This window comes from Prionailurus bengalensis, chromosome A1 (assembly GCF_016509475.1).
Source record: "Prionailurus bengalensis isolate Pbe53 chromosome A1, Fcat_Pben_1.1_paternal_pri, whole genome shotgun sequence".
Lineage (NCBI taxonomy): Eukaryota > Metazoa > Chordata > Mammalia > Carnivora > Felidae > Prionailurus > Prionailurus bengalensis.
Window position 1 is genome coordinate 24,898,404 of NC_057343.1, and position 279,236 is coordinate 25,177,639.

Below are 279,236 nucleotides of genomic sequence, written 5' to 3' on the forward strand. Positions count from 1 at the left end.
GACCGAGAGGCTACAGATAGGAATGGTTCCTTTTCGTACAAGGCTGAGTTGATAGCTCACCTGACAAAGCCCGACCAGGCACAAGGAAGGAAAACTCAGCCTCTTGGGGAAGAGAAGGCTAACGGAGTCTACCAGGCTAGTCGTGATAATTTTTCTAAATTTCAAGGTTACTTTTTAAATAGTCAATCCAAATATGGCATCAGAAGTTAAAATCATACCAGAGGATTTACAGTGGAGAGGGGCCCAACTTCCCACCTCTGGGTCTAGAGGTGTGTGCCCGGAAGCCAGCTCCCATCACCTCACTGGAGCCAATTTTGGGAGCCTGTTAAATCATTGTTCGAAAATGGCCGTGATGGAAGTGTTTACGCCACATATGTGATCCAACTCTACAAATGGGGCTCTTTGTCTTATCCCCAGAGGGCTGGTTTATCAACTCACCACACCCCCCGCCTGCCCCGTCCCCCGGTTCCGCTCCTGGTCAGCAGCCACGGTTACTAATTCCTTTTGTATCCTTCTAGAAATATTCTATACACATAACGCACACGCACACGCACACACACCCCTTTTTTATTACAAATATTAGCATACCATACCCATAATTCTGCATCTCACTTTTTTTTACTTAACACCGTGTCTTGGAGATTGTTCCATATTGGTATGCATAGACCTGCCTCCATCCTTTCGTTAGGGTACCGTCTTTTATTATCTAGATATCCCAAACTGCACTTAACCAATGGCTTATAAATATTTAGGCTGTTTGATTGTTTGCCTCAGTGGCAAGTAAGGCCACAGTGGATAATAATATGTCTCCTTCCTGTGCACAGAATGTTCATTCTAATTTGACCGGAATTTATCAAGTTCCATCTCGATCAAAGGTATTAATGTCGGATAGTAAAGCATAGGTCCTCTTTTAAGTTCCTTCAAATCATCTGACAAAATGGATCCTTAAGCTGATCCCAACTTCTCCATTTTATACCTAAAGGAGCATGTTGACTTGAGAGCACGCGTCTCTTGATCTCAGCGTCGTGAGTTCGAGCCCCACACTAGGCATGGAGCCTACGTAAAAAAAAAAAACAAAAAAACAAGCATACCGATCCAACAAGGAGATAATGTGCGTACACGTGCACACACAAAATGTAATAAAAGGCATAATGTGAGAAACCCTATAACAAATTTGTAAATAAGGTATGGGAGCTCAGGGGAAAATTAATTCTGATTGAAGGTTGCCAAAACTGGGAGAAGAGGTGTCCTCCAATGAATGGGAAGGCAAGAACCATGCTTTATACATGTCAAAATTCCCTGCAGAACCAAGCATTTTTCCAGACTTTTAGTAAGAGCTCAGTAGCGCTCTCAAAATTGATTCATATTAAACATAAGTGTTTCCTGACCATGAGAGATGCCAAACAGAGAAGGTCACTGGGGGGAAAATGATAAAGCCGACATGCATACTCAGGTTTCAGAATGGAAGGTGTTCCTGTGTGTGTGGAAATTATGAGAGGCTGCCTGATGCAATGTGATGGACTAGATGTACTTTTAAAGTCTCACCCGGAGTGATTTTATCCACCTACACACACGCACACAGTCTAGTCTGTTCCCGGAAGCACAGCTGCGGTCTTGATTGTAAAAGCTGCATAGGTTCAGCCCGCCGTAGACCAGCCCATCTCGGACTGATGCTTCCCGCACAAGACACATTTCCGTGTGCTCCCAGCATCCCTGGATGGCTCCCGTTCCAACCTGCTGCCCAAGTTAGTGCACCTGTTGTCAACACAGCGGTTGCTGAGATGTAATGGACTTTTGTTCTCCGTCTACCCAGTGTACCGATACACGTGGATTAAATGCTGGCAGGACTCTTGGTGAACTTGACCAGACGTCACTGCCAGCCTCATGATCCAGACACCAGAGGTGATGCTCATGGCAAGTTAGCGTTGACTGATCTTCTTGTGAAATCTAGTTCCTTTGATAGTTTCCTAATAAAATTCCAGTAATCAAGGCAGCTGCCCAAGACAACGCTTTACTCAGGGTCCTGTCTCGCCATTTCTGAAAGATTTACCAAATGAGTCTGTGCAGGAGTGACCAAAAAAAAAAAAGTCAGAAAAGAAAATTGTGTAAATGTTTTCTCAGGTCCAAAGTCTACGTATATTTAATAATCCATCTGTGTCAGTCCCCACTATTTCACCATTAACAATTCAGGGGCAGGGGCGCCTGCGTGGCTCAGTGGGTTAGGCGTCTGACTTCAGCTCGGCCCATGATCTCGCAGTTTGTGAGCCCCGTGTCGGGCTCTGTGCTGACAGCTCGGAGCCTACAGCCTGCTTCGGATTCTGTGTCTCCCCCTCTCTCTACCCCTCACCTGCTCACACTCTGTCTCTCAAAAATAAATAATAAAAAAAAATTCAGGGGCAGGTCAACAAAATGGCAGTAAGTTTTGTTATCTAGCATGTCAAAATTGGGGATTTCCATTTTATTGGGGGGGATTTCCATTTAAATGGGTATTTTGGTTAATAGAGAGCTATCATGTATCATTTTTGGAATAGAAAATTTTAAAGGATTAGAATGCATGCAAATAATTATAAAGCTATGTGTAATGTAGCATTAAAGTTGATAATTCAGTAGGCTTCTCTGGACTTGGCTATCCCAAGGTCCCAATGATGAGTCCTAAATATTCAAACTTTCTTGCCCGAAGGGTAGTACACAGGCCAAAGGCACCGGAAGCTGGTTAGAAATGTACAATCTCAGCCCTTGCCATAGACCTATTAAATCAGAATTTGCACTTAAATAAGATTCCCAGTTAATTCACGTGCACATTGAAGTTTGAGAAACACTGTCCTAAAAGAATAGAAGCTTTCTTGAAAGGTCTACAGTTGATAGGTAGTTAATTTAATCTGCTTTCAATTAAATTGTTCTTTCCCAATTACAGTAGACTTGAGAGATTAAAACAACTTTCCACTCACATTTTCCCATCATCAATAAATTTTCAAGGTAGCTAGAGTGGTTTTGCCTTTTAGTTGGATGCATCCCCCACCACCCAGCCTTGCCCTTTGCTGTTCCTCTCTCCATTGACCCCCGCTTCCCTGTGGCACCCATTCCCAGGCACAGGCCCAAGCTTTATCTCCTGGTCCTCCCGGATACCTTTAATGTGTCTCTTGGCCTGGTCTTCTCTCACTGAACGCCTTGGGCCGCCATTTAAATACATCCAACCCGGCACCATAACACTGGTCTTCCCTTCTGTTTCTTCCCCACCTACATCAAGCCTCCTGGATTTTCTCTCATGGTCTCTGGAGCAATCTCTCTATGATTTCCAGTGACGGCAAATAATGTAGTAAACCAAACTGTCCCAAGGACAGGGATCATGGCCCTCCAGAGCCTACTCTTTTCTCCCTCAAAACATGAACGTTGAAATGACTTTCTGGGGGATATAGTTTCATCAGTGTTATCTTTGCCAATTTTCTTTCTTTTTTTTTAATATTTATTTTTTGTAGGGGAGAATGCAAGCAGGGGTTGGGGCGGGGGGGATGATGGAGACAGAAGATCTGAAGCAGGCTTTGTACTGACAGGCTGACATCAGCAAAATGGGGCTCGAACTCATGAACTGCAAGATCATAACCTGAGCTGAAGTTGGACACTCAACATACTGAGCCACCCAGTTGCCCCTCTTTAGAAATTTTCTAATGGCAAAGAGAGAGAGGCAAGTACCTTCCAAGCGAGCAACTACAATGTGCAAAGGTCCAGTGGTTGTCTTTGAGGAACTGAAAGAAAGACTAGTATGGCTGGTGGGGAGTGAGACCCACCATACCACGAGAAGTAAATGGTCTAGTGAAAGGGTTAGTAGGGGTCCTCAGACATTGGGGCACTTAAGAATCCCCTGGGGAGCTTGCTAAAATACAAATTTCCCAGAACTCACAAGATTCAATGCCTATAGAGGTGATAAGTCCAGGAGCCTGCATTTTCCACAAATACCTAGGAGAGTCCGTAACTCACAGAGCACACTTGGAGAAGCTCTGTTCCAGAACAGCTGTTCTCAACCCTAACTGCACATTGAAATTATCTTGGGGGTTTTAACAAAATGCTGATGCCCTATACCCCTTCCTCCAAGATTCTGATGTAACTGATCCGATGGGGCAGCCTGGGCAGGCAAATATTTAAAAGATCCCCAAATGACTCCATATAGAGTCAAGTTTCAGAACTACAGATCTATAGCTTGGTGTACCCTTCAAAGGCAGGACTGGGGGAAGCATGTTAGAAAGTGGGGAGACCATGGGGCGCCCGGGTGGCTCAGTCGGTTGAGCGTCCGACTTCGGCTCAGGTCACGATCTCGCGGTCTGTGAGTTTGAGCCCCGCGTCGGGCTCTGGGCTGATGGCTCAGAGCCTGGAGCCTGCTTCCGATTCTGTGTCTCCCTCTCTCTCTGCCCCTCCCCCGTTCATGCTGTCTCTCTCTGTCTCAAAAATAAATAAATGTTAAAAAAAAAAATTAAAAAAAAAAAAAAAGAAAGTGGGGAGACCAATACAAGGGATGATGATTTAGAAAGGGGGAAAGAGAGGGTGGAAATTTCCCAAGACAAACCTTGCTTTGTTCACAATTTAGCCAACAAGCATTTGCCTGTCTGGGTGCCATGTAAGCTTCTTGGTGGCACAGGTCTCAGGCTCTTGCTGGCCAAAGCAAGGATATCAGAACCCGGAAGAGAGTTCCCTGCCTTCATGCCTCAAATCCTCCTCTTCAGTGGTTTCGGAGATGGCATTATCCTTTCTCCCCTCTTGAAACACAAGGGCCCGCATACACCAAACCTTTGTGCAAATTATAAAACTGCTTCACCCTTCGTGAATAAACATGAGAGAGAACGTATGGAAGGGAAAAACATTTATCAACTAAGTGTCTTCAAAACCTCCCAAGATTATGCAGCTCTAATGGCTGAATGGTTTTGAAAGGAAACCTTGAGCTGCACCTGAACTCATAATAAAAATAATAAATTAATTGACTCTCTTAGTGCTTACCTAACAATAAGCCTGAGCTCTGTACCCAGGTGAGACCAGCCAAGATCTCAGTGGCACCTTGCCCTTATCCTCAGGCTGCTCCAACCGAGAGAAAGGCAAAGCAGACCAGTCCTCACAGGGGCAATTACCTTCTTACACAGTCTTAATAAAAACTGAGGGCTAGGGCTCTTGAAAAAGAACTTGCCATATTATTATTGCCAGCTGATCTTCCAAACTGGCTGGAGAACAAATGTAGAAATTAGCTGAGTCCCAGGGGACATGCTCAATCAGCTAGGTCTCCCAGAACTAGATTCTCTTCCCGGGAGGTGACTCATCACCTCGCTCTGGGAGCATCAGAGGAAGAGGACGAGTTGTAGCAAGGTCACAATGAGCCGGAAAAGGCTCCAGGCATAGAACGTGTTGGCCCCTGCCAATGCCCTTGCTGGTTTATGTTTTTTATATAAATGGGACATTTCGAGCACTTGTTTCTGCCAGTTATTTTCAAATGTTATCCTACTCTACACAGCTTTCCAAGGCTCCCCAAATGACATTTCAGATGTGAAGGAATGAGATTTATGTAAGGAAGTTATAAGAATCACCCTGGCTTAGAAGCCCCATGCCCCCAGTAGCCAACCTTTTGTAATCACTTCACAGGCACAGATTCCTGGGTCCCTGTAGAGACATGCCCAGTTACAAAAGTCACGACCTTCAGAGAAGCTTAAGGCTATGATGTCCCAATCGGCTCATTTATGGCATTTCCTAGTCCAGAAACAACTTACCCAGCAGCGGTTATTTCTATCATAAATAATATTGCCTAAAACTTAGGCTCTTTACCTTTATCAAGTTCTCAGGGGAACAGAGTGAGAAAGATAAGTGAAAGTCAAATTTTCATGCAAAAACATTCATTCCCCACTGGATCACAGACTATATATTCTCTGTATCTCTTTTTTGTTTATTTAAATTATCACAGAAAAATGGTAGTATGCTAAAATCTTCCCTATGTTGTTATGTATTTATGCTTGAATTTCTGTCACATTTTGCTTTATGTTTTCATGGCGTTTTTTCAATTCATAAAGTTTAATGATTCTTGTATATTAATTATATCTGTTATCGATCCCAATTGATCTTTGTCCAGTTTAATGCTTTTGCATTGATTGAGCTTACTTTGTCTGATTTCAACACTACCACCTTTAAAAAATTAATAGACTATTTTCTAGAGCAGTTCTAGGTTTACAGAAAAGTCGATCAGAAAACACAGAGTTCCCACATACCTCTCCCTCACCACACACTTTCCCTTGTTATTTACAACTTATATTAGTGTGGTACAATTTGCTACAATTGATGAATCAGCATCAATACATTATTATTAACTAAATTCCATAGACTACATTATGGTTCACTCTTTGGTACATTCTATGGATTTTAACAAATATATGATGACATGTGTCCATCAATATTTCTACTACACGACAGTTTCACTGATCTAAAAACCCTCTGTGTTCCCCCATTGCATCCTCTTTCCCTCCCCTCCGCCCAGTGCAACCACTGATCTTACTGCCTCCAGTTTTGCCTTTTCCAGAATGTCATATAAGTGGAATCCTACAGGAGGCAGCCTTTTCGGATTGGTTTCTTTTGCTAGCAACGTGCTTTTAAGTTTCCTCCATGTATTTCTATGGTGTGATAGCTCATTACTTTTGACTGCTCCGCGGTAGTTTTTGTTTCTGTTTTATTGACGTCTCTTTCTACATACCTATTTTTAGACTTTATAGATTGTTCTACTTTAGGTGTAAACATTCTAAAAAAAAGTAGCAGAGCGATTACCTGCGATTACCTCCCAGAGGCAAGAGATCTGGGAGCCCTCTCCTATGTAGCTGACCGCTGAGGGCAGAGCAGGAGAACTGAGAGCAAATCGTGAGGCAGTCAGACCCTGCTAAAGACGATTTGCTCCTGTTCTTAAGTAATTTGAGACTCTGGTAAATAAAATGTCATGAAAATAACAGCAAAGCCCAAACCCAGCTCAGCTGTAGCCGAGATTAACTCAATCCCTCACACTAGTGGCCTGAAGAGGAAGATATATGACTATTCAGGACGTAAGCACTATTTACGTTAGTCTATTCTATCCTTTTATACATAATATCTGACAGTCAATAAAAAATCATAAGCACGTGAAAAAAAAAACAAGAACATGTGACCTAACTTTAAGAGATGAAATTTTTAGGAGCACCTGGGTGGCTCCATTGGTCAAGCACCTGACTCTTGATTTCAGCTCAGGTCATGATCTCATGGTTGTGAGATTGAGCCCCACAGGGGGCACCATGCTGGGCATGAAGCATGCTTAAAATTCTCATTCTCTCTCTCTCTCTCTCTCTCTCTCTCCTTATGCCCCTCCCCTGCTCTCTCTCTCTCTTTCTCATAAATAAATAAATAAATAGCATTAAAAAAAATCACTGCAAAACTTAATGGTATAGGTTCACACTTCCACAGTCAATTGACTTTTTGCAAAAATATTGACAAAGTGATTCCACAGGGAAAAGAAAGTTTTTAGTCGATGGTGTTAGAAGGACGGGGTGTCTAGAAGGCTAAACAACCTCACACTCTGCCTCATACCACACACAAAAGTTAATTCGAGATGGATCATAAGCCTAAAATAAAGGCCCAAACTATAAAGCTTCAAGCACAGTTCCATGACCTTGAACTCATCAAAACCTTCTTAAACAAGACACAGAACATACCAATAACCAAAGAAAAATTGATAACTTGGACTCACCAAAATTAACAATGTCTGTTCTTCAAAAGGCACCAATAAAAAGTGGGTGAGCCACCAAGTGACAAAAAATATTCACAAAACATATATCTAGACAAAGGAGCTAGATTCAGGGTATATAAAGAACTCCTATAAGGCACGACAGAAAGAGAAAAATTGAATTTTCCAAAATGGTCAAAAAATTCTAACAAGAGTCTTCTTGGGGAAGATATATTCATAACACTTCTACGTGACAAAGGACTGATGTCCAGAATATAAGTAACTCCTACAAATCAGAAGTAACACGAACAGTATGATTAAAAATCAGGCAAATGGGGTGCTTGGGTGGCTCAGTCGGTTAAGCATTTGACTCTTGGTTTCAGCTCAGGTCGTGATCTCATGGCTTTGTGGGTTTGAGCCCTGCATCGGGCTCTGTGTTCCCAGTGCCAGTGCTGCTTGGGGCTCTCTCTCTCTCTCTCTCCCTCTCTCTCTTTCTGCCCCTCTCCCACTGGTGCTATCTCTGTCTCTCTAAAAATTAATAAACTAAAAAAAATCAGGCAAAAGATCTGAACACACACACACACACAGCCAAAATTCTTAACATCATCAGTCATTATGAAATGTAAATTAACATCACAATTACTTAGCACCACACTTTCACTAGAATGGCTGAAATAAAAAAACACTGCATCAGGTAACAACAAGGATATGGCTCAACTAGAGGCTCAACTAATAGGGTGTCCGTGGGAGCGTCAAATGGTGCAATCACCTTGGAAAAAGGCACAACAGTTGCTTATAACACGAAGTATCCCTATTACCTAGCAATTCAACTTCTAGATATTTACCCAAGAGAAATGAAAACACTTATCCACCAAAAAAGCCTTGCACAAGTATATTCAGAGTAGTTCTGCTCATAATAGCCCCAAACTGAAAACATCCCGGATGTCTATTGACAGGAGAATGGGTAAACACTGTTATATTGCTCAACAATGAAAAGGAATAAATTGCTGACACACGCAGCAATGCGAAAGAACAAAAGGAACCTGACACAAAAGAGTACAGGCTACAAGCCATAGCCTGAAAGTCTGTGTCCTTCTCATCCCTCACACGTATATTGAAACCTAGTCTCCAATACGATGGTATTTACGTGGAGCCTTGGGGAGATGATTAGATCATAATGGTGGGTCCCTTATGAATGGGATCACTGCACTTATAAAAGAGATCCCAGAGGGCTCTATCATTTCGTTTTCATTTTCTTCACACCATGTGAGGAGACAGCCAGAAGGCAGCCATCTATGAACCAAGAGCTGGGTTCTCACCGGCACCGACTCTTTGCCCTGGTCTTGGACTTCCCGCTTTCCAGAACTGTAAGAAATACAAGAGTTTGTTGTTTAAGCCATTCAGTCTATGGTATTTTTGCTACAACACCCTGAACCGGCTAGGACAGTATATGATTCCATGAAGTTCTAAAACAAGCAAAATTAACCTCTGGTGATAAAATCAGAAGAGAGGCTGCTAGAGTAGAGGGGAAACTGGGACAAATATCAAAGAACTTCTGGAATGATGGAAATGTTCTATACCTTGATAGGGGTGTGGGTTACTCAAGCGTATGTATTTTTCAAGACTAATCTAACCATACACTTAAGATCTGTGTATTTCAATGTATGTACTTCAATTAAAAATTTTTTTTAACATTTATTCATTTTTGAGAGACAGAGCATGAGTGAGGGAGGGGCAGAGAGAGAGGGAGACGCAGAATCCAAAGCAGGCTCCAGGCTCTGAGCTATCAGCACGGAGCCCGACCTGGGGCTCAAACTCACAAACCACAAGGTCATGACCTGAGGTGAAGTCAGACACTTAACCAACTGAGCCACCCAGGCACCCCTGTGTACTTCAGTTTTAAAAAGATAGTGCCCACTGCTGCCTAGGACTGGTTCATAAGTATCTGCTGGTCTATAAGAGACAGAGGAGTAACTAAGCCAGTAACTAAGTTAAGTCATGCTGACTGATGACTGGATCTTTGAAAGCCATGATACTATCATGGTGTAGAAACGCCAAGAACCAGTTTAAAATAAGTATTCTTGGGGCGCCTGGGTGGCTCAGTCGGTTGGGCGTCTGACTTCAGCTCGGGTCATGACCTCACAGTTCATGAGTTCGAGCCCTGCATCAGGCTCTGTGCTGACAGCTCAGAGCCTGGAGCCTGCTTCAGATTCTGTGTCTCCCTCTCTCTGCCCCTTCCCCGCTCACACTCTCTCTCAAAAATAAATAAACATTAAAAAAAATTTTTTTAATAAGTATTCTAGGGGCATCTGGGTGGCTCAGTCGGTTAAGTGTCTGACTTCGGCTCACGTCATGATCTCACGGTTCATGAGTTCGAGCCCTGCCTCGGGCTCTGTGCTGAAAGTCAGAGCCTGGAGCCTGTTTCAGATTCTGTATCTCCCTCTCTCTACAATTGCTGAAGAAACAATAAAATGGTTTTCCCAAATTGAAGAAATGTCTAAATTACATTCCAGGTTCCAAGCTAAATAATAAAAAATAAATTCACACCTAGACAGCAGTAATGGATCTGAAAAGTATAAAAGATAAAGCGAATCCATACTTCCTTAAAAGCCATTGAGTGGAGAGAACAGATGATCTACAGAGGAACAAGACCTGACGGTAGATTCCTACCGTGCAACAGTAGATGCCAAAAGACGATGGAAGAGCTGTCGCTCTAGAACATTGCATTCAGTTCAACTAGTCCTTGAAGGGGAGGGTAGAATGAAGTTCTTGTCAGACATACAAAGTGTAACAGACTCTACGACCAATAGATCTTCACTAAAGCAACTTTTGAAAGATTGCTTCGGCGCGAAGAAACGTAAACCTGGAAAGGAGACATCGGATACAAATAAATAGGGACTACAGAAACTGGAAAACTTTGTCAGTAAATTCTTTTTTTCAGTAAATTTTAACCACTGACTGTTACTTTAAAGTTACTTTTTGTGTTTAAAACAAAAACAAAGTCAAAGTCCTTGGGTTAGTTTTTCCTCTCTCCCTTTCAAGTGCAGTTATGTTACTCATCAAAAACATAATTCAGTTTGGGGCTCCTGGGGGGCTCAGTTGGTGGAGCATCTGACTTAGGCCGTCGGGCTGTCTGCTGTCAGCACAGATCCTGCTTCCGATCTTCTGTCTGCCTCTCTCTCTGCCCCTCCCCATGCGCTTTCTCTCTCTCTCTCTGTCTCTCTCTCTCTCTCTCTCTCTCTTTCTCAAAACAAATACATTTTTTTTTTCAACGTTTATTTATTTTTGGGACAGAGAGAGACAGAGCATGAATGGGGGAGGGGCAGAGAGAGAGGGAGACACAGAATCGGAAACAGGCTCCAGGCTCTGAGCCATCAGCCCAGAGCCCGACGCGGGGCTCGAACTCACGGACCGCGAGATCGTGACCTGGCTGAAGTCGGACACTCAACCAACTGCGCCACCTAGGCGCCCCCAAATACATTTTTTAAAATGTCTTTCAAAAACATAATTCAGTTCATGTGTTTTTGCTTGTAGTCACTTTATTTGCTTGTTTGTTTCGAGTAAGTGAAAAATTAACATGGTCCTAAAAATTCTGTAGTGTTTTTGAATTCTGAACTATTCAAAAACGTTTACTCCAAGAAGTGTTCTTTCTCCCATCTCTTCTTCCCCGTTCTTACTTTCATCTTTTCCATTCAGTTTTCTACCCACCTGCTGTAGGTAACTATAACCTAGTGGATTTCTGGTCTATTCTACCTGTGTGTCTTTCTCTAAAATGATCAGATACACTTGCGTGTTCTTTGTTTTTTTTTTCTTCTTTCTTACACAAAAGGCAGTTTCAGTGGAGATCACTTTTAATCCATTAAATAAGTTTTAATAGCTTTGACTCTCAGAGAGAGACGTGTGAAATCTTCATCCTTTCCTTCTCAGAAGTCTACTGTTGGAATGTTGTTTTATTTTGCAAATTTGCCTGCCCTGACCTCAAGAAATGCATAGACCAGTGGGAATTTAGAGAGAATACCTAGGCTTCGTCCACTTACAGAGGTAAGATGTGGCCTTAAACCAGACAAAATGTTCTAAGATACTATCTTCAGAATGACATGTGATAGCTTCAATTTAGATAATGGCTCTTCTGGTGGCCTTTCCTAAATAAATATGAATTCAAAGCAACCTGATTTTTCTTTATGGCTCAGAGAACTCTCTGGGACATAATATTCCTATTCTCTTACAGGTGGGCCCATCGCTTCATATGAACAAGGAAACATCTCTTTAAATGGAGATCCTGTAATCCTCCATACAAGTTCTCCTTCTCAACCTTTGTAAGAGTCACAAATTTCAGAAACTCACCTTCTACGTCTTCATCTAAGTCGAAAATGTTGCAAAGATAGAGACAAGGGAAGATCTCTTTAGTACTCCACTGGAGACCTCCCTCAGCACGGGTTATGAGCCATTAGTCAAGACTCCAGGGTTATGGCTCTTCAACGAACCAGACACGTTTCTGCAACATTCCTACACTGTTTCTCCTGGCCTCATCGTCCCTGAGGAGTTAAATATTTTCTATTTGGTCGAACTCTCATCATACTTTATTTTTTGAGGGCGGAAATAGAGGCTAAGTCAATTGATTGCAGGAATGAGAGGGACCGTGGCATTATATTTTAACCAGTGTGTAAAGAAGGCTCTTATGTAACCAGGCATCGGGGCCCATTTCTCCAGAGAATTTTGTTGTTCAGCAAATCGCTGCTGGGATGAAGCTTTATAGCTTTGGAGTCCTTGTAGCCATCTTCCTCTCGCGTGAGCTGTATGTCTTCGCTTTTCAGAGGTAACCCAATAGAATCGTCGATGGTGGGGGGCCATTTTCCTCACTTGTTTGCCCCACGTGGATTCCAGTCCGTGCACTAACCTGGGGCACAAAATGTTAAAGGCTTGAAGGTCAGCTCTTTCAGAAACTTTCCGTGTTGCCCGACAAATAGTACCTTTCAGTGGAATAAGGATCTCACTAGATCCAGGGTCTTGTTTTCGTTTCTGGCTCTAGTTTCATTACTGAGAGAATGCTGGATGATATGTACAGTCAGTGGCTAGGGAGATCAAAGAAACAGAAGCTTTTTATAAAAATGATTATTTACACTCTAACACATCACATGATTTACATTTTTTTTGGTCTCCACGTCCAAAATATATGAACCGGATAATTTGCATTAACTGGGAATAAAACAACTATGGGTAGCTATGAATACTTTCCTCTTGTACGTGGAACATAGGAAGGAGAAGGTAAAATGTATGAAATATGAGGTTTGGGTTGAGCAAGGGTATTTACATAGGATAGGAAAGGAAGAGTCGTTGTGTTATAAAGAACACATATAGAGGCATATCTAATTCTTATGTTGCTTACGAGCGTGATTCCCTAGAGATTTTCTTCTAAAACCAGTTAGCAGAACACAAATGAACCAGCACATAGAATATGACGTATAATGAATAGTTCCAAGTCATGTGTAAGATTGTAATGTATTAACTAGTGAATTCATAAGTTTTAAAAATTGATCCTGTTTCCTTTGGGATTACCTTATTGTTTCCCCCTCGTTTGGCTTCTATGACTCTTTGCTTCTCTAATTATCTCTGAGACAAATGCCTCTCCCCACTGAGTGAATGGTAAAGAGAGAAAGGACATACTAGGGACAGGGAAAAGCGTACCAAAAAAACTTTTCTAGGTCAGAAAGAGCCGCTGGACAGCATTTAAGAAAACAGAGCTTGAGAGCCTGACGCTGTGTTTGTACATCATCACCGATCTAACTGTTCTTGGTTGACTCTTTTTTGTTCAATATGATTATCAAGTGTCATGCAACAAATTCCATCACCGAATAACGATTGTCATTGAATTGACATGGGAGTCAAATTGCTACAATAATTGGTGACTCATACCTCTATGTGTTATCAGTGAATCAGATGAGTATAATTTCTAAAATCCTTGCCAGATCTAACATCCCGTAACTTGATGGTTGGTTTTAATTAAAGGTAAGCAAGAAGGAAGGAGGAAAACTGATATCGGCATGTCCAGCTGGGTACTGTAGACATTGGCAGTGTCATCTACAGAGAGGAGAAAGGGAGGGGACACACGGTTTTTGGCACCTGTGTTGCCCCATGCGCTGGGCTCGGCGACTTGGAAATGTCATCGCCTACACCCTAGGAGTCGTTGTGATGCCATCTTAAAGAGAAGGAAACTGAGCCCTAGAAAGGGTAAATCAAACAGGAAGCGAAGAGTTTGGATTCAAAGCCACGTTCCCCTCATTCCAACTCGTTTCACTGCGTAGTACCGCCTCGAAAAAGTCTAGAAATTAGGAAGAGAGCTAATTTGATGGAGGTCAGACTTAGTCATAGTGAGTTCGCAGAGAGAAGACAGGTGGTCCGGAGGGCAGCCTGGGAGAGATGCGGGCTGGAAGTCCGGTATCACGGTCCTCACCTGCGGTGGGTGAGGGGTGATGCCGGGCCAGCCCCTCGCCAGCATCCTCGGGTGGGGGGGGGGGGTTGCTGGCTGCCGTGGAGCTTGGTGAGCTCACCTGCCTGCCACCATCTGGGTCACACCGTGAACTGAATTCCTAGATAAGACAATCATTGACGAGACACTCCAAAAGCTTTCCCGTGTCACTTCAAAATGGCGAAAGCATATAACAGTTTAGTGGAACTAAATATTACGCAAATAAAATAAATTATATATAAATTTATATATATATAAATATATATATTTATGGCCTATTAAATTATATACGGCCTAAATTTTATATATATATATATATATATATATATATATATATATATTTACGGCCTATTATCGAAGCTAAAAGGGAAATCTAATTTCATTCAGGGTGAGAGACTTTGATGAATTATCTCTGGGGGTGAGAATACAACCCCTTCTAAAAAGAGCTAACAGCCTGGCTTTTCCCAAGAGCTGTTCTTTGTTACCGTTTTCTTGTTGGGATCATTTTCCTAATAACGCTTTGTGTTCGGGCAACCTCTTAGTGGCTGGTTTGGAGGTGCATTTTGATACGTCTCATCAGTGAAACGCCCCCGGAAAGAGAACAAAAAAACTTTTAAAGGCATAAATGCCATATGCCAGAGAGAAAGGCAGGCGGGCAAACAAACAAAAACCAAAACAGGTCTCCGTAGTCAGTTGCTATTAAAGGCCAAACACCGGAAAGGGCAAAAATGAAATACTAGCAAGAACCTTCTAAACAGAGACATTAATTGTGTCGTGCTCTGATTACCTAAGTGCAGCCTGTCAGCGGAGGCTATTTATTTGAAACAGACAAGTGGGGAAAGTACAAAGAGAAGAAAAAAAAAAAGAATGGGAGAGTGGAGGATGGTTGAGGAGAGAGGGCTTCTGAATTATTAATAGACCAGAGGACTTGTTCCTTCTGTCGACTTCATACACTATCTGCCGCCTGGAGACCAGTTTATTCTCTTTCCCTTGGTTCCCCCTGATATATTATTTTCATCTGAAGGAGCAGGGCACCATTGGCCTTAAAAAGCTGTAGTGCATAAAACAAAATTGTAGCCTTGAGCTATGTTCCATTGTTCAGAGGCGTCTCCCCAGCTTTTCAAATTCAAACATAATCTTTCAGAACTAGGGCAAATGTGAACCTTCTCCTTGTAAACCATAGCAGGGGACAGAGCTTGATGAAAATAATCATATTCTTAGAGGGGAAGCAACAGAGGAAATGCTGTCTAGTATTAATCTGGAGATAGCCCCGGAGCTGCCACTTACAAGTTACGCAGCCTTGGACGATTTACTTGTCCTCTTTGAGCACTGGTTTATTTCTTTGCGTAAAACGACCTGTTATTTCACTGTGCTCACACTTTTGATTCTATATTTAATGCAAGACTGTTTTTTTTTTTTTTAATTTTCAAACAGCTGTTAGTTAAATCCTGTAACTGTATCACTTCACAGATGCAATCAAAACATGTCTTTATGTTTTCGTGTCCCTTTGCCCCATTACATTCCATGTGACGGAATGATCTTTCTCTGCCCCTGCAGGGAAAGTGTGCAAATTCTGACTTTTTAGTCCGCTCTCAAGTAACTGATAATTTTGGGGTCGTGTTAACGCACAGACAATCTCGATTTAGAGACTAGAATATTGGGTCCCCTCAAGATATTATGCAAATGTCAGTCTTTAAAGGAGAACAACCCTTCATCCCTCTCCATAGATACACCTGACCCTTTTTCTCATTAGTCCTTTTCTTGGGCTTTAACTTCTTCGGAATGTTTAAGATTCCTTTGCTGAGGAATTTTCCAGACCAGGGGTAGATGCATCTCTTGCGACTCCATGTTTCACCCCTAGGAATCTTGCATTCACTCCCAGATTCTTGCCCTGTGGGCGACACTATCAGTCAACATCTGAGTTCTAACTAAGCACCATGAGGGGTTTCTTCGTTTGGCTTTGATTACTCTCCAGCCAACTAGAGACCAGGTCCATGCAGGTTTAGCTTCCTTGGAAGCAAGCCAGGCACCAGCCCTTGCGTCTCTAAACTCGAGGGAACATGTTCAGACTGTGCCATTACCCCTCGGCAGACCTCCCTCTCAGGTGGAAATGAAGTAAGTAACGCCCCCAAACTTCATGCCCTTTGGGAGAAGGGGCACTGACCGAACTGCGACAATTTGCTCCAAAGAAATATTTGCACCACTCTCCTCCCTTTCTCCGCTCAGACCACTTTTCATAGCCTCTTTCTGATGAAGTAAGGGGGCACAGAGTCAGGAAGCTGACTTTCAGGAACTGTGTAAGTTCTCCATTAGGTGACCTGACAGGACCCTCGTCCCATTCCCTGATTCCATGGTGCTGGCACGTTAGCCAAACAGATGGAGACAGAAGAGTGTAGCTCATCACAGCTGGTGAGCTTGGACACGTTGGACACTTGGACACATTAATACATTTTATGGTGTGTTCTTACTGTCATAATGTTAGCCCTCCCCTTTTCCCAATTTATGCTTCTGTATTTTCTCAAGTTTTTTTCTCCTTAAGACAGAAACTCATTGGGATAACACACGTTTTTACCTTTACCTTTTCTTTTTCTTTCTCTTTCTGTTGACTCACTTGGGTCAACTACATTAGAAAAATGCCCTCATCTTCTAGTCAACACAACACTTCCCTTTCATGGATTTGGAATTCGGCCTGTTTGAATAATGGAGAGGTCATCGCTTTGTAAGGCATCCCATCCCATTGTTAGCGTCACTCGTCAGGAAGTTCGTTATAATGAATTATAATTCTAATAATAAGGATTTACTTATATGACTCCCCGCTTTTTTTTTTGTACCTCACATCAAAAGGGGGCTTGGAGGTTTTTACTCTTTGGTTTCAATTCCCCAAATGGGGCCCAACCACCTTGTAAATAAGGGCCACAATCCTGACCCCAGGTTTTAAGACCCTTGATTCAGGTCAGGTCCCATCCTGTGCATTTAACTCGTTTCACTTCCCGGTGCATTCCAACATAAGCCCCATATTCCTGCCCACCCGGATCACTTGTCATTCCTTGAGCTCTGATTTTGCCTTTCCACTTACGCATCAACACTTATACCATTTCATGTCCGATCCATTTGCCAAACTTCCACCTGTCTCGGTCATCTGGCCTCACTTCCCTTTCTTTGCCAGATCCTGCCCACCTCAGAAGTCCAACTCAGAGTGCCTCCCCTCTCTGACAACCTCAGCCCCAAATAACTTTTGACTTTGCATTCTTGTAACAGAGAATACAATCTCAGAGAGCACTGACATGGTTTATCCCACACATTAGATGTTTGTGTCTGTTGTGGAATAGTTTCCCCAGGAAGCAGGCTCTGAGGTGGAGATTTTGCATGTAGGAAGTTTACTGGAAAGTGATCTCGGGACCAACATTTGTGCAGGAATGAAGGAAAGAGAACTGGGCAGAGAAGGGATTGGCTATACCTGGTCTTGAGACAATAAGCAATACTCACCATTTTCGTTTTCTACAATCCATTCTGTTTTCCCCTCAGCAGCACCTACCATGGTCTAGGCAACCCACCTGGTGAAATGACCCAGACCTTTGACCTTCAAAGGTCTCAGCCTCCCATCACCATGCCCTCTTGAGCCGTGGCTGTTGGCCTCGCCCATATACATCAAAATTGTACAAGGGAGTATTATAGAATGCCTAAGCTTATCAAGAATACCGAATGTATTCTTCCCTGCCAGCTCAATTGTGTGCATGCACCCCTCAATATCCTCCTGATGATCAAAGTCACTTATACCTTCCAGAATAACTCTTCTCCTTCCTGACGATCTTTGGGGACAAGGAGACTGCAATAACTGTCTGTTTAACAAGACTCTTGCCAAGACTCTTGCCATGAAGAAGCTTTTCTTCCCTGGGAACCAGAACTTTTAAATTTACAGAGCCATATTTATAGATTTCAAGTACAAATTCCCCAAATTCACCTGGAATGATGGAAAAGGAAGCTACTTCAATCTGGTTCCTGGAACCATGTATCCTAGCTTGTGGGGACACCACACCATATAACGATTATTGATTTAAAATATATATTGCAGGGGCGCCTGGGTGGCTCAGTCGGTTAAGCGGCCGACTTCGGCTCAGGTCATGATCTCGCGGTCCGTGAGTTCGAGCCCCGCGTCGGGCTCTGTGCTGACAGCTCAGAGCCTGGAGCCTGTTTCCACTTCTGTGTCTCCCTCTCTCTGACCCTCCCCCGTTCATGCTCTGTCTCTCTCTCTGTCTCAAAAAATAAATAAAAACATTAATATATATATATATATATATATTGCATCCTAAGAGGATGTTGCCTCTTTCCAAGCTAGCACCTCAGCTAATCCATTCTAATGGCTGTATGAGGCTGGCAGCTTCTGAGTGGTGTGGTAGGTGATATGCCCAGTGGATCCCACAGTAATGTGCCCATTCTGCACATCCCTTGTTGTAAAGTGGATCTCCTAATTGGTTACAGTATTAGGTGAGATCCAGTATCGATCAAACACTATGTAAGTCCTTGTATGGTAACATTAGCTGTGGCCCTGCAGGTAGAAGAGGCAAATCAAGACCCAGAGCAGAAGGGGAGCAAAGTAGGCAATTTCTCACCAAGCGGTTGCTTGGTCTCTTCAAGGTATAGTGCTGATTAAAGGGCTTGATTTTGGCTTCTGTTGCTGGCAAGTTGGACATTTGGCAACAAGAGTTGCCCTATCAATCTTGGTGAGTAAGAACCCATCCCGCGGGGCCACGCATAGCTTCACCTTTGCCATCATGGCTATTCTGTTCAAGGGCCCTTTGTGCCAGCACTGGGATGACTGTTGACAGAGGCCGACTGACACCAACTGCCCACTTATTTTGTTTACATAGTTATTGAGTGCCTATTGTTTTGTGGGTGCTCCATGTTAGGTGATACAAAGTGCTACAAAGATTGTACTTTCTCCCCACTTCCATAGTCCTCCACGAAGCAGATGCCAAGGTGGGATGAGACATGCAAGAGATGTATTGAGAAAAGAGAGGAAAAAAGCGAGAAGGGGATAAGAAGAGGTTCTAGGGAGAGATGTGAGACTGCAGTGCAGGTTTGCAGTGGAGGAGAAAGAGGAGGAAGCAAAGTGGAACACAGAAGGTCTTAGCTCATAGTGCACTTCTAAGAAATGTTTTGCAAAGTTGATAAGACAGTTCTTGAGCTCACGTCACCCATCAGAAGAGCCCCTCATCTTTCAGCAGTGAGCCTGCCTTAGTATCCCCGCCATGCTCACTTATTAGCTGGACACAGCCAGTGAAAACTGTGGCCTTAGCACTAACATGAGGACAGATCCAGCACAGCAGCTGGGGCCTTCCATCAATTACACATATTACAGCTGGTGATCCTAGAGGTGTTCTCAGGGCCACTCCACTCCTCCATTAGCTGGTCATAAGGGACCTCCACATGTGGCAGATGTCAGTATGAGCTGAGAGAGAGGTCCTGGTGTAACAGTAGGGGATGCCACAGGGGTCTGGGCCACCTGCTCAGGCACCTCATTTGTGTCCCCGAACCCTACTCGCGCCCGATCCCGGATGTTCCGCTTCTGTCTCAGGATGGTTTGCTGGTCGGCCCACCCAACCTCACGACGTGACAACTGTATTAGTTTCCTATTGCTACTGTAACAAATGAGGACAGGGGAGGGTCGTAAAACAACACAAATTTATTTTCTTAGCTTTCTGTAGTTTAGAAATTAAAAATGGGTCTCCCCGGCCTGAAATCAAGGTGTCAGCCACCACTGTGTTCTTCTCTAAAGGCTCCGAGGGGAAAATCTGCTTCTTTGCTTTTTCCAGTTCCTAGAGGACACCCTCATTCCTTGGCTTGCGGCCCCTGCTTTTATCTTCAAAGGCAGCAGACGCAGGTTGAGTCCTTTTTGCATTGAATTACCCTGATCTCTTCTCAGGCCAAGTCTCCCTCTGCCTCGCTCTCTGTCTCCCCTCTCCACTTTTGAGGATCTTTGCAAAAGCACTGGGTTTACCCGGATAATCTAACACGATCGCCTTGTCTCAAAATATCGAACTACATTTGCAAAGTCGCTTTCACCATGTAAGGCTCACAGGTTCTAGGGACTAGGACATGGACATTTTAGGGGGGCCATCATTCCGCCTGCCAGAGTGCATATGACAGGACACGGGTCATGATGGGTGAGACTGACTCCATGACCACGAGCTACCCAGGGTCGGGCATCCCTTTCTACCAGGGCATGTCAGGAACTGGTTTTTTTCAAAGGTGTATAATTCTCCTTGGCAGATGTCATGGCCTTGCTGTAGGTATCTATGCTGTGACCCTCCTGTTGGGACATGCCAAAACCTCTAAATGGCATCTTTTCCCACCGCAGAGGCCTCTAATCCTTTATAGTCGGAGAGGCCATATGGCCCAAGTGTCAGGACTTCTTATGCCACAGCCTGAAACTTTCTTCTCTGGGCCTCTCAGTCACAAAGACGATATTCTTTCCTGTCACCCAAGAAATGGGTGGAAACAGTATTTCCAGGTGAGGTAGATCCAGAACCCGAGACCTCCCAGGAATCGTGCTCCTTTCCTTATCAGGAGAAGTATAATAAGATGGGCGCTTCCTTTGGGAGGGAATTTCCCAGGCTATCCCAGATCACGAGACCTTTAAAATTTCCCTAGTATGACTCAGAGTTACCCGAGTACATTTGCCATAAGTTCCTTTGGGAAGGGACAGAGGAAGTCACGATCATATACCCTTTCTATGCCATTGCAGGGTCTTTCCTTGTGGGGACCTGGCTCCCCACTTCAGGCAGGAGATTCCGGGTCTAAGAACTGGCCTGCATCCTGGAAACCGGGCGATGGGTTGTGACTCTTGATTGGGAGAGCTGCCCTTAGCTCCTCTCATATTCATCCTTGATTATTTTGATTGTAAAGGTTGGGCAATACTTTTGCTGGCCGGTATTTATCTTGCTTCTGGGAACTCTGTGTTCTCTTAACTAACCCCGTAGATTTCCGCGGGTCATGCCCTTCTGGCTGCCACGCTGACCTTGCTGTTCATTAAAATAATTGGGCCCAGCTAGTCAAGGGTGGTGAAACACTGCCACCTGGCTTCTATTGTGTACCTCTTTCAACACCCCCATTGTTATTCTGCAATGTCATCCCTTACCGTCAGCTCTCAGGCTCTACTCCCACCTAATACCCTCTTTTTTTTTAATTTTTTTAAATGTTTATTTATTTGTTTTATTTTATCTTATTTTTTGATGTTATTTATTTTTGAAGGAGAGAGAGAGACAGAGTGGGGGGGGGGGGGCAGAGAGAGAGGGAGACACAAGATCCTAAGCAGGCTCCAGGCTCTGAGCTGTCAGCAGCCCAGAGCACCCCCCCACACCGGACAACACGGGGCTCGAACCCGTAAACCCCGAGATCATGACCCGAGCCAAAGTCGGAGGCTTAACCGGCTGAGCCAGCCAGGCGCCCCCATTTATTTATTTTTGAGAGACAGAGAGGCAGAGCGCAAGTGGGGGAGGGCAGACAGAGAGAGAGACACAGAATCTGAAGCAGGCTCCAGGCTCCGAGCTGTCAGCACAGAGCCAGATGCGGGGCTTGAACCTATGAGGCATGAGAGCATGACCTGAGCCAAAGTTGGGCACTTAACTGACTGAGCCACCCAGGTGCCCCTTCTCATACCCTCTTAACTAGTAGCTAGGGTTAAGTCATGAAATAATCCGGCTGTGGAAGTGCCGAGTATATTAAGAAAGGAAAGGGACTATATCCCTAGAGAGGTACACTTGCCCATGACACAGCATTTGACATTTTAGCTAGATCCTTGGAAGGTGGTGCTAATTGCTGTTAGGATGGTTCTTGGAAGCTTGGAGAAAAGAGTGGCCTGCATTTGGTGAACTAGAAATGTCAGAGCTATTATGGCAGATGGTGAAAGAAAAGATTAAAAAAAAATTCCCCAAACAGGACGTGCCGGGTTAGAAAACCCACCACACTCCCCTGATGGGCTCAGAGCACCTTGGAAAACAATAAGGAATGTGCTAGCAAAAGGGTGGCTTTTTCACAGTCAGAGTAGCTTTTTATAAATAAGAGTTCTTTTTTGGTGAATAAATAATCCGGAAAGGCATAAAATTGGGGGGAAAAACACCGAGATATCATCCCCTTTAGAAAACATCATTAACATTTTAGTGATCATTCTTTCACGCATTTCTTTGTATATTTATATACACCCCGTGACCACAGAGACCTTTATTTTTTGAGAGAGAGAGAGTCCACAAGTGAGGGAGAGGGACAGGTGCAGAAAGAGAGAGAATCTCAAGCAGGCGCCATGGTCAACGTGGAGCCCAACAGGGGGCTCGGGCTCAATCCCATGACCCTGGGATCATGACCTGAGCCAAAGTCAAGAGTGGGACGCTCAACTGACTGAGCCCCCAAGGCACCCCTCTTTTAAAAAGCAATCTTATTTCCTCTCCCCACTTCCCTCACCTACCCAATCCTTCGAATGCCATTCCACACCACCCAAATCAATGTTAACTCTGTGCTGTTTCTTCGTTCATCAGTTTTCTCCTGCTTTTGACACAGGTAATTTTCCTTTTTCTAATTTATTTATTTTTCACAAAAATGCGATAATATTGTATACACTTCCCTACATCTTGCTTCTCTCCCTTAGTGCATCATGTAAATCCCCCTCAGGTAAATCTAACTCCTTCTTTATAATGGTTATAGAACATTCTAGAATGTACCGACACCACCAGCGTTCAACAGTTCTGTTACTGACAAGTATTCGTGGGGTTTCTGGTTATTGTTACTATGAATGGTCCTGCAGTATCTGCCCTTGAACATATTTCCTTAAGCGCTGGTTGAATAATTTAATGCTAAAACCTTACCAGAGATTGACACAAAATTTCCTAGTCTGTTTTTTTTCTGTGAGCCAGTCTTCCCTTCTTCTGAAAATCAAATCTCCATAGGCTTATTTCCAGGATTTAAAATCTTTCAATCAGGCTTTCTAAAATAAAACCATCTTCCACTCTATCAAAATTATTCTCATAAGTCACAAGTCAAGTGATGTCTTTTCCTAATTCTTAATTGCCTACAACATAAAGACCGATTTCTCAGCATGCATTCAAAATTTTCTCTAGAGAAGGACTGAAATAAGTTTTCAAACTCATTTCTATTTAGCTACTCTCCTATCTTACACTCGGCAACAATGAACAACTTGCTATTTCCCCAACAGTGCCCTTTTGTCTCCTGCCACAGGGCCTTTACACACTCTAAGTTACCCAATCATCACCTCCATGAAGCCTTTGCTAATAATGACAAGCAGAAGTTGTCATAACCTCTTTTGTATTTCCAGAGCTCTTGTTACATGTTTTTTTTTTAATTTTATAGAATAGTACCAAGTTATTTCTCAAACTTTGTACCAATTTATATTTTCACCAGCAGTGGAAATGATTTCCTAAAGCCCTTCCTCCTTGCTAACACTGGATGCTGTCTGACTTTTTAATTTTTCCAGTTGAGTGGTTGTGAAATGGAATCCCCTTACAACTTTAATTTTTAATTTTCTGACTCACTCATAAAGTACAGTATTTCCATTCAATTATTTTTTCGTGACAAGTGGGTCCTATAATTCCTTTCTGTAGTCTAGATACGAATCCTTTATCAGTTACACATATTGAAAATATCTTGTTTGTTTATCTTTTTTCTCTTTGTGATGTCTTTTTTTATCCATCATTTCCTTCTAGGTTTGGGCTGTATTGTGTGGTAAGAGCTCTTGCCCAATTTCTATGAAATTAAAATGTATCTAGCCCCAAGAAGTAGCAATTCCACTTGTAGACAAATTCCAGCCCAATATATTCTTCAGCACAGATGATAACCTTGAACATACAATGTTGAGGGAAAAAAAATAAGATACAGAAGGACACGTACAGTATACCAATTTTATAGAGTTACATCAAGCAAACCTAAGGATGTCTTAAGAATCTACACATTCAATGGGGTGCCTGGGTGGCTCAGTCGATTAAGCCGCCGACTTTGGCTCAGGTCACGATCTCACGGTCCGTGAGTTCGAGCCCCGCGTCGGGCTCTGGGCTGATGGCTCGGAACCTGGAGCCTGTTTCCGATTCTATGTCTCCCCCTCTCTCTGACCCTCCCCTGTTCATGCTCTGTCTCTCTCTGTCTCAAAAATAAATAAACATTAAAAAAAATTAAAAAAAAAAAAGGATCTACACATTCAAGAATCCATCATGTGTTTAAGAATCCGTAGTACAGAGAAAAAGTAAGGGAATGAGCAAAGTGAAAATTTAGGGTAGTGGGTACCTTTTGGGATGTGATAAGGAGGCAGAGTGGGGAGGAACCCACAAGGAGCTTCAAGGACACCAATAACATTGGATTTCTTAAATGGCGTAATGGGTTCCCAGGCATTCATTTTATTATGTAATAAGCTAGTGTTAGCATTAATATTCCCTTATGCATCAAATATTTAATTTTTATTTATTTTTATTTTTATTTTTTTTTAAACATTTATTTATTTTTGGGACAGAGAGAGACAGCGCATGAACGGGGGAGGGGCAGAGAGAGAGGGAGACAGAATCGGAAACAGGCTCCAGGCTCCGAGCCATCAGCCCAGAGCCTGAGGCGGGGCTCGAACTCCCGGACCGCGAGATCGTGACCTGGCTGAAGTCGGACGCTTAACCGACTGCGCCACCCAGGCGCCCCTCAAATATTTAATTTTTAAAACTATAACTCATGCACGCACACAAACACACACACACACACACACACACACACACACAGAAGAAAGAAGTCCGTACTCTGCAGAATGACTCCCATTCAAGAGAACTATTGATTTGGCAGTCGATTTGGAGCAGAAAGAATGAGAAAGTGTATGTTCTCTTTTTAACCCTTAGCCTGTAGCAAGAGCCTCTTTTCTTTTACTACTTAAAGTTTTTGTTTTTCCTTTTTACAATTACCTAGAGGATTATGTAAAAATAAACCTCATTTAAATTTTTTTATTTAACCTCAAAATTCTGTGTTATTCTTTCCCAGTGGCCAGGTTTTATCAGCTTTTCCTAGAACCTCCAGGCAAGTTCAGATTGTGCAGAATCTTACTACAACATATGAGGTAATTTTTCCCTCATTTATCTTTATGTTTGAGCCTTGAATAACACGGGTTTGAACTGCGTGGATCCGCTTACACACAGATATGTGAGAAAGAAAAGTATAGTACTGTAAATGTATTTTTCTTATGATTTTCTTAATAACATTTGATTTTTCCTAGCTTACTTTATTATAAAAATACAGTATATTCAGGTGCCTGGGTGGCTCAATCAGTTAAGTGTCAGACTCTTTTTTTTTTTTTAATTTTTTTTTTCAACGTTTATTTATTTTTGGGACAGAGAGAGACAGAGCACGAAAGGGGGAAGGGCAGAGAGAGAGGGAGACACAGAATCGGAAACAGGCTCCAGGCTCTGAGCCATCAGCCCAGAGCCCGACGCGGGGCTCGAACTCACGGACCGCAAGATCGTGACCTGGCTGAAGTCGGATGCTTAACCAACTGTGCCACCCAGGCGCCCCTAAGTGTCAGACTCTTGATTTCAGTTCAGGTCATGATCTCACGGTTTGGTTTGTGAGATCAAGCCCCCACGTTGGGCTCTACACTGATAGCACAGAGCCTGCTTGGGATTCTCTCTCTCTCTCTCTCTCTCTGTCTCTCTGCCCCTCTCCTGCTTGCACTTTCTCGCGCTCTCGAAATAAATCATAATCCATTGTTATTAAATAATTTATTATTTAATAAAAATCTCTCAAATTTAAATTAAAATACTGTGTATAATATGTACAACATATAAAATATGTGTTCATCAACTGTTTATGTTATCAGTAAGCCTCCACTTAACCATGGGCTATTAGTTAAATTTTGGGGAGCTCAAAGTTATACGCAGATTTTCAACTGCACAGGAGTCAGCACCCCTAACCCCACATTCTTCAAGGATCAACTGTATATTGGCTTCATGGTGTCTAAATTTTGTGTGCCATGTTCTCTCATATGTTGTCTGACTTACATATAGCTGACATAAACCCCTCTTCTTATAGCCTTCTTCCCCTCCCCATAATCACATGATTTTGCCGGTGCTAAAATCAAAACATTCTTCATTTGTGCTACTGGCTTTCCAGCCAATTTCATCATAGTAGCACTTTGGGAGTGAAAGTTAGTACTTACAAAGATGTTATGATGACAGAAGTCCAATAGAACTTTGCTTACAAAATAATGGTTCTTAAAAAGGAGTAGGCAGCAATACTACAGGGGAGCGTTTGTTAAAATCTTCATGCTTGGGACCCATCTGCCCAGAATGCCTAAGGTGTAGAAAGCTGACAAGAGTTACAAGATGTCATGGTAGAAAATTGATGGCCCCCTGCTTGTCAGTGAAGGTTCTCCTGAAGCAGACATCAAAACCAGATTGAAGATGCCAGCTATGTGTACTAAGAGGAATGCTTGGGAAGGACGAAGAGGAGAAAGTCAGAGATGGCAGGGGGCACTTTCAGACCAGACACAGCTCTGACACTTTTGCAGACACGGACACTTTGTAGATTCCGGGGCAGTTCCAATGAAGGTCTGGCTAGACCAGTGGTCAGTCCTGAAGCCAAAGCCACCGGGCTTTGGAAACCCATATCTCGCAAGAAGGGTCCTGCAAGAATATGCCCTCAGTGCCTGGTCCGTGGCTGGCTGCAGCCCCGGAGCAGCATGGCATCAGGCTCGGGTGGATCAAGAGGGGCAGTGGCTGGGAAGGCTTTTCAACTATGCTCCTCTCAACAGAAGCACCGAGTGGTGCGTTTTCATGGCCATCACACCATGGACAGAGGACATACCTCTGGAGGAAGCGTTAGACATTTAGAATCTTAGTTCTTAATCTGCCACTTCCTACGTGTATGATTTTAGACACGCTGGCTGTGGGCCTTAATTTCTTCATTATTGCCACAATGGAAGTAGTAACCCCTGCCTCGCCTACATCAAAGCATAATTATAATGGTCAAAGGAAATGGGTGTGAAAATGCTTGAAAAAAGTGCAGTAAAGTAGAAAAAAAAAATCAGTACTATTAAAAGTCATTGCCCAAAGCCCATAATTAGATTAAAGAAAAGGAGTATCAACATGATAACAATATCAAGGACATGGAATTTTTATTAAAGAAGATCAACAGTAAATTAACTTTCTTTCTAGACAGAATTTCATTTCTCCTTTAAACATCTGACATACACATCCAGCTTTAGAGTTGGGTCATAAATATATTCATTGTCTCATTCATTCTTGTCTAACCAAATATTTATTGAGTGCCTTGTATGTTCCGAGGCCTCTCTACTGGGGTCACAGAAAAGAATAAGACAAGCTCCCTGCAAAATAAATGTTTACACTGCCACGTGTGTGAATGGGGACCAGCGGCTAGGAAATGTCTGTTTCACTTCTATCGATACACGGTTTATGGCTTTAGCTATAGATGAGAAGGATGCAAACAACTGTTTTTGTTTTTATCAATTCTTCCCCTTGAAAAATGCAGATTGTTCTCTGGCAGCCGGTAACAGCTGAATTTATTGAGAAGAAGAAAGAAGTCCACTTTTTTGTGAATGCCTCTGATGTAAGCAACGTGAAAGCGAATTTACATGACAACGCGATTCTGTTCAGGTAGGCATCGTTCAGTATTTCTTGAGCAGCCATTAGACGCACCTAAGAGGCACTGTATTAGCAGCCAGTATATTTGCTTTCTGGAAAAAATAAATACTTACACTGAACACGACAACACGGAAATCTCTGAAGTGGACCGGTGATGAAGTTTAAGTGGCCAGCTCTGCGACCTTGGACAAGTGGCTTCACCTCTCACAACCTGGGTCTCTTGCCTGAAAATGATTCAGACTCAGTGATCTGGGGATCTCCTATAGTTCCCCCTTATTCCTTCCTTTTTTCAGTTCCTCTGCTCTGTGCCTAGACCTGGGGAGCAAAACTGTCATTCACTGTAGCAGGTTTTGTGGTATCTCTTGAAAAAGCAGCTGCTGAAGGGGATTCTGCTTCCTTCCTTGCTTTGCAAGGTCAGTGAACATTCCTGAACATCTGGGCCAAACTAAACGTTGTATCAGAGGCAATTTCTGTCCAGACGCCACACCCCCTTCCTCTCGGATGCTCCTGTTCAATGTCTCTATACTATGTCCGCTGTTTAAGAGCCAGGATTCCACCTGTGACGCTAGCATTCCTGCATTCCTGGAGGCCAAGCTCTCTCCCGCTTATCAATAGGCAGCCTTTGGATAAGACACTACGATGATTATTAGTAATATGTTATAGGTGTTTACCGCCTTCCTGGAACTGTGCTGAGCCCTTCTCCACATTGCTTCATTTAATTCTTATTTACCTCTGTAAGATAGATACTATCCTCATTAGGCAGATATGAAAAAACTGTTTCATACTCACAAAGGAATTTCTCAAGATCATAACACATAGAACATAGCAGGGCAAAGAGTTGAAGTCAGACTTCTCTGATGTCAAAGCCTTGGCTTTTATCCGCTGACCCCTCCAAAAAAAGGAATAACATTAAAATGATAGCTAACTTTCAAACTGTTCATCCCAGGTGACGCAACAGCTTAATTCACTTAAAATGTTTGCCTAGTTAACAGTGTGGCAATTCTCAAGAGAATTAAACAAGCTGCCTTTCTGGTACCTTCTCTTTCCCTGTGCTTCTGTTTCTCTAGAGATTTGATCATCTTTGGCTATGCAGAACATCTGGTGTAGGTCAATGGCTGTCACGATGAAAAACAAAAAGAAAAGGCTTTCTGCTTCTCCTTGGTCCTCAACTGACAACAGAATAATACAATGTTAGTCTGGATTTAAGAAAGTTGTCCATTAACCTTAAAGACACTGATGAATCACAGTCAAGGAATGTTGGTAATGGTGAGGAAAGGGTGAGTTTGGGGGGGCCTTCAAAACACATCACACAGGAGCCACTTTCTCTCAGCTCTCATGTGGGTTCCACCAAGAAGGTCTGTGAATTTCAGCCTGCTACCGGGTGAGGGGTTATTGTTTGCACCTTGATGAAGTTTACCTCGTTAAATTTCTCAGTGATTTTTTTTTCCCCATGCTCACCTGTTGCTGTACCCGCAGTGGGCCTTGGGAGAATCAGAGTCCTGGTTGGAAATCAGCTGTCCCTCTGTTTCGTCCCCCAGCATCCTGGTGGAAGAAGTGGCAGATCTTATTCAACAGCAGACTGCCAATGACACGGTCAGCCCCCGGACCTCTTCCTCGTACTACGAACAGTATCACTCGCTGAATGAAGTAAGCCATTACGTTGCTCTCCAAAATCACTATTTTAATTTAATTAGCATGGCCATTTCAACCATGGGATATTATTAAAAAACAGAATTAGTGGGGCGCCTGGGTGGCGCAGTCGGTTAAGCGTCCAACTTCAGCCAGGTCACGATCTCGCGGTCCGTGAGTTCGAGCCCCGCGTCGGGCTCTGGGCTGATGGCTCGGAGCCTGGAGCCTGTTTCCGATGCTGTGTCTCCCTCTCTCTCTGCCCCTCCCCCGTTCGTGCTCTGTTTCTCTCTGTTCCAAAAATAAGTAAAAAACGTTGAAAAAAAATTAATAAAAAAAAAACAGAATTAGTGGAAGAGAGTAAAAAAAAAAATTATGACTAGGTTGATTATACGGTGGTAACCTAGCCTCTTGTGGATATCTTCCCTGGGGAGGTTGCATTCTATTAGGACCCTGCCTGTAAGCAGGCTGTTTGTCCAGAGTTGAGAGTGTCTCTCAGTAACACTACACGTTAAGGAACAAAAGGAAATAAAAATAGGGCCTTTTTATTGACACTGCCCCAAAGAAATTAACAGTCTAATTAATCATGTGTCTTTGGACTATTACCCTGATCGTATTCTTACTGAATAATTGCTACATTTTCTCTCACTGAATTAGAGGAATTTACTCACTTATACTTAGTACATGGTAAATACGTGCGTTTTATTCCCCTTAGGAGGAATCTATTTAAATGAATAACATTACTGATAATACCACTTGTATGTTTTTTAACGTTTATTTATTTTTGGGACAGAGAGAGACAGAGCACGAACGGGGGAGGGGCAGAGAGAGAGGGAGACACAGAATCGGAAACAGGCTCCAGGCTCCGAGCCATCAGCCCAGAGCCTGACACGGGGCTCGAACTCACGGACTGCGAGATCGTGACCTGGTTGAAGTCAGACGCTTAACCCACTGCGCCACCCAGGCGCCCCAAGGTGGAACACCCATATTGTTAATTGAAAGGGTAAACTCCTTAGAGGACTTTCTTTTTTATATAGTATGCTCCAAGTAATAAAAATCCCTTGATACCTTTTATTCCTTCATCGGAGTATGCTGCTGTATTGCCTAATGTTAAGTATTTTTATCATCTTTGGCTAGGTGCCCAGAAACTGTTAAGGACCATATCCATGTTTTTAAGACATCTAAGACTTAAGAAATACGAATCAATTTGCTATTTAATCTTCAAAAGCATCTGTTCCTTTCCAGTTAGTTAAACCGGAACTCGGTTGGCTTCTAGAATCCATGTGCCTGGCCGATTGATGGGGATCTTAAAATTGCATCCCCTCCTTTGTCTCTCCTCCCTTGTCTCTATTCCCCTGAGACGTCTCCCCTCCAGTGTCCCCAATCTGATGCCAGAGATTGAGACGCTCGGTGGGTGTGATTTGCAAAATCACTGCTGTGTTGAATTCGATGGGAAGAGGGGAACGCCTGAAAAAAAGTACTTTTAAATATTTTAAAAATATTTTTTCATGATTTTGTTCAAAAAGGTGACTTTTTCTTACCATGTCTCCAGGAGAGAGTAGGAAGGACATGGGGCAGGGGTGGGGGGGAAGGATATGACTATTAGTTTGCCATAACAAAGTGCCCCAGACTGGGTAACTTGGACCACAGAAATGTATTCTCTCCCAGTTCTGGGGGCTGGAAGTGCACCATCAAGGTGACAGCAGGGGTGGTTTCTCCTGAGGTGTCTCTCCTTGACTTATAGACGGTTGCCTTCACAGTGTGTCCTCACATGCCCTTCTCTCTGTGTGCACATCCCTGGTTTCCCTCCGTATGTTTATGTCCTGATCTCCACTTCTTATGAGGACACCAGGCAGGGTGGGTGAGGGCCGACACCAGCAGCTTCATTTTAACTTAATTACCTCTTTAACGGCCCTATCTCCAAATGTAGTCACGTTCTAAGGCGCTGGGGGTTACGGTTTCAGTGTATGAATTCGGAGGAGAACACAATTCAGTTCATAACAGCGACAATCCAGGAAACATTGCAGACCTCTCCTCCCCCCCCCCCCAATCCTTAGGGTTCATAGGATCCATGGCCATCTGGCCCTCAGTAAATTCCACCAAGTCCTTCCTTCGCCCTCGCCCTCGGCATTGATCTCTCCTTCAGCCCTCACCGCGAGGTCACCTGGTGGACAGGAGAGTTCTTTTGTCATTGATTCCCACTGGGATCCACTGTAGGGAGAAAAACAAAGGGCCGAAAAATGCTTCTTCTCTCTCTCTTTTTTTTTAATGTTTATTTTTCAGAGAGAGAGAGAGAGAGAGAGCAACAGAGGGGCACAGAGAGAGGGAGACAGAGAATCCAAAGCAGGCTCCAGGCTCTGAACTGTCAGCACAGAGCCCGATGCAGGGCTCGAACCCATGAACCTGCGAGATCATGACCCGATCCGAAGTCAGACGCTTAACCGACTGAGCCACCCAGGTGCCCCGGCCAAAAAATAACTTCTTAAGACAAATGGCAAAAGAAGAGAGTTATTCAAAGGGTGTTACCTTCACTAGCTCAGATTAGATTGTGAGATGAACAGTTTTCTGTAAAGCTGCCTTCACACAACACAGCCTCCCTGGTTGGAGGAAATGTACCGAACCATTAATATTGAAACACAAAATAGTTTCATGTAGTAGTTGCCTCAGATGCACTCATGCCTTAGAAGAGTAGCATGGTACACAGAGGCCCAGCGAGGAAATCTCTGATGGTTAGATGCCCAACACTGCAGGCATGGACAGCATTGGTATTTGGTGACAGGTGGGCCTTCGGAGAGCATCTTAATCCCCAGTACAGGACAACCACTTACCCTAGTTATGCTACTTTGAGAGGATCCACGGTGCTCCAGGTCCCATCAACTTGAAATTACCTCTAGATAAGGTCCCAGAAATAAGCCAAGGGTTGGTCACTCCCATTGCAGAAGGTATACAAATACAAGTATGGCCCCTGAGAAGTTGGTCTGCAAACATGACCGAGTTCCATCATTCAAACCCTGATTTGAAGTAGACACTAGCCTCAAGTCAGGTCCGGGAGTTTTTGTCTCTTCCTTCCACTGTAATCTGGACAGAATCACAACCACCACTAGACTTGCAGCCAGGAGAAAGGTCCTGAATCAAACGAGAGAATATTTTTCCTGCAGATTGTCCTCACCCCTGCCTCCTATCATTTTATACATCTTGTTGCGAGTGCACAGATCTCTAGTGGGGAACAACGGTGATTTATCCTGTACAAAGACAGTGCCCAGGGCCTCTTTAGGTTACTCTTCTTAGGGGCGCCTGGGTGGCTCATTCGGTTAGGTGTCTGACTTTGGCTCAGGTCATGATCTCACGGTTTGTGAGTTCAAGCCCCGTGTCAGGCTCTGTACTGACAACTCAGCCTGGAGCCTTGTTCAGTTTCTCTGTCTCTCTCTCTCTCTCTCTCTCTCTCTCTCTCTCTCTCACTCTCTCAAAAATAAATAAAAAGTAAAAAAAAATAATAATAAAAATGAATATTAAAAAAATAAGAAAAAGGTTCTATATAAATGGGAACTCATGAATGAATGGGAAAGAAGATTTCACACGTGGAGGCAGGGATTCAATGTAATGAGCCTTTAAAAATAACTTTCAGGAGATAGACTTTAAAGATTAACTTTTTCAGGGCGCCTGGGTGGCTCAGTTGGTTAAGTGTCTGACTTCAGCTCAGGTCATAATCTCATAGTTCGTGAGTTCCAGCCCCGAATCACATCATGTGCTGACAGCTCAGAGCCTGTAGCCTGTTTCAGATTCTGTGTCTCCCTCTCTCTGCCCCTCCCCCACTCACCCTCTGTCTCTGTCTCTGTCTCTGTCTCTCTCTCAAAAATAAATAAATATTAAAAAAAAAATTTTAAGATTAACTTTTCCTACTTTGTGCTAAGTTTTTCAGTCCTTTTCTACTCTTTCTCTAACCCTTGATATCTTTCGAAACTTTAATTTTATCTATTTTCCGAAACAGCAGAAGAAACACCCTGCCCCAACTGTTTTTGTTCTGTATTCTTTCCTTATGCAAAGATTTTAAAGGGATCGCCTTGCCTTGATGAAATTGTCTCCTTCCTTGGGCCAGGAAAATGTTTTGCACTTGTTCTGCGACTGACTGCTGGTTTCTGCTTTGATAGATCTATTCTTGGATTGAAGTTATAACTGAAAACTATCCTGATATGGTTGAAAAAATCCACATTGGATCCTCATACGAGAAGTACCCACTTTATGTTTTAAAGGTATGCTGTGGGGGCAGTCACTGATCTATCCACTTTGGAGAATGTGTTACTTCTCCAATGGTGCTTGTTATAACTTGCATACTTTTCTTTGAGCTGTGGAAATATTTGTATTATGGGCCTTCCTCGGTTTTAATATCCAGCTATTTGGGGATTAGTTATTACCCTTACATTTTCTCCTTTACTAATGCAGGATGGATGGGAGAGTGAAAAGCCTATTTTCAGAATCCACTCTCTCTGTTTATGTGACATAGATAAGCCATTTATTTTTTTCTCCTTTTTTTAAATGTAATTTATTATCAAGTTAGCGAGCGTGCAGTGTATACAGTGTGCTCTTGGCTTCGGGAGTAGATTCCTGTGATTCATCGCTTACATACAATACCCAGTGCTCATCCCAACGAGTGCCCTCCTCGGTGCCCATCACCCATCTTCCCTGCCCTTCTGGCCCCCACCCCTTCCTGAGCTTCAGTGGCTACCTTCATAAAATAAGGGAGTCGTCTGGATTATTTTTCTCAAGTGTGTTATTTACTTACCACCACTACCACCAGCACCTCTGACTGCCTTACTTAGGAGGAAACAAATACAGAGGAATCTGTTGTTAGACAAACATTGACCCGGATGTAGTTTTTGGAACCAAAGAAACAGCTTAACAACCACACCAAGGGAAGGATAGGAACCAGGGCTATGTCGGGGGCCTGGGCAGTAGGACTAATGTGATAACTTCTGCTCCAATCGCTGTCCATTTGGTTATTTATTTTTAGTTGAATAAATTGGTCTTAGTAAAGGTCAGCGACTATGGCCACAGAAAGAATTTTTGGGAGCCATGAAATCATACTAATTCCTGCCTGTTAATTTCTAATTCTGCATTTCTTTTTTTGGTTGTTTGTTTTAGCTGTTCCCCCTAACCCTTCCTCAAAAAATAATTAAAAAGAAGGTCTAGACAAAAAAATTAAGCATTAGGAAATTACATTGGATTTAATAACATTTAATTTACATAGAGTTTCCCACCATTACCTACCTAATTGTGATAAGTGAGCGTCTTTGTCATCTCAAGTTAAGATTTTGAGTTGGGGTTTCTGGGTTTTCATCTGTTTTGGCAAGTACCTACAGTAGAGACTCAAGGCAGACATATGAAATGTTGGGTCCTCCTGGCAGCTGAGTTGGTCGATCCGATTGGATCCATGTAATTGTGGTATACACACCCATGACATTTGCTTTCAGACATGTTGTGTGTACTCTTTAGGACTTGTGTTTCTGGGTCCTAGATTTAGATGTTGGAAGACAATGCTTCCCACATGCCTCAGTCCCAGTCTTACTTGACCAAGGGTGTGCACACGCTGGAAGTCTTTGGGGTTCCTTCATCTTTCCAGCATCGGGCCTGGTACCAAGAGAGTTTGCTTGGCACAGTTAGAGAGTTGAGTCAGGCAACTAGTCCAGACAACCCAAGGTTTTCCTTTAAATTGAGTACGTTAAATTTGCTAGAAAGTTCTCTTTGTACTATTTCTCTCTTTGCGGTCAATGCCGTTGGACTTTCTCCCTTGCTTTCTTACTGGATTATCACTAGCTCCAGGTTAGTTAAGAACAAAGCCTCTTTGAGGGCTATAGATGGCAATAAAATTTTTTTTTAATTTTTTTAATGTTTATTGATTTTTGACAGAGAGACAGCAAGCCAGTGGGGAAGGGACAGAGAGATAGGGAGACACAGAATCCAAAGCAGGCTCCAGGCTCTGAGCTGTCAGCACAGAGCCCTATGCGGTGCTCGAACCCATGAACCATGAGATCACGACCTGAGCTGAAGTTCGATGCTTAACTCACTGAGCCACCCAGACCCCCCTGGCAATAAAAATTTAACTCTCTCCTTTTCTTGTTTTGAAATTTCAACTCCGCATATTTGCTTCATCTTAATGACACTCTTCTCCCTTCCATACCCTAAAATTGCATGGGGACTAATTTTTAAAAGCAAATGAACCGTGATTCATTTTGTTTGGAGCTGTTTTTGAGAATACTTCTGAAGACACCAAAGTCTATCACTGAGGGCAAATTGGGAGTTCTGATTCCAGAATTGGCAGCTTGCACTAGGTCCCTACACCATGAATCACAGCAAGGTCTCTGTCCCTCGACCTGGTGGTAATAATTTTGTGTGAACTTAGATGTATGCTTCTTTTTGTGTGAAATAGGGGAATAGTCTATATGTAAAAAGTATACACCCTGGGGAAAGTGGTCAGGGAGTCCAAGTTTGTCTTTGGCATCACTGGCTTCCCTTTATCTTTAAAAAAGAACTTTTTTAACATGTATTTACTTTTGAGAGACAGAGAGAGACATAGCATGAGTGGGGGAGGGGCAGAGAGAGGGGGAGACGCAGAATCGGAATCCGAAGCAGGCTCCAGGCTCTGAGCTGTCTTCACAGAGACCAATTGCGGGGCGCAAACTCATGAACCGTGAGATCATGACCTCAGCTGAAGTCAAAGTCAGAGGCTTAACTGACTGAGCCACCCAGGTACCCCATCACTGGCTTCCCTTTCCCCATCTTTCTTTGTACTAGTCTCCCACAGAAAGCTGCCCACCTTGTACACACCCCTTTACCCCACGGAAGTGTCAAGGTACAGCCTGAAATACTAGTGTTCTGGTCTTTATTTCTACCCTTCTGCCTTCCACCCTTTCTACCCTGTGGCATGACAAGTAATCGTGGAGGAACAAAGAGGACTTGAAATCAGAAGTCCTGACTGAAAGCCTCAGTCCTGCCTCTCACCAGCTACGTGACCTTAACTAGTATCTTTTAGTCACACCAGCTTTTAATGTCCCTTGAAAATCCTCAAAGGGATGCAGAGAACAATGTGTGTTTCATAGGTTTGTTGAAAGAATTAAACGCGAGCACTACATAGATGGAAGTTATTTTCCTGAAGTTTCTTGTTATTGTTGTTGGTTTCCCTCGGGCAGGTTTCTAGAAAAGAACAAAGAGCCAAAAATGCCATATGGATCGACTGTGGAATCCATGCCAGAGAATGGATCGCTCCTGCTTTCTGCTTGTGGTTCATAGGCTATGTAAGTATTCACATTCTCTTACACTAGGGTTTCTCGATTCGTGGCCCAAGACGACCTGTGTCAGAATCCGCTGGGCTGTTTATGAAATGCATTTTCCCAGGTCACATCCTAGAATTCTTGCCTTCAACTCTCTGGTGGTGAGGTTTGGTAATCTACAAATTCCACAAGCTACCCAGGTGACCTTTGTGCATATTTTTAAGTTTGGGAACTGTAACTTCAAGCATTTAAATCACCCTAAAGATTGTCTACCTTTTTCTTCCTGTATTTCTGGCTAGGGCTAAACACTGGAAAATAATTAAGAAATATTTTGCAATCGTAGTATGTTTACTAAGTAGAAGAAAGAACTAAAGCAATTACCTAAATTGAGTCCCAATTAATTTCTTACTCTTCTGATTTAAATAATCCAGACATCTTTGCCGTATTCTGCCCTTGGAAATTGAACATGAAGTACAACATTACAGAGCAGATCCTATTTTCTCGTATGTTATAATGGGAGATTTTGTCCCTGAAGGAGGCCTTGGCAGCAAAAAAATCCATATATAAGGCAAAGAGTATGGCATAAAACCAAAAATTATAATGGCTATAAAGCTGTATAATAAATGAATACAGCAAAAATTATGCTTCAGCTCCCATAAAATGGGCATAAATGTTCTCTAGATTGATTTATACAAAGAGCTGTTACCACTGGAAAACTAACCTAAAATATGTGTCCTTCTGCTAATGGTGATTGTCTCTGTATTCACAGGGATACAGCCACACATAATAGATTTGTTTAAAAAAAATCAAAAGATAGTCACTTCCATTGATCTGTCTTAACCCATGACGTACATCAAAAGTGAAAATATTTCTGCCTCCACTGGGTCTTGTCAGATACAACACCTCTACCTCTCTTCCTTTGCCTCACCATCTGCTCTTACCCTCTGATGGGAGCTGCAGCCTCCCTGAGCCTTCTGGAAAGTTCCCAGCCACCACTGGTACCGCCCTGACCAAAGGAAGATAGTTCTCAATGGACTAGGTCGTTAACACAGCTCAGTCATTTAGTGATCCTTCCTCAACTTGGGTGGTTTATTCCTTTTAGGTAATGAATGAAGCAGCAGTTAGTGGAGGAAGAAACGTGCAAAGCAGGCAGGAAAGCACCCTTCTTTCCCTTCCATCACTGAACCTGGAAAGGACCAGAAAGAAAGGCTAATTCATATTGGTGAAGTTGTCCCTACTTGTCATCCCTCCCCGATTGACATCTCTTGTCTCCTATTACACATGCTCTCCTCCACCCACCCCCAATTGCTGAATCTTTGTAAGATTAAAGTATTTATTCTGCAAATATTTATAAACTGCCTATGAGGTTCCAGACTCTGGAGATACCATGGGAAATAAGATACGGCTCCAAAACCTTACAGTCAAGTTTTTTGTCCCGACAAACATGAGGCTGATTTTTGTAGCCCAAGGCAACACAGTTCAATAAACTCTTGTTAATGGACATTTAAGAAGCTGCATCCTTGCCTGGCTAAAACTAATCTAGATCATCTGCCCTTCATAATGATTCGAACAACTGTAGAAGGAAAAATGAAATCCTTAGCTTTCAGATTTTTGTGGGGGCAGATTTCATACTTAAAAAGTAAAGAACTCGGGGCGCCTGGGTGGCGCAGTCGGTTAAGCGTCCGACTTCAGCCAGGTCGCGGTCTCGCGGTCCGTGAGTTCGAGCCCCGCGTCGGGCTCTGGGCTGATGGCTCAGAGCCTGGAGTCTGCTTCGGATTCTGTGTCTCCCTCTCTCTCTGCCCCTCCCCCGTTCATGCTCTGTCTCTCTCTGTCCCAAAAATAAATAAAAACGTTAAAAAAAAAAATTAAAAAAAAAAAAAGTAAAGAACTCAAAGACAAAGGGAAGTCTTAGCTTTTAAGTCTCTATAAAGAAAACCTACACCGTTCCTGCGTTTCTCCTTTCTTCTCGTACGACTACCACACGCACAACACTTCTGACCCCAGATGCATGGGGACTTTCTCCATCCCAAGCAATCCTGTGACACCAGCTGGGTGTCCGACAATGTAACTCACTTCTGACACTGTCTGCCTGGAGACCGAGTCAGATCCCACAGGGCAAGGGCTCAGCCACGCCCTCCCCTCCCTCCCCCGTCACCCTTCAGATGCCAATTGAAACTCCAGGCTGTTATCCGCGCTTCTGACTGATCAGCTCTAAGTCAAAGGTCCCCACCACCTCCTCCTTGGGTTTGCTTCATTTGGCTAGAGTAGCTGAGGGAACTCAGAGGAACAGGTTACTTCTTGTTTGCCAGTGTATCATAAAAGGATGTCATAAAAGATACGGATGAACACCTAGGTAGAAGAGATGCATAGGATAAGGTCTGTGGGAAGGGGCATGGAGCTTCCCGGCCCTCTCCAGATGAACCCCTCTCCTAGCACTTTCCACGTGTTCACCAGCCCCGAAGCTCCCGGGACCCCTTATCTTTGGGGTTTTTATAGAGGCTTCACCTTGTAGGCATGAGAGATCATTAACTCAATTTCTAATCCCACTCCCCTTCCTGGAGGATATGGTTGGGGCTGGAACCTCCAAGTTCCTAATCCTGGCTTGGTCTTTCTGTTGATGAGGCTCCTTGCCGGGAGCCCTCCAAGAATCACCTCGTGAGAACAAAAGACGCTGCTATCACCCAGGAAATTTCAAGGGATTTCAGAGCTCTGTGTCAGGAACTGAGGTCAAGGACCAAATACTAGAACAAAAGATGCCTTCATTGCTCTTATCATTCAGGGCATTACAAGGTCTGTGCCAGGAACCAGAGTGGGTGTGGGGCAGAGACCAGTACACAAACACACACACACACACACACACACACACACACACACACACACACACACACACATATATATATATATATAGTACTCTCTTACTCTTTAACTCAGTGTGGTGCAGTCTCAGCTTAGGAGAAACCCATTACTCTACACTTTGGGGAGCCTGAGGCCAGTCATTTCTTTCTGTGCCTCTCATTCATCCTCTAGAGACCAATTTTAGATCCCTTCCACTTCTGCAAAGGCAGGGCCAAGGCTAGCTTGGGCATGACAAGCACCGGCCTGGCCCATCATAGGAGCCCAAGGAACACGTATGGGGCATCGCGCCTTGCTTAGCATTTTGTCTGCCAGCTGGCTTTTCTCAGTGCTAGCCTCCCTGTGAACCTCTGCCCAGGAGAATGCTCACGTAGCTGCACACAAAGTGGGCACCCTGCAACCTTATGGCCTCCGCAGATTTCCTTCTGCTGCCCCTTACCTTAGCTGACACGTGACTTGGGAAGGGCACTGCTGCATAGAAGCTGCATCAAGGAGACAGCCTGCTCTTTCTTTCGTATCTCCACGTGCCAAGGGACCAGAGGAGTGGATCGACATTCTCCTGTCCTGCTACAGGTGTCCCCTGCTTTCCTAAAGTTCGCATGATGCCATTCACTTTTACGAAAGACCTGCGTTAGGACGGTGATGGCTTTTTTCGTAAAAGCAAAACCTCTCCTTCTTGCAGTCAGCGAAAACAGGTGCCGATGTAAAAGTGTTGGGAAAGTAGGGGATACTCTTTACTTTATCCCATTGTGGCTTCTGGAAAGATTTCAGAGTCGCCCTCTGCTTTCCGACAGCGGGGAAATCATCTGCAGTTACTGCCTTTTCCCCCAAATTCGCGATCTGATCTGATTGAACCACTCTTGAGTTTTCTTTTTACTGTCCTCTGATGGCCTCCAGATAACTCCCTGGAACCTGGCTCGCGATTCTTTATTCCTCTCCAATTCTTGCTGTCGTTCTGAGTGAATTTAAAGTCCATGTGCGAGATCTAGCTAGGGAATAATCTCGGAAACTTGAACTCGACATCACTAAACCTAATCTCAACTCTGTTTCAGTAAACTTCTCCCATGGCTTTCCTCGGATCTCAAAACTAATTCTCTCCCTGACCTTTAGATCCAAAATATGGCTGAGGACAGTGGCCAGGAAGGATAGGAGGAGCCACTTAACAATCTGACTTCTTTTTTTTTTTAATTTTTTTTTTCAATGTTTTTTATTTATTTTCGGGACAGAGAGAGACAGAGCATGAACGGGGGAGGGGCAGAGAGAGAGGGAGACACAGAATCTGAAACAGGCTCCAGGCTCTGAACCATCAGCCCAGAGCCCGACGCGGGGCTCGAACTCACGGACTGCGAGATCGTGATCTGGCTGAAATCGGACGCCTAACCGACTGCGCCACCCAGGCGCCCCAACAATCTGACTTCTTAATTTCCAATCCTTCTGTTTCTGTCATTCCTCGCACCTGCTCACCACCCATTCACCCGTATCCTGAATGTCTTGTCCCCTCAGTCTGCTCTTCAGGAATTCTAACACCAAACACCTGAAAAATTAACTCTCCTTCTTCTGAGCCACCTTGTACATCCTGAAATTATTATCGTACTTACAGCATTGAATTCTTGCTGTTTCCTTTCCAACCTAACAGTTTTATCAGCTTGTTAAGGACAAAGATAATCTGTAAAGTCAGTGTTTGTTGTTGTTACAGTATAACTCATTATCTTGTTTGGTCCACAGGATCAGCACTCAACATCTCTTGTAACATTTCAAATTTAAATTGATGCTTCAGCTTTAGGCTGAAATACAGCTCTCGGGTTCAGAGAGTACCTACCATTGTGCTAAATACTTTGTTGCCATTGCAGAAAAACTGGGACTTAAGCTCTTTGCTGTATTTCTACTGGTAGCAGGAGTAACAGTTTATTTTTAAATCTTCCGTTCATAGGGGCTCCCGGTGGCTCAGTCGGTCAAGTGTCCAACTCTTGATTTCCACTTGGGTTGTGATCCCAGGGTCATGGGAATGAGACCCACATCAGGCTCCATTGTTGAGCGTGCAGCCTGCTTGGGATTCTCTCTCTCTCCCTCTGCCCCTCTCCCCCCGCTCTTGCTCTCTCTCTCTCAAATAAAAAAAAAATTAAGAAAATCTTCCATTCATAGTATCTTATATGCCTTTTTGGACTAATTTATTCTGTCAAGTGGCTATTGGTGAATTTTTTGGCAGGTGTTGTTGTTGTTGGGGACCATAATAAGGACAAAGCTTTGGTGTGCCCCAGGAAAAGAGAAGTGAGTAATTATCTGCCAGAGGTCAAGCTAATAGGAATCAGTCAGGCCTTTATTTCCCACCCCTAATCTCTCATTCTTGTGCTGTCCCCTGGTACCCTCTTTCTTCTTGTCTTGTTTTTACACTAGGACAGCGAGTTCAACTCTGTTACTTGTCTTGTTGGTAAATCATTCCTTTGACAAATATTTATTTGTTGTCTTTTGTGTGTGTTTTGTCTTCAGCCACCTACCTCATTAAGAGTGATTCATTCGCTAGATACAAAACCATGACTGTACATATCTTTATAAAATACCATGAAAACTCACTGGAGAGCCCCAGGATACACAAATCACAAATTGATAATAAATTATTAGATTAATAAATATGTTACACTTGGTTGAAGTGTTATTTTAAAATACCATGTCTTTAAACACAGTTGATCTGTTAAGTCATGTTACAGGGCTTATAGAAATCTAGAGGTTAAATTACTTCAATGACATGATTATATGCCTAGATTGTATGCTTTTGACATATAAATAACTGGGTAGATGTCAAATCTGAAAATATCTTAATGAGTATAACATCATTTACAAGGTTAAGTGAGACTATTTCTTAGATTTCTCTGTATCTATGGAACTCTGCCCTTAATTCACACAACGCCTAGAAAAGAACACAGGTTTGCCCAATACCAGGTACAACCCAGTCTCACCCTTTAGCCAATCGGGAAAATATCCAAAGTCCTGAGGGTGCTCTAACCTTACCTAGCCGATCCATTCAGGTCACCCTCCCGTTAGGGTTCACTTCTCCTTTTATGGGTAGGCATTGAGAAGTCCCCTTAATGCCCAGTTTCCCTCCATCTTTCCCTTTTCTACACCTCTCCCCCGAGGTCCTGGTGTCGTCCTGTTGCTACTCTTCAGATCACCAATTCCCATTTTATTCTGCACCCTCATCTTCTTGAAATGCACCCAAGCAAGCCTACCTCTAGTCCAGATGGCGCCTTTGTGAAAGGTCAAAAAAGGCATCCTTTGCTGGAACGAGTAGCTATCCACACGCAAAAGAATGAACTTGGACCCCTACCTCATACCAAGTGCAAATATTCACTCAAAGTGGGTCAGAGACCTAAATTTAAAAGGCGAAATTACAAAATTCTTAGAAGAAAACATAGAAGTAGTCAATCTTTGTGCCTTTAGGCGATTGTTCATTAGATATGACGCCAAAAGCATAAACAACAAAGGACAAAAGAGAGAAACAGGGCTGTAGCAAAATCAAAAATCTTTGTGCTTTTCAAAGAACGTCATCAAGAAAGTGAAAAGACAACCCATATAACTGAGGCGAATTTTTGCAAATCACATATATGATAAGGGACTTGGATCCAAAATATATAAAGAATGTTTACAAATAAACAATAAAATGACATATAGTCCAATTTAAAATTGGGCAAAATATCTGAAAAGATAACTCGCCATGTACAAATGGCCAGTAAGCATATGAGAAGGTATTCAACATCATCAGTCATTAGAGAAATGCAAATTACAACCACAAGGACGTATCACTTCCGACCCACCAGGATGGCTAAAGGTCAAAAAGGATAATCACAAGTGTTGGTAAGGCTGTGGAAAAATTAGAACCCTCATTCATTGCTGTTGGGATCGTAAAACAGTGCAGCCACTGTTTTACAGTTTGGCAGTTCCTTGAAAGGTTAGGCATTGAATTAGCATGTGACCTAGCAATTCCACTAGTAGGAACACACCCAAGAGAAGCAGACACATTTGTTTACAGATGTTCATGCATCCTTATTCATAATAGTCAAAAAGTGTGCCCATCGACCTCTGAGTAGATAAAATAATGTGGAATATCCTTATAACGGAACATCATTCAGCAGTGAAGAGGAATGAAATACTGACTCATGCTACAAAATGGACAAATCTTGCAAGCATTATGCTAAGTGACAGAAGCCAGACACAAAGGCCATGCATTCGATGATTCCATTTATATGAAATACCTAGAATGGGTAAATCCACGGAGATAGGAAGTTGATTAGTGATCGTCAAAGGGGGAGTATTAGGTTCTGACAGATGATCCATATTAGCTCTGGAGCTTTTTGTCCAATAAGCAGGACTCCAAACAGAATGGGTAAGTGAGGGTTTGAATGCGTGTTTCATAGATTTGTTGAAAGAATTAAAATGAACATTTTGACTCCCCACGTTATAAGGACAAAGTAGAAACTATGTAGTCATATCTGGGCGTAAGACAAAGTTAGTTTAAACTCTGATTGATATATGGATTATTGAAAAAGGAATGGAATTACATCTAAGTTAGAATTCTTTTTGTTTCTTGAAGAAGAAAATTTTAGAAAATATACGGTGCTATTTTCTGCCTCCAATAAATAAGAGGACCATTTGTCCCCTATCCAAGGCATTCGCCACCATTGGGCAATCTAGTGCCCTGAGTTCAGACTTGTCAAGGAATTAATATTCTTCCTGAAACTTAAAGATGCAAATCCAAACATACGAAATGATGTTTTAAAAAATATATAATGCATAAAGGAAACAGACTAAGTTTAGAAGGACTTAAGAGAGATATTATTAAACATGCTTGATTTAATTTGTAGGTAACTCAATTCTATGGGAAAGAAACCCTATACACCAGTCTTCTGACACAAATGGATTTCTATGTGATGCCGGTAGTTAATGTGGATGGTTATGACTTCACATGGAAAAAGGTAGGTAAAGGCAAAGAAAACAAAACACGCCCTAGTTGGGGATAAAGGATGCACCGATCGAATTATTCATAGAATCCTGGATCTTGGCACAATGGTTTTATTTAAGATATAAATATCTTTAAATTCTTATTATGGACAACTTCAAACATATGAGTGGGAATAATTGTATAGTAAGTTCCTCTGTACCTACCACACAACTTCGTCAATAATCAGCTCATGGCCAATATTTTCTTGTCTATATCCCCAACCCAATTCTACCTTATTCATATTATTTTGAAACAAATCTCAGATACCATATCATTTCAGCAAAAATATTTCAGGATGCATCTCTAAAATAGGTCTTAAAACAAGCACAGTACAATTGTACCTAAAAATTAACAATACTGAATATCAGAAAATGTCCAATCAAATTTAAATTTGCAATTGTTGGGGCGCCTGGGTGGCGCAGTCGGTTAAGCGTCCGACTTCAGCCAGGTCACGATCTCGCGGTCCGTGAGTTCGAGCCCCGCGTCGGGCTCTGGGCTGATGGCTCGGAGCCTGGAGCCTGCTTCTGATTCTGTGTCTCCCTCTCTCTCTGCCCCTCCCCCGTTCATGCTCTGTCTCTCTCTGTCCCCAAAATAAATAAACGTTGAAAAAAAAATTAAATTTGCAATTGTTTCATAACTTTTTTAGAAAAATTTTCTTTGATTCAGGATCCAGTTAAGGCCAATATATTGTGATTGGTTTAGGTATATTTTAATTCTATTTTAATCCATAGATTCTCCCTCCATCTCTCTCTCTCTCTCTCTCTCTCTCTCTCAAATTTTTCTTTGCAATTTATTCATTGAAGACAAGGTTTCACATTGTCTGGATTTGCTAATTGCATGGTCATGTTGCAATTTAACACTCCTCTGTCCTCTGCATTTTCTAACATTTGAAATTTGGATAGTAGGGGATAAACCAGATTCAGATTTGACTTTTTTGGCAGGACTGTTTCATAGTGATTCTGTGTTCTGCATAATGTCGGTTGTATCTCCTTTTGTGACATTAGCTACAACAATGCATAACGCCTAGATCCATCCATTCTTACTGGGAATCATTTGAATAGCATTTTGATTCGTAAAATCATAAATTGCAAGATTGAGAGAAGCATTTTAACTGCACTTACATTCTGACAGAATCACATTCTAACTGATCCGTGAATTTAAACCTTAGGACCCTTTAATTCAATCATGAACATCTAATATGCGTGAGTTTCTTAGTCAATCTCATCTATACTGGAAACCATTATCAATGGTATTTCTAGCCCATCAACATCATGATTCAGGAAAATTACTCAAGCAATGGAAGTTCAGTCCTTTCTAATTTAATGAGGAGCACATCAAAGCATATTTGAGCATATATAAGCTCAGAAAAGCCTCCTGAGCCGCACATGTAAACACTAAGGGGAATGAGAATAATCAGAGTGATTGGAAACATACAGGGTTGGACAAAAATTGTTTCGTGGAAGAGGAAGAGGTAATTTTTGCCGAAGAAATGGCTGGAAATGGTGAAGGAGATTGATTGCAAAAGTTATCGCAAGTGAAAGGAACACTGAATAAAAGCTTGTAGGGAGGACTGGGCAAATCCTGAGCTAAGTAAATGAGAAATCCCTAGAACAGTACCTAACAAATTTGTGTCCAATAAACGATCACAGTCATAGATTGATGTTATGATAGACTTGTTCCTTTACTTGAATCACAGTAGAATTAGGCCATCCTTAGCTATTCCTACCCTCCCACTGTCTTTGTGTCTTAAAACTGTCAGTTAGTCCCTGCAGTGTGAGAACCTAATTTCTCCAGGGTAATTCTTGCTACTAAACCGTAAGCCCCCCGCTGGAAGCAGACCGGGAAACTGGGCAGAGGGTTAATGGCAGCGGGGTAAATTTGCCACATCATCTCAACTAGTCTGTGCAACTGTGTACATGATCAAATTTCTCAGTTTGTCCCCAAGAACCCAATGGGGCAATTCGCTTTGTGTTCACACACCAGGATCGAATCAGTACAATCAAAGGAACCATCGGGCTAGAAGTGTCTTCACATCTCCACCTCCTGACACTTTTAAATAGAGAGTTTAATTCAATCTAAAGAGAGCATTGAGGGGTGCCTGGGTAGCTCAGTCAGTTGGGCATCCTACTCTTGATGTGGGCTCAGGTCATGATCTTACGGTTTGTGCGATTGAGCCCCACATCGGGCTCCTCACTGACAGTGCAGAGCCTGCTTGGGATTCTCTGTCTCCCTCTCTCTCTGCCCCTGCTCTCTCTCTCTCTCTCTCTCTCTCTCACACACACACACACACACACACACACACACACACACACACAGAGTCTCTCTCTCAACATAAATAAACTTTATTTTAAAAAGAAATATAAATATAAAAATTAAGTATAAATATGAAAAAAATAGAGCATTGAGACTCATGAGTCATCATTTCATTCTCATTGAAACACAAAGTTATTTTCCTTTTCTCAGAAGAAATTAAAATGGAAGCAAACAAGATTTAAAGAGAACCAATAACCAGCCTTGCAAAGCCAAATGAAATTTCTGTTGGTATGGGTCAAAACTGATTAAATATCCCCATTTCATCTGGTTCACACTGAAATAGCTTTGAGAGAACATGGTGGAGACCTGGATAGAGAGAGGTGTGTGCGAAAGGAACGCTGTGAAGACAGTGGCAGAGCAGAGTGATGGGTTTGCAGGACAGACACACAACTCTGGTCACTTAGGCTTTAGAAGTTGTGTCTTTGCTTGAACTGCAAACCTGGCCATCCTGGTTATCAGTATTTTGTTTGTTTAGAATCGAATGTGGAGAAAGAACCGGTCTTTTCATGAAAATAATCGTTGCATCGGAACAGACCTGAACAGGAACTTTGCTTCCAAACACTGGTGTGGTAGGTCGTTTGCTTTATTTCTAGCAATGTTCATTCATTTGAAAGGGGACATTCACAGAGAAAGGCCTATTAATTCAGAGTAATTACAGGGGAGGCCTATCTAAATCAGGAAATAATTCAAATAGGCTTTTTAGTTAAGTGCAGTGCTGTAAATATGCACAATTCACCTTAACGCCTCCGCCCTTCCATTTCGTCTTTAAATTTTTCAACGTTTATTTATTTTTGGGACAGAGAGAGACAGAGCATGAACGGGGGAGGGGCAGAGAGAGAGGGAGACACAGAATCGGAAACAGGCTCCAGGCTCCGAGCCATCAGCCCAGAGCCTGACGCGGGCTCGAACTGACGGACCGCGAGATCGTGACCTGGCTGAAGTCGGACGCTTAACCGACTGCGCCACCCAGGCGCCCCCCATTTCGTCTTTAAAAAAAGGAATTTGGTGGGCATCTGGGTAGGTCAGTCGGTTGACTTTGGCCCAGGTCATGATCTCATGGTTCATTGGGCTCTGTGGTGACAGCTCAGAGCCTGGAGCCTGCTTCAGATTCTGTGTCTCCCTTTCTCTGTCCCTCCCCCACTTGTGCTCACTCACTCTCACTCTCGCTCTCTCCCCAAAATAAAAAAAAATAATAAACATTAAAAGAAAAAGGAACTTAGGCCAGTTCCTTAAGGTCCCTTTTAGCTTCAAAATGCTAATATTCTACTTTTCTAGAATAATAATGAAGCGACTGTTAAAAATCCTACTTTAAAGAAAAAATAACATTCATCATTAGAGTATCAAAGACCAGGGTAGGGTGAGTAGCTCTCCATTTTAATTGCACAGGAAAGGGCTTACTTCCACAGCATTGAAAAACATTTTCTTTTGTTTTCACTATTTAATATTTTTATGAGTACCATGAACTTATGTCTGGCATAGCGAGAGCCTATCATTTATTGATTTGAATGAGTCAAAGTACTCAGTGGATATTGATTTAGGCATTCAGGAACATTATCTGGGGGCACCTCGGTGGCTCAGTCAGTTCAGCATCTGACTCTTGATTTCTGCTCAGGTCATGATCCCAAGGGTGTGGGATAGAGCCCTGTGTCAGACGTGGAGCCTGCTTGGGACTGTCTCTGTCTCTCTCTCCCCCACCCCACCTCTCTCCCCTGCTCCCGTTCAATCTCTGTCTTTCTCTCAAAAAAAAACCACAAAAAAAACCAAAAAACAAAACAAAACAAAACAAGACAAAACAGAACATTGTCTGTTCTCAGGGAGGTAGGTGTTGGTTCACACCCCCATTGTATTTCATAGTTACTACATTTAAGAAACAACTACAGGGGCGCCTGGGTGGCTCAGTCGGTTAAGTTCTGACTTCGGCTCAGGTCACGATCTCGCAGTCAGTGAGTTAGAGCCCCACGTCCGGCTCTGGGCTGATGGCTCAGAGCCTGGAGCCTGCTTCCAATTCTGTGTCTCCCTCTCTCTCTGCCCCTCCCCCGTTCATGCTGTCTCTCTCTGTCTCAAAAATAAATAAACGTTGAAAAAAAAATTTTTTTAAAAAGAAACAGCTACAGAACTAAACCTGATGATAACCTTGAGTCTAATCACCCCTTTGCCCTACACAGTGCTGTGTATGTGATTGTACATATTTCTTTTCAAAACAGAAGAGAGAATGTGTGATTTTGGACGTTTCATCATTCTCTCAGAGTGCATGTGAAAACCTCACCGCAGAGTACCCCCCTTATTTCCGTATTTCCTTCCTTCCCTAGGCTAGAGACTCAGTGAGGGAAGGGACCACCCAGTGCAGTGCCTGACACATGCGGGAGTCGCAGAAATTAATTAAATGAATATAGGAATGACTTAGTTGTTGTAAGAGAGTCACAGATGTAGTAAGCAAGCAGAGGAAGGAACAGTTAATCTCCCCTCAGACTCACTCCTTTTGTGATTAAGGGAACCACTCAGTGGTTTCTCTGTGAGAGCCGTTCTTAAGATTGTCCCATAAAAGTACCCACTGGGGCCCAAAGACTCTGCCACAGCAGTGATAATTGGGCAGGGGGTCAGAGAAGCAGCAGCGAATACACAATAGATCTGAATAGAGCTGTTAGTTACTAAGTGCAGCGCCGTTTACATATGTCTCCCCCTAGGTTTCATTATCTGTGTATCCTGGATGGAGAATCCCAGACTCAGGAGGTTGAATCCCTTGCTCAAGATCACAGACCTAGGAAGTGACAGACCTGGGTTATGAAGCCAGGCTGACTCATTCCAAAGTTATCACGATTCTTCTGTGTCTGAGAATCACTCTTCTGTTATAGGTTGCCTTCTGGAACTTCTTCTTTTATCTGGAAGTTCTTTTGGTGCTCTGTTTCACTTAATATTTTTTTATGGCGAAGCCATAAAAAATTTGAATAGCCAAGACGTCAAATATATTGTTACTGCCATCAAGAAGTACCGGAGGCCGCTCTGAGGCGTGGCACTTTATTATTACCCATCACAAGAGTTAGAAACAGAAACAGCAAGCAAATAAAAGCAAAAAAAAAAAGAGTCCAATGAGGCACTCAAACTCACGAACCCGGAGATCATGACCTGAGCCAAAGTCGGAAGCTTAACCAACTGAGCCACCCAGGTGGCCCCCACCACCCCAGTGTCTCTTTAGTAGTATGTAAGCAAGCCAGTGAGAAAGAACTAAATCTTCTCTCTTCCTTGTCCCTGCAACTAGAACACGCCTTTATGATACTTTTTTTTTTAAGAATCTCAAAGAGCACCTTACTCTTTAATGAGAAATGACATACCAAGCCTGTTTATTTGTTTCATGTTCACTTCCCCCTTCCTCTATATTAAAATTGTGTGTGTGTGTGTGTGTGTGTGTGTGTGTGTGTGTGTGTGTATGTGTTGGAGGTGGGAATGGAGGTGAGTTGTCTTAGACCGATCAGGCTGCCGCTAACAAAATACCGCAGGCTGATGGCTCCAACAAGAAAAGTTTATTTCTTGCAGATCTGAAGGCTGGAAGTCCAAGATCAAGGTGTCAGCAGGGTGGGTTTGCCCTGAGGTCTCTCTCCTTGGCTTGCAGATGGCCACCTTCTCACTGTGTCCTCACTTGACATTTTCTCTTTGTGCACATCTCTGGTGTCTCTCTCTTTCCTTAAAAGGACACCAGCCACATTAGATCAGGGCCCCACTTTCATGACTTCCTTCAACTTTAATTACCTTCTTAAAGGGCCTCTTTCCAAACATAGTACATTGTGGGTTAGGGCTTGCATATGTGAATTTTGGGGAGACAGAATTCAGTCCATAACAGGTAGCATTTTGTGAGGACCTCTGGTCTCAAACTTCCTAAGATAGATCCCCTCATTTTCTAAGATGTTAAGTTAAACTGCAACGTTTTGGTAGCTATTGTACAGTGGAAAATCCTTTCTTTCTTTCCCATGGGACTGGAGTGTTTTTTTAATCGCTTTTATGGCGCTAAAATACATACAACATGAAATTTGTCATTTTAACCATTCAGCACATTGAAGCATTAAGTATATATATCCAGTCCGTGAAACCATCACCAGTATCCATTTCCAAAAGTTTTCTTCAGCCCAAACAGAAGCTCTGTGACCATTCAGCAATGTCTTCTTGTTTCCTACTCACTGCAGTCCCTGTAATGTCTGCTCTACTCTCTCTTCTACGAACTTTCCTGTACTAGATACTTTTTATTCCGGGGTTCATAGATGAGATAATACTTAAGCTCGAAGGCATCTGGGAGACCAAGCGCTACAGATGAAGCACCTTCAGCTGAGCCAGATGCAATAGCTTGCCCAGATCGACATGTCTGTTTAGGAGCAAAGCAGTCCCGGACTCCAGGGTCCTGACTCCCCATGAATCTTTCTACCGAAGTACTTGAAACCTCTAGAATGACAGTCACAGAATGAGAGTCTGAGGCTGCTCTGTCCACTGCAGTAGTCACTAGCCGCATGTGGCCCCTGAACACTTGAAATGTGGCTTGTCTGAATTGAGATGGGCGGTGAGTATAAAATACACACCAGATTTCAAAGACTTGGTGTGAAAAAAGGAGCCTAAAGTATGCCGTGAACAATTTTTGTATTGACTGTGTTTGAAAGGATTGTACTTGGTACCTATTGGGTGAAATCAGTTGTATTATTAAAATAGGTTGTTGCTTTTGAAATACACAGTTACTTGAAAACCTAAATACGTAACTTGCCGTATGTTTCTACGGAACGGCTCTGGTCTGAGGATTCATGTTAGGGGACCACCTGTTCCTTCGTCTCTTTGATGTCCCCCTACTCCTAACGTAGAATCTCTACTCTCTAAAACTATATATCAGGGGGAAAAGGGCAGGAGTAATCAAAGGATATAAAACTATCAGAATGGTTGGTCTGATCACATTATTGGTTAAAAATACAAATGGGGGAACCTGGGTGGCTCGGTCGGTTGAGTGTCTGACTCTTGATTTCAGCTCAGGTCATGATCCCAGGGTTGTGGGACTGACTCCTGTATTGGACTCCATGCTGAGAGTGGAGACTGCTTAGAGTTCTCTCTCTCTCTCTCTCTCTCTCTCTCTCTCTCTCTCTTTCTCTCTCTCTCTCTCAAAAAACAAAAAACAACAAAAAAAACCCCACTAATACAAATGAAATACTTGGAAAGGTCTTGGATGTTTAGCACATATTTTCTTGTGCCGAAAAGAATGTTTCACAAACATTAAGGTTGTCTCTGTTGCAAATAAAAGGCAGAAATCAGAGCAAACTTGAGGCAGGCAGGACCTGTAAGGATAATGGAGTAGACCATGGAACCCCAGGACAAGGGCAACGAGCTTCAGAAACAGCTTGGAACTGGGCCTGAGGGACTGCAGTGAGCTCTGTGGGTCCTTTCTCTCTCCATTCATCCCTGCAAAGCACAGTGGGTTTTTGTTTTACTCTAATCCACATGAGGATGATGGTGATGATGGTGACCACGACGACAACGCGAGACAAAGACCATGAGGAGGAAAAGCAATGATTACTGAATCGTAGTATTTACAAGGCACCATGCAAAGCACCTCATATACGTTGTACTGAATCCTCGTGAAATCCACGTTAAATGTATAACTTTTCCATTTAGCAGATAGGAAAATCAAGGTTTAGGCAGGTTTAAAACATTTCACCGAAGGCCATATAGCTATTAAATGGCAACACCAAGCTTAGGATCAAGAGGCTGGGTGATTAACAATATGCCACTTAGCCTCTTATCGTAAAAGGTCCTTTCTGCCAAGAATGTTCACTTTGCATCTCCTGAAACAGCAGTATTTCATTCATAGGGTTGCCAAGAGGAGTGAATGAGATACTGTGTGTAAATCTTAGAGTTTCAGGTCGGCTGGTGTTTTCTTTGTTCTAGAGTGCAGCTGGACTGACGCTAGGATCTTCCTCTCGATACCAAGTTATCAGCAGAGGGATTCAGAGTGACAGAACACAAGTTAGGGACCTAGTTCAAGATTAGTCAACTGTTTCCAGGCGGGAATAATGTTTGGGGTCAGAGGTGGCTCCCTGAGGCTCCACCCCTGTGAATTAAAGAAGAAAGGTGAAGGGGTAGGAGGCAGGCTACCATCCAAAGTGATGTATACTATAATTTCTCAAAAGGATGAATAAACATTACTCCGGCCCCGAACATTCCATCTTCTTTTATTTGCCAAACCTCCTTAGCAAGTAGTATGGAAGGCAGACTTGTATAGTCTGAGTTCCCAAATGAGACTCCTTTTATGGACCACATTGATTAGCAATTTTTAAACTACAAATATCAGAAAAACCAAGCTCACACTGGATTAAAGAAAATGGGGTTTCTTTATCTCACAGAACCACAAGTTTGGAGGCAGGGCTGACATCTCTGAGATGTCCTTAGCCACTTTCACAAAGGGTGCAAGATGGCTGTCCCCAGGCAGCGATTGTTGGGGTGTTTGCTCTGAGGGCATAGAAACATCTGCTTCAATAGAAACACAAATATGGGGGTGCCTGGGTGGTGCAGTCGGTTAAGCGTCCGACTTCAGCCAGGTCACGATCTCGCGGTCCGTGAGTTCGAGCCCCGCGTCGGGCTCTGGGCTGACGGCTCAGAGCCTGGAGCCTGTTTCCGATTCTGTGTCTCCCTCTCTCTCTGCCCCTCCCCCGTTCATGCTCTGTCTCTCTCTGTCCCAAAAATAAATAAACGTTGAAAAAAAAATTAATTAGAAACACAAATATGTTCTTTACAGAGCTCTGTCTAATCCATTTCTCTAAAAGTTTTACACCATGGATATTAGGAGGATGCATTGTCAGGGAAATCACAAATTACAATGGCGTTTGCTAATCCCACTCTATCCATTTCACTTCAGAGGAAGGTGCATCAAGTTTCTCTTGCTCGGAAACCTACTGTGGCCCTTACCCTGAGTCAGAGCCAGAAGTGAAGGCAATGGCCAATTTCTTGAGAAAAAACATCAACCACATTAAGGCTTACATCAGTATGCATTCATACTCCCAGAAGATAGTGTTTCCATATTCCTATAATAGAAGCAAAACCAAAGACCACGAGGAGCTGGTAAGTGCTACTCAATTATCTTTTTTTTTCATTGGCATTTCAGAAATAAAATAATACCAAGTTCAAGAATCAAAAACTGTGGGAAAAATTTTCTCCTCTGGAGGACAGATGGAGAGATGCTTTTTGTTTTGATCTCGTTCTGCTGAGAGTCACCCTGGGTCAGGGTTCACTGAGGGAATATAAAGAATGGGTCCTATTCTGTGGACAAGAACTTCAGTCCAGCAAATGGGTATCTAAGAAAATAACTGACATACTGCTTGAAGGTCAGGGGGAACCATTCCCCGTGGAACTGATCTACATATAAAGCCCTAACAGCAAGGACGAGAGTCTCTGGAATTGTGGGTCTGCTTTGTGGTACCTCGCTTTCAACAACAGATAGATCAAGTCCTGGTACGACACTCATTAATTTGATATCAACGTTGGGAATTGTGTGCACACTGCCCTCTCTAACCCCCAGGGGTTTGGTCCTAGTAAAAGCACCTCCAATTTCAACACTGAAGCGAGAACCCCCCCCACACACCTTTTTTTGGAATGTAGTGAATGATACAGAAGTTCAAAGAAGACTCATTTTGTCTGCTAACCCCTCACTCCTTTTTGGTCCCAGATGTCCTATGTTTGGGTTGATGGCAAAGAATGCAAGGGCTCTTGATGGATTGTAGCTGGGATTGGCCGAATTCTCACCGCAGATGCCTTCCAGGCAATGGAAGGGTTATGGCAACAGTCTGATTCTTGCCCAAGTTCTGATCTTTATGTCGTGTTCTGTTTCTTACTCATATTATTCCGGTCCTCTTTCCTCTTGCTCTTTTTATGTTTTTAAATTTGTATGTTTTTGTTATTGAAGTATAGTTGACATACAATGTTATATTAGTTTCAGTTGTACAACATAGTAATTCCATAGTTCTATGCATTATGCTCACTGCAATAAGTGTAGCTACCATTTGTCACTCTATAACATTATTACAATATTATTGACTATATTCCCTATGCAGTATTTTTTAACCCATGACTTATTTATTTTATAACTGGAAGTTTGTACCTGTTAATTTCCTTCACCTATTTCATCCATCCTCCCAACCCCCTCCCCTCTGGCAACCACCAGTTTCTTCTCTGTATTTATGACTCTGTTTCCATATTTTTGTTTGTTCATTTGCTTTGTTTGTTAGATTTCCCATGTAAGTAAAATCATATGGTATTTGTCTTTCTCTAACTTATTTCACTCAGCATAATTCCCTCTAGATCCATTCATGTTGTTGAAAATGGCAAGATCTCATTCCATTTTATAGCTGGGTAATATTTCATTGCACACACACACACACACACACACACATCTTTATGCATTCATCTATCAACGGATACTTAGGTTACTTCCATAACTTGGCCATTGTAAATAATGCTGCAATAAACATAGGATCATGTATCTTTTCAAGCAAGTGTTTTCATTTTCTTTGGGTAAATACCCAGTAGTAGAATTACTGTATCATATGATATTTCTATTTTTAATTTTTGAGGAACCTCCATATTGTTTTCCACAGTGCTCACCCCGATTTACATTCCTATCAAACAGTGCGCGAGAATTCCTTTTGTCCACCTCCATGCCAACACTTGTTATTTCTTGTATTTTTTATAATAGCCATTCTGACAGGTGTAAGGTGATATTTCATGGTAGTTTTGATTTGCATTTCCCTGATATATGGTGATGTTGAGCATCTTTTCATGTATCTGTTCACCATTTGTATGCCTTCTTTGGAAAAATATCCATTTAGGTTCTCTGCCTATTATTTAATTAGATTATTTGTGGGGTGTTTTTTTTGTTTTTTGTTTTTGGGGTTTTTGTTTGTTTATTTGGTTGGTTTTGGTGTTGGTTTTATGTCCTGGTTCTCTTACAAGAATAAACTATAGCCACATTAAGGGCTAGCAGTGGCTGATGACAAATATAATGTTATTTGCACTTCCTGAAAATAGCTCATTTAGAACATAAATGTGGTTGATGCTTGCAATTCTTTCTTCTTCTCAAAGGAAAACTTTTAAGGAAAGCTCCTTTATTGGTGTCATCCTTGAAGAAACGAAAGGATATTTATCATGATTTGGAAATAGAACTAGTCTGATTTTCCCTTATTTTTGGATTACTGTTGTCACACATATTTTGTTGAGTTATTTGGTGTAAATTATTGTGTTTGGCGGACACTGATGAAAGAAGCATTCGGTAGGACCCTGCCCTTTAAGAGAACATGATATGGTTAGGGAGCTCAGCCATGAGCAAATGTTACAAGTAGCTATATTCGAGGTGCAGTGACTACTGAATAAATTGGCCCAGATGGTTGATCCTCAGTTCTGACGGGGCTAGCATGGGGGTAGCCTCGTTAACTGATTCAGAAGGAAATGCTAGATACGCTTGGGGATAAAGTCCCTGTCCCTGAGGAATTTCTCATCTCTTAAAGGGCGACATACTATCAAGAAAACATAATAATAAAGGGCGATTGCCATCGAAGAACAGATACACTTTCAGCCAGAAATGGAAAGACAGGAATTCTATAGGCAGACCGGGAAGGGAGGACATTCAAAGCGGAGGCGATGCGTACCCGCAGAAAGTGTGTTCAGGGGACCCTGTGGGTGTGAAAGTAGAGACTGACGTCATCAGAAAGTAGATGTGGTCCGCTTGTTGGCATGTCAGAATAAATTTGTGTTCTGTTCTGTAGACAGTGGAGGTCCATTACAATTTTTTTGAACAAAGGAGGGGTACAACATAATATGCGCTGATACTCCTCTGGGTTATTCAAGAGAGTGACAGCAGATGCTAGCCTGAACTTCGCAAAAGGTCTGGATAAGCTAGAAACAAATGTAGTGGAACAACAGACTTATTAGCCTGCTCCACACTGGGCACATGATCCTTTTTATGTGATGAGTCTTTAGTAGTTATTAGGCATTTTACCCAAGAAGAGAATGGAGTTTGCGAGAAGGAAACGAAGTAAGCATTAGGTATTGTAGTATTTACACAGGTTGCATTTAAAGTTTGGTGATGATTTTGTGTAGGAATAGGGTAACCCCAGGCGGTTTGCCTCTGGAATACAGTTATATCTCATTGTATATAAGAAATGAACTCCTAAAAAATGTATGTGAGAACTATTTTTTCTTCAAGTTAAATCAAATTTTCAATGTACTGGAAGAGTCTATGTTTTTTTTTTTTAATTTTTTTTTTCAACGTTTATTTATTTTTGGGACAGAGAGAGACAGAGCATGAACGGGGGAGGGGCAGAGAGAGAGGGAGACACAGAATCGGAAACAGGCTCCAGGCTCCGAGCCATCAGCCCAGAGCCCGACGAGGGGCTCGAACTCCCAGACCGCGAGATCGTGACCTGGCTGAAGTCTGACGCTTAACCGACTGCACCACCCAGGCGCCCCTATGATGATTTTTTAAAAGAAACTTCTACTTGTCCTGCTCCAAAGCTGCGCATTAACTGAAATTTCATATTCTATTGATTTCAGTCTCTCGTGGCCAGTGAAGCAGTCCGTGCTATAGAGAATACTAATAGAAATACCAGATATACACATGGCAGTGGTTCAGAAAGTTTATGTAAGTATTTCTTCTTAACATCTTGGAGAACTGTGAGCTACTAAAGAAATCCGTGTGTTTGGTTTTTCTGTGTGGATTTAATTTTTCTAAATGGAATCTTTAAACCAGGTCACACGTAAAATAGTTGGATTATGACAATTAGAAATGGAAGCATAATAGCTATGACAGCACTGAGCAAGGCTATCTTAATAAATGAATACACTGAAGACAAAATGGTATTTAAGAAATCGTGTTCATTGCTACAGAGTAGAGATTATAGAATTGTCATCATAGTAGTTGACTGAAGGAGGAAAGGTCATAAAGGGTTAAAAGAATGTGTAAGATGCCAATGGCCACCGTGTAAGGTTGCACAGGTTGAACACTATACAAATCTGAGGAACACTCTTTATATTAGATGCTTGCTAGTGACAGGCGGTGCTCACTAGAGTACATTATAGTTAAATGTCTTTTGATTGTATCACACTGATGATAGCTCATATACGGCAAACTCTTAAGAAATATCTTAAAATTTAATTTCTGCTGGCAGATATTTATTGGGGGACTCCTTTTTACCCACATTGGGAAGACAGATAATGATTTTTATCTTTTGAAACTGGAGGGGGAGATGGAGAAAGAGGAAGAGAAAATAAGCATGTCACCAGGTGTCCACAAACTGCGACCCACGGTCAAATTCAGCTTACTGCTTGTGAGGCACAGGCCTGTGAGATAAGAACAGTTTTTCCATTTTTTTAAATGGTTGAGGGAAAAAAACACAAAATAGCGAGATTTTGTGACATGTTAAAATTATATGAAATTCAGATTTCAGTATCCAAAAATAAAGTTAAAAAAATTTTTTTTGCACTTATTTATTTTTGAGAGGCAGAGAGAGACAGAGTGAGTGGGGGAGAGGCAGAGAGAGAATGAGACAGAATCCAAAGCAGGCTCCAGGCTCTGAGCTGTCAACACAGAGCTTGACGCGGGGCTCGAACCCACAAACTGTGAGATCACGACCTGAGCTGAAGTCGCACGCTTAACCGACTGAGCCACCCAGGCACTCCCCAAAAATAAAGTTTTATCTGAACACAGACACACGCATTTATTTATGTATTGTCTATGATAGCTTTCATGACAGTAGTATCGAATAGTTTTATGACATAATTTGTGGCCCACAAACCCTAAAGCATTTACTATTCGGTCCTTTACAGGTTAAGTTTGCCAATCTCTGATGTAAACAACTAAATAGTAAAATAGAGTATAACCCCATCGATATGTGAAGAATATAAAATAGTCTTAAGGGTTTGAGGATGACTGCAGGAGAGAGAGGTTACTTAGCTGAAGTGACCTAGGCAGGTCTCTCTCTGTAGGTGACACTTCTGGGAGACCCACCTGACAAGTGGCTGCCCAACAATGGTGTCAGGGGAAAACCAAGGAGAGGAAATGGCTTGTGTAAAAGCCCTGAGGCAATATTCAAAACCTCAAAGTTTTCTTTAACAGGTATGATCTACGGGAGTAGAAAAATACATTCAGCTTAATAATCACATTCATATGATTTTCAATAAATTGCTTTACCCCTGGAGGTCCTATTAGTAGAAAGTCCAGAAAGTCTCTTCCTCCTCAACTACCCCTAAAATGTCTCACCACAAAGTGGGGCCAGATTGGTCCACATGGTGTGTCTGTCTCTTGATGTCACTGGTCCACCGTTACCTTTGCTGACCCAGGTCCTTGCTCTGTCGGAGAGGCACCCCACACCCTCCTTTCACAATTCAGAGCTTTCTTGATTCCCATTCTCTTCTCTACCATTGTTCCCCAAAGCATAACCATAGAGCCTCAGGGCTGAAGAGCTTTAAAACTAACTTTCTGTTGTGGTGAAATCAGTCTATCTCTACATACTCTTTCATTCATTCACTCATTCATTCATTCATTCATTCATTCATTCATTCAGTATACATCTGTGTGGTTGTGTGCATAAGCATGAGAAAATGGCTAGAAGAAGAAACGCCAAATATTGATAGTGGTTGTTCTGAATAACTTTTTTAATCCACTGCTGATGGATATTTTTCGGTATTATAAACAATGCTTTGGTAAGTACCTTTGTAGTTAATTCAGGTATAGGTATAGAAAGAGGCAAAAATGATCACTTTACACATTACATGATTGTCTACCTGGAAAACAGTAGAAATCAACCAAAAATATTAGTAACAATCAAAAGTTGAGTAATGTTTGGGACACCTGGGTGGCTCAGTTGGTTAAGTGTTCTGCTCTTGATTTTGGCTCAGGTCATGACGTCATGGTCACAAAATTGAGCCCTGAGTGGGGCTCCACGCGGGTGTGGAGCCTGCTTAAGATTCTATCTCTCCCTCTCCTTCTATCACTCCCCTGAGTGCACACACACACTCTGTCTCACAAAACAAAACAAGAACACAAAGTTGAGTAAGGTGGCTGACTATGAACTAACTACACAGAAATCTAAAGCCCTCTTATATAAAAAAATAATAATAATCAGGTAGAAAATAAATACCCCTCTATATGTACATACACACACGCACATATATATACATACAGATACATACATGTATGTGAATTCATTGTTGAATGCATATATGTGTCTACACACACAAATAAATCCATATATCTACATGAAAAACCTAGCAAATTTTACTGGTAACCATAAAAGAAAATAAATAAAAGGAGAAATGCAGCATGTTTTTGAGTGGGAAGACAATATAAAAATGTGTCAGTTGTGCTAAATTAGTCTGTATATTTAATGCAATCCTAATGAACAGTTAAGTGACTTTGAACTTCATTTGAAAGAATGAAGTTGGTAGATGAGCTCGTAAAATTCTGAAAAATGAGGCTAATAGGAGAATTTGCCCCAACCAGGTATTAAGGCACATCATAAACTTGTAGTAATTAAGACTGTGGAACAGAGCCTGGGAGAAACAGATCAACAGAAGGGAGTAGGAAGAACAGAAAGACACTTAAATACATAAGGACGTCTAGTATCTCATAAAGGAGGCACTTCTAAGAATGTTATTCAATTAATAGGGTTGGAGAATCTGACAACTTACTTAGAAAAAGAAATTAATTGATTACTAACATGTCTTTCTCCAAATTACATTCCAGATAAAATATTTTAAGATAAATACTCTGCCATAAACCAAGTCAAAAGCGAAATAAGCAAATAAAAAAAAGTTTTCATATTACACAAGGCAAATAACACTAATATTGCTGTCATAAACAATCTATAAAGTGAATCGAGTAGAAAAATAAGCAAAATATACACTAGAAAAATCGAGTAGAAAAATATATAAAGATGGACAATAAATATAGCAAATAAAATGTCCAATTCAGCGGTAATCAAAGAAACAAGGCGATTTTATGGTATTTTTCACCCATAGAATTGCCAGAAATACATGATTCCTGTGGATGGTATGGGAAGGGAAGTGGGCATATTCATACCCTGCTAGTGGAGGTATAAATTGGTTCAATTCTTTTGAAGATTATTTGGCAACATGTAGCATAATTGTAAAAAGTACATACTCTTAGGCTGGTAAATCTGCTTCTAGGAAAGAATATTCCAAAGAAGCAAAGAAGCAATTAGTGAAAACCAGAAAGTTCATTGTAAAGTTGTTTATATTAATTAGAAATCAGAAAAAAATCTAAAGGTCTCCAAGTAAATAATTATTATATCCAGCTTTATAGTGTAGTGCTATGAGATCATGAAAAAATGATATTATAGATTTGAAGTCATTAAGACATAAATATGGTCAGAGAGATCAAGTTTAGAAATGTTACAGGGGCACCTGGGTGGCTCAATCGGCTAAGCGTCTGACTCTTGATTTCAGCTCAGTTCATGATTTTGCAGTTTGTAAGTTGGAGCCCCATGTCTGGCTCCCCCCTGCTGATGGTGTGGAGCCTGCTTGGGATTCTCTCTCTGCTCCTCCCCCACTCTCTCCCTCTCTAAAAATAAATAAACTTAAAAAAAGAAGAAATGTTACAACACTTCATGTATAGGATGATCTTGTTTATGTAGGAAAAAATTATGTTAAAGCATGCACTGAGGGGAAAAAAAGACACTAAAATGTTAATAGTGATTACTACTCTTTGGCAGGGTTATGGGTAATTTCTTCCTTAACCTGTTTTTCTTCAGTCTCCATTTTCTACCAGAGACTTAGATTACTTAATAATCAGAAAAAAAGCAGAGCTATTTTTAATTTTAGGGGGAAAAATTCCATTTTGTTAGTTAACTTGAAACATTGTATTTCAAAAAGTAATTTCTTTTTTCTTCTTGTAGACCTAGCTCCTGGAGGTTCGGATGACTGGATCTATGACTTGGGCATAAAATACTCGTTTACAATTGAACTTCGAGATAAAGGCAAATATGGATTCTTGCTGCCAGAGCGTTACATCAAACCCACCTGTACAGAAGCTCTTGCTGCTGTCTTTAAGATAGCTGGGCATGTCATCAAGAATGTTTAATACTCTTGATTTTTCCACTCTTCTCCCATATTTTAATTTACCGATTCCAACAAGACTAAATCATCGTACCAATTCTTTTTAAAGTTTTATCCGTAGTTTTGAGAAAAGCTTTTTCCTATTCCTTGGTTTTGTCAAAGAAAAGGCCAAAATAAACGCTACCTTAAAATTAAGGCAGAAAAGGGCTCACATTGCTTTTTTCTTTCTAAAAAATAGGTAAGAGGCTAGATACGAATTTTTTTTCTTTAAGGACGTTTGACCATCGACCTCGAGCAATTTTAATAACTAGTTTTTTGCAGATCATTGGACCACAAAAGGAAAGGTGGTTAGGACATTAAAGATTTCTGCTCCAAATTTTCAACGAACTGCCTTGCGCCGTTAAAAACACAACCGTGTCTCGTTTGCTCTACAGTAATAAGCGAAGGCCCAGAAAGCGGAGGAGCGTCAACAACAGTACAAACACCGTCTATCACCGCTCAGTGCACATTGCTGAGCACACGAATGAATGGCTGTAGTTATTGTCAACAACAAATGTGGCATTTTGTGCATTTACTACAGCTGTTTATTGTAAGACATCATATAATAAAAGGCGTAAACTCTTTCTCTTAGATTCACTTTTTATTGGCAACCTTGGCTCCCCCCCCTGGCTCGGGCACGCCTCTCCGGGGGTCTCTCACCTATCACAGACGTGATGATTTCCCCGGCACTCCTAGGAGCCGACATTACGCCCGGGGGCGTGTCTCCGAAGGGGCGGTGCCTGCGCGCTGACGACTAATCTGGAGGCCGGAAGCTGCCGCGGTCTAGAGGGGATCAGGGCAAACACTTGACTTCCGGCGGCGTTTTGAGTCGGTTCTCCTAGCGGCCTGGTAGTGTTTTCGTTTCCTTTTCTTACTCTCCAGTCTCTCTTCGTTCTTTTTCTTCCTACGTGTCAGTCTCACTTGACCCTGGCGAAGCGGCGGGCGGGTTCTGCTTCTCAGCCACCCCGGGGGCCCGTCGCCAGCGGAGGGCCGGTTCCCGGGAGTCGCGCGCGCACCTCCTTCTCCTCGTCGTCGTCTTCCCGGGTCCAGGCGCGGGGACAGAGAGTCGCCTCCCCCGCTCCTCGGAGCGGTGGTGGCGGTAGCGCCTCCCGACTGAGCTTGCGACAGGAGCTCGGGGAGGAGGTAAGCTTGAATTGTGTGAATTGGTGTGGGTATTGGGGGAAAGGCGTTGGGCGGACCCGGGATGGGGAGGCCCCGAGTTGTCCTACATCCCCGCTCGGGTCACGTCAGGATTTTTAGCTCTCCTTCAGCATCCCACCCTTAACTGTGCAATAGCTCCTTCGGCTCAGGCTTCGTTTCTCGCTCTTGTACTGATTCTGGCGAGCTTGTCTACGGAGTCGGGTCCATTCAGACAAAAGGCTGTGCCGGGACACTACCATTTGTGGGCTTGGGAACCCTTGGCGCAGTATTCGCATTTGTATAAGCTGGAAGCGGGCAGGAATATGGTCTTAGATTTAGAGGCTCCCTCTTACGCATTCCAGATCTATTAGGAAAAATTATCTTGCTGTTGGTTGTATTTGGTCTTGCTTATTGCCCGACAGTGGTCATTTAGAGATTTGGGTCCTGGAGGTTGAGGAGTGCTGCTTTATCTTTACATTCCCTAGGTAGTTACTTTTGGCAACCTGTCAGAAACCGGGGAAAGTGGAGCGAAACGAGAGGGTCTGTTGTTTGGCATGATCTCTTTCCAAAACAGGTTAAAATAATTTATGTGGCTGGAAAATTATTCAGAGTTGATATTACTTGAATGATATTGGTAGGGTCTTTTTTTTGTGGAGCGTAGCGGCTTACGCTTTTGGGTTATATTACAAAGTTTTCAGATAATTTGAACCACTCTGAAAATTATAGACGTATACTGTCTGAGACGTTTTGGGTTTTTTTGAAAAAAACAATTTTAAAAGTTTGGAAAATATCTTCACACTTCCACTTTTCAAAGACCGTGATACCGTTGCAGTTAATCTAAATGTTTATGGTGCCAGTTAGCGGAATCTAGTTCTGTAATATTTGAAATAACTGGCTTTAGTACCTAAGCGACAATATTTTGGAGAGTTTTGTGGATATAATCTGTAGATTTTAATATATTTTCCAATTCTTACTGAAATGTTAAGATTATATCATGACAATTTAAACAAGAGACTACTAAGAATATTGATGCTGGTATATAGCAGTTTGTGTCTGTGAAAATAGTTGCACCATGAAACTTAGACTTTTATCGTGTGGATCTGTTACGATCCAGTTTTATCAAATGCATGCCTCTTACTGGCTTCCTAATCATTGCTGATTCGAAATGAATGTTGATTGCATATTTAAGATATGCAAATCCAATTTTCATATTAGTAAATTAACACTAAAATCCATAAGTGATGCTATTTCCACTTATGTACAAGTTATTAGAATTTTTACAAGTTGTCAGTGTTAATTTGTATTACAGTATGCATTGGCAGTTAAATTAGAAAGCAAAATTGTTTAATTTACATTTATTTGAAGAATTGGTTTTTAGTGGATGTTTCCCCCACTTCCTCCAACCCCACTCTCCATTTCATATAGAGTTGGAGCTAGTTAGCAACAGTTGAAAATTAACTGGTGTTGCTGTAGAAAGTGTCTTTATACTTTTTTGGTAGTGTGTATGTTGCAGTTTAATTTATTTCACTTTATCCTAGTTGCCAGCATTGGCTATTCTCTGTGCAGTCTTTTTTAACAAATTATTTTTATTGCACTGTGCTGCAGTATTGCCTTGCTCATAGAAGTGTAGTCAATTTAGTTCTGTTAGTTTTGTTTGGAATTCAGTTTGGAATTGTTTTAGTCTATTTACAAGTAACATGCAAGGTTGTTTTAGAAAGTTCTTTTTAAAAATATTCTCCCAGATTATGCATCAAATACGTTTCTGAGGTCTGTTTTTTCTTTCAAAAATATGAACTATAAATATGAAGAGACCTTATTTTTAATGTAAGCCTTTTAATTTTAGAACTTCAGTGGGTAGTGGTTTCTTCTAGTACCAGTTAGTACATTTATGTAGTTTTAATTGTTTAATTATTTGACAGTTTCCTAATATGCCACGACTCATCCAGATTAAAATAATTTATGGTTTCGTTTGTGCTAAGGGAAGTTGAGGCCTCAAAAAGATGTAATTAGGGGCACCTGGGTGGCTCAGTTGGTTATGCATCTGACTTCAGCTCAGGTCATGATGTCGCAGTTCGTGAGTTTGAGCCCCGCGTCAGGCTCTGTGCCGATAACTCAGAGCCTAGAGCCTGCTTCTGATTCTGTGTCTCCCTCTCTCTCTGCCCCCCCACCTTGTGCTCTGTCTCTCTCAAAAATAAAAACATTAAAAAAAAGAAGATGTCATTCTGTATTGTAGTGAGGATACTAGAATTGATACATGTTTTATTGACACAATTTTAGTAATTAGGCTTCAGGAATAATTAATAATTTAAAAAGAGGTTTCTATATGTTTCTCCTTTCTTAGCCATATTTATGTAGTATGTAGCTTTGAGTACATTGTCATATTTGTAAGTTTGGGGGAAGAGGAGGGACAGTTTCCATTTATTAAGACCCTCTTTTGTTATATTTTAATAGAATCAAACTTTGTGTCCCCTGTTTTTCTTTTTTCAGTTGAAAAGATATCATGAAAATTTTGATATTTATTTACTGTGCAAATAGAGGGGAGAAATAGGAAAATAAGTCAATAGACTTTCACCAGTGTCACCTGGGCTTTGACAATGATGGTGTTTGGGAAAGACTTGATGATGTGGGTGAAAGTGTGATGACAGTTTGAAATCAAAGAATAATTTGAAAACAAATCTGGGGGGAGAGCTTTTAAAGTCTCTGAGATAGGGAAGACTTAAATATTTACATTTTTAATTTCCTTGTTTCTAACTTTTCTCATATACTTTGAAGCATTTGCTTATTGAAGCGTGTTCAGATGTTAATTGAAAAAGGTTTCCCCCCCTCAGTCATATCTATATTTTCTTCTGTTATGGTGTTTCTTTTTTTTAAAGTTATTTGTTTATTTGAGAGAGAGAAAGGGGGGGGGAGAGAGAGAGAGAGAGAGAGAGAGAGAGAGAGAGAGAGAGAGAGAGAGAGACTGACTGCACAGGGGGAGGGGCAGAGAGAGAGAGAATTCCAAGCAGGCTCTGCACTGAGCAAGGCTCGAATTCACAGACGGTAAGATCAGGACCTGAGCCGAATCAGGAGTTGGACCCTTAACCAACTGAACCACCCAGGTGCCCCTCTGTTGTGGTATTTATTTGCCTTTGAGGGCCCAAATTTTTAGAATGAAAATTCTAATTAAGTCATATTAATTGGTAACATACTTTTAAAGTAATAAATTAATATATATGAGTAAATGCTTTTCATGTATTGCAGGTTTGTGTATATATTTAGACAAACAGGATTTAAAACATATTTTGTCTTCCTTGCAAACATGAAGCATTTTGTCTATGCCAATCATGAATGTTTCAGTAATAATATTTAGGTAACTTATTATTGATGACTACTGATGGAAGTTCCTAGATAGATGATCGGAAGAATTCCTATTCCTTTCAGTTAGAAAGTTCAAGTCCCTTTGCCTCAGATTTTTTTTTCTGTCCACGACCTCCCTATAACATAGACTTGGTGTTCAAAGTCAGTGCGGTTTTGAGAGGAGGTCTGATACTGTTGGATGCTGAGAATATGACTTTTATTTCTTTGCTATTTTCCCCTAAGTTGGGAGACTCAACAGTAGCTAAAAGTTCTAGTGATAATCACTACGTACGTGAATCTTGACTAGTTCTTGATGTCACCGGTACAAGCAGCTTTGTCTCTGTGGGAAAGAGTGACAAGAATACAAGAAGGGGTGTACGATTCAGTCATTAGTCCTCACTTGAATATCTTTGACGTATAGTCTGAACCTTTTGAAATCTTCAAAGTTGATGTTAATGATCTAGCATTAGCGAGAAGCTGTGGTTTTCAGTGGTAGGTCAGGGGGGTAGTGGAGTCCTGATCCAAGCAACAGATTACAGAGCAGGAAGGAGCCCTCAGAAAAACAAGAAGGGAGATGCTAGATGACCAGTGTTTTAGGTATAATAATAAATGGCTTCTTGCCTCGATTATGGAAAGCACTACCATTAATTTTTTTTTTTTTGGAGGAGGGTGTGTTGGAAGTGTTGGCAAGCGGAGATATATAGGAGTTTTGTGAGCAGAACTATTTCCTTCGAGAGTGCAGGGAAATACGTTAAGGTTAGGGTTAGTCTTCTTGAGGCAGTGTGGTGGGGTGGTGTGCCTGTTTTCCAAGTTCTAAATAACTGGTAATAGCTAATAAGGAACTTCTAGAACTCCTTCAATTTTAAGTTTATTAATAAATGTTTTAAAAATTGAATTAGTGAATGAGGATTATAATGTGCATCTATGTATTAGTACTTATAATAACATATAATGAAACTTTAAATATGCTTTTGTTCTAAACGTTCCCTATATATTTTGTGACATACTCACTATTGCCTCCTGCTCTGATATAAATTGTAAAAAAGTGGTTTTCTCAGTTAATCAAAGCTCTACGTTTTGTAGATCTTTCCTCAGCTCCCTTTATCTTGGCTTTCAGCTTTATAAAGAACATTTTAGTTTGGTAAATCAAATGGGTACATGAAATTTTACCAACTTTTACTCTGTAAATTCTCATTACAAAGATTATCTTACAGTAGTAACTGTTGAATGTACAGTTGGCTGTAAAGTTCCTTACTCGGAGAACACTTGACACATATGTGATTTCATGTTGCAGCAAATTCTTATTTATGGGACACTCTATGCTAATTTTTAAAAATTTGTAACTAAAATTATTTTCTGAATTCTTTGAATCACTAAATATTAATTAATAAAATGGTTGTATTTTATATTAAAGAATAAGACTGTACCTTTTTTTCCAATTTAAAACTACCCTATCATTTCCTATTTTTCTCTTGGTTCATTATCTTTTGTTCATTTGTCAAATGTTGTCCTTATTCTTAGGATTCTTTTAAAAATGTGACCTGAAAAGAAGTATCTAACTAAACCAAATATTGTTTATAATTTTTTTAAAGTTTTGATTTGGTACTCTCATGATTTAATTTCCTTTCAAATTATATATCTTTATTTTGAAACCACATTAAAGAGCTTTTTGAATTTGTGAACTTCATGGAGACCAGTTCTATACCAAATGGAACTTTTGCCTCTTTGGCTGCGATTGTTCATTCTAGTAACTTTTGACTATAGATAAGATTTCAGCTATTTAGATTGTATGAAATTTGAATGGGCTAGTGGTTTTTTTGGAGTCTTAGTTAGGCAGCTCTTACCCAATTCCCAGAGTGATGTACTAAGTTGTTCTAGATCTGGAATTTAATATTGTTTTCTAATGTATATCATAATACTGTTATCTGACGTTTTCATTTCCAGTTGAATCACCTGATTATATACTTGGATTTGTTTTGTTATGGTTTCAGTTTTAAATGTTTTATTTACTTTTGTAAAATATTTGTACAATTTGTCTTTCTTATTTCTAAATGGTAAGGTAGCCTGTTCATCACTTTTAGCATCTTTGATTTTTATGTCAGTGTGGTATATAAATTATAGAAACATCTTGACTTCTAGTTCTGTAGCCTGTTCCATTTTGAAAGAAAGTCATTTTATCAACAATGACTTTTTTTTTTATATGTATATAATTGGAAAATAAATGTCCTTGAATAGACTGTTCTTTTTTAAGGTCTGTAAGGTGGAGAAAATACTTAAATAGTTTTCACTTTTCTCCCAAGCTGCTTTTTGGAATATACCTAATGTCATGAACCATATAAAGCATAATTTCTGCTATCACCTGATCTTATTTCCTGTTCTCTTTGACATAGCTTTTCCCGTTAAGTAGTTGATAGAGAATGATAGTACAACTTTTCCTTGAAGGATAGTTAACTAAGTTTTGAAACTTTTATAAGGAACGTAGAAACTAAACATTTTACAGTGTGTTTTCTGAGGTTGAATGTACTTTGAAAACTGTATGAGTAGAATATTATTCATTCTGCAGAAGAGGTAAAATTGTAGCCAACAGGTTCCAAAGTTGTTATAAATTTACTAAGAAGGTATGCCTTAGAAGATACCAACTGTTTACCTGTGACCTCTCCGATGCCTTTTTTCTCCTGAGAAAAATTCCCCATAATTTTGCAGTGTGATCTACAGCTTTATCTACATGTAAGTTATAGGCTCAGTTAATTTAAAATGGAAGAATTTTACAGTTTTGCCTCTCTCTCTTTTTGGTTAAAGTAGTACAAAATGTCAAAAATTAGAAGGAAGGTCACAGTGGAAAATACCAAGACCATATCTGATAGCACATCCCGAAGACCCAGTGTATTTGAGAGGCTCGGACCCAGCACTGGCAGTACAGCAGAGGTGAGTTGTCACTAGAACAGTCACAGGGGTTGTCTTATAATCCTATTCTTGAAATACTGATTTGTATCATAAAGGTGAACAGGTTATTGTATTGTAGGAATGTTCAGTAAATTTTTAAAACTGAGTAGCATAAAGAGGAGTGAGGAGTCACAGTTTTCATGTTTTTTTCCCTGGTATTTTTATTGTTTGGGGGATAATGTATCTCAGGTTATCTGGAGTTTTGGTAGAATTTGTTTTAATTTTGTCCCTGTAGCGTCGTTTATCCAGAAATAAATCTGAAATTTACATAGTAATATCTGTCTCTTAGACACAGTGCCGTAATTGGCTGAAGACTGGCAACTGCCTCTATGGAAACACATGTAGATTCGTACATGGCCCTTCACCCCGTGGTAAAGGTTATAGCAGCAATTATAGAAGGTAAATTAAGAACTTTGAATTGTTCATATACTGTTAGAAGATGGCTTTTGTAATTTATCTAGTATAAAAATCTGAAATACATATTTGATCAGATTTTCTCTTTTGGTGGTAGATCAACGAGATCTTTCTAGTTGTTAATTTCAAGATTAATAAAATGTATGCTTTAAAATTATTTGCTCAGTATTTACTGTTTTTGCCAACAGATTTTTTTGTATGTATGACTTACCCCCCCCATTATGTATTAAAATGGCTTAAGATAGAATTTTATGGATTTATTTTTACTGAGGGGAGACTTTTTAACTCTTAAAATATTAAAATTTGAAATGGATATAACTTTAGCTTTTTAAGATGTTCTGAATTCAAATCTTAATGACAAAAGACAATCCACTGCAGACTCTGTAGATTAAAATGCATTTGCCAAATCTCTAAACTGTGTATTAATGTAAAATATGTATTTATATGTGGATAAAGGTACTACTACCTATTTAGAACATCTTTTTTGTCTTTGATAAAGGCAAAGCTAAATGAAATTTTTCAATAAAGCCCTTTTATTTTTCTTTCAGTTCAGTTCATGATTTTGTTATTGTGTTTAAATATGTAACATATGTAAAGATTGTCACAAAAGCAGTTTAAACTTGATTGGTAAACAAATAATTAACCAAGTCGTAAAATTGAATGTGCTGATTGCCTTGGCTACAGCAAGAGTGTAAAAATCAAACATTAGCATTTGCAGTTTTTTTTTAATAAGTGAATTGATGTGTGTGTGTGTGTGTGTGTGTGTGTATAGATTTTGAGGCCTAATAGAATTTGAAATTCAAACGCTGAACTGGCTTTCTGTTCATGTAAACATACATTTTAGCTTACTTGTGATGCTGAATACTCTGTTTTATTTGTATTTAGATTGGCATCTGTGCCCTCTGTTAATGTGGGAAAACCACTTCTTTTATATGTTTAAGTATCTGTATAAATACACACCTGGGTAAAGTGTTTCAATAATTTTAATGTTTTGTTTATGTTATTACCACACTTTAATACATACTTTAATTCATCTGTGAAATTCGTTGTTAACTGACTGAAAATTTTTATAGAAGGGGTAATTTTGAGGAAAATGGGCAGAGAAATTGGCCTAAAATGGAAAAATACAGTGTCATTACTAGACTTGGAATAAAGGATTTTTTAATTTTGTGCATGTTTTTCCATTTGATAACCCTCTTTGGCTTTGTCTTTTTTTCCTTTTTTTTTTATAGGGAAGAGAATGTAGTTCGTAATGTGATTCAAAGATGGAAAGAAAACCCGTGTATTTCAGAAATGCTTTTTTTAGTCACAAGATATTTAAGTCATTTATTGAGCATTCACTGTATGTAGAGCACTCAGGTGCTGTTTAGGATAGAAACGAGTTCATAATAAATTGTCTTATTATATAAAGGAAACCAGGGCACAGAAGATTTACATGTACATCATAATTAAAATTTAAAGCCTTTAAGTACTGGTTCGTAATAAGTTTCACTTTCAAGGTCAGATTTAACTGTTAAAGCGTTTAATATAGTCTTATAAAATATACATATAAATATTAATGAGAGCCTGTAACAGGAATTAACTGAATTATTTCTTCATTAATCATTTGTTTTGTATTGATTGATAAAAGAATTGATTTGCTTGATCAACTATTACTTGAAATAGATGTAAATGTCTATGTGATTTCTTTTTATCTTTAAAAATATATATACAGTATTTTTTGTTAGCCAGTGAGGGACATACCACTCCTTGACTTCTGTTGCTCTTTTTTATTTTTTATTAAAAAAAATTTTTTTTTTTCAACGTTTTATTTTATTTTTGGGACAGAGAGAGACAAAGCATGAACGGGGGTGGGGCAGAGAGAGAGGGAGACACAGAATCGGAAACAGGCTCCAGGCTCTGAGCCATCAGCCCAGAGCCCGACGCGGGGCTCGAACTCACGGGCCGCGAGATCGTGACCTGGCTGAAGTCGGACGCTTAACCGACTGCGCCACCCAGGCGCCCCTGTTGCTCTTTTTTAAAGATCCTCTAGGAATATTCTTTAAAGATAAGTGTTTTCCATCTCTTACTTACTTACTGTTTTCTTACTTAATAATGGTGTGAAAATAATTGGATAGCTGTTTATCGAACTTTCAGTATAAGTTATTAAGGTTTACAGTGTTGAATATAAATATATATGATTTTCCTTAATTAAAGGAACTCCGCTGCCTAAATCTTGCTTTGAATCCTTTAACTATTTTCTGTTCTGAAACAATACCAAATTTAAGAAGAGTTATAAGAATAACAGAAAAATCCTATATTTGCCATGATTCTTGAGGTGGGTAATTCTCAGTTGTTGGCATTGCATCCAACCACATACGTGTATATGTGAAAATACCGCTAATGTTGCCTTTTGATTAATTTTACAACGTTGGGGTTTAAAACTTTATCTTCTGACTTTTTACTTCAAATACAAGTAATACATTTATGTGATTTTTAGAAAAACAAGTTAAGCTGTTAATTACAAATTCTTTTTTCTCAGCTCACATGCAGTTTCTTATTCTTATCACTAGTACCTGCCTCCCCATGGAATTTTAATGTATACACTTCTGGTTGGTATTGGGAGAAAACTTGTAAGTGATGCTTGTATTATTTATATATTAATATTTAAGCTCAAGCAAATTGATTATTTTTCTGAACATTAGGAGCCATGGACAGTTAGAAAATTTTTATTGATTTGTGAGGTATTTCTGTAAATATGGTCTTATAAGTGTTATATGAATATAGATCTTTGTTGTTTTGTTTTGTTTTTCTTTTGTTTTTGTTTTTTTCGGTTCAAAGGTCACCAGAAAGACCTACAGGGGATCTTAGAGAAAGAATGAAGAATAAGCGCCAAGATGTGGACACTGAGTCCCAGAAACGAAACACAGACGAGTCATCCTCACCTGTTAGGGTAGGAATGAATTTCCCAAAACAAAGTTTAATTTCGGTAGTGATTTATTATTTACGTTCCACTCAAAATAGTATCTTGGGTGCTAAATATATGGTAAATGTGTAATACCGGGTTATAATGTTTTATGTGAATAATGTAATTTAGAGGAAAAACATCCTCTGGGAAAACTCCTAATTCTCTGAATTAGTTCTTGATGGTAGTTAATTAAGGTGAAGGGAATTGGTTAGCAGAGCCCAGGCTGAATTTCATAGGATTTCTGTATCTTGGTGGGCATCCTGAGCATCTAAAAGTATTCTGAAGTTTTCAGAATTCAGTCAGCTGTCCTATCCTGCTTGCTTCTAAGAAAGATTGAAGTGGGTTACAGTAGAACACTTAGAAATTAAAACAGTGAAAGCAGACGTGGTGGTGATGGAAGCTGAACTAGAGAACTTAGGTGAAGGAAAGCACATGTGACCACAAATTCAGTGGTGAATTTCCTGGTAATGAAGCCAGAAGAGAAATATAATTGATGATTATATATAATTTGGTGGTTGTATAAGTATATAAATTTATATCAATATATAAATCGATGCTTCAGTATAACTTATTGAATAAAAGAAGACATCAGTTTTTCAGAAATGGAAATCTCTTCCTGAGTTAATTTTTTTTAAGAAATTTATGTGTATGTGTAACAGATTATTGAGATATAACTCACATACCATACTGTTCATCCATTTCAAGTGTACATTTCAGTGGTTTTTTGTATATTCCCAGAGTTAGGCAACCATCACCACAATCAATTTTGGAGCATTTTCATCACCCTGAAAAGAAACCCCATACCCTTTAGTGGTCACACTTGAATCATCCAACTGACCACGAGCCCTAGGTGACCACTATTCCACTTACGATCACTATAGATTTGCCTGCTGTGGATATTTCATAATGCTGGAGTTACGCAATATGTGGTTTTGTTTTTGACTAGTGTCTTTCACTTAACATAGAGTTTTCAAGGTTCATGAAAGACTATAGGATACATCAATATTTTATTCCTTGTTTTTGCCAAATAATATTCCATTGTATTAACATATCATGTTTATCCATTCATTAGTAGATGAACATTTGGGTTGTTTCCACTTTTTGGCTTTTAGGTATAATGCTGCTATGAACATCCATACACAATTTTTTGAGTGGACACATGTTTTCATTTCTCTTGGATTTATATCCTGGAGTAGAATTGCTGCATCATACAGCAACTCTATGTTTAATTTTTTGAGCAACTGCTAGATTGTTTTCCGAAGCAGCTACACCATTTTACATTCTTGTCAGCAGTGTAGGAGGTTTTCAATTCTCTGTGTCTTTATCAGCATTTGCTATGATCTAAGTCATTCGTTATAGCCATCTTAATGGATGTGACGTGGTAATCTAATTGTAGTTTTTGCAATTCCCTGATGGCTAATGATACTGAATATCGTCTCCTGTGCTTATTGGCGACCTGCATACCTTCTCAGGAGACATGTTCATTCAAATCCTTTGCCTGTGTTTTAATTGGGTTGTCTTTTTGTTGGTTTGTAACAACTCTATGTATTTAAAAAAATTTTTTTTAATGTTTATTTTTGAGAGAGAGCATGAGTGGGGGAGGAGCCGAGAGAGAGAGAGAGAGAGAGAGAGAGAGAGAGAGAGAGAGAGAGAATCTGAAGCAGGCTCAGGCTCTGAGCTGTCAGGACAGAGCCCAACGTGGGGCTCTAACTCTCAAACCATGAGATCATGACCCAAGCTGAAGTCGGACTGAGCCACCCAGGTGCCCCTTCAACTCTATGTATTTTAGATACAAATTCCTTTTATACGATTTTTAAAAGTTTTCTTCCATTCTTTGGGTTATCTTTTTATGTTCTTGATGATGTCCTTTAAAGCACAAATGTTTTTAATTTGATGAAATCCAGTTTATCTGTGTTTTTGTTGTTGTTTGTGCTTTAGGTGTCTTATTTAAGAAACCATTGTCTAATTCAGGGTCACAAAGATTTATGCCGTGTTTTCTTCAAAGAATCTTAGAGCTCTAGCTTTGATCCATTTTGATTTAATTTTTATGTATGGTCCAGCCTTACTTTTTTTCATGTGGATATCTTAGTTGTCTCATATTATAATCTTTTTATTAAGATTATTTAAACAGAAACGTTTCTGATAATTTAAGCTTTATAGAAGCTTTCCTGTGATTGTCTTTGATCCTTGATAAAAAAGCTGTGTCACAGTTTCACATTATAGTTTGTAGAGACTTCTCTTTGGGAACCTAAAGTAGTGCAGTTTTAAGTTTGTAGCTTCTAACGACTGATATGATCCATAATACTGCTTTAGAAATCTCAAAGTGTACTTCTCAGCTACAGGTATGTATCAGAAGGTTTTTAGAGGATAGTCTTTTGCAAAATACATGCTGATACTCTACCCCTGATCTACTGGAATGAGAGTTTCTGGATAGAGGCTGAAAATTGCATTTTGCATTTTGCAAATTTTGCATATTGCATTTTGAAATAACTGATTATTCAGAATAAGGAGCGAACTTGTGGTTTGCTAGTAATATGTAACAACCACTTGGGGCGTGGGGAGCCATGCTTTGTAGGATTCGCCGGTTTCTTTGGTGTAAGTACTCCCATCGTGCTCGGTCTCAAGCTGGCAAAGTGATATCACTGAATACAGAGTTGAGAAGAGATACTCGTTTTCACACCATTATATAGTATTATTCACATGTATGTCACACACAGATGTATATACACATATATAATAAGTGTAATTAACCTCAAGTAAAATGTACTAAAATATTTAGGAAGTTTCAAATAAGTAGTACCTTTGTTTTTATTATTTAACTGTCAGCTTATATGCTTTAATTTTTTTTTAATTTTCTTTTTTTAATGTTTATTTATTTTGAGAGAGAGAGGGAGAGACAGAGCACGAGCAGGGAATGGGCAGAGAGAGAGGGAGACCCAGAATCCAAAGCAGGCTCCAGGCTCTGAGCTGTCAGCACAGAGCCCGATGTGAGGCTCAAAGTCCCAAACAGTGAGATCATGACCTGAGCCGAAGTCAGACGCCCAACCGACCGAGCCACCCAGGTGTCCCTATGATTTAATTTTTAATCATAGCTCCGTTTAACAGTGGCTTGTGCAGTTCCTAAAAATTTAACAGTTGGCTCTTGTGAGTCAGTGTGGACCTGACTCTAGCACACCACTAAATGGGCTGTAGTTTAAAGGGCAAACATCTGGAATTCGTATTCTGAAGACATTATTTTAGGAATTGTTTTTTAACTTTACTGTCAGTTTCCTTATCTGTAAAATGGAGTTGATGGCTATATCAATGTGTTACTGTGAAGAAAATACATGTAAAACAAAGAAGCATGAGTGGCTGGTCCATGGTGACTGTTGGAAAATGGTATGGACAGGGGTGAGAATAGCTCTCAGCCTTCCTGTCTAATATAAATTGGCTTTAGGCCCTTTATAGGAGATGAGCATCAGCTTTGGAGATTTAGGTTGTTAACAGATACCTAAATCTAAGTGTGTTGCTGATCATAAAGGTTTATATGTTCAGCATTATCGGTTTAGTAGACAGCTAAGTTGACATTACATTAAGAAATTTAAAGCCTGGGGCACCTGGGTGTTTCAGCCAATTGAGTGTCAGACTTTGGCTCAGGTCATGATCTCACAGTTCATGAGTTCCAGGCTCGTGTCCGGCTCTCTACTGTCAGCGCAGAGCCCACTTTGGTTCCTCTGTCTCCCTTGCTCTCTGCACCCCAAAAACATTAAAAAAAAATTTTAAGCCTGATTTTTACTTTCTCTAGAAGAGAAAGCCCTCAAAGGTGCTGAATGCCATGCATACCTAAGGGTTATAGTTAGAAGATTCAAGAGTGATAAGGTTTTAGGAAATTGACTATCCAAACTTAGAGAAGACTGTTAATAAGCTAGGATACCGGGGCATTAACTATTTAGAGTGATCTGTATGGCAGGATAACAAGTGCTGTTCGTTTCTGTGATATTCCTACTGCAGCACATGGGCCTGCTGATCTTAATGTAATAAATTTCTATGGGAAAGTCATTTAGTTTAGGTAGGGGCACCTATAGGTTAGATAACAGTGTCGCTAAGATAGGTTGTGTGTGATTTTTCACAAAATAAGTATAATTCTACCCCTTCTGTCCCACTGAATCCAGCTCCAGTGTGTCTGAGTTATGAGGTGGATAACCCATGATCTTGTGGGGAGACATTCATCAATAGATAAATTGTAATTCTATAAAGTACGATAGTATGACAGAGAGATGAATAAAACACACAGTGGAGAGAGTAAATACCTCCATGGGGAACCACAGAACATTTCACAGAGGGAAAGGATATTTGCCCTGAGTGTTGAAGGATAGGTAGGATGAAAGAGGGGGCAGTGAAAGTTTAGGAAGAGGAAAAAAACCAACACACTAACAATAAAGAGTTTTAAAGGACTCCTAGTGTGTTTGAGAATCTGTGAAGATATGTGTTCAAAGAATGGAAATTATAGCATGTGAATTTGTGATAAGGGCTGAAGAGGTGGATTAGGTCGATCAGATTGTGAATAGTCTTAATGTGTCAGTCAGGGTTTGGCAAGAGAAAAGAGATTTGTACGCCAGGAATCTATTCTTGTTCACAGATTCGCCTCTAGACCCTGCAACTAGTAAGTTCACTTAATGAATGAAGAGTGATTCTGATGCGTAGCCAGTGTTTGGACCTCTGGTGGTCTGGGGCATCTGTGCTCCAGTGGGGCTGCTGAACACTTGAAATGGGGCTAGTCTGAATTGAGCTGTTCTGTAAGTGTAAAATACGTAGTGAATTTCAAAGCCTTGATATGTAAAGTAAAAGTCAAGTAGCTCATTAATAATTTTTGTTTACATGTTGAAATGACAATATTTTGGATAGACTGGGTTAAAGATATCAGAATTTTAATTTTCCCTGTTTCTTTTTTCTTTTTAAGATGGAAACAATAATATCCGAAATTACATATGTGGCTCATGTAACATTTTTATTGCAAAGGATGTGTTTGGGCAATCTGAACCAAATTTAACACAATGGAACTAAATTTAACACAGAGGCACGAGGTAGAGTCAGTAGGATTTGATGACCAAAAGAATGAGTGGAGGGGACATGTTAAACCTAAGTAGGTTTTCGATGCCATTAAGTAAGATGGGGAAGACAGTGAGTTGAGTTGTGGCCCCTTTTGTGTACTAGGCTTATATCACGGACAAGTAATTTTTGGCACTATTTTCAGTACTTGTACGGATGCTAGTATGCTATTAGAGTCCCTGTTGACATTCAGTTGCATTATCTTATGTTTAATAGTTCCAGAATAACAATAATATCACTAATAATATTACTGAGAACAGTTTAAGATTTCTTTGTAGTTCTTAGGATATATCCCATTAGGGAAATACCTGTGAAATCTGTTAAGGACATATAATCAAATTATTGTATGTCAAGTCACTTGAAACAGTTCTTCTCTGAGGTCAGACCACAAAATTGATAACAACAGTTGCATTGCTTTATTTAATTTTGATTTTTGTTCTAGGGTTTCTTTTTATTTTATTTCATTTTCTCATCATAAAACATTTACATGGTTGCAGAGTTAAATCTCCCAAACAGTTTACCTTCAGCAAAGTCTTTTTATCTCTTGATTGTTCCACCCTATTACCAATAGGTAACCAGTTTTAGTAAATTCCAAGGAATGCCACTATAGGATTATATGGTATGAGTATGTTTAGTTTCCTAAGTTTTAGTTTCTCTAGTTGAGGAAGTTCCCCTCTGCTTGTAGTATGCTAAGAGTTTTTATCACGAATGGATGTTAGATTTTGTCAAATGCTTTCACTGTATCTATGGAAATGATCACATGATTTTTTCTTCTTAAGTCTGTTGATGTGATGGATTATTTTAATTGACTTTTGATTGGTGAATCAACCTTGCATACCTGGTATAAATCCCACTAGGTTGTGTTGGGCAGATCTTTTTATATATTGATGTATTTGATTTGCTAATATTTTCAGGATATTTGCATCTATGTTCTTAAGAAATATTTGTCATTACAACAAGATTGCGGTGCCTTTGTCTGGTTTTGGTATTATTTTGCTATTAAATGCTGTCTTCATAGAATGAGTCAGGAAGTATTCTGCTTCTGTTTTCTGAAAAAGACTGTAGAGAATTGCTCTAATTCCTTTCTTAAATGTTTGATAGAATTTGCATGTGAATCCACCTGGGCCTGGTGCTTTCTGTTTTAGAAGATTATTAATTATTGTTTCAGTTTCTTTAATGGAACTGAATGGCTTACTCAGATTGTCTTTCTTCATGTATGAGTTTTAGCAGATTGTCTTTTTTTGAGGAATTAGACTATTTCATATAGGTTATCAAATTTGTGGTCGTAGCATTGTTTGTAGTATTCCTTAATTATCCTTTTAATGTCCTTGGGATTTGTAGTAATGTCTCCTCTTTTGTTTCTGATATTACTAACTTATGTCTTCTCTCTTTTTTTCCTAGTTAGCCTGACTAGCTTATCAATTTTATTGATGTTTTCCAAGACTGGCTTTAGGTTTCTTTGATTCTTCTCTGTTGATTCCTGTTTTCAATTTTGATTTCTGCTCTAATTTTTATTCTTTTTCACTGCTTACTTTAGATTTAATTTGCTGTTCTTTTTCGAGTTTTTTAAAGTGGAAGCTTTGATTATGGATTTTAGAGTTTTAGAAATGCTGTAAATTCTTCTGTAAACCCTGCTTTCACTGCATTCCACAAATTTCGATAAGTTGTATTTCAGCTTCATTTAATTTGAAATATTTTTAAATTGCTCTCGAGGTTTTTTCTTTCAGTCATGTGTTAATTAGAGGTGTGTTGTTTAATCTCCACGTATTTTGGGATTTTCCAACTAGCTTTCTGTTATTGATTTCTAGTTTAATTACATTGTGGTCTGGGAGCAAACGTGGTGTGATGTCTATTCTTTTAAAAGTGTGTTTTATGGTCCAGAACATGGTCTGTTTTGTGGTGAGTGTCCCCTATGAGCTTGAGAAACATGTGTATTCTGCTGTTGTTGGATGAAGTAGTCTATAGACGTCAGTTGTATCCAGTATAGATTGATGGTGCTTTTGAGTTAAACTGTGTTCTTACTGATTTTCTCCTTGCTAGATCTGTCCATTTTTGACAGAGCGATGTTAAAGTCTCCAACTGTAATAGTGGATCATGCCTTTTCCTTACAGTTTATATCAGTTTTTGCCTTAAGTTTTTTGACACTCTGTTGTTAGGCACATATATATTAAGGATTTTTATGTCTTCTTAGAGAATTGACTGCTTTATCATTATGTAACGCCTCTTTTTGTCCCTGGTCACTTTTCTTGCTTTGAAGTCTGCTCTGTCTGAAATTAACATAGCTACATCCACTCTCTTTTGATTAGTATTAGCACAGTATATCTTTCTCCATCTCTTTTCCTTTTTTTCTGTGTCTTTATATATAAATTTATTTCTTGTAGACAGCATGTATTTGGGTCTTATTTTTTAGTCCACTCTGACAGTCTCTGTTTTCATTGATGTAGTCCATTGATGTTTAAAGGAAGTATTCATATAAATGAATTAATGTCTATTATATTTGTTACTGTTTTCTGTTTGTTACCATTGTTCTTTGTTCCTTTTGTCTTCCACTCTTTTTGTGCCTACTATGGTTTTAATGAGCAATTTTATATTATTCCAGTTTCTCCTTTTCCAGCATATCAATTTACTCATTTTCACTTTTTTTATAGCGGTTGCACTAGAGTTTGCAGTGTACATTTACAACTAATTCCAGTTTACTTTCAAGTAACACTCTAGTGCTTCACAGGTAGTCCAAGTACTGTATAATAACAAAATATTACTAATTCTTTCCTCTGGAATATCCTAAGTGGTACTGGGATTTTCTGCTCCTTAAAGGTTTGGTAAAATTCCCATGTGAAACCAACTGAGTCTGGGGGCACCTAGGTGGCTCAGCCAGTTAAGTGTCCAACTTCAGCTCAGGTCATGTTCTCACGGTCTGTGGGTTCAAGCCCCACATCGGGCTCTGTGCTGACAGCTCAGAGCCTGGATCCTGCTTTGGATTCTGTGTCTCCCTCTCTGCCCCTCCCCCATTCATGCTCTGTCTCTCTCTGTCTCAAAAATACATAAACGTTAAAAAAAAAAAAGTCTGGTACTGTTTTATGAAAAGTTCTTTATTTTTTTATGGAAATTAGACTTTTGGCTTTGAAGTCAATTTTGTCAAATTGTATTTTTCTAAAAAATTATTTCCTCTGGGTTTTAAAACTTTCTACATAGAGTTGTGAAGAAATCTCATGTTTTTCTTTATTTTTCTTTGTTCTGATGCCTATTTTTATTTTGTTATGTCTGATTCGGGATACTTTTGCTTTTTCCCTTTTTTCTTGCTTTAGGTTAGCCAATGATTTTCAGAGAGTTGGCTTTTGGATTGATAGATTAGTTCTTTCTCTTTTCTAATACATGTATTTGTTTTTTCTTTTATTCTGTCTTTGCTTTACTGTGTTCCTTTTTCTTTTTGAATTGATTGAGCATTTATTCTCATTTGATTTATATTAGTATTAAAGCTTTTCTCCATTAAAAGCTTTAGCTGAATTTATGGATCTGATCTTATATGTCATGTTTTCATTATCATTATTTTCAAGAAATTCTCCTCTTTAGGTTTGGATTTTACCTATGATCCAATAAGTTTTTAATTGTACATTTAAAAATTTTAGGTCGAAGAGCCTTTTGTTTGTTGTATGTGTGTGTGCATGTGTGTGTATGTTATTTCCATTAAAAACAATAACTTCTGGGCGCCTGGGTGGCGCAGTCGGTTAAGCGTCCGACTTCAGCCAGGTCACGATCTCACGGTCCGTGAGTTCGAGCCCCACGTCAGGCTCTGGGCTGATGGCTCGGAGCCTGGAGCCTGTTTCCGATTCTGTGTCTCCCTCTCTCTCTGCCCCTCCCCCGTTCATGCTCTGTCTCTCTCTGTCCCAAAATAAATAAACGTTAAAAAAAAAAATTTTTGAGTTGCGGCAAGATGGCGGCTTAGGAGAACGCTGGGCTCACCGCACGTCCTGCTGATCACTTAGATTCCATCTACACCTGCCTAAATAACCCAGAAAACCGCCAGAGGATTAGCAGAACAGAGTCGCCGGAGCCAAACGCAGACGAGAGACCCACGGAAGAGGGTAGGAAGGGCGGCGAGGCGGTGCACGCTCCACGGACTGGCGGGAGGGAGCCGGGGCAGAGGGGCGGCTCGCCGGCCAAGCAGAGCCCCCGAGTCGGGCTTGCAAAAGCGGAGGGGCCGGGCGGACTGTGTTCCGACAGCAAGCGCGACTTAGCGTCTGGGAGGTCAGAAATTAACAGCTCTGCTCGGAAAGCGGGAAGGCTGGAGGACAAAGGGAGGGAGAGCTGCTGAGCCCCCTGACAACAGAGCTCAGTTTGGTGGGGAACAAAGGCGCTCGCCAGCGCCATTTCCCCCGCCCATCCCCCAGCCGAAATCCCAAAGGGAACCGGTTCCTGCCAGGGAACTTGCTCGCTCCGCGCAAACACCCAACTCTGCGCTTCTGCGGAGCCAAACCTCCGGCAGCGGATCTGACTCCCTCCCGCTGCCACAGGGCCCCTCCTGAAGTGGATCACCTAAGGAGAAGCGATCTAAGCCTGCCCCTCCTGCCCCCGAGCACCTTGCCTACCCACCCCAGCTAATACGCCAGATCCCCAGCATCACAAGCCTGGCAGGGTGCAAGTAGCCCAGACGAGCCACACCACCCCACAGTGAATCCCGCCCCTAGGAGAGGGGAAGAGAAGGCACACACCAGTCTGACTGTGGCCCCAGCGGTGGGCTGGGGGCAGACATCAGGTCTGACTGCGGCCCCGCCCACCAACTCCTGTTATACACCACAGCACAGGGGAAGTGCCCTGCAGGTCCTCACCACGCCAGGGACTATCCAAAATGACCAAGCGGAAGAACTCCCCTCAGAAGAATCTCCAGGAAATAACAACAGCTAATGAGCTGATCAAAAAGGATTTAAATAATATAACAGAAAGTGAATTTAGAATAATAGTCATAAAATTAATCGCTGGGCTTGAAAACAGTATACAGGACAGCAGAGAATCTCTTGCTACAGAGATCAAGGGACTAAGGAACAGTCACGAGGAGCTGAAAAACGCTTTAAACGAAATGCATAACAAAATGGAAACCACCACAGCTCGGCTTGAAGAGGCAGAGGAGAGAATAGGTGAACTAGAAGATAAAGTTATGGAAAAAGAGGAAGCTGAGAAAAAGAGAGATAAAAAAATCCAGGAGTATGAGGGGAAAATTAGAGAATTAAGTGATACACTAAAAAGAAATAATATACGCATAATTGGTATCCCAGAGGAGGAAGAGAGAGGGAAAGGTGCTGAAGGGGTACTTGAAGAAATCATAGCTGAGAACTTCCCTGAACTGGGGAAGGAAAAAGGCATTGAAATCCAAGAGGCACAGAGAACTCCCTTCAGACGTAACTTGAATCGATCTTCTGCACGACATATCATAGTGAAACTGGCAAAATACAAGGATAAAGAGAAAATTCTGAAAGCAGCAAGGGGTAAACGTGCCCTCACATATAAAGGGAGACCTATAAGACTCGTGACTGATCTCTCTTTTGAAACTTGGCAGGCCAGAAAGAATTGGCAAGAGATTTTCAGGGTGCTAGACAGAAAAAATATGCAGCCAAGAATCCTTTATCCAGCAAGTCTGTCATTTAGAATAGAAGGAGAGATAAAGGTCTTCCCAAACAAACAAAAACTGAAGGAATTTGTCACCACTAAACCAGCCCTACAAGAGATCCTAAGGGGGACCCTGTGAGACAAAGTCCCAGAGACATCACTATAAGCATAAAACATACAGACATCACAATGACTCTAAACCCGTATCTTTCTATAATAACACTGAATGTAAATGGATTAAATGCGCCAACCAAAAGACATAGGGTATCAGAATGGATAAAAAAACAAGACCCATCTATTTGCTGTCTACAAGAGACTCATTTTAGACCTGAGGACACCTTTAGATTGAGAGTGAGGGGATGGAGAACTATTTATCATGCGACTGGAAGCCAAAAGAAAGCTGGAGTAGCCATACTTATATCAGACAAACTAGACTTTAAATTAAAGGCTGTAACAAGAGATGAAGAAGGACATTATATAATAGTTACAGGGTCTATCCATCAGGAAGAGCTAACAATTATCAATGTCTATGCACCGAATACCGGAGCCCCCAAATATATAAAACAATTACTCATAAACATAAGCAACCTTATTGATAAGAATGTGGTAATTGCAGGGGACTTTAATACACCACTTACAGAAATGGATAGATCATCTAGACACACGGTCAATAAAGAAACAAGGGCCCTGAATGAGACATTGGATGAGATGGACTTGACAGATATATTTAGAACTCTGCATCCCAAAGCAACAGAATATACTTTCTTCTCGAGTGCACATGGAACATTCTCCAAGATAGATCATATACTGGGTCACAAAACAGCCCTTCATAAGTTTACAAGAATTGAAATTATACCATGCTTACTTTCAGACCACAATGCCATGAAGCTTGAAATCAACCACAGGAAAAAGTCTGGAAAACCTCCAAAAGCATGGAGGTTAAAGAACACCCTACTAACGAATGAGTGGGTCAACCAGGCAATTAGAGAAGAAATTAAAAAATATATGGAAACAAACGAAAATGAAAATACAACAATCCAAACGCTTTGGGACGCAGCAAAGGCAGTCCTGAGAGGAAAATACATTGCAATCCAGGCCTATCTCAAGAAACAAGAAAAATCCCAAATACAAAATCTAACAGCACACCTAAAGGAACTAGAAGCAGAACAGCAAAGGCAGCCTAAGCCCAGCAGAAGAAGAGAAATAATAAAGATCAGAGCAGAAATAAACAATATAGAAACTAAAAAAACTGTAGAGCAGATCAACGAAACCAAGAGTTGGTTTTTTGAAAAAATAAACAAAATTGACAAACCTCTAGCCAGGCTTCTCAAAAAGAAAAGGGAGATGACCCAAATAGATAAAATCATGAATGAAAATGGAATGATTACAACCAATCCCTCAGAGATACAAACAATTATCAGGGAATACTATGAAAACTTATATGCCAACAAATTGGACAACCTGGAAGAAATGGACGAATTCCTGAACACCCACACGCTTCCAAAACTCAATCAGGAGGAAATAGAAAGCTTGAACAGACCCATAACCAGCGAAGAAATTGAATCGGTTATCAAAAATCTCCCAACAAATAAGAGTCCAGGACCAGATGGCTTCCCAGGGGAGTTCTACCAGACGTTTAAAGCAGAGATAATACCTATCCTTCTCAAGCTATTCCAAGAAATAGAAAGGGAAGGAAAACTTCCAGACTCATTCTATGAAGCCAGTATTACTTTGATTCCTAAACCAGACAGAGACCCAGTAAAAAAAGAGAACTACAGGCCAATATCCCTGATGAATATGGATGCAAAAATTCTCAATAAGATACTAGCAAATCGAATTCAACGGCATATAAAAAGAATTATTCACCATGATCAAGTGGGATTCATTCCTGGGATGCAGGGCTGGTTCAACATTCGCAAATCAATCAACGTGATACATCACATTAACAAAAAAAGAGAGAAGAACCATATGATCCTGTCAATCGATGCAGAAAAGGCCTTCGACAAAATCCAGCACCCTTTCTTAATAAAAACCCTTGAGAAAGTCGGGATAGAAGGAACATACTTAAAGATCATAAAAGCCATTTATGAAAAGCCCACAGCTAACATCATCCTCAACGGGGAAAAACTGAAAGCTTTTTCCCTGAGATCAGGAACACGACAAGGATGCCCACTCTCACCGCTGCTGTTTAACATAGTGCTGGAAGTTCTAGCATCAGCAATCAGACAACAAAAGGAAATCAAAGGCATCAAAATTGGCAAAGATGAAGTCAAGCTTTCGCTTTTTGCAGATGACATGATATTATACATGGAAAATCCGATAGACTCCACCAAAAGTCTGCTAGAACTGATACAGGAATTCAGCAAAGTTGCAGGATACAAAATCAATGTACAGAAATCAGTTGCATTCTTATACACTAACAATGAAGCAACAGAAAGACAAATAAAGAAACTGATCCCATTCACAATTGCACCAAGAAGCATGAAATACCTAGGAATAAATCTAACCAAAGATGTAAAGGATCTGTATGCTGAAAACTATAGAAAGCTTCTGAAGGAAATTGAAGAAGATTTAAAGAAATGGAAAGACATTCCCTGCTCATGGATTGGAAAAATAAATATTGTCAAAATGTCAATACTACCCAAAGCTATCTACACATTCAATGCAATCCCAATCAAAATTGCACCAGCATTCTTCTCGAAACTAGAACAAGCAATCCTAAAATTCATATGGAACCACAAAAGGCCCCGAATAGCCAAAGGAATTTTGAAGAAGAAGACCAAAGCAGGAGGCATCACAATCCCAGACTTTAGCCTCTACTACAAAGCTGTCATCATCAAGACAGCATGGTATTGGCACCAAAACAGACACATAGACCAATGGAATAGAATAGAAACCCCAGAACTAGACCCACAAACGTATGGCCAACTCATCTTTGACAAAGCAGGAAAGAACATCCAATGGAAAAAAGACAGCCTCTTTAACAAATGGTGCTGGGAGAACTGGACAGCAACATGCAGAAGGTTGAAACTAGACCACTTTCTCACACCATTCACAAAAATAAACTCAAAATGGATAAAGGACCTAAATGTGAGACAGGAAACCATCAAAACCTTAGAGGAGAAAGCAGGAAAAGACCTCTCTGACCTCAGCCGTAGCAATCTCTTACTCGACACATCCCCAAAGGCAAGGGAATTAAAAGCAAAAGTGAATTACTGGGACCTTATGAAGATAAAAAGCTTCTGCACAGCAAAGGAAACAACCAACAAAACTAAAAGGCAACCAACGGAATGGGAAAAGATATTCGCAAATGACATATCAGACAAAGGGCTAGTATCCAAAATCTATAAAGAGCTCACCAAACTCCACACCCGAAAAACAAATAACCCAGTGAAGAAATGGGCAGAAAACATGAATAGACACTTCTCTAAAGAAGACATCCGGATGGCCAACAGGCACATGAAAAGATGTTCAGCGTCGCTCCTTATCAGGGAAATACAAATCAAAACCACACTCAGGTATCACCTCACGCCAGTCAGAGTGGCCAAAATGAACAAATCAGGAGACTATAGATGCTGGAGAGGATGTGGAGAAACGGGAACCCTCTTGCACTGTTGGTGGGAATGCAAATTGGTGCAGCCGCTCTGGAAAGCAGTGTGGAGGTTCCTCAGAAAATTAAAAATAGACCTACCCTATGACCCAGCAATAGCACTGCTAGGAATTTATCCAAGGGATACAGGAGCACTGATGCATAGGGCCACTTGTACCCCAATGTTCATAGCAGCACTCTCAACAATAGCCAAATTATGGAAAGAGCCTAAATGTCCATCAACTGATGAATGGATAAAGAAATTGTGGTTTATATACACAATGGAATATTACATGGCAATGAGAAAAAATGAAATATGGCCTTTTGTAGCAACGTGGATGGAACTGGAGAGTGTGATGCTAAGTGAAATAAGCCATACAGAGAAAGACAGATACCATATGGTTTCACTCTTATGTGGATCCTGAGAAACTGAACAGGAACCCATGGGGGAGGGGAAGGAAAAAAAAAAAAAAAAAAGAGGTTAGAATGGGAGAGAGCCAAAGCATAAGAGACTGTTAAAAACTGAGAACAAACTGAGGGTTGATGGGGGGTGGGAGGGAGGAGAGGGTGGGTGATGGGTATTGAGGAGGGCACCTTTTGGGATGAGCACTGGGTGATGTATGGAAACCAATTTGTCAATAAATTTCAGAAAAAAAAAAAAAAAAAAAAAAAAAGAAAAAAAAAAAAAATGATCAAGAAATACAGTATTAAAAACTAGTGGACTAAAAAAAAAAAAAAAAAAAAAAAAAAAAAAAAAAAAAAATTTTTTTTTAAATAAAAAATAAAAATAAAAAAAAAAAAAAAAACAATAACTTCTCTGCTATTACTCTTTATATTTCTATTTTTTTCAACTTTACCAAGATTTTCTTTGTGGCCTAAGGTCAGTTTATCTAAATTTTCCCTGTGTGCTTGAAAGGATGGAGTATTTCCTATTTTTTTGGTTTCAGGTTCTCAAGTATATCTAAAATATCTACTGTTTTGATCTTTTGTATTTTTAATATCATTGTCTACTTGAGGTCTTGATTTGAGACTATCTTGTTAAAGTGTCTTGTGTCTCTACTTTTCCCTACCTCTCTTATACTTGCTGCACTTCACTGTGTGTATGATGCACAGATACAACGATAAAAACTGTTCTCTTTTCATGGTAATGTTTTTAACGCAGTGTTTAGAGATGACTTGATTTTGGTGATCTGTTGAATGTCCTTTGAAGTATAAACCTTATTTATTTGTGGCTCTGCTCATTGTGAAACAATGTAATTTTTGTGACCACTTCATAAAAGAAAATCTCCATTAACCCTATCATGGGATTTTTCTTCAGTGGTTATAAACAAAATATACTACAGTTTCCCAAATACAGATCTACATTTCTTAACTGTCTGTGTTTCTATAATATTGAAAGGATCTGAGATTGTAATCTGTGAATGATTTAAAATTTCGCAATGTCAGCTTGTTCTAATAGCTATCTATAGACTGGGCTGAGTTAGCTGGGCTAATGTTCAGGCCAAAAATCAATGAACCATTATTGTTCATTTTTTAAAGTTTTCAACCTTCATCAGAAGTGTCCACTTGAAAAGGTTTCAAAACATTAAGGTGAGAACCATAATCTCAGTAATAGTTTTTTCTGATTGTTAATAGCTTTGGTGTAAAAATGTGGTAATAAATTATAGGCAAGAAAAATTTGGATCAACATTAATCCTAGAGCTTCTGACAGAAAATTAAGAATTCACTAATAATGTTAGTATTTTGTGTAACTAAGCATATTTTTAGAGCAAAAGTGTTTGGAATCATTATTCTTTAAAAGATGAGAAGACAAAATCCTTTGTATGAAACATTGAGTGTTTAAAACTTGATATTCTTCAGTATAATAGAGAATTATTACTAGGAACAATAATAGCTTTAAGCTAGTAATGGACAAATTTACACAGTTGTTTTAAAGTGAATATTAGTACAAGGGGGGAACTTCATTGGTATATAAGGGAGTTATTTTTTGACCAAATGTTCTGTGATAATTTTTATCTATTAGTTGCAAAGGAAGTTTCTCCAACTAATTTTTTAAATTTTTTAAAGAATGTTTGTTTTGAGAGAGAGAGTGTGTGTGTGTGTGTGTGTGTGTGTGTGTGTGTGTGTGAGAGTGAGAGAGAGAGAGAGAGAGTAGGGGAGGGGCTGAGAGAGAGAGAATCCCTGCAGAGCCCCATGCGGGGCTTGATCTCCCAAACCATGAGATCATGGCCTGAGCCGAAATTAAGAGTCTGAGGCTTAACCACCTGAGCCCCCGAGGGACCCCCTAAGTAATTTTAGAAAGGTATAAGGAAATGCAATGAAATTATCTGGGATAAATGGAAAAGATAGTTGAAGTAGATTTTTTTTCCCTTCCCATCTTCTTTGTCTCATCTAATACATACTAATACCATTCCCTGTCATTAACAAAGAACAAACATGTTTTAGGGATAAACAGACTTTAGGAACAAAATGTCAGTTGCACTCGTATGGCCTAGGGTGGCTTGAACTAATAGTTGTGGGTAAGTCAAAGGGAAATAGTTGGCTCTACTTTAAGCAGTAGACAAAGTTTGATGTGATTGCTAAAGAATTGTTAGGCTTTAAAAATTTTATTTTTATTTTTTTAGAATTGTTAGTCTTAACTTTCCCTTTCAGCACTATTATGGACTATATACTTTGAGGGTCCTCTTACTACAGTAAAACTAGATCCTGAATAAATGACAACAAACACATTTTAAATGCATTGCTGCTTTCTCAAAAATGTAAAACAGCAGCAAAAACAAAGAAACAAGAACAGAAAATTAAATAGTAAACGTGAAAGCTAGTGGTGACCTTACGACTTTTACTAGTATTAGAGTAGGTCAGAGACTAAGCCTTTTTGGTCCATCTGTGGAGACAGAGTTGTTGTCACAAGTTTGGGGGAAATACTTAGAAAGTCTAGTGTACCTCTCATTGGAACTCCAGGAAAAAAATAGAATGTAGGAGAGACAATTATTAAAAGGAGTAGTGCTGTGAATTTTTCTGTAATTGATGAGACAAAGCTACAGAAGGCACAATACGTATCAAATGGAATATTATTATGCAGTTGTAAAATACCAGAATCATGGAGAAAATACCAGAAACACCCCAAGAAAAAAAGGGAAATCCTCCTACAAAGAAGCAACAGAATGACATCAGTAACAATGGAAGCCAAAAGACAGTGGGATAATATTTCCAAAACGTTAAGATAAATCTGTCAACCCATCGTTATATATCCAGCAAAACTGTTTTTCAAGAATGAAGATATAATACATTTTTAGATAAAATCGAGTGTTGGCTACTAGGAGAACTTCACTAAATACAGAATGTCTAAAAAGATACTCATCAGGAAGGTAGTAGCAAATGATTTAGAAGGACGGTCTGAAATGTGAATCGTAAAGGCGAACAGAGAAAATGTTTACTAGGTTGGACAGTCTGTTTTGTGTTGGCCTATGAAATTGTCGGAAGTGTGGCCTTGTACTTTGAAGAGGTGAAGCATAGTTCCAAAAGTGTAGTGTAAATTGCTTTGCACTCACCAGAACCCATCCCATCACTTTTTCATTTTGTAGATGCATCGTGGTTTTGGGGAATTGACCCTGGTTCACTGCTGGGGCCTGATTAGTCTAATTCAGTCATAATAATCCCATTCTCTTTGCTAATTCGGTTCATTGAGGAACCAGGCCTGAGTCATTTCACCTGCGGCCATTACTTTGGTATTAGTTTTTGATTTATTGATCGGTTTGTTATTGATTTAGATGTGGTCATGTGACTGAAGTTGGCCCACTCAAACTGAAGGAATGAATTCTCATTTCGTGATTGAGGGAGAGCACACTGCGAGAACCTAGATTGCTTCTTATGGGAAAAGTAACATGCCTTAGTGTGAAGTCAGCAATAGGAAGGGCAGAGCTGTGAGAGGAACAACACAAGAAAGTTTGATGTCTAATGATTTCAGTACGTTACTACATCACCCAGCCCTGAAGTTCACCTTATTTTATGTGACTGTACTTTAAACTTACGCAGTTTGTAAGCTGATAGTACCTTGTGTAAGCTTCACCCAAAACTTATCCTGCAAAATAAGTTAGACTTTATTAATGCAAGTATAATTTCAGTTCTACACCAGGAGAGGCAGAAGCCATATGCTGTGTGCTGCTGTGGCAAGACTAGATTAATTTTAGTTTTCATGTTTTATTGAATTACATTGGCAGATTGACGTGCCCAGGGAAAATGACAGAGTGATAAAGTGGGAAAATTCCAAAATGTTGATGCGTGATCAGTGTGAAGTGTATCTTTGGCCTTGTCTAAGAAGATGTTGAAGAGATTTAGTAACAGTGTTCAGATATTTAAAGGGCTGATGGGTGACAGATGTTTAGATTTATTTTCCCATGATCTAGAGGTCAGAACTGATTCCAATCAGAAATTCTGGAGAGGTGTAAGAGAGTTGTGATCAGTATAAGAATTTTTTGATACTTAGGAGCTGTCTGAAAATGGGGACTAAGGGGTGTAACACTGAAGAGAGATCAGTGGTGACCTAGGGAGTAAATATTTTTCCTTCTATTCATCTACTAAGACTTCCATAGCTATATGATATTTAAGAGATTTCCTACATAGGGCAGGAGAAGGTTGGATTATGTTATTTACAGACTCCTAACATTTTATGACTTTAGTTGCTAATCAAATTATTGTAATACTGGTTTTCAACTTTTTTTTTTTTAGCCTAAGAGCTTTTTTTAAATCAGATTCTTGGCAATGCCTCTTTACTATCTAAAAGTAAAATTCATGGGGTGCCTGGTTGGCTCAGTTAAGCATGTGACTTCGGCTTAGGTCCTGATCTTGTGGTTTGTGAGTTCGAGCCCCGCATCAGAGCTCAGCTGACAGCTCAGAGCCGGGACCCTGCTTCAGATTCTGTCTCCCTCTCCCCTGCTCACACTCTGTCTCTGTCTCTCAAAAATGAAAAACCTTAAAATTGAAAAAGATATTAAAAAATAAAATTCATAATGAATATTACCTATCCATACATATAATGTTTATGGAATAAATGTGAATGTACTGTAAACTAAAAATAAAATGAAAATAATTTGAAGTAAAAGCCTGCAATCATTTATTGCATTTCTGAAATGTAAGAAATTTTTAATACCAGCTTTTCTAAGTGAGGCATAGATTTGTTTGACAGCAAAACCTAATTTTAATTGACATGAAGCTAATTATAGTCTTTATACAATTGGCGATTTCATGTTTTGCTACAAAGATATTAGTATGTTTGAGCACAGGTTGCTGCTGTAGACCCTGTTGGTGTTGTTACTTAGCATACTTTGAAGTCCAAAAAAAATTCTGAATTCTTAAAATATCTCATCCCAAGTGTACTGGCTGAAATGCTTTAGTTCATTAACAAGTATTTCAACATGTACATGTTCTGGGATGACTAATTTAGAATACATAATAAAGTAATCAAACGGCTGCACATCTTTTTAAAAAATGTTTTTAATATTTATTTTTGAGAGGAGGGGAGGAGGGGCAGAGAGAGAGAGGGAGAGAGAGGATCCAGAGTGGGTTCTGTGCTGATAGCAGAGACCCTGATGCTGGGCTCTAACTCTGAACCGTGACATCATGACCTGAGCCAAAGTCATGAGATCATGACCTGATGCCTAACCGACTGAGCCTCCCAGCCCTCCCTCCACCCCCAGCTGCACATCTAATTAATATGTTTGCATTTAAAAGAAATAAGGTGACAAGCTACTATGTCATATTAAAAAAACAATAGCAATTCAAAAATTACATTATTTATATAGGGTGAATATTGGAAATATTTATGTTATTAATATTTATTGAGATGATTGCATTTTTAGTTCTAAATCTGTTAAAAATACTTTGCTACACACTTGCAGGTTATTTTATTTTGCAGTATCAACTACTACTTCTCTGAAATCCTTTTCAACTAAATTAGTAGTTGGGTATTACATGCTACTTTAAGTAGAAAACTATATTTTTCAATAATTTGGAGACAACTTCCTATAAAATTTTTTTGATATAAATTGTACTGATGTAAGATTATAGTAAATTTAATCCATAGAACACTGAAAAGTTACATGGGATGTAAAATAGTTCCTCATTGATAATCCATGGAATATATTTTAAGAATAAAAATAATTGTGTCCCTTTTTTTTCTTTTGTCTTATATATAAATAGGAGTTAGTCCTTCCTTCCTTCCTTCCTTCCCTCCCCTCCCTTCATACCTTCCTCCCTCCTAGTATTTTTCCATGGCTGGTTCCACTCTTGTAGAGCCTTTTCTAATATTTTTGTCAGCCTTTATTTTCATACCATATGTGTCATTTAGCAAGTGATACACCATGACTTTGTACCTAAATATGTAAAATTTAGGGCAATTATAATATATACTAGATTTTTTTAAAAAAAGATTTCAGAGAGAAATTAATTTGTGTTGTAAGCAGCGCCATTTTATGTTTGGTAATGCCCAGAAAGAACTTTCAGCAATTAATGTCCTTGAGTTTTAGTTTCTTACATAGTCAGGATTTAGAATGTTAATAAAAGTGAGACACTGTGGTAGGAAGGTTAACAATTCTACAACACTGGTTATTTTCTTACCACGTAGTAAAATGTTGTTTGGAGTCTTTATCTTATATAGTTATTTAATTAAATTTTACAAGCTGAAATCACCCTGTTCTGTTTGTAGGATACTGTTACACCTGGAATAAAATGTAAATTTTTATGTTTTTAACTATAGTATAAGGACTAATTTTCTAACCATTTTAGCCACCGTTTTGATTTCATCAAAATAGGGGAACATCTTTTTAAAAAAGCGTTTGTAAAATTACCAAGTGAGTTTGGATTTAATCTTTAAGTGTGCAGGAAAATGCTGTTACATTAAGTGTATGATAAGTTTTAGATCAGTATTTCTGAGTCTACTGTGAAAATTGTAGCCATTTTTAGTCATTTTTTAATATAGTCACTTAAAAATCCTTTTGTTTCTTTTTATCCATTTTAAACTGTCCTTTCCCCCTAGAAACTTAGAAGTAGAAACTTGGTATGTTTTAGACTATCCAGTGCTTATTAAATATTTGCATTGTATATTTTAAAATCTTATTCCTTACTTTACCAAGTTGCTGTTTGATAAAATACAGTGTTTTCATTATGGTGCTACACTAGAACTTGTCGCTTCTACTTAGTGGATAAGTGATTATTTGCTAAATAGATTCTTTAATGAAACAAAGATGAAGCTAGAAATATTCTGTATTGTAACTATTTCGTAATTTTTAAAAAATATGGTAATCTGTATGTATATATATACTTTTTAGAAAGAATCTTCGAGAGGGAGACATAGGGAAAAGGAAGACATTAAAATCACTAAGGAGAGAACTCCCGAAAGTGAAGAAGAAAATGTAGAATGGGAAACTAATAGAGATGGTGAGTGCAAGAATCTTTGCTTATATACTCAAGCTATTGATTATTCACTTTGTAGACTTTTTGGGTTTCAAAACACTTTTCAACTGTTACCTCCTCGTTTCAGAATCATCTTACTGCCGTCTTTCCACTTTAATGAGTCGTAACACAGAAAATAGCATGTGGTAGCGGAACAAAGTCAGAGAAGGCTATTCACACTGCATTTTTCAACTTCCCCATCCTTCCCCCTCCCCCCCCCCCCCAGGACTTCATTGGGCAGCATCACAGTCCTTTAAAATTGTATTACTTTTCTAAGTGTTTTTAGGCCCTTAAAAAATTAAGGGTTAATTAAAAAAAAAATTAAGTTAAAAAATTAAGTCTAAATTTTTTTTTAGTGTTTATTTTTGAGAGCACAAGCAGGGGAGGGACGGCGAGGCGGGGACAGAGGATCCGAAGCAGACTCTGCTGACAGCAGCGAGTCCCATGTGGGACTTTAACTCACGAGCCGTGAGATCGTGACCTCAGCCGAAGTCAGACACTCAACCAAGCCCCCCTAGTGCCCCTAAATTTTGTTTGTATTACATAAAATATTAAAATAAGATTTTTAAATCTTAAAGATCTGGGAAAATTATTTCCAAGAAATTGTAGACTTTCACCTTTCAGAAGAAATCCAATTCACATACTAATTGAGACCAGGGATTTGTTCATGAGTAATAGCAAAATCATCTTTGCATCATTTAACAAGTTAGCATTTGTTTTCTTACCATGAATGTTCTTTTCCTCTTTTATGACCTTCTGAAGGTGAGCAGTAGAGCCTCACACTACCACATAGAGAAAGGAAAGTCACATTTATTGAATGCTTTGGGTGTGCTGGGCATTTCAGTATCATTTATGTAATTACCTCATTAATTCAGTAGCTTTGTTACTCTACTTACACATGACAAAACTAAAGAATATAAGAATTTAAGCAAGTTCCTTAGCAGTAAACTGAAAACTTAGACCAAGAGTTAAAAAAATTACAGTTTGTAGGCCAGCCACCTGTGTTTGCAAATAAAGTTTTGTTGGAACACAACCAGTCCTGTTTGGTTACATATTTCCTGTGGCTGCTTTTGACCTACCGTAGATGAGTCGAGTACTTACGAGAGCCAACAGTCTGTAAGCCTAAAGTATTTACTATTACATTGAAGAACAGTCTCTAAAGAGATCTATTCTGAGACTTCAAAAGTATGCTAAATGCCTCTCCTGTAATTTGAACATCAGTATTTTTTTAGGAAATCCACTCCACTTATGGACAGTGTTGTCTACTTAAAACTTACTCCTAAGAGCAGATAGGGAATTTCCTTATGATTAGTTTATTGGGATTTCATAAGTCAATGTAATACCTCTTACAAAATAGTAGTAGAAGCAGCTATAATGTCTCATTGTAGGTGACTACATAGTTCATATATTGAAATAAAATACTATAAATCTTGACTGTTTGAGGTTGGATAGCGAACTTTGCCTAACTATGAAGGGATTAGCTAAACACACTCAGCATTCTTTTCATTTTAATTACTTTCAGATAAGAAATATTCTGAAATATACTAGATACCCCTTAATCTTTAAAAATAAAAATTTCTCTATTCCCATTTAAAAGCCTAAGAAGAGTTTCCTCCTTGTCTTCATAGTAGCTATTTCAGACTCTCTCCTCAGATCTCCCCGTGGACCCTTCATGTCTCCTGTCTGCTCTTTACTACACAGAGATGATGCAACTCACCATCTAGTAACTCCCTCAACTTCCTGCTACCACACTTACAAGCTGGTCTTCTTTTCCCCACCTGAACTTTATTCTTTCTCTTTTGTTCTTTGTAAGAAGCCTCCCTCTTGCTATATAAGGTTATCTACTCCTGTGTCCTGAATCTGATTGCCTCCCCCTTCTGCAATCTTGTTCATTTGTTATACATTCTCTTTTACATCTTTAACATCCATCTGGACACTCTTTCTCTTCTCCCCGCATGACTTTTACCCATCACCCGGCTTATCCCCACTTTACAACTAAATTTGTGAAGTAACTCTGTGCCTTACTGTCTCTACTTTTTTCACCTCATACTTGCTCAGTTTTCTGACCCATGTCTTCAGTAAAATGGCTTTTCAGGGTCACTGATGACCTCCTCTTTGCTAAATAAATAGAGACATACTTGTCTCTCTCTCTTTTTTTAATTGTTTATTTTTGAGAGAGAGAGACAGAGTGTGAACAGGAGAGAGACAGAGAGAGAGTGAGACACAGAATCCAAATCAGGCTCCAGGCTCCCAGCTGTCAGCAGACAGCCATATACAGAGTTACAACCCATGAACTGTGAGATCATGACCTGAGCCAAACTGTGACTGAGCTACCAAGGCACCCTGATACTTGTCTCTATTCTGTAATCTTTCTGCAGCATTCGAGAGCCTTTTTGAAACACTTTGTCCTTGGATTTCATCTATCACTCTTCAGTTTTTCTGTCTTCCTTTGAAGCCCTCCAGTCTTGAACGGAGGCTCCTTGTGTTTTATCTATCCCTTAAATGTTGATTCCCAAGGTTTTGCTCTAGGCTATCATCTTTAAAAAAACTAAAGTGATTTTACTATACAAAAATCATTTAAAAGGTGAGTAGATGCCTTTTATAATAGTTTTACATATAAAATCTACACATGACTATTACAGTTTTCTCTTGATTTGAACTCACAGGTTTTGATATTTTGTCTCTATGGATTAAAACATGTTTGGAAGAATATTGAAGCATGGATATAGTCCTCTCAATCCCCAGATAATGACACTGAACCAATTTAATAGACTTTCTACGTTTTAAATCTAACGTGAATAGCAGTTTTAGCTAGACTCAGAAGAAATTGCTTTGTGTTAGTATTTCTCAAACTTTTTGGTCTCATGACACTTTCACTTTAAGGATCCCAAACAGCTTTTGACTTGGTGGGTTATTTGTTTTAATTCTTGCCATATTAGAAATCAAATCTGAGAAAATTTTTAAATACTTATTTATGAATTTATTGAACAGTGAAAATAATAAGCCCAGCATATACTTTTATAGAAAATAGATTGGTTTTGGAAACTAAAAATAAAATCACAAGGAGGGGGCAGTGTTTTACATGTTTTTGTAAATCTTTTTAACATCTGGCTTAGTTGAAGACATCTAGATTTTTATGTCTGGTTCCGCATTCAATCTGTTAATGGTATTGCGTATCATGTGACTTTTGGAAAACCCGGCTGTATACCCAGGAGAGAATAGTAGACCAGCCACCCAAGTGATGTAGTATTGTAGAAATATTTTTGATCTTCTGAAACTCCAAGAATTGTTTTGGAGATCCCGAGGAGTCCTCAGACCCCTCTTTGAGAACCACTTGTTTCTAGAAGTGGCTTCTGCTTTCAGTTGTTTTCCCTTTGCCTAGCCACCTCTTCTCAATTTTAATTTTTCCTTCCAGATGAAGTCATCCTTTCAGGGTGTCATTAGCATCTGTGTGTTAATGAATCCAGTATCTGGAGCTCTCAGTTGAGGCATCTGTCAACTGGATCTCTCTATCTGAGTTCCCTAAGACTACCACTTTCTACTGGGTCCCCCAAAGCCTGGGAGTTATTATTTGATATTTCTTCCCCTCACCCTAGATGTTTACAGAGTTCTGAGATTTCTGCCTATCTTTCAGAACCACCTCTTTTTCTAAATGACTACTAATATTTAAGTTAAGATATTTGTTTACTGCATACAAATATATTTTACCACAATAGCCTCCTAATCTCATGCCTTGAAGTTATTAATCTTGTCTTCTAATTTATGCTCCACTTGAAAGCCAGAATAATCTTAAAAGAATTTTTTTAACTGAAGTGTAGTATACATCCAGAAGAGTGCATGATTCATGTGTGCAACTCACTGAATTTTCACAGACAGAACAAACTTGTATAATCTGTACCCAAGTCAATAAATTGAAAATTAATAGGATCCCATAAACCCCTTTGTGCTCCCTTTCCAGTCACTAACTCCCAACCCTCACCTCCCAGAGATAACTACTACCCTGATTTCTACCACCATTGATTAGTTTTGTCTGTTTTTGAGCTCTGTATAAATGGAATATATAGCAGTACTCTTTTTATGTTTAGCTTCCTTTGCTTACAATATATTTGAGATTAACTATTATTTATTGCACATAATTGTAGTTTATTAATTATTATAGCTGTATAGGATTTCATTGTATGAATATGTCATAATTTATCCATTCTAATGGTGCTAAACATTTGAATAATTTCTAATTTTGAACAGTTATGAGTAGGGTGCTGTTACTGTTCTTAATCATATCTTTTGCTAAACTTGTACCCATGTCTCTTCATCTTATGCCTGGAAATTGGATTGCTAGGTCATGGAGTTTGCATATGTTCATCTTTGGTAGATAATGTCAAATTAAAAATGATTATTTTTCATAGGGTACTTTTTATCTTTTTCATCTTAGCCATTCTGGAGGTGTGTGGTATCTTATTGTGGTTCTAGTGTGCATTTCCCTAATGACTAATAAAATTGACAACTTTTTCACGTTTATTGACCACTGTACAATCTATTTTGTAAACTGTGTGTTCCAGACTTGCCTATTGTATGGCATTACCTGTTTTCTTAATTGTTTAGAATTCTTTATATACTTTGGATATAAGATCTTTTATCAGATATACATATTGTGAATATCTTCTTCCACTCTCTGAGTTCCAGAATGCTCTTTTGAAAGAATAAATGTCTTCATTCCTCTGCATAAAATTTGGATTTCCCGGGGTGCCTGGCTGGCTCAGTTGGTTAAGCGTCCGACTTAGGCTTGGGTCATGATCTCATGGTACATGAGTTTGAGCCCTGCATTGGGCTCTGTGCTGACAGCTCAGAGCCTGGAGCCTGCTTTGGATTCCATGTCTCCCTCTCTCTCTCTGCCCCTCCCCCACTCATGCTCTGTCTCTCAAAAATAAGCAAACATTAAAAAAAAAAAAAGCAAATAAAATTTGGATTTCCCATTGCCTTCAGGAACCAAGTACAAATTCTTACTGTACAGAACTTTTCATTATCTGGTTGCTGCCTGTATTTCCAACTCCTTATCCCCAAGTCTGTTTTTTTATTTGGTTCCTTAAACTTCATCTTATTTGTTTACCATACTGACTAGTGCAGTAACATAAAAAGGAAAAGTGTCATTGCAGTAGAAGAGGAAATAAATGAACGTATCTGGTAATCTTATAGGTGGGTACATTCTCCTGAAGTAAGGCATAAAACCCAGAAGCCTTATTTGAGTACATAAAGATTTAAATTTTCTGTGTAACTAAACTACAGTTTAATAATTAAGAAGTATATCACCAAAAGGACATATTTACCATGTATAACATGTATAAGCACATGGTAAAAGTACTATATAAACATATAATGAGCTCCACAAATAAAAGGAAAATACAGTCCAGTTGATAAATGGGCAAAAAAAAATTAAATAGGTAATTCATAGAGGAAATAGAAATGGTCAGTTGGTACTCGGGCTCACTACAGAAGGAAGTCAAGGAAAATAAAAAGGTAGCATTTTTTATTCATCAAATTGACAGAAATGAAAAATATAAATGTTAGAAATGGGAGTTTCTGTTGGTAAAAGCTGTTTTGAGGTGTAGTTTGGTAGTATTAAAAATAAAGTTACACTTCTCTTTGATCCAGCAACTCTGTAGCTTACGAAATCTGTTCTAGGGGCACCTGGATGCCTCAGTTGGTTAAGCATCTGACTCATGATTTTGGCTTGGGTCATGATCGGTACATGACCGTTCAAGTACCCCATCGGGCTCTGTGCACTGATAGCATTGGGTGTGCTTGGGATTCTCTCCCTGTCTCACTGCCCCTCACCTGCTCACCATTCTTTCACTAGCTTACTCTCTCAAAATAAATAAATAAACATTAAAAAAAAATCTGCCCTAAAGAAATACTTTGCACTTGTGAACCAAGGAAGGTGTCAGAATGTCCATTGAAGTCTTGTTTATAGAGCAAAATATTAAAAACAATGTGTATCAGAAGGAAACTGGTTCACTAAATTACAATGTGTTCATATTATGAAATGCTTTTCAGATGTTAAAATGGTTTCTCTTTGTATGATGTAGAAAGGTATTTCTATAGGGCATGGTGTGTAGTTTTAGTCCCATTATTTTAAAGAGCATAAATATAAAGGTTTATTTTTATGCATACAACATTAAACTAGTAACATTGTTATCACTGGAGTAAGGTAGCAGTGGGAGGAGTGTAATGGAATTTCTCCATTCACCCTGTGTACTTAAGAATTAACACTTTTAATAGTGAGAATGTATATATTAAAGACAAGCAAATACTCAACCGTTAATCCATATACGTATACCTTGTATATTTCTATGATTATTTGCATAAAACAGATTACTAGAAGTAAAATTGTTTTATTAAAGGGTATTAATGTTCTTAAGGCTTTTACCCACATTGCCTAATTACTTTCCAAGATAGATGTCCCAGTGTCCTAGTTTGCATTGTTAACCTTCAAAGAGTGAACATACCTTTTATCTATACCTTTTCTAATACCTAATACTATAATTAGAAAAAAGTACCTCTTTAATACATGAAAAAAGCATATTTAGGTACCATTTGCATTTCCTTCTTTTTGTGAATTGCCTGTTCATGTCCTTGCATTCTCCTTTCAATCAGTAAGAACTCTGTATGTATGAGGAATGTCAACCTTATGTATTGTATTCTTGTATATATTTTTAAAAATAGCTGCCTTGTAAAATATGCCATTCTAATTGTATTTAACATTTTTCTAATGACTTAGACTAATCATCTATCTATATGAATCAGTTTTTATTAGGCAGTTATAATGATAACCTCAAGGTATGAGACACATTTTCTAAATTTATTAAATGCTTTTAGACTTCTTTTTTTTTTGTCAGGTTGCATCATGTCTGTTTTGTATTTCATCTCCTTATAGGCTAGGAAGACATCTTCCTTTTGTTTATAATAGCTATGCATAAAATAAGAATAAATCGTATCTGAGTAAAGACTAGAGAGCTTTTCCTCTGAGCAAAATATAGTACATTGACTCTGACATATTTTAACTGTTCAGGCTTACCCCTTTGGTAGGATACCTGGGGATTGAAAGACTGAAAGCCAACTTTTCATTTCTTACCTGTGTTCTATATTGGTGATATTTCCAGGTAGTAGTTTTTAGAGGGGTGCAGGGTATTATTGATAATACCATTAAAAACACTATAAATCATTCTTCACAATTAATTACTCTTCCCTTTGTTTTATACATACTTAGTATTTAGCTATGGAATTTTATCTGGTAGCAATTTGAGAATACTGTCAAACTGAATCTTTGAACCCTATTATTCATTGATACAAAGTGTCTCAGTACAAAATAGTATACAGATAGCCATTATTTATTTAATTAAATTCAGTATCTCCAATCATTTTATCTAGTAAATATAGTTCTTAAATATAGTAAATTATATCTAGTAAATATAGTCCTTAAATATTTAGTAATTGCTTTCTGACTGAAAAATGTGATTTAGTCTATTTTATATATTTACTGAAAAATTGTCATCATCTTCCAATATAAGATGAGCAATCAATTTAGTTACACAGATAGAGGATATGTAGTTACCCTCTCTGTTCCCATGCAAATAAATGGATAGTTGGCATTATAATGTATTTGATCTGTACACGACAATGATGTTCATTTTCTTGTGTTTTCGACAAATAGGACTATTTATCATCGTCGTTTTTTAGCTCTTCATTTTATTTCTTTACCCCAGGTTAAGGAATGGTGATCTTCAGTGCCAAAAGTTAGAAAAGTTAGAAAAGGCACCTCAGTTTGTTATCAGTGTAGCCCAACATTGTCATGTGTTAGGATAAGAGTCACTGAAATTCCTTCCTCTAGGCTCTTTGGCATTTATATATAACAAATGAGGGTGAGAGGCTGGGTGACAGTGCCAGTAGCCCCCGAAAACTTCTGCATGTTGCGAAGGAATAGCTCTGCACATCATTCTTTCTTTTTCTTTCCTGTTTTTTTTTTGTTTTTTTTTTTCTTAACAAGTCTTTATATTTTTTCCACTGGAAAAAATGAATGGAAATAGAGACATCGTACCACATCTGTTGAGGAGATGGACAGTTCTGATCTAAGGAACTATCACAAATCGCTTACAATGGAAAAGTTACAGATCCTTCGGATGTTAGCTCATATACACATTAGTGTTAAAATTACCAAACTTTAGTTTTAGATAGAAATCAGTTGTGTCACTAATAAAAAAGAAATATGGAAGCAATGTAGGACACCTAATGCTACCTTCATTTAATACTGATGAATCTTTAAGAAAGTCAAGGACATAATGAAATCATATATACAGCCTGAAATACTGAAGGCTTTGGTATTTTTAATACTTAGAATTTACATGTGAGTTTTTTAACGGTAAAATTGTGAAATCCCTTCTCCTAACCAAAAACCCAACTGCCAGACAACCCAAAATCACTTTAAGAAAACCCAAGTGTCTTAAAAATGTTTGGCGTTTCATAAAGAAATCAGCCATACTGATTTTAACCCTTTATAGAAACAGTATATATTTTTTATCTTTGAGAAGTATGTTATTCTAATGAAAGACCACCATTTTAATTTGCATAAAAAATTAGTTGAAAAAATTTCTCTAATTTTTGGTGTAGATAATTTTGATAGTTTCTGACAAGTAATGGAATTTTATCTTAAAGATTCTGACAATGGAGATATTAATTATGATTATGTTCATGAGTTGTCATTGGAAATGAAGCGTCAGAAGATACAGAGGGAATTAATGAAGCTGGAACAAGAAAACATGGACAAAAGAGAAGAAATTATTATTAAAAAGGAGGTATGCTATTGAAATACATGTTAGCAATTAATGTCAACATGGGTATTGATCAGAGAACTCATTAGCCATTTGTTGTGTCTTAAATTGTATCAGGATGTTGATAAGTTGATCACGTTACTGTAAATCAACTACATGTTAATATTCACATTACTCTATTAGATAAATAGAAAATATTTTTGCTTTTGGACAGGTGAAAAAACTAAGGTTGTGCCACGTAGATTCACCGGCTAATGTTAAATGGGATTTGAATCTATGTATGTCTGTTTCTTAGGCCTAAGCTATGTCTAGAATACTTGTTTGTTTTTTAAAGAGTAGGAGTACAATTTATTGGAATGTAATTTGTGATTTTTCTGAGGAGATTTTGAAATTGTATAATTTTGGTTTGCTTTGTTAATAATAGTGTTATGTTAGGGCAGGTAATTGTAATTAGCATACTGGTTAAAAGCGCATGTTTAGAAGTCAGACTAACACTTGGTGGCTGTAACAGCACTTAATATTTCATTTGAATTTTGGTATGATTTAGAAACACCTGCTTTGTTATCTGATTATAACACCCATGATTGAAGGAGTTTCTGATTGATCTACTGAATTCTTTTAAAAGGTTTCACCAGAAGTGATTCGATCAAAATTATCTCCATCTCCTTCTCTAAGAAAGTCAAGCAAATCTCCAAAGCGAAAGTCAAGCCCTAAATCGTCATCTTCAGCAAGCAAGAAAGACAGGAAGGCAACTGCAGTATCCTCACCCTTGTTGGACCAGCAGAGGTCAGTAGGGTGGTAAATAACGCCAGAATGAAATAGCTTTTTCTGAAGTGATACCCAAAATCTGAAGTGATACTCAGAAGAATTAGTAGATTACAGAAGAATCCTTGTAATACATTCAGTATTTAATGTAAGTTTTTTTCTTCTAAATAAAGGTATGACCATATGATTTCACTCATATATGGAATTTAACAAACAAAGCAGAGGAACATATGGGGGGTGGGGATGAGAGAGAGAAGGAAACAAACCAGAAGAAGAGACTTTTAAAGATAGAGAACAAACTGAGGGTTGATGGAGGGATGTGGGTAGGGGATGGGTTAATTGGGTGATGGGTATTAAGGAGGGCCCTTGTTGTGATGCGCACTGGGTGTTACATGTAAGTGATGAACCCCTGATTGCTACTCCTGAAACCAGTATTGGGTTGTGTGTTAACAGAATTTAAATAAAAATTTGAAAAGAAAATAAAGGTACAAAATGTTTCTGTTTAAAAGAAAATTGATAGAGAACAATAAAACAAATGTCTGTGTCCCATCTGCTGTCCTTCGGAGCTTTTTTTTTTTTTTTTAAATAAAACATAACACACCTATGTATTTTCTCTCCTTCCCTCTTGAATTTGTTTTTGGTACTTGAGCATGTGTGTTTATACTTCCATGTGTATTATTTTTATCTACTTAGTCGTAGTACTTATATATTAAAGCTTTGCTTCTGCAACTTTCTTTTTCACTTAACATTTTTTATATTTGTATTGCTCTATGTAGCCTTTTGTCATTTGAGTATACTGTGTGTTTACTTTTCTGTTGTTGAACTTATAAGTTGTTTTCAGTTTTTCACTGTTACAAATTATACACAGTGAACATTTTTATTGTCTCCTTGTGCACATGGTCATGAGATTAGATTCTTAGTTTATACTAAGCAGTATGAATATGTTATTTAGAATTACTGCAGTAGCCAGTTGAAATAAAAGCAGAAATGAGTAAATATTACATTGAGGGACTAAGAATAAGACAGAAGACATTTTTCTATTTAATGTCACTCTGTACTATTTAAATTTTTTTTTTAATTTTTTTTTTTAACGTTTATATATTTTTGAGACAGAGACAGAGCATGAACAGGGGAGGATCAGAGAGAGAGGGAGACACAAAATCTGAAACAGGCTCCAGGCTCTGAGTGGTCAGCACAGAGCCCGACACGGGGCTCGAACTCACGGACCGTGAGATCATGACCCGAGCCGAAGTCGGACACTTAACCGACTGAGCCACCCAGGCGCCCCTAAATTTTGTTTTAATGAAAGCGTATACACTAATTTTGTTCAAGGAAAAAAGCTAAACTAAACTAACCTCTTTCAACATACGACCAGTTGGCAAACTATCTGAATCCACAATGAAACTTGTGTTTGTCTTCCTTCTAGTTTCTAGAGTCTTTAACCCTATTTCGGACTCCAGTTACTTTTTGCCTAGGTTATTGTATCATCCTTCTACTTTATCTAGTGTCCACTCTCCTGTGCACATAAACATTTCATTCCTCAACCCCCTGTATTCATTCATTTTACGGATGTTGTGAGAGAAATCTTGAAAGAACGATTGCAGTTAATTTACTGTGCCATTGAAAAATTCTGTGGTTTTCCATTTGGTTGAATAAAATTCAGATTCTTTGTTTGTTTGTTTGTTTTAATGTTTATTCATTTGAGAGCTAGAGACAGAGTGCGAGCCGGGGAGGGGCAGAGAGAGGGAGACACAGAATCAGAAGCAGGCTTCAGGCTCTGAGCTGTCAGCACAGAGTCTGATGCAGAGAAAGAAAGGATCTAAAAATGATAGATGAAATTAATTGAACTCTGTGCCATTACGGAGAAATCAGTTGACTTAAAAAAGGTTGAAAGATCTTAGTTGCCTTTAGAATGTGCAGAACCAATTTTGACCCCTGTAGTTGGAAGGCACTTGAAAAGCCTATATTGTAACATAATTGTGATTTCCAACTACGTATGGTTTTGAAGGAAATGTGAAGAAATTCTATACCATAGTGACTGTATTGATATAATTCTGTTGTTATAATAGCTTAGTCCCAAAATCTGAGTTGAATGCTACGGAGGTTTATTTCTCACTCAAAGCAAATCAGAGTGGGTGTTTCTGATTAACAGGTGGCTCTCTTATGCATAAAGATTCAGTAACCCAGGCTCCTTTTGAGATGACTTCGCTTGGGTTTTGTGGACATCAAAAAATGGAACGCCTAAAGAAAAAAAATTAATTGGAGTACTGCTCTTATTGGGCTCTACAGTTTACAATTGCCTGGAGTGTGAGAATCATTTATTAGGCCTGGTAGTGGTGTACAATTCCACAAGCATTTTTTGGCCAGAACTTGGTCACTTGGCCATATCTCATTTCAAAGAAGTCTAGACAGTATAGTTCCAGCAGTGTGCCCAGGACAACATTTAGTAAACACCTAGCTAGTCTCTGTCACAGAAGTAATGTGAAAATACAGTTTGTGTCAAGAATTCCTCTATTATTTTATCTTTAAAATAATTTTTAAGTAATTTTTCTTTGGGGCGCCTGGGTGGCTCAGTCTGTTAAGCGTCCGACTTCGGCTCAGGTCATGATGTCACAGTTAGTGAGTTCAAGCCCCGTGTCAGACCCTGTGCTGACAGCTCAGAGCCTGGAGCCTGCTTCGGATTCTGTGTCTTCCTCTCTACCCCTCCCCTTCTTGCGCTCTGTCTTTCTCTCTCAAAAATGAATAAACGTTAAAAAAAAATTTTTTTTTAAATAGTTCACTGAGTTCTGGAAGAGGTTAAAAAAAGAAAACCTAGATATATCTTCATGAAAATTTTAATTTCTAAGGAAGAATTATAATCATCCCAGCTGAAAAACTGGGTAACATGCATAGGGAAAAAAAATGGACTCTACATTTTTCATCTACAACACTAAATGTTATAAGATATTCTAACAATATTTATAGAGGTCTGAGGTAAAAGGATAGTGATACCAAAATACTGTATTCAGTCAAACTATTGTGCAGGTATGAGGTAAAGACAGATAACTTTGGCTACAAAAGGGTCAAAGTCACACCATTTGGATAAAATTATTTAAAGTGCTAAATTAAAGAGAATATTCTACACCCAAAAATCACTTTTAGGTAGATTAAGAGTAAAAGACAGAATTCCCAAAAATTAGAGGACTGTTTTTGTAACCTTAGAGTTGAGAAATATTTCTCAACTCAAAGATTTAAATGAATGTTTATTAACAATGTTTAGGATTTCATTTATAGATGATATAATTTTCTGTTCCTTATAATAAAACATGGAGGCCACCTAAAAACTTACCAATCTGAAACTGTTTAGTTATGGAGCGTATCTATTTGATGAAATTCAATACAATTTATAAAAATTATTACATCTATTTTTTGTTGTAGAAAGATCCCCATGCTGTGTTTAGTACAAAAAATTTTAGAAAACGTTGTAAAAAGATTGGGGGAGGGGGAAAGAGACATGGAAAAAGTGTGGGCATATATCCAAGTTGTTAACAAGGGTTATCCTTGGGTAGTGGAATTATACATGATTTTTATTTTCTTCATCTATCTTTCTATATAAGCTAAAAAAAAAAAAAGTTCATGAAGTTGTCCTGTGTCATTTCTTTTGTTGGAAAGAATCTTCCTATTCCACCTCTATCTTTCTCAGAAACCTACCCTTTAAAATTATGTAAGCGGCCAGTAAATTATTCGCTCATTTCTGTGTGTTGCTTTTTTCTGGATATTGATTACTATTGCGTAAGATAGTAAAAGGCAAGGCATTGGAAGGAATGCTACCATTTTTAAAATGAAAAAATACCCATTTGACCTCCCAAAAGTAATTGGACCTCTAATGATAGCTTTGTGTCACCTTCAGGAATTCAAAAGGCAACCAGAGTAAAAAGAAAGGACCTCGAACGCCTAGTCCACCCCCTCCTTTACAGGAAGATATTGTTCTGGGGAAAAAATATAAAGAAAAGTATAAAGTAAAAGACAGGATAGAAGAAAAACCAAGAGACGGAAAGGACAGAGGACGAGATTTTGAAAGACAAAGAGAAAAAAGAGACAAGCCAAGGTACGTAGGATTGTATGTTTTCGGCACTCTTTTGTAGAATCTAAAATACTTTTCGTAAGCTTTTTAGGCATTACTGTAATAGATTTTTTTCCGTGTTTTAAAACTCTGTGTATGTGTACTTAATAATTCCCATATTGAGTTAGGGATAATTCAGTAAACGGTACCTTAAACATTTTTTTTTATGATCATGAAATAATAAAATTTTCAATCTTAACCATTTTTAAGTATACAGTTTAGTAATGTTGAGTGTATTCACATTGTTATGAAACAGATCTCCAGAACGTTTCATCTTGTGCATCTGAAATTCATCTGAATACCCATTTAAATGACTCCCGTTCCCCTCTAACCCCCAGGTCCCCAGCCCCTAGTAACCACCATTCATTCTATTTTCTGTCTTTATGAATTTGACTGCTTTAGATACCTCATGTAAATGGACTCACTTTGGTTTTTTGTGACTAACTTATTTCACTTAGCATGATGTCTTTAAGCTTCATCCATGTTGTAGCATGTGACGGGATTGCCTCGCCTTTTAAAGCTGAATATCCCATTGCCTGTATATCCAATTCTCTGTTGGACAGGTGGGTAACTTCCCCCTCTTGACTGTAAATATCTCTTCAAGACCCTTCTTTTGATTCTTTGGATATGTACTCCAAAGTTGAATTGCTAAATCATATGATAGTTCTGTTTTTAATTTTTTGAGGAAATTTCATACTGTTTTCCATACCCGTTGCCCCATTTTACAACCCCACCAACAGTGTACAAGCGTTTGAGTTTTTCCACATCCTCACCAACATTTATTATTTTTTGTTTTTTGGACAGTAGCCATCCTAATAGATGTGAGGTGATACCTCATTGTGGTTTTGATTTGACATTTCACTGATGATTAGTGATGTTGAGCATCTTTTCACATATTTGTTGACCATGAGTATATCATCTTTGAAATAATGTCTATTTAATTCTCTACCCAATTTTTAATTGAGCTATTGATTTTTGTTCTTAAGTTTTAGGAATCTATTATCTATTCTGGATATTAACCTCTTACCAGATATATGATTTATGAGTATTTTCTCCTGTTTATAGGTTGCATTTTCACTCTTTTGATAATGTCTTTTGATGCACCAAAAGTTTTATGCTTGTTGTGGTCCCATTTGTCTCTTTTTGTTCTTGTTGCCTATACTTTTGGTGTCATTGCCAAGACGTTATTGCCATATCCAATGTTATAAAGATTTTCTGTTATGCTTTTGTGTTGGAGTTTTATAGTTTTACATCTTACACTTAGGTTTTTAATCCTTTGGAGTTAATTTTTGTGCATAGCATGAGATAAGGGTCCAGCTTTGGGGCACCTGGGTGGCTCAGTCGGTTAAGCATCCGACTTCAGCTCAGGTCATGATCTCACAGTCTGTGAGTTCGAGCCCTGCGTCGGGCTCTGTGCTGACAGTTCAGAGCCTGGAGCCTGCTTCAGATTCTGTGTCTCCCTCTCTCTCTGCCCCTCCCCCGCTCATGCTGTGTCTCTCTCTGTCTCAAAAATAAATAAAAACATAAAAAAAAAAAAAAAGATAAGGGTCTAGCTTCTTTTTTTTTTTTTTTTTTTTTTTTTTTTTTTTTTTTTTTTTGCATGTAGATAGCCAATTTTCCCAGCACTGTTTTTTGAAAAGACTGTCTTTTCCCCGTTGAGTGGTCTTGGCCCCCTTGTTAGAGATCATTTGATCATATATGCAAGGATTTATTTCTGGGCCCTCTGTAGTATTTCACTAGTCTGTCTTTATGCCAGTACCACACTGTTTTGATGGCTTAGCTTTCGAATACATTTTAAAATCAGGAAATATGAGTCCTCTCACTTTGTTCTTCTATTTGAAAATTATTTTGACTTATTTACATGTCCCTTGGAATTCTATATCAATTTTGGGATGAATTTTTATATTTCTATGAAGAATGCCATTGGGATTTTGATTGCGATTGTGTCAAATCTGTAGGACACTTTGGAGAGTAAGGACATCTTAACAGTTTTAAGCCTTTCAGTCTGTGAGCATCTTTCCACTTATTTGTGTTTTCTTGAATTTATTTCAACGATGTTTTGTAGTTTTCAGTGTACAAGGTTTTCAACCGCTTGGTTAGATTTATTCCTAAAGTGTTATATTCTTTTTTTATGCTACTGTAAATGGAATTGTTTTCATAATTTCTTTTTCAGATTGTTCATTGTTAGTGTATAGAAACAACTGGTTTTTGTGTGTTGATTTTGTGTCCTGCGATTTGACTGAATTTATTAGTTCTAACAGTGCGTGTGAGTGCATGCACACATGCACATAACCCGTAGGCATTTCTACGTATAAGATCCTGCCATCTTAGAATGGAGACAGTTTTACTTCTTCCTTTGTAGTTTGGTTGCCTTTCATTTCTTTTTCTTGCCTATTTGCTCTGGCTAGACCTTCTAATACCATGTTGAAAAGAAATGAGAGTGGGCGTCCTTGTTCCCAGTCTTAGAAGAAAAGTTTTCAGTCTTTCACCATTGAATATGATGTTTGCTCTGGACTTTTCATAAATTGCTTTGTTAAGTTGAGATTGTGTTTTTCTGTTCTTAGTTTGTTAAATGTTTTTACCATGAAGAAGTGTTGAATTTTGTCAAATCTTTTTTCTATACTTATTGAGACGATCATGTGATTCCTTAATTCTGTTACGTGGTACATAGTATATCGATTGATTGCCCTATGTTGAACCATTCTTGCATTCCAGGAACTAATCCCCCTTGGTCATGGTGTGTAATCCTTTTAATGTGTTATTCAATTCTATTTGCTAGTACTTTGATGAAGAGTTTTACATCATTATTCATCAGAAATAATGGTCTGTAGTTTTCTTGTAGGGTTTTTATCTGGCTTTGCTATCAGGGCCTCATAGAATAAGCTTGGAAGTATTCCCTCCTCTTTAGTATTTTTGGAAGAATTCCAGAGGACTAGTGTTACTCCTTTAAATGTTGATAGAATTCTTCAGTGAAGCCATGTGGTCAGGGTTTATCTTTGGGGGGGAAGTTTTAGATTACTGATTTAATCTCCTTACTCATTATTGGTTTGTTCAGATTTACCGTTTATTAAATGAGTCAGTCTAGGTAGGTTGTGTGTCTAGGAATTTATCTATTATTTCTAGGTTATTGGAATTTGTGGATGTACAGTTTTTCATAGTATTGTCTTATTATCTTTTTTTATTTCTGTGGCATCAGTTGTATTGACCCCACTTTCCTGATTTTAGTTATTTGGGTCTTCTTTTTTTTCTTGATCTAGCTAAGGATTTATCAAATCTTTTTAAAAATCCAGCTTAGTTTTGTTGATTATTTCTATTGTTTTTCTGTTCTCTATTTTGATCTTTGCTCTAATCTTCATTATTTTCTTCCTTCTGCCAGCTTTGGATTTAGTTTATTCTTTTTGTAGTTTTTTGAGGTGTCAAATTAGGTTGTTAATTTGAGATCTTTCTTATTTTTAATGTATACATTTATCTATGAAATTCTTTTTAGCACTGCTTTAGCTGCATCTCGTAAGTTTGGGTATGTTGTGTTTTCATTTTCATTTCTTCCAAGGTGTTTTCTAATTTCATTTGTGACATCTTTGACTCATTGATTAAGAGTCTGTTGTGTAATTTCCTTATATTTGAGGATTAAATAACATAACTCTTAAAACATAAGCAAAGTACTCAATAAATATACTCTTTATTTTCCTACTTTAATAATAAATTGCAGTATGATAATATATTAAAATGCCTTTCTATTTTCAGGTTTTCACTTTGTAAAACTTGAGTTCTATTTTTCTCCCTTGTGATCAGAAGAAATACTTTGTATGATTTCAGTCTTGAATTTGTTAAGGCTTGTTTCATGGCCTGAAACATGGTTTGTCCTGGAGAATGTTCCATGTACACTTGAGAGGAATGCATATTCTACTACAGTTGGGTGCAGGGTTCATATGTTTGTGAGGTCCAGTTGACCTACATAGTGTTGTTCAAACCCTCTGTTTCCTTATTGTTCCTCTGTCACTTAATCAACATTAACTTTTTGGTGTAAATGGAATTACATAAAAGAGCCAGCCAGTGAAAGAGCTGAGACCCTTCTGAAAATCTGTGCATTTTAAACTTAATAACTGTGTCAGAATTTAGTTAAGTCACTGCATTAGTTAATTTAGATTGTATGTTTTTTAATAAATTCTTTCTCATCAGTCAGTTTTCCCTCTAATGATGGTACTTCTTAAAGATCTGTTTACAAAACTGAAAAATAAGGAATGCTTGATTTTTAAAATTCATTTATTTAATGTTACTTGGGAGCAAATTGTTTTTTGTAAAAATTGAAGGTAATATTTTTGTGGCTGATAAAAATGCTTACAGATTTAATTGGGATGCTTTCCCCCTATTCATTTTTTAAATTAGTTTTCAAATTTGTCCTTTCATGAAATTAATATTTCCTCAAGAAAAAAAATGTAACTCTTTAGAGGGCTCTCAGTCTCTTTTCTTCTTGAGTTACAGCATGTTGGAGAATGCACCAGCCTTGAAATTACACAAATAGGAACTTGTATCTTGGCTCTGCCAGTTACATGATGTGAGACGCTGAATAAGTTGTTTTCTCTGAGCCTCTCTTTCTTCAACTGTTAAACATGCCTGATATAGCCTCATAGGGTTGAGGTGAGGATGAAATGAGATAATGCTTTAAAAAATAAGCAAAGTACTTAATAAATACACTGTGTCTTCCTACTTTAATGGTAAATTACAATGTAGTGATATTTAAAAATACCTTTCCATTTGCAGGTTTTCACCTAAAAATGTAGCCATAAAGATATCCTTTTTTTTTTTTTCCCCTGATGCTTATGCACGATCCTATTTAGAATCAGCTGTTAGTAATAAGGGCTTAATATGGGGGCGGGGGACTTAAGTACCTAAAGCCATAGTGTCCGAACTTGAAGTCTATCGAGAAGTATTAATACCTGATTTCAATCCCCAGATTTTCCTATCTAATTAGTATGGAGAGCTGCCTTGATGTCTAGATTTTTAAAAGCTCATTGGGTAATTGTAATGTTCATCAAAGTTTGGGAACATTAACTACATACATTGGAATTTATTTTCTCATTTAAAGAAATTCAGAGGAAGGCAGTCCAAGACCGATAACACTGCTCGTTCCACCCAGTCATTGGGGATCCAGGGTAGTAGCTGTCTTCCTTTTGCATGCTTCCTTTTTCAGGGTTATCCCATGATCTAATGTGACTGCTGATGACTTAGGCTTTCCATCCATATTCCAGGCAGGAGAAAAAATGAAGGGAAGAAAGCCTTAATTTTCCTGGAAGTCCCACACACTATTTCCTGTTACATCTTAATTGGCCAGAATTTAGTTTCATGGCTACATCTAGAGAGGAGGGTGTCTTAGAAATGTAATCCTTTAAACAAAAAAAAAAAAAAAGAAAAAGAAAGAAAGAAATGTAATCCTTTAGCTGAGCATATGGCTGACCCAAATAAAATTGGGTTTACTAAAGAGCAAGGAGAGAATGGATTGGGATAGCTGGTTGCAGTCTCTGCTACATTCATGCGATGCCATTTCTGTTCATTGTTTTTAAGTACCATTCTTCTTAATTAAGTAGCAAGATTATTAGAGTTTTAAAAGCAGCATTACCTGACACTTTATCTGGGGTGCTCTGTGAACTGATATTTGTAATATTATTCGGGATAAATTACCTACCTAGTAAGCAGTTAACTTAGCCTTATAAGTTCAACAAAACCCAGTCTTTTCCCAAAAAATAGATTTTGGCGATAAGCTTAGTCCTTTCCTTGTCTTGATAAGAGATCATCTTGTCATACTTAGGTGAGTCGATTTTTTTCTCTCCCATTATGGTGACTTGACTTAGAAGAACCAGAATGACCCTGTGAACTGTTGCTAGGACCTAATATCGTGTTAAATATATATATTTAATATCGTGTTAAATAACACTACCGAATATCGTGTTAAATATTCTTGCTCATTTACATTTTAAGAAGTCTTTTGGGGCATCTGGGTGGCTCAGTCGGTTAAGTGTCCGACTCTTGACCTTGGCTCAGGTCATGATCTCAAAGTTCGGGAGTTCAAGCCCCACCTTAGGCTCTGTGCTGACAGAGCTCTCTCTAAAAATAAATAATAAACTAAAATTTAAAAAAAAAGTCCCAAATAACCTTGAAAAAAGAAGTCTTTATTCTTTAATGGTTCTTGGTATTCTAATTTTGTTATTTTGACCCAGAAATCTCTGAGACATGATTTTTAACGTATGTCCCTGGTACTTCACCATTGAAATGGTAACATATTTTGTATTATGAGAAACTGTGTACTACACAGGTTGATTTTTCATTTTCCAGTGTTTCTGGTGGCTGTCTCCACCAGGAGCAACAAGGTATATGTAGGACTTACCTGTTACTTAGTGTATAGAAAAATCTTAACTTGGTTTATTTTGTTTATCTAAAGAAACAAGGCAGCAGAGTGGGTACTGCTTTAGTGGGTACCTGAATTGCATTGGAGTTCCGAAGCCATATATTGCAAAGTTGAGAAGGGCCATTTTGATTTAGGAGGAGTTCGTTTAATTTACAGGGGTCTTTTTTGAGGTGGATCTATTATTTTAATATATCTCCATTACTGTGAAAAGAGAACTTATTCTCAAATGAAATATTGAATTAAAAATCTTTGTCATGCTTTCAGATTGGTGGGGTATGTAATTAAAGGTTAGCATCTAAATTCCTTTTGGAGAAAATTGCCCTTTAAAATTAATGTAGATGGGGGCGCCTGGGTGACTCAGTTGGTTGGGGATCTGATTTTTGCACAGGTCATGATCTCACATTCCGTGAGTTCAAGCCCCACATCTGGCTCTGCACTGACAGCTCTGAGCCTGGAGCCTGCTTCAGATTCTGTCTCTCTCCCTGTCTGCCCCTCCCCCACTCGCACTCTGTCTCTCTCTCTCAAAAGTAAAATAAAAACATAAAAAACATTGTTTTAAATTAACTTAGATCTTGTAATGAGCTTATTCGGAATATTCTGGTTATCAGGATGTGTTGTGCTTAAGTGAAAGTATGCTGATTTATTTATTCAGTTATTGGGTATAGGGGTAGGCATTGTTCTAAAAGTTGGTGATGGAGCAGTGAACAAAAATGTTCTCAGAAGTTTTGTTTCTACAGGTAGAAGTAATATAGTAATCACGTGTATAGAAAATAACATTTCTCTGAATATGGACATTTTTTATTTTTCCAGGTAGAACTCGGAAGGCCTACTGGGTATAGGGGATTGCTTACATTTCTTAAGGATGGTTCCCTACTTAGTTACTAGAAGAGTATGCGTATGTGTGGGACAGGTGGTGCAACAAGACCATATGGTCCTATGACTTAAGTCCTTCTCCCTGTCTTCCGGGTCTCGTCTGAAGTCCACAACCTTCTACATCAAGGGCTCCTAACCTGAGATCCATTGGTAGATTTTAGGGAATCTGCACATTTCTTGATTTGTGGGTATAATTTTACTGGCGTGTGTTTTGGCGAGAGGGAAAGTACCTATTCCTCCCAGATAAATTCATGATTTTCCCCCTCTCTTTGCCACTCATCTGGCACTTGAGGATTTGAGTATCTTCCCCCCGCACCTTCATTAGCCACGTCAACCGTGTTAAGAATATACTCCGTTCCCAGAATATTTGTTAATTTGAATAGCACTATATTCTGTCATGTTTTGAAGAGAATAGTTTGGAGGCCATGGTTTTATTTTTTTTTTTTTAATTTTTTTTTTCAACGTTTTTTATTTATTTTTGGGACAGAGAGAGACAGAGCATGAACGGGGGAGGGGCAGAGAGAGAGGGAGACACAGAATCGGAAACAGGCTCCAGGCTCCGAGCCATCAGCCCAGAGCCTGACGCGGGGCTCGAACTCCCGGACCGCGAGATCGTGACCTGGCTGAAGTCGGACGCTTAACCGACTGCGCCACCCAGGCGCCCCTGGAGGCCATGGTTTTAGAAGAATGTTTCTAATCAGTGTCTTCCCATTTGACAGGTAGACTTTACTCAACTATGATTTATTTATGCAACATCGACTAAAACCTGAATACCACTTGTTTATCCAAAAAAAAAAAAAAAAAAAGCCTTCCAGGTTTTACTACTCTACTTTTAGAAAAATGTAGCAATTTCCCATTACATTTTTGTAAAATAAACTTTCCGTGACCTGCTCTGTACAGAAGATGGTAACATCTTGTGATTACCTGGAATTCAACTAAATCATTTTTATTCTGTAATTTGTTTTAGAAGAGGTGTAGTACACAGAAAAATTATGTTCAAATTACATATTTAGTAAGAAAATCACTTTTGAAGGGAATATTTTGTGAGTATGAATATTCCTAACCTGTAACATCTAGATAATCCTAAAGTGGATATTTACAATGATGTTTCACTGGGCTTGTAATACTTTTCATCAGTGAAAATCCATATTCTGTATACATTGCTGAATAAGGAGAGTGAACCAAATTATTAGTGTACTTTAAGAACAAAGGCTTAAACAAGGACAAACTTTTTAGATTAGTAGTTAACCAGAGGACTTAGCTAGCAATTGTATATAGCCCGTTCTGCTGGACATTTGGTTAAATATGGTTTTATTGATGGATAGTAATATGTCTTAATCAAGTTGTAGGATGCAGAATTTTGTGTTAAATGAGAAGAATGTAGCTAATCACTTAAAAAAAAAACAACACTTCATTATAATTACCTGAATATAGAAGTCTACTTCTTGATAATACAAATGCTTGCATGATGAGTCTTCCCCAGATTTCAAAGACAGATCTCATCATTCAAAACTTGTTGGCTTTGACTTCAATTTAGTAGAATAAGCAGATTATCATCAAATTGACAATCTTATTTCCCCTTTCAGTGATTGCACACATTTATCAAAATAATTAAATCAAAATGTTTCAGACCTTTGACAAAGAATGTTATTTACTGGATTTATTCAGTATTTACTATTCATGTATAGATACCATGGTCTGGACTGGCACATCTCATCCTGTGGCCATGAGCCATAGGATAGGGAATAGTCCATTTGTTCACTGAGCATTTTCTATAGACTGAAGTATAGTTGTTGTTTTTTAATTTTAATGTTTATTTTTGAGAGAGAGAGAGAGAGAGAGAGAGACAGAGTACAAGACGGGGAGGGGCAGAGAGAGGGAGACAGAATCTGAAGTAGACTCCAGGCTCTGAGGTGTCAACACAGAGCCCGACACGGGGCTCGAACTCACAGATCACAAGATTACAACCTGAGACAAAACTGGACACTTAACCAACTGAGCCACCCAGATGCCTCTGAATTACAGTTTCTTGAGTAAATGTGCACTAATGTTGCTTGGCTATATATAGAGGATGGAAAAATACTACACTAACGTTACTGTACTAACTGTACTGTACTAACGTTACATTTCACACAGAAAAACATAGAATCATATAATGATCCCTTCATGTCCATCTTGTTTCATCTATACCCCTATATACCTCCTCCTCCATCCAATATTATTTTGAAGCAAATCCCAAACATCTTACTACTTCATCTGTCTATATTGTAGAATATATCTCCAAAAGATCAGTACACTTAAAAATATATAATCAGTACACCAGTATCACACCTAAAAGAAAAAAAGGAGAATAGTATAATTTTAAAATATAAAACTTAGAAGTATTGATGATTTAAATATCTTTTATAACATTTTCCCAATTAAGGGATATTAGCACAGGTAATCATGAAGGATATAAACACTTTTTAATATTAAAATGGAACCTTTGTAGTCAGGTTAGGAATTGCTTATTTGAGGCATTTTTTTTTTCTGCATTTGATTCAACCCTGTGTATAGACCTAAAAAGTGTCTTCATATGAATGTGATTTAGGCTAGAGATACAAAATTAAGGCACTTAAAGAAATATGTAATATAGCTGAATATAATTCTATAATGCACTAAATTTATGGTAGACTTGTGTTAAAAATTAGTTTTATTTATTTTTTTTAAGTAAGCTCTGTGCCCAGCTTGGGGCTTGAACTCTCACCATCCTGATATCAAGAGTCGCATGCTCTACTGACTGAGCTAGCCAGGTGCCCCCAAAATGAAAGGGTTTTATAAATATCAAAATAACGCAGTCACATTGGGGGGAAAATAGCAATTTCACAATTTTTGGTCCAATTGATCCAGTTTTGGGCTTTTGTAGATGGGATATTGGGAAAATTTGTTGAGCTCATTAGAGAGTTACGAAATCTAGAATGGTGTTTATGTCCATACAAATTGTACTTCTGTCTTTTGTCCAACATACTTGGTGAAATTAGAGACTTGAGAAGGAAGTTGTTCTCAAGCAGTTTCAGAGAGGTTTTCAGGAACAGGAGGTAGTTGGGAAGGTTCCAATAATTGGTCCAGTCAGAAGTGTATACCATGGTAAATGGAGGCCAGATATTCAATCGAGTAAAAATGTGGGGCTGCATAGGGGGGTTAATGAAAGGCACCCAGCTGCACCAGCAAAATCTATCCCAGTCTGGCTGTGGTTTGGTGGCATCTGGTGGTAGTTTTTTTCACTGACAGTGAAATGACCTGTGACTGGATAGGACTTTCAGGACAGTGGCAAGGATTTCAAGAATCTCCCTTACTTGGTTACCCATTTTGCTGGCCTGAGCTTAGATGTTATGTCTGAGAAACGAGTCCAGAGCCTTGAGGACTTTTCTTTACCTTCCTCCTTCCCAAGACTGGATTGCTTGCTGTTTCTTACTGTAGTCTGATTTACTCCCTCATCACCTCACCACCCCATCCCATCCCATCCCAGGAGAAAGTGATAACTTTAACTTGCTCCAGCAGGCAGAGGATAGGAGCCAGTTGCCTTCATTCAAATGGAGACATTTGTGTGTTGTCTCTGGCGTGTGTTGTTTCTGGATTTTATTTTATTTGGAATACTGACTCTCTTACTCCTAAAGCTTAAAAACAATCTTCTCATGTGTGCCAGGGATACCAAGTACTTGTCTCTTGTGACTTTCTATCACAATGGCGGGTACAGTTTTTAGTTAAGTCATGTGATTGAGCAAATCTGTGTCAGGCTCTTGAACAAGATTCTGAAAAATTCTATTATCGACTCTTGATTACAGCTCAGGTCATGATCTCATGGTTCATAGTTCAAGCCCTGAGTCAGACTCAGCGCTGATGTTGTAGAACCTGCTTGGGATTCTCTGTCTCCTTCTCTCTCTGCCCCTCCCCTGCTCACTCTTCAATCTCTCTCAAAATAAGCATTTAAAAAAAATTCTTAAGCGATTTAAATGATAAATCTAGGTTTTAATAACATTGAAGGATGTGTTGATTTAAGGATTATCTTAACAGTCTTTATTCTTAAGTTGAGGCTTCTGAAATTTCTTCATCGCAAAATGCAAAATTGAAATTGACCCAGAATTATGAGTACTCAGATTAGGGTTACTTGTTTTATGTAGAATTGGTTAGTTTTCTTGAATCAAATCTGTTTTACAAGTACATTATATATTTATGAGAAGATCTCTTTCAAAAGCTTCCCACAGACAAAAGTATTCTCCTCTTTTTGTAGATTGTTGACTTAAAAACGTTTCCCCTTGCAGGGAGTATTTATCACCTGCTGCAAAGGGACAGCAAACTCTAGGTTTAAAACAAGTCCTCACACAGAAGCATTTTCTCTCTCCATCTGATGTAATTATTTAGACAGGTAAAATCTTGCTAGATTTTTTTTTTATTGAAGGATACTTGACACATAATGTTAATTTAGCTTCATGTGTACAGCACAGTGATTCATCTGCTCTGTACAGTATGCTGGGCTCACAAGCGTAGCTACCATCTGTCACCATACAGCGCTATTTCAATACCATTGATTGTGGCCCTTATGTTGTACCTTTTATCCTTGTGACTTATTTATTCCATAACTGGAAGCCTGTATCTCCCACTTCCTTTCACCCAGTTTGTCCATCTCCTCACTCCTCTTCCCTCTGACACCATCGGTTTGTCCTCTTGAATTTATGGGTCTGTTTCTACTTTTTGTTTCTTTATTCGTTTGTTTTCTTTTTAGGTTCCACACGTAAGTGAAATTAGGTGGTATTCATCTTTTTCGGTCTGACGTGTTGTGTAGCATAATACCTTTCAGGTCCATCCATGTTGTTGCCAATGGCAAGATCTCATTCTTTTTTATGGCTGAGTCCTATTCCATTGCACATATATACCACATCTTCTTTATCTGTTTATCTATTGATGAACAGTTAGGCTGCTTCCATATCTTGGCTATTGTAACTAATGTTCTAGTTAACATAGGGGTGCATATAACTTTTCAAATTCGTGGTTTTGTTTTCTTTAGGTAAATACCCAGTAATGAAATTACTGCATCATATGGTTTTTCTGTTTTTAATTTGGGGTACGGGGGGGGACCTCCATAGTGCTTTTCCGAGTGACTCCACCAGTTTACATTCCCTATCAACAGTGCACGAGGGTTCCTTTTTGTCCACATCCTCGCTAACACTTGTTATTTTCTTGTGTTTTTGATTTCTAGCCATTCTGACAGTTGTAAGGTCATTGTCTCATTGTGGTTTTGAGTTGCATTTCTCTGATGATTAGTAATGTTGAGCATCTTTTCATGTGTCTGTTGGCCAGCTGTATGCCTTCTTTGGAAAAATGTCTCTTCAAGTCCTCTTCCCGTTTTTAATTGCAATTACTTGGTGTTTTTTTGGTGTTGAGTTATATACACTCTTTATACATTTTAGGTAATAACCCCTTACAGGATATATCATTTGCTACAAGTATCTTCTCCCATTCAGTAAGTTGCCTTTTTGTTTTGATGGTTCCTTAGCTATACAAAAGCTTTTTGTTTTGGTATAGTCCCAGTAGTTTATCTTTGCTATTGTTTCCCTTCCCTGAGGAGACATATCTAGGAAAATGTTAAGGCAGATGTCAAAAAATTACTGCCTATGTTTTTTTCTAGAGGTTTTATGGTTTCAGGTCTTTAATCCGTTTTGAGTTTATTTTCATGTGTGGTGGAAGAAAGGGTCCAGTTTCATTCTTTTGCATGTAGCTGTTCAGTTTTCCAGCACCATTTACTCCATTTCCCCATTTAATCTTTTCTCTTTTGTCATAAATTAATTGACCACGTAAACATGGGCTTATTTCTGGGCTCTCTGTCCTGTTCCACTGAACTATGTGTCTGTTTTTGTGCCAGTACCAATACTGTTTTGATCACTATAGTTTTGTAGTATATCTTGAAATCTGGAATTGTGATACCTCCAGCTTTGTTTGTTTTTTTTTTTTCCTCAAGATTGCTTTGGCTATTCAGGGTCTTTTGTGGTTCCATACAAATTTTAGGATTATGTGTTCTAGTTCAGTGAAAAATGCTGTTGGTATTTTGATAGGAATTACATGGAATCTGTAGATTGCCTTTTGAACAATATTAATTCTTCCACTCAATGAGCATAGTAGGTCTTTCCATTTGTTATTTTCAATTTCTTTCATCAGTGTTTTATAGTTTTCAGAGTACGGGTCTTTCACCTCCTTGTTTAAGTTTATTCCTAGGTATTTGATTGTTTTTTGGTGCAATTGTAAATGGAATGGTTTTCTTAATATCACTTTGCTACTTTGTCATTATTGTGTAGAAATGCAATCATTTTCTGTGTAGTAGTTTTTCACCCTGCAACTTTACTGAATTCATGTATTCTAATAGTGTTTTGGTGGAGACTTCAGGGTTTTCTCCTTATAGTATCATGTCATCTGCAAATAGTGACAGTTTAATTTCTTCCTTACCAATTTGGATGTCTTTTATTTCTTTTTCTTGTCTGATTGGTGTGGCTAGGACTTCCAGTGCCATGTTGAATAATAGCAGTGAGAGTGGACATCCTTGTCTTGTTCCTGATCTTAGAGGAAAAGCTCTGTTTTTCACCATTGGATATGATGTTAATTGTGGGTTTGTCCTAGATGGCTTTTGTTATGTTGAGGTATGTTCCTTCAAAAGCCACTTTGTTGAGAATTTTTATCATAAATGAATGTTGGATTTTGTCAGTGCCTTTTCTGCATCTGCTGAGATGTTCATAATGATTTTTATCCTTTGAGATCTTGCCAGATTTTGAATGACACTTCTCTGCCTAAATCTCTTCAGGGATTTTCTTCATGCTGAGAATAAAATCCAGACTTTTACCATGACCTGGATGACTTCACATCATCTGATCTTCTCTCATGTAACTCTCCACTCATAAGTTGAAGTTACCCTTGTCTTTCTGTTTTTCTCATGTCTGGTGATATCTCTTGCCTGCCTTCTTTGTTGTTGCTGAATCCTATGCAAGGCAAGTTCTGTCCCCAGATTTTCAGCTCTTGGTTCAGATTTCACCTTCTCAGTCAAGGCCCTTTCCTTCCAAGCAACCTAAAGTTGTCTGCCTCACATTTATTTTATTTTTTGGACCTAACAGTTTCTGTTTCATTACCCTGTTTTACGAACTTTGTTGCATTAACGAGCTGAAATTGCTTTGCTTTCTTGGCGGTGGTCTACTTCTAGACCATATAGTTAGGACAGACTGGTTTTCAGTCCACTGGCTCTCTTATTTTAGGGGTGTTATCATTAACAGGAAATGAGTTATTATATGGAGAGTACTTAAAACGGTGTCATGTACACAGCAATATATGTGTTACCTGCGGTTATTGTTGGTATTATTATTATTATTATTATTATTATTATTATGTGAGTGGTTTTGTCTGCCTTCTTTGCCTCTGTATTCTTAGTGCCAAAAATAATGCTTGGAGCATAGAAGGTGCTCACTTAATATTTGCTCAGTGAATTAAAATGACTATTTTATATAAGGATATGTTTCTTATGTAAAATAAAACAGCTTAAATATTTCTATGTGTGAAATCCGTATCATGTTATATTGTATTTTACCACAGGAAGCAGATTTTGATAGTGTTCATAGTCCATTTGTGGGGTTTTTTAAAGTATACTTTTTGCATGATGATTTTAAAGGGTGAGTTATAACTGTTACATTATGAAAGCATATTTTCATATTGGAGGAATAGAAACCATCATTGTAGGAAAAAGTGGTATTAGTAATGTTAAGAAAGTGCAGGGTAAACATATTGGTTTGTAGGTAAAATATAGTATCTTGAATGAGAGACATTTTTTTTTAACTTCATAATCTTTCACATTTTTCCCCAAGTGAAATATACCCTAAATATTTTCATCGCATATTGTGTCTTAATTATATCAGCATTAAAAACTTTTTTTATTAGAATTAAGTCAGACTAAAGATTGGCTTTCCCTGTGTGCTATAAATCACAGTACTTTTGCTAACAGTGTGCGGTTTTCTGTTTTAAGGTATATAGCTTCTCTTCATGCAATAAACTCTTCTTTTTTCTTTATTTGAGCTTCAAATATCCCCTCTTTTTTCTCCCTCAGGTGAGAAACAATCCAGTTCCAGAGCCTAAGACTAGTTAATCTAAAATTACTGCTCGTCTAAGTAGAAATGTATTTTAATATATCTCTGCAGTAGTTTAAAAGCCAAAGTACTAATAATTTTCATCAGGTTTCAAAGACAGTTTTATTTCTTAGACTCACACATTTTCTATATGCAGAATGAACATAGGCCCAGGTCCAGTTAGGCTGGCATCCGTAATTTGACCCATACTGTTTTGGTAACAGATCCTCTCTTTTCACTATTCTTTAGTTATCAGACTTTTAAAAGAATAATAACAGGAAGATATAAAGATGCTGTCTTAGCCAACTTGGGCTGTTATAACAAAATACCATAGACTGAGTAGCTTAAACTAAACAGATATTCATGTCTCACAGGTGTAGAGGCTGGGAAGTCCAAGGTTAAGGTTCTGACAGATGAGCTCCCTGGGGAGAGGCTCACTTCATAGACAGCTGTCTTCTCACTGTGTCTTCACAGGGAGGGGAGAGAGAGTGAGCTCTGTTCTCTTCCTTTGCTTGTAAGGACACTAATCTCAAAATGGGAGCCCCACCCATAGGATCTCATCTAAACCAATTATTCCCAAAGACCCTCACCTTCAAGTACTATCACATCGGGGACTTGTGGAAATTGAGGGGACACAAACATTCAGTCCATAACAGATGCTGTTAAATTAAACCAACAGTTTTCTTAATTTTTTTTTTTTTCTTGAAGGCTAGGTAAACAGAAAAATGCTGAAACCACAACTTGATAGCACGTTGGTGCTCTGACCTTAATTTGGTAGGGTGATTATCCCAAGCTTGAACTGAAGTTTTTTAAAACTTCCATCCTGTCAGCACCAAATTTGAATAGAAATGTGATTAGACTGTATTGTGTTTTTTCAGTGATATTATGAACTCTCATTTTTTAAGTTCTGTGAACTAATTACCAAGAGGTATTGCAGACATTCTTGAAACAATTTTTAGTATACTCCATAAGTAAAATTAACCAAAATCTCAGTTCATTGAAGAGCCACATTTTTTATTTTGTCAATTTAGATATTTCCAAATTGACTAGAACCTGATGAAATTGAAATTGGAAAGCACCAAACAAGAACCATTCTGATTCTCAATCTTGCAGTATTTTTCTGTTGACTAAGATGCATTTGAATGTCCATTGATGATAGATGGTTTTCCAAATTTGGGTAAGACTCTGTGAGCATTTCTACTCATACCTATAAGTAAAAACATTTCTGTTAAGAGTCGGTTAAATTACAGTGGCTTATGGCTTATTTTTTTTTTTTAAGAAGAGGAAATAATTTTTATGAAAGACATGAAGGCTTAGTGGAATTGCTGATAACAGGAATATTTAGGTGAATGTCTACTTCCCAAGTAGGGCAGCATGTTGTAGTTAGCTGACTTTTTTTAGTCAGTTATTAATCCAAAAGGTATTTTTGTGTACTTGCTGAAATCCTTGTTCTGCAAAATTCTTTCCAATATACTGGATCACTTTCCTGAGTCAGTAACATATATTTTATGTATTTGAAGCTTTTATTGATAAAAGGTCTGCTAAGGCATCATTGATAAACAGCGTAGTTAAGGGCAGCAGTTCTCAATGAGGGGTGGTTTTGCCTCCCTGGGAACATTTGGCAATGTCTGGGGTAATTTTCGATTGTTAGGAATGGGGGTAAGAGGGAGGTGGTGCTGGCGTCCGGTGGGTAGAAGTCTGGGGTGCTGCTGACATCCTGTGATGTACAGGACACCCCCCCTCCCCACTACAAAGAATTACCGAATACAAAAGGTCAGTACTGCCAAGAGTGAGAAACCCTGGGTTGGGACTGTAGATGCTAAAAACATCTCTATCATAGACACTGAATGTAAATCTAAAACACTTTGACCAGGACTCTAGAATCTTTTGGAACAAACATCTAGTCTTCAGAATGATTGTTTTGAGGAATATACTCATCTGGGTTATGTGGTCTCTGTTATTTTTTAGACATTTCTTTTTAGTTATTGCACAAATGTATGTGTTCCAGCTTTCCATCACACACACATTTTGCATATTCATTGTAGACAGGGCCCAGGACATAACACATTGTAGGAGTGATTCATATGTGCTTTGTGAGGTTATAAGTTGTTTCTCTGACATCAGTGAAAGAAGATTTGAAGGGCATAGAAGAAGCCTTAGATAAACCAAGACTCATGAACTTAATCTGTGCTGGCTAAGAGTGAACATTGGCTATTTAAGATACAGACAGTATGGACAGTATGTCCTTTCCTTCACTGTAGCATTCTTTCCCCATCCTAAATGTCAACCCAGGCTGTGCAGGCTAGGTTTGGCTTAGCCAGTGATAACTTTTCCTTTTCCCTGCAGCCTTGAATTACCAGCCTTTCACAGCCACTTTCTGTCTAGATCTTCTAGTGGGTATTCTCTTCAGCTTTTTCTGGTTTCCTCCCTCCAAGTACCTACTCACACTGTCAGAGATGATCTCTGATAAGAGTGAATTCCATACTGTAAGTGAGGGTAGTGTTCTCCCTACCTGTGCTCAGGGACAATGTTACCTGGAAAAGGAAGTGGACCTTAGAGCCAAAGCTTGGGAGCAAGGCAGTGCATATCTCATCTACAGCTGTTGCCTTGGGCTGACTTAAAATCAGATCTTAAAAAATTAAATTAGGAGCGCCTGGGTGGCTCAGTCGGTTAAGCGTACGACTTCGGCCCAGGTCATGATCTCACGGTCTGTGGGTTCGAGCCCCGCGTCAGGCTCTGTGCTGACAGCTCAGAGCCTGGAACCTGCTTCGGATTCTGCATCTCTTTCTGTCTCTGCCCCTCCTCCATTCGCACTCTGTCTCTCTCTCTCTCTCAAAAGTAAATAAACATTTAGAAAAAAAAGTTAGTATTGTACAGCCCTGTGAATTGAAATTTATCCTGGAATTATGGTTCACACTTTTATCTTTAACATTCAGGTTCTTCATTGTTGCTTTTTTTTTTACAGGTCTACTTCCCCGGTAGGACAGCATCATTCTCCTCTGTCTTCTAGACATCACTCATCTTCCTCACAGTCAGGATCATCTATTCAAAGACATTCTCCTTCTCCTCGTCGAAAAAGGACTCCTTCGCCATCATATCAGAGGACAATAACTCCACCTTTACGACGCTCTGCTTCTCCTTACCCTTCACATTCTCTGTCTTCTCCTCAGAGAAAGCAAAGTCCCCCAAGACATCGCTCTCCAATGCGAGAGAAAGGGAGGCATGACCATGAACGAGCTTCACAGTCTCATGATCGGCGTCATGAAAGAAGGGAAGGTACGTACTTTATCTTGATTTTTTTAGAGTTCTTTAAGTATTTTCTTTATTAAAAAACCGGACATTCAGGTTTATTGTTGTATTAAGGAAAAGAGAAGAACTGTGTTGTAAGTCTTCCATAACAGAAGAGTTCTTGAGGGCAATAGGAGGCACTTTTAATGATACGGGAACATAAGCTATGAAATGTATGGTGTAAATGGGCATTTTCATGTATACTAAGGCGGTGCTTTCTTCCGGTGCTAGACATTTTGGACTGTCTGATTCTTAGAGCATCCCTCTAATTGCTTAGTTGATCCTTTAAAAAAACAAAGATGTGGGGCTCCTGGGTGGCGCAGTCGGTTAAGCGTCCAACTTCAGCCAGGTCACGATCTCGCGGTCCATGAGTTCGAGCCCTGCGTCAGGCTCTGGGCTGATGGCTCAGAGCCTGGAGCCTGCTTCCAATTCTGTGTCTCCCTCTCTCTCTGCCCCTCCCCCGTTCATGCTCTGTCTCTCTCTCTGTCCCAAAAATAAATAAACGTTGAAAAAAAAAATTAAAAAAAAAACAAAGATGTGAACGAAAGAAAAGCAGCAACCCAGGGGGTAGAGTTTGAAAGCATCAGACATTCATAAAGAGGTAAGGGCTGGGGGACCATTAAGAAGGTCTGTGTAAACCACGCGATCAAGTTTCTAGTTGTAACTCCAGAAAGAAGTAAGCAAAGCTGTTTTCCTTTCTGGATCCCTGAGAATTAAGTTAACTTTGGATTTGCTACTCCCTCTTCAAGCTGAGATGCTATTCTAATCTGGCAGTACGTCTCTTTCTCTACTCCTTGTCCAAGCTTCTTGTCCTTATTTACTTAAAGTTTTTTCCTAACTTCTCCTGAGTTGGTGTTTGAACGTAATGAGTACTCAGGAAATACCGCTTATTTGCAACATTTCTGTTTAACAAGAATTTTAAAATAAGCCTCTCCATGAGTATGGTACCGCAGTCTCCTATGAAAGGTGTTGAATTTGGTTGTTCTCTATCAACAGTGCAAGCAATAGTTAATCAGATTCTTTTATTCAAGAAAATGATGAATGCATAGGTAGGGACCAGAGAGAACAGAACATCTGTTGCATAGAATTGCTTCTTGTGTACATGATTTTGGAACCGGATTGGCATAGCAGTATTTATGGAACATTGGTAAGATGGGAAAATTCTCTTAACACCTATCTATTAATTTTAATAAGATATTTAATTAGAGTTGACCAGGAATATAATATATATTTAATGACCACAGACTGAATGAAAACTCTTTAGTGTGTTTAATAACTTTGTTTTGAAATAATGATGAGGGGAAATAGTATTCATTTAAGTCTTATAAGAATGCTTGTTTTGGGCTAAGAGTGGCTGATATTACAGGAAGAATCCATTTAATAATAAACCATGTGTTTAGTTTCTTCGTAAGGAAGATGTTTCTTTAACCTTCCACATAAGAGATGTAGCAGATGTTTGTTCCTCCATTTCGATGTCATTTTCTGAAATAAAACTAATTTTAGTGGAAGAATGGGGAAGTAGATGACAAAATACAGTAACTAGATACATTTGTAAAGACAGATGGGGGACCTGTGGAAAAAGGATCTGGTAGTGAGTGAACATATTTTTAGGCACAGTTGGCATGGAAAGAGGACTCGAAGTCACAGGTGTGCGCAAAAACGGATGGAGACCTATCAAATCCTTGCCTGATGCTTCTGTTCTTAAAGGCATTTGTGGATATAAGCACATGGACAAAGTAACTGGCAGGAGTTATTAATGGGAGAATCTAGGGGGTCTTGTGGACACTAGGTGTTGAGGTGGCTGGAGAAGGTCTATAGACCTAGCTATGGGGCAAAGAGAAAAGAAGACAACTTTACAATGTCTTCGGTATTAAAGCTACTACATTTGCTAAAGTAGCCTCAGATCTTGAGGCAGTTCCAGAGTGTCTAAGAGCAACATATAAAGGAAACTGATGTAAAAACAAGGCAGTGTTTGTTTTTTGAGGTTCTCTTGTTAATCCTTTGATGTCATACCAGATTTATGCTATAATCAATTTATGCCTCTTCCAGGCATGTCTAAAGAATAGTTTCTCTTCTTTGCAGATTCCCTTTAGAAAGGGGGTTGCCTGAGCCATTTAGGCTCTGGGCCTCTTATTTCTTCATTTACACTGACAAGGTTGAAATAAATGATCAGTGAGTTTTGTTTCAACTTCTTAAAAACTGCAGCTCTTTTCTTATTTTTCTATGAACGATTAGAAAATGCTTTTTCTAATAGTAGAGCAAACTTTAGAGACAGGAGTGATCCCACTAAACAGTTGAAGAAAAGAGAGGGTGACTAACAATATCCCTTTGCCAGCCACCTTACTAACTGTAGGCCGCTCTTAAGTGCTTTAAGTACCTTTGAAGTGGTCATGGGTGGTCTAGTCTGGTGGAGGTGGTTCAAGTCACTGTGTACCTCTGGATCTAAAAGTAGTTTCTAAAAAATAAGCCATCAGTGATAGGAGATCAACTTACTTGTTTCAGTTGTTGAAGATCTGTAAGTATGGGTAAGTTGGGGCGCTGGAAGATCCTATTCAGAGTTTAATCAAGGACAAAGTTATATCCAGGCGTTAATAAAATTACCTTTGGAATTATAGCTTATCTATGGTCTTAATTTTCTTATTTGCCCATGTTTTCTTTCTTTCTTGTCTGCAACGAACATGAATTACTATGTTTCAAAAATTGTTTAAGCTCCAAATTATGTAAATTGTCTTGTTTCTCAGAATTTTGTGAAAGGAATTCTAGTTCGTTCCCACACTTGCCTTACAGAGACCAGAAGCAAAAGAGATAGAGAAAAGGACACAAGAGAAGAACGAGAGTATGAACAGGATCTGAGCTCTTCTAGAGACCACAGAGATGACCGAGAACCTCGAGATGGCCGGGATCGAAGGGATGCCAGGGATACTAGAGACCGGCGGGAACTGAGGGACTCCAGAGACATTCGGGACTCCAGGGAGATGAGAGATTATAGCAGAGATAACAAAGAGAGCCGTGATCCCAGAGATTCTCGGTCTGCTCGTGATACCCACGACTACAGGGACCGTGATAGTCGAGACACCCATCGAAAGGAGGATGCCTATCAGGAAGAATCCCGAAGTTATGGCAGAAACCATTTGAGAGAAGAAAGCTCTCGTACTGAAATAAGGAATGATGCCAGAAATGAGTCTCGAAGTGAAATTAGGAATGACCGGATGGGCAGAAGTAGGGGGAGAGGTCCAGAATTACCTGAAAAGGGTAAGGTTTTTGACTTGTCAATAAACTGTATCTTGTATGTTTATATAGAAATTATTAAATCATTTAAGGTTTCTTTTCTAAATGCATTCTTTTTTACATTCATTAATCATCATTTTGTCAAAGTAATTTTCAACTAGTTGAATTTTGGCCTTCCCTATAAATTCCAAATAGGAAGCGTTAAATTCCTAAGATTTAGGAATTTGCCCAAGCAGCAAAAGATAAATGGATCCTGATCCTAAGATCCCCTGGTTGAATTATATCCAATCATGCCTACCGTCTTCATTAATGTGGAACGCTAAGAAAATTGCCGTCAGGCATAAAAGTAGAATGAAAAGAAAATAATTTTTAGTAAACAGGTACATGTATGGTAAGATTATTATTCCAGTGGGATTAAAATGGTGGACTTTCAAACTTCATGGTATCAGACACGACCGTGTATCCCGCAGTGTGCTTGTGCTCGCTTCACACCACCTCCGGTTATCGCATATCAGAATCTCGAGCCACTTTCCTTCCCCTAAAAAGCGTTTGCCATCACCCGGTAACTACCCACCTAAACGTATTTGTCTCCGAACTGCTTGGACCGAATTCGTTTTGGCCTTTTTCCCTCCACTGTCTTCTCTCCCTCCCCTAAAATGCTTCTACAGAATTCTGAGCACTCATTCTTTCTGTTGGTCTTTTGGTCCATCTTGGTCAACATTACAGCCTCACATTAAGCTGAAGGCCCCTTACCTTCTCCTTCATAGTAGTCGTCGCTTTTCTTGGCCTTTTGCTTTTTCATACACGTTTTTTAAATGAGTTGTTTTTTAAAAAATTTCATGAAAAACTGATGGATTTTTTTTCAAATGCATCAAATTGATGAATTTATAACTTTTTCCTGTTAAAGCCTTGTACAGGTTTTATTCCTGGGTACCCAGCATTTTTGGTGCGCTTGTGAATGGTACTTAAAAAAAGTTCTCTCTCTTTTTAATAATGCATTCACATGGCTCAAAATTTCAGAAGTATGGAAGGATATGTGGTGAGAGACCTCCCGCTACCCCTGCTCATTCTCTTGCCAGTTTTGTCTGTATCCTTCCCAGAAATATTTTACACAAGCAGATTTGTGTGTGTACTCATTCCCTCTGGTTTTACAAACGCACTTTTTAAAAAAAATATGTATTGCTCTATACCCTGCTGTTTTCACTTAAAAAATACCTTGGAGATCATTCCACTTCAGTCAACTTGATAAACAACTAACCCCTTCTTTTTGGTGCATTTGTCTACTGTAGGATATACTGTAAAGTTTTTTATAAGTTTTTATTTAAATTCGAGTTCATTAACATACAGTGTAATATTAATTTCAGGTATGCAGTATAGAGATTCAGCACTTCCATACAGTCCCAGTGCTAATCACAATTATGCTCCTTAATCCCCATCCCCTGTTGAACCCATCCCCTCACCCGCCAGAGCTCTGGTAGTTCTCTGTAGTTAAGAGTCTGGCTTCTGCTTTGCCTCTCTTTTTTTTTTTTTTAAATTTTTACTTATTTGTAAATTCCGCATACGTGTAAACCTACGGTATTTGTCTCTCTCTGACTTATTTCACTTAGCATTATACTCTCTGACTTTATGTCGTTGCAAATGGCAAGATTTCGTCCTTTTTTATGGCCGAGTAATATTCCATCGTATATGTACATACCACGTCTTCTTTACCCATTCATCAGTCAGTGGATGTTGGGCTGTTTTCCATAATTTGGGTATTATAAATAATGCTGTACATATAGAGGGGCATGTATCCTTTTGCAGCAGTATTTTTATATTCTTTAGGTCAAAAGTAGTATTTTTATATTCTTTAGGTAAATACCTAGTAGTGCCAGTGCTGTATCGTAGGGTGGTTCTGTTTTTAACCATTTGAAGAACCTCCACTCTTTTGCACAGTGGCTGGACCAGTTTGCATTCCCACCGACAGTGCAGGAGGAGGGCTCCCTTTCTCCACATCCTGCACACCACCTGTTGTTTCTTGTATTGTTGATTTTAGCCATTCTGACAGGTGTGAGGTGATGTCTCCTTGTAGTTTTGATTTGTGTTTCCCTGATGATGAGTGATATTGAGCATCTTTCAGGTGCCCACGTGGGATTCTGGGTCTCCCCTTTCCCATGCACATGCACACACACGCACTCTCAAATAAATAAACATTAAAAAAAATACTGAGTTCTATATATATTGGGTCTTTTCCTGTACATACACACCTGTGATAAAGTTTAATTTATAAATTAAGCACAGTAAGACATTAACTAATAATAAAACAATGGTGATATACTGCGATGAAAATTACGTGAATGTGGTTTTCTCGAAATTCTTACTGTACCGTACTCACCCTTGTGAGGTGACATGGTGTATGCCTGTGTGATGAAAAGAAGTGAGGTGAATAATGTAGACATCATGAGGTAGCCTTAAGCTACATTTGACCTTCTGACCAGATGTCAGGAGGAGAACCCCTGCTTCTGGATCCCAGTTGACCACGGGGACCTGAAATAGCAGAAAGCAAAGCTACAGATAGGGAAGACTACTATAAATCCTATATTGATAGATGTTCAGGTAGTTCACTCTTGTTTGTTTTTGAACAGTGCTTCAGTGAATAACTGTGTCACTAAGTAATATCTTTTTAAAATCTTTATTTTCTAAACTCTGTCGGTGTATGGAAATGATAATTGAGATTTGTATATTAATCTTACATTGTTATGTTGCTGCATTTTCATAGCAGATCTAGTTAGATTCTCTTAAACATTTATGTCTGGGAACACACAGATTTGGCTTTTCTGATTATGTACTATCAATAACCTGCTGAGAATCTTTTTCAGTAAAATATGGGATATGAGTGGTATAACAGGCTTCTTTGCTCTGTTTCAGATTTTAAAGTATTACTGTTGGCATTTCACTCTTAAGCATGGTGTTTGAAGATTTTTAGCAGATGTTTTTTACTGTGTTAAGGATATCTGCTAATTTTCCCAACTTAGCTAACAGCTTCTATCATGACCATTTTTTCTGGATCTTGAGAAGGTCATAGTTGGTCCCTTTAACTTTTTTACTTACGTTTTATATATTTTTAAAATTTTCTAACTATTCTGGCATTTCTTTTTTTTTTTAATGTTTATTTTGAGAGCGAGCACACCACGTGCATGGGGGAAGGGCAGAGAGCTAGAGAGAGAGATAATCCCAAGCAGGCTCTGTGCTGTCAGCACAGAGCCCGATGTGGGACTCAGTCTCATGAACTGAACTATGAGATCATGACCTTAGCTGAAATCAAGAGTCAGATGTTCAACCGGCTGAACCACTCAGGTGCCCCTACCCTGGCATTTCTAAGATAAATGGAATTTTTTCATTTTTTTAAAGTTTTAGAATCAGTTTGTTAAAATTTAATGTTGAATTAAGTATCTGTGTTTTCAGCTGAGATTACATATAATTAGTGGCATGTTGATAAATTCTGAACAATGAACTCTTCAGAAAAAGCCCTGGCTTTTAGTTTTTGCCAATTTCCATGCTATAAAATAGCAGATTTTGAGCTGCTAACAGCAGAAGAGATGTGCACAATTGGCTCTTTGAAGCCAGCCTGAACAGCTTCTAGCATTACCACTGCATAGTTCATTTTTTATGTTCTTGTTTGGTTTGGGAATCAAAGTTATACTAGACATATAAAATGTGTTGGGAAGTATTGCTTCTTTTTTTCCTCTAGAATAATTTACGTATGATTACTTATGTATTCTGTGACAGTTTAACGACAGTTGTCTGTTAAACCGGGTTTCCTATTTTTTTGATGGTTAGAGCTTTTACTACCAATTGAGTTTCTTTCAAGAATTACAGATTTAGATTATTATAATAGTCATAGATTTGTTTTTTTTCTTAAAGCAGTATAGTAAGTTATATTTTTCTAAGAAATTTGTTTTCAAAATTTTGATACAAAGATGTTTCAAAACTCTTTTAAATCTCTATTATGACTATGTTTCCTTGTTTTTCTTGCTCAGTCTTGCCAAAGATACGGCTATTTTGATTGAGTCTTTTCAAAAAGCTAATCTTTGGTTTGTATCTCTTTTGGTCTATTAATTTCTACTCTTGGGTTTTCCTTTGTTATGAAATGTGTGATAATTGTATTAGTAACCATTCTAAACACTATTTCTGAGTTTTAATACGATTTCCTCTTTGATTCATGAGTTACGTAGAAAAGGGATTTAAAATTTTTAATCATACTTTTTAAAATAAATCCCCTTCCCTAATTTTAATTGTTGTCAGAAAAGACTTTGAAGTCAGCTCTTTGTGATTTGTATTTGTTAAGACTTAGCTGTGGCTCAGAAATTTTTATAAATGTTCTGCGTGTGCTTTTAATTGTTGGACGCAAAGGGTGTCTCTGAGATCAAGCTTGTTAACCATGTTTTCAAATCTACACGGAATTAGTTTTAGTCTGCCTTTTCTAACATTACAAAGAAGTGAGTTGAATCTTCCACTGTCATTGTGAATTTGTCGATTTTGTGTGATTGGATCAGTTTTTGCTTTGAATATTTGAAGCCTTCACTGTTAGGTACTCATAAGGCACATTATTCCTTTCATCATTGTAGAATGACCCTCTTTATCCCTAATAGTGCTTTTTGTCTTGAACGTTATTTTACTAACATTTCTTTTGGTTAGTATTTGATGAGTATCTTTTTTCATCCTTTCAACCTTACTGTATCTTTTTGTTTTAAATGTGACTCTAAACAGCATAGGTTAGACATATGTCGAATCTTCTTATTGTATCATCTTTGATTCTTAACTTTCATCTCTTTGTCTCTCTTTTGTTTCCTGGGTTGTATCCTCAGATATAATCTTTTTTTTTTTTTTTTTTTTACTAATTATCTCTTAGCTGCATCTAAGCTATCATTTAACTTATTTTTTCCTAGATGTTATGTGGGGCTCATCTCTATTCTTTAAAAATTGTTTTCAGTTTCTTCTTTGTGGTCTTTAATTATTAAAGCATTCTATACGTATATTTTTATTATTAAAATACATTGCTAATAGTATTTAGAATTATTCTGTAATTCTTTTAAGGGCTCAAAGCCTATTATTATAGTGTGTGTGTGTGTGTGTGTGTGTGTGTGTGTGTGTGTGTAGCTGTATGTATTTTTTAAAAACCACTTTATTGAGATAGGATTGACATACAAAAAGCTGCACATATTTAATGTATACAACTTGAGCTTGGGGATACGTATATAATCATGAAACCTTCACTACAGTCTATGGCATAAACATATCCATCACCTGCAGAAGTTTCCTCAGGTTCTTTGTTATTTTGTATGTATGTGATGAGAACATTTAACATAAGATCTACCCTCTTACCAAATTTTTGAGTTTCCAACACAGTATTATAACTGTGGGCAGGCATTATGCTATAGTGTAGATCTCTAGGACTTACTCATCTTATACAACTGAAACTTTGTACCCTTGACTAATATCTTTGTGTTTCCTTCTATCTCCAGCCCTGTCAGTTAGCATTCTACTAAGAGTTTGACTGTTTTAGATTCCACATATGAGTGGTATCACACACAGAGTGTTTGTTGTTCTGTGGGTGGCTTATCTCACTCAGCGTAACGTCCTCCAGGTTCATCTATGTTATCTCGCATGGCAAGATTTCCTTTTTTTTTTTTCCTTTTCTTTTCCTTTTTTTATTTCTTTTTTTTTTTAAGGCTGAATAATATTCCATTATATGTATATGCCACATTTTTTTTATCCATTTGTCAGGGGACATTTCAGTTGCTTCCATGTCTCGACTATTACGAATAATGCTATAGTGAATATGGGAGTGCAGATACCTCTTCCAGTTCCTGATTTCAATTCCATTGGGTATATATATACCCAGGAATGGGATTACTGGGTCATACGGTGGTTCTATTTTTAATTTTTTTGTGGACCCTCCATACCGTTTTCCAGTAGTGGCTGTGTAGCCTTGCATTACCGTTACCACAGTCAAGATACTCAACTGTGTATCACAGGACTCCCTGTATGACCCCTTTATAGCCACACTTGACTCCTCTCTTTCGTCCCTGGCCCCTGGCAGCCACTAATGTGTCCTCCATTTTACAATTTTTATTTCACAAATATTGCATAATGGAATCAGGCCGTATGTATCCTTTTCACTCTGCACAATTTCCTTGAGTTTCATCCAAGTTGTTACACGTGTCAGTAGTTGGTCCTTGTGGTATCCCATGGTCTGGATATACCACAGTTTAACCATTCACCATTGAAAGACATCTGGGTACTTTCTAGGTCTGGGCTTTACAAATAAAGCTACTATGAACATTCATTTCCCACATTTTTTAATGAAAATTTTTAGGCACCACTTAATGTTAACAAAGTACTTTGGTTCTGTATTGGAATGTTTTTGCTACAAATTGTAATCAAAGCAATAATATACATCTACTTTTCATTATTTTCATGATATTTCTGTGAATTAGATATGAATGGATAGCTTTTATTTTTTTTGGGGGGGGGGAGGAGGATTTGGGTTAATTGAAATGAGTCTTCTTGCTTTATGATTCCATTATGACTTTTTTAATAGATAGTAAAAACTGGGACCTAGCTTACCCGAGCCCATCATTAGACCATTTGGGTGTTATGATCCAACGTTTAATATTCTTTTCAACAATGATTACCATACTTTGAAACACCAAAAAAGAAAAACAGCAACAACCCCAACACACCTTAACTTGTATGTCTTATTTGGGAAAAAAGATTGTGACTGATATAACTTGTTGAATAAAGTGTATGTGTTTAAACATTTGTGTGAATATCCTTTGTTTAGGAAGTCGAGGCACAAGAGGTTCTCAAATTGATAGTCACAGTAGTAGTAGCAACTATCATGACAGCTGGGAAACTCGAAGTAGCTATCCTGAAAGAGACAGATATCCTGAAAGAGACAACAGAGATCAAGCAAGGGATTCTTCGTTTGAGAGAAGACATGGAGAGAGAGACCGTCGTGACAACAGAGAGAGAGGTTTGTCAGATGGCGTATTATTAAATAATGGCCACCAGTGGTTGGGAGAATCGTTTTTGAAAAACCGTCATCCGTTTACTTTTTTAATGTATCTTTTAAGACTTCTGCTTGTTGACACATTTGAAACTATTATCTTCACTCATATGATCTTCTTGTTTATTTGAGAGTATGTAAGTGGTTAGCCACCAGAGTACCTGTTTGGCAGCAGAGTGGGTACTGAGGTGCAGTAAGCGCTGGCACACTGCAAGAACTGAGGCTCCCTGCTGAATGTCTCTCGCCTTAACCTAATGGCTTATACCCCTTCGAAGAATGTAGATGCTTGGGTGCCAGTCTAGGCGTTTCTGATTTAGGAGCTACTTAAACTTTCTCACCCCGGTATCCTGGCCACTCACTCGTTAGTTGTAATAATAAAGTCTTAGAGGGCTGTCAAAAGAACAGGGCAGGGAAAAGATGATGATAGGGCTGGGGTTGTTCGAAGAAACATTTTTTGCATGTTCCTTCTTGAGAACCTGTAATACTTGGCTTTGGCTAATTTTATGTTCTCGTATATCTTAAGCTAAAAATTCTGGCGTATCTTAAGCTAAAACTTAAGCTTAAAAATCTTGTATATCTGTATCAGATTCTACTCTATTAGATTTACTCTCTCAAATCAGTTTTGCAACAAGATTACCAGAAGTCATTTAGGAAGGGTTATAGGACTTTCTTTAACAAGCTTTTATTGTCCGTATATATTAGGGCGTTTTAAACTCTAAGATCTTATGGAGGTCTTGCTAACTTTGGCTGGTTACTAAAGTAAGGTTTGCTATAATGCTGAGATTAATACAGTACAAAACTTGAAGGGGTAGGAAATTGAATAATGATGCTTCATAGTGGACTGAATCGCAAAGGTAATAGTGTATGTTGATATGGGCAGTGATGAGAGAACGAAGTCACTAAGACACCAGGTACTTTGGGAATATGGATGAGATCGGACTTGGTTGATTTGAGTTTGTTAGGGTAAGCCTAATGCATTTGGGTTAAAAGATGTGTAGGGCTTCCTTAGTTACAGATGAGGCTGGAGTTTATATGTTGTGTGTTGATACCGGAAATTCTATCTTCCCTAATGCTGATTCACCTCTGTTTAATCTAACGCTATGTCCTCGTAATGCTGTGCTTTTTTAATATCTCTTCTCCCTGCCCCCCCCCCCCCAGTTTGATATCCGAGCTCAGGGTTTTTTCATCTTATTCCTGAATTCAGTAGTACAATTTGGTTTCAATCTTAGCTTTATTTCTCAACCATCCATGTATTGAGTTTCCAGGAATTTTGATAGTTGCTTTATATATATGTGCCCCGACTTAATATCTTTTACAATATTAAGTCAGAGAATATATATGAAATATTCTTTACAATCCTTTTATCTTTATAATATTCCTGTGAGTGGAGATATGATAAGAGAATTCATGTTTCATAACTTAGGGGATTTGGGCTAAGAGAAGGATAGTGATTTTCCATTATTACAGAGACGTAAGTTTTCCAGCTATAATTCAAACTCGTATCTTCTGATTGCAAGTCCTGTTCTCTTTCTGTTTTACTTTACTGTAACTACTTCAGTAAATACCAGTTGTATGATTAAAATAGCACTGTATTTTTGAGGTTACTGACATATTCTACCATGTTTTTTGAGAGCTCATGCACTTCTGCTAGGGTCCTTCAAGTAAAGTAGTTCTTGTCCTTGTAGAACTTCACGGGAGGGAAGATACCACCCCTGTTCCTCCAAAAGAGAAATGACTATTGAGTGCAATCAAGGAAACAAAGAAGGGGCCTAGATAGAAATAAAGGATAAGAGAGGGACCTACTTCAGATGGTTTATGAAAAATTTGAGTTGACATTTATGCAGATGCATAAATGCAAGAGAAGCTAGCATTGCAGAGATTGAGGGTAAAAACATTCCGTGCAGCGGGAAGAGTATGTGCCAGTTCCCCAAGAGGGAAAATATCTTAATATGTCCTAGAGTTTGGAAGAAGACCAATGTGACCCGGGTATGATGAGCAGTAGGGAGAGTGATAGACGTTGAGGGTGGAGATGTGCCCAGGCACCTTGTTCTGTGCTCAGGAGTTTCCGTCTTCCCTTTAGTTCTTCATGGGCTGATTAGGGCACAAACAGGCAATTGAAGGGGGATGAATGCTGCCACTATATGAAGTTCTGTGAGACAACAAAGCAGCACAGAGAGTTGTGAGGAAATCCAGAAAGCTCCCTAAAGAGTTTGCTAGAAGGAACAGTGGAAGAAACGCTTTGCAGGGAGAGGGTATAGTATGTGCAAACACTTAGGACTGAAAGAAACGTATGCTTTTGGAGCAGTAATGAATTCTGATGTTGGAGTAGAGGTGTATGCCATAATTGGTAGGGAAGGAAGGAAGCTAGTAGAAAGGATTGGTGAGAGACAATGGGCCAAGTTCTACATAGCCTAATAAATCAGGCTAGAATTTTTGATTTAATTGCTTTTCACTGCCTACAAGACCACTCTTTTTAAGCAGTTGGAAAAAGTAGAGTTTTCATGAAAAAAGTATAAGCGAGTCTGGGGAAGGATGCCAACCAGTTAGACAGACTGTTGGTGACAGAGACATGTAACAGGTGATCAGAGTTTGTGTTAATAATATTAACTGTAGGGATGGAGAGAGGAAAGGGAATAAAGAAATATTTTGAGAGTGAAATTGATAGGACTTAGATAACTCAGGGATGCCGGGTTTCATGAATGGGTATGTCATTCATTAAGATAAATATATGAAGAGAATCACATCTTTGGTGAACACATTTTGGGGAAAATATAGGAAAAATAATTTAGATACATTAAAGTGGTGTTCTTATATCCTTTTCATTTTCTTTGAAGTAAGGGACATTGATTGTCATTTTGGTTGGGGAAAACAGTTTTTATCTGTCAGAGAAGAGTGCATAAAACTTGTCTGTTCTCTGACATTGGTATAATCGGAAATTTCAAGTATGAATTACTGCAAGTTGCAGTATTGAATTTCAGGTTGTTTTGTAATCGTTGTGACATTAGTATGACCCCTAAACCAGGAACTCAGATGGTCTAAGACCATAAATATGTGGCATTTGGGGAATCAAGGGTGCACAGTAGAACCATTTTAAGTTGGTTTCAGCAGAAGTGAAAAAGGGTTTAAGAGAACTGCCTTATAGTCCTGATGTCCTGATAAATCTGCCATCTCTATGACTTTGGCTAGTCAACTTCTGGACCATAATTTCTGTGTTTTTAAGAAGGAAAGGGCTGGAGAAGGTTTTGTTTTGTTTCAGCTTTAAAATTCTATGAACTTCTGTATTGATCTGTTACCTCTAAAGAGCAAATGTCCATAATTCTTGTCTTTTTTGTCTGTGATAAGACAGGATATTCAAATTACTACATTGAACCTTTCCCTGGAAATATCCTAAAGTTATTCTGCTTAATAAGTTGATGCTAGATATTCCACTTGCAGACCTGTTGACCATACTGCAGTATGACCTTTATGACTAACCCATAAACATTATTACATAATATGAAAATAGAAACATCACAGTACCCTAGACTGTGCCACAATAAACTACTTCCAAAATTGCTAGCTCTGTGGAAAAGTTAACACCATTTTCTTATACATTTTTTGATCCCAGACTAATTTCCTGCTCAACTGGGCATTTGGGCAGCATGTATTCATTTTCTCTGTGTTTATATGATTTATGTACTGGGAAAAAAAAATATATATATATATATACACACACATATATATGTATGTGTGTGTGTATGTATATGTTTATATATATATAATGTGATGAGATTATCAGTTAACATTTTTAAGAAAACAGCTCTTCATCTGAGTGGTCAGTTATATGATTGAATAAAACTTCTAACCTAGTATAAATATATATCGCTAATACGGAACACTTTATATTTGACTACTTCAAGATTGCTAAGCATCAGTACCCTTAATATTCTAGTTTATGATAAATTGATATTGCAGCAACAATTATTGACAGATGTTTTGTTCTACTATATTTTCCTCACATAATAGCTGCACTTTGATGTGTATATATTTTAGCCTGAAATTAGAGGTGTGACTTACGAGGGAAATTTTTTTTTTCCTTCAGCTCCTATGTTCTACACCTCCTGCTGCCCCTATCCTTTGCCACCAGTGTTCTCAGGTCCTGCTGGGGGGACAGAGAAGATCAGAGGTGAAGGGTAGAGATGGCAGAAAGTGGGGTTGGAGCAGTGGGCTGGAGGTAGGGTAGGGAGCATGCAGAGAAAGATCAAAGGTGGATCAGCGGGTGGTGGGAGGGGGGTTGTTGGGGAGCAGAAAACATGTTAGTTAGAGGGCAAATAAAACTTACCTCTAAGAAAAAAAATTTGTAAACATCTAGGGGTGATTTTTTGGATGATTAATTTAAAAGTAAATGTAATAACCTGATTTGTTGCCAGCGTGACCCTATACACAGATAAAATTTAAAATTTGCCGTGCTGTCTTACCAATAGGTTATCTGTCAAGTTAATCACTGACAAAACTTGATTTTCATTGTAGATCAAAGACCAAGCTCACCAATTCGACATCAGGGAAGGAATGACGAGCTTGAGCGTGATGAAAGAAGAGAGGAACGAAGAGTAGACAGAGTGGAGGATAGAAGAGACGAAAGGGCTAGAGAAAGAGACAGGGAGCGAGAGCGAGACCGAGAGCGCGAGAGGGAGAGGGAGCGTGAGCGGGATCGGGAAAGAGAGAAGGAGAGAGAACTAGAGAGAGAGCGTGCCAGAGAGCGGGAGAGAGAAAGAGAAAGAGAAAAGGAGAGGGACCGCGAAAGAGAGCGAGATCGTGACCATGATCGAGAGAGGGAGAGAGAGAGGGAACGAGATAGGGAAAAAGAGCGGGAGCGAGAAAGAGAAGAGCGGGAGAGAGAGAGAGAGCGAGAACGGGAGAGGGAGAGAGAGCGAGAGCGGGAACGAGAGAGAGCGAGGGAAAGAGATAAAGAACGAGAGCGTCAGAGGGATTGGGAAGACAAAGACAAAGGACGAGATGACCGCAGAGAAAAGCGGGAAGATACCCGAGAAGACCGGAATCCCAGAGATGGACACGATGAGAGAAAGTCCAAGTAAGAATGGGAATGGATCTGTTTTTTAAAGTTACATTTCAAGTAGAGTTCAAAACATCTCATTTTCAGGAAATTTTCATTGTAATTCTTTTTCCTCTCAACATTTTCCTGGATTTCAACTTTATTAATACATACTTGGTGTTCAAAGTCTTTTGAATTGTCCAGGAAGAAAAACACTTTCTCATTCTACTATTTCTGTAGCCATGGATATAATTAATCACTCTTGTTTTCTGTGCCATTTTTGATGGCATATTGGCTTGTTCGACTTCTGTCGACTTGTTTTTAACAGGAATGCAACCTAAAAGTGATAAAATCAGTGAACCTATCTCTCATCAAACCCACTTAAAACTAGTTAATGGAGTTGGCAAGTCACCAAAAAATAGTGACTGTGCCATTTCTGATAATCCTTCGTGAGTTTTAGGTACTTATAACTCTGGAGTCACTACCTCCAGTGACAGAAGCATTCACAGGGTCTTAAAACTGAAGGAAGTCCTGCAACCACTGAAGAGAGACACAGACTTGATCTATCTTGAGCTATGGAGTTATAGTAGATTATTGGGATCAAAAGATGTGTTCTCATAGGGGCGCCTGGATTGGCTCAGTCGGTTAGGCAGCCGACTTTGGCTCAGGTCATGATCTCATGGTTCGTGGGTTCGAGCCCCACGTCGGGCTCTGTGCTGACAGCTCGGAGCCTGGAGCCTGCTTCGGAGTCTCTGTGACAGAGACTCTGTCTCTGTCTCTGTCTCTCAAAAAATAAATTAATTAAAAAAAAAAAAAAGATGTGTTCCCATCTTCTCATGTATCTGAGGACAGTTTCTCTTTTTTTCTTTTTCTCCCCTCCCCCCTGCCCCCCCCCCAAAAAAAAGGATTGCTCAGATATCTGGGAAGTCCATGGTTAGAGTTCATTTGTTCTGATGTGACTATGTTCAGACTTTGAAACAATGTATCAGGAATCCTGTCTGTCCATTTCTCCACTGTTTTCTTCTGTGTGAGTTCTAGTCTCAGAAAGGTTTTCTCCAGATGGTGGCTAAGATGGCTTGAGTGTATGCCTGTCAGCTTCACAGCCCTCTATGTATGTTGGGACTCTCATCAGTTGAGGAATAGACAAAGGGAGCTAAATCACTGTAGCCATGAGAATTTTGGACTCTGATTGGTCAGTTTTGAGGTTTCATGGACATAAAACCAAGCTTATTGGAGTTAACTGCCTTTTTTTTTTTTTTTTTTTTCCTTTTTAATACCAGCTGGGATAAAGGGTATGGTTAAGTTTGCTAAAACAAACTGAAAATAATTTATATATTCAGTTCCATTGCTTCTGCTTCTAGCTCATGTGAATTATGGTGAATACAGCTCCCTGCTTTCGGCTGTTTTTCATCATTGCTGTTGTAGATTATGACTGTGGACAAAGAACAAAGCACAGAAGTGGAGGCTGCATCTATTAGGTCTTGGCTTCCCTTCAATCCGCAGCCAGGGTTTTCTGTAGTTCACATCCACTGGCTTCCCTTTCCCCATTAATAAATAATCTTACATTAACATAAAATTCAGATACTGTTTTTAACACATGTAGGCATACAATACATATTTCTCTGACCTCCTTAAAGTCTCTAAGATGAAAATTGTGAAATCTTTGTTATTTATCTATTACGCAGTCCTGTGCTTTGATTTCGTTTTTCCATGCTTCTGGTCTCTGCTTACAGTAGCAAAACTTTCTTCTGGTTTTTCATGGTTGGACAATCCAAACGTTGCAAGGACCCCACAAACTTAGGAGTCAAACAGCTCTATAACGATAGCTGTATGAGATTAATATCTTGATGTTTTTATCAATTGTATTGTCATCTCAGTAGTTGAATTTACCCAAAACTTTTTTTTAACCCCTCTTATGCAGGTTTTGTTTGCTGACTTGCCATACTATTTATTTTACTCTTTATTTTATTTCTATAGATACTTCCTAGAAATTAAAGTTATTTTTTTTTGTACATTTTAATTAATTGGCTTTATTTCGATATACCAGTTACTTCTTGCTATGCGTCAAACCACACATAAAGTTAGTAGTTTAAAACAAGAGGCAGTCATCTCATTCTGTGGATTAGCACTTTGGGCTGGGCTCAGCAGAGCAGTTCTGCTGATCTTACTTGGGGTCACTCATGTTTCTGAGGTGGGTCTGGCAGTTCACCTGTGTCTGGATGACCCAAACTGGCCTCACTCGTCATGCCTGGCATTTAGTGCTGGTTGCTGTTTAGGGCATCTCATTTCTCCTCCACAGGACCTTTCATTCTCCAATAGTCTAAACTCTCCATATAATGATAGAAACATGCCAAGAGGTCAAAAGCAGAAGCTGCAATGCATCTTGAGTCCTGATTTTCCAAACTTACACTCTGTCACTTTCACCACATCCTCTTGTCATAGCAAGTCTGTGGGCCAGCCCAGATTCAAAGAATGGGAGAATAGATGGCCTAATGATAGCAGGAGCTTTGGATAGGGAACTGTACGAACTTGAGCCTGTAAGTTGTCACACTAATCTCTTTTTTTTCCGAAACCCTGGTTACTCATTTATGTAAATGAGCCATGAGGGAGATATGTGTGCTGCAGTATGTTTCATAACTTTTGACCACAGTATTTATAAACAGTGGTTTAAAAAAAAAAAAAAAAGGTAGTCAAAATTTAATGACAATACAGGAAAACACTAGAATAATAAGTACCAGAGATATAAATCACTAGTCATTTAATGTTTAACTTAAAGAGTAAGAAATATAGTGAACATTTTAATTATTTTATTAATTTGCCACCAAGCAAGTGATTTAGTTTTAAGAAAAGGGAAGGAACCAATTTTTACAGTGTACTCACAACATAACTAGCACTAGGCTTATGATAAAACTAATTTATTCCTAAGTGCAATTTTACAAGATGGACCCTGGTTTTTTCCCACCATTTTCAGATGAGAAAGCTAAGGTTCAGTGATTTCAAGGAACTTCCTAAGGTTACCTAATAGGTAACATGGCTGTAAGTTGCATTCATATCTTTTTGACTCCAAAGCAGATACTGATTTTCTCATTTGGCTTCCCAGCATAAAGTATTTCTTTATCATAAAAGATAAAATTAACGAGTAAGTTTTAGTAGACGGTACATGAATTACTCTCTTGTATGTTACCACCATGCAATTATTAAATCTGGCGATTTGATGAAGAAAGACCTGTTGTCCTGTGTTTTAAATCACAATTGTATGTCTTAACAAACGAAGTGAAGAATTTTATTCAAGATGCATGCTGAACACCTTTTATATGATGTAGCTCTCACAGTATTGCTCTCTTACAATTATATTTTGTAGTTACAGTAAAGAAATAATACTGAAAACTAGTAAAGAAATCTCTTTTTCATCCTCTGGAATTTTATAAACTATATTTGTCCTATTTAGGAAGCGCTATAGAAATGAAGGGAGTCCTAGCCCTCGTCAGTCACCTAAGCGCCGGCGAGAACATTCTCCCGACAGTGACACCTACAACAGTGGAGATGATAAAAGTAAGCAGAACCTGTTTTCTGTGTTTCTGTATCCACATTCCTTTGTAACCATGAGACCATTCTTTGGCATTAACAGGAAATGATGAAGTGAGATTTAAAATTTTTCTTGCTCTGCTGCCTCTGAATATCTCATGTGACTAAAGTAGATGTTAGGAATACAGTTACTTTATCGTAGGGGCACGGTCATCTCCTGTTGGTAGTAAGTCCATATTTTTAGTGAAATTATTGCCATTTTTAAAGTTTTAAAATGAAAAGTGAGAGGCTGGGCTATTATTATTTCTGTGTCAATGCAACGTTGTTTACCTGGTGAAAGTGTGATTGCTTTCATCTTTTTGTATAGATGAAAAACATAGACTCTTGAGCCAGGTTGTACGACCTCAAGAGTCTCGTTCTCTCAGTCCATCACACCTTCCAGAAGACAGGCAGGGTAGATGGAAAGAGGAAGATCGTAAGCTGGAAAGAAAAGAGAGTTCAAGGCGCTATGAAGAGCAGGAGCTTAAAGAGAAAGTTTCTTCTGTAGATAAACAGAGAGAACAGACAGAAATCCCGGAAAGCTCAAGAACTCGCCCACAAGACATGATGGGACACCACCCGTCTGACGAGCGAGACGCATCTGATCGAGCTCATGATGAGAACAAGAAAAAAGCCAAAATTCAGAAGAAACCTGTTAAGAAAAAGAAGGAGGAGGATGTTGGGTTAGAGAGGGGTAACACAGAGACGGCATCTGAAGACGGTCAAGTATTTTCACCAAAAAAAGGCCAGAAGAAGAAAAGTATAGAGAAGAAACGTAAGAAATCCAAAGGCGATTCTGATATTTCTGATGAAGAAGCCGTCCTGCAGAGTAAGAAGAAGAGAGGCCCGCGGACTCCCCCTCTGACAGCCAAAGAGGAATTGGTTGACATGTCCAATGGTAAGGATGGCAGTCTGGAGGAGTCTCAGAAAAAGGAAGATACGGCCTTCAGCGACTGGTCTGACGAGGACGTGCCTGACCGGGCGGAGGTGGCGGAGCCGGAGCGCGCCGCCACGGCTGCCACTCCCGGAAGGACTCCTTCTCCGTCCTCTCTTCCTCCCCCTCCGCCTCCCGCGGCCGCCGCTTCTACCACCGCGTCTGCTACGCTCTCCTCTTCTGCCTCCGCCGCCTTCAGCGCGTCCGCCACCAGCCTTTCCTCGTCTGCCGCTCCCACCAACAGCACCGGTGAAGACTCGCACAGGAAGTGCCATAGGACCCGCGCCGAGAAGGTAGAGGCGCCGCACGTCACTATAGAAGATGCGCCGCATCGCAAGCCGCTGGATCAAAAGAGGAGTAGCAGCCTCGGCAGCAATCGGAGCAATCGGAACCATACATCTGGGCGTCTCCGCTCCCCGTCCAATGATTCTGCCCATCGAAGTGGGGATGACCAAAGTGGTCGAAAGAGAGTACTGCATAGTGGCTCGAGAGATAGAGAGAAAACAAAAAGTCTGGAGATCACAGGAGAGAGGAAATCTAGGATTGATCAGTTAAAGCGTGGAGAGCCCAGTCGAAGTACTTCTTCAGGTAATAAAATTGAATTCTAATCTAGCCAGTGCTTCCTGTCTTAGTGTATTTTATACACTTTTCTCTTTTATACAAATTGTAACTTTAACGTAAATGAGACATTGGTTACATTATATACTGCCTTAAATTTTAAGAAACTTCAGAGCTTAACCATGCCACCAGAATGTTACCTGTTACGACATTAACACTAACATTATTATAATAGAGGTACATTGAGTGACGTCCATCAGTTTGCTACCAGGATGTTAGTAGTGTATCTCGGCAGAGGGCTCAGTATTCAAGTTCCTTACTGATGCTTGAAATTTTAACCTTCCTGCTCTTCCTCCTGCAGCCAGTGCTTTTTCTTTTGACCACAGAAAATAAGATAGGGGATAGGAAGAGGTCAGATGATGAAGTGATCAGTTCCGTTAATGCTTACCCATTTTATGTATGTATTTCTTGGAAGATATTTTGTGGTTATAGTGGAAAATTACATGTTCCCTTGCCTTTTACATATTTTAATTAGCACTTTACAATTTTTCCTTAAAATGAGTTTCTTGAATAATTGGGACTATGGAAACATCAAATGTAAGTTTTAAAGGACCCTAAAATGAAGCATTTTCTTTTCTTTCTTTCTTTCCCTTCTCCCTTCCTTCCTTCCTTCCTTCCTTCCTTCCTTCCTCTCCCTTTTTCTTTCCTTCTCTTTTTCTTCAATTGAAGTAGAGTTGACATACAGTGTTAGTTTCAGGTGCATAACACAGTGATTTGATACAAGTATGGCGGCAATGAAGCATTTTATTTCTTACCTTGTGTAAACTCTTTGTATATTTATTGTAGATCGCCAGGATTCAAGGAGCCATAGTTCAAGAAGAAGTTCTCCTGAATCAGATCGACAGGTCCATTCAAGATCCGGGTCGTTTGATAGCAGAGATAGGCTTCAAGAACGTGATCGATATGAGCATGATAGAGACCGGGACAGAGAGAGGAGAGACACAAGACAGAGAGAATGGGACCGAGATGCTGATAAAGATTGGCCACGGAACAGGGACCGAGATAGATTGCGGGAACGAGAGAGAGAACGAGACAAACGGAGAGATTTGGACAGGGAAAGAGAGAGACTAATTCCTGATTCTATGGAAAGGGACAGGGACAGAGACAGAGACAGAACTTTTGAGAGTTCTTCTCAAATAGAGTCTGTAAAACGCAGTGAAGCAAAACTGGAGAGTGAACATGAAAGAGACCTAGAAGGCACTTCCCGAGACTGTCTTGCTTTGGATAAAGAAAAAATGGATAAAGATCTAGGATCTGTGCAGGGATTTGAAGATCTAAACAAAGCGGAGAGAACTGAGAGTGTGGAAGGTGAGTGCCTTGTTGTCTGTTATCTGCTCCATTCCTTTTCAGGTTTCATAGGAAATAAAATATTTTCTTGTGAAGGTGTTCTGATATGCATAAGGAAAAGCCCTGTGATATTTCAAAAATGTGGTCCCCTGATTTGTACTATCATGGTATACTTGGTTCAGATTCACCTGAATGAAATAAAAGGTAGATGCAGTAAAAAATAGTTATCACCTTCTTTTCTTAGATATTTAAAAAAAATCATAAAAATGGAAGTTATTTCTTGGTTCAGAGACAGATTCAAATAACTCTTAGTGATTCTGTTTTCCAGGGCAGTTGAGAACAAATACACGAAACAGTCAACACTCCCTGAAAATGCATTTCTCCTTTGGCCCACTAAGAGCCAGCCTCAGCTGTGGGGAACATCATTGTTCACTGCCTCCACTCTCTTCTTTACCCCCAGTCTAGTACAGACCACTCATGCCTCTGAATTCTCTCAGTGCACTGCCCTCCAGCCTTCTTTGTGCTGCCTCTTCCCTTTGCTTGGTAGATGTTTGCCCTCTTATCTTCCCTTATTCAGACTTCATTTCCCAGTCTGTGCATCATTTCCTCCGTGAAGCCTTCTCTGCTAACGGTACTTATTCAGGTTGCCATAGCACCTTGTCTATATATCTTTTATAGCATCCCCACGCTGTATTACAATTATTTTTCCTTGGTTTTGTCCCCACTATACTCCTTTGTTCGGGACCATAGCTTTTCATTTCTTTATCATCAGGACTATAGCAAGGATGCAGTAAATGGTTGATGAATGAAAGTATGTTCTGCCTGTGCATATATATACACCCACGTCTTATTCTTTGGTGAATTATATAGGCTAGCTTAACAAGAGTAATGGCTTCCCCGAAAATTGTCCTGGAAATTCTGCCTCCTTGGGATTGTCCAGTTCTGGTACCAGTGCTTAACACCATTGCGCTGATATCAAGCCCTCAAGAAACTTCTAGGATACTTGTATATAAGCAGCAGTTATTTCACTATTCTTTTTATTTGTTGTATTATAACATTGGGCCTAGAGTAAATGCACATTCTTTTGAAACTATAAACATCTTTACTATCTCTTGGTTATCTGATCAGATGTGTTCCAATACAGCATCTGTTATATTTTTTTCTACGTGACAAAAACATTTCTATCTCAGTGTTTCCTCACATTATGTTTTCATCTCAATTTTGAGTATAAATAGCCTCAAATCCTGAGCCATAGTACTAATGGAGGTATAACCTTGGAGTGTAATTGAATATAATTGAACAAATCATAATAACTCTCTTGTGATTGGAGTCAGTGCCCCTCATCCCTAAAATACAGCATTCACTGGTTGTGATCACACATAACATAGCATTGAAATTTATAGGTGAATTACCTACTGTGAGATGAAAAATTTTATTCACCTAAAGTAGGAAAATGAGTGGGATAAACTTGAAAAAATACAAATCCTATTATATGCTTTTATGCTTAGATGTATATTTGTCAAATGAAGTCATTAAAGTTGATTACCTTAGAAGTGAATTGGGAGATTATTCTAGAACATAATAGAAAATTATAGAATGACCAGAAACATCTCATAGTTTATTATATTTTATTTGCTGCAAATTTATACCTGTAAAGCATACTGTTGCATTTTGCTAACCTAGTGTTGTAAACTCAGTAAAGTGTGTGGATAACTGATTAGAAATATTAAACATACTCTGTAGTTTCAGGGTACTTTTCAGTTCACAGCTAACTCACTGGGTGACAAAGCCTAACCTAAGTAATTGAGAAAGATTGGTAAGATAAATATATGCTAGTGGTACCAGCAAAATATTTTTAAATTTCTTACAGCATTCTCTTTAAACTTGAGTTGGGATAGGGAGATGAATTGGGAGGTAGAGGGAGAATCAGCGGCAATTTTTCAAATAAATGTAATTATTAATAAGTTTACAAGTCTTTTAAATTAATGAGTTTATTTAAGTAAAGAAATTACTACATCCTTTTGAAGTTAGTAAATTTGTCTGGATTTACTTCAAGTTTTATTATAAAAACATTAACATACAGAAGCAAAATTAATAAGTTAGTGGTACCTTTTGTCACATTTTAATTGTAATCGTATAACTTGTTTCAGTATTGCTGTTTTTACTGTGTTCTTGCACTTAAAATTTAATTTTCCTTTTGCAATATTAAGAAATGTAGTTTTCTAAGGAAAAAAACGCTCTTCAAATATTTTAGTGTGCACAGCCTCTTCCTCTTTGGTTTCACTTAAATGTCCCTCCCGTGTGCTCTTTGACATGAGATAAATCTTTCCGAAACAGGAGATGACGAATCCAAGTTAGATGATGCACATTCATTAGGATCTGGTGCTGGAGAAGGATATGAGCCAATCAGTGATGATGAACTAGATGAAATTCTAGCAGGTGATGCTGAAAAGAGGGAAGACCAACAGGATGAGGAGAAGATGCCAGGTAATCATTTACAAAGGTGGTTGAACGTAAAAATGACCTGATTTTTGGTATTAAGGCATTGCTAAGTCATGAAAGGCAGAATTTTTCTTTCTTTGTTTTATTTGAGACTGAAAGGCCAATGCAATGAAAATCACAGTCTGTATGGTCAGCACACTTTTAAGTCGACATTGCCTACGAATTGGAGAGGGTCTCTTTTAAAATAGTCAGATTCTAAGATTTCCGTTCCAGAAGTTGAAATTCATGTTATATAACTTGGAATCTAACCGAATACTGATTGCCCAGCAATGTTCCGGATGGTAAATGTATGGTACGGAGCTTCACGGTTGTGGTGCCACAAGCCAACTGCTGAAACGGTCATTCAAAATTTATAATTGTTGAAATTACATTTATGCAAGATCTATATATCTCTGTCAATTTTCTCAACTCAGTAATTATCTTCCCTTGTATAGTATAGAACCGTACACTCCGCCAGAGCTTATTCTGGTGACCACAGCCTGAAGCAACGTCCCAGTTAGTCTGCTTGTTGTAATTTGTTTGAGGGAGAGAGAGCCCACACGCGTGGGGGAAGAGGCAGACAGATGGGGGGGAAGAGAATCAGTAGGCTCCAAGCCCAGAGCCCAGCGCGGGGCTGGATCTCACCCTGGTGGGATCAGGACCTGAGCTGAAATCAAGAGTCAGATGCTTAACCAACTGTACTACCTAGGCGCCCCGTTATAATTTTTTTTTTTTTAATTATAGTGAGGGTCTTTGTTTTGTTGGGGAATGTAAAACGTTAAAATTTTATTTTGACTTAATTTGTTTTGTATTTCACAATTTTCTACTAACGTAGAAGGTACGTATATCTTTTTTATTATATGTTATTAAATAGAACATTACTGTTCATTTTTTCAATTGTCCCTTGTCAGTAGATGGATTATTTGTTTGCAGTATTAAATTTGGAGGAATGCGCTTGGGTTTTGTTTGCTTGCCTGTTATCTTTTGGTGAGGTTTTTTTTTTTTTTTTTTTTTTTTACTGGAAAGGTCCTTAGATTCTAAATATTAGTCTTATAGTAAAGCTCTCATTTTAAGACTGTTATTTTTCATTTAAAACACTTGTTACTTAATGCTTTCTATGTTTTGCAGTTTCTGTTTATCAAAAGATAACAAGAATGCTATTTCTTGATGTAAAAACAAAATCCCATTCTTAACTTTTTACAGATCCATTAGATGTGATAGATGTGGATTGGTCTGGTCTTATGCCAAAGCATCCAAAAGAACCACGAGAGCCTGGGGCTGCCCTCTTGAAATTCACACCTGGAGCTGTTATGCTAAGAGTGGGGATTTCTAAAAAGTTGGCAGGTTCTGAACTCTTCACCAAAGTCAAAGAAACATGTCAGAGACTTTTAGAAAAACCCAAAGGTAATCCCCTTCTACTTTGTGTAATGTCTGCTGCGACTTCATTGAGATGCCTTTGAAAAGGGTTCTTTGTTTTCACATAGCACTCCAAGTGTAGGAACTTTTTTTTTTTTTTGAGGAATCACTTGATATTCAGTATTAAATCTTTTTGAGAAATTTAAAAAGGAATTTTGACTCTGCAAATTAAAGCAAAAAAGGTACAGAAATAGCACAGTAAAGTTCTTAGTCGTGTTCCCAGAACTAACCAGAGCAGAGCCTGGAAAAGTGGGCTTCGTTCGTATCTAAACAAATTGGGTGTCAAGGCAACCCTTTCCCCTGGGAAATGGGGAGTTCTACCCATATGCAAATGCCTAGGTTGAGCCTTTAACAAAGGGGGTAGAAGCTTGGTGTCTGTGCCAGATAATCTGGATTCCTAAATAGGCACACACTTACCAGCTACTCTGTGTGTTAGTGTCACCATTTGTAAGCTGGGAATAGTTACCCCATCAACTTCATAAGATTGTTAGGAGCAGCAAATGAGGTTTAAGTAAAATACTAAGAATGATTCCTGACATGTGGTGACACTTAATAAATAGTGACTACTACTATTTAGTTTGAAAATAGTTCCATATTGATTTGAGACCTTATTGCAACAGCTTTTCATTACAACGGAAGGGGAATGACTGGGTGGCAAAAAGAAGGAAGAGATAAATTGTGAAAGCAACGACATTTAATTTTATATCATGTTTGTGAGAGTAAAGGTTTAAAAATTAAGATTTTTACTAATACAAAAATGGAAAAAAAAATTTTAACGTTTGAGAGCGAGAGCACGCGAGCAAGCGGGAGAGGGGCAGAGACAGAGGGGGAGAGAGATTCCCAAGCAGGCTCTGCACTGTCACAGCGGAGCCCAACATGGGGCTCCAACTCAGGAGCTGTGAGATCATGACCTGAGCTGAAATCAAGAGGCAGGCATTTTTTTTTTTTTTAATTTTTTTTCAACATTTATTTATTTTTGGGACAGAGAGAGACAGAGCATGAACGGGGGAGGGGCAGAGAGAGAGGGAGACACAGAATCAGAAACAGGCTCCAGGCTCCGAGCCATCAGCCCAGAGCCTGACGCGGGGCTCGAACTCACGGACCGCGAGATCGTGACCTGGCTGAAGTTGGACGCTTAACCGACTGCGCCACCCAGGCGCCCCAAGAGGCAGGCATTTTAACTGACTGAGCCACCCAGGCTCCCTGAAAAAAATTGTTTTATTACTTTCATGTTTTGTCTTTCAACTGTTAGCATAAGCAGCAAAAGTCTTGATTTTAACACGTCCCAATAAATATAGAATGAAACATATGCATGAAACATATAAATTATTATGATTGTGAATATGCGTTAACTTGACAAATGACTGAACTCCTAGGTTCCTGCCCCCGCTTTCTGCCATGTTTGGTTGGCTCTTTGACCTTAAGCAGGTAACTCCTGTGGGTATTAAATAATGGAATGAAAGCCCTAAGGTCTCACCCACCTCTAAAGCAGTTTGCTCCTATGACTTTGCGACCTAGGAAATATAGTTTGGCCATAACCTGATGACATACATCGTAAAGGGGGGTTAATTGTTGCTCACCAATCAGACCTCTCCTAATTAGAGAACAAGAGAACTGATTCAGGATGCTGAATATACGTTTCCTAAGGAATGGGACTTTGTATACTGCTGCATCCATTGTATAATGACCTGTTCTTACTGATTATGCTATTATCTACAACAGTATCTGACACACAGTTTCAAGAAGTATTTGTAAAATAATTGGTACTGATTTTTTCTATCCTATTCGGTCTATTTCAGTGTCCCAGTACTGAAGAAAGTATATCCCTATCCCATTTGTAATTTTAAAAACACTGTAAACTTTATAAGTATCCCGAAACTTAAATTGCCTTTGCCTAAGTTTTCTGTGTGGAGTGTGATAGATTAAAAACAAGTAAGGCAGCACCTATCTGGCTCAGTCGGTAGAGACTGCAACTCTTGATGTCAAGGTGGTGAGTTCGAGCCCCGTGTTGGGCACAGAAATTACCTAAAAAAAAAAAAAAAAAAAAAAAAGTCTTGGGGCGCCTGGGTGGCGCAGTCGGTTAAGCGTCCGACTTCAGCCAGGTCACGATCTCGCGGTCCGTGAGTTCGAGCCCCGCGTCAGGCTCTGGGCTGATGCTCGGAGCCTGGAGCCTGTTTCCGATTCTGTGTCTCCCTCTCTCTCTGCCCCTCCCCTGTTCATGCTCTGTCTCTCTCTGTCCCAAAAATAAATAAAAACGTTGAAAAAAAAAAAAAAAGTCTCTTGAATAATTTTGTGGTAATCATTTCAAAACCACCAAGAGACTGGAAGTTTGGGCGTGTTATACTTTCTAGGGAGGTGCGCAAGTGTGTGTTTTGTATTCTTTTGTTAAAGAAGAGAACGATAAGCATTCCAATAAAAAGAAATTTGTCATCATGACCATTGTTCCAAGAAGAAGGTGGGCTCAGTGCACATTTCTTCTGTATTTGTATCTACAGTGGAATGGTAGTTAATATTTTGGGGGTTTTTAGGTTTTTTTAATACTACGTGTATGTGTCTATGTCACTGCTTGCCTGAAGCATAGTTCTATCTGAATCACCTGAGGGACTGCCTTTTTCCCATTTAGGTATCCTGATCCAACGGTGGAGATTCTGTAGATGCAGTGGTAGAACCCTGGCACTGTATTTTAGAAAGCTCCTCAGATGATTCCGATAGACACTGAAGTTTGCAAACTGGTTTTGAGCTTTTTCTTTATATTTATTTACACTTGTCTTACATTCTGTACCTTTTGACAGGTATATGACCTGTTGACTAGATATATTACATGAGACTAGTTTCTTGTTAATTCTCTAATCTCACTGTGCTTTGCAGTTCAGGAAATGGAAGTGAAACAGTCAGATGTGTCTGTTGTGTTTTTACTGGGTGATATTTACCATTTTCCTTTGTGGACTCTAACAATAACCTGTTTGATTATGTTGTCATAGAAGCAGTATCTGGTAGCTGTTGGTACTTCTGGCCAGCTTGTAGAATGCTAGCTGTGAAGTTTTACTGTGTTATATTTTTGGATTACTGACTGGCCCTGTTCTGTTATTTTGACTTCTTATGTAACCCAACCTCTTTATTTTCCATCAAACTTTATAAAAATAGAAGAACTAAGGAGAGATTTAAGTGTTTCCTCCCTGTCTTTGCATGTTGTAACTTAAGACTAAGTGATTTTTATGTATACATTGTTTTCACAGTGAGCACATCTACGATAAAATTTGCTGGTTGTCTTAATACCTAATCGTCACTCACCTGATTTTTTTTTTAAGCGATCACAAAAGGTAGTCGTATTACTGCAGTTGAATGCTGCTATAATAAAGTCCTGACATCTATTCCAGGACTTTATGCGATAGTTGATGGTAAACAATATACTGAATTCGATTTCACTACTTCTAACTTCCAACCTTTCTTCCCAGTAATAGACAGTAATCAGTGTCTAAATTCTTTCTCCCTAGGCTACTTGTCTTACACCTTCAAGTGGCTATCTGAATATTTATTTTTGTTTGAGATTAGCAACATAACCATATGTTCAAGATCTTTCACAGAGAATATGTTGCCTCTTGAATGTTTTCATTGCAGTATGGTTGGCACACGGTGTTACCATCGGTGTCAGTTGTACAGCAGTGATTCACCAACTCTGAGGTTATGCTCTGTTCACCCTAAGTATAGCTGCCATCTGTCACCATGCACTGTTACAATACCATTCACTGCATTCCCTGCATTGTACCTTTTATTCCTGTGGTTTATTTATTCCATTACTGGCATACCTTTTAGCTCATCCCCCACCCTTCTCCCATCTGGAAACCATCAGTTTGTTCTCTGTATTCATTTGTCAGTTTCTGCTTTGTTTTTTCAGATTGCACATTCTAGCTTGATATCTGCGGATTCTTTTTCCGCCAAGATTGCTTTGTCTATTTGGGGTCTTGTGTGGTTCATACAAATTGTAAGATTGTTTATTCTAGTTTTGTGGACATTATTGGTATTTTGATAACAGTTGCATTGTGTCTGTAGAGTGCTTTCGGTAGTGTGGACATTTTAACAATATTCTTCCAATCCATGAGCGTGGTGTGTGTTTGCATTTGTTTGTATCTTCAGTTTCTTTCATCAGTGTTTTATAGTTTTCAGAGTAAAGGTCTTTCACCTCTGTGGTTCAGTTTATTCCTAGGTATTTTATTATTTTGGGTACAATTTTAAGCAGCGTTGTTTTCTTAATTTCTCTGTTACTTCAACTTTGTTTCTTGTAACATTACCGCTAGGAGATTTTTGGTGGAGTCTTTAGGATTTTCTGTGTACTGTATCATGCCATCTGCAAACAGTGACAGTTTTCCTACTTTCTACCAATTTGGATGCCTTTTATTTCTTTTTCCGGTCTGTGGCTAGAACTTCCAGTACCGTGCTGAATAAAAGTGGCAAGAGTGGGCATCCTTGTCTTGTTCCTGATCCTAGAGGGAAAGCTCTCAGTTTTTCATCATTGAGTATGAGGTTAGCTGTGGGTTGCTCATATCTGGCCTTTTTAATGTTATGGTACATTCCCTCTAAACCCACTTTGTTGAGTTTTTATCGTGAGCAGCTGTTCAGTTTTGTCAAATGCTTTTTCCTCACCCATGAGGTAATACGATTTTTATCCTTAGTTTGGTTAATGTGGTATATCCTGTTGATTGATTTGCATATTGAACCATCTTGGATCTCTGGAATTAATCCCCCTCAATTGTGGTGAACGGTCCTTTTAATGTGTTGTTGAATGTGGTTTCCTAATATTTTGTTGAGGACTTTTACATCTGTGTTCATCAGAAATATTAGCCTATGGTTTTGTTGTTTTGTGGTGTCTTTGTCTGGTTTTGATATCAGGGTAATGCTAGCCTCATAGAATGTGTTTGGAAGCTTTCCTTCCCATTTTGGGGGCAATAGTTTGAGGTGACATGGTATTAACTTATTAACAAGCGTTTGATAGAATTCACCTGGTTCTAGACTTTTGGTTGGGAGTTTTTGATTATGACTTCAGTTTTGTTACTAGCAATTGGTCTGTTCAGATCCTATTTGTTCTAGGTTGTCCAAATTGTTGGCATATAATTTTTCATAGTACTCTGTTATCCTTTGTATTTCTGTAATGTTTCTTGTTACTTCTCATTTCTGTTATATCTGTCTTGTTTTTTTTTTCTTGATGACTCTCAGTTTTGTTTCTCTCTTATGGAGAACCAGCCTTTGGTTTCATTCATCTTTTCTATTGATTTTTTTAGTCTCTGTCATTGCCGTGGTATTTATGATTTCTTTCCTTCTACTCACCTTGGGCTTTGTTCTTTTTTTAATTCCTTTAGGTGCAAGGTTGGATTGAGATTTTTGTTTCTTAACATTTCTGAGAACTGCTTTTGCTGTGTCCCCAAGATGCTGGACTGTTGTGTTTTTATTTTCATTTGTCTCCATGTATTTTTTTTTCCTCTTTGATTTCTTTGTTAACCCATTGGTTGTTTTTAGTAGCATGTTGTTTAGCCTTTGTGTTTGTGGGTTTTTTCTTGCTTTTTATTCTTGTAATTAATTTCTAGTTTTATACTTTCATGTTCTGAAAAGATGCAGGATAGGATTTCAGTTCTCTTAAATGCATTGAGACGTGTTTTGTGACCTAATAAGGTATATATGCCTTTAATATAAAATAATTTTCACCAGCATTATGATAAACTTAATGGAATATGTAAGCAGCCAGCAGCACTTTCCTATTTTAGGAAAACTTAATGCCTGTTTGTTTTTATTGAAAGATGCAGACAGTCTTTTTGAACATGAACTGGGGGCTCTCAACATGGCTGCACTACTACGAAAAGAAGAGCGAGCAAGTCTTCTTAGTAATCTTGGGCCCTGTTGTAAAGCATTATGCTTCAGACGGGATTCAGCAATCCGGAAGCAGCTTGTTAAAAATGAGAAGGTACTGTTTGCTTGGAAAGTATGGATGGTATATTTTTCATTTGATTGCTTTAAGGTGAGAGTAAGGTCTCATTATCTGCTTTTAGGAGTTTGGTTTCCTAGTCTTTTACGCATGGAGAAAGAAGAATTCTATTTTGTAATGGTTTTCATTTTACTTCAAGAGTATTGATGAACATTTGTGTCGAATAGCAATTTGTTATTCAAAATTTGATGCATAAAGAGTTTTAAATAGTCTCTTTCTGTGAAACGTTTCCATTTGTGAAAAGTTTCTCTAAGGAAATTTCTAGTATGTTTTATTATCTAAACTGAACATCAGAGAAAAAAATTTTCCAGACACAGAGTGGTGAGGATATTTCTAGGAAGAAATAGTGTCTATGAGAATGTACCAAGCCAGAAGAAAGGGAAATAAATACAGGTGAGTGTAAGCATTTACTTAAGAAGAATAAAATAAAACATAAAATAGAAATTAGATTTGGAAGAGATCTGATCATGAGAAATTGAAAATGTCGAAACTTTAAAAAGCCTAAGAGAGTTGGTTTAAAAGGTTAGAGAAACTTTCATTAGCTTTTTACCTGGGGACACTTAAAACAACATTGCTAAAGAAAAAGATTCGCATTTGCAGAAGAAATTAAATTCATGAAAAACAGAGGGATGAACTCAACTGCAGCGATCAAAATGGAAACAGATACAAGGAATAGGAAGCTTTTAAAGTCTTCCCTAGTTAAAGGCCTGGCTCAGAGTCACTCCTGACAGAGTTGCTACAATCATTCTCTGCACTCCCATTTCATGTACTTCATGTACTACTTAGTTTTCTCCTCATGCGGTTGCCTAGGTGCCCATTTCTCCTTGCAGCTTTTCTCAGCTGGAAATGTCCCTAAGAGAATTGAGTCCTAGTTAGCCTTATAATGGGTCAGCTTCTCTTTTAAGTGTCTACAATGGTACGACTTGCTTCCATCCTCAGGCGTTGAAGTTGAAAATTTTTCTGTTTGCTCAAGGAGAGGACTTGAGTTGAAAAAGGCTGCATGTTTTGCAGTCTCACCAGAATCCTGCCTCCTTTTCATAAAAAATATATTGTAACATTCCCCGGTTCCTCCTCTAATATGCCATAGTGCCTCTCAGAAATTGTGACAACCAAAAACGCCCTTGCAGAATTCTCCTTGAGAGCCATTGTCAGAACCTTGTAATCCTTCAGTACAGGGCACAGACCATTAACTAGCATGTGGCATGTTATAAAAAGTTATAGTGGCACAGTATTAATGTCTTAAATGATCCACCTGAAGAAAGCATTGTGAGCTTTTCTGATTGCTCAGCGTTAAAAATTTTCACACAAAACTTGAAGAGACCCAACTGAAGAAAAATTAATTTCAGATATAAGAAAGCCTCGTGAAAGATGTTAAGAAAAAAAGAAACCTCTTTAAAATATATAGGACTGTAAAAGCAAAATACAGAATAGGACCACTCATCAAGGAAAATGGTACTTCTTATCAGATGATGAAAAAAAAGTAGAAAGCCAGTGAACTCATATTTTGGCATGGTCTTTAGAGAATGATTTTTAAAATATATAAATTATACATATCAGAAAAGATAGTTTAAGGATACCAAGAGAACACTTAGCTGCCTTAAATGAGCTAAAGTCTCATTTGAGTATTGTAGTATTAAAAGAATGTATAGAACTGGTAGCAAGCAGAAGGAAGGAAGGAATACCACAAAAAATTAATAGAAAAATTCTGAAGAGATGAAAAAAACTAATCCAAGTCTCATAGATATTAAAAGGATAATACTGTAAACAGCTCTATGCACATAAATTCGACAGTTTAGGAGAAATGGATCAATTGTTCTAAAATCCACAAGCATCTTTGAATCGTCTGTGTCGGTTTGCTTTGGTCTGGTTTTTATTGGAAAAGAAGCCTCCACTCTCAGATGGTTTCACTGGCAAAATCTACCAAATGTTTAAGTTAGAAATAACACCAATTCTACATAATTTCTTCCAGAAAATTGAAGAGACAGGAATCCTTCCCCACTCATTTTATGAGGACAACAACTACTCGGATATCAAAACCAGAGTAAGACATCACAAGAAAACTACCGATCTGTATCACTCATGAGCACACACATAAAAAATCCTCAAAACTTGTAAATCAAATCCAGCAATATGTAAAAGGAGTACTGCACCGTGACCAAATACCATTTATCCTCAGAGTGAAAGGCTGGTTTAATATGCTAGTTTAGTATTCTAAAATTATTCAGCGTGATCCACGTATTGACAGACCAAGAAGAAAAAATACCTAATCCTGTCAATTGATGCAGAGAAAAATCAGCATTCCTATGCAATAAAAATTCTTAGTAAGCTGGAATAAGAAAGAGTCTTGACTCGCATCTCCAAAAACCTGTAGCTAACATCGTACTTAAGGGTAAAAGTTTGAAATATTTCCCGGAGAGGTCAGAACGAGGCAAGGCTGTCCATTCTCCCTACCCCTTTTCCACATTTTACTGGGAGTTCTAGCCAGTTCAATAAGAAAAGGAAGTAGAAGGCATACAGATTGGAAAAGAAGAGGTAAAACTGTATTTACAGACAAGATGATTGGCTACGTGAAAGTTTTCAAGGAATTTATCAGAAACACTCTCAGAACTTAAGAGTGTAACAAGGCCACAGGACACAGAGCATGCGCAAAGCAATTGGATTTCCATATACTAACAGTGTATAGAAGCACCTGGGAACTGAAAGGTAGGAAATACTTTTTAGTGGCTCCCCAGCAAAAAGTACTTAGATACAAATCTAACAGAACATGGTGCAGGGTCTGTGTGCTGAAACTATGAGACCCTGACATAAAAAATCAAAGATGACCTGAATAATGGAGACGTACATCTTGTTCATGGATTGGAAGACTCAATATAGTTAAGATTGTAATTTTCCCCAAATGGATCTGCAGATTTAACACAATCCAGCAAAATTGCAGCAGTGTTTTTTTTTTTAAGATAACAGATTCTCAAGTTTACATGGAAAGTCAAAGCAACTAGAATACACAGAATAGTTGTTTAAAAAGATGAATACAGTTGAAGGACTCAAAGTTCCCAGTTTTAAGACTGCCTGTAAAGCCACAGTACTCAGGATAATGTGGTCCTGGCACCAGGGATGACACACACCAAAACCAGTGGTACAGAGTCCAGAAATAAACCCATAAACCCACACAAGTAGGACTAATCTACCGGGGGGGGGGGGGGGAATCTAAAAATGGGTTGTTTTTTTAATTGAACTTTTTATTTTGACATACCTGTTCTTCATCAAAATGTACAACTTCTGTGAAAGAGATGAAGACTGAAAAGACAAGGATACTGAGAGAAAATATCTGGACACCACTTTTTGCGGAAAGGACTTATACCTAGAATGTGTAAAGGACTCTGAAAAGTTAACAGTAAAAAAAAAAAAAAAAGCAATCCAATTTTTTTAAACGGGCAACACTTGAAATGGACAGTTCACCAAAGAGGATATGTTAATAAGCCCATGAGAAGATGTTTGACATTTTGAGCCATTAACAAATGCAGATTAAAAATTAAATGAGATACCATTGTGAACCTGTTACGGTAGCTAAAAACCAACAGCAACAAACCCCGTAGCAAGGATGTAGAGCAGTTGGAACTACCATGTGTTACCGGTGAGAATGCAAAATGGTACACCACGTGGGAACACAGTGTGGTTGGTTGGTGAAATGAATATTCACTATATGACCCAGTAATCACTATATGACCCAGTAATCCCTATTGCCAGGTTTTTACCTTCGAAAAATGAAAACTTACATTCATACAAAAACCTGTCCACAGTAGCTTATAGCAGGTTTATTCATAATCTCCAAAAACTGGAAACAACCCCAGTGTTCTTTACGTAGCTAATTGATAAACTAGGACACATCTGTATAACTGGTTACTAATTTATAAGAAAAAATAGCCAAACTGTCAGTAAGTACTATCAACAATATGGATTAATCTCAAAAACACGATACTGAGTGAAAGAAACAAGTCTCTAAAGATCATATAGTGTAGGATTCCATTTATTTGATGTTCTGGAAACGGCAAAGCAATCACAGAGACCCTATCACTGATTGCCAGGGGTTAGAGTTGGGGAGAGGGTGTGAACACAAAGGGAGTTTTCTGAATGATGAAACCTCTCTATTCTGATTGTGGTCATGGTTATGTGAATCAGTACCCAAGTGTCAACACAGAAGTATGCATAAAAAGTCAGTTTTCTGTATCACAACATGTATATTTTTCAACGCACATGTAATCGAGGAACCACTGTTCTTTTAAGGATCCTAGAAAGAAGAGAAATGGCAGAATGCCCAAGATAGTCAAATCTTACCTTCTTTCATTTATGAACACACTTGGAGAACATTTAACAAAATTTTATGACAACTTCCAAAAATGCTAATGTAGCCTTAAATTACAGTAATAGAGATAAGCATTTTAACAGAAGGGCGGTAGTACTTTCTCTGTGGACTGCAGTGATCAGCTGTCTTCTAGAGAATTTGTTCACTCCTAGAGCCCACGTTCTACAGACAGAACATGGACAGACCAGAAAGGAGTGCGAAGTGCTTCTCCTCAGAGGTTTGAAAGGCTGTCATGTAAAGTAAGACTGAATTAGTGTTCAGCCCTATATGAGATTTTATTTCAACATGTTCAAAAACGTGCAGTGATTGCTGTTTGTTTTGTCATTGGAAATAAAAACTCGTTGATGACCTGTCAGGGATTGTTGAAGATTCCAACTTTAGGCAAGAGATGCCCCTCAAAGCTTTCTTTTCTAAGATTTCTTGAATCCGAAAACATTTCTTAAGTTTGTCTTTAAATATCCATCCCAAATTAATTTTTCTTGTCACTTTAATGTTTTTGTTAGAGGTTAACCTGCCTTTGTCAACTCGTAGCATACATTTTTTTTTTAATTTTTTTAATGTTTACTTTTGAGACAGTGAGAGAGCATGAACAGGGGAGGGTCAGAGAGAGGGAGACACAGAATCTGAAGCACGCTCCAGGCCCTGAGCTGTCAGCACAGAGCCTGACGCGGGGCTCGAACTCACGGACTGTGAGAACATGTCCTGAGCCGAAGTCAGACACTTAACCGACTGAGCCACCCAGGCGCCCCTCATCTTATAAAATTTGTTTTTGTTTTCTTCAAATAGGGCACCGTGAAACAGGCTTACACAAGTGCTCCAGTGGTAGACAATGAATTGCTGCGATTGAGTCTTCGGTTATTTAAGAAGAAGACTGCTTGTCATGCCCCAGGACACGAGAAGACTGAAGATAATAAACTCTCGCAGTCCACTGTCCAGCAGGAACTGTGTGTGTCTTAGGACTGAAGTTAAATGACAATTTTGGTACTCTCTTCCTTCAAGATTACACATTCTTTTTCAGAGTTCTTTGGTTTGACAAACATTATTCATAACAAAGGCAGAAAAGATTTGTCAGCCATGGTAAAAGGGTGAAGAACAACTTTGATCTAAAGTTTAAAGACACTAGTTTTGGCTAACTTAAGGTTTTACATAGATTTTTACACAGTACTTGATATTCATGTGAAATAATGTGAAAACATCTAGATTTAGTTTATTCTGTACTTTTTGTTAAAACTGAAGATTTTGGAAAAACGGTTGCCACTGCTCATGCAGCCTATGAATATTTTTTATGAAATGGAGCCACTGACTTATGTTCTGGATCATCCCTACAGAAATAGATTTTATTCAGAAACGTCGTGTTCACGGAATGAATGCACACTGCAGTGCAGAGCTCTTGAAGGCGGATGCTGGTCCTGCGTGCTGTGTTTGGGGGCAGACCTCCAGCAGGAGGTAGCCAAAGTACTTTTTTCCTTTCTAAAGTTCGAAAAAAAAAAAATTTACTAATGGGTCTTTTTTTTTTTTAATACATGTGCGTTGTTACGATGTATATTGGATGTCTTTGGATTCTAAATGGTTTTGTTATCAGAAAATGTCTACTGTTTTTATTTTTAATAAATGTACCTTTCCTTGTTCTAGATTTACTTTGCTCTTCATTGATCTTATTCCTAATGTTCTGAGACATTTGTCATCAACATTGCATATTTCATATTTCACATTTTACTGCTCAAGTAAATAATGCAGTAGGAGTTGAGGAGAGACTTCAAATACAGGTCAGTAATACTTGAAACAAACCAAGAGTGAACAAACCTATGTCATCTGAACTTTAAAATCCTACCGTCGAATTTTTCAGGGCTATCATCTTCGATTACATTGAACTGTCTAGCCTGTAATATGTAAGATGACTTAATTTTTTTAAATTACCATCTGTTTTATTCTGTGTATATTTCTGTAACTCACAAAGAGGAGTCTTAGAAGGATTTGAAATGCACTCCAAGCTGCAGAAAGTGTGGGCAGACAACAATAATGAAACCAGTCAAAATTATAATTTTTTTCATTGGCTCTCACAGGTTTTTGCTCAAACTGTAATCCGTTACCTGTGTCAGTAGTTTTGTATCCTCTAAAGGTAGCAGTGTTACTGATGTAAAGTTCCTTCTCATTTCAAGAAACGTTCATTGTACCCTTAATTTAAGATACTGACCCAGCAAAGGAAATGGTATTATTTTCAAATGACTTTGAAAGCATGTATAAGAAAATGGCAAGGGGGGGGGGCGGGGGGAGGATGGGAGTGTCACTAGATTTTCCTGGTGTCTGTTTCCTTTTCTAATTGGTAGATATTTTGAATAAAGAAGAAATTCCTTACTGACCCTGGAGAATAAATATCCTTTAAAACACCAACTTCCTAATTATAGTAGATATTATTTGCTATAGCACAAACAGTTCAAGTCCTAGAACTTCTGTTTCCCAGAAATGTGGAATATAACAGAAAATAATGGTTTTCTTTAGGAATGTTCCACAGGTTATTTATTTACAGAATGAAAACTGTACTTAAATTTGCCATACAATGTGTCGCCTTTTAGGATTTGAGCATCTTTTTGTTATGAAAGAAAATTTTAGAGCTATTCCTCTGCACACTTAGCCACAGCATTCAGAGCTGTTAAGTGAGAATGTACTGTTAAGTCTCCATTTTTTTAATTCAAATAGTCTACGTAGTGCCAAGCATACACCCTTAGAGTTCTTTTTTACCGAGCTTTCCGTAAAAGCTCTTGGATGCCAGTTAAAGTCTCAATGAAAGCAGTCGTCCTGAAAGCAGCTGCTCGGCTAGACTGATTTGGTTCTACAGTTGAACGTGTGTTGCCTTCTAAGTGATGGGTCAAGTTTGTCCGTTTGCCATAACCCCACAACTGGACTCCAGCTGCTGGTAATAAATTGGCAAGAGAACGTGTGCAATTCAAAATAAATGAGAGTAAACACCTATTACTGAGTCAGTTCGGTTTTTTTGGCAGCTATCCTGACCATTTCTTAGAGGATTGTACTGACTGATAATAAATAACTTTGTGTTTCATAAACATTTTGTAACTATCCCCACCTTGTTCACTGATACGCTGCAAAATCTAACTTGTCATTTCTCTTTGTTCTGTAACTGCATGCTATCTTCCTTACCCTACCTACTCCACAACTACATTAGGATTTTATGACCTCTCTTTATTAACTTGACATTTTCTGCCATTGGCAGAATATCTCACATTGTTTCTTACCGTCCAGTTGGGTAAAGATTGTCTGTATGGTCAGTGATGCTTTTAAGTCTCAGAAAGAAGAGCCAGCATCTGAACCTCAACTGGTTATTTTAAAGGGTATGTGGTTTCTAGTTGAAGATGGTAATACAAGGTGGACCCTAAACTCAACCTCCTCCCACAGATCTACAGCTGTGTACAAAGCAATTTTCTCTGAAAACAAAAAGCTAGCTGAGTGGACTCCTACACATTGAGCAAAAAAACCAACGACAACACCAACCAACAAAACATACTGAAGCAAGTATGAGAGGCTGAGATAAATCCCATCCTCCGAATGGAGACCCACAATCGGTCAACCAGCCGAGCCACTCAGGTGGCCCCGGAGACCCACAATCGGGAAGGAATGCCCAACCCTGAGCCTCTCCCAAAGGAGTGAAGAATTTGAACTCCGTATCTTGCATCTGACTTTTAAGACCTGCACCTGACAAGCCCACAAAGCATCTAGCTTTGAAAGGCAATGGGGTTTCATCCATGAGACCCCCCCCCCCCAAAGGGTGCAGATGGATTCACCCATCCCCGGGCCCACTGCAGAGGCAGCTGTCTGAAAAGGGTCCAGACTTTCCACAAAAGAGGCTTGTTTATCTTAAAGTGTTGGCCTAATTTAAAACACATCTAGGGGCCTACTGAAATAACCCCCAATGGAGGCCAGCTCTGCCTCATCCCAGCTCACTGGTATCTGCAATTTGTACACTCATCTGGCACCCCAACTTCTGTGACTGCTGCTCAGAGGACACCTCTTTGATGCTTGGCTCTGGTGGCCAGTGGGGCTTACTGGGGAACCGTCAGGGTTGTTACAGCGTTTTTAACTACCACCCCCAGGACACAGCAGGGAGGCAATAGCACCCTATCTTTCTGTGTAAGTGGCCTATTAGCTTATCTTTTGTAACTGTGGCCTGAGGGCAGTCTTCTAATTAAACATGTTTGAGGCCAAATGTAATCCTTGGCTGAGACCTGGCACAGGTTGGGGCGGGGGGGGGGGGGGGGGGGGGGGGGGGGATGTGGAGGTAATGCTGTCCTAAGGCTCTTCCACAGCCATGCTCATGGCCACTGGTATCGCCCCTAGAGGAGCTTGTACATGTGTCTGGTGCCCTGGTTCGTGTGGCTGTGACCCAGGGACGCCCCTTGATTGCCTGGCTCCGATGGCCAGAGGGGCTTGCAGTCCTGGGTCCCATAGGGCTACAGCAAATGGAAGAAGGGATCTTGGCTGGCTACTATCCGCCCCGGGCACAGTGCAGAGACAACAGTCTGAAACACATGCCAAGTCTTTCTGTGCAAGGGGCGTATTTGCTTGTCTTGGAACTTCGACCTAATGGACAAGCCTTGGGTTTGATGCATGTCTTGGGGCCTACTTCGGTGTTTTCTGGGGATGGAGACCTGTGGTTGCCACGTGTGCCCTCTACCTTTCACTTGGCTCCAACTGGTGGAGATCTCTGAGTACAGCTTGTGTACATATCTAATGCCCTGACTTTTGTGACTGCTGCCCAAAGGACATCCATTTACATTCTGGTTTTGGTGGCCAAGAGGCTTGTGTTTACAGGTTCAAGAGACTAGCAAAGAAACAGTTCTTACCTGGCTGTCCCCCTCCCCCCTCCTCCCCCCCTCCCCCCCAGGGATCAGTGCAGAGGGAGGAGACAGAAATCCTGATCTCCCAGTCTTCTCCAAAAAGAGGTATATTTACATTCTTTAAGAGCTGCGGCCTTAGAGTCTGGTTCCCAATCAGCCTAAATCTAAGTGCTGCTAAAATCTCCCCATTTGGGACTCTGGTAGATCTTAGAATACCCTCAATTACTGGGAACCACTAAAAACAAAGTAGGCTGCTTGGCAAGTCACAAATGTTTGAGAGAATCGAGCTAGGGCAGGGTTGAACAGTAGGTTTCATCTACACAAGACCAATCCTTCAAGGTGGGGAGGGAGTGACTTTTACCTGTGCATAGAAACCAACATAGAAAGTCAAGGAAAATGAGGGAACAGAAGAATATGTTCCCAATGAAAGAACAAGTTAAACCCTCAGAAGGAGAATTTAAGGAAATGGAGGTAAGTGATTTCCCTCTGATCGAGTTCAAAACAATGGTCATAAAGATACTGAGTTTAGGAGAAGAATGGACCAAAAATGGAAAATTTCAACAAGGAGATAGAAAATATAGGAAAGTAGCAAACAAGTCACAGAGCTGAAGAATAACTGAACTTAAAAAAAAAAATACAATAGAGGGGTTCAAAAGTGGAATAGATGAAGAAAAGATCAAAGGGCAGTAAAACTCATCCAATAAGAGCAGCAAAAAGAAAAAATTAAGATAGCTTTAGGAACTTATGAGACAACATCAAGCAGACCAACATTCATATTGTAGGAGTCCCAGAGGAGAAGAGAGAAGACTTTTTTTGAAGAAATGACTGAAAATTTCCCTATCCTGGGGAAGGAAACAGACATACAGATTCAGAAGTCCCAGAGAGTTCCAAAAAGGAACCCAAAGAGACCCACACTGAGACAAATTATAATTAGTGTCAAAAGTTAAAGACAAGGAAGGAGTCTCAAAAGAAGCAAGAAAAACATGTATAAGGAACCCATGTAAGTCTAAAGCAGATTTTCCAGCAGGAATTTTGTAGGCCAGACGGGATTGGTGCAATATATTCAAAGTAACAACAACAACAACAAAAACTGTCAAGCAATATAAGAATATTCTGCCCAGCAGGGGGGTTCTGACCCAAGATGGTGACATCGAAAGATCCTGAACTCACCAAATTACACCTGTGTACAGGGCAGTTACTCCTAAATAAGACCAGAGGGCCAGCTGAACAGCTTCTGCACAAGAAAAGAACAGTGAAAGAGAACAGCAAGAGAGATGGGGACAGGGTAAGGAAGGGAACCCCCCCTCCCCCGCACCAATCCCTGATGCAGTGAACGGCAGTGGGGAAGGAAAGTACTGAAGGACCTGGAACAGATTCCCCTCTCCTTAGGCAAGAAAAACAAAACAAAAAAATATGGTTTAGAAACAGCATATAGAAGAGCCAGTCCTCGAACCCCGCCAAATGGTAAGGGAGCCTCTGGACATCTTTCTGGAGGTGATGAACTGACAGACACAATGTATGTGGTATCTCCACCTCAAAAGTACAGACCAGTGTAAAGTCCAGGCACCCTAACCAGGGAGCCCCAGGCCCTTAGCTATCAGCAGCTTCAGCCATCCCAGCAAGGCAGCTAGCTACAGGGCCGTGCACACTGGGATACCCTGGTTAGTGCTTTACTACAGCTCCAGTCTTTGTGCCAAGGTGACACAGGAGTACTCCAGACCCACACCACTTGACTTTCAGACAACTTGCTAGGGCACCTCTGGTGTAGAGTGCTCCAGAACCTCCCGAGTGACCTCTCTTTTAGAACCAGCTGCCTTGCCAGGGTTCCCCCTGCACAGCATCCCTGGGAACCCCTGGCCCATACCTGCACCAGTTTCAGCCACCGGCAAGAGCACACTCCCTACGTGGAGCACTCTGGCACACCCTCCACCTGCAACTGCCTCTGCTGCAGTTACATGGCAAGCACACTCCCTGAATGAGCACCCTGGGACACCCTGGTATGCACCCAATTCAGTTTCAGCTGTCCTGCCACTTTACCCTCACTGTGGAGAGTCCTGGGACAACCTGGTTTGCAAACACTTCAGCTTCAGCTGTCCTGCCAGGGCACATTTTGCATGGAGATCCCACAGACCACAGAGGCTTGCACCCACTTTAGCTTTAGCTGTCCTGACAGGCCACCCAATGCAAGACCCCTGAGACCACTGATCCACGACGCCCACAAGGTCCAGCCAGCCAGCACAAGTCACCAAGCACAGTCTACACAGGGGACCCCCATACACAAGACCATTCCTTCAAGTTTAAGAGAAGTAGCTATTCTACCTAACCCATAGAAAAACACAGAAAGTCAAGCAAAATGGGGAGACAGAGGAATATGCTCCAAAACAATGAGCAAGGCAGTACCTCAGAAGAAGAATGAAAGAAAACAAAGATTACATGCCTAATAAAGAATTGAAAGTTATGATCATCAAGTTGCTCATAAAGCTAGAGAGAGGAGAAAAACTCAGACCTTTGATAGAGATAGAAAATATAAAAAAGAACCAGAGCTGAAGAATACAACAAATGAAATAAAAATACACTAGAGGGAATCAACAGATCAGCAGATGCAAAAGAACATATCAGTGATCTGAAAGACAGGGTAATGGAAATACCCCAGCTGAACAGCAAAACGAAAAAAGTATTTTAAAAATGAGGAAAGGTTAAGGGATCTCTTGGACAACATCAAGCCAACATTTGCATTACAGGGGTCTCAAAAGAAGAAGAGAGAGAAAGGGGCAGAAAACTTAAGGAAATAATAGAAAAAAAACAAGCAAACAAAAAACTCTCTAACCTAGGGAAAACAATAGATATCCAGGTTCAGAGTTCCAAACAAGATGAACTCAAAGTCCACAGCACAACACATAATAATTAAAATGTCAAAAGTTAAAGATAAGAGAATTTTAAAAGCAGCAAGAGAGAAACAAAAAATTATGTACAGGGGAAACCCTATAAGGCTATCAGCTGATTTTTTTTTCAGCAAAAACTTTGCAGGGAGGGGCATGATATATTAAAAGTAATGAAAGGAAAAAAACCTACAACCAAAAATACATGGCAAGATTATTATTCAGATTTGAAGGAGAGATTAAGAGTTTTTCAGACAAAAAATAAAGGAGTTAATCACCCTATATCAGACATACAAGAATTGTTAAAGACAGTTGTTTAAGTGGAGAAGGAAAAACCATAACCAGACAAAAAAAAATGTTAATAGAAAAGTAAAATATGACAGCATACATACAAATGTGGAGAATTTAAAAGAAGTTTCTTGATTTTTTTTTAGAATGTTTCTGAATTTAAATGATCATCAACTTAATATAGGCTGCTGTATACTTAGGATGTTATATATGAACCTCGTGGTAACCACAAACCCAAAATCTAACAGATACACAAGAAAATTAAAAAGAAAGTCAAACTTAACACTGCAGAAACTCAATCACAAAAAGCAAGAGAAGAAAAAAGAAAAACTACAAAAACAACCAGAAAACAAGTAACAAAATGGCAATAAGTACATGCTTATCAATAATTACCTTAACTGTAAATGGCCTAAATGGTACAATTAAAAGATACAGGGTAGAGGAATATTTAAAAAAAAAAAAAAGACTCATTTATATGTTGCCTATAAGTAAGTAAGTTACCTCACACGTAAGTCACATACAGACAGGAAGTGAAGGGATGGAGAAGCATTTACCATGCAAATGGAAGTGGGGGGAGAAAGCCAAGGTATCAACCAGACAAAATAGACTTTAAAAGAAAGATGGTAGTAAGAGACAAAGAATGACATTACACAATGATAAAGGGGTCAGTCCAACAAGAGTGTATAACAATTGTAAATATCTATGCACCCAACATTGGAGGACCTAAAAACATAAAGCAAATATTAACAGAGATAAAGAGGAAACTTGATGGTAATAAAATAATAGTAAAGGATTGAACACCCCACTTACATCAACAGATGTATCATCCAGGCAACTTATCTATAAGGAAACAGTATCTTTGAACAAAACATTAGACCAGATGGACATAACAGATATATAAAGAGCATTTCATCCAAAAACTACAGAATATATTTTCTTTTCAAATACACATGGAACATTTTCCAGAATAGATCACATGTAAAACGTGCCTCAGTAAATTTAAGATTGTACCACATATCTTTTCCAATCACAATGGTATGAAACTAGAAATCGATCACAGAAAAACAAATTTGAAAAAACACAAACATGGAGGCTAACCAACATAATTAAACAACCAATGGATCAATAGAGCAATCAAAGAAATTAAAAAACACATGGAGACTGATGGAAGTGAAAGCATAATGGTCCACAATCTTTGGTATACAGTGAAAGCAGTTCTAAAAGAAAAATACAGGAAGTACCAACATGGTGGAGAAGTAGGGATATCGAAGTTCCCTCATCTCTCAAACAAAGCAGTGTTGAAACTAAAGGACTTTGAACTCCTAGCGTCTGGGAGGAAAAGAGTCATACTTCAGGGACCCACCAGGACAACCTGACAGGCCATAGGTGAGTGATTGTGAACTGGGAGAGATAAAATGAGTGGAGGGGAGGGATCCCCTTCTGCGGAGACACAAAGGGAAGAGAAACAGGCTGGGGAAGCATAGGACTGTATCTGGACAAGAGAAAAACCATGGACTGGGATGGAGAAAGATCCAATCTCTAACTGACGGTCTTTCTCACAACTGGGGCCAGCTGTCTGGATCGCACACCTGGGGAGGAAGGGACCCAGCCCCAGGCTCCGTGGCTAGGTCAGGGGCACAGTCCACAGTGGGGGGAAGCGATCCCCTCCCTGGAGTGCTGTGGGACAGGACAAAGCCTGCCTGTCCACCAGCCAGTGACCACGTACTGGGGGGCGAAGGCTAGCACTCCCCCAGTACCAGGAGTCTGAATCCTAGCCAAGAGCCAGGGCACGGGCATCAGTGCCCTCGTTTGCGCCTGTGGCACAGTGAGGATGGCTGGAACAGATTGTTTGGGGACACCTGGTCCGAAGGAGAGACCGGGGTATCACCATTTTTCTCCCCCCCACCACCAAGGTGGGGCCTCAGGGATCAGTCCACAGGGCCCACAGTGGAGGAGGGACCAGCCTACACCAAACCACGCCGCTCCACGCAGGTAACTGTATCTACTGGGACAGGGTAGACACTGTGGAACCAGACGGCCCCTCCTCCAGACCAGCGCTGGTGCATTGCCTGGATTAATTCTAGGGCAATTCTTGTTAGATAGATATATTCTCCCTTCCATTTCTCCTCTTATCTTTTCTCTCCTCTAGTCTGGTTACTCTGGTTTTTGGTTTGTTTAAACAGACATATTTAATCCATTCTCTTAATACACGTTCCACACCTCCTTCTTTATCCTCCTCTCTCTCTGGATTAAGCCATATAGTTTCTCCATCTGGTCAGTTTTTATTTTTTCTTTCCCTCCCCGCTGCCCCTGTCATTTCTCTCTTTGTTTGGGGTAAGGCCCCTTCCATCAGCACCGCCTCCACCCTGTTGTTTACTTGTAGCTGGTGTTTCTGGGGTTTTTTTTTTGTTTGTTTTTGGTGTTTTTTTGGTTTGTGTGTTTGCATGCTTTTGGTTTTCTGTTTGTTTTTTGTTTGTTTTCCTTTCCAGGGCTACTTCAACAAACAAATCAAAGCACATCTAGTGGAGGGTTCAAAACATCACCATGAGTAGAGAGAGAAAATAACCAAAGTCACAACGAGAGCAAGTAACTCTCTCCAAAAAACACCTCCTGAAGGGCCAGGCCCTGGACAGTGTATGAGCCCTCTTTAATACAGTAGTGCTTGCAGGTGCAGGGCACAAAACAGAAAACTAGCCAAAATGACAAAATAGAAGAATTTTCCTCAAAAGAAATTCCAGAAAGAAATGACAGCTAAAGAATTGCTCAAAACAGATATAAAAAATATAACTGAACAAGAATTTAGGACAATAGTCATAAGATTAATTGCTAGACTTAAAACATAGAAGACAGCAGAGAATCTATTGCTGCAGAGATCAAGGAACTAAAAAATAGTCATGATGCATTAAAAAATGTAAGTGAGGTGCAAAATAAACTAGAGGCAGTGACAGTGAGAATTGAAAAGGCAGAGGGGAGAATCAGTTAAATAGAAGACAAAATTATGGAAAAAGAGGAAGCTGAGAAAAAGATTAAAAAAATTCTGGATCACAAGGGGAGAATTAGAGAACTAAGTGATTCAATGAAATGGAACAACATCTGTATCACAGGAGTTCCAGAAGAAGAAGAAGAGAGAGAAAGGGGCCAAAGGTATGCTTGAACAAATCATAGCTGAGAACTTCCCCAATCTGGGAAAGGAAACAGACATTGAAATCCCGGAGGCACAGAGAACTCCCTTCAGATGTAACTTGAATCAATCTTCTGCATGACATATAGTGAAACTGGCAAAATACAAAGATAGAGAATTCTGAAAGCAGCTAGGGAATCAACAGGCCTTAACCTACAAGGGTAGACACTTAAGGGTAGTACCAGACCTATTTCCTGAAACTTGGCAGGCCACAAAGGAGTGGCAGGAAATTTTCAATGTGTTAATAGGAAAAATATTCAGCCAATAATCCTTTATCCAGCAAGCCTGTCATTCAGAATAGAAGGAGAGAGAAAAGTTTTCCCAAACAGAAACTGAAGGAATTCATCACCACTAAACTAACCCTACAAGAGATCCTAAGAGGAATTCTGTGAGTGTTGCAAAGACTACAAAGGACCAGAGACCTCACTACAAGCATGAAACTTACAGATAACACAATGACTCTAAACCCATATATTTCAATAACACTGAATGTAAATGGACTAAATGCTCCAACCAAAAGACATAGGGTATCAGAATGGATTAAAAAAACAAAACAAACAAATAAAAAAACCATGCATTTTCTGTCTACACGAGACTCATTTTAGACCTGAGGACACCTTCAGATTGAAAGTGAGGGGATGGAGAACTATCATGCTACTGGAAGTCAAAAGAAAGCTGGAGTAGCCATACTTATATCAGACAAACTAGATTTTAAATTAAAGACTGTAACAAGAGATGAAGAAGGACATTATATCATAATGATGGGGTCTATCCATCAGGAAGAGCTAACAATTATAAATGTCTATGCACCAAATTCGAGAGCACCAAAATATATAAAACAACTAATCACAAACATAAACAATGCTATTGGTAAGAATGTGGTAATTGCAGGGGACTTTAATACTCCAATTAAATGCATGGATAGAACATCTAGATAGAAAATCAATAAAGAAACAATGAACCTGAATGATACACTGGACCAGATGGACTTGACAGATATATTTAGAACTTTTCATCCTAAAGCAGCAGAATATACATTCTTCTCGAGTGCACATGGAACATTCTCCAAGATAGATCACGTACTGGGTCACAAAACAGCCCTCAATAAATATAAAAGAATTGGGATCATACCATGCACACTTTCAGATCACAATGCTATGAAACTTGACATCAACCACAGGAAAAAGTCTGGAAAACCTCCAAAAGCATGGAGGTTAAAGAACATCCTACTAAAGAATGAATGGGTCACTAGACAATTAAAGAAGAAATTTAAAAATATATGGAAACACATGAAAATGAAAACACAACAATCCAAACCCTTTGAGATGCAGCAAAGGCAGTCCTGAGAGGAAAATACATTGCAATCCAGACCTATCTCAAGAAACAAGAAAAATCTCAAATACAAAATCTAAGAGCACACCTAAAGGAACTAGAAGCAGAACAACAAGAAACACCAAACCCAGCAGAAGAAGAGAAATAATAAAGATCAGAGCAGAAATAAACAATATAGAATAAAAAAAAAAAACAGAAAAGATCAATAAAACTAAGAGTTGGTTTTCTGAAAAAATAAACAAATTGATAACCCCCTCGCCAGACTTATCAAAAAGAAAAGAGACAACCCAAATAGATATAATCATGAATGAAAGCAGATTTATCACAGCCAATCCCTCAGAAATATAAGCAATCATCAGGGAATACTATGAAAAATTATACGCCAACAAACTGGACAACCTGGAAGAAATGGACAAATTCCTAGACACCTTCACACTACCAAAACTCAAATGGGAAGAAATAGAAAATTTGAACAGACCCACAACTAGTGAAGAAATTTAATCAGTTATCAAAAATTTCCCAACAAATAAGAGTTCTGCACCAGATGGCTTCCCTGGGGAATTGTACCAGACATTTAGAGCAGAGTTAATACCTATCCTTCTCAAGCTGTTCCAAAAAATAGAAATGGAAGGAAAACTTCTGGACTCATTCTATGAAGCCAGCATTACCTTGATTCCTAAACCAGAGACCCCACAAAAAAGAACTACAGGCCACTATCCCCGATGAACATGGATGCAAAAATTCTTAACAAGATACTAGCAAATCGAATTCAACAGCATATAAAAAGAATTATTCACCATGATAAAGTGGGAGTCATTCCTGGGCTGGCTGCAGAGCTGGTTCAATATTCACAAATGAATCAGTTTGATCCATCACATTAATAAAAGAAAGGATAATAACCATACGATCCTGTCAATAGATGCAGAAAAAGCATTTGACAAAATACAACAACCTTTCTTAATAAAAACCCTCAAGAAAGTCAGGATAGAAGGATCATACTTAAATATCATAAAAGTCATATATATTAAAATCCCACAGCTAATATCATCCTCAATGGGGAAAAACTGAGAGCTTTTCCTCTGAGATAAGGAATATTACAGGGATGTCCACTCTCACCACTGTTGTTTAACATCATGTGGAAGTTCTAGCATCAGCAATCAGACAACAAAATGAAATCAAAGGCATCAAAATTGGCAAAAAAAAAAGAAAGAAGTCAAACTTTCACTTTTTGCAGACAACATGATACTCTACATGAAAAACCCGAAAGACTCTACCAAAAGACTCTTAGAACTGATACATGAATTCAGCAAAGTCGCAGGGTACAAAATCAATGTACAGAAATTGGTTGCATTTTTACACACCAATAATGAAGCAACAGAGAGAGAAATAAAGAAACTGATCCCATTTGCAATTGCATCAAGAACTATAAAATATCTAGGAATAAACCTAACCAAAGATGTAAATACCTGTATTCTGAAAACTATAGAAAACTTATGAAAGAAATTGAAGAAGACACAAATGGAAAAACATTCCATGCTCATGGATTGGAAGAATAAATATTGTTAAAATGTCAACACTACCCAAAGCAATCTCACAGTCAATGCAGTCCCAATCAAAATTGCACCAGCATTCTTCTCAAAGGCAAGAACAAACAATTCTAAAATTTGTATGGAACCACAAAAGACCCCAAATAGCCAAAGCAATATTGAAGAAGAAAACCAAAGCGGGAGGCATCACAATCCCAGACTTTAGCCTCTACTACAAAGCTGTAATCATCAAGACAGTATGTTATTGGCACAAAAACAGACACACAGACCAGTGGAATAGAAGAGAAAACCCAGAATTTGACCCACAAACGTATGGCCAGCTAATCTTTGACAAAGCAGGAAAGAGCATCCAACGGAAAAAAGACAGTCTCTTTAGCAAATGGTGCTGGGAGAACTGGACAGCAACATGCACAAGAATGAACCTAGACACTTTCTTGCACCATACACAAAAATAAACCCAAAATGGATGAAAGACCTAAATGTGAGACAGGAAACCATCAAAACCCTAAAGGAGAAAGCAGGCAAAAACCCCTTTGACCTCAGCTGCAGCAATTTCTTACTCTACATATCTCCAAAGGCAAGGGAATTGAAAGCGAAAATGAACTATTGGGACCTCATCAATATAACTTCTGCACTGCAAAGGAAACAATCAACAAAAGTAAAAGGCAACCACAGGAATGGGAGAAGATATTTCCAAAGGACATATCAGATAAAAGGTTAGTATCCAAAATCTGTAAAGAACTTACCAAAAAACACCAAGGCAGAAGACATGAATGGGCAGAAGACATGAATAGACACTTCTCCAAAGAAGACATCCAGATGGCCAACAGACACACGAAAAGATGCTCAACATCACTCATCATCAGGGAAATACAAATCAAAGCCACACTGAGATACCACCTCACACCGGTCAGAGTGGCTAAAATTAACTCAGAAAACAACAGATGCTGGTAAGGATGTGGAGAAACAGGAACCCTCTTGCACTGTTGGTGGGAATGCAAGTGGTGCAGCCGCTCTGGAAAACAATGTGGAGGTTCCTCAAAAAATTAAAAACATAACTACTCTATGATCCAGCAATTGCACTACTAGGAATTTACCCAAGGGATACAGGAGTGCTGAATGCATAGGGGCACATGTACCCCAATGTTTATAGCAGCACTTTTTTTTTTTTTAATTTTTTTTCAACGTTTATTTATTTTTGGGACAGAGAGAGACAGAGCATGAACGGGGGAGGGGCAGAGAGAGAGGGAGACACAGAATCGGAAACAGGCTCCAGGCTCTGAGCCATCAGCCCAGAGCCTGACGCGGGGCTCGAACTCACGGGCCGCGAGATCGTGACCTGGCTGAAGTCGGACGCTTAACCGACTGCGTCACCCAGGCGCCCCTAGCAGCACTTTCAACAACAGCCAAATGATGGAAAGAGCCTAAATGTCCATCAGCTGATGAATGGATAAAGAAGATGTGGTTTATACATACAATGGAATACTACTTGGTAATGAGTAAGAATGAAATCATGCCATTTGCAACAACGTGGATGGAACTGGAAAGTATTATGCTGAGTGAAATAAGTCAGTCAGAGAAGGACAGATATCATATGTTTTCACTCATATGTGAATCTTGAGAAACTTAACAGAAGGCCATGGGGGAAGGGGGAAAATAGTTACAAACAGAGAGAGAGGGAGGCAAACCACAAGAGACTCTTAAATACAGAGAACAAACTGAGGGTTGATGGGGGGAGCAGAGGATAGAGGAAAATGGGTGATGGGCATTGAGGAGGGCACTTGTTGGGGTGAATAGTGGGTGTTTTATGTAAGCCAATTTGACAATAAATTATATTCATAAAATAAATGTTTTTACAGAGTACAAAATAAAAAATAAATTAATTAAAGAAAAGAAAAATATATAGCAAAATGAGCCTATGTTAAGAAACAAGAAAAAGCTCAAATAAGCAATCTAACCCTACACCTAAAGGAACTAAAAAAGGAAACCAAGGCCAAGGTGAGAGAAGAAAGGGTAATAAAGATAAGAATAGATATAAGTAACAGATTTAAAAAATAGAAAAAAATCAATTAAACCAAGAACTAGTTCTTTGGAAAAATAAGCAAAATTGACAAACCCTTAGCCAGACTCATTAAGGAAAAAGTGAAAGGATCCAAATAAAATCAGAAATAAGAGAGGAGAAGGAAAAACGGACACCACAGAAATACAAAGCATTATAAGAGAATACTATGAAAATGGACAACTTAGAAGCAATGGATAAATTCCTGGAAACATACAATCTTTCAAAACTTAATCAGGAATAAATAGAAAATCTGCACAGATCAATTACTAGTAATGACATAGAATCGGTAATCAAATCACTAGTAAAACATAAAAGTTCAGAACCAGACGAATTCGCAGCTGAATTCTACCAAGCATTTATAGAAGTTATTGGGACACCTGGGGCACCTGGGTGGCTCAGTCGGCGTCTGACTTCAGCTCAGGTCATGATCTCTTGGCTGTGAGTTCGAGCCCCACATCAGGCTCTGTGCTGATGGCTCAGAGCCTGGAGCCTGCTTTGGATTCTGTGTCTCCCTCTCTCTCTACCCCTTCCCAGCTTGCACTGTGTCTCTCTCTCTTCAAAAATAAATAAATATTTTAAAAAATAAAAAGAAGAAGTTATTGGGACACCTGGGTGGCTCAGTTGGTTAAGCTTCTGACTGTTGATTTCGACTCAGGTCCTGATGTCATTGTGAGTTTGAGCCCTACATTGGGCTCTCTGTGGAGTGTGCAGCCTGCTTAGAATTCTCTCTCTCCCTCTCTCTTTATCTCTTCCTCTCTCTCACTAGCATTCTGTGTCTCTCAAAATAAATAAACTTAAAAAAAAATAATGAAGTAGCAGAAAGAGAAATTAAGGAAACAATTTCATTTTCAACATTTATTTATTTTTGGGACAGAGAAAGACAGAGCATGAACGGGGGAGGGGCAGAGAGAGAGGGAGACACAGAATCGGAAGCTGGCTCCAGGCTCCGAGCCATCAGCCCAGAGCCCGACACGGGGCTCGAACTCACGGACCGCGAGATCGTGACCTGGCTGAAGTCGGACGCTTAACCGACTGCACCACCCAGGCGCCCCAACAATTTCATTTTCAATTGCACCAAAACCAATACCTAGGAGTAGACGTGACCAAAGAAGTGAAATACCTGCACCCTGAAAATTACAAAACATTGCTGAAAAAAAAATTATAGGACACAAATAAATGGAAATACATACATGCCCACGGATTGGGATAATATTGTTAAAATATCCATACTATGCAAAGCAATCTACAACTTCGGTGCAATCCCTATCAAAACACCAACCGCATTTTTCACTGACCTAGAACAAATACTCCTAAAATTGTATGGAACCACAAAAGACCCCAAATAGCCAAAGCAATCTTGAGAAAGAAGAATAATGCTAAGGGCACCACAATTCCATATTTCAATATATATGACAAAATTGGAGTCATCAAAGTAGTATGGTCCTTACACCTGGCACTAATAACACTGTATGTTAGCTACACTGGAATTAAAATATAAAACTTATTAAAAAAAAAACAGTACGGTACTGGAACAAAAACAGACACATGAGCAATAGGACAGAATAAACAGCCCAGAAATAAACCCACAATTTATATGGTCAATTATTCTATAACAAAAGAGGCAAGGTATACACTGGGGAAAGACTGTCTCTTCAGTAAATGGTGCTGGGAACACTGGACAGCTGTATGCAAAAGAATGAAACTGGACCGCTTTCTTAAACATACACAAAAATAAACTCAAAATGAACTAAAGACCTAAATTTGAGACCTGAAACCATAAAATTCCTAGGAGAGAAGATAACAGTAATTTCTGATATCAGCTGTAGCAACATTTTTCCAGCTATATCTCCTTGCGCAAGGGAAACAAAGCAAAACTAAACTATTAAATGCACAGTGAAGGAAACCATCAACAAAACAAAAAGACAACCTATTGAATGGGAGAAGATATTTGCAAATGGTATATCCACTAAAGGGTTAGTATCTAAAATACACAAAGAACTTATAGAACTCAACACCAAAAACAAAACAAAACAAAAAGAACAGCAAACCTGATTTAAAAATGGCAAAGGACCTGAATTTTCCCAAAGACAATATACAGATGACCAACAGAAATTTGAAATGATGTACATTACTAATCATTAGGCAAATGCAAACCGAAACCACAATGAGATAGCACGTCACACCTGTCAAATGGCTAAAATAAGGTAAGAAATAACAGGTGTTGGTGAGGATGTGGAGAAAAGGGAACCTTCATGCACTGTTGGTGGGGATGAAAATTGGGGCAGCCACTGTGGAAAACAGTATGGAGGTTCCTCAGAAAATTAATAATAGAAATACCATATTATCCAGTAATTTACCCAAAGAAAACACAAACACAAGTCAAAAAGACAGATGCACCCCTATGTTTATTGCAGCATTATTTATGATAGCCAACATATGGATATAACCTAAGTGTCTACTGATAGGTGAATGGATAAGGAAGATACACACACACACACACACACACACACACACACACACACACAGAGGAATATTTCTCACTCATGAAAAAAGGATGAGATCATGCTATCTGCAACAACACGGATGGACCTAGAGGGTATTATGATAAGTGAAATAAATCAGACTGAAAAAGACCAAATAATTTCACTCATAAGGAAATTAAAAAAAAAACAAGCAAACAAAAAGCAAGATCAGTCCTGTAAATATAGAGAACTGATGGTTGCCAGAGGGGAGTGGGTAGGGAGTTGGGCAAAATGGGTAAAGGGGAGTGGTAGATATAGACTTCCACAGTAATGAACAAATCACAGGAATAAAAGGCACAACATAGGGAATATAGTGAGTGATAGAATAGCATTATATGGTGACAGATGGTACTACACTTGTAGTGAGCATAGCATAATAGAGAAGTTGAAGTTCTATGTCGTACACCTGAAATTAAAGTAACATTTTATGTTTGGCACCTGGGTGGCTCAGTAGGATGAGTGTCTGACTTTTGATTTCAGCTCAGGTCATGATCCCACAGTCATGGGATTGAGCCCGCATCAGGCTCTGCACTGGACATAGAGCTTGCTTACAATTCTCTCTCTCAGCCCCTCCCCATATCTGCTGATACGAAAATGTACTTATTAGTAACAGGAAAACATTTGAAAGTAAAGTCTCATTGGAAAAGTAAACCTATAGTAAAATTCAGAACAACATAATGTTGTAAAGGTGATGGGCTAATCATTTATAAAGCTAGTATGAAGATTACAAGGCAAAACTATATACTATAATATATACTCTGTAGTATATACAACTATAATGATTTATTAATGCATATACAAGATAAAGAGATGTAAATAGTGACATCAAAACAAATTTAGTGGGGGGGAGGAGTTAAAATGTAGAGCTTTAGAAAGAGTTCAAACTTAAGTTGTTAATCAACTTAAATAGACTATTATAAATATAAGTTGTTTTCTGTAAGCCTCATAGTAACCACAAAGCAAAAACTTAACACAAAAGGGAAAAGGAAAGGAATCTAAGCATACCGCTACAAAAAAAATCATCAAATCACAAAGAAGAGACCAAGAAGAAAGGAACCAAGGAGTAACAAAACAGCTGATGTCAATTAACAAAATGGCAATAAATGCATACCTATAAATAATTAAATGTAAATGGACTAAATTCTCCAGTCAAAAGGCAGAGCGGCTGCATGGATAAAAAATAAACAAGGCCCATTTATATGCTGCCTATAAGAAACTTATTTCAGATATACGGACACATATACTGTCAAGTGAAAGAGTGAAAGATATTCCATGCAAATGGAAAACAAAAGAAAGCTGGGATAGCTATACTTATCAGGCAAAATAGACTTGAAGACAAAGACTGTCCTAAGACTCACAGAAGGTCATTATATAATGATAAAAAATTTAATCCAACAAAAAGATATCACATATATAAATATTTGCAACTGACACCTATATACACCTATATACAAATAGTAACAGACCTGTAGGGGAGACATAGGCAACAATACAATAATAGTAAAAGACTTTAATCCCCCCCCTTTTCATCAATGGATAGATCATCTGGACAGAAAATCAATGAGAAAATACTTATCTTAAGTGACATGTTGGACCAGATGGACTTAACAGATATATACAGAGCATTCCATTCACAAGCAACAGAATACATATTTTTTTCAAGCACACATAGAACATTCACCAGGATAAATCATGTTAGGCCACAAAGTAAGTCTTAATAAACTTAAAATTAAAATCATATCAAGCATATTTCTGATCACAATGGTATGACTCTAAAAACCAATTACAAGAAGAAATTCAAAGTATGTGAAGATTGAACAACGTATTACTGCACAAGAGATGAGACCAAAAAAAGTCAAAAGAGAAATTTAAAAATACCTTGAGATGAAGTGAAAACACAACATACCAAAACTATGGGATGCAACGAAGCAGCTCTTATTCATAAAGATAAATACTTACACTAACAAACAAGAAAGATTTCAGATAAAAACCTAACTTTAGGGACACCTGGGTGGCTCAGTCGGTTAAGTGTCCAACTACAACTCAGGTCATGATCTCGCGGTTCATGGGTTCAAGCCCCATGTCAGGCTCTGTGATGACAGCTCAGAGCCTGGAGCCTGCTTTGGATTCTGTGTCTCTCTCTCTGCCCCTCCCCTGCTCATGCTCTGTGTGTGTGTCTCTCTCTCTCTCAAAAATAAATCAACATTAAAAAAAAAACTAAAACAAAACAAAACAAAACAAACCTAACTTTACACATCAAGGAACTAGAAAAAGCACAAAAGCCAAAGTTGGGGGAAAAAGGAAATAACAAAGATCGGATCAGAAATCAGTGAAATAGAGCCTATAACAGACAATAGAAAAGATAAATAAACTAATTGCTGGTGTTTTTCAAGAACGAAAAAAAATCAACAGGACGCCTGGGTGGCTCAGTCTTTGAGTGCCCAATGTCGGCTCTGGTCATGATCTTGTGGTTCCTGAGTTTGTGCGCCACATTGGGCTCTCTGCTGTCAGTGCGGAGCCCAATTCCGATCCTCTGTCCTCTCCTCGCTGCCCCTCCCCCACTTGCACTCTGTCTCAAAAATAAACATTAAAAAGAAAAAAATCAACAATCCTTGGGGGGCCTGGTGAAAGTCAGTCGGTTAAACGTCTGACTTTTGCTCAGGTCATGTTTCTTGCAGTTCATGAGTTTGAGCCCCTCAATGAGCTCTGTGCTCCTTTCATCAAGCCCAATGGTTGTTCATTCTTGCATAACCAAGAAATTGGGGCAACAGTCTCTACGACATGTATAGGACACCTTCTTAGCACTTGTAAGCAGGCAATGGGGAATTATGCCTTATTTATGACCTCGGGATAATTATAAGAAAATAATTAAGAAGAACGATTCTGATTTTAATGCGTATTAACTTTAGAAACTAACAAAAATACCCATTAATACTAAGTCCTAGATCTCATCATTTCTTGATTTGGACCATTCAACATTTTCCTGGCTGCTGGTTGTTATTCAGAACACTCTCCCTCAGCCCTACCTTCTTAATCCATTCTCCACACTGCGACCAGAATAATCTTTCTAAATTATCCCAAAATACAGACATGATTGACCTGGTTTCTAGCTGGGATCCTGCCTCTGTCAAGTAATATAAACTTAAGCAAACCACTTAATCTCTCTGAGTGTCATTTTCTCAATCTATAAAGTAAGAGAGCTGGGTTGTAGGTTGTTTTAAATTTCCAGGACTTTCTCTGTCACTCCTCCACTTCAAAAATTCTGTGAATGCTTCATGTTTTCTATGGAACACAGTCCAAACAAAGCGCTTGGCCTGTGAACACCCTTCGCAATCTCAACCCAACTTACCTTTCTTCTTATACCCAATAGATCTCCATGGCTCTATGTGCTTGTTCAACTTCTGTGAGACTCAGAATCTTGGATATTGTGTCTTACCTATCTTTGTAGGCCAAATGTAGGACACTAACAGAGTTCTGAACACATGACCCCAAAACAGGGCCTTGATGTATTGAATATTTTTTTATTTATTTATTTTGAGGGAGACGGAGAGAGCATGAGAGGGGGAGAGGGGCAGAGAGAGAGGAAGAGAGGGAGAAGCCCAAGTAGGTTCCATGCAGTCAGGGCACAGAGCACCACGTGGGGCTCAAACCCACGAACCTGCGGGACCCTGACCTGAGCCAACATCCAGAGTCAGATGCTTGACCGGCTGAGCCACTCAGGCATCCTGATGTACTGAACGTTTTAAAGCGAAGGAATTTGGGGGCGCCTGGGTGGCGCAGTCGGTTAAGCGTCCGACTTCAGCCAGGTCACGATCTCGCGGTCCGGGAGTTCAAGCCCCGCGTCGGGCTCTGGGCTGATGGCTCGGAGCCTGGAGCCTGTTTCCGATTCTGTGTCTCCCTCTCTCTCTGCCCCTCCCCGTTCATGCTCTGTCTCTCTCTGTCCCCCCCCCAAAAATAAAAACGTTGAAAAAAAAAATTTAAAGCGAAGGAATTTGAAAAACACCAGACCTTCCCTCCTCCCTTTCTTTTGAAATACATCATAAGACCCTTGGGTGAGAGGTATCCCTCCTTGTTTTCAAGATGGAGGAAGGCGGAGAAGAAAGAAACAGGTCGTGCAAAGATTCCCCCAGTTTATTCCATTCAGCTCCTATCCTTTTTGTCCTTACGTTTCCACAACTTCCCGTCTTCATCAAACCTACCAAAAAACACTCAAGCTTAACGGTTTCTTTGGGTCTTTATTTTCTTATGAAGGCTCCTATGGCACATAAAATTTATATGAAATAAATGCGAATGCTTTTCTCCCATTCATCTGTCAGGTGAATTTTTGGACTCAGCCAGGGATCCTAAAAGGGTTGAGGAAAATCCACCCCCCGCCCCCCGCCCCGGTCAGCACAGTGTCAGACACATAAGTAGTTTCTTAATAAACACTGAGTGTTGTGTCTTCTGCCTGCTTCTCACTCCAATTCCCCCTTTGTTATATATTAAATCTGTATCCTTCAAAGACAACTCAAATGCCACTTCTTTGATGAAACTTTTCCCGTTCCAAATTAAATGTTCTCTCCTCTCTGCACTTTGATTTTTGTCTATCATAGCAGCCTCCACTGTCCGTTGTATTATTATGGTGTCTATTATGTCACTTCTCTGTTACATTCTAGTTGGCTGGATATGTATGTGTCCAGCTTGTTTCCCAGACTGTGTAGAAACCATTTTTATTTGTATTTATTTTTTATTTTTTTCATCTTTATTTATTTTTGAGGGAGAGAGTACGTGAGAGAGAACAAGCAAGGGGCAGAGAGAGAGAGAGAGAGAGAATCCCAAGCAGGCTCTGCACTGCCAGCACAGAGCCCGATGTGGGGTTCTAACTCACGAACCATAAGATCATGACCTGAGCCAAAGTCGAATGCTCAACCGACTGAGCCACCCAGGCATCCCCCACCCCAGAAACCATTTGTGAATGAACATTTTAGTATCTATCTCATTCCAGCACTGTGAATTCCTTGTCACTTGAACATAGTACTAAATTAATTAGACAAGGAAGCCATTAGACCAAGGTGGTTCTAATGCCTTAGTAGCCTTTCTAAGAAAACCCAAACCTAAGCCTAAAATGCCTCAAGGTTAAGAAATCAAAACCTAAGGACAACCAAGCACAAACAGCCAACGAGTCTTTCCCGAATAAGGCAAGCACTTAGGCTTGAGCTGATCAAATCAATTTCCTTACTTTGCTTCCATCCCTTTAGAAAAGCCTTGGCCCGGTGGGGATGCTCGTTAGCTACTTCCGGTGCGACCCTGCCCAGTTCCAACCTTTTTGCTCAAATAAACTTTAAGATTTTTAACATGCTTCAGTTTACCTTTGAACCCAAGTAAACACTCAACTGTTCACTGAATGCAGTTGTGGAACAAGTGAAATTGGTCTACTGGGTCATAAAATTTATGGATATGTGTTCCTTTACGTAAGAACAGGAGTTGTGTGACAGAATCATTAGGATTGGTCAGGTTCTAGTTAAGTTCACTTAAAACTTTCATCCTTTTAATGTAGCTTTCTTCTCATATTAACGTGTAAATACAGGTAATCAAGTTTTCTTAGGCCTCATTCATTTTCACTCTCTAATTCCCAGACGTCAGTTCTTTGCAGTATTTTTCTATGTTAGTTTAAGTTTCATCTGTAGTGATGGGGGGGGAAAATGGACAAAATTATTAAAAATAACGATACAACTATTTTAAAATGGAAGCTATAATATAGTTTTCACACTTGTGGCAGCAATCTTGTCCCTGCAAGACAAGGGATTGGTTATCTCCAATCTTGCCCTCAGTCCCCCCCATGGATGAATGCCAATTCTTTCCATCTGCACTGCTGTCTCATGCATAATATTTATAAGTTCATTACGACTGTTCCAAATCATCAAGGGCAAATGAAGGCAGCACTAAGCTTTGTTAAACTGTTACTGTGGTTAACCAGTGGCCTAGAACATTCGCCACCATGGGTTGAGCTTCAGGAACTAGCAAACCTGTTAACCACTGTTGAGCAGTGTTACAGAGATTATTGCTTAATTAATCTTTGTATTGTGCTAATGAGCACATTAAATAGGCTCATCCTTGAATTTGATTGTTCGTAGAGAATATGAATTCCCTAAAGGGCAAATGTGGACAGGCTTCCTATTAAAGTTAGCCATCCAACCAAGAAGCTCTTTTAGTCATATTGAGGTTAAAGGGGCTAGTAGGTAATTTTGTGATAAGTTGATGACACTTCTCGTGGCTACGTGTGAGATCTTATTACCGTCTGTCCTGAAGATCTTTGCCTGTCTCTTTGGAAAAGAATCTCATATTACAATTCTTAAATAGATACTGGCTTTTATTTTCAATCAGACTCCACAGGGTATAGCCTACATTAAACTCACAGCACTTATCTTTAACAAGCAGACTTTGGCAAGGGTGGGAAATAGCACCTGCCGGTGATGTCACTATCCAATCAAAACTCCATTAGGTTAAAACAAATTCTATCCAACACTTCACATAATTAAGCCAGAGGAAGATCATGTTGGACAGGTGTTTTGGGTTGGTTGGTTGCGTTTTGTTTTGTTTTTACGTGGGGGAGGCCTCTTTACTTCCCACTGGCTTATCATGTGGGATTCACATGTGGGCAGGAGAGACGGGAGTGGGTCGTGGCTTGTACCTGGCACTCCATGGACTCTAGTCACTCGTTAATCCCTAGTGTGTATCCCAGGACCTCGGCACTGGCTTCCTTTCCCCTGGGAAATGTGCAATAGACCAAATATTCACAGCAACCTGAAAGGACTCTGCTGCTTGGGTGAGGTATGTGCAGGGAAGGAGATTTTAGAAGCACAGGCAAGGTAGAGATTATCTTCGAAGTGACTGATAATTGTTGGCCATTAAGACTATTCTCCTGCTTTCTACCACCCATACTCCAAACACCATCTGTGTGAAATTTCTTCCCTCTTTGTCACCCTGTGTGGGAAGAGAAATTTCCTCTATTCATGATACACAGGATGGGTCAGGGGTATTTCCTTGATCTTGAATGTGTTTTGTGTACATAAGTTGAAAGTTACTTCAATTATGAAAATGTTTTTCCTGCTGTTGGTGCAGAATGTTGAATAAGGCTTTTTGGTATTTTAACCGTGAAAACAGCTTAAATACTGAGAATTGAAATGAACCTGCTGAGCATAAGTAATAACTGATTTTAATGACTTGAACCATGAGTTCATAAAATACATTAAAACATAAGTTTAAATAATGAACTCTCTGAAATCTAAGTACAAGACATCTTTTCTTTAAGCTATAATTAGCTTGAGCTGGTTTAATACTTATTCAGTTGGAAACAATTTTTAAACATTAAAAATTGTAAACTAAAAACATCTATGTTGAATCAAAAAGACTTTAACCTAATCTTATCCACAAGTGGCTGAAATTATATTTTTATTTGAATGAAAATCCCAAATGCCAGGAACTTTATGGATAATATTGGAATGTAATTCATTATTATTTCATAACTCAGATTTTATTGTCCTGTATGTGATGTAATTGTCTTAGATGCATACCCTAATACTTAGCATTATGATGTATTAACAATAGACCAGATAAGTGAAAGTTAACTATTGCCATCAATTGTTATTCTTTCTTATGTTTCTGTAATTACAGTCATTTTGTACAATCCTCAGTATTTGGTTGACAATGCTGAGCCTTACGTGAGCCTTGCCCTTTTGTGTTCAAGAAATGGCTGACTGCAAAGAACCCCATTCCCCACAAACTTGGATAAGACTCGTAGATGAACCCCTTGTTTTTCTATGACAAGGCCAGACACGGACCCTCCAAACTCCCATTCTTTGTCTCCTAAGTGATTAGCTGGGCAGTTTGTCTCCACTGACCAATCTGTACTAAATGTCCACTAATTTAACCGGACTAAACCTCAGTCAGACTCTTCCCCCTCCCCAACCCCTGAATCTTGACCCATCCTTCGGGCTAAAGAACAAGGAGCCATTCCTCCTTATATCCCCTCCTGAGAATCAGCCTACTGCAGTGAAAGTCGTCCCCTGATCAACTATCCAATCATACTACCCATTAATACCAATTGCCTACTCTTCCCCTTTCTAGCTTGTTTGCTCCTTCCTAGGATAGAAAAACTCTCTTTTGCCTGACCTCTGAGATGCTTGCAAGTGGCTTGTGATTGAGTCATTCTCTCTACTACAGTGTCTCTCCCCTAACTGCAATAGTTCCTTTGCAAGTTGACAAAACCCTTCCACCTCTATTAGCGCAGTTTTAGCCCCTTTGTGCACTGGTGTGGCCAGAGAGGGAGGCATCTTTCTGGATAGGATGCTGGATAGGAAAAGGATGCCCAGAAAGACTTGTCCAAGGCGAGGGGCGAAGCCAGGCATCTCCTCTTCTCAGGCACACAGCTCTCCCACATTTTCCCACCCCCTTGACATGCAGAAGTGATGCATGTCACTTTCAGTCCTAGCCCCCACCAAGTCCCATGAGAGCCTCCACATTCTCTTTCCTCAGTCGTCTAGACCCAAGAGAGAATCCAGCACAAGACCTTGAGACCCTACAGAGCCATGGCTTCACAAGCTGCAAGAGCCCATGTCCCCCAGCCATTGCCCAGGGGAAGGTCACTTGACCAGTGTGTTAAACTGCTGTCATTACAGCAGGGTACCTATCTTGGCTAATAAAGAAGGTCAGTATATGAGTCAACAGAAACTACTTTTCCCCGAACACGATTTATCAAAGGATGTGAAAAGGCCAGAGAACAAGCTTGAAGTTTATACAACCAGGAGTAGGGCACACATCACACTACAGGATCGTTCCCCTCTGTGCCCCTGGGAATGGACCCTGAAGCCTGCCCTGGATATGCAGGGCCTCATATGCTCCCACTAGGAGCTCTGGTATCGCTGCCTCCCTCCGCAGACTGGAGAGTGCGTGGTCACTGCTTCTCCGTTCTCTGCTGAATACATTTCAGGCAGAAGCTCTGACTCGTAGAGCCTAGTCACATGCCTGGCCCCAGCCACAACAGGAGGCTGGGCAAGTAAGTTTCTTTCACCTGAGGGACAACACAGATTCACTGGGCAGAGAACTCTCCAAACACTGGAAAGATATCCAAAGATGCTGAGACACAAGAATGCAAATACTCAAGGTCGTCCAAATTCACTTTTTCTCACTGAATGTGGCACTGTTGTCGATGGGCGCCAACCACCGTCACCACCAGAGGGATGGGCACAGGAACTGACACTGGATGAATGACTGCTATGTGCCAGGCAAGTTCCCATTCTGTACCTCACTGAATTCTCATAAGCCTGCAAGAAAGCCATCAGCAACCTCAGTTTTCTCATGAAGAAAGCGAGGTGCCAAACAATTACCTGGGTACCCAAGGTCAAAAAGCCCCACCAGGCTTCAAAGCACATTTTCAGCCTCTACTGCCATTAAGTCTTCATGTATGCAATACGCTCCCATCAAAACCAGACCAGTGTAGTAAAGAGGAATCCAAAATTTACAAGGATTCGTTTTTGTGAAATTGTTATTCGGATTCTGAAGTTAATCTGGTCCTTCTAGTCTCTTGCCCCCCAAACCTCTATTTCCCCCTCACTCACCCTCTGTAGTTCACCTCTTTACTCCAAATTTCCAGCTGCCTCTCTCTTTTCCATGCTTGCAGAATTTTATCCTCAACTGCTTATCAGCTAATCCTCAATAAGGTATTAGTTGACAATTTATGGATCCTGTGGGAGTCATAAAGTCATTGACCCAAATATTTACTTAGTGCCCAATTAAGTACCAAGCAGTATTCCAGATGCTGAGAATAAAACGTTGACAAAGGCAAGCTCCCTATCCATATAAAGCTTATAATCCAGCAGTGTTAACAGATGAGCAAATAAAACATTAATCATAAAATATATTTTTACAAAATAAGTACTAGGATGAAAATTAAAGCCAGATGGAGAGCAAGGATGCTATCTTAGATAAAGTGGTAACCTCTCTGAAGATCAGAGACTTGAATACAATGACGTTAGGTTACTTCGCAAAAAATATTTCATGGGTAGTAGTGTGTGTACTTCTAAGAAGAAGCATAAACTGTCTGGATGTCTCTCTTTGTGTGATGTCAGCAGCCATTGACTATTACTGCCTATATCCATTGTTTTCTTACGCGATGTGAAATGGTAATAGTCTGATTCTATCATTCTTTCTCCATTTATAAACGAGAAGCCTTCCGAAAGAGGAAACTTTCCTCCTCAATCATTTGATTACCATGAGGTGCTATTCATACAGGGAAGGCAAGATAAGTACTTACTCTTTCCCTCTAGTTACCAGTCATCCCCAAAGATAACAGGTTTTTTTTTTTTTAAGTTAAAACCATGGATATACACAAATTTGATCTACTTCGGTCCACTTTAGGTATTATTCTTTTGGATGCCCCGATTATACCATCTCTGGCCAATGGAAATCTTTTCAAAATTGGCTTCCGAAGTCTTTTGACATAACTTTTCAAAGCTTCCCTATTCTCTAGCGTAAGAAAATATTTCAGAATTACTTTGTACGTTTGTTGCCGAGACCTAGAAGCAGCCATTTCTCCAAAGGTCCTTGTGGTTTTTTGTGGTTGTAGTCGTTGCTGTTCTGCTTTGATCTTTAGTGGGAAATGGTATTTATAGACCAAAATCTTGTTTCTGGGCTCTTTCAATGGACAGATCTAGGAAATACATATATTCCTTTGAAAAGGTGATAACACATTCTGAGTTCATACTGATATTTATAGTTCAATTCAGAACTGTAAGTTTTTCAACTAAACCTCTCCTATCTTACATCGGTATCTTCATTTCACATTAAAAATTCTGCTTCCTTCCACTCTTGCCGTTTTTATTCAACATAGTACTGGAAGTCCTAGCCAGAGCAATTAGGCAAGGAAAAATAAATAAATAAAAAGCATCCAAATTGGAAAAGAAAGAAAAGTGTCTCCATTTGCAGATGGCATACCATTATACACAGAAAACCCTAAACCCATAAAAAACTGTTAGGACTAATCAAAGAATTCAGTAAAATTGCAGGGTACAAAATCAATATACAAAAATCTGTTGGGTTTTCTACACTAATAATGAGCTATTAAGAAAGAAATTAAGAAAACAACCCCATTAACAATTACATCAAAAAAGAATAAAATGCCTAGGGATATATTGAGCCAAGAAAGTCAAAGACCTATACACTGAAAACTATAAAACATCCACGGAAAAATGGAAGACGCAAACAACTGGAAAGATAATCTATGCTCATGGACTCAAAGAAATAATACTGTTGCAACGTCCAAACTACCCAAAGCAATCTACAGATTCAATGCAATCCTTATCAAAATTCCAATGGCATTTTTCACAGAAACAGAATAAAAAAATTCTGTAATGTGTATAGAGCCACAAAAGGCCACAAATAGCCAAAGCAAACTTGAGAAAGAAGGATGTGGTAATCAAACTATATTGCAAAGCTGTAGCAATCAGAGCAGTATGGTACTGAGTTCCAGTCCAACTTGGCAATAGAAGACCCTGAACTCATCTCATCCACTGACACACCAAATCTATACCACACCAAACTTGGCTCCCATCACCGCACCAGGGCACACCGCTGTTCTAAGCACCCCAGGACCTATCAGTTTGCACTCACTTCAGCTTCAGCTGTCCTCAGATGGTGCACTCTGTGCAGAGCCCCAGGACTAATGTGACTCATGTTTGCTTTAGCTACAGCTTTTCTGACAGGGTGCCTCCTGTGTGGAATACCCTAGGACCCATTGGCCTGTGCCCCACCTCACGTTCAGCAATCCCACTGAAATGTCCCTGCCCAATGCATCCCAGGAACCCCAGGACCGTACCTCACCTTGTCTCCAGCCATCTTGCCAGGGTGCCTTCTGCAGGGAGAGCCCCAGAAGACTGGCTTGCCCCATCTTAGCTCAAATTGTCCTGCCACGGTACCCTCTGTTCAGTGAGCTCCAGGAAGGTCCTGGCCAATGCCCACTTCAGCTCTGGCCATATCACAAGGGAAGCCCCAGCCCATGCCAGACACAGCTCCAGCCAGCCAAAGTCACCAGTCTCACACAGTCTACATAGGTGACAACCATACACAAGACCACTCCTTCAAGTTTAGGTGAAGTAGCTGTTCCACTTAATTCATAGAAACAAACACGGAAAGTCAACCAAAATGGGGAGACAGAAGAATATGCTCCAAACAAAAGAATAAGATAAAACCACAGAAAAAAACCTAAATGAAACAGAGAAAAAAAAAAAACAAACAACCCAGGGTTATAATACTTTTATCAGACAAAAGAGACTTTTAAAATTTTTTTTAACGTTTACTTATTTTTGAGACAGAGAGAGACAGAGCATGAATGGGGGAGGGGCAGAGAGAGAGGGAGACACAGAATCGGAAGCAGGCTCCAGGCTCTGAGCCATCAGCCCAGAGCCCAACGCGGGGCTCGAACTCATGGACCGCGAGATCGTGACCTGAGCTGAAGTCGGATGCTTAACTGACTGAGCCACCCAGGCACCCCAGACAAAAGAGACTTTAAAAGAAAGACTATTAATGAGATAAAAGCATTATGTAATGATAAAGGGGTCAATCCAACAAAAGATGTAACAATTTAAATATCTATGCACTCAATATTTGAGCACCTAAATACATAAAGCAAATATTAACAGACACAAAGGGAGAAATTGATAGTAATATAGTAACAGTAGGGCCATTAACACCCTTTTAACATTAATGACAGATCATCATATCTAGGAAGAAAATTTATAGCAATACAGGTCTACCTCAAGAAATAAGTAACACCTCAAAGAAACTAACCTTACACATAAAGGAGGTAGAAAAAGAAGGACAAAGCCCAAGGTTAGCAGAAAGAAAAGAAAGAAATGAAATAGACTTAAAAAATAATTTAAAAAATTAAAATAATTTACTAAAAGAAACTCAGCATGGTCCTGGCACAAAAATGGACCTGTAGGCCAAAATATGCTCCAAAAATAAACCCACAATTGTATGGTCAATTAATCTACAACGCAGGAGGCAAGAACATACAATGGGGAAGAGCAGCCTCTTCAATAAGTGCTGCTGAGAAAACTGAACAGCCACATGCAAATGAGTGAAACTAGACCCCTTTCTTACACCATACACAAAAATAAACTCAAAACGGATTAAAGAGTTCAGTGTGAGACATGAAAATCATAAAACTCCTAGAAGAAAACAGGCAGCAATTTCTCTGACATCGACTGTAGAAACATTTCCTTAGATTTGTCTCCTCAGGCAAGAGAAACAAAAGCAAATATATTGGGACTAGACCATAATTAAAAGCTTTTGCACAGCAAAGGAAACAATCAAGAAAATGAAAAGGCAACCTACTGAATAGAAGCAGATATTTGCAAATGATTTATCCAAAAAGGAGTAAATATCTAAAATATACAAATAATTTATATAACTCAATACCAAAAAACCAAATAATCCAATTAAAAATGGGCAGAGGACCCGAACAGACATTTCTCCAAAGAAGGCATCCAGATGGCCAATAGACCCGTGAAAAGGTGTTCAACGTCACTAATCATCAGCGAAATACAAATCAAAACCACAATGAGAAATCACGCCTGTCCAAAGAGCCAGAATCAAAAACACAAGAAATAACATGCATTGGTAAGGATGTGAAGAAAAAGAAACCCTCATGCACTGTTGGTGAGAATGTAAATTAGTACGGCCACTAAGGAAAACAATATGGAGTTTCCTTTAAAATAAAAAATATCAGGGCGCCTGGGTGGCTCAGGCTGTTGAGGGACAGACTTTGGCTGAGGCCTTGATCTCAGGGTTCCGTGAGTTGGGGCCCCGCATCAGGCTCTGTGCTGACAGCTCGGAGCCTGGAGCCTCCTCAGATTCTGTGTCTTTCTTCCTCTCTTTCTGCCCCTCCCCCACACACGCTCTGTCTCTCTCTGCCTCTCAAAAATAAAGAAAACTAATAAAGAAAAAAAATTTTTAAATAAAAAATATCAGGGGTGCCTGGGTGGCTCAGCCGCTTAAGCATCCGACTTCGGTTCAGGTCACGATCTCACGGTGCATGGGTTCGAGCCCCGCAGCAGGCTCAGTGCTGACAGCTCAGAGCCTGGAATCCGCTTTGGATTCTGTGTCTATCTCTCTGTCCCTCCCCCACTTACACAGTATATATACACAGTGGAATAGGATTCAGTGAAATATAAGTCATAAAAAAGAAAGAAATCCTGTTATTGGCAACAATGGGTGGATCTTGAGGGTACTTATAGGTGGAATCTGAAAAAAACAAAAAAAAAAAAACACGGGATTCACACATACAGAGGATAGACTGGTGGCTGCCAGAGGCATGTGGTCAGGTGGGGAAAACAGGTCAATGTGGTCAAAAGATACACACTTCCGGGGCGCCTGGGTGGCGCAGTCGGTTGAGCGTCCGACTTCAGCCAGGTCACGATCTCGCAGTCCGTGAGTTCGGGCCCCGCGTCGGGCTCTGGGCTGATGGCTCAGAGCCTGGAGCCTGTTTCCGATTCTGTGTCTCCCTCTCTCTCTGCCCCTCCCCTGCTCATGCTCTGTCTCTCTCTGTCCCAAAAATAAAAAAAAAATAAAAAAAACGTTGAAAAAAAAAAGATACACACTTCCAGCTATAAGATAAGTCAGTTTTAGGGATATGATATCTAGCATGGCGACTACAGTCAATACCTTTCTGTAAATTTGCAAGTCGTAAGTCTTAAAACTTCACACACACACAAAATTATAACTGTGTAATGAAAGATGTCAAATAAACTCACTAATCATTTCACAATATATACAAATTTTGAATCATGTTGTACACTTGAAACTAATGCAATGTTATAGGTCAATTATAGCTCAATAAAAAAACTCTGCTTCTCAACAGTATCAGCATAACTACTTACTTTTCCCCCCAGAAGTTCACATAACCTCAGAACGATGATCCCAACGTCACTACGCACAGTATGACTAAAAATGGTTTGCAATTATGTTTTCAGTTTCCGCCTTTTATTATTAACCTAGCTGAATCTTTGTCTTCAATTGTATTTTTGAAGACAGCATAATTTTATTTATTTTATTTTTATTTATCTATTTTTTTATTTATTTCTGAGAGACAGGGCACAAGCGGGGGAGGGGCAGAGAGGGAAGAAGACACAGAATCTGAAGCAAGCTCCAGGCTCTGAGCTGTTAGCACAGAGCCCCATGCGGGGCTCGAACTCACAAACCGCGAGATCATAACCAGACCCAAAGTCAGACACTTAACTGACTGAGCCACCCAGGCGCCCCTATTTATTTATTTTTAAATGTTTATTTTTGAGTGAGAGAAAGAGTGACCAGAGGAGCAGGGGGTAGGGCAGAGGATTCTAAGTGGGCTCTGTGTTGATAGCAGAAAGCCTGACGTGGGGCTCAAACTCACAAACGGTGAGATCATGATCTGAACCGAAGTCAGGGGCTTAACCAACTGAGCCACCCAGATGCCCTTGAATACGGCATAATTTTAAAATTTTGCTTTGCTGGTCAGCCTGAAAAGCTTGCTCTTTTTATAGATACCTTAAACCCATTTGCTTTTACTGATATGGTTGACATATTTCATTTCCTATTGTTTTATTATGTGGCTTCCTATCTTACTCTCTCCAGTATATGTTTTGTGTTCAGGAAGGTTTGTATTTTCATCCAAAATTTAGCTTTATGTTTTTTTCCCTGCTTTTTGACTAGTAAATATTTTTATTTTTTTTATTTTTATTTTTCAACGTTTATTTATTTTTGGGACAGAGAGAGACAGAGCATGAACGGGGGAGGGGCAGAGAGAGAGGGAGACACAGAATCGGAAACAGGCTCCAGGCTCCGAGCCGTCAGCCCAGAGCCTGACGCGGGGCTCGAACTCACGGACCGCGAGATCGTGACCTGGCTGAAGTCGGACACTTAACCGACTGCGCCACCCAGGCGCCCCAATATTTTTATTTTTTATTTTCATTAACTTGTTTTATTTTTTATTTTTTAAATTTACATCCAAATTAGCGTATAGTGCAACAATGATTTCAGGAGTAGATTCCTTAATGCCCCTTACCCATTCAGCCCATCCCCCCTCCCACAACCCCTCCAGTAACCCTCTGTTTGTTCTCCATATTTATGAGTCTCTTCTGTTTTGTCCCCCTTCCTGTTTTTATATTATTTTTGTTTCCCTTCCCTATGTTCATCTGTTTTGTCTCTTAAAGTCCTCATATGAGTGAAGTCATATGATTTTTGTCTTTGTCTGACTAATTTCGCTTAGCATAATACCCTCCCGTTCCATCCACTTAGTTGCAAACGGCAAGATTTCATTCTTTTTGATTGCCGAGTAATACTCCGTTGTGTGTGTGTGTGTGTGTGTGTGTGTGTGTGTGTGTATACACACACACGCCACATCTTCTTTATCCATTCATCCCTCGATGGACATTTGGGCTCTTTCCATACTTGGGCTCTTGTCGCTAGTGCTGCTATAAACATCGGGTGCCCGTGTCCCTTCGAAACAGCACACCTGTATCCCTTGGATAAATGCATAGTAGTGCAATTGCTGGGTCGTAGAGTAGTTCTATTTTTAGTTGTTTGAGGAACCTCCATAATGTTTCCAGAGTGGCTGCACCAGCTTGCATTCCCACAAAATTTAGCTTTATATGAATGTTACTTAATATCCTCAGTTCCATTTTGGGGGGGGGGACACTACCAATTCTCTACTTTGAGCAATTGTAACAGTAGCAACTAACTTCTTTTCCCTCCCTTCCCTATCCTCCAGTGTTTAATTTAATATTATTTTCTCCCAGTTAACATTATGAATCTGCCAACGAGCTTTTCTACCTTCCATATACTCTCTATATTTTGATGGTTGAGTCCCATATTCATTTTTACTACACTATCTCCCGTATTTCCGTGAGTTATATTTAGTTCTCCAGGTAAATCCATACTAACATTCACTCTTCACCATCAGTTCCTATGCCTCTGTCTCATCTAGCATTTTGCTGAAGCTTGTTCTCAAATGTATACCTCGGGAAATACATTCATGGGAAGAATATTCCTTAATTTCTGCTACGTTCATAACAGTTCAACCATAGACATTATCCTCGAAGATCAGTCTGTCGGGATATACAATCCTCGGCTTCCATTTTCTTCTTTTGGGTATTTTAAATTTACTACTCCTTATCTTCTGGCACAAAACATTGTAGTTCAAAAGTTTGATGGTAGTGTTACATTCTTTCCTTTAAAAATGACTTGATTGCCAGTCTCTGGTCAGTGTGTAATTTTGAAAATAACATTTTGCCTCAGTAACCTGACAGAGTGTGGTTAAACCCTCATTCCTCTGTATGATCACTGTCTGGTCTCAGCTACGTTACTTAACCTTTTTATGTCTCTGCTATGAAGTGGGGATAAAACTGGCACCTGAGATAATTCTGAGGATTAGGGGCGCCTGGGTGGCTCGGCTGAGTGTCTGACTTCAGCTCAGGTCATGATCTCACAGTTGGTGAGTTCGAGCCCCGTGTTGGGTTCTGTGCTGATGGCAGCCTGGAGCCTCCTTTAGATTCTGTGTCTCCCTCTCTCTCTGCCCCTCTCCCCTTTGCTCTCTCTGTTTCAAAAATAAATAAACATTTAAAAAAAAAAAAGAGATAAATCTGAGGATTAGACTAGGTAATGTCTATAAAGAACTCCAGTCTTTCTAGTGAAGCCAGCTGTAACAGGTTTCTTTTGAATAGTACCTTTTTTTCTGTACAGAGAGAAAAACCGAAGGCTGAAGTTTTAGGAGTCACAGGCACACGATAGTCAACATAAGCGACTCACAGTTCAGTAACTTCGTGAAATGCTTTTGTGACAAAAGCATCTTTAAAGAGCATCTCGTTGGGGCGCCTGGGTGGCTCGGTCGGTTAAGTGTCCAACTTCGGCTCAGGTCATGATCTCACGGTCCGTGAGTTCGAGCCCCGCGTCGGGCTCTGTGCTGACAGCTCAGAGCCTGGAGCCTGTTTCAGATTCTGTGTCTCCCTCTCTCTGACCCTCCCCCGTTCATGCTCTGTCTCTCTCTGTCTCAAAAATAAATAAACGTTAAAAAAAAAATTTAAAAAAATAAAAAATAAAAAAATAAAGAGCATCTCGTTTAATATGGAAGAAAAAATGGCAAACCTCTTTTTTTTTTTTTAGTTCCTATTTTTCACTAGGAATTTTTTTTTTTTTTCCCGGCACTGCTGCTTTCAACTTTTGCCCTTCTCCCACGCAGGAGAGACATCTCAGTTCTTTAAATAATGCTTATCAAATGATCAATATTTAGCCAGCTTTATCAGTTCTTTGGACAAACCCATTAACTAATGAAAACACCCTGTTAGCAAGAAGAGTGGCCCGACATCCAAAAGAAATCTGTTTGCTAAGATTCTATCTCTCTCCCATCATTTCTTACCAGCTATCTAAATTTCCAATCAACAAGGCACACTGCTGGGTGCTCCCTAAGGATGCATTTCTCTTATTCGGGATAAGAATCATCTCCGAATGTGCTTTTGGCATTGCACAAGACAGACAAGAAATCTAGCAACTGATAGCTGTCGTTGAGGGCTTGACATAGCCTCCGGGCTTCCACATCAAACAGTCTGAGGAACAGTTCCGGCTCTTTTGACGTTACCGCTGGAAAAGAGGAAAGGAAAAACCCTCGATCCCAGATGGATGTGGCGGCCATCCATCTGTCCAATCCATTTTCTCTTTCTCCCCACATGAGCTGTTTTGAAAGTTCTCGCTGGTGCTCATCTCTCAAACAAGCAGGACACTGACTCAGCCTGGGTTTCAGATAGACTGCGGCCAATCGACTTTCTCATACTTACTTCTGTGCTCATGTAGGAATATACTCACACACCTGCCCCAGTCCGTATGTGAGCCCAGCATATGTGGAGAGGGGCCTGGTTTTGATAAATGAAATCTTTCCATCTCCCATAATTATCCAGGGAGCGTCACTGGGTTCACTGCTCCTTCTTCCAACACCCATTGCCCTGTCTTCTAAATGCACATCTACAAGTTAAAGAATTGTGTGGCGCCTGGATGGCTCAGTCAGTTAAGCGGCCGACTTCGGCTCAGGTCACGATCTCGCGGTTTGTGAGTTCGAGCCCCGCGCCGGGCTCTGTGCAGACAGCTCGGAGCCTGGAGCCTGCTTCGGATTCTGTGTCTCCCTCTCTCTCTGCCCCTCCCCTGTTCACGCTCTGTCTCTCACTCCCTCTAAAAACAAACAAACATTAAAAAAATAAAATAAAATGAAAACGAAAGTTAAAGAATTGTTCTGTGTGTTTCTCCGCTTGTCAAACGGAGTTTCTGACATTAGGCGACGCCCGCAAGGATGAATCGGGCAGATCCAACACCTCTCAGACTCACGCTTTCTCCCGGGTTAGACTCCTGGCTCCCTTTCCTCGAGAAAGGCCCAGATACGGGATTTTAGAACTTTCCCCCCAACACCAGCTTTTGCTGAATTTTTTCTGGAATTCCTTATCGTCGATTCTCACACAGGGCACAGCCTGATACTTGGCGACGTGTCTAAACGCGGGCAGTGTAAATGAAATGGAAACTCTGCTCCTGGCAGTGCAGTTGTGGGTCAGGGGTCTGGGTGCAGACCCGGGACAGCCAGTGTCCTACAACTTTGCCAGGACCAGCCCCTCTCCCAACAACCACCTCCGGAGTCGGGAGGGCTGGTCTCCCGTTTCAGCATCCCTGTGTTTGTATCCACACGTGAGACACATCTGAGAACACCCTGCGTGCTGACCTCTCTTTTTCAAAATGAAAAACGAGAGAAGAAAGTGGGCTGTGTGGGCAGCTGGGAAGAGAAACGCTGAAGAGATTGGCCAGGAGGTGGGAAGAGTAAGAATTTGAAAAATCAGAAGCGAGGCAGATAGGAGGGACACGAAGTGGGGGGCGGAGGGGTAAGAGGTGAGAGAACGTGTGCTTTGGAAACAATGTGCGCTGATAAAGTAAATATTTTAATCTCCTTTGGGGCACAAAGTAAGCCGGAAGTGTAACTTCATGCATCCGATGCAACGGTTCCTTGGGGGTCAGGGACTCTGGAATCCCGACTTCCCGTCTGTGGTGATCTCAGGAGGGGCTCTGACCCAAGACTCTGCCAACACCACTCAAGCCTCAAAGGGGCACCTACTGAGGTAGCCCTTGACGAGTGAACCCGTCTCTTTTTACATCAGGAGGCGGAGACGGCAAGTTATATTATGTGAAAAGCCACCACAGTGGCTTCCCTGATTGATCAGGCTTAAAGAGTACAATAGAAGCTTCTGGACTTTCAATGTTTTTGTTGTCGTTTACCGTAGAGACTACCCTTCCTGGGCACGTGGACTTCCGGGGTGGGGTGGGCTATGAAGTTGCATAGGAATAGTAGAGACCCCTGGGAATCCCAAGGACAGCCCCCAACCTCCCCTTTTCGATACCTCCAGTTAGGAAGGCCTGCCCACGTAAACCACAGTGGCCCTCACCACGCTTTGCCCCAACTCAAGGGGGCGCCACCGACACTGTGCAAGCCTTGTGGACTACTAGTGAAGGCAGGACCCAGGACCCCCAAAAAGAGTTTGCTCCTCCTGTTCTCACCCACACACCACTACCCTTCTTCTGACCTCCCTCTCCCCAACCCCCTACTTTGCATTTCAACAACAAGGAATCTCTCTGACTGTCTCAACGTCATCTCCTGGCCTGGGACTTGAACCCCATTCCTCCCGCCCCCTCAGGAATCCTCCACTATTCATTTCTCCCTCATTTCCTCTCCCCAAACCTCCAATGGCTTCCACATGCCCCCCCCCCATCCTCGCTTTGAGCCCCTGCCCAGGGCCTTACTCCGCTTGTGTGGCCGTGACATTTCACCACAGAGTGGAGGGTTGCAACCACAGAAATCGGTCACCTCACAGTTCTGGAGGCTGAGGAGCCCCAGATCAAGACCCTGGCAAAGCCCGGGTCTGATGAATGCCTCCTTCTGGCTTGGAGGCAGCCACCTTCTCCTTGACTCCCCGTGGGACGGTGGAGGGCAGCCCGCAGAGAGGGGACTTGAGCTCTCGCGGGGCTCCTCATCAGGGCACTCATCCCATTCACCCTGATGGCCCAGCCACCTCCCAGAGGCCCATCCTAATACCGTCACGCTGGAGGTTAGGTTTCAGCATGTGACTTTTGCGGGGGGGGGGGGGGGGGGGAGGACACCCTCAGGTATAACCGCTTGCCTCCCATTTTAGTGAGAAAACTTCCACGAGCTCCTCACCGGCCTCCACCAAGACCATCACCTGCGTTTGCCCAGACTTCCATAAGGGCTTTCTCTTGTCCTCCCGGTAACCCCCCGACGGCTGCCAGAATCCTTCTTTCCGATGTCACTGTCCGCCTCAATCTCTCCGGCGATTCTCCCCAGCTCACGGGGGAGAACTCCCTGTCTGACTCAACATCCTAGGCCCATCGTGCTCCATCCTTCACGTCCTAGAGACAACTTCCCTCGGCTCTCCCCTAGACGCCCCACGCGGCCTCGCGCCCCGTTCTGTGGTGGCTTCCCACGTGCCACCCTTCTGCCGGTCGTCACGTCCCCGTTACTCCATCCAAGTCACGCTTACTCTTCAAAGTGCGCCGCTTCTGAGCAGCCTCCTGATGTCATCGCCCCTGCCCGGTTTTTTGGATGCCAGTCTGCCGCGCATCTTTATGTTTTTGACACGTTTAGCTTAAGTGCGTGAGCATGAGCAGTCAAGTGTGGAGGGCCCGTGCCTTAGGGAAGATAGACACGTTGGATCCGTTGGAAGAGGGGTCTTTGTAGTGTGGACACGGCTCACACAGCTGCTGCACAGCCCTGGGCGAGTGCAGGTATAAGAGGGTAAGAAGGGTGGGTCAGGGAAGCTTGAGAGGAACGCGCGCTGCTTTGAGACTCGCTTTCGCCTTGGGAGGTCCAAGGGCAAGCGGGGCCAAGGCCATGCTGGTGCCGGACTAGAAGCAGGAGACGCTCCAGGTGGGTCGGCCGGGTAGAGAGGCAGGCGGCTCTGGGCATAGAACTTGGGGGCTTCAGGTACAGCTGAATCCAGGAGCTTGAGTGAGGCCATGAGGGTCTTCTCTTCCTCTCCTTCACAATCTCTCCAGGGCCTCACCCCCTTTCCAGCCATCTGAGGTCTTGCCCTCTCCACGTGTCTTTGTCCTGCACACAGCTCTCCCCAGTTGCAGGAGGGAGGTCTTCAGAAGCCCCAGGCTCCCGTAGAACTTAGCTTTCCCGACGGAAAACAAACACCTCTTCCCTGAGGTCCACCGGGAGGAAGAAACGGTCTGACTTGTGCCATCTTCCCAGCACACGTGGGTCTTACCTGATCCTATTTAGGACTCATTCATTCAAAATCCCACTTCTTGAGCGTCTACACTCTATGGCAGACACCAGGTACAGCATTAAAAAGAGAGACCAAGGGAAGAAGTTGAGGGGCTTCAGGATGGGGTGGGGAAGGAGGAATTCCCTGTTGATGTTCTGGTGGCACCCACAGGCTAGTGTCTGAGACGGGGATTCCAAGTAGCTGTGACAGTGCCCTGGGGAGCATCAATCCAGCCATGCCTCCTTGTCGCGGACCCCCACACACACAAGTCTGGAAACAAAGCTTTTTTAAAGGGACAAACGAAAACTACAACGGGATACTCCCTCACACCTGCCCGAATGGCTAAAGTCGGCGACGCAAGAAACAGCGGACGTTGGCGAGGACGCGGAGAACGTGTCACCCTCGTGCACTGCTCTGTTGGTGGGGGCGCAAAGGAGTGCAGCTACTCTGGAGAACAGTGTGGAGGTTCCTCCAAAAGTTAAAAAGAGAGCGACCTCACCATCCAACAGTGGCACTACTGGGTATTTACCCAAAGGATACAGAAGAACTAATTCGAAGGAAAACGCACACATCGTGATATTTACAGCGGCATTATCTACAATAGACAAATTAGAGTAACGGCTCACGTGTCCGTTGATTGATGAATGGATAAAGAAGACGTGATACACACACACACACACACACACACACAATGGAATATTTCTCAGCTATAAAAAAAAGAATGAGGGGCACCTGGGTGGCTCTGTCAGTTAAGCATCCGACTTCGGCTCAGGTCATGATCTCACGGTTCATGGGTTCGAGCCCCATGTCAGGCTCTGTGCTGACAGCTCGGAGCCCGGAGCCTGCTTCCGATTCTGTGTCTCCCTCTCTCTCTGTCCCTCCCCGGCTCGCACGGTCTCTCTCAAAACACGAATAAACGTTAAAAAGAATTAAAAAAAAAAAAAGAATGAAATCGTGCCATTTGCAACGACATGGATGGAACTAGAGTCTTCGGCTACATAAGTCAGTCAGCGAAAGACACGTGTCGTGTGATTTCACTCGGATGGGGAATTTAAGAAACAAAACACACGAGCAAAAAGAAAGAGAGAGCCAAAACAAGAAGCAGATTCTTCACTATATGGAGCACACTGACAGTTACGGGGCGGGGGGGGGGGGGGGGGCTGGGGAAAGTAGGTGACATCAGTGCACTCGCTGTGATGAACACCGCGTGTCGTACGTAGTTGTTGCCTCACTGTATTGCACGCCAGAATCTGATATTACAGCGTAGGTTAACTAGGTGGAATTTAAATAAAAACTTGGAACAAATGGACATTTCCCCAAATGCGGGCCCTTCACCCAGCTTTTCCTCAATGGTAACACCTCACGCGGCCGAGCCCAGTTCCAGACTGGGAAGCGGATGCTAGAACGATACTATCAGTTCAAGGGTTTCAGCTTTCTCCAGTTTCACCCCGCACCCGCGTGTGCCTGCACACCGCAGTCCTGGGCAACGTTAGCACATTTACAGATTTGTATAACTGCCCGTCCAATCAGGACACGGAACTATGATAAGATGCTTTTGAATGTCAGTATCTTGAATGTCAATTCTCAAACAGATCCCAGCACACGCAAGAGAGAGGCCACTGGGCCCCCACTCCTCCGCTGCACCTCCCTCCTCGCCCCCCAGCCAGGTCGCAACGAACACCAGGAGACTTAACATGGAGTGGGGAGTGGAGGGGGTCATTTCCAGCAAATACTGGGAGGCACTGGCCTCCCTGTCCCTGCCTAGGCCCGAGGAGGGCTGTCAAACAGGAGAGAAAACACGGAGAACAAGGCCACAATTGCTCCGGCTTGGCACCGGGGGAAAGGGGCCTCATCCACGCCTAAGGCAGGAAAGGTGACCCCCGGTCCCACGCCTGGAGGCTGGAATGCAGGAAGTCCCCCCCAGCCCCTCCCGGCTGGGCTTGGGAGATACACTCAGAGCCATTAGCAATGCAGATTCCAAGTCTGCTTTTTTTTCCTCCATTGTCCCCCTGCCAAATTTTCCCCAAGGGTCAAACGACAATGTGAAAGTTGGGGCATCCTCTGGAGCTTTGGCGGACACCCTGTAGGCTGCTAAGGGCTTTCCCCCTCCTTCCTCAAAGAAGGGAAGTTAAAACCCTAGAGGTCTTCCCTTCTGCGAAGGAAACTCGATTTCCTTCACAGTACTGACAAAGTATAATCATTTTCCTTCACAAAAATTGGCTGCAATCTCAAGCCCAAACTAGGGCATTGCAGCCAACAGTTTAAAGAAAGCCCAGGCGGCCTTAGGTGAGAAATGACATCATGGTAGAAGGGTGAGCTCACGGCTGGGGCTCCAGTAGGCCCTGGGCGGTCAAGGTGAGGTCCCTTCCCAGGGCCCATCCCAAGGTGTGGCCGCATCTGTTCCTGTACAGGGTAAAGCAGGCAGACACAATGGAGTGGGCCCAGAGAGCTCACACTTGGAGCCTCTCATTGGTGGCAGTTGCTGGGGACACTCTTGGTTCCGATTTTCCTCCCCTTACCCTCTGCAGAAGTGTCGGGCCTGCATCAAAGTAGTCAAGAGCCCAGCCGCGGCTCCCAGGGCCTTAAGATTTGGACACACTAGGCGCCCTGTCTGGTCTCAGCCACAGCACTTTTCTAGGGCTTCTGGTCTAAGTAAGAAGCCACTTTGATTACTCCCCCCCACCCCCGGGTCTGGGCTCGAACATCCTCCGTTTCCTGGAGGATCGTGCCTAAGATGGCTGAAACTTTAGCTCTCTGAATTCGTCATTACCAGCCACTAGAAAAGCCATCACCTCCATCACCCGGGGCCCCGAGGATAGGGGAGAAGTGATAAAGGGATGAGTATCTGTCTAGTCCTTATTGTATGTCACGCCCTGTGCTAGGAGCTGTGCCCACTATACTGTGAAATTCGAATAAAGCTGCAATGGGGGCGCTCTCACCCCCATTTTCTACCCACCCAAATGGAGAAGGCAGGTACCCAAGGTCTTCCAGCTAGAAAGCCAGGGAAACAGCTTGAACCTGGGCTTGAACCAGCATCCGCATGCGGTCCACTGCTGGGCAACTGCTCCTGGTAAGCTACTTTAAGTCATCGGAGGGCAAAGGCAGGCATGGGGCACAGGGAATGAGTGGGACTCCCTCAAGTCACGGCTTTCAACTTTCCTAATACTCAGGTGTGCTTCTTCCCTGAAGCCCTCGTCAGTGCGTGCACCAGCCAAGGGCAAACAGACGAGCAAACCGTCTCCTGCTCAGGCCTCAGTTCCAGCCACAGAAGCTTCTTTTCAACCTTGCTCTGTGCCCCCCACCCCCCGGTGCCGGCACCCTCCCCCCTCTCTTCCTCTAAGTGTCCAGATTCCCAGCAACCTTCAGATGTGATATATTGAACATCTCCAAAGGATATTCCCATTGACATTGAGCACGCCGCAGTGTGGAGCTCAGCAATAAAAGGGGGGGAATTAACAGGCATTTAAATTCTCAAATTAATGATGAGAGGTCAGAGTCTTGAGAACATCTGTTTCCAGCATTTTCAAGGGGGACTTCAATTTGCAGGCAGCACCGAACCATGGGCTTATCAGCAGTTAACTGTGACTCCACACGGCTTCGTGACCGAGAGCTGGGAGTTGGACGTTGACTCAGCCGCGACCGTCACGGGCTTTGTTGGCTCTCTCCAAGCAGCACGTCTACTGTGGTTCAGGGTCCTGGCCCTGTGTGTAGGTTTACGTGCACCTGTCTGGCAAAACCCCGAGTCTATATTTCCCCAAATGTAAGAGTTCTCGAACCTGAGGATTCAAGACAGAAAGCGTTGGACCAAAGGGAACTTAACGCTTTCTGGCACTGTACTATCCCCTATGATGGCTTCAAACCACACATGGCGGTTAAGCACCTGAAATGTGACCAGTGTAAATGGAGATGTGCTTTAAGTGTAAAGTACATACTTGGGGCGCCTGGGTGGCTCAGTCGGTTAAGCGCCCAACTTTGGCTCAGGTCATGATCTCACGGTCCGTGAGTTCGAGCCCCGCGTCGGGCTCTGTGCTGACAGCTCAGAGCCCGGAGCCTGTTTCAGATTCTGTGTCTCCCTGTCTCTCTGACCCTCCCCCGTTCAAGCTCTGTCTCTGTCTCAAAAATAAAGACATGTTAAAAAAAATGTTAAAAAAAAAGTGTAAAGTACATACTGGATCTCAAAGATAGTGTATGAAAAAAAGTAACTCTTTAGGTTGATTACCTTGTTGAAACAATAGTGTCTTGGCTGTGTCGGGTTCAATAAAATATACCAGTAAAGTCAATTTCAATTGTTCCATTTTACTTTGTTTTTCAATGCAGCTGTTACGGCATTTAAAGTTGCATCTGTGGCTCACGTATTTCTGGAAGTCATTAGTGCTCCGGAGTTTCTGTGGCTTGATGGTTTGCTGGGGGGAGGGGCTCTTTCATGTCACACTGATTGCAGGAGATGCTACTGACACGTAGCAAGTTGGGCGAGAGGCATGTGGTGAGGCCCCCTCCACACAATTACGAAGAGCAGCTTGAGGCAACAAAATTGTTGTCCCGCGACCCGCATCATCAAGTGTCCCGACGGGTGAAAAATTGTTTATATTGATCCGAGCCTCGACTCCACCCCACTTTACATACGAACATGAGGTTTTGGGGGTGGCTGTTTCTTCCCCTCAAACTAGAGTATCCAAGGACACAGCGACCGTGTACCTCAAGGAAAGATTGCACTTTGTGTCACTGGAACATTACCAAATGTTGTTCCTCACTTTAGAAATTCACAGCACTGTTGGCAATGTCGCTCATGGTATTTAAGTTGCCAATGTAACACAACCATCGTCACCAGGCACTGTCATTCCCCCGAGAGGTGTAATTTTCTGCCTACTGCCCTAGATCTTCTAGTGTCCTTGTGTTTTTGAGCATTTACATACGGAAATGCATAGCACTGTATTTAAATTACTTTCCCTTTGTTCCTTCTATATTACAATTATGGCTTTATATTGGTTTCTACGAATTATGTGTGCAGGCTGCATCTGATAGAATTACAAACCATCACTCACACATGTTCATGCCCTCTCTTGACTCAGGCAGGTTGAGTCTTTGCCTCTTAACCACCTTCTCTTTCTCTAGGTTTCAGATGCAGTGGCCCGTCCTCAAAACAATCACAATGTCACCTGCTCTACACTCCCCTGCACTCTGTATTTCCCATCACTCCATCCTTCATCCCACAGATGGTAACTGCCGTGCATTTATCATCTTCCTCCCTGGGCCGTGGGCCCCGGGAGCGTAGGAGCCGCGTACGTTTGGTCCGTCACTCTACGCACAGTTGTCCAATGTATGGCTGAGCACTCCAGGACATGCTCAATGCTTAGTGAGTAAATGAATTAAAGGAGAGGAGGCAGAGTTGGGACCTAGGGAGGTATAGGGTGACTAGGCCCGTGGGCCAGCAGCAGGGTAGATATGGTTGGCAATTCGAGGTGAGCCCAACACGTTGGCTGTTGCTAAAATAGAGAGCCCCGAGTATGTACAATAATGTACTTTGGCTTTGAATCCCAGTTCTGCTACTCACTACCTTGGTCATCTTAGGCAAGTTCACTGACCTCTCTGATGGAGTAATAAGGGTACTTTCCTCATTTGTTGGGGGACTTGAGAACGGCTTGGAAAGCACTTACCACAGCGTTTAGCCAGTAGGAGGTCAGGAAGTGTTAGCTGCTGTTCTTATTATTGCGACCCTTTCACAGAGGCTGGATGTGGCTCTAACAGAATCCCTGGTTGCCCCAGTGTCAGTTCCCACGCCCTTCAGGGAAATCCTACAATCCAGGAGCAAAAAATATAAATAATCTGATTTAACAATGGGCAAAGAGGGGCGCCTGGGTGGCTCAGTCGGTTAAACGTCCAACTTCGGCTCAGGTCATGATCTCACGGTCTGTGAGTTTCAACCTCATGTCAGGCTTTGTGCTGACTGCTCAGAAACTGGAGTCCACTGCAGATTGTGGGTGTCTCTCTCTCTCTCTCTCGCCCCTCTCTTGCTTGTACTCTCTCTCTCTCTCGAAAATAAACATTAAAAATTTTTTAAAAATAGGAGCCATAATGGGTAAAGAAACTGAATAGGTATTTCTCCAAAGAAGACATACAAATGACCAAGAGACATATGGAAAGGTGTTCAACATCACTAAACATCAAGCAAATCGCATTAAATCAAAATCACAATGGTATTACACCTCACACCAGTGGGATGGCTATTATATAGAAAGATAACAAGTACCGTTGGGAAGGTAGAGAATAGGAGACCGTTGTACATTATTAGCGGTACGGAAATTGAGGTAGCCACTGTGGAAAACAATATGGAGGTTCCTCAAAAATTTTTAAAAAGAACTACCATATGACCCAACAATCTTCCTACTGGGTACATACCCAAAGGAACTCAAATCAGGATCTTGAAGAAATATCTGCACTCTAAGGTTTACGGCAGCACTATTCACAATAGCCAAGACTTGAAAGTAACCTAAACGTTCATTGAGGGATGAATGGATAAAGAAAATGTGGTATATCCATACAGTGGAATAGTATGGAGCCTTAAAAAAAGAAAGAAATCTGCTATTTGCAACAACATGGATGAACCTAGAAGGACATTATACTAAGTGAAGTAAGTATGTGTCACAAAAGGACAGATAATACATGATACCTCTTATATCAGGAATCTAAAATTGCCAAACTTACAGAAGCAGAGGGTAGAATGGTATTTTCCAAGGGCTGAGGAGGAGGGATGGATGGGGAGGCAGACGATACGAAGTTTCAATATGTACCAGATTATCAAGATGAATAAATCCTAGAGACCTACTGTCCAGCATAGTGCCTATAGGTAAGAATACTGTAATGTACACTCAACGATTTGGTAAGAGGCTAGATCTGATGTTAAATACCCTTAACACACATGAATAAATTGGCTGGGAGGAAACTTTTGGAGGCAATCCATATACTTATGGTATTAGATTATGGTGATGGTTTCATGGGTATACACGAATCTCCAAACTCATCAGGCTGTATACATTAGTGCAGCTTTTTGTAGGTCAGCCACATCTCAGTCAAATGGTTTTAAAAAAGTAAGAAGAAACCTACCTACTGATCCTGTTTGACAATTCTTTCTTCATCCCAAGTCATTCATTTGTAGGTGTAACAGGAATCCTTGAACCGTTCATGCTGAAATGTAAGCCCATTAAGTCTGATATCACGCTCAGTGGAGGAGAGAGAATGGGTTATCGTCCCTCCCCAGTACGGTCATCAGCACCACCTCAAGCAAAGCTGAACGATAGATCTTTGTGGCCCTTCCCCTCTCAGCCTCCCCTTGTCCATCCAAGACCACTACCCCTTCCACGTGGAAGAAAGTTATCTCATGGACACACGCATACCAAGGAGAAAGGGACTAAGATTTCTCAAAGAATAATTATGTACCACATACTATATGCATATTATCTCATCAGACCATCACAAGAGCCACAAGTATTATTCTTTACACTTGACATATCAAGAGTTTCAGAGAAGCGACTTGGGTTCTGGTTACGTAAGTGTTGAACCTCCATATGGTGGTCAGGGGACTCGAACCCAGTTCTGCTGGGCTCCGTGGTTCCTGGTCTCTCCATGACTCGATGCTTTCTCCCTTAGAGGCAGTGGAATTGTCACTGTCCTCTACTATGGAAACAAGCAGGATTGCCTGGTACCTGAGGCTCCTCCTTCCCCAGCACAGGGACGGAGCCAAGCTCCCCCAAGGTCTCCAGATGTGGGCAGCTGACGTTCCCAACCACGGCTATACACAGCCCATGCCAAAGCCCAGATCATTTGATGCTCAGTCGACTGCTTTTGCCCTGAGCTTCAAGTCCACGGTCATACACACTCCACAGACAAGGAGAACATTCTCCCTGGGAGGAGGTTCTTCTGCCGGCCTGCTCACCTGTGCCTGAGGATACAGCCTAGGGCTGTCAGGGAGCCAGGGACGCACAGCTGCTGGCTCTTCGGCCGACGGTTCCATGCTGTACCGTTGAGGTCTGCTGGAGTTCACCCGAGCCTGTTGTTTTCCTCTCCTCACCATCCCTTACGTGGAGATGGCACCTTACGGTCTACTTTCCCGTATATTTCTTGCTTCACCTGCTAAGTCAGGAGTTGGCAAACTATTGCACACGGCCAAATCCTGCTCACTGCCTCTTTTTCTTGCTGGAACACACCCAACCCCCTCCTTTCGTGTTTTGTCCATGGCTGCTTTCCCTAAAATGGCACAGTTGAATAGTGGCTGTGGAGACCATCATGGCCGACAAAGCTCAGAATACTTACTGTTTCTTTCCAAAAAAAAAAAAGCCTGCTCTAAAGAATGCTGGGAGGCACATGCAATGACTATCATTTCCTAATTACAGGTTAAAAAAAAATAGATGAAACCAAGTTGCTCAGAAAACTTCAATGGTTTCTTAAGGACACAGAACTGGTTTGCACAGCCAAGCCAGAAGTCAAATTCATATTTAAGAGTTGGGAATATTGGAAAGGTTGGCACCGGGGAGTGATTCTTTGAGAATGCCTTCTAGGCCCAGTGGTCTTGTCTTGCAGAAAAGAAAAGGAGAAGCAAGTTTCTGTTCTTTAAAACATGGTAGACAGTCAATACTTCTTAGCCCATGGATCAAGAGAACCAGACCTGAACACAAGGCTGCAGAGTTTGAAATGCCAGCCAAAAGGTTCTGGAGAATTCAGAGTTGATACTTCACTTTGTATTTTCTAATTTTAATTGTTTTATGTTTATTTTTGAGAGAGAGAGAGCGAGCTTGAGTGGGGCAGAGAGAGAGGGAGACACAGAATCCAAAGCAGGCTCCAGGCTTCGAGCTGTCAGCACAGAGCCCGACGCAGGGCTCGAACCACAAACCACAAGATTGTGATCTGAGCTGAAGTTGGATGCTCAGTCGAGCCACCCAAGGGCCCCAGTTTTACTTTGTATTTTCTAATTCAAAAAGCCAGCAAAATCCATACAACCCCTAGGTATACTAGAAATAAAGGTGAGAAAGGTACATGTGGGGAAGGAAGCCATGAGTTCTTCTGGTGTATTCAGGGAAGCAGACTTTCAGAGGGTGGCTTTTCTCAAGCAAGATGCTCTTCTCCCTCTGGCCCAACCCCTCACCACACCCAGAATTTGAATGGCAAAGGCAGCCGTGCCCAGAATCCTCTCTTCCCCATGCTGTCTTCAACCAAGATGTGGCTCAAGGACCGTTCTCATGTTGATCGGTGTTTATCATATAGAGACTTGGAGGCTTTTGTTTCTGATAAGAACTTCTTTCCTAATGATATTTCATATTGGCCATGCATCGTCTCCTTAGAGCTCCGTCCACAGTCACCCTGGTGAGTCTAGAACGTTCTGGGAAGAGATGGAGCAGAGACCACTGGGGCTTGTGTTCTCAGTCTTGGACATCGGGGTCTGTGGAGCTTCAAGCAGGCAAGCCTGGCAGTGTGTAGACTGAGGGGCCATTGCAGGGGAGGCAGCCCTAGTCCTGCAACAAATAGATGAAGCAGGACTGCCTTGGAAGAGAAAAAAAGAAAAAGAAAAAGGCAGGCAAGGCCTGGGCAACCAAGTGAAGCCAACTAGGAAGGGAGAAGAGAGGAGGCTGCCCACAGGAGTCAACCCTCCTACACCCGGTGAGTGGTTTCATCTGCAAAAGACGCCTGGCTTGTGCAGGGTGCAGCCATACATAACAGCTCTGAGAAGCACCAACTTGGCTCAGAATCCTTCAGAAACAGATTTTGCAAATATATGTAATATATTAAGCTTGACTCCATCTTACCAAGATAGGTCTTTGTGTATCAGAAGGAAAGAAGCAGAGGAAAACTAAAATGAGCACCTCTGGGCTCTTTGAGCTGAGCTGCATTATTAATGATCATGGCCTTGCCTGGGAGATGGCCATCCAATAGGGGTTTTAAGAAGTCATTTTGCATGAGCAGGCCAAAGGCAAAGAGCTGGCAAGAGGACGATTCGAGACCCAGGTTTCTCCCTGGTGCCGGTGGTGCCTCTCTTCTCAACCAGAACCTGGAGACGGGCTTGTGTTTTCCCAGCTAGCCCCATTCTTTACTTCCGCATCAATATTTTCCATCAATTTCTTCCTAATACCCTTAAAAACCCGATGTTATCAGCTGTAGCCAAGTTCATGCAGAATTTAAGGAAATTAAACCCCAGGCTTGCTGGAAGACAGGAGGGCCATGGCTCTCAAACTTTCAAGTGCCCAGAATGTTCCGGAGGGCTGGGGAACTCACAGACAACTGGCGGTCAACCCTAGTTTCAGATTTAGTAGTTTTGTGCGTAGGGCCAAAAGAATTTGCATTTCTTTTTTTTAATTTATTTTAATTGACTTATTTTTTAATTTATTTATTCTTAATTATATTCATTTATAAATTAATTTATTATTTTTATATATTTATTAAATTTTACATTTAATTTATTTTTAATTTATTTATTATGATGTACAGGGTACATCCTGCCTGCCTGTATATTATTATTTTGAGAGACCCTCAGTGCTAAGCCAAACCCATGAACCGTGAGAGCTGACCTGAGCGGAAATCAAAAGTCAGATGCTTAACCGACTGAGCCAGCCAGGCACCCCCCAAAATTTGCATTTCTAATACAGTCCCAGGTCTTGCTGATGCTGCTGGTCAAGGCGCCCCACACTGAGAACTACTGGACGATAAACCAGGAAGTTTAACAGCATAGGCTTTGGACGCAGACTGGCTGTGAGTGGATCCTGGTCCCATCCCTTCCCACCTCTACCTCTGTGACCAGGAGCAAATTACTCTAACATTTCGTACCTATTTCAGCAGCTACAAAATGGTGTTTTGACAAGGATTAAATGAGTTAATAATACACATAGGGGCGCCTGGGTGGCTCAGTCGGTTAACCATCCAACTTCGGCTCAGGTCATGATCTCGTGGTTTTTGTGAGTTCGAGCCCCGCGTCGGGCTCTGTGCTGACAGCTCAGCAGGAACCCGTTTTGGATTCTGTGTCTCCCTCTCTGTCTCTCTCCCTCAAAAATAAACAGACATTTAAAAAAAATACACAATAAAGCCCAACCCACAGAAAGCAGTAAGAAGCCACTGCCTATCTGAGCCTTGTTTGAAAAGAGAAAGATGACAAAGAGGCGGCACAAGTCAGGGGAGGGGAGGGGGGCAGACAGGCAGGGCCAGGGACACTTCAGCACCATTCTGAAGGACAGACGCCGGCTGCCCCATCACTGCACAGCCCGCTCACAAACTGCCCACTGATGGTCGGGTGCTGCCTCCCCACCCCCAAGGGAACAGGAAGTAAAAGGAGGTGACAGCTAACATGACTCCGTGTCTGCAAAGCCCTGCCCCATCTGCTGTCTCCTTTGGTCTTCTCCATGTCCCTGTGAGTTAGGCCTTATCAGATGCAGAAGCCCAAGGCTCAGAAAGGTCAAGGGACTCCCACCCCGCCATGATCAGGAAGCTAAGGCCCCCCCCCTCCAGACTCCCAAACAGCCTCAGGGCACCTTATTAGCACAATGGGCCGACGACGACTCAGCTGGATTCCCCTCCCCTTTCTTTCTTCTTCTCCAGTTAAGAGTCAGGGTCAATATTTGTGGACTCCTTCTGGCAAAGGGGCCCTGGCAATAGGGAGGCTGAGGGAAACCCTCATTAGAGAGGGTCTGGAGATATCTCAAGCCTTCAGCATCTCCAGCATGCTGCAAAAGGCTAAGGGGACCAGCACTGGGTGGGCTCCAATCCCTGAACTTGGCCTGGAGTGGCAGGTCTCTGCCCACAGAGCAGTCATGGAACAGGATAGCAGGGCTAGCCTGAATGCACTCAGGCATGCCCGCAGGCAACTGTTCAGAGGCTTGATCTTGGGCTCAGGAGGTATCGAGAAGAGGTGATAGCTACAGGGCCAGGGGGAGCTGGAGAGATGGTCTCAGGTTCACATTGTATGAACCTCTGGCCACTCTCACAGTATAGAAGCCTGCCTCTGGTAAAGGGTGAATATGTGTGAGGGGCAAGGCGGCAGCAGAATCCAGAACCTTCTCACTCCAGGCCACCCTTTTCATCAAGGGCTCTTCTTGCTTCACCTGTCTCCTTTCTTCCTGTCTTGTCAGTGCTTAGACTGAGGACTACCAGCCATTTGACCTCCCTCCCGTGAACTGGGGTCCAAGGTCAGTCTCACTGCACAGTAGGCTGGAGGTCAGAGGCTGGGCCCCTGTATTCCTACTCTCAACTTTGTTTGGTGCACCTAGAGGGGGTAAGGCCATCAGAACATTGGGAAAGCCCTATGAAAATTCCCAAGTCCATGGGTACATCCTGCCTGTATGTCTTGACCAAGTGCCTTTCTGTTCGGGCAAAGTGTTGTTTTCTTGTTCCCGTCGTCTTTGCAACCTGATTTCAAACCAAGTAACATCATCAGAGGGACTTGTAATGCCCAAAGCCCAAAGACTGTCATCGTGAATCACTTTCTGCCCCAGTCAACCCAAAGTGTGATTCCAAGGAATGTCGTAAATTGCAGCTGGGTGACAGCTAAATACAACACAACCATATCACAAACCTCATAAGCTCAGTGAGAGTGATGGAAACAAGACTGCAAAATTAATGTTATATATACACATCTCTGGCTCATCGGCTTTTCTGCTTTAACCACATTTATGCTTTTATCAGCACTAGATAATCTCCAGACACTACACGGTCCTTCTGGGATTGTCGATGTCTTTGAAAGGAACATTTCCATGTGGAGCTAGCTCCCCTTACATATTAGAAGAGCTTGAAGGTGACATAGTGGGATTTGAAAGGTGCTACAAGGTGCTCCCCGTCCCAAATCTTCCTTACGTGCAATTCCCACAATTAAAGGTATTTTTTGGGATAGGACACTGAATGCAAAAGGCATCTGCTAAAATTCAGTGACATTGCCCAGAACAACTATCAAGCAGACCAACTGGCACACAGCCCTCCCTCCACGTCCCTTTCCAATTCTTCCTTCTTAAATATTGAGTGACCACCATGGATTACCTCAGGGGTTCTTATCGGAGGGTCCCAGCCATGGGCGTCAGTGGTTCCAGGACACAGGCTGTCAGTTTCGTGTATGTGTTACATGTACATAGATGTCTAGACAGATGCTTCTAACTCCCGTTGCATTTCAAGGAGGTCTAAGACTCCCCAGAGGGCAAGTCTCATTAAGTTTACTGTATTAATGTGACGAATTTAGAAGGTCAGCCCAGGCCCTTCAGAAAGAGGGACAATGACCAGGTGACCTGGGAGGAAGGAGATTTACCCTGTGCTGTCGGGAAAGGCAAACCAGCGGGAGGGCCACACAGTAGACTCGCTCGGGAAAGGGGCCAAGGTCACATTTGAACTTCCTCATGTCTAAGATGACTTCTTAGCTCCACATCTCCTCTCCTCTCCCCCTCCCTCCAACGACACAGGTACACTCTGAAGAACACATGATCTATTAAGCACGTGTAACACAACAGGTACTGTGCTCAGTACTACATACGTCTTCTTATTTAATCCACACAACATTTTGAGATCTACGCTGTTGGTGTCTCCTTTTACAGACGGTAAAACTGAGGCTTAGAGCGACTGGGTAACTTGCCAAGATCACCCAGCAAATAGGCAAACTGCAAAACCGGGTTCAGGCAGCCTTACCCCAGAATCAATGTTTTTACCCATGAGGTCAGTGGTTCTCAAACTTAAGTGGGCATCAGTATCACCTGGAAGGCTTGTGAAACCTGATTTCTGGGCCCCACACTAAAATTTGATGGAGCAGGTCTGGGGTGGGGCCCAAGAACTGGCTTTTTTTTTTTAAGTTCATTAGAGAGAGAGAGGGAGGGAGGGAGAGAGGGGGAGAGAGAGAGAGAGAGAGGGAGAGAGAGAGAGAGAGGGAGGGGGGAGAGGGAGGGGGGAGAGGGAGGGGGGAGAGGGAGGGGGAGAGGGAGGTGGAGAGAGGGAGGGGGAGGGGGGAGAGGGAGGGGGAGGGGAGAATGAGGGGGAGAGGGAGGGGGAGAGGGAGGGAGAGAGGGAGGGAGAGAGGGAGGGAGAGAGGGAGGGAGAGAGGGAGGGAGAGAGGGAGGGAGAGAGGGAGGGAGAGAGGGAGGGAGAGAGGTAGAATCTCTAGCAGGCTCCACGATGTCAGCACAGACCCCAATGCGGGGCTTGAACCAACAAACCACGAGAGCATGACCTGAGCTGAAATCAAGAGCAGACGTTTAACCGACTGAACCACCCAGGGACCCCAAGAACTGGCATTTCTAACAAGTTCCCAGATGCTGCTGACGCTGCTGTCTGGGGACCCCCTGCCACACAGTGAAGCTGACGAGCCCCTCCCTTGCACAGGCTCTTTGCACCAGCTCCCCCCATGGCCCTGGAGGGATCCTAAGAATGTATTCCCAAGAGCATAGATTTTTGAAAAATTTAAAATATAAGAAATGTGTGTGCCGTTTTCTTAAAGCAGATCCTTAAAGTCGTGTACACTTCAGGCCCCCCAAAGCCTGGGTTTGCCCCCAGATAATGGTGTCTTCCTTGGGTCACATTTCTCCTATTTTTATCTCAGACCTGGATCACATTATAGTCCACACCAGGAGCCATAGTTACACCCACCCTGATGGGCTAGGGTTTCACGAAGTTCCTCAGTCTGTCAGAATATGTCCACAGACACCATCTGTGGGTTTTAGATAAAGACGGGTCTCAAGTAGCTTCCTGTAATAAAGTGACTGCCTAAGCCATCAAATCACCCTGGCGGGAGTCTGAGGTGGGATCTTAAGGGATGTCACAGACACCCCTGCAGGAGAGGAGGGGAGACAGGGAGGCCCCTTCTGATGCCTGGCCAGGGGTGGTGAAAGCACCCCTCTCTTTAGTACAGGACACGGCAGGTGGGAACTAGAGTCCCTCGCATCTGTTGCTTCAAGTCCTCCGTCTGGAGAGAGCTCACTGCCGCCCTCAATATTTGCGAGTAGTGTTTGGAAAACAGGAAACAAACCAAGGCAAGAAATAAAAGCTTGGCCAGACCTTCCTCTGGTGCCTTGGTGCTAGAGGATCCCGTAGGGTCTTGGTTACCCCCTCCCCATTCCCGCCACTCAGCAGGCTGTCAGCCAGAGTTGTCCAGTATAGAAATGTAACCGGAGACAGAGTCGTAGGTTTACATGTTCTAGTAGACACGTTAAAAGGGCCAGAAAGAGGTCAAGTTTTAATATATTTAATCTGTAGTCAAAATTCTATCACATCATCACCAGTACAGAAACCATCAATGAGAACTTTTATGGGTTTTTGCCATAGGAAGTCATTGAAACCTACCGTGCCTTTAGACTTACGGCGTATCTCAGTTCGGACGCTAAACCTTCAACGGGCAAAGTGAAATGTGGTCCTAACGATGACTTTAGGTTTAAGGGAAAAATAATTTTTATATTGCATCCATTTTTAAATTTATATAGATTAAAACTTCAGATCCTCAGTTGACCTAGCTCTATTTCAGGGGCCCCATAGCCACACGTGACTAGTGTTGGAAACACAGCTCAAGGAACTGTGCCTCCTGGAAGTTAGCACAGACTGGATCACAGTTTCTATGTTCCTGAAATAGTGGTAGGAACAGTGGTTGTCTGGGGATGTCACAGGGGAGGGATTTTATAATTTGGAGAAAAGCAAAGGGAGAAAAATCAGGATCGTTAGGGTTCCTACCAGAATCTCATCTCTCTACACAGTAACTCCTTCCATTAGTAATTACCATGTCAATATGTTGTACAATTGGTTGTTCAGAATCTGACTCCTCTCCTAAACCATAAGCTCCAGAAGGGCGGGAAATGTGTCCGCCCTTGTATTCATGTTACGGTGGTTGAGCCTAGCTCAGTGCCTGGTATAGCTCTCAGTACTGTTTGAAACGGTAAGCAAAGAAATTACACTAAATCTTTGAAGGACACATAAGGTACATAGGATTCTGCCCACGAATAAACAAATCGGCCCCGAAGGAGAGTTATCATCATAGCAAGACTGGCAAAGTCAGCACGTAGCCTATAGTTTAGCTGAAAACAACAAGTCCCAAATTGGGCTGAATGTTCTATTTTATAGATGAAGTCATCTGAGGTATTGGTAGGTGATGGTGACTTGGTAAGTCCTAAGTCCCCACAGAACCTGATGGGTTTCCATTACCCATAACCCTGAGGCCACTCTCCTTCCCACTAAGGTCCTGTTTTCTAGGTTCTTCTTTTATTTCCTCTAGAAATCATGGACAAGCAAGGTCAGATTTTTACTGAGCACTGGGGAAGAGCCACTTAACAGTGTTAAGTTTAGTTTCGGACTTGGAGGTGAGTGACAGAAACCGAACCCGACTTCTTTCAACATACAGGGGGATTTACTGCAAAAGCAGGGCAATAAATCCTGGACAAGATTAGAACTAGGGTCACACACAGCCAGATCCAGGTTAGCTGCCTTGCCTCCCCTTTCTGTCCGTCCAAACTGGCTTCCTCTCCATTCTAAGCCATGTGTTCATAAACACCCTGCCACCATAACCAAGCTTTAGAGCTTCAGTGTTCCACCACCGGAAGGAGGTTGGCACGACCATCTTGGGTCCAAATTCCAGAATCTCATGGGGGGGGGACTTTTTGGTCTGGCTTGCCCAAGTGCCCAGCCCTGGACAAATCCATGTGGCCAGGCCTGGAAAACGATATGCTAATACAAAGGATGTCGAGACGCTTTTCTTGCCCTAGATTCGTTGAGTCCAGCTCTAGTAAAAAATATGAGGTGTTTAGGGGCGCCTGGGTGGCGCAGTCGGTTAAGCGCCCGACTTCAGCCAGGTCACGATCTCGTGGTCCGTGAGTTCGAGCCCCGCGTCAGGCTCTGGGCTGATGGCTCAGAGCCTGGAGCCTGTTTCCGATTCTGTGTCTCCCTCTCTCTCTGCCCCTCCCCCGTTCATGCTCTGTCTCTCTCTGTCCCAAAAATAAATTTAAAAAAAAAATGAGGTGTTTATACTTCCACTTTGTAAAGAGTCACCTCCAGAGCGTGCCCAAGAGACTGCCAAACTGGCTAACCATCATGCCAGGTGGGCCCTCGCCGGCCAGTCTAACGGGACTGGAGTTGGAGGGGGGGGGCGGGGAGGGATGGTCATCTGAGTTAGTTTTAGACCTTGTGTGGAGGGAGAGGATTTGAGGGGTAGGAGAGGGGTGCTTTCTTACCATCAAGCCAAGGGAGAAGGAGGGGAATCATTCTGGGGCGGTGGGCTGGTGGGGAGCGGAGCCTGGCATGCAGGGCCAGCTCCGTGGGTCTGTTGGCTGTGCGGTCATTCAGGAAAATCCCACCCCTGGAGAGAGGACAAGATGGACTAAGAAATTCCCGTGTAACTGGAAGTTTCACATAAGACTGGATTCAACTTTAAGATCCAATGGGGCCTGAAAGTTATGGGATCTGGCCTAGATGCCCCGGGGGTGGGGGGATCTTCTGTGCAGTGGGGTACAGTGAGCATCACATAGCCCAGCTGGGGCAGGGACCAGAGTGACAACACATCTGCTTTACACACACAGATGGCCGAGTTGAGGTCATTATCTTGACATTGCAGCACCACGGCACCCACGATGAAGGGGTTCTGGCAGACTTGCCCACACCAGGAGAGGGTGTGACTCAGCCCCACGTCCCAGACTTGGGCTCACAGGCACTCAAGCACCCTGCTGTTCTTGAGTCCTAGTGCCCCAGGAGAATGTGTGTCCCCTGAGATCTATGTCCCCATTGTATAGAGTCCGGGGCTCTACGTTCAGGAGGAGCTCGCTGAGCATGTAGGCTTACAGCCCCGTAGACCGCCTGGCTCCTGCATCATTTGATAGCAGTGTTTCTACAACTTCAGCTCCAACACTGGGACCTCCTGCAGGAGGACCTGTTCACACATGCACACGCTGTTGGGCCCCATGCCTGCCGTTCTGGATCAGTAGGTCCGGGTGGAACCTGAGAGTTTACGCTCTCACACGTTTCCAGGGGACCACACTTTGAGAACCACCATGTTCAGGGCTTACTCCGGCTCTCAGAGCCACCTCAGCCACCAGAAGCGGTGACAGGTGCTGACAGAGGCACCGGGTGGGTGAATGGTTCTTCTTCTGGCCACAGGTCGGTACGCCTGGTGGGTAGGCACCAGCACAGACTTTATCTCCCTCCCCCAACCCCTGCCCAAGGCCAGGGCTCCAGCCCTTTTCCAGCTGGAGTTGACAGCAAGGGCGGAATCAACAAGTTGACAGAGAGGCAGCTGCAGAGACCTGGTACCATCACCACTACCTAATTCCAGAAACTTTCAATCATCCCGAACAAAAATTCTATACCAAATAACACCCCAACACCCCCCCCCACCTCCAGCCACTGGGAACCTCCGTTTTCTAGCTCTATGAATTAGCCTATTCTAGATACCTCACATAAGTAGAAGCCCACTCTATTTGTCCTCTTAGGCTGGCTTATTTCACTTAGCATGTCCTCAAGGTTCACACGTGTTGCAGTGTGTGTCAGAATTTCCTTCCTCTTCAAGGCTGCATAATATTCCATTGGGTGTATACACCACGTTTGGTTTGTCCACTCAGTTTGAAGGGCATTTGGGTGTTTCTACCTTTTGGCGATTGTGAATAGCACGGCTATGAACACTCTCATACAAGTATTAGTCTCTGCTTTCTATTCTTTTGAGTATATACCCAGAAGTGGGATTATTATTATTATACGGCACTTGTATATTGAATTGTTTGAGGAGCTGCCGTGTGGTTTTCCACAAACTTTGAATCAAATCTTCCACTTTGGAGTTGTTCACCAGAAACAGGGACGCTGAAAATTTCACCAGTATCCTCCAAAAGGGATCAGGTGCCAGCTTCTACCAATGGATTTATGGCTCTGAACCTTTGTGGTAAGAGGCTTAACCAACCTCCCCACTGATATACGCAGAAAGCTAACACCGGCAGGAACCGCACACTCTCATTCTAGGAGATGAGCAAGTTGTAGTCAAGAGAGGTGAGAGTGCTACATAGCTTTACTGGCTCGTCACTCCTCAGGGCTCAGTCCAAATGTCACCTCAAGGACCCCAACCATCCCCTCCCCCTAATCACTCTCTAGCCTTATTTTCTGCACATTACAGTCTAAAAGGATATTAGGTCTTTGTCTCTCTGTTTATTCTCTGTCTCCTCCAAATGGATGTGAGGGCAGGTGCAGGGGTCCCTTGCTTTTTGAAAGTTTGCATTACACGGTGCTTTGACAAAAATACCTATATTAGTTCCTGCTTTCCACTAATTTAAAGATATCCGAAGAGGATTTTCATTTTCAGGAGAGAAGGCACATAGTGAAAACAGGGTTCAGCACTTGTTTTGCAACAAGCCCTTATAGAGGTGGCACACATCCTGAGCACCAAGATGGTACCGTCAAGCTCCTTCCCCAGGAACCACGCTCAACATCTCAGCATCAAGCCACCACAGCTTTGAATGGTGTCTGTGAGTATATGTGCTTTATCCCAACTTATTGTGTGAATCCATTGGCAAGATGTGTCCTAAAGGTATCAGAGGAAAGCCTAAGAGAGATTATTTTTTGGGTCTGGGGATACTCAACGTTTTTTCCCCATATAAATTAATGATAATTGCTTCTTTACGCCATTTTGGCTTACAAAAGATTTCATAGGAACACTCTGCTTTTGGATAGTGGGGGAATCCAGATAAGATTTTCTGTCTTAATCATGGCATACCCACAGTATCTACAACTGTGTGTGGCATGTTGTAGGCACCCACGTATTTTCATTGAATGAATGAAATATAAATATCTTATTAAAATGTATTTACAACTCTGACATTTGCAAGAGATTCTGAGACTTGCACAATTCTCTCAAGTATACACTCTCCCATAAAATACAACCCGTTAAAAAAAAAAAAAAAAAGACAAAACCACACTGAGATGCTAAGTGACAGACTCCAGCTCATCAGTTCTTACAATGAGTCTAAAGCTCAAATGTTAATTCCACAGATGCCAGGTCTCTACTCTTTCCACAGGTCTGAGATGAATGGGGAAGGGCTAATATTCCATTAGGGAGTCAAGGTCTTCGATTGTGATCACACTGATCATTTTCTTTCCATTAAGATGTTAAATCATGTGGCTGTTCTAAGGATGAAAGTAACACTTTTCTAAGTAATGGTCTCTCCCGGTATAAAAACACTGTCGGTAATGGGACAAAAAGACAAAAAAACCAGAGGGGCTTGGCCTCATTCCAGCTAGCTGTGTGTGCGATTGGTGTTGCTGTCCCTGGTCCTGAAGTTTTCATAAGAACCCTCCATAGAGCACAGCAGAACTTACAGGAATGCTAGATGTGGTTTTACTATTTTTAGTTCTACTGATTGAGAACTGAACAGAGCAAGGTGAGACCTTTTCCTGAACCTGAAGTAGAGCTAATTGGGGTGGTCAAGGAGGCAAGGCCATGAGCCATACAATACAGACTCCTGGGTTCAAGAGTGAAAATTTCTTTTTTTTTCTTTATTGTTTATTTAGTGCGTGCGCGCGCGCGCGCGCGCGCGAGAGAGAGAGAGTGTGAGCGAGCAGGGGAGGGGCTAGAGAAAGGGAGATAGAGAGTCCCAAGCAGGCTCTGCGCTGTCTGCACTGAATGTGGAGCCTGCTTAAGATGATTCTTTGATTCTTTCTCTCCCCCCTTTGCCCCTCTCCCCTGTTCATATTCTCTGAAAAACATTTTTTTTCCATGAAAGGTTCAACAGCAGACTAGATAAAGTGAAAGAAATGATCAGCAATGGAATTAAAAAACACAAATAATCCAATTAAAAATTGGGCAGAGGGGCGCCTGGGTGGCGCAGTCGGTTAAGCGCCCGACTTCAGCCAGGTCACGATCTCGCGGTCCGTGAGTTCGAGCCCCGCGTCAGGCTCTGGGCTGATGGCTCAGAGCCTGGAGCCTGTTTCCGATTCTGTGTCTCTCTCTCTCTCTGCCCCTCCCCCGTTCATGCTCTGTCTCTCTCTGTCCCAAAAATAAATAAAAAACGTTGAAAAAAAAATTAAAAAAAAAATTGGGCAGAAGACATGAACAGACATTTCTCCAAAGAAGACATACAGATGGCCAACAGACACATGGCAAGATGCTGAACATCACTCAGAGAAATGCAAATCAAAACCTCAGTGAGGTATCACTTTATATCTGTTACAGTGGTTAAAATCAACACCACAAGAAACAACAAGTGTTGGTGAGGATGTGGGGTAACAGGAATCTTTGTGCATTGCTGGTGGGAATGCAAACTGGTACAGCCACTCTGGAAAATAGTGGGGGGCTTCCTTAAAAAGTTAAAAATAGCATTACCCTACAATGCAGTAATTGCCCTACTAGATACATACCTCTGTAACTCAAAAACACTATTTCAAAAGAATACATGCACCCTTATGTTTATAACAGCATGATTTACAATTGCCAAGATATGGACGCAGCCCAAATGTCCACCAATAGATGAATGTATAAAGAAGATGTGATACACACACACACACACACACACACACAATTTTTCTGAATCTAACGTGTGTGTGTGTGTGTGTATCAATGATTAGAAGACAGTGAAGTGGAAAGCACACAATTGAACAGCAGAAAATAATAAAAATTAAAAATAAATTAAAACAAAATTAGGATACATTGAGATCTCTTGGACAACTTCAAGTGAACAAACCTTCTTATTATAGGGGTCCCAGAAGAAGAGAGAAAGAATGGTGTAAAAAAAACTCATTTGAAGAAATAGTAACTGAAAATTTCCCCAACCTAGGGAAGGACTCTTTTGTTTGTTAGAATATGTTTGTACTGAGAGGGAGGTGGGAGATTAGGCAAAATGGGTGGATCGAAGAGGGAGGTACAGGCTTTCAGTTACAGAATTTGTAAGTCACGAGAATAAAAGGCACAGCACAGAGAGCACAGTCAATGATACTGTAATAGTGATGTAACAGGACAGACGGTAGCTACACTTGTGAGCATAGCATAATGTAGAACCTTGTCAAATCAGTAAGTTGTATACCTGAAACTAACATAACATCATGTGTCAACTATACTGAAACAAACAAAAAACCAGTGTAGATGGTTTAAGAGACTTATGGGAGAATATCAAGAGAAGTGTTTGTTTTATGGTGGTCCCAGAAGGAGAAGACAGCTTATTTGAAGAAGTAATGACTAAAACTTTCCCTCACCCAGAGAGGAAAACAGACATCCAGATCCAGGAGGCCCAGAGTATTCCAAAGAAGATAATTCCAACAGACTCTTAACCAAGACACATTATAATTAAATTGCCAAAAGTTAAAGATAAGGAGAGAATCTTAAAAGCAGCAAGAGAAAAACTATTTGTTGGATATAAAGAAACTACTTTAAGACTAACAGATTTTTTTCAGCAGAAACTCTGTAGGCCAGAGGGAGTGGCTTTATGTATTCAAAGTTCTGAAATTTCAAAAAACAGTCTACCCAGAAAAACTATCCTTCAGAATTGGAGAAAAAAAAGTTTTCCAGAGAACCAATAACTAAAGGAGTTAACACTGGACCAGTCCACAAAATGTTAAGGGAACTTGTTTAATCTAAAATAAAAGAGTGCTAATTAGTAATAGGAACACATATAAATGTATAATTATCACTGGTTTTAGGTAAATATATACAGTATGTAAATCCAGAATAGTCTAATGTAATGGTGGTGAACAAATTAAAAATTTAGTATGAAGGTTAAGACAAAAATAGTAAAAATAACTACAATAATTTGTTAATGGATACCTATGATAAAAAGGTATAAATTGTGACATCAAAGACAAAAATATAAGCGTGTGTTGGGGGTGGGGGAGAATAAAAATGCTGAACTTTAGAATGCATTTAAACTTAAGTTATTATCAACCTGAAATAGACTTTATACCTCTAAGATGTTTTATATAAGCCTCATGGTAACCAGAAAACAAAAACCTACAGTGCATACACAAAGGAGAAATCTAAGCATAGCACTAAAGATAATCATCATATCACAAAGGAAGATAGCCAGAGAAGAAACAAAAGAATTATAAAACAGACAGAAAACCATTAACAAAATGGCAATAGTAAGTCCTTACCTATCAATAATTACTTTAAATGTAAATAGACAAAATTCTCCAAAAGACATCAAGTAGCTGGGTGGATACAAAATAAGATCCAACTACATGCCATCTACAAGAGACTCATCTTAGCTTTAACCATATGCTGTCTACAAGAGACACATATAGACATGAAGTGAAGGAATGGAAAAAGATATTCCCAGCAAATGGAAGCCAAAAGAAAGCTGAGATAGCCATATTTCTATCTGATAAAATAGGCATTAAAACAAAGAAGGTAATTATGTAACGATCAAGTGGTTAACCCAACAAGAGGATAGAACATTTGTAAATATTTATGAAATCAACATAGAAGCACCTAAATAATAACAGACTCAAAGGAAGAAATAGATAGTAATATAATAATAGCAGAGGACTTTAATACCCCACTTTCATCAATGGATAGATCATCCAGATAGAAAATCAATGAGCAAACACTAGACTTAAATGACATGTTAGAGGAGATGGACATCATGTACATTTATAGAACATTCCATCCAAAAGCAGCACATTCTTCCCAGACACATATGGAACATTCTCCAGGACAGATCATGTATTAGGCCACAAAACAAGTCAATACATTTAAGAAGATTGGAAGAGCATCAAGCATCTTTTCCAACCACAATGGTATGAGACTACTGATTAATTATAAGAAAAAACTGGAATATTTGAAAAATACGGAGATTAAAAAACATGCTACTAAACTACTAATGGGTCAAAGACAAAAAGCAAAAAATATCTTGAGACCAATGAAAATAGAAATACGATACACCAACACCTAGGAAATGCAGCGAAAGCAGTTCTAAAAGGGAAGTTCACAGTGATAAAAGCTTACATTAATAAAGAAGAATGATCTCAAATAAAAAACCTAACTTTGTACCTCCAGAAACTAGAAAAAGAAAACCAAAATAAGCCCAAATTTAGAAGGAAGGAAATAGAGATTAGAGTGGAAATAAATGAAATAGAGACTAAAAAGGCAATAGGAAAGATCCATAGCTCTTAGAATAGCTTAGATCAAAAGCTCTTAGACTAAGCACTGTTTTAGAAGATAAACAAAATAGTCAAACTTTTAGCCCATCAAGAACAGACAAGAGAGGACTCAAAATTAGAAATGAAAGGGATGTTACAACCAATACCATAGAAATATAAAAAGATCATAAGAGACTACTATGAACGATTATCTCAACAAATTAGATAATCTAGAAGAAATGGATAAATTCCTAGAAACATACAACCTACCAGGACTGAATCAAGAAGAATAGGCAATCTGAACATATCAGTTACTAGTAAGGAGATTGAAACAGTAATTAAAAACCTCCCAACAAACACAAGTTCAGGACCAGATGGCTTCACTGGTGAATTCTACCAAACATCTGAAGAAGAATTAATACAAACTCTTCTCAAATTCCTTCAAGAAATAGAGGATGGGACATTTCTGAACTCATTTGAGTCCAGCATTAACCTGTTATCAAAACCAGACAAGGACACTACCAAAAAAAAAAAAAAATTACAGGGCAATCTCCATGATGAACATAGACGCAAAAACATTCTCAGCAAGGCATTAGCCAACTGAATTCAACAATACATTAAAAAAATCATATACCATGACTAAGTGGGATTTATTCCAGGGTGTAAGGGTGGTTCAACATCTGTAAATCAATGTGATACACTACATTAACAAAGCAAAGGATAAAAATCCTATCGTCTTGACAGATGCAGAAAAAGCAGCATTTGACAAATTTAACATCCATTTATGATAAAAACTCACAAGAAACTGTGCATAGAGGTAAAGTATGTCAACATAATAAAGCCCCAATATGATAAGCCGACAAACAACATCATACTCAGGTGTAAAAAAATTGAAAGCTTGTCCAGTACGAATAAGGAGTAAGATAAAGATGCCCATTCTTGCTATGTTTATTCAACATAGTATTGGAAGTCCTAGCCAGAGCAATTAGACAAGAAAAATTTTTAAAGGCATCCAAACTGAAACAGAAGTAAAATTCCCTATTTACAGGTGACATATTATATATAGAAAACCTTAAAGACTCCACCAAAAAACTGTTAGTACTAATAAACAAATGAAGCTGTAGGATACAAAAATCAATATACAAAAATCTGTTGTCCTACTTTGCACTAGTAATGAATTCTGAGATATTATGAAAACAATTCCATTTATAACTGCATCAGAAACAATGAAACACAAAATTTAAAGAGGTGAAAATCTGTACGCTGAAAACTAAGACACTAATGGAAAAAAAATTGAAGACAATACACATAAAAAGATATTATGTACTCATGAATTAGAATATTGTTATAATGTCCATATTATCCAAAACTATCTGATTCAATGCAATCCTTATCAAAATTCCAAGGGCATTTTTTTTTTTTACATTGCCAACAATCCTAGAATTTGTATGGAACCACAAATGACTTAGAATAGCCAAATTAATCTCTTTTTTTTTTTTTAACATTTATTTATTTTTGAGACACAGAGAGAGTATGAACAGGTGAGGGTCAGAGAAAGAGGGAGACACAGAATCTGAAACAGGCTCCAGGTTCTGAGCCATCAGCACAGAGCCCGACATGGGGCTTGAACCCATGGACTGCAAGATCATGACCTGAGCTGAAGTCGGCCGCTTAACCAACTGAGCCACCCAAGCGCCCCAATAGCCAAATTCATCTTGAGAAAAAAGAACAAAGCTGGAGGCATCACACTTCCTGATTTCCAAGTGTATTACAAAGGTATGGTAATCAAAACAGTATGTTAGTGGCATAAAAACAGACACATAGATCAACAGAACAGAACAGAGAACACAGAAATAAACCCATACATATATGGTCAATTAATTTATTACAAAGGAGCCAAGATTATACAATGAAGAAAGGATAGTTTTTTCAATAAATGGTCCTGGGAAAACTACACAGCCACATACAAAAAAAATATAATTGGATCACTATCCTATACCATACACAAAAATCAGCTCAAAGTGGATTAAAGACAAACAAATGTAAGACCTGAAATCATGAAACTCCTACAATGAAACATGGGGGTAAGCTCTTTGACATCAGTCTTGGCAGTAATTTTTCAGATTTCACACCAAAAGTAAAGGCAACAAAAGCAAAAACAAATGAGTAGGGCTATATCAGACTAAGCTTCTATATAGCAAAGGAAACTACCAACAAAATGAAGACAGCCTACCAATGGAAGAAAATATTTGCAAATTATATATCGGATATGGGGTTAATTTCAAAAATATATATATAAGGAACTCCTATAACTCCATAGCAAAACAAATAAACAAACAATGCTGTTTTTAAAATGTGGAGGGGCGCCTGGGTGGCTCAGTCGGTTAAGCGTCCGACTTCGGCTCAGGTCACGATCTCGCGGTCTGTGAGTTCGAGCCCCGCATCGGGCTCTGGACTGATGGCTCAGAGCCTGGAGCCTGCTTCCGATTCTGTGTCTCCCTCTCTCTCTGCCCCTCCCCCATTCATGCTGTGTCTCTCTCTCTGTCTCAAAAATAAATAAACGTTAAAAAAAAAAAATTTTTTTTTAAATGTGGAGATGAACTGAATAGATATTTTTCCAAAGACATCCAAATGGCAAATAGGTACATGAAAAGATGTTCAACATCACTCGTTATCAGGGAAATGCAAATCAAAAAGGCAATGACATATCACCTCACACCTGTTAGAAAGGCAATTACCAAAAAGACCAGTATTGGTAAGAATGTGGAGAAAAGAGAATCTTTGTACACTATTGGTGGGAATATCAATTGGAAATTGGAAAACAGTATGGAATTTCCTCAAAAAAAAAGTATTAAATAGTACTACCATATAACTCAGCAATTCCACTTCTGGGTATTTGTCTGAAGGAAGTGAAATCACTATCTTGAAAAGATTTCTGGACTCTCATGTTCATATCAGCGTTATTTACAATAGCTAAGACCTGAAAACAAACTAAGTATCCACTGATGGTTGAATGGATAAAGAAAATGTGGTCTATTTATAGAATGAAATATTGACCCCAGAAAGGAAGGAAATCCTGCCATTTGTGACCACATAGATGGACCTTGAAGGCATTAGGTAAGTGAAATAAGTCAGACAAAGACAAAATAGTTTATGGTTTTACTTATATGTAGAGGTCTTAAAACAACCTGAACTCATAGATGCAGAAAACAGATTGGCAGTTGCCAGAAGCAGGGGTCGGGTTGAAATGAGTGAAGGAGGTCAAAAGGTACAAAGTTTCAGTTACAAGATGAGTAAGTCCAGGGAGTATGACGTACAGTATTGTGACTCCTGACTATATTTTTTCAATAATAAAAAACGTCTCAGTTGAAGGGATGGGGAGAAAGAAAATGGTAATTCAAGGAGTAACAAGGTTTGGGAAGGATGGGTTCCATTTATTCTTTTTAAGACAAGGTACAATTGACCAGTCTTTTTAGGCAAAGATGAATACAATAGGGTTGGTGAAACTGAAGAGTCCAGGGCACGAGTAATTAGTGAGAATGACCATGGCCACAGGCACAGATCGGTATCTGGAGAAGAGATGGTCTAAGAAGGAAAAGGGACCCTTCACTCCTGAGATGTTCCAAAGTAGAGAGGAAGCAGGGGAGAGGAGCCCAGAGTGGCCTCAATAAGGACCATATTCTTATCTGATGCAGAGCATGGGGCCTGTGACTGGTGTTGGGCTTGGTTTTGGGGAGAGAAACACCTCACTTTTGTCTGCATCTCCACCCCTGGGACCAGGATCCTTCTCGCCTTCTTACTAAATACATTCCAGGCACCCACATCTCTGTGCTCCTACTTTTCTCCCTTCCACAAAATCTTGCACAAGCAAGACATATGGATGCAGTAGGTTACTACTTTTAGGCATATTGCACATGCAGTAGGTTACTACTTGTAGGCATATTGCACCTGAAACGTACATACACAGAGGAATGGCATTTCCTCCTGAAAGCCACTACAACTCAGCTGGTCTGAAACTGAGATCATTGCCACCTGCCCAAGCCCGCTTCCTCTCACAGGAATTAAGCCTTCTATTAAAAGGCATTGATGACCAGACACGGGGCTGAAAAACAGACCCATCTATGACACCTTCCTCCTCAAGTGTCCTCTTAACCACCCTTCCTAGTGGTTTCTCCTGTGCCAGTCTCAGGAATATTCGCACCCCCACTGTCGGCCTCAGGTCCTGATCACCTCTTGGACGGATGACAAAAATACCTATCAGCTGGTCCATCTTCCTCCAGCCTATTCCCGTTGCCCGGGGCTCCTGCAACACCTTGTTCTCCTTAGCTCAGAAGCCTTCAGTAATGCTGTTCTCTCCCAGCGAAATGCCCCTACTGCCTTTCTTGGTCAACTCCTACTCATCCTCCAGACTCAGCCCTGACCCTCCTACGTCCTGGCCCCAACCAGACCGTTGTGAGGACAGGAAAGCTGTTCTACTTGTTATCCCCACCTCTAACCTGGTATCTACACTTAGTAAGTGCTTGGTAAGTGTCTAATGAAGAAAGCGCTGAAGAAATGAGGGTTTCTCACTGCTTAGTCTTCTCCAGTTAAATGACGAGGGGACGGGAACTAACATTGTGCTAGGTCTACTCCAGCCAGGCATTGCACCAAATACGGTATCCCAAATGCTTTGAATATACTATTTCAGTCAAATTTCTCTGCTGCCGACAAGGAAGCAGGCTGAGCGAGGAAAGGAGTTTACTCAAAAGCACCTAGTTTGCACCACTGGCTCCAAAGTCCCTATAATCATGGGCTACGTATCATTACCTTCCATCTCCCCTCGCCCCGCAATTAGAGGCCCTTGTGATTGCAAAGCTTGGGGAACTAGAAAGTCACTCCTTAGCATAGCTTAGGGATTCTAACAAATAACTTATGTCATTCATGCATCTTTAAATATCTATTTCTTAACTTGACATCAAGCTAAGAGGTCCCCACAGGCAGGAACTGTGTCATATTCATCTTTGTACAACCTTTGGTTCTTGGCAAGTTGTAGGTATTTTGTAAATATTTACTGACTTGATTATCAATCAAATTATTTGTTGACTTATTAAGTGAAACTGTAAGGGTGAATTTTCTGGAGTCAGGGCAGGAAGTATTTTTGAGCAGATGGCCTATTCTGGCACCCATCAAATTATACTAGATGGGTCATTTTCTAAGCATGGGGCCAGCCCTGGGGACGTAGCTAAAACAAATTTAAATTCATGATGAATTCATTAAAAATTCCAGGGCAAGAAATCTTTCAGGAACACTAATGACATCCACATTTAAGACTACATTAATTCTGTATGGTTTAAATGTTATTAAAATGAAGTGCAAACAAACATAATGGTGACGAGGCACTGCTTCTGAAAAGGAATCCATTAAGAGACTCAATCACCATAGCTTAGCTATTCTTTAGTACTGCTTGACATCTTCTTGTTAGGTCATTTTTTTCAGTTCAGTTATTCAACACCTATTTATAGAGCACTTGTTCAAACAATGCAGGGAACTTGGAAAATTCAACAGAAGTGGAAGGTGGGGTACTTGCCTGTGCCAGGTGTGGTCTGAGAACCAGCATGTGGAGACTTTAACCAAACTACTCCATGATATTTGCTGCCTCAGCATCCATTTGGTGTGGCCAGCAGTCCACAGGGACGAGGGACAGGTAATATCTCCTCGCACAAGCACGTGCCCTGGAAAACAGCCCAGAGAGGCACAGGTAAATTCAAGTTCCTGATACGACTTCTCCAACAGCCCTTGTGATAAACGTTCTCCCCTGCCGCCCAGGGCCTTCCCCTTGGACGTCCCTGAAGACAAAACTTCCAAGAAGCTTACCGAAATTCCACTCTTTTCGTTTGAATGGATTTACCACAGGAAGCCCAAAGCACTCCATCCACCAATCCAAAAGGCTTGGAAAACAGTGTGGAGGTTCCTCAAAAAGTTAAAAACAGATCTACCCTATGACCCAGCAATAGCACTGCTAGGAATTTACCCAAGGGATACAGGAGCGCTGATGCACAGGGGCACACGTACCCCCAATGTTTATAGCAGCACTTTCGACAACAGCCAAATGATGGAAAGAGCCTAAATGTCCACTGACTGATGAATGGATAAAGAAGATGTGGTTTACATATACATTGGAATACTACTTGGCAAGGATCAAGAATGAAATCCGGCCATTTGCAGTAACGTGGATGGAACTGGAGGGCATTATGCTAAGTGAAATAAGTCGGGCAGAGAAAGACTGATACCATTTGTTTTCACTCATACGTAGATCCTGAGAAACTTAACACAAGACCATGGGGGAGAGGAATGGGGGGAAAAAGTTACAGAGAGGGAGGGAGGCAAACCATAAGAGACTCTTAAACACAGAGAACAAACTGAGGATTGATGGGGGTGGGGAAGAGGGGAAAGTGGGTGATGGGCATTGTGGAGGGCACCTGTTGGGATGAGCACTGGGTGTCTTATGGATACCAATTTGACAGTAAATTATACTTAAAAAACAAACAGACAAAAGGCTTGTGCCCAAGGTCCTAAGGCTCTCTCTGCCTGCACCCTGCCTTGACCTCGCCACCTGTCCCCTCAAGGCATGCTGTGCACCTCCTGCCAGGACCTGTAATAGACCTATTTCAATTTCCTCTGTGGTCTTTCCTTGAACTTCTGCTCACCATCCCACACCTCAGTGCTCTACTTAACAAATGTTAATTTGATAAGGACACAACACAGCAGCAGCAACCTCTGGGAGCTTGTAGGATCTCATACCCCACCCCAGACCTCTGGAATTAGAATCCCCAGTTTAACAAGATGCCCGGGTGATTGGAAAGGCCACAATGTTTGAGAAGCACTGTAGAAATCTCTAGGATCCAGCTGGTCATGTAGGATGGTCAAGAGATAGAATTTCTGGACAATATAAACAATCTTAATAAGGTCTACCCTATACAGACATCAAGTCATTTTGTTTTACACTTTAAACTTATACAGTGTTATGTCAATTATAGCTCAATAAAGCTAAAGGAAAAAAGGACTACCCTGACACTATTTACTTCTACAATGTGAATCCCTTACCCCAATGGCCCACATAATCTCCTTACCCTGATCTATTTGTCCCCGTGATACTTATCACCTTCTAACATGTTATATTATACCTTTGTCGTATATGTTGTTCACACCGTCTCCTGCTAGAATCGAAGTCCATAAAGGAAGGGATCTTTGTCTGCTTTGCTCACTAATATACTCCAAGCGTTACAGATTTGAGCTCTGCCACGGCAGGGATACTTCTGATGCTCCTCTAGCCCCCAGCTCAGCCAGAGGTTAAGTACAGAAAGAATCTTTCTTAACAATTGGAGGAAAAGGGGCGCCTGGGTGGCTCAGTTGGTTGAGCGTCCAACTCCCGATTTCAGCTCAGGTCATGATCCCAGGGTCGTGGGATGGAGCTCCCCATCAGGCTCCACACTTAGCAGGAGCCTGCTTGAGATGCTTGCTCGCTCTCTCTCTCTCTCCGCCCCCCTCTTTGCTCCCCCTCATGCACTCACTCTCTCCCTAAAATAACACTAAAATAAATAAAAAATAATTGGAAGAAGAAATAAATGTCTGGCTGCTCCCAGGGCCCAAAGACCCTTCGCTCGTGTAAGACTTCCAGCCTGACTTTTTGTTTCAACTCAGTGAAGAGAAACCTAGAGTCTCCATACCCCATGTGCAGAAGGACAAGGTCATTCAAACTGGAATGCCTTGGAGATTACAGGAGGGTGGGATTAATCTGCAGGTACAACAGGTGTACGTGAGGACCGTCTCAAGAAGCTGGGGTCTTACTTATGGGACCCACTTTGTTCTCTACAAACCAGCTCCAGGAAGATGGATTGGAAAGCTGTCTCCATGCGCGTTCTTCTCAAATACACTCAGATAGTAATAATTTGTGGCAACATAGTGTCACATTTCCCACTGACATTCCCCTATGAAATAAAGTAGGTCATCTAGAGTGTCAACTTGTATTTTTGTTTCTGTGGAGTGCAATGATGCTACTTTTTGTTTCAAAGAGGGAAAATGCAAACGTGTACTTTTCCCAAACTGGCTTTTCTGCAGAAAACGTTGTGTATCCCAATGCTGCAAGAAAACAGCCAGTGCAAAAGTGCAAAGGGGTGTGTGGTGGGAGGCCGGCCCCGCAGATTTCCCTTGTGCTTCTTACCCCAACACAGCCTGGGCCTCGGTCTCAAAATAAAAATCAAAACAAACAATCTGCCCCCAACATTCCTTTCCTTCCTTCCCTCCCAAGTCCCAAATACATAAACATAATTTGTTTTTGAAGGAAGCACATTTTTTTCCCATGCGTGTTTAACAAGCTGCCGTGAAAGAGATACCTGTATTATGTTCCCTTCAGGAAAACGAAGGCTGACAAAGAATCCCGACACTGGAGCACACCATCTGCCTTAATAAAGATATTACATGATGCTTGGTGTTGTTAACATACATGGTCCTGACTCTTAACTGAGTTCTAAGCTTGCTACAGAGGGGATCAGGTCATAGATTTTTGCCTCCGTGTGGAACCATTTGATTGTAAAATAAAAAAAAAAAAATCTGATTGAAATGAGGTCAAGTTAAAAAGTGTTTTCTCGGGGGGCGCCTGGGTGGCGCAGTCGGTTAAGCGTCCGACTTCAGCCAGGTCACGATCTCGCGGTCCGTGAGTTCGAGCCCCGCGTCAGGCTCTGGGCTGATGGCTCAGAGCCTGGAGCCTGTTTCCGATTCTGTGTCTCCCTCTCTCTCTGCCCCTCCCCTGTTCATGCTCTGTCTCTCTCTGTCCCAAAAATAAATAAACGTTGAAAAAAAAAAAAGTGTTTTCTTGAGAGGTTATAGGGACAGCTCACAGAACCAAGTGGAGGAATTCTAGCCAGGCCTGAGTGTCATGGGGAAGGTATGAGGCATGGAGGTACAAGGCTTGCCATCCCTCAGGGCCAATGGTCCCCTTCATCACTGTGTTTCTATCTCCTGTCACTGTGCTGGCTTACTAACCATGCCTGTGCCCCCCAACACCCTAAGAAATTCTTCCTTGGAGATCATGTTTTTCCAGTGGAAACATCACTGGCAACTTGGATGGGGCGATTCACTGAGCTATGGTCTTGTGCATAGCTGGAGATTCAACATTCTCTGCCCTTGCCCAATGAATGCTAGTAAGGTCTCCTCACAAATTCATTGTCACAACCTAAAATACCTCCATGCATTTTCCAATGTCCCCAACTATGTGATTCTAGAGGTGAGCTTGCAACACCGTGTCTTAACTCCCATTCCCAGGAGAGAAATCGATTGATCAGTCTACAGCCATTAAATTGGGCCCAGTCCACTCAGCCATGACTAGAAGTGTGAATTTCAGTCCATCACAATCACAGGATACACCCAAGTCTGCCAAGACCTGCTTCTTCCAGGGGAGTTAAGGGCAGGGATAATCCCAGAGAGGGGACTATGACTAAGGAACTAATAGTCTAAATTGACCAAAGCATGGGACCAATGGAAAGAGTTCTCCGAGATAATTACATTTGCTCAGGGGGCCCCACCATAGTGCTCAGAATCTTGCCATGCTTTTGGAATCAAATTTCCCTTTCCTTCTCCCTTGAATGCCACTTTACTCCCACTTTTTATTTTCTCTACATCTCCTACAACCATTTAGGTCCGCAAACATGTGATCTTAGTGGTTCTGGCTTCTCTTGCATACCAGATAACCCAACATTAATTTACTTAGACTTGAATGAACTATTTTGTAGGCCTAAGAACATAATGCCCTAATTTACCCCCCAAATGAACATACTTTTGCTTATGTGTTTGCCTTGCACAGCTGTTCACCATTTGAAGAGGCCTTCACAGTGCTCAAAAGATAATCAAAGAAGCTACTTAAGAATAACATGCTGCCTTTTTCAAAAACCAATGCCCATGCTGAACTCAGAATGGTAATCAGATCAGGCAAGAACCCAACTGAGACCTCCGTGGCCAACCCACCCAGCTGGGATATTTGCATTTTATACAAACCATTTTATGAGGCTATAAATTTCACATTTTTACAGTTACAGGTCTTAATCATCACGAATACCATTTCTGCACGCATCTTTGGTAGACAGAATTAAAATTTCCACATGATCTGAAGATGCTGAATTGTTAATAGCTTCGCTAGGGCTTTGTGGCTTTTTCTGACCTCTTTGAGGATTTCATCATTGTTTATGCATATAAAAATCATGATTTAGGCTCATGAGCCTAATGTAAATCTCCAGGCATTTTTTTCCAGTTGGTTTTTGCCGCTTTTCGATATTCTTCAAGCTAGAGGACTGGTGCTTGAAAAGCAGGGAGTGTATTGAGACTTACCAATGCCTTTCTCAGACCAAGTTAGGTTACAAGCAAATGGAGTACAAAATAATGGAGACACCAGTTTTTAACCCCAGCATATATTATAAACACAACTGTCATCTATTTTCACACTTTAAAGTATTTGTTCGTGACATGCGATCATATCGTTTTTGGTTGTTTCATTCAGTATTTGGCTCTTAAGCCAATCTGCTTTTACATTTATAATGTTTTTCCTAGAGGGTGCTTTAACTGCATTCATTTGGGGTTTTAAAACTGCTATATCTATATTTACCTACTTTTTAAAGTCACAAAGCTGTTTGAAGCAGACTCAAATTTCTTAGGTCTAAGTAAGCATTTGATTTAAAAATGATCTTTGAGCTGTTTAGTAACTATTTGTGAGCATTGTATGCTATTCTACAGGAACTCAGAAGAGTTTTTCATTCACTTGTGTTTATCAGTTCTGTATGTTTGGGGATCATAGAGAATGTGTTCAAGACAATAAATTTAACATGCTTTTTTTTTTTTAGGTCTATTTATTAATTTTTGAGAGAGAGAACACAAGCAGGGGAGGGGCAAGAGAGAAAGGGAGACACAGAATCCGAAGCAGATTCCAGGCTCTGAGCTGTCAGCACAGAGCCGGACGCAGGGCTCGAACCGTGAAGTCATGACCTGAGCCAAAGTTGGACTCTCAACAGACTGAGCCACATAGGCACCCTAACAAGCTGTTTTTGATTTAACCGTGAAATGAAAGCTTGTGCTTCCTTGAAAACATCTTCTGCATGAAGTAAAGGTGTTGATTCTTTCTATTGTTATCACCTGCCAAAGTTGATCAACAAATACTTGGTACATACTAAGCACACTGGCTCAAGACTCAGGTCTTCATCCACCATGTGATCGTGAGGATGGGGGCCTTGAAAAGCCATCATTGTATTAACTGAGGCTTACAAACCCCTCTTCACACTGAGTGAGTGTGGATGATGGAACAACAGGCAATAGAAAGAGCACGAAGTTTCCAGGGGGAATAAACGCAAAATGAAGGGCTTGGACACATTTGTAAAGGGTCTGATGAGTCCAGCCTGTGTGTCTGCCAAAGTCATCTTGCCTTCCAGTATTGCGCCTTCAGAGATGCCGGGTCTGTCTTTTAAATTAATCTAAGAATACCCTAGCTAATCCTGCCAGCTTCAACTTCATAACACCGCCCCTCGTTCATCCTTCTCAAATGTAAATGTAATCCTATTCCATCCCCTTTGAAACTCTTCAAAGTTTTTCTATGGCTTGCAGGGAAAACATACAAATGAGCTGGCAAGACCTCTAAAGCTAGCATCATTTGGCCTCTGGCCACATCTCCATACACTTCCCATTTGTTCATTTCATTCCAGTCGCGCAGAACTGCATGGAGCCCCAGCCACAAATTTGACCTTTAAGGCGTCCATTTCGGTCTCAAGGAATCTCCCATCCCATCCAGCTTTTACCTGGCCCGGAAGCCCCGTAGCCAACTCCTATTCCACCCTTCAAGACCTGGTTCAAGCATTACCTTGCTCAGGCTTTCCCTGACCACCAACCCCCTTCCAACAACTCAGTTCAGAGTTCCCTCCTTGCAGACACAGCTCAGTGCTCAGGCCTCTATTCCAGCACCTAACCATGTAGGGTTGTAACTATTTTTCTCGAACAGGCCAGCAATTCCCTCCTTGATTACACAAAGGTCAACTGGGAAGAGGATACCTATTGTTAGGTTGCATCCTTGAATCCTTGAAGATTCTAATTTAATGGGTGGGGAAAGGCCCAGGAATTTGTTTTTTTTTTTAAGTGCTCCAGGCGCTTCTGATGTGCCTGTCTGAGGATCCCCACACTGAACTGTGAGTTCTGGGCAGGCCAGGACTGGATCTTGTTTATCTCTGACCTACAGCAGAATGGCATTTAGACTTTCAGTCAATATGCAATGAGAAAAAGAAAAAAAACAGAGTTGGGGGGGGGAGGACAGAGGAGCAAAGCACAGGTCTTCTAGGCTTCTTGGGAGAATGGTACCCTGTGGGGGAAAATACTGCAATACAGGAGTTTTGTGAAAAGAAACTTCCTGATTTAGCTCTAAGGATCAGATCTGCTTCTCAAGAAGATAGGAGCCAGGAGGTCAATACACTGAGAAAGACGCACTGGTACCTGGGAAGTGTGTGGGCACAGAAAAACCACAGAAGTTATTCCTGGTCTTACAAGCACCAATGTCGGGGGCGCCTGGGTGGCTCAGTCGGTTAAGCGTCCGACTTTAGCCAGGTCACGATCTCGCGGTCCGGGAGTTCGAGCCCCGCGTCGGGCTCTGGGCTGATGGCTCAGAGCCTAGAGCCTGTTTCTGATTCTGTGTCTCCCTCTCTCTCTGCCCCTCCCCCGTTCATGCTCTGTCTCTCTCTGTCCCAAAAATAAATAAATGTTGAAAAAAAAATTAAAAAAAAAAATAAGCACCAATGTCAACCATCCATAGAAAACATATCAATCAGCCTCTTGAACTTTGCCTGCGGTACCTCAGGTCTCTGGTAGTCTGACATCCAGCTTAAAGGATCTTCCACCTCTGTGATACACAAATTACTCCCAAGCCTTGCCGGGTGTTCCTCTGCTCAAGCCAAGTTTTTGGCAATCAGGCTGCCTCATGCTGTTCGGCAGAATGCTGGGATCAGCGTTCTAATCCACTGGCCAACAACCCCCGCCCCTCCACCCGCCCTGTCCCAGCCCCCAGCCCCAGCCTGGCGGACTCATTCTGATGTCAAGAGATCTGCACTTGGATGGCATTTTGTAGAAGAGGATGAGACAGGCAAGAGGACACCCTGGAGTGGAGTTGGAAAGAGATCTTCGCACCTCGTGGGGAGTTTTCCAGCTGCAAAGAACACTGCCGCTAGTTTTCTCTATACTGAATACCAGGAAATGGGGTTAAGCACCATGCAAAAATCAGCCCCCCACTCCCATCCCAAGGCTGCCAGACTGGGGCAAAAAGAAAAACAACCCAGATCCTTCTCAACCTCTGGAAGAACGCTTTTAACGTTCTGGTTTTCCTGATCGCTGGAAAACAGGCCTCAGGATTTTAGCAGCCAAGAGGCCCGGTATGATTAGTCTGGTCAGAACGGACCGGAATTGCTAACGACCGCAGGTTTTTGCTTTTAAATACGTGCCGTGGTCAGGGAAGGAAAGCCCATCGTGCAGGGTGCAGCATTTCAAGCACAAAACGTGATGAGGAAGGGTTATGATTGGAGCAAGCATAGCGCGACTCCACTTTGGGGCTCTGCCAGAGCTCCCATAAAACCCTCCTTTTTCTTGAGTCTACACCATGCGCTCTGATGTGATCAATTTAAGAGGCTTTTATGAGATGCCAGAGCGCGTTACTTAAAGCACTCCCATTTATTTCTCTTTACTTTATGTTTTTATTACGTAGCACTTGAATTAAATCCATCTGGCAACGTTTTACCATGGAGGGAGGTGGGGCCCATCAGGAAGAGAAAAGAAATTTGTTGACGAGGGAAAAGCTCCTGTGGTCAGGGCTGCTTGGACCTCAGTGGGGTGAGCACCCTCCCCCCAGTTGAACCCCCAGGTTCCATGTGAGGACAGATCTTAGATGACGAATATACAATCTGCCTCCACAATTTGATTTAGGTTTTTTTCCCCCCCCTTTTCTTGCTTCTTCCCCTCCAGCTCTGAGCTCTGAGGCTTCTTCCCCTCCCCTCTGAGCTATTTCCTGTTTATGCCTCCTACTAACCAGCCTTCAAGTCCTACTGGACGGTCAGGGCCCAGACATAATGTCATCTCTGCCTCACCATGTCACTTAATCCTTCTGGAAGGAAGTAGCTGGTTTCAGCTCTGAACGCCTATGGCGTTTTATCTGGACTTTTGTAGGAAAGTTATCACTTTTTATCTTGACTCCTACAGAGGCGCGTTTTAGTTTTCAAAATTATGAGTCTAGAGCCTGAATGTTTTATCTTTGAATCATGCTCAGCACCTACTGCAATGACTTGAACATCCAAGGGACCCAATAAATATGTTTTGAGTAGTTATGTACATGCCGACTCCAAAAAGCAATTTTAGAACTAGGAAGCAGTTGTCACTTACCTATAAGTGAGCCACAAGGACTTGTTTTAGAGGCAGCTCTTAAAGTCACAGCTACTTAGAGGCCACGCCTGGCAACTGGCCTCCGGTCCCACCGGCCAGCCCAGAGCCACGCACGGCCAGGCTGACTCGTTCGGAGATCAGGGAGCTGCGCTCGGACGGCATCTTATGGGAGGGTACCGATGAGCCTGATTGGGATCATCTGTTTGCAATAAAGACCATCCTGCTCAGCCGGCACTATTAAAACAGGCTTCATCTTCTGTGTCTCCCTCTCTCTCTCTGCCCCTCCCCCGTTCATGCTCTGTCTCTCTCTGTCCCAAAAATAAATAAAAAACGTTGAAAAAAAAATTAAAAAAAAAAAGGGGGCGCCTGGGTGGCGCAGTCGGTTAAGCGTCTGACTTCAGCCAGGTCACGATCTCGCGGTCCGTGAGTTCGAGCCCCGCGTCAGGCTCTGGGCTGATGGCTCAGAGCCTGGAGCCTGTTTCCGATGCTGTGTCTCCCTCTCTCTCTGCCCCTCCCCCGTTCATGCTCTGTCTCTCTCTGTCCCAAAAATAAATAAAAAACGTTGAAAAAAAAATCTAAAAAAAAAAACAGGCTTCATCTTGAAAATCCACGTGGAGCTGTAATCAGGTCAAACCTCTGAGGACGCACCTGGAGCCTGGACCTTCACCTTGGCCCTCCACTCTGGTCAGGCTGGCCACACGCGCCTCCCATCTACTTTCCGCTGGGCTGCCAGCGGCCCCTCCATCCTGGCCGGTTGCCCCCACGGCCACCTCCGCTGTGTGACCCTTCAGTGGTAGCAGTTGCGAACAGTGGGTAAATGTGCTGTCTGTAGTTTTTGTTTTGTTTTGGTCTGTTTTAGTATGGATTTCTGAACAAAGGAAGTTGATTGGTTCAGCCATCCCTGGAAGCCAGATGACTATAGTTCTTGGGTCAGGCGCCTCCCTCTGGGTCCCAGGGCCAGGGTGCAGGGACACGTGTGCACCTGCGGGTGTGTGCCCTGGAAACCGTCGGTCAGGGACCACTGAACACCTGCGGAGCATTGCTGCCTACCCTCCGTGAGGACCCTGCAGCTAGGGACAGGGCTCGGAGGAGGCCTCTGCTCCCTGTCAGAGCAGCGAGAGAAACGCAGCAACCAGAAGCTGGGGGTGACTAATTCACCTAGGTGTCCAGACTCTGGCGCACTGCAGGAGAGTCGAGTGGGGAAAATGATCTAATTGCAGGCGATCGCAGATTGGTTGGGAACAAACACTAAAAACACTACACAAGGGAGAAAGAAGGGGGGAAAGCAAGTATTTTGAACCCCCTGCTGAGCAGCTGAAGCCAGAGGACAGTCTTCTGAATGGAGTGATACGCTCAACACCTCATTAGAACCTCCGAGTTCATTGGGTCCTCCGGTATTTTAGACTCCTGGTCTGTCCTGGGTCCTCATCTTTAAGGCATTTGAGGTTTGGCTTTGGATATTTAAAAAAGAACGAAAAAAACCCATCATAAGCTATTGCCTGATTAATGCCTAAGACACAGCAGTTTCTGATGCTCATTGCAAGCTTTGCCTCTTAGAAGTGGCTAACGCTGGTTCAGTTCTTAACAAGCTCCCCGTTCTCACGTCTCTCACGACTTTATAATCACAGATGGAGAGCCCTGATTAGCTGCTCAATCTGGTGACCAGAAGCGCCAGTCCTTTCTTTTAGCAGATTCAGGCAATCGCCCTCCTGTATCTCTGAGAAAAGAGTCTGCTAAGATTTGATTACGGGGTGCTAACGATCACGGGGTGGGGCTGGGGGTTGGAGGGTGGCACGGCCCCCTCCCCTGGGCTCCAGGAGCTTCTTTCTCTGTCTCCCTTCAGGAATGCTCCAGCTGGGAGGACGAATCCAATCATGATCATAAGAGCCAATGTCTACTGAATGCTTAATATGTCCCAGGCACCCTTGTGAGCCCATCCCATAATTACCTCACTGAATTCTCACGACAGCCTTTTGAGGAGGGCGCCATGCATGTATCTTTAATTTACAGATAGGCTCCATCTTCAGAGGGGGCTTCTGAAACAGAGCAGGCAACCTTTTTTGGGGGGTGGGGGTGGGAGGGACGGGAGGGTGGGTGAGGGGTATTGAGGAAGGCACCTGTTGGGATGAGCACTGGGTGTTGTATGGAAACCAATTTGACAGTAAATTTCATATTTAAAAAAATAATGATAAATAAATAAATCTCTTAAAAAAAAAAATGAAACAGACTTTAGCCTGCCCAAAGTCACAGCCCTGGCAGGAGGATGCCACCCAGGCAGACCTCCACTTAACTTCTGTGCTCCTCCTAGGCTGGGAGACATTAACTCACACCTCGAATGAACGAACATTTCCACGAATGGAGGTTTTAAGTATTGCCATCATGTTAGCACTCCCCGCCCCGGGGCTATCTGTGGCCCCTCCCGGAAAGGCCTTTCTTCCTGGGGCGACTACCGTAGCAGGAAGCCATCTAAATGGTTGATTTCCGGGGCGCCTGGGTGGCGCAGTCGGTTAAGTGTCCGACTTCAGCCAGGTCACGATCTCGCGGTCCGGGAGTTCGAGCCCCGCGTCGGGCTCTGGGCTGATGGCTCAGAGCCTGGAGCCTGCTTCCGATTCTGTGTCTCCCTCTCTCTCTGACCCTCCCCCGTTCATGCTCTGTCTCTCTCTGTCCCAAAAATAAATAAACGTTGAAAAAAAATTAAAATAAATAAATGGTTGATTTCCAAAGAGATGTACAAGAGGGATGCTTTCTAAGGATGGGATTTCTGGACCTACCACAAGGTGACAAAGCAGGTTGTGGCGCAGAACGCTCGTTTATTTAATTTGCACCACTCCTGAAATAATAGACGCTCTCATCCTCCTATAAAAGGTGGGGGAACAGACACAATGAGATTCATCAACTTGCCCAACATCAAAATCGGGTGAATGGAAGAGCCAACATTCCAACCTGGCCCCGCACCAGTAGCTTCCCCATCTCTCAGCAACGAAAGAGCCTTGCCGGACGGGAATGTACCCTACCGGGATCTGCATTTGCTCAAAGGGCCTCCGGTCTTTTGGGTTTGGTTCTGTTTTTCCCATCAGGCAAACCTGCTGCCTCCCGCTCCTGAAACTGCACATCCTGGCAGGAAGCCCCGCCCACCTGCTCTGCAGGCGCACCTCCAGCCGGGGCGGGCGCTCCATTTCCCCCCCCTCCGGCCTCACCCCCACCCCACACACAACACAAAATGACAGGGGAAAGAAAAATATCCTTTGTGTGGCCTGGAAGACTTAGCCTGAGGCATTACTCCTGCTTCAGCACCAAGACAACAGAAATACGCGTTGATTACCGGGTACCTTTGTCAATGGATTTTTAATTTCACCTTATTTGTCATTTACTTTCTTAGGAAGAATTCTACAGTCTCCTTCTCTGTCCCGTGGGTGGATGTCTTGGGATCGCTCTCATGTCCCTCTTATTAATTTTACTTTTATGCTCTCTGAAAAGACATTTTTTTTTCACTTTGTTATTCCTTGGGGCTTGCGGGCAGCCCAGAGCCTCAGTTAGCGCCCCGGTGGCATTAAAGGTGACACCTGAGTTCTGAGCCTCACCTGACCTCTGCCATGGCGTTTCTCCTCTCCTCACAGCCAAGCCTGGGAACACCTCCTCTTCCCTCTCTTTCCCCAAATCCACCCACAAAATCTGCTACTTTTTGGGGAAGACACAAGCGGGGAGACTTAACCTCCGAAGCCCGGTCTCGATCTGAGCGCAGAGGGGCAGCTTGGCTGAGATGAGTTCAACGTTCGTTCACTGCCTTTTTGTCAGACAGCTGTGGTGCTTTTCAAACAAAAACTTCAGCAGTTATTTTCCTGTCCTGAAAAAGAATTCAACTTCGTCAAATCACATTGTGTTTTGTTCTCTCAATAGATAGGTCTGGGCAGTTTTGCCCCGGGCATTTCAAACTGAAGCCAATGCCATTTCATACCTAACTTCCTCAAAGATAGGAGACCCTCAGCCAATCGGATTGGGAGGCTTCACCGGCCTCCTGCCTGAAAGCACTTTCACCCAGGGGCCGGGACAGTGGGCGTGCTTTGCACTTCTCCTGTCTTGAGGGAGGAAAAGCAGAAGCCTCCTACCCCAGAATCTTTGAGAAATTCATTGCTCAACATGGAGAGCACCTCCTCTGTGCCAGGCATGTACTAGGTGCAGGGATAGAAAACAGACACTACCGTGGGTCTACAAAAGAAAGATATTATCCTTCTGTTTCCAGTTTCTAAGTTCAAAACCAGTGGATAGACATACTCAAGAGTGAGACAGGTGGAGATGAAAATATCAGCCTTAGCACTGGCAAAAGCCAGACTGGAGGGCACAGCGTAGATACGAAGGTTCCTATTACTTTCCACACGTGTCCGGCCCACCGCTGCAGAGCCGGACTACGGCAGCCTCCCCCAAAGGGTGGAGCGTGCCCCCCGGGGGGCTCACTGCCAGGCTGAGAGCGGGTAGGCATCCCCAGCTCCCCCACGGGGGCCAGACAGAGAGAGAAAGGAAGGGGAGAGCCCAGAGGACTCTGGGCTGGTTTACCGAGCACCCTGGTTCCCCATGCCCGTTACCCCTCTGCAGAGAAGCAATGAGTGAGGATGGGAACGGGGCCAGGAAGGGTGCGCTGACTGGAGCCCCTCCACCTGCCAGCACGTGACAGGGAACTAGAGACGCCCCCTAAGGGACACATTCCCTCCCCTCACAGAGAGGGCGGCCCTGCGGTAGGGAGACCAGAGAGGAATTGTAAAAGAGTAAGTGCTTGGGGCGCCTGGGTGGCGCAGTCGGTTAAGCTTCCGACTTCAGCCAGGTCACGATCTTGCGGTCCGGGAGTTCGAGCCCCACGTCGGGCTCTGGGCTGATGGCTCAGAGCCTGGAGCCTGTTTCCGATTCTGTGTCTCCCTCTCTCTCTGCCCCTCCCCCATTCATGCTCTGTCTCTCTCTGTCCCAAAAATAAATAAAAAACGAAAAAAAAAAAAAAAAGAGTAAGTGCTTTCCAGAGCAGGTGGTCTCTGAGCTGAGGCCAGGACGAGCAGGGCCCTTGCCAGCTGGACGAGTGGCGGAAGGACCAGGGTACGCCAGGGCCCGGAGCCTGATAGAAAGAGGGTGACTGTGAGGCCAGGCAGACTTGCAGAAAGCCACCAAGGTGCACTTTGTCCCTCTGGCCCCTCAGGACCAGCTTCCTCCACCTCCATCTGGCTTGCAGTCAAGGACTAAGGAACTGAGCACGGGACCCTGAAGGCAGGTGCTCCGCGGGGCAAAGACTGGCGCCTGTCACAGGTGGCTGCTCAGCAAATATTTGCTCTTTGGACCCACATCACATCCCTCTGGCCGCCTGGAACAGGCCACTTTTCCTTCATGCCTCTTGCCATAACTGCAGAGACCCCACTCCGAGTCACCTTCTCACTTCCCTGAGCCCCTGTGATGATCCTTCCAGAACTGATGTTTGCACAAGCCCGAATGCTCTCGGAAGCACGGCTCTCTGTAAATACAGGGTTTTATTATTAGAAGATGATGAATTTTTAAAATGCCAATTCTGGCCTTTTCGCCGTGACAGAGTGTGACTCAAGTCTGCATACACTTGGCTCCTTCTTCGCCAGAAACCTCACGGGTCTCAGCTCCACGCCGAGGACGTGACTTTGCGCAGCGGTCGAGGCTACGATGCCCAGGGGGGATCAGGGACATCCTGTGAATGATGGAGCCCACGCAGCCACCCAACTCCTGGGAATGCCCAGGAATATTCGTCCAGCGTGGCTTGTCAAGAAAAAGCAGAAAAATCTGTATTTTGTGTACAATGTCCTGAATGTTAAATATTGGCCTCCAATTCAAAAGTTAAAAAAGAACACCATGAGGGCCTAACATGACACATCAGAGGGGCAGGTTCACTCTCCTCCCACTCCCCCTGCCAGCTGGCTTCTGATCTACGGCAACTTTGCCCTAATGTCCGGTTCAGCACTTGGACTGGATTGCTGGATGGAGAGCTATGGTCTCGAGGAAGTGAGCCTTGGCCACCCAGGGGAGGGCAAGGTCTGTGCTGTGCATATTTTATTTTATTTTTAGTTTTTTTAATTTTTATTTATTTTTGAGAGAGAGAGAGAGAGAGAGTGTGAGTGGGAGAGAGGCAGAGAGAGAGAGACAGAATCCGAAGCAGGCTCCAGGCTCTGAGCTGTCAGCACAGAGCCCGACGTGGGGCTCGAACCCACGAACCGTGAGATCACGACCTGAGCCGAAGTCGGGCGCTCAACCGACTGAGCCACCCAGGCACCTCTGTGCATATTTTAAACTACTGCTTCTTAGCATTTTCAGCTTCACATAATTCTTCCTTTAATGTTTTCAGTCGTCGGGCTTGTCCCAATTCAGGCTTGTGCTCTACGGCGCGACTCTTCGCCAGACAGGAAGACTGTGGTTGAGACCACACACGGAGCCTGTGCAGTGCCACAGGTCTGGGGTCAAATCCCGACCCGTCACTTCTTGGCCGTGTGATCTGGACAAATCACTGAACCTTTCTGGGCCTCGTGGGCAAATGAGGGATGGCTACCATCCGTATTTCAAAGGGCAACTATGAGAAATACTTGTAGGTAAAACACCGCGCACCTGTCCGGCAGAGTGAAACCCCCGCTACAGGATCTCCACGTCCTCAGTGCCTCCTGCTCCTAACGCACAACCCCAGGGCGTGCGGAAAGCCAGGTGGACGACCCTTGGAGAGCGAAAAGTAAAAGACCAGAATCAGCCGGCATTTGGGGCACATCCACAATGCTCAGCGGACTGCTGATCGAACCTAGAAACAATTTGCCACGTGCCTTACTGGCCTCTTTTACCGACGGGATCAAACACGCTTACGAAGCCAAAGTCTGGGGCATGGAGCCCCCATAACCGTCGGGCCCTGTGTGGGCATCAAGTGATTCCTTCTCTTGGGTGGAGACTGTTTCCTTTCTGCCTGCTGGGCTTGCACCAGAGAGCTTGACGGGACCCTTTCCCATGGCGCGCATTGTTCCGCCTCAGCTCACCGTTGTCTGCTGACATTAGAATGTACGCTGGCTGGACAGCGGGCAGACCATCATCTGGCTCATCCTTGGACCTCCTTCCTCCTCATCAGCCTGCCCCGTGGCTGCCAAGTGGTCACGCGAAAACAAACAAACAAACAACAACAACAACAAAAAACACCCCTCCAGAAACAAGAAGCTACTAATTGAAGCCTGGGCCAAGGTGCATTAACACCGTCATACCCACATTCTCTCCCAATCCCAATCTAGCCGTTGCCCACTGATAGTTTTCCTGTCCTTCTCCACTTGGAAGCTCTCCGTGATATCAATGATTGCCTCTAGTGTCAGATTATCATCTGTCTTCCTCATTACACTATAGATTCCTTGGGTGCCCATAAAACTTTCAACATGAAACTTTGGAAATCAGGGACTGTGAGGAATAGGAACTGGGTATTTATTTATTTGAGAGAGAGAGAGAGAGAGTGTATGCACGAACCAGAGAGAGGGGCAGAGGAGAGAGAGAGACTCTCAACCAAGCTCCACACTCCGGATGGAGGGCTCAATCCCACGCCCCCGGGATCATGATCGGAGCCAAACTCCAGACGCTCAACTGGCTGAGCCACCCAGGTGCCCCGAGAGACCGAGCTGCCTGTGTTGTAGATGTTCCTCAGCTCCTATAGAAATCCAGGAAAAAAAACCCAGAAGGTCTAAGACGGGAAAAGACCTTCGCGTTTGCCGCACGCCTGCACCAAGAGCCCAGAGAGCAGGGCCCGAACGTGCCGGGATGCCAGCGCCACTGAGTCAGGTCTGCTGGCAGTGACGGGCATTGGGCTGGCTCTTTCGGGGGCGGGGGGAGGGGGCAACAAGCTGACGTGGAGTCGGGGACCGGAGGCTGTGAACAGAACACCTGCTGGCCCTGGAACAAGAGCACCGCCGGGGCCGTCACCGCGGGGAGAAAAGCTGGGCGAGTGCTGGCCTTTTCCGTGGTACCTGAACAAACTGTAACGATTTTCAAGGTGTTTGTGGGACTCTAAAGTATGTTCTGGCTGATGACATCTTTCGAAGTGTAACGAATTGCACGGTTCTGTTGCTAGAGTGTGACTTTCTGGGTGTGTGCTATGGAGAGCTTCCGAGAACCAGTGATCTCACGTTCATGCATTCATTCATCAACCATGTGAGGCGCTGTGCTCCGTAGTACAGGAATACTAAGAGGAGCTTAAAGTCAATGGGGGGGGGGGGGGGGACGCAATTTGGTCTTAAAGATTGAATAGGACTTTACCAGATAGACATGAGTTGGGGAGAGGAAGGCACAGGACTGAAAGTCAAACCCTGAAGAGATGGAAAGATACGACAGAAGCACAAGGATCTTCAAAGTTCAGATAATGCAATTATTAATTTTAAAACATTTCAGATGGAGCACCTCATTCAGGCAGTTACGCTTCTGACTTCGGCTCAGGTCATGATCTCTCGCTTTATGGGTTCGAGCCCCACGTCGGGCTCTGTGCTGACGGCTCAGGGCCTGGAGCCTGCTTCGGATTCCGTGTCTCCCTTGCTCTCTGCCCCTCCCCCATTCGCCCTCTGTCTCTCAAAAATAAATACGTGACACATTTTTTTTAAAACATTTGAGATGATCTATAATTGGGCAGTATTTGAACAGAGTGCTTCTGGAGTGAATATCTTTTTTTTACTTCTAATTTATAATACAGTAGTTCTCGGCCAATGCTCAAAAAGTAATTGGAGTGATTTACAATGCGAAGTCTTTATTCTCAGCGTCAGAGAAGGTGTCATTATCAGATGTTCCAGCAGAAGATGTTGGCAGTCCAGCCACGGCCCTCACCATTCCTGCACTTAGCCATTTCCCACTGTCCCTTCTACGGTTCTGCTGGTGGGCTTTCAGCCAATGAAAGAAAACAGGGGATAAATCCCCTAACTTCCTCGGGTATGACAGCTCGGAGATGCATTTGACACTGTCTCCTGGAGTCCCCCAACAAGATTGACCCCCAACTGCCCACAACGGCATCTTGCTCATTAATGCCCTCTGTATTGGCCTCCTTCCCTTCTCTTCCTCACTTCTCCACTTACCTCCTGCGATCCCCTCAAACGTAACCTATCTGCATTCAAATCTTTGTCTCGGGGTCTGTTTCGGGAGGGACTCCCATGTTGCGGATTGAACTGTGTCTCCCCCGAATCGCATGCTGAAGTTCTGGTCTCTGCTCCCCCATCTCTGCACGCGACCTTTTTTGGAAATAGGATCTTTGCAAATGAAATCAAGTTACGCTGAGGTCACCCTGGATCAGGGTAGGGCCCTCATGACTGGCTGCTTACAAGAAGAGAAGAGTCACAGACACACACAGGGAGACGGCCGTGAGAAGACAGAGACAGAGACCGGAGCGATGCATGCGTGTGCCCGGGAACGCTAAGGATTGTCAGTAGTCATCAGAAACTACAAGAAATGCACACACAGGATTCTCTGAGGATTTCCCCCAAGGAACCAGTTCTGCCAATACCCCAAGTTTGGACTTCTGGTCTTGTGAACTATGAGAGAATAAATTCCTGTTCATTTAATACATCCGGTTTGTGGTCTTCTGTTAGAGCTCCCTAGGAAACTAATACACTGACCCATGATAAAAGTGAATGTTTCCTTCTTCTGGATTTTCTACGAGTCTGGGGCTCTCTGGCTATGTGCTTCAGAGTCTCTTACTGCAGGAATCCATGCTGTTCCTGGTCAGGGGGTCAGACTGTGATGTCAGGAGAGATCGGGCAGATAGGAATGGAAGAAAGGGATGAATGGACTCTTCTGAGTCCTCCTGGGTGATTACAGCCACTGAAAATAATAATGTGACCATATTTTACAACCAGAAAGATCTGGAAATGGCTGGTGCTTCTGCAACATTCGTGGATCTCCTCTACCCACTCACATAATCAAGCTTGCACAGCTTTTAAGTGCTAAGGTATATTGTTCCCCATCTTTAGGCGGATCACAGCACTAATTAAATACTGGCATAGGAGTCTGTACAACTTTGAACTTGCTTGTCACAAATTATACATTCCAAATCTTCTGGCTGTGTGCATTTCTATTCCATTTCTAGAAAGAAAAAGAAAGAGAGAAAGAAAGAAAGAAAGAAAGAAAGAAAGAAAGAAGAAGGAAGGAAGGAAAGAGAAGAACGAAAGAAAGAAAAAAGAAAGAAGGAAGGAAAGAAAGAAGAAAGAAGGAAGGAAGGCGAAGAAAGAAAGAAAGAAAAAGAAAAAAAAAGAAGGAAGAAAGAAAGAAGAAGGAAGGAAGGAAAGAAAGAAAGAAAGAGAAAGAAAAAAGGAAAGAAAGAAAGAAAAAGAAAGAAGGAAGGAGAAAAGAAAGAAAGAAGGAAGGAAGGAAAGACAAGAAAAAGGAAAGAAAGAAAGAAAGAAAGAAAGAAAGAAAGAAAAAAGGAAGGAAAGGAAGAAGGAAGGAAGGAAGGAAAGAGAAGAAAGAAAGAAAAAGAAAGAGGGAAGAAAAGAAAGAAAGAAGAAGGAAGGAAGGAAGGAAGGAAAGAAAAAGAAGGAAGGAAAAAAGAAAGAAGGAAGGAAAGAAAGAGAAGAAAGAAAAAAGGGAAGAAAGAAAGAAAGGGAGGGAGGGAAGGAGGAAAGAAGAAAGAGCAAGTCACTGAGTCTCTTGAAAATTATCTCAATCTTTTATCAAAACCCAATTCCAGGTTTCAAACCTTCAGAGGTTTCTATCTTCTTTTATCCCCCTTTATTGAGCCAGCTGCCTCCTCCCTAACTTGCATGTCAGTCTTTTTCTGTAAGAAATAAATCTACCTCTAAGGGTTTGACCTTGAGCCTGGAAGACGGAGGAAGCACAGAGGGAAATAAGTACATCCTGACAGAGACGATGCAAACCCACTCCTGAGGCTCCGGGAGAAGGAGGGGGGAGCGCCTCGTGTGTTTTGGTACCACTGAGTTTTTCTCCCGGACTTTCGCCCCCCAGGCCGGAGTCATCAGCTGGGTACCCAAAGCAAAACCCTGTGTGGGCCTGTGGCTGAAAGTGGCCACACCAATTTGGAAGTCTCTTTTAGAGATCTGATCCTGCCATGCTGCAGACAAGGGTTGCCATGGTAACTCTCCAGGGGGCATTTTCAACCAGACAGAGACATTCCAACACGCAGAGACGGGTGGTTAAGAAAATCTATCGTGACATCGAGTTGGCGTTTTAATTTGAGGCAGAGTCAGAAACTCTGCCTGCAGCTCGGAGTGACCCTCTGAGCAGGAGAAGGCAAGTGATCAAAGTAATTTGTCATGTCTGTAATCAGACCCCCAAAGCGGGGAGGGCGCTGTCTGGAAGCCCTCTGGGGGAGGTCTCTCCACAAGAGTGAAGCCCAGCCAGCTATAGCCTCTGCAAGTACTGTTAAGAGCCCAAGTCGATGATGTTCTTCCCGGCCAGGGAGGCCAGCGTGGTCTTTCTTTTCCTGACTCGCTTACCCTCCCCGTCTCCCTCCCAGAAATCTTCCTGCCTTTCCAGGTTCTTTCTCTCTTGGCTGATCTGCCATATCGGATTTCGGATGCATTTGGCCGTGGAGTTCAGTCCTAGCCTCGGGACCTTGTTCGCTCACCCCTCTGGGCCACAACTTCTGCGCCCGTGGTGGTGGACACTATTGTAAACAGCGAATAGGGAGACATCTGTAAACGGCTTAACACAAAAGGAGCACAGAGCTACCCAACAAACGGCTCCTTCTCCTCTTACAACTTTTCCTTAGTCTTTGTGCGGAGAAGAGTGACTCTAAATTAGAGAAGAATATGTCCCTCTAGTTCTGTGGGTACTTGGCTAAGATAGACGAGTTCGATGGTTACTTTTCAGTTGGAGGAGGGACTTTCCTAGGATAAAGGCACAACATCCCAAGAAAGCTGGAAAGGGACAGGCAGAAATAACACTCAACAGGGGCACCGGGGTGGCCCTGTTGCTTGAGTGTCCGACACTTGATTTTGGCTCAGGTCGTGATCTCGAGGTTTGTGAGATTGAGCCCCTCACCCCCCCCCCCGCCCCCCCCACCTCAGGCTTGCGCTGACCGCATGGAACCTGCTTGGGATTCTCTCTCTCCCTCTCTCTCTGCCCGTCACCTCCTCTCGCATGCAGACACGTGCGTGTGCTCGCTCTCAGAAAGAAATGAACTTAAAAATATATATATATCACTGGACAAAATCTTGCTATGACCCTTTCTAGTGAGTCTGGGGCGCTGGGGGTGGGGGTGGGAGGAAGTGCAATTGTCCCCAGTAACACGACAACGTGAATGCACCAGAGGCCACTGGACTGTATGCTTAAAAATGACGAAGCTGGCAAATTTCATGTCATGTGTATTTTTAACCATAATTTTAAAAAGATGTGTCACAAGTGATTTCCTGAGCGTTTTATTCCAGACTTGTTTTTTTTTTTTTTTTTTTTTTTAAGCAATGCAATTAACGCATTAAGCTAAGGGGGGAAAAATCCATTTAGGTTTTTTTTTTTTTTTTTTTTTTTCTTTTTGTGGTTAATGACAGCAGTGGTATCCTTAATGCAGATGGATTCACAAAGAAAAAGGCACTGTAAACTTTGAAAAGCCAGTGAAAGAATGAAAAGTTATTAAATCCCCCAAATCACAAACCTCTTTTCTGATCCCTTTGAACTTGGATCTTAGGCTACCTTGAAAACACGGGGTTTGGGGCGCCTGGGTGGCGCAGTCGGTTAAGCGGCCGACTTCAGCCAGGTCACGATCTCGCGGTCCGTGAGTTCGAGCCCCACGTCGGGCTCTGGGCTGATAGCTCGGAGCCTGTTTCCGATTCTGTGTCTCCCTCTCTCTCTCTGCCCCTCGCCCGTTCATGCTCTGTCTCTCTGTCCCAAAAATAAATAAACGTTGAAAAAAAAAAATTAAAAAAAAAAAAAAGAAGATAGAAAACACAGGGTTTGGTTTCCTTTCTGCGTCCATATTTCGCCCCCAAAGGTAAATTTAATCTGCGTGAAATTGCAGCCATTACCCAGCCGTGTGTCTGATGGGGTTGGCTTCTGTCGGGGCTGGAAAACATTCGAGGGCTTCTGGCTTCTCCTGCTACCCAGGCATCCACTCCAGGGAACGCAGCCACCTTCCCAAAGGAGGCGGAAAATTTCTGTCATAAAGGTGGCTCGAAGGGTGGCTGTATTAAATTACCCCTTAAAATGGCAGGTGCAGTAAATTATTTAATGAATCTTCCGCTGCAGCGTTTGGGCTTTTGTTTTCTTCAAATTAAAAATGAAGGGGGGGGGGGCGCGGGGTGGAAAAAGCAATTTCAGTGAGACGCTGCTCAATGTTTTTCAAGCCTGTGGAATTTCACTGACACCTCCACCCCCAGAAACAAACATGTCAATCACAGACTCGGGAGCTGAGAGGGGACGAGCTTTCCAGAGCGGCTCGGACCCAAGGCGTGCGGACAGGCGCTGGCAGTCACCAAAGGGGTTTTCTGCTGTTCTGGGAGCCAAAGAGGCCAGATGTTTGAGGCCACTCATGGGCGCGGAAAGGGACGGTGAACACTGACCCTGTGAGCAAGGGTGAGGCTGTTCCTGCCCCCTGGCTCAGCGGCTCCCTGGAAAGGGGGGAGGAAAGAGCACTTCTCCGCGTCCTATGCGTGACGCATCATCCTTGTACCTTACCTGTGAGTTTTCACATCAGCCTCGGGCAGAAGGTACCCACAAGCAGAAAATGGCTCAGAGTGAGCGAGCAACTTACCGAAGTGGTGATTCCGCATGGCAGACTTTGGGACCGGGAGGACTCCAGAGCGCTCCCTCCTTCCATCAGACAAGAAGGTCCGTTCTGCAACCTGGGAGGAGGGGGTGTTCAGTTTAGGGAGGACGGTATGGGGCAGAAAGCAGCAAGGAGATGCAGTGCTGCTAAAAAAAAAAAAAAAAAAAAAAAAAAAAAAAAAAAAAGCAAGAACCCCATGAAGGCCAAGTTTGGGCAGGGGGAGGGGGGGCTTGAGTTTAGGGTGAGGCTTCCTGCTTGTGTTGAGTAATTAATTAATGGGGAGCCACTGAGGATGTATGAGAAAGGGAGTGCCCATGCCAGATCTTCAGGAGGTTCCTCCAGCCACAGTCTAGGGGGCAGACTCACATGGAAGGACTTCAGAAGGATGTCAGTGGTTTGGCGGTGAGTTGGCTTCAGGGTGTGGACTTTCTCTGTTTTCTTTTTTTTTTTAATTTTTTTTTTAATGTTTATTTACTTTTGACAGGGAGAAAGGCAGAGCATGAGCAGGGGAGGGGAAGAGAGAGAGGGAGACACAGAATCCGAAGCAGGCTCCAGGCTCTGAGCTGTCAGCCCAGAGCCCGACACGGGGCTCGAACTCACGGACCGCGAGATCGTGACCTGAGCCCAAGTCGGACGCTCAACCGACTGAGCCACCCAGGCGCCCCAATGTTTTCTGAGCGGTTACACTTTCTCCCTTCTGCACACATCCCTCCGGAGAAGGAGGCAGCATAGCGAGCTGGTCACAAGCTCGGCCTCTTTTTTGCTGTGTGAGTTGGAGCAAAGTCCTTCCCTTCTCTGGGTTTACTTTCCTCTTCTAGAAAATGGGAAAAATAAGACGTGCTTCACAGGGCTGCCGTGAAAGATACAGGAGAATAAAGTTATTTAACACTTGGCAGCATGATACACATTTAATAACTGACTGCCATTATTATCGCTCTTATGCATAGATAGCAGCCCTTTGCACTTTGGCAAGCAGGCCTGATCAGAATGGAAACTGTAAAGTAAGTGAAATTAACCTTTGGTCCTTTCCACCCCTTCCCCCCAGACCCCCAAGCTCCCAAAACTCATTTGGTGGCAAAATCGGACCTCAGGTCAAGGGAGCCTAGCAACAGACTTCATCTGAGTGTGAAACTCATCCAATGTTGCTGCTCAAGTTCCATGTGTGTGATGTGGGGGCCTAGGTGCCCAGGTGTTTGGTCAATCACTAGTCTCGAAGTTGCTGTGAAGGTAAATTTAATATGATTAATGCCGGCAATCAGCTGTTTTTTTCTATTTACTTATTTATTTATTTAATGTGTATCTATTTTTGAGAGAGAGAGAGAGAGTGGGGGAAGGGCAGAGAGAGGGGGCAGAGGATCCCAAGCAGGCTCTGCACTCACGGCAGAGAGCCTGATGCGGGGCTCTCGAACTCATGAACCATGAGATCATGATCTGAGCCTAAAGTCAGATGCTTAACACACTGAGCCACCCAGGCGCCCCGTTATTTTTAATTACTTATTTTAAAATTTTCTTTTTTTTTTTTTTAATTTTGTTTTTGAGAGAGGGAATGAGAGAGCAAGAGAGAGAGACAGAACGTGAGCAGGGGAGGAGCAGAGAGAAAGAGGGAGACACAGAATCCGAAGCAGGCTCCGGGCTCTGAGCCATCAGCACAGAGCCCGATGCAGGGCCCAAACCCACAAACTGTGAGATCGCAACTAGAGCCGAAGTCAGGCGCTTAACCAACTGAGCCACCCTGGTGCCCCTAAGATTTTCGTTTTAAGTAAACTCCATGCCACATGTGGGGCTCGAACTCACAACCCCGAGATCAAGAGTCATATGCTCTACCGACTGAGCCGGCCAGGCACCCCTCAGCCGACTTTAAATCAAGGAGATTGCAATCAATAATACGGGTGGGCCTCTGAACTGTTGTGCTCAGGCTGCCACAGTAAAAGACCACTGACCGGGGAGCTTCAGCAGCAGAAATTTATTTCTCAAGGCTCGAAACCCAAGATCGAGGGGTCAATAGGTTTGGTTTCTCCTGAGGCCTCTCTCCTTGGCTCGCAGATGGCCTCCCTCTTCCTGAGTCCTCACATGGCCTTTTCTCTGCGCATCCCTCCCTGGTGTTCCTTCCTTTTCCAATAAGGATGCCAGTCCGGTTGGATGAGGGCCCCAACCCTGTGACCTCATCTAATCTGAATTACGTCTTGAGAGATCCTATTTCCAAATACAGTTAGACCCTAAACAGAAGCATTCTGGGAGGACACAATTCAGTCCACGTCATTCTCCCCCGGCAGTTGAAGGCCTTAAGAGGAAATATCGAGGATTCTCGAAGAAGATGGAATTTTGCCCCCAGACTACAACATAGCAATCCTGCCTCAGTTTCCAGCCTTCCATTCTGTGCTGCAAATTTTGGACTTACCAGCCCCTACAATCCCATAAACCAATTCCTTAAATCCAATCTCTTTATGTCTGTCTGTCTCGATCTATCTACCTACCTACCTACCTATCTCACACGTATGCGGTATATAACTCAGGGTAGAATGGACTGGGGGCTGAATGTGGGCCAATGTTGACTCTCCAGAGTAGCTCACTGAACAGAAGTCCTTAATCAGTAGGGCCTGTCTTTTGAAAGTGAGCCCCATTTGAGCCAGTGGAAACCCTTCTGTGTAATTTGCCTAGAAAACACATTTTCTCAGTCTTTGGTGATCAGTCCTTCCTGCCACTTTCTCTTGTCCGTGGGACTTCCAAATGATCTCAGTTGTAACTCCGAGCTACTAATTAAGTCCGTTAAACACAGTGAGTTTTCTGCCTCCAGCAGTGCTATAGAAATCGAGGGTTTTGCGGGTAAGTGACTAATCTGCCTGAATATATTAATTGTTGCGTGAACTGCTAGAGCTGTGAGAACAGTCTAAAAACATCCTAAGAATACCTTGATAATGAAACATCTCCTCCGTGATTGCCCTTTTCATGGTCAGAAGAACGTGTCATACCCAAAAGAAAGCCTCCACCTGTATCAACACAAGCGTATCAAAAACAGAATGCATGGGTGTGCTTTCGTATTTGTCTCTGTGAGGACTGGCTGGGGTGTCTTACAGCAGTGACCTCCCCCAATCCCCAAAAGTGCCCGGTGAATGTCCAGTGAATGAACAAACGAACGTCCTTCCTCTCCCCTCCCTTCCATCCTTGATTTTGTTTTGAATGAAGGGGAATAGCTCCTTGGCTACAGGTAGTGCCCTTAGGTCTTGTGAGAAAAGTTTGGGGCAGCCGTTTAAGATAGAGTCCGGAAGAACTCCTGCTGGGGCAGCCACTCAGACACCCCATTTTGCCAACTGAAAATCCCCGTGCTGCCCTGGCAATCTGTGGCCAAGGTCAGAACAGGAGTTCTTCCTTGCAAACATTCAAGTGGTGGAGGCTTCGCCATTAGGAGCAGTTTGAGGGGGAGCTAAAACTCACCTCCCTGGGTGGGAGCAGACACACGAAAACTTTCAGAGAGGAAAGGTCGAGCCGGTCCTCCAGCAAGAGGGCACCATCTAGAGACAGAGAGAGACAGTGAGAGACCAAGGAGCCAGTGACTGGCAAGAGCCGTCTAAGCATCGGGCGGAATGGTGAGCTGTTCAGGTCCTGGCATCTGGAGGGCAGGTGTGAGCTGGGCAGGGGGCCAAGGACACTCTGTGGAAGATCTGAAGTCCTGGGATGAACTGTGCCTCTCTCACAGTGATTTGGAGGCAATCCTGGGCCAAGGTCATGTGCCAGTGAGGCAGGGAAGTACAACCTGCAGAGGCAGGGGCCTTGGGAAGAGCACCCGAGGTGGGAAAAGTGGTCAGGTGGCTTTGGAGACCGATAGGCCTGGGTTCAAATTCCAGTTCCAGCATATTTCTTGCCATATGGCTCTGGGTGCGTTCCTTACTTTCTTTGAACCTCTGTTCAACCGAGTGGGATTTAACCACGTCTCACAAGGCTGATGTGAAGATTTAGGAGAAAATACGTGCAAATTGGTAAAGCGCTGTGCTCGGTGCATGGTGGGTAACAAGCGCTCACAACGTGAGTGTCCTTTCATCCTTTCTCCTGCTCTGATTTCCTCCAGGCTCACCTACACACACACACACACACACACACACGCACACACGGCAATGAAAAAATTCTTAGTTTTAAAGAAGTACCGTTCTTACCTTAGGAGCCTTTAGACATGTCTTCCAACTTTTTTGGTTACAGACCACAGTCAGAAATACATCTGAACAAAACCACGTGTGGGCTGGTGGTGGAGAATGGGTGCAAGCACTGAGCTGCACCCCGTCACGTAGAACATGCAGGAATCACAGGGCTGTTGGATACAGCCCTCTCCTGCGTGCCAGAGAAACCCCTCTGTAGGCATGCCGGGGAAATGAGGGAGAAGGTTCCGGAGCAGCACTGTTTGTAAACACCCAATCTGGAATGACTCTCGTGTCCACCAGCCCCAGGATGGTGCCGGTATCATGGTGCAATCCTACGAAGAAAGCTACACGCCAGTGAAATGCTTGAGCTACAGGTGAACGTGCCGACGAGAGAAAAATCTCAGGAACACAGCCTTGAGGGGAAGAAGCAAATCCCAGGAGAATCCTTAGGAAGAGCTCAAAGGCCGACCAAACTCAGGGTTCTTCCTGATGTAGATGTGGGGGGCAAAACTGTGACCAAAGCCAGGGGATGATTACTGTAAAAGTCAGGAGTGCGGCTGCTTCTGGGGGCCGGGAAGGGGAATGAGGTGAGGAGGGTCAGACAGACGGTTTCTTTTTAAATTTTTTATGTTTTATTTCTTTTTGAGAGCAAGAGAGACAGAGCATGAGCGGGGGAGGGGCAGAGAGAGAGAGAGAGAGAGGGAGACAGAATCTGAAACAGGCTCCAAGCTCTGAGCTGTCAGCACAGAGTCCGACATGGGTCTTGAACTCACAGACCGCAAGATCACGACGTGAGCCAAGTTGGACGCTTAACCGACTGAGCCGCCCAGGTGCCCCCAGACAGACGGTTTCTAAGGTCTCAGCTCTGTCCTCGTTCTCAGTCACAGTGGGGGAAACTTAGGAGTTGGTCTAATGAGTCTTTAGAATAGAAATTGTATATATGCTGCTGGGGGTTAATAATACGTCACAGTTAAAATAAAGGTTAAAAAATAAACAGAAATACATTCGTGCCCCCACATCAGTACACACGTTTATGTATCTATGTGCGTGTGTTTATACCAAAATGAAAATTTCACAAAGAAACCAACCTTTGTTACGGGCTGTGTACTCCTGTACGTCTACTCTATTCTCTTTGGTTCGATTCTATTTTCTTTTTTTTTTCTTTTTTTTTTTTTCAACGTTTATTTATTTTTTTGGGGACAGAGAGAGACAGAGCATGAACAGGGGAGGGGCAGAGAGAGAGGGACAGAGGATCCAAAGCTAGTCCCTGAGTTTGAACTCAGGGACTTCGAGATCATGAGCTGAGTCACCCAGACACCTGCCTTCCTTTCAATAGTTGTGTGCTATCACGACTATATTGTGCTTTAAACATGAACAGTTTTACATTTTTATTGAGTTATATCATTAAGTCTTTTTTTTTTAAACTTTTTTTTTTCAACGTTTATTTATTTTGGGGACAGAGACAGAGCATGAACGGGGGAGGGGCAGAGAGAGAGGGAGACACAGAATCAGAAACAGGCCCCAGGCTCTGAGCCATCAGCCCAGAGCCCGACGTGGGGCTCGAACTCACGGACCGCGAGATCGTGACCTGGCTGAAGTCGGACGCTTAACCGACTGCGCCACCCAGGCGCACTCGATTCTATTTTCTAATGCAGTTGTAACCTACTAAACTGATTTCAGAAGCCCCTAGTGGATCATGACCACGGTTTAAGAACATTGCCTCAGCCTGATGATACATACCAACATTCCCCCTTGCCCAGATGCGAAAGGCCGTTTGAAATATTTGGCAAAGCCCAAAGTGGCAAAGACAGACCTTGTTCTTGGAAGGGATTTACCGCTTTTGATCAGCCATTTGCATTTCAAGGGCACAGCAGCTTTTCCTCTGGGAAGCCTTGGGGTGGGGGTGGGGCTGGGAAGTGACTGCTGGTTATGGTGCTGCCGAATCAGTCACCCTTGTCATGGGATTCGAACAGCTGAGGAAGGAGAAGGCTGAATGCAACAGTTTGGAGGCTGCGTCCCTTGGGGTGCAATAACAGTGTTTCCAAGAGACAAACCAAAGCGCATCATCAGGAAATACACAATGGACGCTACGTACCTAGGCAGCGGGGAGTGAGAATTGCAGCAGCGCATCTAAAGGACAGGAATGCTGAGATAAAAATGGAGTGGAACAGGGCATCCCCTAGAAGAGCATTTTGTTCAGTCGCTGCCCTGTGGTGGCTGGCAAATCATGTGGAGGGAGCAGCTTGCGGGTGAGGGAGCTGCTCGCTGGCCAGATAACAGAGCGGCAGTAGGAACAATCGACAGACAACCGGTGAGCACTCCTTTAGGGTCCGAATGACTCGGAATGTTCCTCTCCAGTGCTTCAGCGTCAGCGCTGCTTTTAAGGTTGAGCGTGACCCTGGACAGAACCAGCCAGCGCCCACAGCTCAGATCCACGTGAATCAAGCATTTGCTCTAAGAGACCAAACACCTGCTTCGAAGAGCTCACGCTTTTTGGGACCCCTGAAAGGGTTCCGCCTTTTGGCTTTCCTGGAGACTCCGAAGCTCAGCAAATTGGTGACGTCCTCGCAGGTTCTAGAACCCAGACTAGAGTGGGAGCTGGGAGCCAACGGGGTGCTGTCCCCGGGGGGCCCAGCCCATCTAGCAAAATCCCATATGGGCTATTTCAGATGGCCTCTGCCGTGGGCTAGTATCAGGCCCCTTCTCCAGAGATTGGCCAGGGTTGGTTAGGCTCCGGGGGCATGTCAGTTCTTTGGGACATTCCGTTTAAGCCTTGAGAAGGTAAGTGGATGGAACATACAGGTGTTACTATGGGAGAGGTCAGAGTTGACTGCTGCCCTGTCGCCGCCCTGAATCTCGAGAAGCCAGAGCAGAGATTCTGATAAATACCTGGCTGAGAGATAGGATCAGAACTGCCAGGAGGCATGGAAATCGTGTGGGCTCCAAATGATCTCTGTAGTGCTGTCAGGGTGGTCGGAGTCCCCCCTAATCATAGGGGTGGGTTGCAGTAAGACGAGGGCAGGAATGAGAGAAAATGAGAAAGAAGAAATGACAGAACTCTCACGTTCCTCTCTTTTCTTGACAGTCACTGAAAATTGCTAGCCAGAACAATAAAACTTAGGTTCCCAGATCCTTTTCATCCCAGCACTTCTCTCCCTAAGTAGGAAGGAGAAATGTTCTGCATATTATTGGCGCTCTATGCACACTGTATCATCTTACGTGCAGAGGCCAAGACTATCCCCAGGTGAAGTCAGTCCACATGTACTCAGGGCCTTCCTTTTGCATCAGGGTATACGGCAGTGCAGGAACTTCAGAACCTTCTGTCCTCTGAAAGAAACCATGAGGGAGGATCTGCTGAGATGCTTGGAAAAGTATCGCCTCCATCCCTAGAAAATTGTTAATGCTTCTTTGTTTGCAGCTTTGTATTGCAGTTTGTATTGCAGCTGTGTGTGTGTGTGTGTGTGTGTGTGTGCGCGCGTGTGTGCATCTGCTTGCATGCACATGTGTTTGTCCACAAACTGGAGACAGAGAGAGTAAGCTTCTGAGAAAGACCAGAAAGGAATGGAAACATAGTCTGTTAAGCAAATGTTGACATAACCAAGAGCCAGAAAGCACCTTGCAGCTTTTAGCTCACGGGGGCCCTCTCCCCAACAGCTCCGGCTCTTGGCTCTTTGCCCAGTCTCTTGATCAGTCATGCCTGCTTCTAACCTACTTCATATAAAAGACACATATATACATTTTAGGTGGCCCCTACAAAGGAAAATTAAGGTTTGAGAAGCTTGATGAAACAAAGACAATGTTTCACAGTAAGTACACATTTCTTGATCACAACAGAAATTAAGCTGCTGTGGGTTTTTCTTATCCTACTTGTAAATGCGTCCAGAGGGTAATAAGCCATGAGCACATCCAATAACTCTAATAATTGCATAATAAATAAGCATCGAGTCAGCACAGACTGTGTGAGGGAGCGAGGCCAACAGGCTGGAGCAGCACTTCCCGGTGTGGCACACAGGCAGGTTGATACAGATCAAGGAGGAAGTGTTAGGACAGCCCTCTATAGATTTCCTGACCTTGGCATTTGTCCAGGACGCGCAGCTGCAAACAAACTCCTAAATGCACACGTAGCACACGCCGCCGACCTCCTTGCAGCTCTAAATGAGCCTGCTGAAAATGTGCTTGTTTTCGCGTGGGCTTAAGACAGCCACTGGCAGCTGCAGGGCAATTGCCTGGAGTACTTAGACCATCACAAAATTGGATGGCTTCTGACTTCCGCATCAATCAGCTTCTTCCCTGGATTAAAAAAAAAAAAAAAAAAGCGTGTGTATGGCAGGGGGAAGGGGCGGTGGTGGAATTAAGTTATGGGGTTAGAAGAATTAGCATAATGGAAGGAAATGAGCTACACAAAGTGTATGAATTCACCGCCATATATAACTCACTCCCAGACATTTTTTTTTTTTTCCTTTATGATTCCTGGCAGATTTGGCCCGATGATTTGGGGCATGTCTGAGGCTCCATTTGAATCTGAGGTAAGGGAGAGTGGAGTTCCTTCACTAAAGAAAGATCTACAGGGAGTCTGCAAGTTGGGAAGGCATAGCCCAGACATGTGATGGAATGCGTAGCTCACGCTTGTTGGGGGAACCCAAGGAGGGGGTCCTACCTAATCACAGGGCCAGCCCCCCTCTCCCAGGAGCTGCCAGCAGGGAAACCAAGGCCCCTTTAATAAAAACACCTAGAACTTACCTGTGCCTGTGCTCCTTGGGAGCCTACAAGAGGGAAAGAGGCATGGGGCCAGCAAATTATTGTATATTCTATTAATGTTACTAGCATGTCCTTCAAAGGAGGGACAGAGCACCAGGATATCATTAGAAATGGAAGGCGTAGTTTCTGTTTGAGTCCACAATGTAAAACTATACTATGAAAACAGTTCTATGGATATGCACATATTGATCTAACAGTTCCCTGTATTCATTTAAAAAATTTTTTAATGTCTGTTTATTTTTGAAGGAGAGAGAGAGAGAGACAGAGAGCGAATGGGGGAGGGGCAGAAAGAGAGGGAGACACGGAATCTGAAGCAGGCTCCAGGCTCTGAGCTGGCAGCACGGAACCTGACACAGGGCTTGAACTCACGAAGCTGCAACATCATGACCTGAGCTGAAATCAAGAGTCAGAGGCTTAACCGACTGAGCCACTCACATGCCCCTAGCCTGACTACTTTTGAGATCACAAGATTCTTGATATAATCCACACCTCTTATTCTCTCTTGTGGTTTTTTTTTTTCTTCTTTTTTTAATCTTTGTTTATTTTTGAGAGAGAGACAGAGCGTGTACTGGGGAGGGGCAGAGAGAGAGGGAGACACGGAATCCGAAGCAGGCTCCAGGCTCTGAGCTCTCAGCACACAGCCTGACGTGGGGCTTGAACTCACGAGTTGTGAGATCATGACCTGGGCCGAAGTCGGACGCTTAACCGGCTGAGTCACCCAGGCGCCCCTTCCTTGTATACATTTTACACACTCAGCATAGTACTATGTACACAGGGCCTTTGGCTGATGATTGGAGGAAGAGGAGAAGGAGAAAGGGGAGGAAGAGATGTTGATGATGATGATGATGCCTTGGAACGGCTTGGTGCAATCTTCTGTAAAAGGGAGGGATTAAATGATCTATGCTAGATATTGTAATCTATGAAAAAACACTTTACTGTTCAGTCCAAAAACTCTAGGAGTATTGTACCTTGCAGTGTTGGGAGTGTAAGAGTTGAATAACAAATACCTATGGGTTGATCTTATAAATCCATTTAATAGGTTGTAAGTGGAAAGATTAAGCCTGCTCCACTGTCAGCTTATTACCAGTGGGGGTCAGAGAGAAACTGACTAGGCAGAGTCCCAGAATAATGGCAGGTCCTTGAATGAGTCCATTGGATTCCTAGCTAAATTCACCTTTTCTACCATGAGGGGAAAAGTAAAGCATCAAAGCAGTGACATCAAGGATATCAGAGCTAACTCCTTCCTTGAGAAGGGGGAATCACACACATCCATTAAACCATTGGGAGACTGAAAATCAACTTTCTTTTTTGAGAGCTCCAACTTCTTGTTCTCTCTGTCAGTAGAAATGAGTAAATGTGGAATGCCTACTGTTCATTCATCCATTCATGCATTTGTTCATTCAATGATTTTTTTTTTAATATATACTGAACATCTGCTGGGTACCGTCCATGATCAATGCCAACCCAATTGAGAAACTGTCAGTGCCCTCGGGGAACTCGCAAGCTAGTAAGAGTTTAAGAAGTATTCATATATAACTACAACACGAGGCAAGATAAGGTGACCGTCTTGAGAGAGACAATAAAAGCTAGTCGATGCTCTGGGAGGGTAGAGATACGGCAAGAGAACAATCTATGACCTCCATTGTTGTATGAGAGTGGGGACAGGGAAGAGGCCCTTCAGGAAGCTGGAGCCAACCTGACACTCCAGATAAATGGATGGCATGTCATCCTTCCTCCCCACAGCCTCCTTGTCTTCCCATTCTGACTCACTAGTTGTTGCCTTTTTGCAAAACAGAGTGGCGTTTGTGATCCTGCTTTGTGTTTCGGGATCTAGAAGCCGGAGGCTACCTCAAGGGGTCTTAACATTTGTGCAGTCAGGAGACAAAAATCTCTCATTACAGCTCAACAGCCCAAAAGAAGGGCAGGGTAACATGATTACATGCTGATTTTCTGCCACAGTATCCAACCTGCTAAGTGTTTTCTGGGATACCTACACAGGCACTCAGGGTGAAGTGTCCCCACGTTATCGAGAAGTAACATCATTTCAAGCCCTGCCACGGCATACACTAAAAATATCAGATCTCATGATCCACCCAAAGGAAGGAAACTAGCAGCCCTCCTTATGGAAGTACATACCCACCTGTCAAGGTTCTCTCAGTGTTACCTTGGGTTCTATTTCTGACTTCAGGTTTTAGCATTAACCCCAGAACCTTCTTGATGAGTTCATGTTAGCAAACCTCCAAGAATTACAGTCCTTATGATAATACAGGTGCCAGGGTGTCTTTGGGGGTATCAGGTAAATGGCTGCTTTACCTTGCAATGGCTCACAATCTAGATTCTTCAGAAAGAGCTGTCCAGGGTGGGCGTCTGCTAATAGTTTCTTTTTTACAGAAGAGAGAAAATCAATCTGAGGGGATACATTCAGCACTGATGTCAAAATGCCAATGGAAGGTGAAAAATAACAGAAGTAATGTTGAGGACAATTTTCCTCCCCAGATGTCATGATGATCCTCTAGAATTCACAGCACTCCCCCTTCTAATCAAGAACGGGCAAATTGCAGAGCGATAAATATTATCTAAGGAAGGCATTTCCCCCCTTATTTTTTCAGGTATACAAGTAATCATATGTTCAGTGTAGAAAAATAGAAAACACAGATAAGTAAGAAGAAATAAAACAACCAACCAAAATTCTACTACCCGGAGAAAATCACTGTAAATATTTTGGTGTATATCCACTGCTATCAATCGAAAATTTATGTCCCCCTACCCCCACTCCAGGTCCAAATTCATATGTTGAAACCCTAACCTCCAGTGTGATTAGGAGGTAGGGCCTTTGGGAAATGATAAGGCCATGAGGGTGGAACCCTCATGAATGAGATTAGCGCCCTTATAGAACAGACCCCAGAGCTCCCTCCTCTCTTCCCCCATGTGAGGACACCGGAAAAAGACTACCATCTATGAATCAGGAAGTGGGTCCTTGCTAGACAATGAACTTGCGCATGCCTTGATCTTGGACTTCCCAGCCTTCGGAACCATGAAAAAAAAACATTTCTGTGGTTGATTAAGTCACCTTGTCTATGGTATTCTACCACAGAAGCCCAAATGTACTAAGACATCTCATCAAAACTTTTCCATATGTTTGTGTGTGTTTATTTTTTAATGGAATTAATGCTATATTTAATACTTACTGATTCACTGGGGCACCTGCGTGGCTCTGTCGGGTTAAGCTTCCGACTTTGGCTCAGGTCATGATCTCATGGTTCACGAGTTTAGAGCCCCAAGTTGTGTTCCATGCTGACAGCTCAGAGCCTGGAGCCTGCTTCAGATTCTGTGTCTCCCTCTCTCTCTGCCCCTTTCCTGCTCACACTCTGTCTCTCTCTGTGTGTCTCAAAAATAAATAAAAACATTAAAAAATACTAGTGATCTACTTGTCCTAATATATTATGAATATCTTTATATATTTTTATATGCACACATGTACATCATTTTATTATCTTTAATGGTTAAATAATTCTATTTTCTTTCTTTTCAAAAAAATTTTGTATGTTTATTTATTTTTGAGGGAGAGAGAGAGACAGAGCACAAGCAGACGGAGGGGCAGAGAGAGAGGGAGACTCAGAATCTGAAGCAGGCTCCAGGCTCTAAGCTGTCAGCATAGAGCCTGACATGGGGCTCAAACCCATGAGCTGTGAGATCATGACCTGAGCTGAAGTTGGACACTTAGCTGACTAAGCCACCCAGGTGCCCCTAAATATTTCTATTTTCTTTTTCTTTTTCTTTTTTTAAATTTGTTAATGTTTCTTTATTTTTGAGGTAGGGGAGGGACACACACACACACACACACACACAGAATCTGAAGCAGGCTCCAAGCTCTAAGCTGTCAGCACAGAGCCCAACGCAGGGCTTGAACCCAGAAGCTGTGAGATATGACCTGAGCCAAAGTTGGCCCCTTAACCAACTGAGCCACCCAGTGCCCCAAATAATTCTATTTCCAAGATGAACTGTAATTCATTTATTCAATCCTGTATACCTTTGGACATTTAGGTTAGTTGCAGCCGTTCATTGTTAAAAGACCCTAATGAGTATCTTTGTATGTACGTTTCGCATACTTATCTGTTACTTTCTTAGGATAAACTTCTTAGACCAGAAACGCTAGGTACATACACACTTTTGAGGCAGTTGCTCTGTATTTCCCAACTGTACTCCAGGACATTATACTGATTTACACTTTTAGCAACAGCGTCTAAGAAATCCTCTTTCCCTAGACCCATGAAAGGCACCTTTTAAAGTCCTGTAGGTCATCTTTGCCCTTGGACTCCCAACACTCCCTGACAGCAGCTTACAGAAAGAGCTCTGCACCACTCGTGTGCACCAAACAAAGGAAGATGGGCAGGAAGCCATAAACTGGAGGACTAACTGAGAAGCGCTGTCAAAACATAGTGAAATTTTGCTTAAGAGAAAGAAGAAAGAGAAGAACAAGGTGTCAGCCTGAGGTATGTGGCTTGGTTCCCTCTTTCCTTCCCTTCTGTTTTATTTATTTTTTTTTTTAATTTTTTTTTTCAACGTTTATTTATTTTTGGGACAGAGAGAGACAGAGCATGAACGGGGGAGGGGCAGAGAGAGAGGGAGACACAGAATCGGAAACAGGCTCCAGGCTCTGAGCCATCAGCCCAGAGCCCGACGCGGGGCTCGAACTCACGGACCGCGAGATCGTGACCTGGCTGAAGTCGGACGCTTAACCGACTGCGCCACCCAGGCGCCCCTCCCTTCTGTTTTAAAAGCAGCAATGCTTTCTGTTTATACAGCTCTTCTGAGAAAGTTAGATCACCCCCGGCAAGGTTTCAGCTTTCAACCCTTTTCCAGATTTGAGTAGAGTTGATATCTGTGTGCTTTTACATAGATTATTATAGCAAATCCTCCCTACGGCTACATTTTTGGTGCAGGTATGATCATCCACTTTGCTAGGGTTTAGAACCTCTGGTCCCCAGTCTAGTGCTCCCTTTATTTTTTATTTTACTTTTCTAAGGTTTTATTATTTATTTTGAGAGACAGAGAGAGAGAGAGAGAGAGAGAGAGAGAGAAAGGACCCAAAGGAGGCTCTGCACCACCAGGGCGAGCCCAATGCGGGGCTCGAACTCATGAACCGTGAGATCAAGACTTGAGCCGAAGTCAGACATTTAACTGACTGAGCCACCCAGGCGCCCCCAGTGTTCCCTTTAAATATTCCACTCTTTCACTTAAGATTTAAGACATTGGAATAAATACATATTATTAGCCCCAGGATCTATGGCAAAAATTGCCATTTTTACATATTTCCTGCTATCAACTTTGGTCACGCTTTGACTTTTTCCTGAGGAAGGGTACAGCACAGATCATGAAAACAGTGAAATCTGGTCCCAGCTATTCTACAGATGCCATGACATTAACTGCATTAATGGGACCCTCTTCACTGTGTGAGTGACTCTCTAGGGTCACAGTTACTGATTCGTGAGGAGATACCAAAGTTCGGACAGGGCTCTAAGGGCCCTGAGATGGTTAATTTTTCTGTCAACTTGGCTAGGACACGGTACTCAGATATTTGGTCAAACGTTATTCTAGATATTTCTGTGAAAGTGATTTTTCCCCCAGTGAGTTAACATTTATATCGGCAGACTCTGAGTGAAGCAAATTACTCTTCACAAGGTGGGCAGGCATCATCTACCCAACCAAAGGGCTTAATAGGAAAAAACCGACCTCCCCGGAGAATGAGGAAATTCTGCCTCCGGACTGCATTTGGACTTGAACTGCATCAAATCTTCCCTGCACCTGCAGGCTGCTGGTCTGCCCTGCAGATTTTGAACTTGCAGCCTCTACAACTATGTGAGCCAATTGCTTAAAATAAGTTCTATTTTCTCAGATAGAGAGAGAGAGAGATAGATAGATAGATAGATAGATAGGCAGAGAGACGATATAGATACAGTTATAAATATACATATAGATCCTTGCTTCTGTTTCTTTGGAGAACCCTATTTATAGGCTCATCGTCAACTCGTGACAGAGCTTTCTGGTCAGGGTTTCTAACTTATCTAGTGTCACTCCCAAAGTCAAGAAGCAAGCATAGATAAACTAACTCCATTCCAGCCTACTTTTCAAAGACAAGTTCAAATGACAATGATGAAATAGTAACGTCCCAGGTGCTGTGCCAAATTCACAACCTAACACTAGGGGGTTGGCCTTGGGCCCACATTGACAGAAGAGGAAGCTGAGGCCTGGGGAGGCTGAGTTCCCTGCAGTTAACCTTGTCAACGTGACTCCAACTAAATAGTATGAGCGGCTCCAGGTGGCGGGCCTGGGGTTCAGATCCAGGTTCGGCTGGCCTGCCTGACTCCCAAGTTCAGGCTTTCGACCTCTATGCCACCCTGCATTGTTGTAAAAGTGGTTTGGCATTTGAAAAAAACATTCAGTACCAACTGGGCAGGAGCAGGGCTCTAAATTCTCTTTACTTGAGCGCACGTGAAAACCAACCAAACTTTGTCCCAGGTTCTCAACACACGAAATGAGGTTCTGGAGGGAAGAGAGTCTTTTCCTGAGCCGGTGCTTTCAGAGCGTCTCCACCTGGAGAACGACTGAGATGCTCCACATGTCCCACCGATCGTTTCCGAACCTCTGTCTTCATGTCCAACTCTGACCCCTCCCTCATTCCCTGCAGAGATGGGCTCCTGACTCAGCTCCTCCCAGGCTCCCGGTGACCCCAGGGGGCCGCCTTCTGGCCAGGTAGCCTGCTGGCTGCACTACCCGTTGGCTGAAACTATCTCTAGCACATTCCCCGGACCTGCTGTTCTCGCTCTCTTCTCACTGCCACACTCTCCTTCCTTGATCTTCTTCCTCTGCAGCTAAAAAGAACGGAAGCAGGAGTTGGGGGGGGGGGGGAGAAGAAGGGGGGGAAGACCGAAGTATCCCTTATCCTCTCGTCTTCCCGCTCAAGTCCAGACATAGTGAAAACCTAATAAGCATCTTTCAGCCTTGTGAATAGATGCCGCCGTCACTGTCACAAGAAAACGTCAATGTGTTTTAACACTCAAGGGGACGGAGCTGTAAGAAGGCCCCGTCTACCGCTGTTTGGAGCCGTGGAAGGGAAAATGACAGGATGACAACAGGCACCGGACTCCTATTGGGGTCCAGGCAGATTATGATACGAAACACACCGTTTGCCCTTCCTTTTACTGACGACGCTTCGTGTGTTATGGCAGTACGTTCGCCCAGAGAATATTCAATATTTTATAGCATCCGTCCTTATTTCCCTAGGAAAGATTTACGGAATCACTCTGCTTCTTCATTTCCACTGCTTTTCCCCTCCCCCACCCGCCGCCACAGAAGCAGCTGCTGTTGCCTTGGCAACGTTACAGTATAAACTTGTTGCTTTTGGGCCATCTGTACCCAACCTGAGCTACGTTGAGGCTGTTTGTTTCCTCTTCCTGTTCGTCACCCACCAAAAGTCAGACTTTGTAATTCAGGCGCTGAATTACAGACCTGTCTCAAAGCTAGAAGGGCCAATTCATTCCTCTGGTTTCGGGTTTTCCCGTAGGACCCTTAGTCAAACATGTGCGGCTGCTAGGGAGTCAGGGCCCCCCCAGCACATTACAACCCAACGGGGTTAGTCCATGTTATGGCAGAAAACAGAATCTCCATGGATGGAATCACAGGGCTACCGTGTGAAAAAACAAGTACTTTAGATTTATAAGCGTTTTTGCTGACTTTATCTATTTGTCCTATTCCAAAAAAGAGATAATGTAGCGATTATAAAAATAATATTTGTATCTTAAAGCAGATTGGGAAAATATAGAACAATATTTAAATACCACCGGCAACCCTGCTGCCCCCAGACACCGTTACGATTTTTTACATTTTTTTCTTTTGTGCCGTATGTTACTTTTAAAACATAAGATGGATTTATTTTATAAATGCAATTTTATATCCTGATTTGCCTAATTCAATAGACACCGGGCGCCTCTGCATGTTATAAAAACTATTTGAAACATGCTCGCTCTCTCTCTCTCTCTCTCCCATCCTTCTCTCTCTCTCTCTCTGTCTCTGCAATGTCTGTGTTATTGGTTAAAGAACCCGGTCATTTATCCAACCTGGAATTTGCTACTCAGGTCCCCATGTTGCCATTTAGCACGTTCCTCTGTCCCCTACATTCCCTAAAAATTGGTAGCTAAACCTGGAAGCGTGATCAATGTGCATTTGTCACTTTGGCAAGAATGCTTTGCAAACGGCGCTGTAGACCTCCCCGATGGCACGCAGTGCCTGCCTGGCTATCTTCCTGTGATACCCAGATCCACTAGGAATTTCAAAAAAGTATATTCTCATTTCACCATTATTTCTTCATCTGTGAACTGGAGTCCTTCTACAGACAGAGAAACAACTTCTCGTTGCCTATTTAATTATACTCAGGTACAGTTCATAGAAGAAAGGTAGGATAAAGGCCTAATTTATTCCTTGTATTCACTAGCTATCACGATAATGAATTGAGTGCCCACTACGATCCAAAGGGAACTAATTAGTTTTTCTAGTATCATTCTGAATTCATTTAAACATATTTGATATGTTTTAATCCATTACAGTTATTATTCTTAATCATGCTTCAATCGTCCCATCTTTGGCCAGTAGGGGCCTCTTTGCATTGCTTTCTGAATCCTTAAGAAGACTCTAGCATTTTTTTCTAGTTTTTTGTTTTTTGGGTTTTTTTTTTTTTTATCGCCTCGTTACTTTTTGGTGTGATGAGATGCTCCAGGCTCATCTGAAACATTTTCTGCTCCAGATCTGGAACTAGCCATTTCTTCATAAATATCTAGTTTGTTGGTGTTCAAGGGGGAAAATTTATATGGAAGCCGCAACCTGGGTTTTAAGGTACTCATTTTTCAAGGTCTTTTCTGTGGATGGAATTAACAAACTTTGCTTTTGCTCTCCCTTTCCCCCTCTTCTTCCTCCTCCTCCTCTGGCTGCTCCTTAACATAAAATATCCCATTGCAATTACTGCCATTTGACTTTAAGACTACAGTATTTTTTTAAACCTTATCAATCTTAAGCCTGTGGGTCCTTTCTCTTACCCCAATGACACCAACACAATTATCTATTTGTTTCATCAACAATGCACACACATCAGTCTACTCCAAAACTTAATGGCGCGAAGCCACAATAAACACTAGCGATGTCACAGTGTCAAGGAAGCAGCAAATCGGAAGCAGCTTGGCTGCCCAGTTCTGGGTCAGAGTCTCTCATGATATTGCAGAAGAACGTTAGCCAGGGCTGTGGTCATGTGAAGGCACGACTGGGGCTGAGAGAACGGTTTCCAAGGGGACTTACTTACATGGCCACCAAGCTGATGCTGGATGTTGACAGAAGACTTCAGTTGTTCTCAGAGGGCTGTTGGAGGGTCCTCACAGCATGATTTCTGGCTTCCCCTAAAGTGAGTACTCAAGACAGCAAGGTGTAAATGGCAATGACTTTCACGGTCTCGGCTCAAAAATCATACATTGTCATGTCTATCACATTCTGTTGTTATAAGTGAATCACCGTGTCTGCTCATACTCAAAGGGAGGAAAATGACTCTCCACCCATTGAAAGAGCAATGTCAAAGTATGTGTAGGCATGTTTCTTTCTAGTCTCTGGCTTACTGATTTACACTGCAAATGTTAAAGTACACTTACCTTTCCAAAGACTCCCCCAAACTCATTCTTTTACGGCATCAGCTTGAAGTCTAGGATCTTGTTACCTAAATCAGGTCCAGGTGTGGAGAAAACACCTCAGGATTCCTAGAGTATAGCTCCTCGAGTACAGTTTCTCAAAACATGAAGGCCTACGACCCAGAAGGAAAAGTTACATCCTACAATCTAGCAACTGCACCACAAGGCATTCAGCCAAAGGACACGAAACTGCTGATTCAAAGGGACACGCGCACCCCAATGTTTATGGCAGCATTAGCAACAACAGGCGATTATGGAAAGAGCCCAAAATGTCCATCCACTGGATGGATAAAGGAGATGGATAAAGAAGGTGTGGAATATTACTCAACAATCAAGAAGAATAAAATCTTGTCATTTGCAACAACGTGAATGGAACTAGAGTGTATTATGCTAAGTGAAATAAGTCAGAGAAAGATAAAAACCATACGATTTCACTCATATGTGGAATTTAAGAAACCAAGTAGATGAACATAGGGAAAGGGAAGGAAAAGTAAGATAAAAACAGAGAGGGAGGCAACCATAAGAGACTCTTAAATACAGAGAACACACTGAGGGTTTCTGGGGGGGGGGGGGAGTTGGTTGGGGGCTGGGGCTAAATGGGCAATAGGTATTAAGGAGGGCACGTGTTGGCATGAGGACTGGGTGTTATATGTAAGTCATGGTTCACGACATTCTACTCCTGAAACCATTACTACACTGTATGTTAACCAGCTTGGATTTAAATAAAATTAAAAATAAATAAAGAAGTAAACAAACAAATAAATAAATAGAAGAGAAAATATTTGCCACCTCTTTGCACATACACACACTTAACAGTGGGACAGGCATAGGGTAACTACTATGGACCACCCCCACCCCCAACACACACACACACACACACACACACACACACACCATAGAGGAAAACAGGAGACACGTAGAAGCCTCTGATCCATAGCAAAACCCACAGGGGCAAATGGTGGAAGTTCCTTGACTAGGACTCAATGCCTGAAAGTGAGTCTCCCTAGCTCTCAGCTCCAGCCTCTCTTCTCTCTTTTTTTTTTTTAATTTTTTTTTTCAACGTTTTTTATTTATTTTGGGACAGAGAGAGACAGAGCATGAACAGGGGAGGGGCAGAGACAGGGGGAGACACAGAATTGGAAACAGGCTCCAGGCTCCGAGCCATCAGCCCAGAGCCCGACGCGGGGCTCGAACTCACGGACCGAGAGATCGTGACCTGGCTGAAGTCGGACGCTTAACCGACTGCGCCACCCAGGCGCCCCCAGCCTCTCTTCTCTTTACTCCACCCTCTAGGTCACCCTCGTCTCATTGAGAAAGGCAGCCCAGGTCTTTTGCAGAAGAGTTTTAGCTTGCTTCCTGCCTGCAGAAGCTTCAGGGTCCTAAGGCCTCTTCTCATTTTATACTGTTTCTGCCACCTTTCAATCCAACCTTGTGGGACTTCTGCCAATTTACTTCTCTTAAAAACCTCTTGGATCTCCTGTGATTCTGGTGGTGGCCCACTCGGACAAGACCACACTCACAAACTCTTCCAAAAATCAGCCCTCCTTGATCATGGGCTTCTACAAACAGTCCTTTCAAGAACCTCTAAGCCTTTTTAATACGTTCCGCCTCCGTCCACGGCCTAATTCCGAAGCCACTCCTAAACTTGAGGGTTTTGTAACGGCAGCACCCTACTCCTGGCACAAATTCTGTAGTCATCTATTGCTGCATGATCAATTATCCTAAAACTTGGTGGCTGAAAGCAATACTACACAGGGATTATGCCACAGTTTCTGTAGGGTAAGAATTTGAGAGCGACTCTGCTGGCTAGTTCTGGTGGGGATTTTCCCATAAAGCTGCAGGAAGGAATGTGTCCTGGGCTGAGGTTACCTGAAGGTGTGGCCCAGGCTGAGGGATCTGCTTCCAAGGTATCTCGTTTTCACGGTTGGCAAAGTAGTACTGGCTGCTGGCAGGAGACATAAGTGCCTCTCTGTATGGGTCTCTCTGGAAGGCTAATGGAATGTCCTCATGGCATGAAGGCTGGCCCCAGAGCAGGAGATCCACCAGAAGCCTGGAGAAAACGCCATTCCTTTGATGATCTAGCTTCAGAAGTCACCCATCAACATTCCCACACTTTTCATTAGAAGCAAGTCACTAATGGGGCGCCTGGGTGGCTCAGTCGGTTGAGCGTCCGACTTCAGCTCAGGTCACGATCTCACGGTCCGTGACTTCGAGCCCCGTGTCAGGCTCTGGGCTGATGGCTCAGAGCCTGGAGCCTGCTTCCGATTCTGTGTCTCCCTCTCTCTCTGCCCCTCCCCCATTCATGCTCTGTCTCAAAAATAAACATTAAAAAAAAAAAAGAAGCAAGTCACTAATGAGCGTCTCACGTTCATGCGGAGGCAGATCAGGGTCTTTCTGTAGGCGTTATTATATTTTTAAACCACTACAAACACTATCGTCAACAATATGATTACTAAGTGTAGCTGAACGTTTAACTTATTTTTGTCCTTAGGGTGTATTTCACTAAAGATTTACAGTCACATGATCATGTTCCAAAGTCGCCTAAAATTGTCCTTTCTGGGTGCCTATCCCCTCAACTTGAAAAACTGTTGATTTATCTCATCTCGCTTCTAACTTTTGGGGATTTCTTTTTAGTTTTTGTTTCACAATTTTACAAAATAACCTCAAGGTTTCAAAGTCAAACCATAGAATAAGTGAATTCAGAGACGTGTGGCTTCATTTCTGCCTTCTCTCTCTTCCCTTCTCTCCCCTATGACTATCCTTGTTTTTAGTTTATTATTTATTCTTCCACTTTTAAAACATAAAAAACAAACACAAATCCCCCATTCGAAGGTAAACATCTGCATTTTATGCATAAGACTCTTCAGATTAATACCACCTGAATTCATTCCATAACAGTATTTAGAGATAACTGTCATTTCTTTTTAAGGCTAATAGCCACTATTATATAGATGCATATAGTTTATTTCAACCAGTCCCCTACAGAGGGATAATGTGGAGGTTTCGCATTTATACGTTTGTCATTATTAGTCTTACCGCCACCAACAGATGAGAATGTCGGTCTCATGGAAGATCCATCAGCACTGGATAGTATTGTTTAAAAATAAAAAAGCGCTAATTTGACGAGTAAAAGATGCTACCTTGTCTTAATTGGCATTTCTTGGAGTTCTAGTTCTATTAAACATTTTCCACTTATTAATAATTTTTTTTCTTTTGTGTAATCTGTTTATATTTTGCAACTATTTGTTCTATATGATTTTAGTTCTTTAGAATGTGTATACAAGGCTTCTTTATCAGGAATACAAATCTTTTGCTGTTGGGGGATGCAAATAAATCCCCCAGCGTGTTGGTTGCTCTGGTTTTTGTTTTCAATTTCAGTTGTTAGACATTATTTCACAGAGTCTAACATTTTACATAATCAAGTCTTTCCCTTATTACTTCAATAGGCTTTTAAAATCTTAATGGAGTTCTTTACTATTTCAAAATGCAGTTATGTGCTCATCCACATGTTACTTTAGTATTAGTTGGAGCATTTATCTTACATGCAAGAAAGGTGCCTTGATGGTAAGTTCAGGGCCTGAAGAATTTCCACGAAATGGTCGTAATCGTTAGTTAGCTAGGATCGTTAGCTAGAAGTACAACAACCCGGGGTGGCTTAAACAACAGAAATCAACAGTGTCACAGTTCTGGAAACGAGAGATCTGAGATCAAAATGTCAGCAGGATTGGTTCCTTCTGGAGGCTGTGAGGGAGAACCTGTTCCATGCCCTCCCCCAAGCTTCTGGGGGTTTGCTGGTCAGCCTATGTGCTCCTTGTCTTGGAGATACATCGCCCCAGTCTCTGCCGTTGACCTCCTCACGGTATTCTCCCTGTGTGCATGCCTCTGTATCCAAATTCTCCCTTTTTATAAGAACTCTGGTGATAGTGGATTACGGCTCGCACTAATGACCTCACGTTAACTCGATTACCGCTGTAATGACCCTATTTCCACCTAAGGTCACATTCTGAGGTACTGGCCGTCAGGGCTTCGGCAAATCTGTTTCTAGGGAAACAATTCAACCCACAACAGTCACAAAACTAGAGCACGGATCAAGAAACAGAGCACACCTAGCTTTCTAAAACCTACCATGCGTTCTCTTCAGCCACAAGCCCTTGCCAAGGTTACCGCAGCCCCGTCTCCCGACGCCGTAGATTACCTTTTCTGTGTTCTTCAACGACACATGAACGGAATCACACGACATGTACTCTTCTGTATCACATCTGTGCCTCAAAATCGTATCTGTGAGATCCACGTTACTGCATGGCTGCCGGTAGCAAAGAATTCACGTCTTCGTGTCTAGGTAGTTATTTGCAGAAGGAGGACAAAATGGGGTAATTTACCCAGTTTCTTGTTGATATTTAGGCTGTGCCCAGTTTTTAACCGCTGTGGATATAGGTGCAATGTTGCAGCGAAAATCCTGGCGCAAGTCTTCTGCTCAGCACGTGTTCACACTGCTGTTGGGCACGTGGAGCGGGCTTTCTGGGTCGCAGACAGGCTATCGATACGCTTAGCTTTAGTAGATGATCCCCAACAGTTTTCCAAAGTGGTTTCCAGCCGTGCATGAAATTTTTTCGTTGTTCCACATCTTCACTAACGCTTTGGGGTGACTTGGACA

General features: G+C 41.3%; 2 protein-coding genes and 1 non-coding gene across 19 annotated transcripts; 2 read left to right on the forward strand and 1 right to left on the reverse strand.

Moving 5' to 3' along the window:
- The first annotated feature begins 12,386 nt into the window (after positions 1–12,386).
- CPB2 (carboxypeptidase B2) lies at positions 12,387–62,562 on the forward strand. Its single transcript, XM_043578972.1, has 11 exons — positions 12,387–12,524; positions 25,191–25,266; positions 27,693–27,817; positions 29,344–29,452; positions 33,580–33,681; positions 36,616–36,720; positions 44,406–44,516; positions 47,331–47,424; positions 53,733–53,935; positions 57,419–57,506; positions 61,780–62,562. Exons 1-11 carry the CDS (start codon positions 12,451–12,453, stop codon positions 61,962–61,964), a joined length of 1,272 nt encoding a protein of 423 aa, XP_043434907.1. The 5' UTR covers positions 12,387–12,450; the 3' UTR covers positions 61,965–62,562.
- Positions 62,563–62,727: 165 nt separating this feature from the next.
- ZC3H13 (zinc finger CCCH-type containing 13) lies at positions 62,728–165,788 on the forward strand. Of its 17 annotated transcripts, none has more exons than XM_043578863.1 (21): positions 62,728–62,827; positions 69,254–69,379; positions 69,687–69,796; positions 72,632–72,743; positions 88,576–88,626; positions 94,362–94,470; positions 103,192–103,331; positions 103,933–104,093; positions 107,962–108,159; positions 126,551–126,861; positions 129,661–130,125; positions 136,928–137,119; positions 141,234–141,317; positions 141,662–142,223; positions 145,633–145,736; positions 146,077–147,270; positions 148,087–148,608; positions 150,925–151,074; positions 152,272–152,472; positions 158,274–158,437; positions 163,605–165,788. In XM_043578863.1, the coding sequence occupies exons 2-21, from the start codon at positions 69,263–69,265 to the stop codon at positions 163,773–163,775; spliced, it is 5,118 nt and encodes a 1,705-aa protein (XP_043434798.1). In that variant the 5' UTR covers positions 62,728–62,827; positions 69,254–69,262; the 3' UTR covers positions 163,776–165,788. The 17 variants fall into 17 exon arrangements, with proteins under 17 accessions (XP_043434798.1, XP_043434805.1, XP_043434854.1 ...); XM_043578870.1 differs by having other exon boundaries at positions 69,257–69,379; XM_043578855.1 differs by having other exon boundaries at positions 62,761–63,121.
- Positions 165,789–248,442: 82,654 nt separating this feature from the next.
- On the reverse strand, positions 248,443–248,527 carry TRNAR-UCG. Its single transcript has one exon. It is a non-coding gene; the product is annotated as a tRNA-Arg (tRNA).
- Positions 248,528–279,236: the final 30,709 nt, after the last annotated feature.

Excerpts from the sequence above, each read along its gene's own strand:
- ZC3H13 (XM_043578863.1), top strand. The coding sequence starts at position 69,263 with ATGTCAAAAATTAGAAGGAAGGTCACAGTGGAAAATACCAAGACCATA. Across the intron at positions 137,120-141,233 it reads TCGTGACAACAGAGAGAGAG|CTCCTATGTTCTACACCTCC; the intron begins GTTTGTCAGATG and ends TTTTTCCTTCAG. Across the intron at positions 152,473-158,273 it reads ACTTTTAGAAAAACCCAAAG|ATGCAGACAGTCTTTTTGAA; the intron begins GTAATCCCCTTC and ends TTTTATTGAAAG.
- CPB2 (XM_043578972.1), top strand. The coding sequence starts at position 12,451 with ATGAAGCTTTATAGCTTTGGAGTCCTTGTAGCCATCTTCCTCTCGCGT. Across the intron at positions 29,453-33,579 it reads AGTATCACTCGCTGAATGAA|ATCTATTCTTGGATTGAAGT; the intron begins GTAAGCCATTAC and ends CTGCTTTGATAG. Across the intron at positions 57,507-61,779 it reads CAGTGGTTCAGAAAGTTTAT|ACCTAGCTCCTGGAGGTTCG; the intron begins GTAAGTATTTCT and ends TTCTTCTTGTAG.